General features: G+C 50.5%; 2 long non-coding RNA genes across 3 annotated transcripts; one reads left to right on the forward strand and one right to left on the reverse strand.

Moving 5' to 3' along the window:
• The first annotated feature begins 8,728 nt into the window (after nucleotides 1-8,728).
• Nucleotides 8,729-180,704, forward strand: LOC140411635 (uncharacterized). Of its 2 annotated transcripts, none has more exons than XR_011940911.1 (4): nucleotides 8,729-8,944; nucleotides 120,946-121,010; nucleotides 125,062-125,084; nucleotides 180,239-180,704. It is a non-coding gene; the product is annotated as an uncharacterized lncRNA (long non-coding RNA). The 2 variants fall into 2 exon arrangements; XR_011940912.1 differs by lacking the exon at nucleotides 8,729-8,944 and adding an exon at nucleotides 118,311-118,371.
• LOC140411634 (uncharacterized) lies at nucleotides 13,828-14,441 on the reverse strand. The gene is made up of 2 exons (XR_011940910.1): nucleotides 14,339-14,441; nucleotides 13,828-14,250 (listed from the first exon to the last, which is right to left on the reverse strand). It is a non-coding gene; the product is annotated as an uncharacterized lncRNA (long non-coding RNA).
• Nucleotides 180,705-288,358: the final 107,654 nt, after the last annotated feature.

Here is a 288,358-nt window from a genome sequence, read left to right on the forward strand (position 1 = left end):
TATAATCTCCTGAGTTAAAAAAAAAAGATAAACCAATTCAATGCCCTGCAGGGGGTTAGCAGAGACCCGGAGTGATTGATGCAGCTTTAGCTGCGGATGTGGGCCCCCGCAAGTAAACAGGCCTGGAGTCCCCGCATGCACACGGTGGCGGCCTCCAGCGGCCACGCTGAGCGCCATGGCAGACTCAGACCACGGACGCAGCTCCAAAATGTAGGCCCCCCCTCCCCAATCCGCCGCGCGCCCTTTTCATCGGACAGGCCCGATATGTCCCCTGGCCGTCCATAAGGCCCCCACCCGGTGCCCGATCCCCCCACCAGGGCAACCGCGGACTGAGTCTGCAGCCGCCACGCACTGTTCCCAAACGGCAATAGGTGGTTAGAACCACGCCGTCAGGAACTCAGCCAGCTGGGAGCGGAGGGTCGCTGGGCGGGCCTCTGGCAATGGCACTGTAGCCGCGCGGAATAATTCGCCGAAAGGCTGATTCTCGGGTCCCGGAGAATTGCCGGAGCGGCGCTGGGCCTGATTTCATCGCGAAAGTGGATTCTTCGCCCCCGTGACAAACATGATTTTTGCACGGGGCTGCGGAGAATCCAGCCCCCTCTGGTCGGCCAATGGTGGCCTGCCAGAAAATGCGGCGGTGGGGGGCGGGGGGGGGGTGGTTGGAAAGTCCGCCCATTATCTTACGTTGAACCATGGCCCAGCTCCCTGCTCAGATGAATGTAAAATATCTCAAGGCGTTATGTGAAGAAGAGCAGTGTTATGCCCAACATTCACTCACTTCTTCTCTCCGGTCCAACTCGCTTCAAAATTCAGTCCGTGCACTCCCTCCCTTCCTGATAAATTGTGAAAAGGTTTGCATTCACAAAGCATCTTTCAAAGCTTCATGGTGTCTCACCGCAAGTCACATCCAATGAACTACTTTTGAAGTGTAATCATGATGTAATCAGCTGTGATGTAAAAAAAAACGTAGCAACTGACTTACACACGGCAAGCTCCCAAAAACAGCAATGCAATAATGAAGAGAAAATGACTGGGATTCTCCGTTGCGAATCTGCCTCACTACAACTGCTAGCGAAGATCGAGAATTCGGCGCTCAGCCATACCATTCCGCAGTGGAGTGTCAATGCTCCTTTTTTCTGCTGAAACCTCTGGATTGTGACTGGAATTCCCAACCTTCTGACTGCAAGGTGAAAGTGTTCCTGACTGAGCCACGGCTGATGCCTGTACTGCATAATTAATGTTTCTGAAAGAATTTTCAGCAGTCACGCATGATACACATTACCATTCTGTTCAGGATTTCTCAGAGGCCACTAAATAATATGCAGATATGTGTAACTTATGAGTGTTGGAGATTGCACAGATTTGTTTGTGGGAGGAACTCCTGTTACAAGAATCTAGGATGTAGTACGACACTCCATTGTGCTGAAGGCTGGGAGGTTTCAGCATCCAGAATCACTGCTCGTCATCAGTTTGTTTTAAAAAGGCAATGAAATGCTCAAATCTACTCGAGCTATTTCTTCATTGCCTTGAACATGAACCTTGTTGTCAAATTGCATTATGTTGCACCTTCCTTAGCAATTACACCATCAATGAGATTGCCATCTTAGCCTACAGAGCATTTTGCTCCATGACAGTTTTTACAGCAACACATATAGAACAGAGAACATACAGTGCAGAAGGAGGTCATTCGGCCCATTGAGTCTGCACCGACCCACTTAAGCCCTCACTTCCACCCCATCCCCGTAACTCAATAACCCCTCCGAACCTTTTTGGACACTAAGGGCAATTTATCATGGCCAATCCGCCTATCCTGCACGTCTTTGGACTGTGGGAGGAAGCCGGAGCACCCGGAGGAAACCCACGCAGACACGGGGAGAACGTGCAGACTCCGCACAGACAGTGACCCAGCGGGGAATTGAACCTGGGACCCAGGAGCTGTGAAGCCACAGTGCTAGCCACTTGTGCTACCGTGCTGCCCAATATAATCCAAAATGGATTGCTATGTTTGCCTCGAAGGACATGGGGGATCATCAATAGATCTCCCCGAGGGCTTTGTGCAATAAGAATTGCCCTATTAAGCGGGCATTAGCTCGGCCAGGAGCAAAATCTAAAACTACTGTTCTGACCCGGACCGGCATTTCCGCATGTCCCAGGACTTGGCCGCATGTGTTGTCAGCCGCAGCAGCAGCCTTTTTTATTGCTATGATAAAGGGGTTTGCTATTGAAAGACTGGGCTTGGCAAAGTTATCACATTGGCAACAAGGAGTAAAAATAAAATGCCTCTCTTCAGTAAATTTGAACTTTATGGAATTAATGGAGAAGATTGGGCCCAATAACGGAGCGCATGTCTTACTTATTCTGGCTAATAGAATTGTGGGAGAAAAGAAGTAGAAAGTGATTCTGCTGACAGCATTTGGGGCCCTGACATTTGGCGCGATAAAAAACCTGTCCTACCCAGATATTCCTAACTCAAAAACGTTTGCCGAGCTTGTGGACTTAGTGCAAAATCACTATCAATCAAAACCCTCTATCATCCTCTGGAGGTACTGCTTTAACACGGCAGGGAGAACCCCTGGGGACCCTGTCACTAAAATTTTGACCCAATTGCGGAAACTGGCAGAGCATTGTGAATTGAGCCTATCCCTGACTGAGATGTTGGTGAGACAGATTGGTGTGCGGAATAAACAATATGACAATTCAAAACAATTTACTGGCAGAGCCCAAATTGGATCTGAAAAAAGTCATTGAGATAGCCCTATCCCGAGAGAATACGGAAAAAGGAGTTCAGGAGCTACAAGGGAAGCCTGACAGCAATGTCCTCCAGTTCGAGGAGAGGGCCTCCTATCAAAGTGACTATTCCTCAACTGGAGGTGCCTGTGTAAATTGAAATCCTTCCTGGAATTAATCAAGTCGACCAAAGATCCTTTTTGGGACTCTTTATGGAGGATAAGGCAATCCCTCCGACTGTGCCTCCAGCCGGATACAGCGTTGGGCTCTGTTATTTGCAGCTTATGAATATCTCTTAGAGCACCGCCCTAGAACGTGAGTAGCTAAATCTGACACCTTGACTCGCCTCCCACAGCCCACAAGCCCGGTTCCCTTGTCAGTGTTAGGGGAGGTCACGATGACTCTAACTTCTTTAGAGATATTGCCAGTGTCTGGAACTTGGATGTAAAAGGAGCCAACATAGTCAAAATTGAAGCATCGTGAAAGGTTTATAAGAGATAGTGGGCGGGATTCTCTGCAATCGGCGCGATGTCCGCCGACCGGCGCCAAAAACGGCGCAAATCAGTCCGGCATCGCGCCGCTCCAAAGGTACGGAATTCTCTGCATTTTGAGGGGCCGAGCCCTCACCTTGAGGGGCGAGGCCCGCGGCGGACTGATTTCCGCCCGCCGGCTGGCGGGAAAGGCCTTTGGTGCCCCGCCAGCTGGCGCGGAAATGACTTCGCCAGGCGACGCATGCGCAGGAGCGTCAGCGGCCGCTCACAGCATCCCCGCGCATGCGCAGTGGAGGGGGTCTCTTCCGCCTCCGCCATTGTGAAGACCATGGCGAAGGCGGAAGGAAAATAGTGCTCCCACGGCACAGGCCCGCCCGCGGATCGGTGGGCCCTGATCACGGGCCAGGCAACCGTGGGGGCACCCCCCGGGGCCTGATCGGCCCACGTCCCCCCCCCCCCCCCCCCCCAGGATCCCGGAGCCCACCCGCGCCGCCTTGTCCCGCCGTTCAAAAGGTGATTCAATCCACACCGGCTGGCGTGCGTTGACAGTGGCGGGACTTCGGCCCATCGCGGACTGTAGAATTGCCGGGGGTGGGCCCGCCGACCGGCATGATTCCCGCCGACCGGCGCGCCGCGATTCCCGCCCCCACCGAATCTCTGGCAGAGAATTCGGGACACAGCGGGGGCGGGATTCACGCCAGCCCCCGGCGATTTTCTGACCCGGTGGGGGGTCGGGGAATGACGCCCAGGATGTATAATCATCTGGAAAGGAATAATTTGATTAGAGATAGTCAACACGGTTTTGTGAAGGGTAGGTCGTGCCTGACAAACCTTATTGAGTTCTTTGAGAAGGTGACCAAACAGGTGAATGAGGGTAAAGCAGTTGATGTTGTGTGTATGGATTTCAGTAAAGCGTTTGATAAGGTTCCCATGGTAGGCGACGATAGAAAATACAGAGGCATGGGATTCAGGGTCATTTAGCAGTTTGGATCAGATATTGGCTAGCTGGAAGAAGACAAAGAGTGGTGCTTGATGGGAAATGTTCAGACTGGAGTCCAGTTACTAGTGGTGTACCACAAGGATCTGTTTTGGGGCCACTGCTGTTTGTCATTTTTATAAATGACCTGGAGGAGGGCATAGAAGGATGGGTGAGTAAATTTGCAGATCCACTAAAGTCGGTGGAGTTGTGGACAGTACGGAAGGATGTTACAAGTTACAGAGGGACATAGATAAGCTGCAGCGCTGGGCTGAGAGGTGGCAAATGGAGTTTAATGCAGAAAAGTGTGAGGTGATTCATTTTGGAAGGAATAACAGGAAGACAGAGCACTGGGCTAATGGTTAGATTCTTGGCAGTGTGGGTGAGCAGAGAGATCTCGGTGTCCATGTACATAGATCCCTGAAAGTTGCCACCCAGGTTGAGAGGGTTGTTAAGAAGGCGTACGGTGTGTTAGCTTTTATTGGTAGAGGGATTGAGTTTCGGAGCCATGAGGTCATGTTGCAGCTGTACAAAACTCTGGTGCAGCCGCATTTGGAGTATTGCATGCAATTCTGGTCGCCGCATTATAACTAGGATGTGGAAGCATTGGAAAGGGTGCAGAGGAGATTTACCAGAATGTTGCCTGGTATGGAGGGAAGATCTTCTGAGGAAAGGCTGAGGGACTTGAGGCTGTTTTCGTTAGAGAGAAGAAGGTTAAGAGGTGACTTAATTGAGGCATACAAGATGATCAGAGGATTGGATAGGATGGACAGTGAGAGCCTTTTTCCTCGGATGGTGATGTCTAGCATGAGGGGACATAGCTTTAAATTGAGGGGCGATAGATATAAGACAGATGTCAGAGGTAGGTTCTTTACTCAGAGAGTAGTAAGGGCGTGGAATGCCCTGCCTGCAACAGTAGTGGACTCGCCAACACTAAGGGCATTCAAATGATAATTGGATAGACATATGGACGATAAGGGAATAGTGTAGATGGGCTTTAGCGTGGTTTCATAGGTCGGCGCAACATCGAGGGCCGAAGGGCCTGTACTGCGCTGTAATGTTCTATGTTCTATATGAATGGCAGAATCCGAGCACCTCAGACGACATGAAACCTTACCGGACCAAAAATGATTAACTCAATGTTGAGGACAGTATCATTCTTTGGGGGTCCCAGGTAGTTGTCCCTACCTACGTCGGTGTCCAATTTTACATAACTGCCACCCTGAAGTCACAAAAACAAAAATGCGTGCCAGGAGCTACATCTGCTGGCCTGGTCTCGACGCAGACATCACGGACCATGCAAAGTAATGCAATTCATGCCAGAAAAATCAGAAACTCCCTCCTTCAGCCTCCCTACACACATGGGAGTGACCTGGCAGGCCATGGGTGCGACTGCACGCAGACTTTGCCGGGTCTTTTATGGGCTCCATGCTTTTGATCCTGGTAGATACACATTCCAAATGGTTGGAGTTAATTCGCATGGGCTGCATGATCTCCCATACTACATTCGAGAAACTGCGACAGAGTTTTTGCATGCAATGCACATTGGAAGCCATAATTTCTGACAACGGCTCTGCCTTCACAGGTGTTGAGTTCCAAAGCCTCATGCAATCCAATGGCATCAGACATATTAGAACAGCACTAATATCATCGTTAAATGGGCTGGCAGAACGGGTGGTACAGACCTTTAAAATTGGCTTGAAAAAGCAACTGGCAGCATTTGTAGAGACCAAATTGGCATGGTTTTTATAGGTCACTTTCTCATACTCTGACAGGAATCACACCAGCAGAACTGTTAATTTGATGGTGGCTTTGTACATGATTAAGTCAACTGTTCCCAAACCTGGCGGGATTAATGGAGTCCCAAGAAGAGAACCAGAAAAAAAATTGTGCCTCTGCGAGATCCAAAAGAATATTCAAGACAGGTGATCTGGTCTATGTGAGGAACTTCGGAGATGACTCATGCTGGGTCCCGGGAGTCATTTTGGAGAAAACGGGACCTATACCCTACAAAGTGAAGGTCCAGGATAAGGTCCTGAAACACTTGGACCACATCAGGAGTAGGGAGTCTGTCCCCGTACAAGCCTCTCTACTGGCCACAGAGGTGGCCGTCACTAGTGCAGGGCAACAGTCCAAAAAGAATGCTGTGTCCATCTCCCCTGATAAGGAAGACATGAATTCCAAGATGGAAGCAGTGGAAGTAGATATTCCGACTTTCGCAGACACTGAGGAGGAATCCATGTTGGTAACTCTTCGGCGCTCCCTCCAGAAGCAAAGGTCTCCAATTCAGTTCACACCTCCTTTTCCAGTTCCACCCTCAATGGAGGTCAGACCGATCGCAAAGAGGCGGAAGGACATCCTTGCCCCAGGGGTACTGAGAGGAAATGGACTTGAGGGGGGAGCGATGTTACTGGCCACGAAGCATACAGGGGATCACCTAATAGATCTCCAGATGGGCTTCGTGTGAATATGAATTCCCCTATTAAGTGGGCGGTAGCTTGCCCAAAACAGAATGCTTGGCTGGAGCTTAAAACCAGCAGTGGTATTTTTCATTACTGTAATGTTATGGACCAGGGTTTAGAGAACCCCAAAGTATCATGGAGTTCACCTGACCTACAACTGTTTCTAGATTTTGGTTATAAGGAGCACAAGGGCCTACTTTCCAGGTTGTATTCAACAGAAGGCCTTAAGCAATTTAAATAATAAACAAAGTTTATTCTACGAATTCAGTTAACATTTGATGAACACACACAGTAAGCATTTTTTATCAACTGCAAACATAAATTCCCCACACAGTCTTTAGTACTCTATATTTAGATAACCCTTAATAACTTCCCTTTCTGCTGTTTCAACTTGATAACATCCAATACCGGACAAACCCTTTTAACCACACAGTAGGTTTGAATTCTTTACAGAAAACAGGTATCACTTTTAAATTATCAAGTGATCTGGACACCCATTAACATAGAGAGAGAGAGAGACCAAAATGAACCTTCTTTGTCTGAATGCAGCTTCCAACTGTTTAAACCAAAAGTAAAATGCAGAGCCACAAACAGCTCCCAGCTCAAAACGAAAGTAAAAACTAGAGCTTCACCCAGACAATGATATCACTGCAGCCATTTGAGAAGACAAACATTGCTTAAAGGGACATTCCCATGACAGTAATAAAGGAGCTTCCTATTGTAAGTCAGGTACTGCAAAGTATGAATGTATGAGGTGAGCTGAGCACTACCTCAAACCACAGGTGCTGATGATAATGAGCAAGAGGAATCCAGGGAAAGTTCATGCAAAATTCCATCCAAATGCAATTGATGTATAGCAGCAGAGTATGACCATTATTGGCTCTGAGGTTTCTCAATACTTGTGCTATCATTACAGCATATCTAAGGTATATGCCATTGTTATTATTATAAGGTTCAGAAAGGAGCCCACACTGAGCCGAACAGGTTGAGTCAAAGGAAACAACAGAACAAGAGCACAGAGCAGTTACTCGACTACAGGGGCCAGCTCACAATTCATTGCCCTCGGGTTTTATACAGGATGTAGAAGGGCGTGTCCTATCCACCAGTGGGCAAGTGTGTATTGCCCATAATCCTTTGGAAATATCAATCACATTGTCTCATAAGTGTCCCATGATCTTTTAAGGTTTTCATCAGTGTTCCAGGTTCTGACTGGCCAGTTATGGCTTATAAATTCCATGAAATGTGGGCGCAAGTGACTTATGCCATTATATTCATTGCCTCATTATTTCCTGAGTCTTTTGCTCTCCTCCAGAGACACCTGGTGAAAAATGATGAACAGGTCATTATCATCGCTTACCCCGCCCATTCCCTCCCTCCACAACGAGGTCAATGGCAAGGTGGAGTGTGATGAATTAACATCACTGTGATCATCACAAACATGGACAGTTACTCAATGGTAGTGGGGGGCTCAGGGATGATATTCAATTGCTCGTCAAGTTGCCTGAGGGTAACATTTTTATTGACCTGTTCTGGGAACTTAATTGAAATTTTAAACTTGAATTTTTAAAAAACTTGTTACATCGGCCCAGTTTCCACCAAGACAGAGAACCTCCCCGTCATGATGAAAATGATCAAAATGGCTGAAAAGCGCAGGGAGAACAGTCATTCAATTTTTGGTTTTCAAAACCATTATCACCTTTTGCAGCAAATGTGGGTACAATATTATAACTGTCTGCTGCTTTTTCGAGAAGGACAGAATGTACACAAAATTATTGAGTTTGGTGTTGAAAACAAATCTGCAAATAGAGCACGTCAATATAATTTTGCACCTGGCAGAGGCTTCCTTGTGTTGGATGTAGGTTTCATGGAACAATGCATTTTGCAAATTAGTAGATTGATTTCAACTGTAACTTAGCAATAATAATCCAAGCACTATTGCATCATGTCCAAGCACTATTGCATCATGCGATAGTGTCATAAAAGGTCACAGCAGTTCAGCAGTAATCTAATGAGGAAACTATTGTGTTCAATTCTGGGACTCAGCCTGAAATGAGGGGCTGAATATTCTGGCCCTTCCATCCCCCAGCGGGATCTTCCAGTCCTGCCAATGATGACCCCCGTGGTGGGTTCACCAGCAGTGTGGCCGGGGAACAATGCAAAACATCATAGATATCAGCGGAACTTGAAGATCTCACCACCAGCCAATAGTGAACCACCTCTGCCATCGGAAATCAGGCCACGGGGAGAGGTGGAAAATCCCACCCTAAGTCTAGGCACTGGAGGTCCAGGTTAGTTCAAGGGGATCTAGTCCAGTTAGGGGCGGGGAATGTGTAAAGGGGGCGAACCAGATCTTTGGGGAAGAAGCGGGTGAGGGAGATCTGGAGACCACCCAAGTGGCCATCTTAAGGAATGTCTGACTTCAGAAGGGGGCTTCTGATGGAGGTGCCTCCTCCAGACCCACCTCTCCCCACCCAAGATGCAACTCTCTGAAGTTCATCTTTCCCCTACAAATTGAGGCTGGCCTGGGAACGGCTCTCAAGTGGCCAATGATTGGCCAATTCAGGGCCTCAATTAAAGGGTAGCAAAGGGTAGGCTTCCCGTCTGAGGCCTTGCCCACCCCAGGGTAAAATTGCTGTATGGTCGGGCAGGTGGAAACCTGGAGTGAATCTGTTCCTTTCAATTTCACTCTCCTCACCTCACCATCCCTAGTCAAAACCCTGCCAAAGAGGGGAGTGTAAAATTCTAGCCTCTGGTTCTATAACTCTTGTTGGATCTCAAATTATTGCTAGTTTAAGAGGTTCCATTGCATCTCTGCCTGCAATGCTTCACCTATGACTGTGCAAACATGTATTAATTATTTCTGTTGCGTATGTACTTTTCACTATCTCCATTCATTAAAGCTCGTTAACACTGAATCCAATCTGCAGTAAAATATTCACAGAATGCTGAAAATTCTTTCAAAATAGTAATTAGTGTAGATTTCTCTGACTGTCTTGGAGTTCTTCCAACATGTGTCTTGCTTTATTTTATTTTGTGTCTTCTCAAGTGGTTTGATAAATATGTCAACATAAACTAACCAATTGATAAAATTACAGAATGCGCCGCACTCCCTTGAATGTGGCTTAGCTTTGGACTCAATCCAACTCTGAAAGAATGGGGTTTAGAATGTTACCGTGTGGGTGTTTCAGTTGCAAGTACTTTTCCCATTGAAAAGTTAGAAGGTCAAGGCCTACCAGGGGGAATATGAGTTCATAATCAACATAAATAATTCAATGAAGGAAGAAAATGTACTGTGACCTCACTGAAATACTATACACAAAAGCAACAACAAAATATCTAACGTATTGATCATCGTGAATTAAAAATTGAATTGTGTAGAGAGAAAGAAAATCTCACAATTATGCCATGCTTTTCACGACTACCAATTGTCTCAAATCACAGCCAATGAAATACTTTTTGAAGTATAGTTACTACAGTAATGTAGGAAATACCGTTGCCAATTTGCACACAGAAAACTCTCACATACAGCATTGTGATAACAACTAGATAGTCTATTTTATGATTTTGATTGATTGATAAATATTAGTCAGGACAGCAGAACTCCCATGACTTTTCTTCTAAATAATGACGAAGGAGCTTTTACATCCACCCGCAAAGGCCGATAGGGCCTTAATGTAATGTCTCACCCCAAAAGACAACACCTCTAACAGTGCAATGATCCTCGGAGTCCTCAGTGTCAGTGTTGTCTTTTATGCTCAAGGTCTGGGATGGGCCTTGAACCTAGGACTTTATGATTCAGGGGCATGTGTCCTATCAATTGAGCCACTGCTGACATCAAAAGTGCCCTTTTGCTACAACAGCTTATCATTATATAGCACCTTTAGTGTGATAAAATATCCTAATTAAGGCACTTCATCAGAACAATATTAAATACAATTTGCTGAGGCTTTTAAATAAATATTAGGGCAGATGATCAAAAACTTGCCCAAAGAGGTAGATTTGAAGGAGCTTCAGAAAGAAGAAAAGAGGTGGAAATGGTTCAGGAGGATTTCCCTGTGGGAACTGAGGGAGGAATTAGGGTGGCACAGTGGCACTACTGTCCCACAGCACCAGGGGGGCGAGTTTGATTCCGGCCTTGTGACTGTGTGGAGTTTGGACTTTCTCCCGGTGTCTGCGGAGGTCTCCTCCGGATAATCTGGCTTCCTCCCACAGGAGTACAGCAAAAGTTTACGAGACTGACTCCTGATATTGCAGGACTGATGTATGAGGAGAGATTGAGTTGGTTAGGATTACATTCAGCGGAGTTCAGAAGAATGAGGGAAATCTCATAGAAACCTATAAGATTTGCAGCTTAGGTGGGTTGGCCATGTTAAATTGCCCTTTATTGTCTAAAGATGTGCAGGTTAGGTGGGGTTACGGGGATGGGGCAGGGGAGTGGGCTTGGTAGGGTGCTCTTTTGGAGGGTGGCTGCAGACCCGATGGACCAAATGACCTCCTTCTGCACTGTAAGGATTCTATGAATTCTATGATAATCTAATCCTTTGGGAGCTTTAATGGTAGTCAGCCTTCAAAGAATTTGTGACTTTTTGTGTAACGTCTGGCACATTAGAGTTAATGTGATACTTTATTCTACCACCAGAGCGAGCTGGGGAGCAGATCTATAAAAGGGAATGCCTCCCAGACTTCTGGGAGAGTGAAGTGGGAAAGCAGATAGTGAACAGAGGGTCTAAAGATAGTGGGCGTGATTCTCTGATCCTGAGGCTAAGCGTTGACGCCGTCGTGTTTCTCGATGGCGTCAACATGGCCTCAGGAGCAGCAATAGTGACCTCTGCAGGGGGCCAGCACGGCACTGGAGTGACCCACGCCGCTCCAGCTGACGATCCCCGGCATCAGATGGCCGCTGAGGGTCTGCGCATGCGCAGTGGGACTGGCGCGATTGCCGCGCATGCGCAGTGGCTTCCTTCTCCGTGCCGGCCCTGACGCAACATGGCATTGGGCTACTGAAGTGAAGGAAATGCCGGTGCGAAACAAAAGAGACCCACAGCCCGCGAGGTCGGCCCGCCAATCGATAGGCTCCGATTGCAGGCCAGGCTACAGCCGACCCCCCCCCCCCCACCCCCCCCGGGGTCGGACCCCCCTTCCCCTGCCCACCCCCCCCCCCACCAGGCCGCCCCCAGATGCATCCACGCCGAGGTCCTGCCGGGTAAGAGCAGGTGTGGACGGCGCCGGCGGGACTCGGCTTTTTTAGCATGGCCGCTCAGCCCATCCCCGGCCGAGAATCACCGGAGGGGCCCCGCAGAGCGGACCCCGACCGGCGCCGGCGCCAATGGCACCGATTCTCTGCTCTCCGGAGAATCAGCAGACCGTCGTCGGGGTGGTGTGGCACGATTCGCGACGATTCTCCGGCCCGGCTCCGGGGTGAGAGAATCCCACCCAGCGTGTTGGAGACAGTAGTTAGTTATAGTGTACATAGTAATTGTATTATATAGTGTTGCTAGCTTTAGAAATAGTGTTCGACCTGTATTGAATGTAGTGTAATAAAATTAACGATGTTGATTCAACATAGCTTTGTGGTTCTTTGTACACACTACAATCTTTATCCATCCTGAGTTTTACAAACACAAAGAACACCACAGAATGATGGGCAAGAGTGGGGCAATTAAATTGAGATCTGCAAGAAGCCAAAATTGAAGATATTTCAAAGGGTTATAGAAACATAGAAAATTGGAGCAGGAGACTATTCGACCCTTTGTGCCTACTCCACCATTCACCACAATCATGGTTGATGACCCAACTCAATTGCCTGATCCCGCTTTCCCCCATTACCTTGGCTCCCCTTCACCCCAAGCACTATATCTACTTCTTGAAAATATGCAATGTTTTGGTCTCAGCTACTTTCTCTGGTATCGCATTCCACAGAAATATGGCTAACTGGGCGAAAACATTTCTTCTCATCTCTGTCCTAAATGGTCTATCCTGTTTCCTCATACTGTGACGCATGATGCTCGACAGCCCTCCATCGAGAACATCCTTCTTGCATCTACTCTGTCCAATCCTGCTAGAATTTTATAGGTTTCTATGAGATTCTTCCCATTCTTCTGAACTCCACGGCATACAATCCTAACCACACGTCAGTCCTGCCATCCCAGGAATCAGTCTGGTAAACCTTCGCTGCACTCCCTCCAGAGCAAGAACATCCATCCTCAGATAAGGAGACTGAAAATGCACACAATATTCCAGGTATGGCCTCACCAAGGCCCTGTATAGTTGCATCTAGACATTCCTGATCCTGTAATCAAATCCTCTCGCTATGAAGGCTATTTGCCTTCTTTACCACCTGCTGTACCTGCATGCTTACCTTCAACGACTGGTGTACGAGGAAACCCAGGTCTCATTGCAAATTCCCCTCTCCTAATTTATGGCTATTCAGGTATTAATCTGCCTTCCCATCTTTACTACCAAAGTGCAAATTATACTGCATCGGCCATCCATTTGTCCACCACGCAACTTGCCCAAATCATACTGAAGGATCTTTGCACCCTCCTCACAGCTCACTCCCCCATGGGCTGAAGGAGATTACAGGGTTGGAATGTGGCTGTCAATGTGGAGGGGGTTATGGGGAAGTTGAATGCGGGCCAACAGTGCTGATAGTGCAGGGGTGGAAGAGGGTGTGGTGAGAAGGATTTCAGGTGCAGGATGGTGAGGGGTTAGCAGAGTGAGAGGCATTGATGATTGGGGTGGGAAATGGGTGAACAGGGCCAGGGGTGGGCAGGTGATCAGAGCCATGTATGCCAAGAGTACAGGAGGGCTGTGCTCCTGAGAAAACTTGACACCTCTTCGGAGCAGCCCTAAATAACAGTGTAGTGTTGGTGGGGAAAACAGACAAGGTGTCGGTGCTGACAGGTCCTCGTGGGACCATCAATGAGGTCTCATCCAGGGCCCAAAAAGAGTCACCTGCAAGGTTTGTATTCAAGACTAAGTCAGCTCCTCAAACTTGCAGTGCCATTGAGGCTGTCAACAATGGTGAATGTCTCAGCATTCATTGCTGATCGGACTACAAGATCCAGCCAATGGCCTTGGGCTTTCCAATATTTAGTTGGAGTAAAATTCCCCCCATCCTGAATTGGATGTTAGACAAGCAGTGTGATAAATTAGAGACAGTAACAATTACTTTTCACCAGTGTCCAAGATAAACGGGACGTATATATTTTTAAATTGATTCTGAGGAAGCGACATTACTGGAAAGACCAATATTTATCTCTCATCTCTAGTTACTGAGGAGGTAGTGGCGAGGTATCTCCTGAACTGCTGCAGTCGGTGAGATGAAGGCAATCAATCCTGTTGTACTCTGAGGAAGGGAGTTCCGAGATTTTAACGCAGTGATGAGAAAATGATGTCGGCTCTGGTTAGGATTGTGTGTGACCCGAAGGGAAATTTAGAGATCTTGGAGTTCAAATGAATTTGCTGCCCTTCTCGTTTTCGGTGGCGGAGGGTGTGGGTCTGGAAGGCCCCGCCAAAAGTATTGTTCTGTCAGTGAATAATGAGTTGGTATCTGGTGGTTGATCCTCACAATTTGTAATCGTTAATCAGCGACCTGAGTGACAAAAGGCACTGTTTAATGAAGTACACAACCAATAATACTTAACATCAAGATGAGCTATCACACAGAAAAATGCTGCTACCTTCATTTTAAATTCCAGCTGAGTGTCTTCAAATGGATTAATATGCAATCAATTTTCATTCAAAAGTGATTTGACATAATGTTGCATATATTCTACATGGAAATTTGAAATAAAATCTAAGGGATTAACAATACAAAAAGTGCTGTAATTCCCATAGTAACATAGTAAAATATCAAAGCTTTGTGGCTTCAGACAATAGGCTTTGAAATGGTGGCTTGAAGCAGACGCATGATGAAATAGAACATAGAACAGTACAGCACAGAGCAGGCCCTTCGGCCTTCGATGTTGTGCCGAGCTTTGTCCGAAACCAAGATCAAGCTATCCCACTCCCTGTCATTCTGGTGTGCTCCGTGTGCCTATTCAATAACCACTTGAAAGTTCCTAAAGTGTCCGACTCCACTATCACAGCAGGCAGTCCATTCCACACTCTAACCACACTCTGAGTAAAGAACCTACCTCAAACATCCCTCCTATATCTCCCACCCCGAACCTGATAGTTATGCCCCCTTGTAACAGCTACATCCACCCGAGGAAATAGTCTCGGAATGTCCACTCTATCTATCCCCTTCATCATCTTATAAACCTCTATTAAGTCGCCGCTCATCCTCGTTCGCTCCGTCAACCTTTCCTCATAAGACCTACCCTCCAATCCAGGCAGCATCCTGGTAAATCTCCTTTGCACCCTTTCCAATGCTTCCACATCCTTCCTATAATGAGGTGACCAGAACTGCACACAATACTCCAAATGTGGTCTCACCAGGGTCCTGTACAGTTGCAGCATAACCCCACTGCTCTTAAACTCAAGCCCCCTGTTAATAAACGCTAACATAGGCCTTCTTCACGGCTCTATCCACTTGAGTGGCAACCTTCAGAGATCTGTGTACATGGACCCCAAGATCTCTCTGTTACCCCACATTCCTCAGAACCCTGCCATTGACCCTGTAATCCGCATTCAAATTTGTCCTACCAAAATGAATTACCTCAAACTTATCAGGGTTAAACTCCATCTGCCATTTTTCGGCCCAGCTCTGCATCCTATCAATGTCCCTTTGCAGCCTACAACAGCCCTCCACCTCATCCACTACTCCACCAATCTTGGTGTCTTCAACAAATTTACTGACCTACCCTTCAGCCCCCTCCTCCAAGTCATTGTTAAAAATCACAAATAGCAGAGGACCCAGCACTGATCACTGCGGTACACCGCCAGTAACCGGTCTCCAGTCTGAAAATATCGTCATGATCAGGTGAAAAACTATTTAATGCAATAAGTCATTATTTACCCACCATTTACAATTAATCCAGCAAGTTTAACATCTCTGCTTCACTGGGATGTTGTTTTATTCTGTCAACTCCTTCACAACTGACTGAGCTTGCAATTATTTTATCTTCTAAAGATGATCAGACACAAACAAACTGCCTGGCTTGAGAATAGGTTTCAATCTGAATGGCTGGAATGTGGTGGAGGCAGGTTTAATCAAGGTGTTTAAGAGGGCATTAGATGACTAGAATGGAAACAGTGTGCAGGGGTATGGGGAAGAGACAGGGGAACTGCACTGCACCACAAAAATTAACTATAGTCATTACAAAATTAACTACACTACATTACAAAATTAACTATAGACATTACAAAATTAACTACACTACATTACAAAATTAACTATATACATTACAAAATTAACTACACTACATTACAAAATTAACTATATACATTACAAAATTAACTACACTACATTACAAAATTAACTATATACATTGCAAAATTAACTACACTACATTACAAAATTAACTATACGTTATTACAAAATTAACTACACTACATTACAAAATTAACTATACGACATTACAAAATTAACTCTCCTACATTACAAAATTTGCATTAATCCTTTTCGGTTATCGCATGATGTATTTGAGTAAGTATTTTGGAAATACATAGCAACGAAAGCAAATATCGTAGATGCTGGAAGTGTGCAATTTAAAGAGAAAATGCTTGAAATACTCAGCAGGTCTGGCAGCATCTGGGGAGAGAGAAACAATTAGTGTTTTGGTTCAAGGAACTGAAGAAAGATACATATGTAATAAGCTTTGAGCAAGTGAAGGGGGTGGGAGAAGAGTAATTACTCAAGGGAAGGTCTAGTTTGGAATCACAGAATTGATACGATGCAGAAGGAGACCATTTGGCTCATCGTGTCTGCACCGACTCTCCAAAGGAGCATCATGATTTGTTGCCATTTCCCTGGCTTTTTCCCGTACGCCTGTACATTTTTTCAATTCAAGTAATGGTCTAATGTCCTCTTGAATGACTCTGTTGAACCTGCCTCCACACACTTTCAAGCAGTGCGTCCGAGACCCAAACCACTCAATCCTGTTATGAGCGAGAACTTAACTTTTTTCGCTTCAAGAACAGTCCCAATCTATCCAATCTGTGCTCATAACTGAAGTTTCTCATCTCTGGAAACATTCCTGGAAACCTCTTCTACATTCTCGCGCCCCCCCCCCCCCCCCCACAAATTCCTAAAGTCATCAACTTTGAGGGAAGGGGTTCAGAATAGGACTGGAGCAAGAAATGTTCGACATATCCTACAAAAGGCAGGCAAAAGCTAGGACCTGTGCAGATAGCCAGGGAAACAACCTCTTCATTCGGAGGGAGAGAGATGAGTTAAACGGGAAGTTGCTCAATGAGGAAACGTGCTCGGCCAGGTGGAGGAGGCAGGTGGTGAATGGAAATTGGTCGGGCTTCCATTCAAGAAAGAAGCGGAGGGCCCACAGACCAGCCAGATGGGGGCTGGATGCGTGCAGAGGATGTCCATACCTGAGAGGAGGCAGTTAGGGCCAGGAAACTGAAATTGTTGAAAATGTCGCAGAGCATCAAAAGAGTCATGGATGTTGGTTGGGAGAGACTGAACAAGGGGAGAAAAATAGAGTCAAGATAGGATGAGATGCGTCAATAGAACATAAATAGATTGAAACAATATCCAGGATTTCCCACTCTGCCTGCGGGGTTTTCCCGCGGCGACGGCCGTTGGTGTGATCTTCCAGTCCCGCTGAAGGCTATAGTGTTTTACATGGCTCACCCGCCCACCTTCAGGGAACACGCCATATTTGGCGGGACCGGAAATTCCCGCCAGCTGGAAGGGCCAGGAAATCCCACCTGGGTCGACCAGGACAGATCTGTTATTTAATTATTGGAGATATATAGCCCTTATAATGCAAACAAATCCAAGATTTTCGTCACGATCCAATGGGAAAGGTTTTAAATGCCGTGTCGAGTGAGGATTACGGTGAGTCCATCGATGGCTGGGTAGGCGAGATCTAACCCGTATTTAACGTTAATTAGGGCCGCCTCGAGCTTCTCGTTGAAATCGGCTGTTCCGCCAGCCGATTCGCCTTGACCCTCACTTGGCAGCTCCTCACTAACTAGGGGGAGTAGCACGCAATAGACGTTCCGAATACACACCAGTTACCAACAGCCATGCCACCAGTAGAACAGCTCTATGCTTTGGGATTGTGAACCTGGCCAGGCTGATGGATGCTGTGGGGGCGAGACGGGACATCCTTTTCCCCCGCGGGGTTTGGAGGACCAACAACAGGCTGCCAATGCCCCAGGACAGCATGGCTGCAGCCGCCAGTGTGGGCAGCCTGACCTGGAGGACCGCCCTTCAATGCAGGAAGAAGCTCAATGACCTCTAATGGGCCGCATGTGTAAGTTGACACCGGCCCACTGGTACCAGTCCCGCCTGCCCCCGCCTTGACCATACCCCCAACCCCTTCCTCCAATATGGCTTCGGCTGGCATTGCAACCCCCCCCCCCCCCCCGCACCGCCGCCCTCCAGCATAGCACCGCATCTGGTCCTGGCACCACCCCTCTATGCACAAGAGCACATGCCACCAGCCACAGACACCTGCTGAAGCATCAAGCGTTCGGCTTACAGTGCTCTTTCTTCGTCCCCTCACGCGAAGTTGGCCCCCAACATATGTGAAAGGGCCCAGATGGGCAGCGGGCTGCCTGACATCCAGAGTCCTCACCCCAATGAGGAAAAGGCTCTGGTGGTTGCGGAGGCAGCCAGGGACAGATCGGTCACCGATGTCGAGGTAGGGCCTGCGCCGCAGAGGTGAGGACCCACTGCCCTCCACGCAGATGACCTGTCGCTAGTGAGTAATACATGTCAAGGAACAATGAGCCTTCCCTCGCACTGACCACACGCTCATTCCCCAACAGTATCCCCACCTGATGGGGCCGGGCAATCCGGGGTGCCCCCCCCCCCCCCCCCCCCCCCCCCCACCGCTCCACCACCCAGGAGAACACCTCAGAGGAGAGCTCCGAGGAGCACACCGTCAATGCGTCACAGCTGTCACCCCCACCCTCCACCAGCGCAGAGACCTCACTGGGCGGCAGTCGTGGACTGGCTTCTGGGGCACAATTTGGTGTGCACCACACAGATGCTGATGCATATCAGATAGAGGCAGGAGTGGGAAGTCTGGGTCCCAGGACTTAGCTGAGTCTGAGTCAAATGCCGAGCCTCTGGACCAGGCTCTCCCGGAGCTGACTCAGACTCAAGGGCGCAACAGTGAGATTCAGGAGGTGATGTCAGCAACACTCCTGCAGGTCCAAAGCCTATTGGAGGCATCCCAAAGGCTGCTACCCATTGGCTCCACAGGCGTCTCCACCTCTCCTTAAATCCCCCCCCCCCCCCGACTGCGGAGTGTCACAAGGGCAGTAGGCAGCACGGCGAGGCGAGAGCCACCGGTAATTCGGCCAAAGACATTGAGACACAGGGGGCTGGAGGGCAGCAGACTGCCTCCAGCTCAGATAGGCAGCAACAGAGCATGTGGGGCTAGGAACATTCAGGATCACTGAGTGGGCACTGATGGGTCGGGGTCACAATCGGTAGTTAGGAACAATGGGGCTTTGATTAAAGACCATTCAAACACATTGCAACTGGAACATGTGAGGCCTCTGCCACATTATTCTACACAGCTGGCCAGGTTGCACCACCATCCCCTGTTGCTGTCTACCTCCCACTGCTCCCCCTACCGCCAACCCCCCCTCCCCAAATGCTTACGCTCACCACCTGTTTGCAGGGTGATTCCCCTTACCATGCCCCAGACTTTGTGTGTTTGACTGGTGGCTGCTGCCACTATGGTTTTGCCGCCTCCAGGGTTTGGGCAAAGTGTCCAGGCCTCACAGTTAGATTGGAATGCGGTGCAGTAATCATTATCTTTTTTTTAAAATAATTTTTATTAAAGGTTTTCATAAAATATCAATAACAAAATGAGAAAGAAAAAAGAACCCAACAGGGTTAAGTACAAAACACAATCTAAAAAAGCAAGCCCCCAAACCCCTCCCCCCCTGTACATAAATAATAAATTAACATTAACACCCCGACTTAGCACAACAGGTGTATACACCCCCTCAGACCCTCCAGTGTAAATAACATAAACAAAAATAAAGTAAACCCCCCCCCCCCCCCCCCACCCCCCGAGCTGCTGCGGCCATTGACCAATGTCTATCGTTCTGCCAGAAAGTCTACGAACAGTTGCCACTGTCTAAAGAACCCTTGTACCGACCCTCTCGAGGCGAATTTCACCCTCTCCAATATAATAAACCCTGCCATATCGCTGATCCAGGATTCCACGCTTGGGGGCCTCGCATCTTTCCACTGACGGAGAACCCTTCGCCGGGCTACCAGGGACGCAAAGGCCAGAGTTCCAGTCTCTTTCACCTCCTGCACTCCTGGCACCTCTGCCACCCCAGATATTGCGAGCCCCCAACCCAGTTTGACCCTGGGTCCTACCACCCTCGACACCGTCCTCGTTGCGCCCTTCCAAAATTCCTCCAGCGCTGGGTATGCCCAGAACATATGGGTGTGATTCGCTGGGCTCCCTGAGCACCTAACACACCTGTCCTCACCCCCAAAGAACCGGCTCATCCTTGTCCCAGTCATGTGTGCCCTGTGCAGCACCTTAAACTGTATGAGGCTGAGCCTCACGCACGAAGAGGAATGATTCACCCTCCCTAGGGCATCTGCCCACGCCCCCTCTTCGATCTGCTCTCTCCCAACTCCTCCTCCCACTTACCTTTCAACTCCACCACCGAGGCCTCCTCCTCCTCCTGCATCACCTGGTAAGTTTCCGAAATCTTCCCAACCCCCCCGAGAGCACCCTGTCCTGTACTGTGTGTGACAGTAGCCGCGGGAATTCCACCACCTGCCGTCTGGCAAACGCCCTTACCTGTAAGTACCTGAAGGTGTTCCCCGGGGGGAGCCCGTAGTTCTCCTCCAGCTCACCCAAGCTCGCGAACTTCCCGTCCACAAACAGGTCCCCCAACTTTCGTATCCCTGCCCTGTGCCACCCCGAAAACCCTCCACCTGTTCTTCCTGGGGCGAACCGGTGGCTCCCCCGTAATGGGGTCAACTTCCCCCTTATGCCGCCTCCACTGCCCCCAAATTATGAGGGCCGCCACCACCACCGGGCTCGTGGTATACATCCTTGGAGGGAGCGGCAGTGGCGCCGTTGCCAGCGCCCCCAGACTCATACCCACACAGGACGCCGTCTCCAGCCTCTTCCATGCAGCCCCCTCCCCCTCCATCGGCCACTTGCGCACCATCGTCTCATTGGCGGCCCAGTAGTACCCACAGAGGTTGGGCAGCGCCAGCCCCCCCTATCTCTACTCCGCTCCAGGAACACCCTTCTCACCCTCAGAGTCCCTCGCGCCCACAAACCTCATTATACTCCTGTTAACCCGCCTGAAAAAAGCCTTCGGGATAAACCCGGGGAGGCACTTGGACAGGAACAAAAACCTTGAGAGCACCATCATTTTGATTGACTGCACCCTACCCGCCAAGGACAGCGGCAACGCATCCTACCTCTTGAACTCCTCCTCCATTTGCTCCACCAGCCTTGTAAAGTTAAGCCTATGCAGGGCCCCCCAGCTCCTGGCCACCTGGACCCCCAAATATCTGAAGCTCCTCTCCGCCCTTTTTAGTGGGAGCTCGCCAATCCCCCTCTCCTGGTCCTCTAACTGGTCTACGAACAGCTCGCTCTTCCCCATATTGAGCTTGTACCCCAAAAAGTCCCCGAATTCCCTCAGGATCCTCATTACCTCTGGCATTCCTCCCATCGGGCCCGCCACATACAGCAGCAGGTCGTCTGCATAAAGCGACACCCTATGCTCCTCCCCACCCCGCACCAACCCCCTCCAGTTCCTCGACTCTCTCAGTGCCATAGCCAGGGGTTCAATCGCCAGTGCAAAGAGCAGGGGGGACCCCTGTCTCGTCCCTCGGTGCAACCGAAAGTACTCGGACCTCCTCCTATTTGTGGCCACACTCGCCATCGGGACCTCATACAACAGCCTAACCCACCTGACAAACCCCTCCCCAAACCCAAACCTCTTCAGCACCTCCCACAGGTACCCCCACTCTACCACATCGAAGGCTTTCTCAGCGTCCATCGGCACCACTATCTCCGCCTCTCCCTCCCTCGCCGGCATCATGATAACGTTGAAAAGCCTCCGTACATTCGCGTTCAACTGTCTCCCCTTCACAAACCCCGTCTGGTCTTCATGGATGATCTGCGGCACACAATCCTCAATCCTCATGGCTAAGACCTTCGCCAGCACCTTGGCATCTACATTTAGCAAGGAAATCGGTCTGTAAGACCCACATTGCAGGGGATCCTTGTCCCGCTCCAGGATCAAGGATATCAGTGCCCGGGACATCGTTGGGGGTAAAGCCCCCCCTCCCTTGCCTCATTAAAGGTCCTAACTAACAGCAGGCCCAACAGGTCCATATATTTTTTATAGAACTCGACCGGGAAACCGTCCGGCCCTGGTGCCTTCCCCGCCTGCATGCTTCCTATCCCTTTGATCAGCTCCTCCAGCCCAATCGGGGTCCCCAGTCCCGCCACCAGTCCCTCTACCACCTTTGGAAACCTCAATTGGTCCAGGAAACGGCCCATCCCTCCCTTTTCCCGTGGGGACTCGGATCGGTACAATTCCTCGTAGAAGTCCCTGAAGACCCCATTGATGCCATCCCCACTCCGCACCACATTCCCTCCCCTGTCCTTAACTCCCCTGATCTCCCTAGCTGCGTCCCGCTTCCGAAGCTGATGCGCCAGCATCCGGTTTGCCTTTTCCCCATACTCGTAGACCGCCCCCTGGGCCTTCCTCCACTGCACCTCCGGCTTCCTGGTGGTCACCAGGTCGAATTCGGCCTGGAGGCTGCGCCTCTTCCTCAACAATCCTTCCTCAGGCTCTTCCACATACCTCCTGTCTACCCTCACCATCTCCCCCACCAGCCTCTCCCTCTCCCCCCGCTCCCTCCGCTCCTTGTGGGCCCTAATGGAGATCAGCTCTCCCCTCACCACCAACTTCAGTGCCTCCTATACCATCCCCACTCGGACCTCCCCATTGCCGTTGGTCTCCAAGTACCTCTCTATACTTCCTCGGACCCGCTTGCTCACCTCCTCCCCCATCTCCAAGTCCACCCAATGCGGGGCTTGGTACGAAATGGCTATTGCCGAATAGAACAAACAAAGAACAAAGAAATGTACAGCACAGGAACAGGCCCTTCGGCCCTCCAAGCCCGTGCCGACCATGCTGCCCGACTAAACTACAATCTTCTACACTTCCTGGGTCCGTATCCCTCTATTCCCATCCTATTCATGTATTTGTCAAGATGCCCCTTAAATGTCACTATCGTCCCTGCTTCCACCACCTCCTCCGGTAGCGAGTTACAGGCACCCACTACCCTCTGCGTAAAAAACTTGCCTCATACATCTACTCTAAACCTTGCCCCTCTCATCTTAAACCTATGCCCCCTAGTAATCGACCCCTCTACCCTGGGGAAAAGCCTCTGACTATCCACCCTGTCTATGCCCCTCATAATTTTGTATACCTCCATCAGGTCTCCCCTCAACCTCCTTCGTTCCAGTGAGAACAAACCGAGTTTATTCAACCGCTCCTCATAGCTAATGCCCTCCATACCAGGCAACATTCTGGTAAATCTCTTCTGCACCCTCTCTAAAGCCTCCACATCCTTCTGGTAGTGTGGCGACCAGAATTGAATACTATACTCCAAGTGTGGCCTAACTCAGATTCTATACAGCTGCAACATGACTTGCCAATTCTTATACTCAATGCCCCGGCCAATGAAGGCAAGCATGCCGTATGCCTTCTTGACTGCCTTCTCTACCTGTGTTGCCCCTTTCAATGACCTGTGGACCTGTACTACTAGATCTCTTTGACTTTCAATACTCTTGAGGGTTCTACCATTCACTGTATATTCCCGACCTGCATTAGACCTTCCAAAATGCATTACCTCACATTTGTGTGGATTAAACTCCATCTGCCATCTCTCCACCCAAGTCTCCAAACAATCTAAATCCTGCTGTATCCTCTGACAGTCCTCATCGCTATCCGCAATTCCACCAACCTTTGTGTCGTCTGCAAACTTACTAATCAGCCCAGTTACATTTTCCTCCAAATCATTTATATATACTACAAAGAGCAAAGGTCCCAGCACTGAGCCCTGTGGAACACCACTGGTCACAGCCCTCCAATTAGAAAAGCATCCTTCCATTGCTACTCTCTGCCTTCTATGACCTAGCCAGTTCTGTATCCATCTTGTCAGCTCACCCCTGATCTCGTGTGACTTCACCTTTTGTACTAGTCTACCATGAGGGACCTTGTCAAAGGCCTTACTGAAGTCCATATAGACAACATCCACTGCCCTACCTGCATCAATCATCTTAGTGACCTCCTCGAAAAACTCTATCAAGTTAGTGAGACACGACCTCCCCTTCACAAAACCGTGCTGCCTCTCACTAATACGTCCATTTGCTTCCAAATGGGAGTAGATCCTGTCTCGAAGAATTCTCTCCAGTAATTTCCCTACCACTGAAGTAAGGCTCACCGGCCTGTAGTTCCCGGGATTATCCTTGCTACCCTTCTTAAACAGAGGAACAACATTGGCTATTCTCCAGTCCTCCGGGACATCCCCTGAAGACCGTGAGGATCCAAAGATTTCTGTCAAGGCCTCAGCAATTTCCTCTCCAGCCTCCTTCAGTATTCTGGGGTAGATCCCATCAGGCCCTGGGGACTTATCTATCTTAATATATTTTAAGACACCCAACACCTCGTCTTTTTGGATCTCAATGTGACCCAGGCTATCTGCAAACCCTTCTCCAGACTCAACATCTACCAATTTCTTCTCTTTGGTGAATACTGATGCAAAGTATTCATTTAGTACCTCGCCCATTTCCTCTGGCTCCACACATAGATTCCCTTGCCTATCCTTCAGTGGGCCAACCCTTTCCCTGGCTACCCTCTTGCTTTTTATGTACGTGTAAAAAGCCTTGGGATTTTCCTTAACCATATTTGGCAATGACTTTTCGTGACCCCTTATAGCCCTCCTGACTCCTTGCTTAAGTTCCTTCCTACTTTCCTTATATTCCACGCAGGCTTCGTCTGTTCCCAGCCTTTTAGCCCTGACAAATGCCTCCTTTTTCTTTTTGACGAGGCCTACAATATCTCTCATTAATCAAGGTTCCCGAAAATTGCCGTATTTATCCTTCTTCCTCACAGGAACATGCCGGTCCTGAATTCCTTTAAACTGCCACTTGAAAGCCTCCCACATGTCAGATGTCGATTTGCCGTCAAACATCCGCCCCCAATCTATGTTCTTCAGTTCCCGCCTAATATTGTTATAATTAGCCTTCCCCCAATTTATCACATTCATCCTAGGGCCACTCTTATCCTTGTCCACCAGTACTTTAAAACTTACTGAATTGTGGTCACTGTTACCGAAATGCTCCCCTACTGAACCATCTACCACCTGGCCGGGCTCATTCCCCAATACCAGGTCCAGTACCGCCCCTTCCCTAGTTGGACTGTCTACATATTGTTTTAAGAAGCCCTCCTGGATGCTCCTTACAAACTCCGCTCCGTCTAAGCCCCTGGCACTAAGTGAGTCCCAGTCAATATTGGGGAAGTTGAAGTCTCCCATCACCACAGCCCTGTTGTTTTTACTCTTTTCCAAAATCTGTCTACCTATCTGCTCCTCTATCTCCCGCTGGCTGTTGGGAGGCCTGTAGTAAACCCCCAACATTGTGACTGCACTCTTCTTATTCCTGATCTCTACCCATATAGCCTCACTGCCCTCTGAGGTGTCCTCCCGCAGTACAGCTGTGATATTCTCCCGAACCAGTAGCGCAACTCCGCCTCCCCTTTTACATCCCCCTCTATCCCGCCTGAAACATCTAAATCCTGGAACGTTTAGCTGCCAATCCTGCCCTTCCCTCAACCAGGTCTCTGTAATGGCAACAACATCATAGTTCCAAGTACTAATCCAAGCTCTAAGTTCAGCTGCCTTACCTGTAATACTTCTTGCATTAAAACATATGCACTTCAGGCCACCAGACCCGCTGTGTTCAGCAACTTCTCCCTGTCTGCTCTGCCTCAGAGCCACACTGTCCCTATTCCCTAGTTCTCCCTCAATGCTCTCACCTTCTGACCTATTGCTCCCGTGCCCACCCCCCTGCCATACTAGTTTAAACCCTCCCGTGTGACACTAGCAAACCTCGCGGCCAGGATATTTATGCCTCTCCGGTTTAGATGCAACCCGTCCTTCTTATACAGGTCACACCTGCCCCGGAAGAGCTCCCAGTGGTCCAGATAACGGAAACCCTCCCTCCCACACCAGCTGTTTAGCCACGTGTTTAGCTGCTCTATCTTCCTATTTCTAGCCTCACTGGCACGTGGCACAGGGAGTAATCCCGAGATTACAACCCTCGAGGTCCTGTCTTTTAACTTTCTGCCTAGCTCCCTGAACTCCTGCTGCAGGACCTCATGCCCCTTCCTGCCTATGTCGTTAGTACCAATATGTACAACGACCTCTGCCTGTTTGCCCTCCCCCTTCAGGATGCCCTCTACCAGTTCGGAGACATCCTGGACCCTGGCACCAGGGAGGCAACATACCATCCTGGAGTCTCTTTCACGTCAACAGAAGCGCCTATCTGTGCCCCTGACTATAGAGTCCCCTATTACTATTACTCTTCTGCACTTTGACCCTCCCTTCTGGACATCATAGCCAGCCGTGGTGCCACTGCTCTGGCTGCTGCTGTTTTCCCCTGATAGGCTATCCCCCCCGACAGTATCCAAAGGGGTATACCTGTTCGAGAAGGGGACAACCACAGGGGATTCCTGCACTGACTGCCTGCCCTTCTGGGGGTCACCCATTTCTCTGCCTGCACCTTGGGTGTGACCACATTTACATAACTGCGATCTATGATGCTTTCCGCCACCTGCATGCTCCTAAGTGCATCCAATTGCTGCTCCAACCGAACCATGCGGTCTGTGAGGAGCTCCAGTTAGGTGCACTTTCTGCAGATGAAGCCATCCGAGACGCTGGAAGCCTCCCGGACCTGCCACATCTCACAGTCAGAGCACTGCACCCCTCTAACTGACATTGCGTCAATTAATTAAAATTTAAATTATATTTTTTTATTTTAAAAAAATATATACTTTTTTAAATTTCAAAGTTACTGTTAACTATCTGTTTCCTAGCACTAGATTTCTAATAGAAATGCGAAAGCTAAATATAGTACTCTCCGATCTCTGGCTTAGATATCCCTCTAAATTATAATTAAGTAATTATGTTTAATTAGTTACCAATGCTTAATTTTTTTAATTTAGTGTAGATTCCCAACCAGCCACTCAGGCCACAGCTTTTCTGTGATGTCACTTCAGTTTCCCCCCGACACACACAATTTGAAAAAGGTATAAAAGTAAAAATGAGTAAAAATCACTTACTTACCTTCTTACCCTCTGAGTCTTAGATGTTCTCAGGTTCTCTCCCTGACAGAGACTGCTCCTCCTCCTCCGAACGGCTCCCGAAACTAGGCCGCGATCTTTTAAAATCTCCGCTCCGACTCGCAGCTCCCGCGCTGTTTTCAAAGTCCCGGCTCACTCAGCTCCCGCGCTGTTTTCAAAGTCCCGGCTCACTCAGCTCCCGCGCTGTTTTCAAAGTCCTCGTTATCCTCTACTCTCGCTATCAGCGCCCTACTCAAAATGAAAAAGTCGATTCGAGAATAAGCCTTATGGACATGTAGAAGAATGAAAATTCCCTTGCCCCTGGCCTTGCAAATCTCCAAGGGTCCACCCCTCCCATTTGGGCCATAAATCCCCTCAGCACTCTAGCCACCGCCGTCTTCCTACCCGTCCTAGACCTGGAGCGATCCAGTGTCGGATCCAACACCGTGTTAAAGTCTCCCCCCATTATCAGGCCCCCCACTTCCAAGTCTGGGATCCGACCCAACATACGCCGCATAAAACTCGCATCGTCCCAGTTCGGGGCATACACATTGATCAGTACCACCCTCTCTCCCTGCAACTTACCACTTACCATTATGTGCCTACCGCCATTATCTACCACAATGCTCGACGCCTCGAATGACACCTTCTTTCCCACCAAGATCGCCACCCCTCGATTTTTGGGATCCAGCCCCGAGTGAAACATCTGACCTACCCACCCTTTCCTCAGTCTTACCTGGGCAGTAATCATTATCTGCGGCATGGAAGGTGTACCCATGGGAATGCGCTCGGGTGCTGTGTAATGCAATAATCACCCTGACCCCTGATGAGACAGGTCCCCCACCCGAGCATTGGAGCAGCAGCTCCAGTGCCCCCGGCCTGAATGCTCGGTTCTGAGGATGGCTACCCATCTCCTCAGATGCCTTGTGCTAGGTTCTCGTTTCAAAATAGATGTCCTAATCAAGGGCAGCACGGTGGTGCAATGGTTAGCATTGCTGTCTCACGGCGCCGAGGTCCCAGGTTCGATCCCGGCTCTGGGTCACTGTGGAGTTGCCACATTCTCCTCGTGTTTGCATGGGTTTCACCCCCACAACCCAAAGATGTGCAGGTTAGGTGGGTTGGCCACGCGAAATTGCTTAATTGGAAAAAATGAATTGCGTACTCTAAATTTAAAAAAGGTGTACTAATCGGTGCTGGCGTGATGTCCCGCTGGGGGGCCGGTTAGATCCCAGGAGGCTGTTAGATAGGGCGGGCGTCTCATTAATGAGATGGAGATTGGTCTTAATTGCTTTCTTGCCCTGTCTAGGTGGGATCCTAAATCCGCCAACTGGTTGGATCGCAAACCGTTTGGCACCAGGCGATGCCCTCGATTTTGGCCTCTCATGCAATCTAACCGGCTCACCCCAATCCGCCCCGGGTGTGGCGAGGCCACTAAATCACGCCCATCATTTCAGTTTTAGCGATATAGTGAGCCACATATTCCCACAAGTAAAAATATTTTAACCGTGGATTTTGCAGTGATTTCATTGCACAATTCTCATGACCCATTACCAGAAAGGGAGGGGCCAGGTGATTATTTCAATAATTCAGTGAGTGTGTGTGTTAGACATAGTAATCTAGTGGAATGTGAATATTTAGTAGCCCCAAGGAAATTTTAGCTGCAGATTTTTTTATTATTCATTTACTGGATGTGAGCATCACTGACTCGTGCAGTATTTGTTGCTCATCCCTAGTCGCCCTTCAGAAGGTGGTGGCGAACTGCCTTGTTGGACCACTGTAGTCCTGAGATGCAGGTACACCCATTGTGCTGTTAGGGAGGTCCCAGATTTTAACCCAGCGGCAGTGAAGAAACATATTCCCAAGTCAGGTTGGTGAGTGACTTGGAGGGGAAACTCCAGGGTGTGTTGTTCCCAGGTATCTGCTGCTCTTGTCCTTCTCGATGGTAGTGGTCATGCGTTTTGAAGTTGCTTCTGAAGGAACATTGTGAAATTCCTGCAGTGCATCTTGTCGATGGTACATACGGCTGGCACTGTTCGTGGATGGTGAAGGGATTGAATGTTTGTGGATGGGGTAACAAACAATCACTTGTCATGGATGATATGCTTCTTGAGTATTGTTGGAGCTGCACTTATCTGGGCAAATGGAAAGTATTCCATTACACGCCTGACTTGTGTCTTGTAGGTGGCATATGGGCTTTGGGGCGGTCAGAAGGTGAACTGCTCGCCACAGGATTCCTAGCCTTTGCCCTATCCTGGTAGCAACAGTAATTATATGCCTAGTCCAGTTCAATTTCTGGTCAATGGTAGTTCCCAGGATTTTCCCATGGTGCAACTGCCCTGACCTCACGGTGTGACTGCCATGACCTCAGGGTGCGACTGCCATGACCTCACGGTGCGACTGCCATGACCTCACGGTGTGGCAGCACTGACCTCACGGTAAGTCTGCCTTGACCTTACGGTGTGACAGCACTGACCTCACGGTAAGCCTGCTCTGACCTCACGGTGTGACAGAAATGACCTCACGGTGTGAGTGCCCTGACCTCATGGAGTGACCACACTGACCTCATGGTGCGCCTGCCCTGACCTCACGGTGCGACGGCCCTGACCTCACGGTGCGACAGCCCTGATCACACGGTGCGACTGCCCTGACCTCACGGTATGACATCACTGACCTCATGGTCTGACTGCCCTGACCTCACGGTGTGACTGCCCTGACCTCACGGTATGACATCACTGACCTCATGGTCTGACTGCCCTGACCTCACGGTGTGACTGCCCTGACCTCACAGTAGAACTGCCCTGACCTCACGGTGTGACTGCCCTGACCTCACAGTAGAACTGCCATGACCTCACGGTGCGACTGCCCTGACCTCATGGTGTGACTGCCCTGACCTCACAGTGTGACAGCCCTGACCTCACGGTGTGACTGCCCTGACCTCACAGTAGAACTGCCCTGACCTCACGGTGTGACTGCCCTGACCTCACAGTAGAACTGCCCTGACCTCACGGAGTGACAGCACTGACCTCACTGTGCAACAGCACTGACCTCACGGTGTGACTGCCCTGACCTCACGGTGTGACTGCCCTGACCTCACTGTGCGACTGCCCTGACCTCACGGTGTGACAGCACTGACCACACGGTGTGACTGCCCTGACCTCACGGTCTGACGGCCCTGAACTCACGGTGTGACAGCACTGACCACACGGTATGACTGCCCTGACCTCACGGTGTGACAGCAATGACCTCATGGCGTGACTGCTCTGACCTCAATGTGCTACGCCCTGACCTCACGGTGCGACTGCCATGATCTCACGGTGTGACAGACCTGACCTCACGTGACAACTGCCCTGACCTCACACTATGACAGCACTGACCTCAAGGTGCGACTGCCCTGACCTCACGTTGCGACTGCCCTGACCTCACGGTGTGACAGACCTGACCTCACGGTGCGACAGCACTGACCTCATCGTGTGACAGCACTGATCTGATGGTGTGACAGCACTGACCTCACGGTGTGACTGCCCTGACCTCACGCTGCAATGGCCATGACCTCACGGTAAGCCTGCCCTGACGTCACGGTGTGTCAGCACTGACCTCACTGTGTGACAGCACTGACCTCACGTTGCGACTGCCCTGACCTCACGGTGTGACTGCCCTGACCTCACGGTGTGACAGCACTGACCTCACAGTAAGCCTGCCTTGACCTTATGGTGTGACAGAAATGACCTCACGGTGTGAGTGCCCTGACCTCATGGAGTGACCACACTGACCTCATGGTGCGACTGCCCTGACCACACTGTGCGACTGCCCTTACCTCACTGTGCGACTGCCACGACCTCACGGTGTGACTGCCCTGACCTCACGGTGTGACAGCACTGACCTCACTGTGTGACTGCCCTGACCTCACGGGATGACAGCACTGACCTCACTGTGTGACTGACCTGACCTCACGGTGCGACTGCTTTGACCTCACTGTGCGACTGCCCTGACCTCACGGTGCGTCTGCCCTGACCTCACGGTGTGACTGCCCTGACTTCACGGTGTGACTGCCCTGACCTCACGGTGTGACTGCCCTGACCTCACGGTGTGACTGCCCTGACCTCACTGTGTGACAGCACTGACCTCACGGTGTGACTGCCCTGACCTCACGGTGTGACTGCCCTGACCTCACGGGATGACAGCACTGACCTCACTGTGTGACTGCACTGACCTCACGGTGCGACTGCTTTGACCTCACTGTGCGACTGCCACGAACCCACGGTGTGACTGACCTGACCTCACTGTGCGACTGCCCTGACCTCACGGTGTGACTGCCCTGACCTCACGGTGTGACTGCCCTGACCTCACAGTAGAACTGCCCTGACCTCACGGTGTGACTGCCCTGACCTCACAGTAGAACTGCCCTGACCTCACGGTGTGACTGCCCTGACCTCACAGTAGAACTGCCATGACCTCACGGTGCGACTGCCCTGACCTCACGGTGTGACTGCCCTGACCTCACAGTGTGACAGCCCTGACCTCACGGTGTGACTGCCCTGACCTCACAGTAGAACTGCCCTGACCTCACGGTGTGACTGCCCTGACCTCACAGTAGAACTGCCATGACCTCACGGTGCGACTGCCCTGACCTCACGGTGTGACTGCCCTGACCTCACAGTGCGACAGCCCTGACCTCACGGTGTGACTGCCCTGACCTCACAGTAGAACTGCCCTGACCTCACAGTGTGACAGCCCTGATCTCACGGTGTGACTGCCCTGACCTCACAGTAGAACTGCCCTGACCTCACGGAGTGACAGCACTGACCTCACTGTGCAACAGCACTGACCTCACGGTGTGACTGCCCTGACCTCACGGTGTGACTGCAATGACCTCACTGTGCGACTGCCCTGACCTCACGGTGTGAATGCCCTGACCTCACAGTAGAACTGCCATGACCTCACGGTGTAACTGCACTGACCTCAGAGTGCCACTGCCCTGACCTCACAGGATGACAGCACTGACCTCATGGTGTGACAGTACTTACCTCACGGTGCGACTGCCCTGACCTCACGGAGTGACAGCACTGACCTCACGGTGTGACTGCCCTGAACTCACGGTGCGACTGCCCTGACCTCACGGTGCGACTGTCCTGAACTCACGGTGCGACTGCCCTGAACTCACGGTGTGACAGCACTGACCTCACGGTGTGACAGCCCTGACCTCATGGTGCAACTGCCCTGACCTCACGGTGTGACTGCCCTGCCCTCACGGTGTGACAGCACTGACCTCACTGTGTGACTGACCTGACCTCACGGTGCGACTGCTTTGACCTCACTGTGCGACTGCCCTGACCTCACGGTGCGTCTGCCCTGACCTCACGGTGTGACTGCCCTGACTTCACGGTGTGACTGCCCTGACCTCACGGTGTGACTGCCCTGACCTCACGGTGTGACTGCCCTGACCTCACTGTGTGACAGCACTGACCTCACGGTGTGACTGCCCTGACCTCACGGTGTGACTGCCCTGACCTCACGGGATGACAGCACTGACCTCACTGTGTGACTGCACTGACCTCACGGTGCGACTGCTTTGACCTCACTGTGCGACTGCCACGAACCCACGGTGTGACTGACCTGACCTCACTGTGCGACTGCCCTGACCTCACGGTGTGACTGCCCTGACCTCACGGTGTGACTGCCCTGACCTCACAGTAGAACTGCCCTGACCTCACGGTGTGACTGCCCTGACCTCACAGTAGAACTGCCCTGACCTCACGGTGTGACTGCCCTGACCTCACAGTAGAACTGCCATGACCTCACGGTGCGACTGCCCTGACCTCACGGTGTGACTGCCCTGACCTCACAGTGTGACAGCCCTGACCTCACGGTGTGACTGCCCTGACCTCACAGTAGAACTGCCCTGACCTCACGGTGTGACTGCCCTGACCTCACAGTAGAACTGCCATGACCTCACGGTGCGACTGCCCTGACCTCACGGTGTGACTGCCCTGACCTCACAGTGCGACAGCCCTGACCTCACGGTGTGACTGCCCTGACCTCACAGTAGAACTGCCCTGACCTCACAGTGTGACAGCCCTGATCTCACGGTGTGACTGCCCTGACCTCACAGTAGAACTGCCCTGACCTCACGGAGTGACAGCACTGACCTCACTGTGCAACAGCACTGACCTCACGGTGTGACTGCCCTGACCTCACGGTGTGACTGCAATGACCTCACTGTGCGACTGCCCTGACCTCACGGTGTGAATGCCCTGACCTCACAGTAGAACTGCCATGACCTCACGGTGTAACTGCACTGACCTCAGAGTGCCACTGCCCTGACCTCACAGGATGACAGCACTGACCTCATGGTGTGACAGTACTTACCTCACGGTGCGACTGCCCTGACCTCACGGAGTGACAGCACTGACCTCACGGTGTGACTGCCCTGAACTCACGGTGCGACTGCCCTGACCTCACGGTGCGACTGTCCTGAACTCACGGTGCGACTGCCCTGAACTCACGGTGTGACAGCACTGACCTCACGGTGTGACAGCCCTGACCTCATGGTGCAACTGCCCTGACCTCACGGTGTGACTGCCCTGCCCTCACGGTGTGACAGCACTGACCTCACGGTGCGGCTGCCCTGACCTCACGGTGCGGCTGCCCTGACCTCACTGTGTGACTGCCCTGACCTCACGGTGTGACTGCCCTGACCTCACGGTGCGACTGCCCTGGCCTCATGGTGTGACTGCCCTGACCTCACGGTGTGATTGCTCTGACCTCACGGTGCGACAGCACTGACCTAACGGTGTGACTGCCCTGACCTCACGTTAAGCCTGCCCTGACCTCGCGGTGTGACTGCCCTGACCTCATGGAGTGACCACACTGACCTCGCGGTGTGACTGCCCTGACCTCATGGAGTGACCACACTGACCTCACGGTGCGACTGACCTGACCTCACGGTGCGACAGAACTGACCTCACGGAGTGACAGCACTGACCTCACGGTGTGACTGCCCTGACCTCACGGTGCGACTGCCCTGACCTCACGGTGTGACTGCCCTGACCTCACGGTGTGACAGCACTGACCTCACGGTGTGAGTGCCCTGACCTCATGGTGCAACTCCCCTGACCTCACGGTGTGACAGCACTGACCTCACGGTAAGCCTGCCTTGACCTCACGGTGTGACAGCACTGACCTCACGGTAAGCCTGCTCTGACCTCACGGTGTGACAGAAATGACCTCACGTTGTGAGTGCCCTGACCTCATGGAGTGACCACACTGACCTCATGGTGCGATTGCCCTGACCTCACGGTGTGACAGCACTGACCTCACGGTGCGACTGCCACGACCTCACGGTGTTACTGCCCTGACCTCACAGTGCGACTGCTTTGACGTCACTGTGCGACTGCCCTGAACTCATGGTGTGACTGCCCTGACCTCACGGTGCGACTGCCCTGACCACGCGGTGTGACTGCCCTGACCTCACGGTGCGACTGCCCTGGCCTCACGGTGCGACAGCACTGACCTCATGGTGTGACAGCATTGACCACACGGTGTGACTGCCCTGACCTCACGGTGCGACTGCTTTGACGTCACTGTGCGACTGCCCTGACCACGCGGTGTGACTGCCCTGACCTCACGGTGCGACTGCCCTGACCTCACGGTGCGACTGCCCTGACCTCACGGTGTGACAGCACTGACCTCACGGTGTGAGTGCCCTGACCTCATGGTGCAACTGCCCTGACCTCATGGTGTGACAGCACTGACCTCACGGTAAGCCTGCCTTGACATCACGGTGTGACAGCACTGACCTCACGGTAAGCCTGCTCTGACCTCACGGTGTGACAGAAATGACCTCACGTTGTGAGTGCCCTGCCCTCATGGAGTGACCACACTGACCTCATGGTGCGACTGCCCTGACCTCACGGTGTGACAGCACTGACCTCACGGTGCGACTGCCACGACCTCACGGTGCGACTGCCCTGACCTCACGGTGCGACTGCCCTGGCCTCAGGTTGCGACAGCACTGACCTCATGGTGTGACAGCATTGACCACACGGTGTGACTGTCCTGACCTCACGGTGTGACAGCACTGACCTCACGGTGTGACTGCCCTGACCTCACGGTGTGACAGCATTGACCACACGGTGTGACTGCCCTGACATCACGGTGTGACTGCCCTGGCCTCACGGTGTGACAGCATTGACCACACGGTGTGACTGCCCTGACATCATGGTGTGACTGCCCTGACCTCACGGTGCGACAGCACTGACCTCATGGTGTGACTGCCCTGGCCTCACGGTGCGACAGCACTGACCTCACGGTGTGACTGCCTTGACCTCATGAAGTGACCACACTGACCTCACGGTGTGACTGCCCTGACCTCATGGAGTGACCACACTGACCTCACGGTGCGACTGCCCTGACCTCACGGTGCGACAGCACTGACCTCACGGAGTGACAGCACTGACCTCACGGTGTGACTGCCCTGACCTCACGGTGTGACAGCACTGACCTCACAGTAAGCCTGCCTTGACCTTATGGTGTGACAGAAATGACCTCACGGTGTGAGTGCCCTGACCTCATGGAGTGACCACACTGACCTCATGGTGCGACTGCCCTGACCTCACTGTGCGACTGCCCTGACCTCACTGTGCGACTGCCACGACCTCACGGTGTGACTGCCCTGACCTCACGGTGTGACAGCACTGACCTCACTGTGTGACTGCCCTGACCTCACGGGATGACAGCACTGACCTCACTGTGTGACTGACCTGACCTCACGGTGCGACTGCTTTGACCTCACTGTGCGACTGCCCTGACCTCACGGTGCGACTGCCCTGACCTCACGGTGTGACTGCCCTGACTTCACGGTGCGACTGCCCTGACCTCACGGTGTGACTGCCCTGACCTCACGGTGTGACTGCCCTGACCTCACTGTGTGACAGCACTGACCTCACGGTGTGACTGCCCTGACCTCACGGGATGACAGCACTGACCTCACTGTGTGACTGACCTGACCTCAAGGTGCGACTGCTTTGACCTCACGGTGTGACTGCCCTGACCTCACGGTGCGACTGCTTTGACCTCACTGTGCGACTGACCTGACCTCACGGTGCGACTGCTTTGACCTCATGGTGTGACTGCCCTGACCTCACGGTGCGACTGCTTTGACCTCACTGTGCGACTGCCACGAACTCACGGTGTGACTGACCTGACCTCACTGTGCGACTGCCCTGACCTCACGGTGTGACTGCCCTGACCTCGCAGTGTGACAGCCCTGACCTCACGGTGTGACTGCCCTGACCTCACAGTAGAACTGCCCTGACCTCACGGGATGACAGCACTGACCTCATGGTGTGACAGTACTTACCTCACGGTGCGACTGCCCTGACCTCACGGAGTGACAGCACTGACCTCACTGTGCGATGGCACTGACCTCACGGTGTGATTGCCCTGACCTCACGGTGTGACTGCCCTGACCTCACTGTGCGACTGCCTTGACCTCACGGTGTGACTGCCCTGACCTCACAGTAGAACTGCCCTGACCTCACGGTGTGACTGCCCTGACCTCACAGTAGAACTGCCATGACCTCACGGTGTGACTGCACTGACTTCATAGTGCCACTGCCCTGACCTCACGGGATGACAGCACTGATCTCATGGTGTGACAGTACTTACCTCACGGTGCGACTGCCCTGACCTCACGGTGGGACAGCACTGACCTCACGGTGTGACTGCCCTGACCTCACGGTGTGACTGCCCTGACCTCACGGTGTGACAGCCCTGACCTCACGGTGTGACAGCACTGCCCTCACGGTGTGACTGCCCTGACCTCACGGTGCGACTGCCCTGGCCTCACGGTGTGACAGCATTGACCACACGGTGTGACTGCCCTGACCTCATGGTGCGACTGCCCTGGCCTCACTGTGTGACTGCCCTGACCTCATGGTGCGACTGCCCTGGCCTCACTGTGTGACAGCACTGACCTCACGGTGTGACTGCCCTGACCTCATGGTGTGACTGCCCTGACCACACGGTGTGACTGCCCTGACCTCACGGTGTTACTGCCCTGACCTCACAGTGCGACAGCTTTGACGTCACTGTGCAACTGCACTGAACTGATAGTGTGACTGCCCTGACCTCACGGTGCGACTGCCTTGACCACGCGGTGTGACTGCCCTGACTTCACGGTGCGACTGCCCTGACCTCACGGTGCGACTGCCCTGACCTCACGGTGTGACAGCACTGACCTCATGGTGTGACAGCATTGACCTCATGGTGTGACTGCCCTGGCCTCACGGTATGACAGCACTGACCTCACGGTGCGACTGCCCTGACCTCACGGTATGACAGCACTGACCTCATGGCCTGACTGCCCTGACCTCACGGTGTGACAGCACTGTCCTCACGGTGTGACTGTCCTGACTTCATGGAGTGACAGCCCTGACCTGAAGGTGTGAGGGCCCTGACCTCACAGTACCACTGCCCTGACCTCACGGTATGATTGGCCTGACCTCACGGTGCAACACTCCTGACCTCACAGTGTGACTGCCCTGACCTCATGGAGTGACAGCACTGACCTCACGGTTAACCTGTCCTGACCTCACGGTGCGACTTTCCAGACCTCACGATGCGACTGCCCTGACCACATGGTGTGACTGCCCTGACCTCACGATGCGACAGCATTGACCTCCCGGTGTGACTGCCCTGACCTCAGGGTGCGACAGCACTGACCTCACGGTGTGACTGCCCTGACCTCATGGTGTGACAGCACTGACCTCACGGTGTGACAGCACTGATCTCACGGTGTGACTGCCCTGACCTCACGGTGCAACAGCACTGACCTCACGGTGTGACTGCACTGACCTCACGGTGTGACTGCCCTGACCTCATGGTGTGACAGCACTGTCCTCACGGTGTGACAGCACTGACTTCACGGTGTGACTGCCCTTACCTCGTGGTGTGACAGCACTGACCTCACGGTGTGACAGCACTGACCCCACGGTGTGACAGCCCTGACCTCACGGTGCGAATGCCCTGACCTCACGTTGTGACAGCACTGACCTGACGGTGCGACTGCCCTGAACTCATGGTGTGACTGCCCTGACCTCACGGTAAGCCTGCCCTGACCTCATGGTGCGACTGCCCTGACCTCACGGTGCTACTGCCCAGATCTCACGGTAAGCATGCCACGACCTCACGGTGCGACTGCCCTGACCTCACGGTATGACAGCACTGACCTCATGGCCTGACTGCCCTGACCTCATGGTCTGAGTGCCCTGACCACACGGTGAGAATGCACTGACCTCATGGTGTGACAGCCCTGACCTCACTGTGCGACTGCCCTGACCTCACGGTAATCCTGCCCTGACGTCACGGTGTGACAGCACTGACTTCACGGTGCGACTGCCCTGAACTCATGGTGTGACTGCCCTGAACTCATGGTGTGACTGCCCTGACCTCACGGTGTGACAGCACCGACCTCACGGTGTGACTGCCCTGACCTCACGGTAAGCCTGCCCTGACCTCATGGTGCGACTGCCCTGACCTCACGGTAAGCCTGCCCTGACCTCATGGTGCGACTGCCCTGATGTCACGGTGTGACTGCCCTGACCTCACGATGCGACTGCCCTGACCTCACGGTGCGACAGCACTGACCTCACGGTGTGACAGCACTGAACTCACTGTGTGACCGAACTAACCTCACGGTGTGACAGCACTGAACTCACTGTGTTACCGAACTGACCTCACTGTGTGACTGCCCTGAACTAATGGTGCGACTGCCCTGACCTCACGATGCGACTGCCCTGACCTCACGGTGCGACTGCCCTGACCTCACGGTGCGACTGCACTGACCTCACGGTGCGACTGCCCTGACCTCACGGTATGACAGCACTGACCTCATGGCCTGACTGCCCTGACCTCATGGTCTGAGTGCCCTGACCACACGGTGTGAATGCACTGACCTCACGGTGTGACAGCATTGACCTCACGGTCTGAGTGCCCTGACCACACGGTGTGACAGCCCTGACCTCACGGTGTGACTGTCCTGACCTCATGGAGTGACAGCACTGACCTCACGGTGTGACGGCCCTGTCCTCACGGTATGACTGCCCTGACCTCACGGTGTGACTGTCCTGACCTCATGGAGTGACAGCACTGACCTCACGGTTAACCTGCCCTGACCTCACGGTGTGACTCCCCTGACCTCACGGTGCGACTGTCCAGACCTCACGATGCGACTGCCCTGACCTCATGGTGTGACAGCACTGACCTCACGATAATCCTCCCCTGACCTCACGGTGCGAAGACCATGACCTCACGGTAATCCTGCTCTAACGTCACGGTGTGACAGGACTGACCTCACGGTGTGACACCACTGAACTCACGGTGCGACTGCCCTGCCCTCATGGAGTGACTGCCCTGACCTCACGGTGCGACTGCCCTGACCTCATGGAGTGACTGCCCTGACCTCACGGTGCGACTGCCCTGCCCTCATGGAGTGACTGCCCTGACCTCACGGTGCGACTGCCCTGCCCTCATGGAGTGACTGCCATGGCAAACACAGTGTGACAGTACTGACCTCACGGTGTGACTGCCCTGACCTCACGGTGTGACAAGCTCTGACCTCACGTTGTGACTGCCCTGACCTCACGGTGTGACAGCAGTGACCTCACGGTGTGACAGCACTGACCTCACGGTGTGACAAACTCTGACCTCACGGTGTGACTGCCCTGACCTCACGGTGTGACAGCACTGACCTCACGATGTGACTGCTCTGACCTCACGGTGTGACTGCCCTGACCTCACGGTGTGACAGCACTGACCTCACAGTGTGACAGCACCGACCTCACGGCGTGACTGCCCTGACCTCATGGTGTGACAGCACTGACCTGACGGTGCGACTGCCCTGACCTCACGGTGCGACTGACCTGACCTCACGGTGCGACAGCACTGACCTCACGGTGCGACTGCCCTGACCTCACTGTGCGACTGCCCTGAACTCACGGTGCGTCTGCCCTGACCTCACGGTGTGACAGCACTGACCTCACGGTGTGACAGCCCTGACCTCACGATGCGACTGCCCTGACCTCACGATGCGAATGCCCTGACCTCACGGTGCGACAGCACTGACCTCACGGTGTGACAGCACTGACCTCACTGTGTGACCGAACTGACCTCACGGTGTGACTGCCCTGAACTCATGGTGTGACTGCCCTGACCTCACGGTGTGTCGGCCCTGACCTCACGGTAAGCCTGCCCTGACCTCATGGTGCGACTGCACTGATCTCACGGTGCGACTGCCCTGACATCACTGTAAGCCTGCCCTGACCTCATGGTGCGACTGCCCTGACCTCATGGTGCGACTGCCCTGACCTCACGGTGCGACTGCCACGACCTCACGGTGTGACTGCCCTGACCTCACGGTGTGACAGCACTTACCTCATGGTCTGACTGCACTGACCTCACGGTATGACAGCACTGACCTCACGGTGCGACTGCCCTGACCTCACGGTATGACAGCACTGACCTCATGGCCTGACTGCCCTGACTTCACGGTCTAAGTGCCCTGACCACACGGTGTGAATGCACTGACCTCACGGTGTGAAAGCACTGTCCTCACGGTATGACTGCCCTGACCTCACAGTGTGACTGTCCTGACCTCATGGAGTGACAGCCCTGACCTCACGGTTAATCTGCCCTGACCTCACGGTGTGACTCCCCTGACCTCACGGTGCGACTGTCCAGACTTCACGATGCGACTGCCCTGACCTCATGGTGTGACTGCTCTGACCTCACGATAATCCTTCCCTGACCTCACGGTGCGATGGCCATGACCTCACGGTAATCCTGCCCTGACATCACGGTGTGACAGGAATGACCTCACTGTGTGACACCACTGACCTCACGGTGCGACTGCCCTGACCTCACGGTGCTACTGCCCTGACCTCACGGTGCTACTGCCCAGATCTCACGGTAAGCCTGCCACGACCTCACGGTGCGACTGCCCTGACCTCACGGTATGACAGCACTGACCTCATGGCCTGACTGCCCTGACCTCATGGTCTGAGTGCCCTGACCACACGGTGAGAATGCACTGACCTCATGGTGTGACAGCCCTGACCTCACTGTGCGACTGCCCTGACCTCACGGTAATCCTGCCCTGACGTCACGGTGTGACAGCACTGACTTCACGGTGCGACTGCCCTGAACTCATGGTGTGACTGCCCTGAACTCATGGTGTGACTGCCCTGACCTCACGGTGTGACAGCACCGACCTCACGGTGTGACTGCCCTGACCTCACGGTAAGCCTGCCCTGACCTCATGGTGCGACTGCCCTGACCTCACGGTAAGCCTGCCCTGACCTCATGGTGCGACTGCCCTGATGTCACGGTGTGACTGCCCTGACCTCACGATGCGACTGCCCTGACCTCACGGTGCGACAGCACTGACCTCACGGTGTGACAGCACTGAACTCACTGTGTGACCGAACTAACCTCACGGTGTGACAGCACTGAACTCACTGTGTTACCGAACTGACCTCACTGTGTGACTGCCCTGAACTAATGGTGCGACTGCCCTGACCTCACGATGCTACTGCCCTGACCTCACGGTGCGACTGCCCTGACCTCACGGTGCGACTGCACTGACCTCACGGTGGGACTGCCCTGACCTCACGGTGCGACAGCACTGACCTCACGGTGCGACTGCCCTGACCTCACGGTATGACAGCACTGACCTCATGGCCTGACTGCCCTGACCTCATGGTCTGAGTGCCCTGACCACACGGTGTGAATGCACTGACCTCACGGTGTGACAGCATTGACCTCACGGTCTGAGTGCCCTGACCACACGGTGTGACAGCCCTGACCTCACGGTGTGACTGTCCTGACCTCATGGAGTGACAGCACTGACCTCACGGTGTGACGGCCCTGTCCTCACGGTATGACTGCCCTGACCTCACGGTGTGACTGTCCTGACCTCATGGAGTGACAGCACTGACCTCACGGTTAACCTGCCCTGACCTCACGGTGTGACTCCCCTGACCTCACGGTGCGACTGTCCAGACCTCACGATGCGACTGCCCTGACCTCATGGTGTGACAGCACTGACCTCACGATAATCCTCCCCTGACCTCACGGTGCGAAGACCATGACCTCACGGTAATCCTGCTCTAACGTCACGGTGTGACAGGACTGACCTCACGGTGTGACACCACTGAACTCACGGTGCGACTGCCCTGCCCTCATGGAGTGACTGCCCTGACCTCACGGTGCGACTGCCCTGACCTCATGGAGTGACTGCCCTGACCTCACGGTGCGACTGCCCTGCCCTCATGGAGTGACTGCCCTGACCTCACGGTGCGACTGCCCTGCCCTCATGGAGTGACTGCCCTGACCTCACGGTGTGACTGTCCTGACCTCATGGAGTGACAGCACTGACCTCACGGTTAACCTGCCCTGACCTCACGGTGTGACTCCCCTGACCTCACGGTGCGACTGTCCAGACCTCACGATGCGACTGCCCTGACCTCATGGTGTGACAGCACTGACCTCACGATAATCCTCCCCTGACCTCACGGTGCGAAGACCATGACCTCACGGTAATCCTGCTCTAACGTCACGGTGTGACAGGACTGACCTCACGGTGTGACACCACTGAACTCACGGTGCGACTGCCCTGCCCTCATGGAGTGACTGCCCTGACCTCACGGTGCGACTGCCCTGACCTCATGGAGTGACTGCCCTGACCTCACGGTGCGACTGCCCTGCCCTCATGGAGTGACTGCCCTGACCTCACGGTGCGACTGCCCTGCCCTCATGGAGTGACTGCCATGGCAAACACAGTGTGACAGTACTGACCTCACGGTGTGACTGCCCTGACCTCACGGTGTGACAAGCTCTGACCTCACGTTGTGACTGCCCTGACCTCACGGTGTGACAGCACTGACCTCACGGTGTGACAGCACTGACCTCACGGTGTGACAAACTCTGACCTCACGGTGTGACTGCCCTGACCTCACGGTGTGACAGCACTGACCTCACGATGTGACTGCTCTGACCTCACGGTGTGACTGCCCTGACCTCACGGTGTGACAGCACTGACCTCACGGTGTGACAGCACCGACCTCACGGCGTGACTGCCCTGACCTCATGGTGTGACAGCACTGACCTGACGGTGCGACTGCCCTGACCTCACGGTGCGACTGACCTGACCTCACGGTGCGACAGCACTGACCTCACGGTGCGACTGCCCTGACCTCACTGTGCGACTGCCCTGAACTCACGGTGCGTCTGCCCTGACCTCACGGTGTGACAGCACTGACCTCACGGTGTGACAGCCCTGACCTCACGATGCGACTGCCCTGACCTCACGATGCGAATGCCCTGACCTCACGGTGCGACAGCACTGACCTCACGGTGTGACAGCACTGACCTCACTGTGTGACCGAACTGACCTCACGGTGTGACTGCCCTGAACTCATGGTGTGACTGCCCTGACCTCACGGTGTGTCGGCCCTGACCTCACGGTAAGCCTGCCCTGACCTCATGGTGCGACTGCACTGATCTCACGGTGCGACTGCCCTGACCTCACTGTAAGCCTGCCCTGACCTCATGGTGCGACTGCCCTGACCTCATGGTGCGACTGCCCTGACCTCACGGTGCGACTGCCACGACCTCACGGTGTGACTGCCCTGACCTCACGGTGTGACAGCACTTACCTCATGGTCTGACTGCCCTGACCTCACGGTATGACAGCACTGACCTCACGGTGCGACTGCCCTGACCTCACGGTATGACAGCACTGACCTCATGGCCTGACTGCCCTGACTTCACGGTCTAAGTGCCCTGACCACACGGTGTGAATGCACTGACCTCACGGTGTGAAAGCACTGTCCTCACGGTATGACTGCCCTGACCTCACAGTGTGACTGTCCTGACCTCATGGAGTGACAGCCCTGACCTCACGGTTAATCTGCCCTGACCTCACGGTGTGACTCCCCTGACCTCACGGTGCGACTGTCCAGACTTCACGATGCGACTGCCCTGACCTCATGGTGTGACTGCTCTGACCTCACGATAATCCTTCCCTGACCTCACGGTGCGATGGCCATGACCTCACGGTAATCCTGCCCTGACATCACGGTGTGACAGGAATGACCTCACTGTGTGACACCACTGACCTCACGGTGCGACTGCCCTGCCCTCATGGAGTGACTGCCCTGACCTCACGGTGCGACTGTCCAGACCTCACGATGCGACTGCCCTGACCTCATGGAGTGACTGCCCTGACCTCACGGTGCGACTGCCCTGCCCTCATGGAGTGACTGCCATGACAATCACGGTGTGACAGTACTGACCTCACGATGCGACTGCCCTGACCTCACGATGCGACTGCCCTGACCTCACGGTGCGACAGCACTGACCTCACGGTGTGACAGCACTGACCTCACTGTGTGACCGAACTGACCTCACGGTGTGACTGCCCTGAAGTCATGGTGTGACTGCCCTGACCTCACGGTGTGTCGGCCCTGACCTCACGGTAAGCCTGCCCTGACCTCATGGTGCGACTGCCCTGACCTCACTGTAAGCCTGCCCTGACCTCATGGTGCGACTGCCACGACCTCACGGTGTGACTGCCCTGACCTCACGGTGTGACAGCACTGACCTCATGGTCTGACTGCCCTGACCTCACGGTATGACAGCACTGACCTCACGGTGCGACTGCCCTGACCTCACGGTATGACAGCACTGACCTCATGGCCTGACTGCCCTGACCTCACGGTCTAAGTGCCCTGACCACACGGTGTGAATGCACTGACCTCACGGTGTGAAAGCACTGTCCTCACGGTATGACTGCCCTGACCTCACGGTGTGACTGTCCTGACCTCATGGAGTGACAGCACTGACCTCACGGTGTGACAGGACTGACCTCACGGTGTGACACCACTGACCTCACGGTGCGACTGCCCTGCCCTCATGGAGTGACTGCACTGACCTCACGGTGCGACTGTCCAGACCTCACGATACGACTGACCTGACCTCACGGAGTGACTGCCCTGACCTCACGGTGTGACTGCCCTGCCCTCATGGAGTGACTGCCATGACAATCACGGTGTGACAGTACTGACCTCACGGTGTGACTCTCCTGACCTCACGGTGTCACAGCACTGACCTCACGGTGTGACAGCACTGTCCTCGAGGTGTGACAGCACTGACCTCACGGTGTGACAAACTCTGACCTCACGGTGTGACTGCCCTGACCTCACGGTGTGACAGCACTGACCTCACGGTGTGACAGCACTGACCTCACGGTGTGACAAGCTCTGACCTCACGGTGTGACTGCCCTGACCTCACGGTGTGACAGCACTGACCTCACGGTGTGACTGCCCTGACCTAACGGTGTGACTGCCCTGACCTCACGGTGTGACAGCACTGACCTCACGGTGTGACAGCACCGACCTCATGGTGTGACTGCCCTGACCTCATGGTGTGACAGCACTGACCTGACGGTGCGACTGCCCTGACCTCACGGTGCGACTGACCTGACCTCACGGTGCGACAGCACTGACCTCACGGTTAACCTGCCCTGACCTCACGGTGTGACTCCCCTGACCTCACGGTGCGACTGTCCAGACCTCACGATGCGACTGCCCTGACCTCATGGTGTGACAGCACTGACCTCACGATAATCCTCCCCTGACCTCACGGTGCGAAGACCATGACCTCACGGTAATCCTGCTCTAACGTCACGGTGTGACAGGACTGACCTCACGGTGTGACACCACTGAACTCACGGTGCGACTGCCCTGCCCTCATGGAGTGACTGCCCTGACCTCACGGTGCGACTGCCCTGCCCTCATGGAGTGACTGCCATGACAAACACGGTGTGACAGTACTGACCTCACGGTGTGACTGTCCTGACCTCACGGTGTGACAGCACTGACCTCACGGTGTGACAGCCCTGACCTCACGGTGTGACAAGCTCTGACCTCACGTTGTGACTGCCCTGACGTCACGGTGTGACAGCACTGAACTCACGGTGTGACAGCACTGACCTCACGGTGTGACAAGCTCTGACCTCACGGTGTGACTGCCCTGACCTCACGGTGTGACAGCACTGACCTCACGATGTGACTGCTCTGACCTCACGGTGTGACTGCCCTGACCTCACGGTGTGACAGCACTGACCTCACGGTGTGACAGCACCGACCTCACGGTGTGACTGCCCTGACCTCACGGTGTGACAGCACTGACCTCACGATGTGACTGCTCTGACCTCACGGTGTGACTGCCCTGACCTCACGGTGTGACAGCACTGACCTCACGGTGTGACAGCACCGACCTCACGGTGTGACTGCCCTGACCTCATGGTGTGACAGCACTGACCTGACGGTGCGACTGCCCTGACCTCACGGTGCGACTGACCTGACCTCACGGTGCGACAGCACTGACCTCACGGTGCGACAGCACTGACCTCATGGTGCGACTGCCCTGACCTCACTGTGCGACTGCCCTGAACTCACGGTGCGTCTGCCCTGACCTCACGGTGTGACAGCACTGACCTCACGGTGTGAGTGCCCTGACCTCACGGTGCGACTGCCCTGACCTCACGGTGTGACAGCACTGACCTCACGGTGTGAGTGCCCTGACCTCACGGTGCGACTGCCCTGACCTCACGGTGTGACAGCACTGACCTCACGGTGTGACAGCCCTGACCTCACGATGCGACTGCCCTGACCTCACGATGCGACTGCCCTGACCTCACGGTGCGACAGCACTGACCTCACGGTGTGACAGCACTGACCTCACTGTGTGACCGAACTGACCTCACGGTGTGACTGCCCTGAACTCATGGTGTGACTGCCCTGACCTCACGGTGTGTCGGCCCTGACCTCACGGTTAGCCTGCCCTGACCTCATGGTGCGACTGCACTGATCTCACGGTGCGACTGCCCTGACCTCACGGTGCGATTGCCACGACCTCACGGTTTGACTGCCCTGACCTCACGGTGTGACAGCACTGACCTCATGGTCTGACTGCCCTGACCTCACGGTATGACAGCACTGACCTCACGGTGCGACTGCCCTGACCTCACGATATGACAGCACTGACCTCATGGCCTGACTGCCCTGACCTCACGGTCTAAGTGCCCTGACCACACGGTGTGAATGCACTGACCTCACGGTGTGAAAGCACTGTCCTCACGGTATGACTGCCCTGACCTCACGGTGTGACTGTCCTGACCTCATGGAGTGACAGCACTGACCTCACGGTTAATCTGCCCTGACCTCACGGTGTGACTCCCCTGACCTCACGGTGCGACTGTCCAGACTTCACGATGCGACTGCCCTGACCTCATTGTGTGACAGCTCTGACCTCACGATAATCCTCCTCTGACCTCACGGTGCGATGGCCATGACCTCACGGTAATCCTGCCCTGAAATCACGGTGTGACAGGACTGACCTCACGGTGTGAGACCACTGACCTCACGGTGCGACTGCCCTGCCCTCATGGAGTGACTGCCCTGACCTCACGGTGCGACTGACCAGATCTCACGATGCGACTGCCCTGACCTCATGGTGTGACAGCACTGACCTCACGATAATCCTCCCCTGACCTCACGGTGCGATGGCCATGACCTCACGGTAATCCTGCCCTGACCTCACGGTGCAACAGCACTGACCTCACGGTGCGAAGACCATGACCTCACGGTAATCCTGCTCTGACGTCACGGTGTGACAGGACTGACCTCACGGTGTGACACCACTGACCTGACGGTGCGACTGCCCTGCCCTCATGGAGTGACTGCCCTGACCTCACGGTGCGACTGCCCTGACCTCATGGAGTGACTGCCCTGACTTCACGGTGCGACTGCCCTGCCCTCATGGAGTCACTGCCATGACAAACACGGTGTGACAGTACTGACCTCACGGTGTGACTGTCCTGACCTCACAGTGTGACAGCACTGACCTCACGGTGTGACAGCACTGTCCTCAAGGTGTGACAGCACTGACCTCACGGTGTGACAAGCTCTGACCTCACGGTGTGACTGCCCTGACCTCACGGTGTGACAGCACTGACCTCACGGTGTGACAAGCTCTGACCTCACGGTGTGACTGCCCTGACGTCACGGTGTGACAGCACTGACCTCACGGTGTGACAAGCCCTGACGTCACGGTGTGACAGCACTGACCTCACGGTGTGACAAGCTCTGACCTCACGGTGTGACTGCCCTGACCTCACGGTGTGACAGCACTGACCTCACGGTGTGACTGCCCTGACCTCACGGTGTGACTGCCCTGACCTCACGGTGTGACAGCACTGACCTCACGGTGTGACAGCACCGACCTCACGGTGTGACTGCCCTGACCTCATGGTGTGACAGCACTGACCTCACGGTGTGACAGCACTGACCTCACAGTGTGACTGCCCTGACCTCATGGTGTGACAGTACTGACCTGATGGTGCGACTGCCCTGACCTCACGGTGCGACTGCCCTGACCTCACGGTGGGACTGCCCTGACCTCACGGTGCGACTGTCCAGACCTCACGATGCGACTGCCCTGACCTCATGGAGTAACTGCCCTGACCTTACGGTGTGACAGCACTGAACTAATGGTCTGAGTGCCCTGACCTCACGGTGTGACTGCACTGACCTCACGGTGTGACTGGCCTGACCTCACGGTGTGACTGGCCTGACCTCACGGTGTGACTGCACTGACCTCACGTGAAGCCTGCCCTGACCTCACGGTGTGACTGCCCTGACCTCACGGTGTGACTGCCCTCACCTCACGGTGCGACTGCACTGACCTCACGTTAAGCCTGCCCTGACCCACGGTGTGACTGCCCTGACCTCACGGTGTGACTGCCCTGACCTCACGGTGCGACTGTCCAGACCTCACGATGCGACTGCCCTGACCTCATGGAGTGACTGCCCTGACCTCACGGTGCGACTGCCCTGCCCTCATGGAGTGACTGCCATGACAATCACGGTGTGACAGTACTGACCTCACGATGCGACTGCCCTGACCTCACGATGCGACTGCCCTGACCTCACGGTGCGACAGCACTGACCTCACGGTGTGACAGCACTGACCTCACTGTGTGACCGAACTGACCTCACGGTGTGACTGCCCTGAACTCATGGTGTGACTGCCCTGACCTCACGGTGTGTCGGCCCTGACCTCACGGTAAGCCTGCCCTGACCTCATGGTGCGACTGCCCTGACCTCACTGTAAGCCTGCCCTGACCTCACGGTGCGACTGCCACGACCTCACGGTGTGACTGCCCTGACCTCACGGTGTGACAGCACTGACCTCATGGTCTGACTGCCCTGACCTCACGGTATGACAGCACTGACCTCACGGTGCGACTGCCCTGACCTCACGGTATGACAGCACTGACCTCATGGCCTGACTGCCCTGACCTCACGGTCTAAGTGCCCTGACCACACGGTGTGAATGCACTGACCTCACGGTGTGAAAGCACTGTCCTCACGGTATGACTGCCCTGACCTCACGGTGTGACTGTCCTGACCTCATGGAGTGACAGCACTGACCTCACGGTGTGACAGGATTGACCTCACGGTGTGACACCACTGACCTCACGGTGCGACTGCCCTGCCCTCATGGAGTGACTGCACTGACCTCACGGTGCGACTGTCCAGACCTCACGATACGACTGCCCTGACCTCACGGAGTGACTGCCCTGACCTCACGGTGTGACTGCCCTGCCCTCATGGAGTGACTGCCATGACAATCACGGTGTGACAGTACTGACCTCACGGTGTGACTGTCCTGACCTCACGGTGTCACAGCACTGACCTCACGGTGTGACAGCACTGTCCTCGAGGTGTGACAGCCCTGACCTCACGGTGTGACAAGCTCTGACCTCACGGTGTGACTGCCCTGACCTCACGGTGTGACAGCACTGACCTCACGGTGTGACAGCACTGACCTCACGGTGTGACAAGCTCTGACCTCACGGTGTGACTGCCCTGACCTCACGGTGTGACAGCACTGACCTCATGGTCTGACTGCCCTGACCTCACGGTATGACAGCACTGACCTCACGGTGCGACTGCCCTGACCTCACGGTATGACAGCACTGACCTCATGGCCTGACTGCCCTGACCTCACGGTCTAAGTGCCCTGACCACACGGTGTGAATGCACTGACCTCACGGTGTGAAAGCACTGTCCTCACGGTATGACTGCCCTGACCTCACGGTGTGACTGTCCTGACCTCATGGAGTGACAGCACTGACCTCACGGTGTGACAGGACTGACCTCACGGTGTGACACCACTGACCTCACGGTGCGACTGCCCTGCCCTCATGGAGTGACTGCACTGACCTCACGGTGCGACTGTCCAGACCTCACGATACGACTGCCCTGACCTCACGGAGTGACTGCCCTGACCTCACGGTGTGACTGCCCTGCCCTCATGGAGTGACTGCCATGACAATCACGGTGTGACAGTACTGACCTCACGGTGTGACTGTCCTGACCTCACGGTGTCACAGCACTGACCTCACGGTGTGACAGCACTGTCCTCGAGGTGTGACAGCCCTGACCTCACGGTGTGACAAGTTCTGACCTCACGGTGTGACTGCCCTGACCTCACGGTGTGACAGCACTGACCTCACGGTGTGACAGCACTGACCTCACGGTGTGACAAGCTCTGACCTCACGGTGTGACACCACTGACCTCACGGTGCGACTGCCCTGCCCTCATGGAGTGACTGCACTGACCTCACGGTGCGACTGTCCAGACCTCACGATACGACTGCCCTGACCTCACGGAGTGACTGCCCTGACCTCACGGTGTGACTGCCCTGCCCTCATGGAGTGACTGCCATGACAATCACGGTGTGACAGTACTGACCTCACGGTGTGACTGTCCTGACCTCACGGTGTCACAGCACTGACCTCACGGTGTGACAGCACTGTCCTCGAGGTGTGACAGCCCTGACCTCACGGTGTGACAAGCTCTGACCTCACGGTGTGACTGCCCTGACCTCACGGTGTGACAGCACTGACCTCACGGTGTGACAGCACTGACCTCACGGTGTGACAAGCTCTGACCTCACGGTGTGACTGCCCTGACCTCACGGTGTGACAGCACTGACCTGACGGTGCGACTGCCCTGACCTCACGGTGCGACTGACCTGACCTCACGGTGCGACAGCACTGACCTCACGGTTAACCTGCCCTGACCTCACGGTGTGACTCCCCTGACCTCACGGTGCGACTGTCCAGACCTCACGATGCGACTGCCCTGACCTCATGGTGTGACAGCACTGACCTCACGATAATCCTCCCCTGACCTCACGGTGCGAAGACCATGACCTCACGGTAATCCTGCTCTAACGTCACGGTGTGACAGGACTGACCTCACGGTGTGACACCACTGAACTCACGGTGCGACTGCCCTGCCCTCATGGAGTGACTGCCCTGACCTCACGGTGCGACTGCCCTGCCCTCATGGAGTGACTGCCATGACAAACACGGTGTGACAGTACTGACCTCACGGTGTGACTGTCCTGACCTCACGGTGTGACAGCACTGACCTCACGGTGTGACAGCACTGACCTCACGGTGTGACAGCCCTGACGTCACGGTGTGACAGCACTGACCTCACGGTGTGACTGCACTGACCTCACGGTGTGACTGCTCTGACCTCACGGTGTGACTGCCCTGACCTCACGGTGTGACAGCACTGACCTCACGGTGTGACAGCACCGACCTCACGGTGTGACTGCCCTGACCTCATGGTGTGACAGCACTGACCTGACGGTGCGACTGCCCTGACCTCACGGTGCGACTGACCTGACCTCACGGTGCGACTGACCTGACCTCACGGTGCGACAGCACTGACCTCACGGTTAACCTGCCCTGACCTCACGGTGTGACTCCCCTTACCTCACGGTGCGACTGTCCAGACCTCACGATGCGACTGCCCTGACCTCATGGTGTGACAGCACTGACCTCACGATAATCCTCCCCTGACCTCACGGTGCGAAGACCATGACCTCACGGTAATCCTGCTCTAACGTCACGGTGTGACAGGACTGACCTCACGGTGTGACACCACTGAACTCACGGTGCGACTGCCCTGCCCTCATGGAGTGACTGCCCTGACCTCACGGTGCGACTGCCCTGCCCTCATGGAGTGACTGCCATGACAAACACGGTGTGACAGTACTGACCTCACGGTGTGACTGTCCTGACCTCACGGTGTGACAGCACTGACCTCACGGTGTGACAAGCTCTGACCTCACGGTGTGACTGCCCTGACCTCACGGTGTGACAGCACTGACCTCATGGTCTGACTGCCCTGACCTCACGGTATGACAGCACTGACCTCACGGTGCGACTGCCCTGACCTCACGGTATGACAGCACTGACCTCATGGCCTGACTGCCCTGACCTCACGGTCTAAGTGCCCTGACCACACGGTGTGAATGCACTGACCTCACGGTGTGAAAGCACTGTCCTCACGGTATGACTGCCCTGACCTCACGGTGTGACTGTCCTGACCTCATGGAGTGACAGCACTGACCTCACGGTGTGACAGGACTGACCTCACGGTGTGACACCACTGACCTCACGGTGCGACTGCCCTGCCCTCATGGAGTGACTGCACTGACCTCACGGTGCGACTGTCCAGACCTCACGATACGACTGCCCTGACCTCACGGAGTGACTGCCCTGACCTCACGGTGTGACTGCCCTGCCCTCATGGAGTGACTGCCATGACAATCACGGTGTGACAGTACTGACCTCACGGTGTGACTGTCCTGACCTCACGGTGTCACAGCACTGACCTCACGGTGTGACAGCACTGTCCTCGAGGTGTGACAGCCCTGACCTCACGGTGTGACAAGCTCTGACCTCACGGTGTGACTGCCCTGACCTCACGGTGTGACAGCACTGACCTCACGGTGTGACAGCACTGACCTCACGGTGTGACAAGCTCTGACCTCACGGTGTGACACCACTGACCTCACGGTGCGACTGCCCTGCCCTCATGGAGTGACTGCACTGACCTCACGGTGCGACTGTCCAGACCTCACGATACGACTGCCCTGACCTCACGGAGTGACTGCCCTGACCTCACGGTGTGACTGCCCTGCCCTCATGGAGTGACTGCCCTGAACTCACGGTTAATCTGCCCTGACCTCACGGTCTAAGTGCCCTGACCACACGGTGTGAATGCACTGACCTCACGGTGTGAAAGCACTGTCCTCACGGTATGACTGCCCTGACCTCACGGTGTGACTGTCCTGACCTCATGGAGTGACAGCACTGACCTCACGGTTAATCTGCCCTGACCTCACGGTGTGACTCCCCTGACCTCACGGTGCGACTGTCCAGACTTCACGATGCGACTGCCCTGACCTCATTGTGTGACAGCTCTGACCTCACGATAATCCTCCTCTGACCTCACGGTGCGATGGCCATGACCTCACGGTAATCCTGCCCTGAAATCACGGTGTGACAGGACTGACCTCACGGTGTGAGACCACTGACCTCACGGTGCGACTGCCCTGCCCTCATGGAGTGACTGCCCTGACCTCACGGTGCGACTGACCAGATCTCACGATGCGACTGCCCTGACCTCATGGTGTGACAGCACTGACCTCACGATAATCCTCCCCTGACCTCACGGTGCGATGGCCATGACCTCACGGTAATCCTGCCCTGACCTCACGGTGCAACAGCACTGACCTCACGGTGCGAAGACCATGACCTCACGGTAATCCTGCTCTGACGTCACGGTGTGACAGGACTGACCTCACGGTGTGACACCACTGACCTGACGGTGCGACTGCCCTGCCCTCATGGAGTGACTGCCCTGACCTCACGGTGCGACTGCCCTGACCTCATGGAGTGACTGCCCTGACTTCACGGTGCGACTGCCCTGCCCTCATGGAGTCACTGCCATGACAAACACGGTGTGACAGTACTGACCTCACGGTGTGACTGTCCTGACCTCACAGTGTGACAGCACTGACCTCACGGTGTGACAGCACTGTCCTCAAGGTGTGACAGCACTGACCTCACGGTGTGACAAGCTCTGACCTCACGGTGTGACTGCCCTGACCTCACGGTGTGACAGCACTGACCTCACGGTGTGACAAGCTCTGACCTCACGGTGTGACTGCCCTGACGTCACGGTGTGACAGCACTGACCTCACGGTGTGACAAGCCCTGACGTCACGGTGTGACAGCACTGACCTCACGGTGTGACAAGCTCTGACCTCACGGTGTGACTGCCCTGACCTCACGGTGTGACAGCACTGACCTCACGGTGTGACTGCCCTGACCTCACGGTGTGACTGCCCTGACCTCACGGTGTGACAGCACTGACCTCACGGTGTGACAGCACCGACCTCACGGTGTGACTGCCCTGACCTCATGGTGTGACAGCACTGACCTCACGGTGTGACAGCACTGACCTCATGGTGTGACAGTACTGACCTGATGGTGCGACTGCCCTGACCTCACGGTGCGACTGCCCTGACCTCACGGTGGGACTGCCCTGACCTGACGGTGCGACTGTCCAGACCTCACGATGCGACTGCCCTGACCTCATGGAGTAACTGCCCTGACCTTACGGTGTGACAGCACTGAACTAATGGTCTGAGTGCCCTGACCTCACGGTGTGACTGCACTGACCTCACGGTGTGACTGGCCTGACCTCACGGTGTGACTGGCCTGACCTCACGGTGTGACTGCACTGACCTCACGTGAAGCCTGCCCTGACCTCACGGTGTGACTGCCCTGACCTCACGGTGTGACTGCCCTCACCTCACGGTGTGACTGCCCTCACCTCACGGTGCGACTGCACTGACCTCACGTTAAGCCTGCCCTGACCCACGGTGTGACTGCCCTGACCTCACGGTGTGACTGCCCTGACCTCACGGTGCGACTGTCCAGACCTCACGATGCGACTGCCCTGACCTCATGGAGTGACTGCCCTGACCTCACGGTGCGACTGCCCTGCCCTCATGGAGTGACTGCCATGACAATCACGGTGTGACAGTACTGACCTCACGATGCGACTGCCCTGACCTCACGATGCGACTGCCCTGACCTCACGGTGCGACAGCACTGACCTCACGGTGTGACAGCACTGACCTCACTGTGTGACCGAACTGACCTCACGGTGTGACTGCCCTGAACTCATGGTGTGACTGCCCTGACCTCACGGTGTGTCGGCCCTGACCTCACGGTAAGCCTGCCCTGACCTCATGGTGCGACTGCCCTGACCTCACTGTAAGCCTGCCCTGACCTCACGGTGCGACTGCCACGACCTCACGGTGTGACTGCCCTGACCTCACGGTGTGACAGCACTGACCTCATGGTCTGACTGCCCTGACCTCACGGTATGACAGCACTGACCTCACGGTGCGACTGCCCTGACCTCACGGTATGACAGCACTGACCTCATGGCCTGACTGCCCTGACCTCACGGTCTAAGTGCCCTGACCACACGGTGTGAATGCACTGACCTCACGGTGTGAAAGCACTGTCCTCACGGTATGACTGCCCTGACCTCACGGTGTGACTGTCCTGACCTCATGGAGTGACAGCACTGACCTCACGGTGTGACAGGATTGACCTCACGGTGTGACACCACTGACCTCACGGTGCGACTGCCCTGCCCTCATGGAGTGACTGCACTGACCTCACGGTGCGACTGTCCAGACCTCACGATACGACTGCCCTGACCTCACGGAGTGACTGCCCTGACCTCACGGTGTGACTGCCCTGCCCTCATGGAGTGACTGCCATGACAATCACGGTGTGACAGTACTGACCTCACGGTGTGACTGTCCTGACCTCACGGTGTCACAGCACTGACCTCACGGTGTGACAGCACTGTCCTCGAGGTGTGACAGCCCTGACCTCACGGTGTGACAAGCTCTGACCTCACGGTGTGACTGCCCTGACCTCACGGTGTGACAGCACTGACCTCACGGTGTGACAGCACTGACCTCACGGTGTGACAAGCTCTGACCTCACGGTGTGACTGCCCTGACCTCACGGTGTGACAGCACTGACCTCATGGTCTGACTGCCCTGACCTCACGGTATGACAGCACTGACCTCACGGTGCGACTGCCCTGACCTCACGGTATGACAGCACTGACCTCATGGCCTGACTGCCCTGACCTCACGGTCTAAGTGCCCTGACCACACGGTGTGAATGCACTGACCTCACGGTGTGAAAGCACTGTCCTCACGGTATGACTGCCCTGACCTCACGGTGTGACTGTCCTGACCTCATGGAGTGACAGCACTGACCTCACGGTGTGACAGGACTGACCTCACGGTGTGACACCACTGACCTCACGGTGCGACTGCCCTGCCCTCATGGAGTGACTGCACTGACCTCACGGTGCGACTGTCCAGACCTCACGATACGACTGCCCTGACCTCACGGAGTGACTGCCCTGACCTCACGGTGTGACTGCCCTGCCCTCATGGAGTGACTGCCATGACAATCACGGTGTGACAGTACTGACCTCACGGTGTGACTGTCCTGACCTCACGGTGTCACAGCACTGACCTCACGGTGTGACAGCACTGTCCTCGAGGTGTGACAGCCCTGACCTCACGGTGTGACAAGCTCTGACCTCACGGTGTGACTGCCCTGACCTCACGGTGTGACAGCACTGACCTCACGGTGTGACAGCACTGACCTCACGGTGTGACAAGCTCTGACCTCACGGTGTGACACCACTGACCTCACGGTGCGACTGCCCTGCCCTCATGGAGTGACTGCACTGACCTCACGGTGCGACTGTCCAGACCTCACGATACGACTGCCCTGACCTCACGGAGTGACTGCCCTGACCTCACGGTGTGACTGCCCTGCCCTCATGGAGTGACTGCCATGACAATCACGGTGTGACAGTACTGACCTCACGGTGTGACTGTCCTGACCTCACGGTGTCACAGCACTGACCTCACGGTGTGACAGCACTGTCCTCGAGGTGTGACAGCCCTGACCTCACGGTGTGACAAGCTCTGACCTCACGGTGTGACTGCCCTGACCTCACGGTGTGACAGCACTGACCTCACGGTGTGACAGCACTGACCTCACGGTGTGACAAGCTCTGACCTCACGGTGTGACTGCCCTGACCTCACGGTGTGACAGCACTGACCTGACGGTGCGACTGCCCTGACCTCACGGTGCGACTGACCTGACCTCACGGTGCGACAGCACTGACCTCACGGTTAACCTGCCCTGACCTCACGGTGCGAAGACCATGACCTCACGGTAATCCTGCTCTAACGTCACGGTGTGACAGGACTGACCTCACGGTGTGACACCACTGAACTCACGGTGCGACTGCCCTGCCCTCATGGAGTGACTGCCCTGACCTCACGGTGCGACTGCCCTGCCCTCATGGAGTGACTGCCATGACAAACACGGTGTGACAGTACTGACCTCACGGTGTGACTGTCCTGACCTCACGGTGTGACAGCACTGACCTCACGGTGTGACAGCACTGACCTCACGGTGTGACAGCCCTGACGTCACGGTGTGACAGCACTGACCTCACGGTGTGACAGCACTGACCTCACGGTGTGACTGCACTGACCTCACGGTGTGACTGCTCTGACCTCACGGTGTGACTGCCCTGACCTCACGGTGTGACAGCACTGACCTCACGGTGTGACAGCACCGACCTCACGGTGTGACTGCCCTGACCTCATGGTGTGACAGCACTGACCTGACGGTGCGACTGCCCTGACCTCACGGTGCGACTGACCTGACCTCACGGTGCGACTGACCTGACCTCACGGTGCGACAGCACTGACCTCACGGTTAACCTGCCCTGACCTCACGGTGTGACTCCCCTGACCTCACGGTGCGACTGTCCAGACCTCACGATGCGACTGCCCTGACCTCATGGTGTGACAGCACTGACCTCACGATAATCCTCCCCTGACCTCACGGTGCGAAGACCATGACCTCACGGTAATCCTGCTCTAACGTCACGGTGTGACAGGACTGACCTCACGGTGTGACACCACTGAACTCACGGTGCGACTGCCCTGCCCTCATGGAGTGACTGCCCTGACCTCACGGTGCGACTGCCCTGCCCTCATGGAGTGACTGCCATGACAAACACGGTGTGACAGTACTGACCTCACGGTGTGACTGTCCTGACCTCACGGTGTGACAGCACTGACCTCACGGTGTGACAAGCTCTGACCTCACGGTGTGACTGCCCTGACCTCACGGTGTGACAGCACTGACCTCATGGTCTGACTGCCCTGACCTCACGGTATGACAGCACTGACCTCACGGTGCGACTGCCCTGACCTCACGGTATGACAGCACTGACCTCATGGCCTGACTGCCCTGACCTCACGGTCTAAGTGCCCTGACCACACGGTGTGAATGCACTGACCTCACGGTGTGAAAGCACTGTCCTCACGGTATGACTGCCCTGACCTCACGGTGTGACTGTCCTGACCTCATGGAGTGACAGCACTGACCTCACGGTGTGACAGGACTGACCTCACGGTGTGACACCACTGACCTCACGGTGCGACTGCCCTGCCCTCATGGAGTGACTGCACTGACCTCACGGTGCGACTGTCCAGACCTCACGATACGACTGCCCTGACCTCACGGAGTGACTGCCCTGACCTCACGGTGTGACTGCCCTGCCCTCATGGAGTGACTGCCATGACAATCACGGTGTGACAGTACTGACCTCACGGTGTGACTGTCCTGACCTCACGGTGTCACAGCACTGACCTCACGGTGTGACAGCACTGTCCTCGAGGTGTGACAGCCCTGACCTCACGGTGTGACAAGCTCTGACCTCACGGTGTGACTGCCCTGACCTCACGGTGTGACAGCACTGACCTCACGTTGTGACAGCACTGACCTCACGGTGTGACAAGCTCTGACCTCACGGTGTGACACCACTGACCTCACGGTGCGACTGCCCTGCCCTCATGGAGTGACTGCACTGACCTCACGGTGCGACTGTCCAGACCTCACGATACGACTGCCCTGACCTCACGGAGTGACTGCCCTGACCTCACGGTGTGACTGCCCTGCCCTCATGGAGTGACTGCCATGACAATCACGGTGTGACAGTACTGACCTCACGGTGTGACTGTCCTGACCTCACGGTGTCACAGCACTGACCTCACGGTGTGACAGCACTGTCCTCGAGGTGTGACAGCCCTGACCTCACGGTGTGACAAGCTCTGACCTCACGGTGTGACTGCCCTGACCTCACGGTGTGACAGCACTGACCTCACGGTGTGACAGCACTGACCTCACGGTGTGACAAGCTCTGACCTCACGGTGTGACTGCCCTGACCTCACGGTGTGACAGCACTGACCTGACGGTGCGACTGCCCTGACCTCACGGTGCGACTGACCTGACCTCACGGTGCGACAGCACTGACCTCACGGTTAACCTGCCCTGACCTCACGGTGTGACTCCCCTGACCTCACGGTGCGACTGTCCAGACCTCACGATGCGACTGCCCTGACCTCATGGTGTGACAGCACTGACCTCACGATAATCCTCCCCTGACCTCACGGTGCAAAGACCATGACCTCACGGTAATCCTGCTCTAACGTCACGGTGTGACAGGACTGACCTCACGGTGTGACACCACTGAACTCACGGTGCGACTGCCCTGCCCTCATGGAGTGACTGCCCTGACCTCACGGTGCGACTGCCCTGCCCTCATGGAGTGACTGCCATGACAAACACGGTGTGACAGTACTGACCTCACGGTGTGACTGTCCTGACCTCACGGTGTGACAGCACTGACCTCACGGTGTGACAGCACTGACCTCACGGTGTGACAGCCCTGACGTCACGGTGTGACAGCACTGACCTCACGGTGTGACAGCACTGACCTCACGGTGTGACTGCACTGACCTCACGGTGTGACTGCTCTGACCTCACGGTGTGACTGCCCTGACCTCACGGTGTGACAGCACTGATCTCACGGTGTGACAGCACCGACCTCACGGTGTGACTGCCCTGACCTCATGGTGTGACAGCACTGACCTGACGGTGCGACTGCCCTGACCTCACGGTGCGACTGACCTGACCTCACGGTGCGACTGACCTGACCTCACGGTGCGACAGCACTGACCTCACGGTTAACCTGCCCTGACCTCACGGTGTGACTCCCCTGACCTCACGGTGCGACTGTCCAGACCTCACGATGCGACTGCCCTGACCTCATGGTGTGACAGCACTGACCTCACGATAATCCTCCCCTGACCTCACGGTGCGAAGACCATGACCTCACGGTAATCCTGCTCTAACGTCACGGTGTGACAGGACTGACCTCACGGTGTGACACCACTGAACTCACGGTGCGACTGCCCTGCCCTCATGGAGTGACTGCCCTGACCTCACGGTGCGACTGCCCTGCCCTCATGGAGTGACTGCCATGACAAACACGGTGTGACAGTACTGACCTCACGGTGTGACTGTCCTGACCTCACGGTGTGACAGCACTGACCTCACGGTGTGACAGCACTGACCTCACGGTGTGACAGCCCTGACCTCACGGTGTGACAGCACTGACCTCACGGTGTGACAAGCTCTGACCTCACGTTGTGACTGCCCTGACGTCACGGTGTGACAGCACTGACCTCACGATGTGACTGCTCTGACCTCACGGTGTGACTGCCCTGACCTCACGGTGTGACAGCACTGACCTCACGGTGTGACAGCACCGACCTCACGGTGTGACTGCCCTGACCTCATGGTGTGACAGCACTGACCTCACGGTGCGACTGCCCTGACCTCACGGTGCGACTGACCTGACCTCACGGTGCGACAGCACTGACCTCACGGTGCGACTGCCCTGACCTCACTGTGCGACTGCCCTGAACTCACGGTGCGTCTGCCCTGACCTCACGGTGTGACAGCACTGACCTCACGGTGTGAGTGCCCTGACCTCACGGTGCGACTGCCCTGACCTCACGGTGTGACAGCACTGACCTCACGGTGTGAGTGCCCTGACCTCACGGTGCGACTGCCCTGACCTCACGGTGTGACAGCACTGACCTCACGGTGTGACAGCCCTGACCTCACGATGCGACTGCCCTGACCTCACGATGCGACTGCCCTGACCTCACGGTGCGACAGCACTGACCTCACGGTGTGACAGCACTGACCTCACTGTGTGACCGAACTGACCTCACGGTGTGACTGCCCTGAACTCATGGTGTGACTGCCCTGACCTCACGGTGTGTCGGCCCTGACCTCACGGTTAGCCTGCCCTGACCTCATGGTGCGACTGCACTGATCTCACGGTGCGACTGCCCTGACCTAACTGTAAGCCTGCCCTGACCTCACGGTGCGACTGCCACGACCTCACGGTTTGACTGCCCTGACCTCACGGTGTGACAGCACTGACCTCATGGTCTGACTGCCCTGACCTCACGGTATGACAGCACTGACCTCACGGTGCGACTGCCCTGACCTCACGATATGACAGCACTGACCTCATGGCCTGACTGCCCTGACCTCACGGTCTAAGTGCCCTGACCACACGGTGTGAATGCACTGACCTCACGGTGTGAAAGCACTGTCCTCACGGTATGACTGCCCTGACCTCACGGTGTGACTGTCCTGACCTCATGGAGTGACAGCACTGACCTCACGGTTAATCTGCCCTGACCTCACGGTGTGACTCCCCTGACCTCACGGTGCGACTGTCCAGACTTCACGATGCGACTGCCCTGACCTCATTGTGTGACAGCTCTGACCTCACGATAATCCTCCTCTGACCTCACGGTGCGATGGCCATGACCTCACGGTAATCCTGCCCTGACATCACGGTGTGACAGGACTGACCTCACGGTGTGAGACCACTGACCTCACGGTGCGACTGCCCTGCCCTCATGGAGTGACTGCCCTGACCTCACGGTGCGACTGACCAGACCTCACGATGCGACTGCCCTGACCTCATGGTGTGACAGCACTGAACTCACGATAATCCTCCCCTGACCTCACGGTGCGATGGCCATGACCTCACGGTAATCCTGCCCTGACCTCACGGTGCAACAGCACTGACCTCACGGTGCGAAGACCATGACCTCACGGTAATCCTGCTCTGACGTCACGGTGTGACAGGACTGACCTCACGGTGTGACACCACTGACCTGACGGTGCGACTGCCCTGCCCTCATGGAGTGACTGCCCTGACCTCACGGTGCGACTGCCCTGACCTCATGGAGTGACTGCCCTGACTTCACGGTGCGACTGCCCTGCCCTCATGGAGTCACTGCCATGACAAACACGGTGTGACAGTACTGACCTCACGGTGTGACTGTCCTGACCTCACAGTGTGACAGCACTGACCTCACGGTGTGACAGCACTGTCCTCAAGGTGTGACAGCACTGACCTCACGGTGTGACAAGCTCTGACCTCACGGTGTGACTGCCCTGACCTCACGGTGTGACAGCACTGACCTCACGGTGTGACAAGCTCTGACCTCACGGTGTGACTGCCCTGACCTCACGGTGTGACAAGCTCTGACCTCACGGTGTGACTGCCCTGACGTCACGGTGCGACAGCACTGACCTCACGGTGTGACAAGCTCTGACTTCACGGTGTGACTGCCCTGACCTCACGGTGTGACAGCACTGACCTCACGGTGTGACTGCCCTGACCTCACGGTGTGACTGCCCTGACCTCACGGTGTGACAGCACTGACCTCACGGTGTGACAGCACCGACCTCACGGTGTGACTGCCCTGACCTCATGGTGTGACAGCACTGACCTCACGGTGTGACAGCACTGACCTCACAGTGTGACTGCCCTGACCTCATGGTGTGACAGTACTGACCTGATGGTGCGACTGCCCTGACCTCACGGTGCGACTGCCCTGACCTCACGGTGGGACTGCCCTGACCTCACGGTGCGACTGTCCAGACCTCACGATGCGACTGCCCTGACCTCATGGAGTAACTGCCCTGACCTTACGGTGTGACAGCACTGAACTAATGGTCTGAGTGCCCTGACCTCACGGTGTGACTGCACTGACCTCACGGTGTGACTGGCCTGACCTCACGGTGTGACTGGCCTGACCTCACGGTGTGACTGCACTGACCTCACGTGAAGCCTGCCCTGACCTCACGGTGTGACTGCCCTGACCTCACGGTGTGACTGCCCTCACCTCACGGTGCGACTGCACTGACCTCACGTTAAGCCTGCCCTGACCCACGGTGTGACTGCCCTGACCTCACGGTGTGACTGCCCTGACCTCACGGTGCGACTGCCCTGATCGCACGGTGCGACTGCCCTGCCCTCACGGTGCGACTGCCCTGACCTCACCGTGTGACTGGCCTGACCTCACGGTGTGACTGCCCTGACCTCACGGTGTGACTGCCCTGACCTCACGGTGCGACTGCCCTGATCGCACGGTGCGACTGCCCTGCCCTCACGGTGCGACTGCCCTGACCTCACCGTGTGACTGCCCTGACCTTACGATGTGACAGCACTGACCTCATGGTCTGACTGCCCTGACCTCACGGTGTGACTGCACTGACCTCACGGTGTGACTGTCCTGACCTCACGGTGTGACAGCACTGACCTCACGGTGTGACAGCACTGACCTCATGGTCTGACTGCCCTGACCTCACGGTGTGACAGCACTGACCTCATGGTCTGACTGCCCTGACCTCACGGTGCGACTGCCCTGACATCACGGTGTGACAGCACTGACCTCATGGTCTGACTGCCCTGACCTCACGGTGTGACAGCACTGACCTCATGGTCTGACTGCCCTGACCTCATGGAGTGACAGCACTGACCTCACGGTTAATCTGCCCTGACCTCACGGTGTGACGGCCCTGTCCTCACGGTGTGACGGCCCTGTCCTCACGGTATGACTGCCCTGACCTCACGGTGTGACTGTCCTGACCTCATGGAGTGACAGCACTGACCTCACGGTTAATCTGCCCTGACCTCACGGTGTGACTCCCCTGACCTCACGGTGCGACTGTCCAGACTTCACGATGCGACAGCCCTGACCTCATGGTGTGACAGCTCTGACCTCACGATAATCCTCCCCTGACCTCACGGTGCGATGGCCATGACCTCACGGTAATCCTGCCCTGACATCACGGTGTGACAGGACTGACCCCACGGTGTGACACCACTGACCTCACGGTGCGACTGCCCTGCCCTCATGGAGTGACTGCCCTGACCTCACGGTGCGACCGCCCTGCCCTCATGGAGTGACTGCCCTGACGTCACGGTGCGACTGCCCTGCCCTCATGGAGTGAATGCCATGACCACACGGTGTGACAGTACTGATCTCACGGTGTGACTGTCCTGACCTCACGGTGTGACAGCACTGACCTCACAGTGTGACAGCACGGACCTCACGGTGTGACAGCACTGACCTCACGGTGTGACAGCACTGACATCAAGGTGTGACAAGCTCTGACTTCACGGTGTGACTGCCCTGACCTCACGGTGTGACTGCCCTGACCTCACGGTGTGACAGCACTGACCTTAAGGTGTGACAAGCTCTGACCTCACGGTGTGACTGCCCTGACCTCACGGTGTGACAGCACTGACCTCACAGTAAGCCTGCCCTGACCTCACGGTGTGACTGCCCTGACCTCACGGTGTGACTGCCCTGACCTCACGGTGTGACTGCCCTGCCCTCACGGTGTGACTGCCCTTACCTCACGGTGTGACAGCACTGACCTCACGGTGTGACAGCACTGACCTCATGGTGTGACAGCACTGACCTCATAGTGTGACAGCCCTGACCTCATGGCGTGACAGCCCTGAACTCACGGTGTGACTGCCCTGGCCTCACGATATGACAGCCCCGACCTCACGGTGTGACAGCCCTGACCTCACGGTGTGACAGCCCTGACCTCACGGCGTGACAGCCCTGACCTCTCGGTGTGACAGCACTGACCTCACGGTGTGACAGCACTGACCTCATGGTGTGACAGCACTGACCTCATAGTGTGACAGCCCTGACCTCATGGCGTGACAGCCCTGAACTCACGGTGTGACAGCACTGACCTCATGGCATGACTGCCCTGACCTCACGGTCTGAGTGCCCTGACCTCACGGTGCGACTGCCCTGACCTCACGGTATGACAGCACTGACCCCACGGTTAACCTGCCCTGACCCCACGGTGCGACTGCCCTGACCTCACGGTGCGACTGTCCAGACCTCACGATGCGACTGCCCTGACCTCATGGTGTGACAGCACTGACCTCACGATAATCCTCCCCTGACCTCACGGTGCGATGGCCATGACCTCGCGGTAATCCTGCCCTGACATCACGGTGTGACAGGACTGACCTCACGGTGTGACACCACTGACCTCACGGTGCGACTGCCCTGACCTCACGGTGTGACAGTACTGACCTCACGGTGTGACAGCACTGACCTCATGGTGTGACTGTCCTGACCTCACGGAGTGACAGCACTGACCTCACGGTTAACCTGCCCTGACCCCACGGTGCGACTGCCCTGACCTCACGGTGCAACAGCACTGACCTCACGGTGCAACAGCACTGCCCTCACGGTGTGACTTTCCTGACCTCATGGAGTGACAGCACTGACCTCACGGTTAACTTGCCCTGACCCCACGGTGCGACTGCCCTGACCTCTCGGTGCGACTGTCCAGATCTCACGGTGCGACTGCCCTGACCTCTCGGTGCGACTGTCCAGACCTCACGATGCGACTACCCTGACCTCATGGTGTGACAGCACTGACCTCACGATAATCCTCCCCTGACCTCACGGTGCGATGGCCATGACCTCGCGGTAATCCTGCCCTTACATCACGGTGTGACAGGACCGACCTCACGGTGTGCCACCACTGACCTCACGGTGCGACTGCCCTGCCCTCATGGAGTGACTGCCCTGACCTCACGGTGCGACTGTCCAGACATCACGATGCGACTGCCCTGACCTCATGGTGTGACAGCACTGAACTCACGATAATCCTCCCCTGACCTCACGGTGCGATGGCCATGATCTCACGGTAATCCTGCCCTGACCTCACGGTGCAACAGCACTGACCTCACGGTGCGAAGACCATGACCTCACGGTAATCCTGCTCTGACGTCACAGTGTGACAGGACTGACCTCACGGTGTGACACCACTGACCTGACGGTGCGACTGCCCTGCCCTCATGGAGTGACTGCCCTGACCTCACGGTGCGACTGCCCTGACCTCATGGAGTGACTGCCCTGACTTCACGGTGCGACTGCCCTGCCCTCATGGAGTCACTGCCATGACAAACACGGTGTGACAGTACTGACCTCACGGTGTGACTGTCCTGACCTCACAGTGTGACAGCACTGACCTCACGGTGTGACAGCACTGTCCTCAAGGTGTGACAGCACTGACCTCACGGTGTGACAAGCTCTGACCTCACGGTGTGACTGCCCTGACCTCACGGTGTGACAGCACTGACATCACGGTGTGACTGCCCTGACCTCACGGTGTGACTGCCCTGACCTCACGGTGTGACAGCACTGACCTCACGGTGTGACAGCACCGACCTCACGGTGTGACTGCCCTGACCTCATGGTGTGACAGCACTGACCTCACGGTGTGACAGCACTGACCTCACAGTGTGACTGCCCTGACCTCATGGTGTGACAGTACTGACCTGATGGTGCGACTGCCCTGACCTCACGGTGCGACTGCCCTGACCTCACGGTGGGACTGCCCTGACCTCACGGTGCGACTGTCCAGACCTCACGATGCGACTGCCCTGACCTCATGGAGTAACTGCCCTGACCTTACGGTGTGACAGCACTGAACTAATGGTCTGAGTGCCCTGACCTCACGGTGTGACTGCACTGACCTCACGGTGTGACTGGCCTGACCTCACGGTGTGACTGGCCTGACCTCACGGTGTGACTGCACTGACCTCACGTGAAGCCTGCCCTGACCCACGGTGTGACTGCCCTGACCTCACGGTGTGACTGCCCTGACCTCACGGTGCGACTGCCCTGATCGCACGGTGCGACTGCCCTGCCCTCACGGTGCGACTGCCCTGACCTCACCGTGTGACTGCCCTGATCGCACGGTGCGACTGCCCTGCCCTCACGGTGCGACTGCCCTGACCTCACCGTGTGACTGCCCTGACCTTACGATGTGACAGCACTGACCTCATGGTCTGACTGCCCTGACCTCACGGTGTGACTGCACTGACCTCACGGTGTGACTGTCCTGACCTCACGGTGTGACAGCACTGACCTCACGGTGTGACAGCACTGACCTCATGGTCTGACTGCCCTGACCTCACGGTGTGACAGCACTGACCTCACAGTAAGCCTGCCCTGATCTCAAGGTGCGTGTGCCCTGATCTCACGGTACAACTGCCCTGACCTCACGGTGTGACAGTACTGTCCTCACGGTGCGACACCCCTGACCTCACAGTGTGACAGCACTGACCTCACGGTAAGCCTGCCCTGACCTCACGATGTGATAGACCTGACCTCACAGTACACCTGCCCTGACCTCATGGTGTGACAGCCCTGACCTCACGGTGTGACAGTAATGACCTCACGGTGCGACACCCCTGACCTCACGGTGTGACAGCACTGACCTCACGGTAAGCCTGCCCTGACCTCACGGTGTGATAGACCTGACCTCACAGTACGCCTGCCCTGACCTCATGGTGTGACAGCCCTGACCTCACGGTGTGACAGTAATGACCTCACGGTGCGACACCCCTGAACTCACGGTGTGACAGCACTGACCTCACGGTAAGCCTGCCCTGACCTCACGGTGTGATAGACCTGACCTCACAGTACGCCTGCCCTGACTTCATGGTGTGACAGCCCTGACCTCACGGTGTGACAGTAATGACCTCACGGTGCGACACCCCTGACCTCACGGTGTGACAGCACTGACCTCACGGTAAGCCTGCCCTGACCTCACGGTGTGATAGACCTGACCTCACAGTACGCCTGCCCTGACCTCATGCTGTGACAGCCCTGACCTCACGGTGTGACAGCACTGACCTCACAGTGCGACTGCCCTGACCTCACGGTTGACAGCACTGACCTCACGGTGTGACTGCCCTGACCTCACGGTTGACAGCACTGACCTCACGGTGCGACAGCCCTGATCTCACGGTAAGCCTGCCCTGACCTCACGGTGCGACAGCCCTGACCTCATGGTGTGACTGCCCTGACCTCACGGTGTGACAGCACTGACCTCACGGTGTGACAGCACTGACCTCAAGGTGTGACAGCACTGACCTCACGGTGCGACAGCACTGACCTCACGGTAAGCCTGTCCTGACCTCACGGTGTGATAGCCCTGACCTCACGGTGTGACTGCCCTGAGCTCATGGTGTGACTGCCCTGACCCCACGGTGTGACAGCCCTGACCTCACGGTGCGACTGCCCTGACCTCATGGTGTGATAGCACTGACCTCACGATAATCCTCCCCTGACGTCACGATGCGATGGCCATGACCTCACGGTAATCCTGCCCTGACGTCACGGTGTGACAGGACTGACCACACGGTGTGACACCACTGACCTCACGGTGCGACTGCCCTGCCCTCATGGAGTGACTGCCCTGACCTCACGGTGTGACTGCCCTGCCCTCATGGAGTGACTGCCCTGACCTCACGGTGCGACTGCCCTGCCCTCATGGAGTGACTGCCATGAAAAACACGGTGTGACAGTACTGACCTCACGGTGTGACTGTCCTGACCTCACGGTGTGACTGCACTGACCTCACGGTGTGACTGTCCTGACCTCATGGTGTGACAGTACTGACCTCACGGTGTGACTGTCCTGACCTCACGGTCTGACAGCACTGAACTCAAGGTGTGACAGCACTGACCTCACGGTGTGACAAGCTCTGACCCCACGGTGTGACTGCCCTGACCTCAGGTGCGACTGCCCTGACCTCACAGTACGACTGCCCTGACCTCACGGTGCGACTGCCCTGACCTCACGTTACGACTGCCCTGATCTCACTGTGTGACTGCACTGACCTCATGGTGTGACTGCACTAACCTCACGGTGTGACTGGCCTGACCTCACAGTGCGACAGCACTGACCTCACGGTGTGACAGCACTGACCTCACGGTGCAATAGCCATGACCTCACGGTAATCCAGCCCTGACGTCACGGTGTGACAGCACTGACCTCACTGTGTGACCGAACTAACCTCACAGTGTGTCGGCCCTGACCTCACGGTAAGCCTGCCCTGACCTCATGGTGCGACTGCCCTGACCTCACGGTGCGACTGCCCTGATCTCACGGTAAGCCTGCCCTGACCTCAAGGTGCGACTGCCCTGACCTCAAAGTGCGACTGCCCTGACCTCACGGTGTGACTGCCCTGCCCTCACGGTGGGACTGCCCTGACCTCACGGTGCGACAGCATTGACCTCACGGTGCGACTGCCCTCACCTCACGGTGTGACTGCCCTGACCTCACGGTGTGACTGCCCTGACCTCACGGTGTGACTGCCCTGACCTCACGGTGTGACAGCACCGACCTCACGGTGTGACTGCCCTGACCTCATGGTGTGACAGCACTGACCTGACGGTGCGACTGCCCTGACCTCACGGTGCGACTGACCTGACCTCACGGTGCGACTGCCCTGACCTCACGGTGTGACAGGACTGACCTCACGGTGTGAGTGCCCTGACCTCACGGTGCGACTGCCCTGACCTCACGGTGTGACAGCACTGACCTCACGGTGTGACAGCCCTGACCTCACTGTGCGACTGCCCTGACCTCACAGTGTGACAGCACTGACCTCACGGTGTGACTGCCCTGACCTCACGGTGTGACAGCACTGACCTCACGGTGCGAGTGCCCTGACCTCACGGTGCGACTGCCCTGACCTCACTGTGTGACAGCACTGACCTCACGGTGTGAGTGCCCTGACCTCACGGTGCGACTGCCCTGACGTCACGGTGTGACAGCACTGACCTCATGGTGTGACTGCCCTGACCTCACGGTGTGACAGCACCGACCTCACGGGGTGACTGCCCTGACCTCACGGTAAGCCAGCCCTGACCTCATGGTGCGACTGCCCTGATGTCACGGTGTGACTGCCCTGACCTCACGATGCGACTGCCCTGACCTCACGGTGTGACAGCACCGACCTCACGGGGTGACTGCCCTGACCTCACGGTAAGCCTGCCCTGACCTCATAGTGCGACTGCCCTGGTGTCACGGTGCGACTGCCCTGACCTCACGGTGTGACAGCACTGACCTCACTGTGTGACCGAACTTACCTCACGGTGTGACTGCCCTGAACTCATGGTGTGACTGCCCTGACCTCGCGGTGTGTCGGCCCTGACCTCACGGTAAGCCTGCCCTGACCTCATGGTGCGACTGCACTGATCTCACGGTGCGACTGCCCTGACCTCACGGTAAGCCTGCCCTCACCTCACGGTGCGACTGCCCTGCCCTCATGGAGTGACTGCCATGACAAACACGGTGTGACAGTACTGACCTCACGGTGTGACTGTCCTGACCTCACGGTGTGACAGCACTGACCTCACGGTGTGACAGCACTGACCTCACGGTGTGACAGCCCTGACGTCACGGTGTGACAGCACTGACCTCACGGTGTGACAGCACTGACCTCACGGTGTGACTGCACTGACCTCACGGTGTGACTGCTCTGACCTCACGGTGTGACTGCCCTGACCTCACGGTGTGACAGCACTGACCTCACGGTGTGACAGCACCGACCTCACGGTGTGACTGCCCTGACCTCATGGTGTGACAGCACTGACCTGACGGTGCGACTGCCCTGACCTCACGGTGCGACTGACCTGACCTCACGGTGCGACTGACCTGACCTCACGGTGCGACAGCACTGACCTCACGGTTAACCTGCCCTGACCTCACGGTGTGACTCCCCTGACCTCACGGTGCGACTGTCCAGACCTCACGATGCGACTGCCCTGACCTCATGGTGTGACAGCACTGACCTCACGATAATCCTCCCCTGACCTCACGGTGCGAAGACCATGACCTCACGGTAATCCTGCTCTAACGTCACGGTGTGACAGGACTGACCTCACGGTGTGACACCACTGAACTCACGGTGCGACTGCCCTGCCCTCATGGAGTGACTGCCCTGACCTCACGGTGCGACTGCCCTGCCCTCATGGAGTGACTGCCATGACAAACACGGTGTGACAGTACTGACCTCACGGTGTGACTGTCCTGACCTCACGGTGTGACAGCACTGACCTCACGGTGTGACAGCACTGACCTCACGGTGTGACAGCCCTGACCTCACGGTGTGACAGCACTGACCTCAAGGTGTGACAAGCTCTGACCTCACGTTGTGACTGCCCTGACGTCACGGTGTGACAGCACTGACCTCACGATGTGACTGCTCTGAACTCACGGTGTGACTGCCCTGACCTCACGGTGTGACAGCACTGACCTCACGGTGTGACAGCACTGACCTCAAGGTGTGACAAGCTCTGACCTCACGTTGTGACTGCCCTGACGTCACGGTGTGACAGCACTGACCTCACGATGTGACTGCTCTGACCTCACGGTGTGACTGCCCTGACCTCACGGTGTGACAGCACTGACCTCACGGTGTGACAGCACCGACCTCACGGTGTGACTGCCCTGACCTCATGGTGTGACAGCACTGACCTCACGGTGCGACTGCCCTGACCTCACGGTGCGACTGACCTGACCTCACGGTGCGACAGCACTGACCTCACGGTGCGACTGCCCTGACCTCACTGTGCGACTGCCCTGAACTCACGGTGCGTCTGCCCTGACCTCACGGTGTGACAGCACTGACCTCACGGTGTGAGTGCCCTGACCTCACGGTGCGACTGCCCTGACCTCACGGTGTGACAGCACTGACCTCACGGTGTGAGTGCCCTGACCTCACGGTGCGACTGCCCTGACCTCACGGTGTGACAGCACTGACCTCACGGTGTGACAGCCCTGACCTCACGATGCGACTGCCCTGACCTCACGATGCGACTGCCCTGACCTCACGGTGCGACAGCACTGACCTCACGGTGTGACAGCACTGACCTCACTGTGTGACCGAACTGACCTCACGGTGTGACTGCCCTGAACTCATGGTGTGACTGCCCTGACCTCACGGTGTGTCGGCCCTGACCTCACGGTTAGCCTGCCCTGACCTCATGGTGCGACTGCACTGATCTCACGGTGCGACTGCCCTGACCTAACTGTAAGCCTGCCCTGACCTCACGGTGCGACTGCCACGACCTCACGGTTTGACTGCCCTGACCTCACGGTGTGACAGCACTGACCTCATGGTCTGACTGCCCTGACCTCACGGTATGACAGCACTGACCTCACGGTGCGACTGCCCTGACCTCACGATATGACAGCACTGACCTCATGGCCTGACTGCCCTGACCTCACGGTCTAAGTGCCCTGACCACACGGTGTGAATGCACTGACCTCACGGTGTGAAAGCACTGTCCTCACGGTATGACTGCCCTGACCTCACGGTGTGACTGTCCTGACCTCATGGAGTGACAGCACTGACCTCACGGTTAATCTGCCCTGACCTCACGGTGTGACTCCCCTGACCTCACGGTGCGACTGTCCAGACTTCACGATGCGACTGCCCTGACCTCATTGTGTGACAGCTCTGACCTCACGATAATCCTCCTCTGACCTCACGGTGCGATGGCCATGACCTCACGGTAATCCTGCCCTGACATCACGGTGTGACAGGACTGACCTCACGGTGTGAGACCACTGACCTCACGGTGCGACTGCCCTGCCCTCATGGAGTGACTGCCCTGACCTCACGGTGCGACTGACCAGACCTCACGATGCGACTGCCCTGACCTCATGGTGTGACAGCACTGAACTCACGATAATCCTCCCCTGACCTCACGGTGCGATGGCCATGACCTCACGGTAATCCTGCCCTGACCTCACGGTGCAACAGCACTGACCTCACGGTGCGAAGACCATGACCTCACGGTAATCCTGCTCTGACGTCACGGTGTGACAGGACTGACCTCACGGTGTGACACCACTGACCTGACGGTGCGACTGCCCTGCCCTCATGGAGTGACTGCCCTGACCTCACGGTGCGACTGCCCTGACCTCATGGAGTGACTGCCCTGACTTCACGGTGCGACTGCCCTGCCCTCATGGAGTCACTGCCATGACAAACACGGTGTGACAGTACTGACCTCACGGTGTGACTGTCCTGACCTCACAGTGTGACAGCACTGACCTCACGGTGTGACAGCACTGTCCTCAAGGTGTGACAGCACTGACCTCACGGTGTGACAAGCTCTGACCTCACGGTGTGACTGCCCTGACCTCACGGTGTGACAGCACTGACCTCACGGTGTGACAAGCTCTGACCTCACGGTGTGACTGCCCTGACCTCACGGTGTGACAAGCTCTGACCTCACGGTGTGACTGCCCTGACGTCACGGTGCGACAGCACTGACCTCACGGTGTGACAAGCTCTGACTTCACGGTGTGACTGCCCTGACCTCACGGTGTGACAGCACTGACCTCACGGTGTGACTGCCCTGACCTCACGGTGTGACTGCCCTGACCTCACGGTGTGACAGCACTGACCTCACGGTGTGACAGCACCGACCTCACGGTGTGACTGCCCTGACCTCATGGTGTGACAGCACTGACCTCACGGTGTGACAGCACTGACCTCACAGTGTGACTGCCCTGACCTCACGGTGGGACTGCCCTGACCTCACGGTGGGACTGCCCTGACCTCACGGTGCGACTGTCCAGACCTCACGATGCGACTGCCCTGATCTCATGGAGTAACTGCCCTGACCTTACGGTGTGACAGCACTGAACTAATGGTCTGAGTGCCCTGACCTCACGGTGTGACTGCACTGACCTCACGGTGTGACTGGCCTGACCTCACGGTGTGACTGGCCTGACCTCACGGTGTGACTGCACTGACCTCACGTGAAGCCTGCCCTGACCTCACGGTGTGACTGCCCTGACCTCACGGTGTGACTGCCCTCACCTCACGGTGCGACTGCACTGACCTCACGTTAAGCCTGCCCTGACCCACGGTGTGACTGCCCTGACCTCACGGTGTGACTGCCCTGACCTCACGGTGCGACTGCCCTGATCGCACGGTGCGACTGCCCTGCCCTCACGGTGCGACTGCCCTGACCTCACCGTGTGACTGGCCTGACCTCACGGTGTGACTGCCCTGACCTCACGGTGTGACTGCCCTGACCTCACGGTGCGACTGCCCTGATCGCACGGTGCGACTGCCCTGCCCTCACGGTGCGACTGCCCTGACCTCACCGTGTGACTGCCCTGACCTTACGATGTGACAGCACTGACCTCATGGTCTGACTGCCCTGACCTCACGGTGTGACTGCACTGACCTCACGGTGTGACTGTCCTGACCTCACGGTGTGACAGCACTGACCTCACGGTGTGACAGCACTGACCTCATGGTCTGACTGCCCTGACCTCACGGTGTGACAGCACTGACCTCATGGTCTGACTGCCCTGACCTCACGGTGCGACTGCCCTGACATCACGGTGTGACAGCACTGACCTCATGGTCTGACTGCCCTGACCTCACGGTGTGACAGCACTGACCTCATGGTCTGACTGCCCTGACCTCATGGAGTGACAGCACTGACCTCACGGTTAATCTGCCCTGACCTCACGGTGTGACGGCCCTGTCCTCACGGTGTGACGGCCCTGTCCTCACGGTATGACTGCCCTGACCTCACGGTGTGACTGTCCTGACCTCATGGAGTGACAGCACTGACCTCACGGTTAATCTGCCCTGACCTCACGGTGTGACTCCCCTGACCTCACGGTGCGACTGTCCAGACTTCACGATGCGACAGCCCTGACCTCATGGTGTGACAGCTCTGACCTCACGATAATCCTCCCCTGACCTCACGTTGCGATGGCCATGACCTCACGGTAATCCTGCCCTGACATCACGGTGTGACAGGACTGACCCCACGGTGTGACACCACTGACCTCACGGTGCGACTGCCCTGCCCTCATGGAGTGACTGCCCTGACCTCACGGTGCGACTGCCCTGCCCTCATGGAGTGACTGCCCTGACGTCACGGTGCGACTGCCCTGCCCTCATGGAGTGAATGCCATGACCACACGGTGTGACAGTACTGATCTCACGGTGTGACTGTCCTGACCTCACGGTGTGACAGCACTGACCTCACAGTGTGACAGCACGGACCTCACGGTGTGACAGCACTGACCTCACGGTGTGACAGCACTGACATCAAGGTGTGACAAGCTCTGACTTCACGGTGTGACTGCCCTGACCTCACGGTGTGACTGCCCTGACCTCACGGTGTGACAGCACTGACCTTAAGGTGTGACAAGCTCTGACCTCACGGTGTGACTGCCCTGACCTCACGGTGTGACAGCACTGACCTCACAGTAAGCCTGCCCTGACCTCACGGTGTGACTGCCCTGACCTCACGGTGTGACTGCCCTGACCTCACGGTGTGACTGCCCTGCCCTCACGGTGTGACTGCCCTTACCTCACGGTGCGACAGCACTGACCTCACTGTACGCCTGCCCTGACCTCATGGTGTGATAGCCCTGACCTCACGGTGTGACTGCCCTGGCCTCACGATATGACAGCCCCGACCTCACGGTGTGACAGCCCTGACCTCACGGTGTGACAGCCCTGACCTCACGGTGTGACAGCCCTGACCTCATGGCGTGACAGCCCTGACCTCTCGGTGTGACAGCACTGACCTCACGGTGTGACAGCACTGACCTCATGGTGTGACAGCACTGACCTCATAGTGTGACAGCCCTGACCTCATGGCGTGACAGCCCTGAACTCACGGTGTGACAGCACTGACCTCATGGCATGACTGCCCTGACCTCACGGTCTGAGTGCCCTGACCTCACGGTGCGACTGCCCTGACCTCACGGTATGACAGCACTGACCCCACGGTTAACCTGCCCTGACCCCACGGTGCGACTGCCCTGACCTCACGGTGCGACTGTCCAGACCTCACGATGCGACTGCCCTGACCTCATGGTGTGACAGCACTGACCTCACGATAATCCTCCCCTGACCTCACGGTGCGATGGCCATGACCTCGCGGTAATCCTGCCCTGACATCACGGTGTGACAGGACTGACCTCACGGTGTGACACCACTGACCTCACGGTGCGACTGCCCTGACCTCACGGTGTGACAGTACTGACCTCACGGTGTGACAGCACTGACCTCATGGTGTGACTGTCCTGACCTCACGGAGTGACAGCACTGACCTCACGGTTAACCTGCCCTGACCCCACGGTGCGACTGCCCTGACCTCACGGTGCAACAGCACTGACCTCACGGTGCAACAGCACTGCCCTCACGGTGTGACTTTCCTGACCTCATGGAGTGACAGCACTGACCTCACGGTTAACCTGCCCTGACCCCACGGTGCGACTGCCCTGACCTCTCGGTGCGACTGTCCAGATCTCACGGTGCGACTGCCCTGACCTCTCGGTGCGACTGTCCAGACCTCACGATGCGACTACCCTGACCTCATGGTGTGACAGCACTGACCTCACGATAATCCTCCCCTGACCTCACGGTGCGATGGCCATGACCTCGCGGTAATCCTGCCCTTACATCACGGTGTGACAGGACCGACCTCACGGTGTGCCACCACTGACCTCACGGTGCGACTGCCCTGCCCTCATGGAGTGACTGCCCTGACCTCACGGTGCGACTGTCCAGACATCACGATGCGACTGCCCTGACCTCATGGTGTGACAGCACTGAACTCACGATAATCCTCCCCTGACCTCACGGTGCGATGGCCATGATCTCACGGTAATCCTGCCCTGACCTCACGGTGCAACAGCACTGACCTCACGGTGCGAAGACCATGACCTCACGGTAATCCTGCTCTGACGTCACGGTGTGACAGGACTGACCTCACGGTGTGACACCACTGACCTGACGGTGCGACTGCCCTGCCCTCATGGAGTGACTGCCCTGACCTCACGGTGCGACTGCCCTGACCTCATGGAGTGACTGCCCTGACTTCACGGTGCGACTGCCCTGCCCTCATGGAGTCACTGCCATGACAAACACGGTGTGACAGTACTGACCTCACGGTGTGACTGTCCTGACCTCACAGTGTGACAGCACTGACCTCACGGTGTGACAGCACTGTCCTCAAGGTGTGACAGCACTGACCTCACGGTGTGACAAGCTCTGACCTCACGGTGTGACTGCCCTGACCTCACGGTGTGACAGCACTGACATCACGGTGTGACTGCCCTGACCTCACGGTGTGACTGCCCTGACCTCACGGTGTGACAGCACTGACCTCACGGTGTGACAGCACCGACCTCACGGTGTGACTGCCCTGACCTCATGGTGTGACAGCACTGACCTCACGGTGTGACAGCACTGACCTCACAGTGTGACTGCCCTGACCTCATGGTGTGACAGTACTGACCTGATGGTGCGACTGCCCTGACCTCACGGTGCGACTGCCCTGACCTCACGGTGGGACTGCCCTGACCTCACGGTGCGACTGTCCAGACCTCACGATGCGACTGCCCTGACCTCATGGAGTAACTGCCCTGACCTTACGGTGTGACAGCACTGAACTAATGGTCTGAGTGCCCTGACCTCACGGTGTGACTGCACTGACCTCACGGTGTGACTGGCCTGACCTCACGGTGTGACTGGCCTGACCTCACGGTGTGACTGCACTGACCTCACGTGAAGCCTGCCCTGACCTCACGGTGTGACTGCCCTGACCTCACGGTGTGACTGCCCTCACCTCACGGTGCGACTGCACTGACCTCACGTTAAGCCTGCCCTGACCCACGGTGTGACTGCCCTGACCTCACGGTGTGACTGCCCTGACCTCACGGTGCGACTGCCCTGATCGCACGGTGCGACTGCCCTGCCCTCACGGTGCGACTGCCCTGACCTCACCGTGTGACTGGCCTGACCTCACGGTGTGACTGCCCTGACCTCACGGTGTGACTGCCCTGACCTCACGGTGCGACTGCCCTGATCGCACGGTGCGACTGCCCTGCCCTCACGGTGCGACTGCCCTGACCTCACCGTGTGACTGCCCTGACCTTACGATGTGACAGCACCGACCTCATGGTCTGACTGCCCTGACCTCACGGTGTGACTGCACTGACCTCACGGTGTGACTGTCCTGACCTCACGGTGTGACAGCACTGACCTCACGGTGTGACAGCACTGACCTCATGGTCTGACTGCCCTGACCTCACGGTGTGACAGCACTGACCTCACAGTAAGCCTGCCCTGATCTCAAGGTGCGTGTGCCCTGATCTCACGGTACAACTGCCCTGACCTCACGGTGTGACAGTACTGTCCTCACGGTGCGACACCCCTGACCTCACAGTGTGACAGCACTGACCTCACGGTAAGCCTGCCCTGACCTCACGATGTGATAGACCTGACCTCACAGTACACCTGCCCTGACCTCATGGTGTGACAGCCCTGACCTCACGGTGTGACAGTAATGACCTCACGGTGCGACACCCCTGACCTCACGGTGTGACAGCACTGACCTCACGGTAAGCCTGCCCTGACCTCACGGTGTGATAGACCTGACCTCACAGCACGCCTGCCCTGACCTCATGGTGTGACAGCCCTGACCTCACGGTGTGACAGTAATGACCTCACGGTGCGACACCCCTGACCTCACGGTGTGACAGCACTGACCTCACGGTAAGCCTGCCCTGACCTCACGGTGTGATAGACCTGACCTCACAGTACGCCTGCCCTGACTTCATGGTGTGACAGCCCTGACCTCACGGTGTGACAGTAATGACCTCACGGTGCGACACCCCTGACCTCACGGTGTGACAGCACTGACCTCACGGTAAGCCTGCCCTGACCTCACGGTGTGATAGACCTGACCTCACAGTACGCCTGCCCTGACCTCATGCTGTGACAGCCCTGACCTCACGGTGTGACAGCACTGACCTCACAGTGCGACTGCCCTGACCTCACGGTTGACAGCACTGACCTCACGGTGTGACTGCCCTGACCTCACGGTTGACAGCACTGACCTCACGGTGCGACAGCCCTGATCTCACGGTAAGCCTGCCCTGACCTCACGGTGTGACTGCACTGACCTCACGGTGTGACTGTCCTGACCTCACGGTGTGACAGCACTGACCTCACGGTGTGACAGCACTGACCTCATGGTCTGACTGCCCTGACCTCACGGTGTGACAGCACTGACCTCACAGTAAGCCTGCCCTGATCTCAAGGTGCGTGTGCCCTGATCTCACGGTACAACTGCCCTGACCTCACGGTGTGACAGTACTGTCCTCACGGTGCGACACCCCTGACCTCACAGTGTGACAGCACTGACCTCACGGTAAGCCTGCCCTGACCTCACGATGTGATAGACCTGACCTCACAGTACACCTGCCCTGACCTCATGGTGTGACAGCCCTGACCTCACGGTGTGACAGTAATGACCTCACGGTGCGACACCCCTGACCTCACGGTGTGACAGCACTGACCTCACGGTAAGCCTGCCCTGACCTCACGGTGTGATAGACCTGACCTCACAGCACGCCTGCCCTGACCTCATGGTGTGACAGCCCTGACCTCACGGTGTGACAGTAATGACCTCACGGTGCGACACCCCTGACCTCACGGTGTGACAGCACTGACCTCACGGTAAGCCTGCCCTGACCTCACGGTGTGATAGACCTGACCTCACAGTACGCCTGCCCTGACTTCATGGTGTGACAGCCCTGACCTCACGGTGTGACAGTAATGACCTCACGGTGCGACACCCCTGACCTCACGGTGTGACAGCACTGACCTCACGGTAAGCCTGCCCTGACCTCACGGTGTGATAGACCTGACCTCACAGTACGCCTGCCCTGACCTCATGCTGTGACAGCCCTGACCTCACGGTGTGACAGCACTGACCTCACAGTGCGACTGCCCTGACCTCACGGTTGACAGCACTGACCTCACGGTGTGACTGCCCTGACCTCACGGTTGACAGCACTGACCTCACGGTGCGACAGCCCTGATCTCACGGTAAGCCTGCCCTGACCTCACGGTGCGACAGCCCTGACCTCATGGTGTGACTGCCCTGACCTCACGGTGTGACAGCACTGACCTCACGGTGTGACAGCACTGACCTCAAGGTGTGACAGCACTGACCTCACGGTGCGACAGCACTGACCTCACGGTAAGCCTGTCCTGACCTCACGGTGTGATAGCCCTGACCTCACGGTGTGACTGCCCTGAGCTCATGGTGTGACTGCCCTGACCCCACGGTGTGACAGCCCTGACCTCACGGTGCGACTGCCCTGACCTCATGGTGTGATAGCACTGACCTCACGATAATCCTCCCCTGACGTCACGATGCGATGGCCATGACCTCACGGTAATCCTGCCCTGACGTCACGGTGTGACAGGACTGACCACACGGTGTGACACCACTGACCTCACGGTGCGACTGCCCTGCCCTCATGGAGTGACTGCCCTGACCTCACGGTGTGACTGCCCTGCCCTCATGGAGTGACTGCCCTGACCTCACGGTGCGACTGCCCTGCCCTCATGGAGTGACTGCCATGAAAAACACGGTGTGACAGTACTGACCTCACGGTGTGACTGTCCTGACCTCACGGTGTGACTGCACTGACCTCACGGTGTGACTGTCCTGACCTCATGGTGTGACAGTACTGACCTCACGGTGTGACTGTCCTGACCTCACGGTCTGACAGCACTGAACTCAAGGTGTGACAGCACTGACCTCACGGTGTGACAAGCTCTGACCCCACGGTGTGACTGCCCTGACCTCAGGTGCAACTGCCCTGACCTCACAGTACGACTGCCCTGACCTCACGGTGCGACTGCCCTGACCTCACGTTACGACTGCCCTGATCTCACTGTGTGACTGCACTGACCTCATGGTGTGACTGCACTAACCTCACGGTGTGACTGGCCTGACCTCACAGTGCGACAGCACTGACCTCACGGTGTGACAGCACTGACCTCACGGTGCAATGGCCATGACCTCACGGTAATCCAGCCCTGACGTCACGGTGTGACAGCACTGACCTCACTGTGTGACCGAACTAACCTCACAGTGTGTCGGCCCTGACCTCACGGTAAGCCTGCCCTGACCTCATGGTGCGACTGCCCTGACCTCACGGTGCGACTGCCCTGATCTCACGGTAAGCCTGCCCTGACCTCAAGGTGCGACTGCCCTGACCTCAAAGTGCGACTGCCCTGACCTCACGGTGTGACTGCCCTGCCCTCACGGTGGGACTGCCCTGACCTCACGGTGCGACAGCATTGACCTCACGGTGCGACTGCCCTGACCTCACCGTGCGACAGCACTGACCTCACGGTGTGACTGCCCTGACCTCACGGTGTGACTGCCCTGACCTCACGGTGTGACAGCACCGACCTCACGGTGTGACTGCCCTGACCTCATGGTGTGACAGCACTGACCTGACGGTGCGACTGCCCTGACCTCACGGTGCGACTGACCTGACCTCACGGTGCGACTGCCCTGACCTCACGGTGTGACAGGACTGACCTCACGGTGTGAGTGCCCTGACCTCACGGTGCGACTGCCCTGACCTCACGGTGTGACAGCACTGACCTCACGGTGTGACAGCCCTGACCTCACTGTGCGACTGCCCTGACCTCACAGTGTGACAGCACTGACCTCACGGTGTGACTGCCCTGACCTCACGGTGTGACAGCACTGACCTCACGGTGCGAGTGCCCTGACCTCACGGTGCGACTGCCCTGACCTCACTGTGTGACAGCACTGACCTCACGGTGTGAGTGCCCTGACCTCACGGTGCGACTGCCCTGACGTCACGGTGTGACAGCACTGACCTCATGGTGTGACTGCCCTGACCTCACGGTGTGACAGCACCGACCTCACGGGGTGACTGCCCTGACCTCACGGTAAGCCAGCCCTGACCTCATGGTGCGACTGCCCTGATGTCACGGTGTGACTGCCCTGACCTCACGATGCGACTGCCCTGACCTCACGGTGTGACAGCACCGACCTCACGGGGTGACTGCCCTGACCTCACGGTAAGCCTGCCCTGACCTCATAGTGCGACTGCCCTGGTGTCACGGTGCGACTGCCCTGACCTCACGGTGTGACAGCACTGACCTCACTGTGTGACCGAACTTACCTCACGGTGTGACTGCCCTGAACTCATGGTGTGACTGCCCTGACCTCGCGGTGTGTCGGCCCTGACCTCACGGTAAGCCTGCCCTGACCTCATGGTGCGACTGCACTGATCTCACGGTGCGACTGCCCTGACCTCACGGTAAGCCTGCCCTCACCTCACGGTGCGACTGCCACGACCTCACGGTGTGACTGCCCTGACCTCACGGTGTGACAGCACTGACCTCACGGTCTGACTGCCCTGACCTCACGGTATGACAGCACTGACCTCACGGTGCGACTGCCCTGACCTCACGGTATGACAGCACTGACCTCATGGCCTGACTGCCCTGACCTCACGGTCTAAGTGCCCTGACCACACGGTGTGAATGCACTGACCTCACGGTGTGAAAGCACTGTCCTCACGGTATGACTGCCCTGATCTCACGGTATGACTGCCCTGATCTCACGGTGTGACAGGACTGAACTCACGGTTAATCTGCCCTGACCTCACGGTGCGACTCCCCTGACCTCACGGTGCGTCTGCCCTGACTTCACGGTGTGACAGCACTGACCTCACGGTGTGACAGCACTGACCTCACGGTGTGACTGCCCTGACCTCACGGTGTGACAGCATTGACTTCACGGTGTGACAGCACTGACCTCACGGTGTGACAGCACTGACCTCACGGTGCGACTGCCCTGACCTCACGGTCTAAGTGCCCTGACCACACGGTGTGAATGCACTGACCTCACGGTATGACTGCCCTGACCTCATTGTCTGACTGCCCTGACCTCACGGTATGACAGCACTGACCTCATGGCCTGACTGCCCTGACCTCACGGTCAAAGTGCCCTGACCTCACGGTGTGAAAGCACTGACCTCACGGTGTGACGGCCCTGTCCTCACGGTGTGACTGTCCTGACCTCATGGAGTGACAGCACTGACCTCACGGTTAATCTGCCCTGACATCACGGTGTGACTCCCCTGACCTCACGGTGCGACTGTCCAGACTTCACGATGCGACTGCCCTGACCTCATGGTGTGACAGCTCTGACCTCACGATAATCCTCCCCTGACCTCACGGTGCGAAGACCATGACCTCACGGTAATCCTGCCCTGACATCACGGTGTGACAGGACTGACCTCACGGTGTGACACCACTGACCTCACGGTGCGACTGCCCTGCCCTCATGGAGTGACTGCCCTGACCTCATGGTGCGACTGTCCAGACCTCACGATGCGACTGCCCTGACCTCATGGTGCGACAGCACTGACCTCACGATAATCCTCCCCTGACCTCACGGTGCGATGGCCATGACCTCACGGTAATCCTGCCCTGACATCACGGTGTGACAGGACTGACCTCACGGTGTGACACCACTGACCTCACGGTGCGACTGCCCTGCCCTCATGGAGTGACTGCCCTGACCTCACGGTGCGACTGCCCTGCCCTCATGGAGCGACTGCCCTGACCTCACGGTGCGACTGCCGTGCCCTCATGGAGTGACTGCCCTGACAAACACGGTGTGACAGTCCTGACCTCACGGTGTGACTGTCCTGACCTCACGGTGTGACAGCACTGACCTCACGGTGTGACAGCACTGACCTCACGGTGTGACAGCACTGACCTCACGGTGTGACAAGCTCTGACCTCACGGTGTGACTGCCCTGACCTCACGGTGCGACAGCACTGACCTCACGGTGTGACTGCCCTGACCTCACGGTGTGACTGCCGTGACCTCATGTTGTGACAGCACTGACCTCTCGGTGTGACAGCACTGACCTCACGGTGTGACTGCCCGGACCTCACGGTGTGACTGCCGTGACCTCACGTTGTGACAGCACTGAACTCACGGTGTGACAGCACTGACCTCACGGTGTGACTGCCCTGACCTCACGGTGTGACTGCCCTGACCTCACGGTGTGACAGCACTGACCTCACGGTGCGACAGCACTGACCTCACGGTGTGACTGCCCTGACCTCATGGTGTGACAGCACTGACCTCACGGTGTGACTGCCCTGACCTCACGGTGTGACTGCCCTGACCCCACGGTGTGACAGCACTGACCTCACGGTGCGACTGCCCTGACGTCACGGTGTGACAGCACTGACCGCACGGTGTGACAGCCCTGACCGCACGGTGCGACTGCCCTGACGTCACGGTGTGACAGCACTGACCGCATGGTGTGACAGCACTGACCTCACGGTGCGACTGCCCTGACCTCACGGTGTGACAGCCCTGACCTCACGGTGTGACAGCACTGACCTCACGGTGCGACTGCCCTGACCTCACGGTGTGACAGCACTGACGTCACGGTGTGACAGCCCTGACCTCACGGTGCGACAGCACTGACCTCATAGTGCGACTGCCCTGACCTCACTGTGTGACAGCCCTGACCTCACGGTGTGACAGCACTGACCTCACGGTGCGACTGCCCTGACCTCACGGTGTGACAGCACTGACCTCACGGTGTGACAGCCCTGACCTCACGGTGCGACAGCCCTGACCTCACGGTGTGACTGCCCTGACCTCACGTTGTGACTGCCTTGACCTCACGGTGTGACAGCCCTGACCTCACGGTGTGACAGCACTGAACTCACGGTGTGACAGCCCTGACCTCACGGTGCGACTGCCCTGACCTCATGGTGTGACAGCACTGACCTGACGGTGCGACTGCCCTGACCTCACGGTGCGACTGCCCTGGCCTCATGGTGCGACTGCCCTGACCTCACGGTGCGACTGCCCTGGCCTCATGGTGCGACTGCCCTGACCTCACGGTGTGACAGCACTGACCTCACGGTGCGACAGCCCTGACCTCACGGTGTGACAGCACTGACCTCACGGTGTGACTGCCCTGACCTCATGTTGTGACAGCACTGACCTCACGGTGTGACATCACAGACCTCACGGTGTGACTGCCCTGACCTCACGGTGTGACTGCCCTTACCTCACTGTGCGACTGCCCTGACCTCACGGTGCGACTGCACTGACCCCACGGTGCGACTCCCCTGACCTCACGATGCGACTGCCCTGACCTCACAGTGTGACTGCCCTGACCTCACGGTGTGAAAGCCCTGACCTCACGGTCTAAGTGCCCTGACCTCACGGTGCGACTGCCCTGACCTCACGGTGCGACTGCCCTGACCTCACGGTGCGACTGCCCTGTCCTCATGGTGCGACTGCCCTTTCCTCACGGTGTGACAGCACTGACGTCATGGTCTGACTGCCCTGACCTCACGGTGTGACAGCACTGACCTCACGGTGTGACTGCCCTGACCTCATGGTGTGACTGCACTGACCTCACGGTGTGACTGGCCTGACCTCACGGTGTGACTGGCCTGACCTCACGGTGTGACTGGCCTGACCTCACGGTGTGACAGCACTGACCTCATGGTGTGACTGGCCTGACCTCACGGTGTGACTGGCCTGACCTCACGGTGTGACTGGCCTGACCTCACGGTGCGACTGCCCTGATCTCACGGTGCGACTGCCCTGACCTCACGGTGCGACTGCCCAGACCTCACCGTGTGACTGCCCTGACCTTACGGTGTGACAGCACTGACCTCACGGTGTGACTGCACTGACCTCACGGTGTGACTGGCCTGACCTCACGGTGTGACTGGCCTGACCTCACGGTGTGACTGCCCTGACCTCACGGTGCGACTGCACTGACGTCACGTTAAGCCTGCCCTGACCTCACGGTGTGACTGCCCTGACCTCACGGTGCGACTGCCCTGATCTCACGGTGCGACTGCCCTGCCCTCACGGTGCGACTGCCCTGACCTCACCGTGTGACTGCCCTGACCTTACGGTGTGACAGCACTGACCTCATGGTCTGACTGCCCTGACCTCACGGTGTGACTGCACTGACCTCACGGTGTGACTGTCCTGACCTCACGGTGTGACAGCACTGACCTCACGGTGTGACAGCACTGACCTCATGGTCTGACTGCCCTGACCACACGGTGTGACAGCACTGACCTCATGGTCTGACTGCCCTGAACTCACGGTGCGACTGCCCTGACCTCACGGTGTGACAGCACTGACCTCATGGTCTGACTGCCCTGACCTCACGGTGTGACAGCACTGACCTCATGGTCTGACTGCCCTGACCTCACGGTGCGACTGCCCTGACCTCACGGTATGACAGCACTGACCTCATGGCCTGACTGCCCTGACCTCACGGTCTAAGTGCCCTGACCACACGGTGTGAATGCACTGACCTCACGGTGTGAAAGCACTGCCCTCACGGTGTGACGGCCCTGTCCTCACGGTATGACTGCCCTGACCTCACGGTGTGACTGTCCTGACCTCATGGAGTGACAGCACTGACCTCACGGTTAATCTGCCCTGACCTCACGGTGTGACTCCCCTGACCTCACGGTGCGACTGTCCAGACTTCACGATGCGACTGCCCTGACCTCATGGTGTGACAGCTCTGACCTCACGATAATCCTCCCCTGACCTCACGGTGCGATGGCCATGACCTCACGGTAATCCTGCCCTGACATCACGGTGTGACAGGAATAACCTCACGGTGTGACACCACTGACCTCACGGTGCGACTGCCCTGACCTCATGGAGTGACTGCCCTGACGTCACGGTGCGACTGCCCTGCCCTCATGGAGTGATTGCACTGACCTCACGGTGCGACTGCCCTGCCCTCATGGAGTGAATGCCATGACCACACGGTGTGACAGTACTGAATTCACGGTGTGACTGTCCTGACCTCACGGTGTGACAGCACTGACCTCACGGTGTGACAGCACTGACCTCACGGTGTGACAGCACTGACATCAAGGTGTGACAAGCTCTGACCTCACGGTGTGACTGCCCTGACCTCACGGTGTGACTGCCTTGACCTCACGGTGTGACAGCCCTGACCTCACGGTGTGACTGCCCTGACCTCAAGGTGTGTGTTCCCTCAGCTCACGGTACCACTGCCCGGACCTCACGGTGTGACAGCACTGACCTCACGGTGTGACAGCACTGACCTTAAGGTGTGACAAGCTCTGACCTCACGGTGTGACAGCCCTGACCTCATGGCATGACAGCCCTGACCTCTCGGTGTGACAGCACTGACCTCATAGTGTGACTGCCCTGCCCTCACGGTGTGACTGCCCTGACCTCATGGTGCGACAGCACTGACCTCACTGTACGCCTGCCCTGACCTCATGGTGTGATAGCCCTGACCTCACGGTGTGACTGCCTGACCTCACGGTGCGACAGCACTGACCTCACTGTACGCCTGCCCTGACCTCATGGTGTGATAGCCCTGACCTCACGGTGTGACTGCCCTGGCCTCACGATATGACAGCCCTGACCTCACGGTGTGACAGCCCTGACCTCACGGTGTGACAGCCCTGACCTCACGGTGTGACAGCCCTGACCTCATGGCATGACAGCCCTGACCTCTCGGTGTGACAGCACTGACCTCATAGTGTGACAGCCCTGACCTCATGGCGTGACAGCCCTGACCTCACGGTATGACAGCACTGACCTCATGGCCTGACTGCCCTGACCTCACGGTCTGAGTGCCCTGACCTCACGGTGCGACTGCCCTGACCTCACGGTATGACAGCACTGACCCCACGGTGTGACTGTCCTGACCTCATGGAGTGACAGCACTGACCTCACGGTTAACCTGCCCTGACCCCACGGTGCGACTGCCCTGACCTCTCGGTGTGACTGTCCAGACCTCACGATGCGACTGCCCTGACCTCATGGTGTGACAGCTCTGACCTCACGATAATCCTCCCCTGACCTCACGGTGCGATGGCCATGACCTCGCGGTAATCCTGCCCTGACATCACGGTGTGACAGGACTGACCTCACGGTGTGACAGGACTGACCTCACGGTGTGACACCACTGACCTCACGGTGCGACTGCCCTGCCCTCATGGAGTGACTGCCCTGACCTCATGGTGCGACTGTCCAGACCTCACGATGCGACTACCCTGACCTCATGGTGTGACAGCACTGACCTCACGATAATCCTCCCCTGACCTCACAGTGCGATGGCCATGACCTCACGGCAATCCTGCCCTGACGTCACGGTGTGACAGGACTGACCTCACGGTGTGACACCACTGACCTCACGGTGCGACTGCCCTGCCCTCATGGAGTGACTGCCCTGACCTCACGGTGTGACAGTACTGACCTCACGGTGTGACAGCACTGACCTCATGGTGTGACTGTCCTGACCTCACGGTCCGACTGCCATGAGCTCAAGGTGCGACTGCCCTGACCTCACGATGCAACAGCACTGCCCTCACGGTGTGACTGTCCTGACCTCATGGAGTGACAGCACTGACCTCACGGTTAACCTGCCCTGACCCTACGGTGCGACTGCCCTTACCTCTCGGTGCGACTGTCCAGACCTCACGATGCGACTGCCCTGACCTCATGCTGTGACAGCACTGACCTCACGATAATCCTCCCCTGACCTCACGGTGCGATGGCCATGACCTCGCGGTAATCCTGCCCTGACATCACGGTGTGACAGGACTGACCTCACGGTGTGACACCACTGACCTCACGGTGCGACTGCCCTGCCCTCATGGAGTGACTGCCCTGACCTCACGGTGCGACTGCGCAGACCTCACGATGCGACTACCCTGACCTCATGGTGTGACAGCACTGACCTCACGATAATCCTCCCCGACCTCACGGTGCGATGGCCATGACCTCACGGTAATCCTGCCCTGACCTCACGGTTTGACAGACCTGACCTCACGGTGTGACAGCCCTGACCTCACGGTGCGACTGCCCTGACCTCAAGGTGTGTGTGCCCTGACCTCACGGTACAACTGCCCTGACCTCACGGTGTGACACTACTGTCCTCACGGTGCGACACCCCTGACCTCACGGTGTGACAGCCCTGATCTCACGGTAAGCCTGCCCTGACCTCACGGTGTGATAGACCTGACCTCACAGTACGCCTGCCCTGACCTCAAGGTGTGACAGCCCTGACCTCACGGTGTGACAGTAATGACCTCACGGTGCGACACCCCTGACCTCACGGTGTGACAGCACTGACCTCACGGTGTGACAGCACTGACCTCACGGTAAGCCTGCCCTGACCTCATGGTGTGACAGCCCTGACCACACGGTGTGACAGTACTGACCTCACGGTGTGACTGTCCTGACCTCACAGTGTGACAGCACTGACCTCACAGTGTGACAGCACTGACATCAAGTTGTGACAAGCTCTGACCTCACGGTGTGACTGCCCTGACCTCACGGTGTGACTGCTCTGACCTCACGGTGTGACTGCCCTGACCTCACGGTGTGACAGCCCTGACCTCACGGTGTGACTGCCCTGACCTCAAGGTGTGTGTTCCCTGAGCTCACGGTACCACTGCCCGGACCTCACGGTGTGACTGCCCTGACGTCACGGTGTGACAGCACTGACCTTAATGTGTGACAAGCTCTGACCTCACGGTGTGACTGCCCTGACCTCACGGTGTGACAGCACTGACCTCACGGTGTGCCTGCCCTGACCTCACGGTGTGACAGCACTGACCTCACAGTAAGCCTCCCCTGACCTCACAGTGCGATGGCCATGACATCACGGCAATCCTGCCCTGACGTCACGGTGTGACAGGACTGACCTCACGGTGTGACACCACTGACCTCACGGTGCGACTGCCCTGCCCTCATGGAGTGACTGCCCTGACCTCACGGTGCGGCTGCCCTGCCCTCATGGAGTGACTGCCATGACCTCACGGTGTGACAGTACTGACCTCACGGTGTGACAGCACTGACCTCATGGTGTGACTGTCCTGACCTCACGGTCCGACTGCCATGAGCTCAAGGTGCGACTGCCCTGACCTCACGATGCAACAGCACTGCCCTCACGGTGTGACTGTCCTGACCTCATGGAGTGACAGCACTGACCTCACGGTTAACCTGCCCTGACCCTACGGTGCGACTGCCCTGACCTCTCGGTGCGACTGTCCAGACCTCACGATGCGACTGCCCTGACCTCATGCTGTGACAGCACTGACCTCACGATAATCCTCCCCTGACCTCACGGTGCGATGGCCATGACCTCGCGGTAATCCTGCCCTGACATCACGGTGTGACAGGACTGACCTCACGGTGTGACACCACTGACCTCACGGTGCGACTGCCCTGCCCTCATGGAGTGACTGCCCTGACCTCACGGTGCGACTGTCCAGACCTCACGATGCGACTACCCTGACCTCATGGTGTGACAGCACTGACCTCACGATAATCCTCCCCGACCTCACGGTGCGATGGCCATGACCTCACGGTAATCCTGCCCTGACCTCACGGTTTGACAGACCTGACCTCACGGTGTGACAGCCCTGACCTCACGGTGCGACTGCCCTGACCTCAAGGTGTGTGTGCCCTGACCTCACGGTACAACTGCCCTGACCTCACGGTGTGACAGTACTGTCCTCACGGTGCGACACCCCTGACCTCACGGTGTGACAGCACTGACCTCACGGTGCGACAGCCCTGATCTCACGGTAAGCCTGCCCTGACCTCACGGTGTGATAGACCTGACCTCACAGTACGCCTGCCCTGACCTCATGGTGTGACAGCCCTGACCTCACGGTGTGACAGTAATGACCTCACGGTGCGACACCCCTGACCTCACGGTGTGACAGCACTGACCTCACGGTGTGACAGCACTGACCTCACGGTAAGCCTGCCCTGACCTCATGGTGTGACAGCCCTGACCACACGGTGTGACAGTACTGACCTCACGGTGTGACTATCCTGACCTCACAGTGTGACAGCACTGACCTCACAGTGTGACAGCACTGACATCAAGTTGTGACAAGCTCTGACCTCACGGTGTGACTGCCCTGACCTCAAGGTGTGTGTTCCCTGAGCTCACGGTACCACTGCCCGGACCTCACGGTGTGACTGCCCTGACGTCACGGTGTGACAGCACTGACCTTAATGTGTGACAAGCTCTGACCTCACGGTGTGACTGCCCTGACCTCACGGTGTGACAGCACTGACCTCACGGTGTGCCTGCCCTGACCTCACGGTGTGACAGCACTGACCTCACAGTAAGCCTGCCCTGACCTCACGGTGTGACAGCCCTGACCTCACGGTACGCCTGCCCTGAACTCACGGTGTGACTGCCCTGACCTCACGGTGTGACTGCCCTGACCTCACGGTGTGACTGCCCTGCCCTCTCGGTGTGACTGCCCTGACCTCACGGTGCGACAGCACTGACCTCACTGTACGCCTGCCCTGACCTCACGGTGTGACTGCCCTGGCCTCACGATATGACAGCCCTGACCTCACGGTGTGACAGCCCTGACCTCACGGTGTGACAGCCCTGACCTCACGGTGTGACAGCCGTGACCTCATGGCATGACAGCCCTGACCTCTCGGTGTGACAGCACTGACCTCATAGTGTGACAGCCCTGACCTCATGGCGTGACAGCCCTGACCTCACGGTATGACAGCACTGACCTCATGGCCTGACTGCCCTGACCTCACGGTCTGAGTGCCCTGACCTCACGGTGCGACTGCCCTGACCTCACGGTATGACAGCACTGACCCCACGGTGTGACTGTCCTGACCTCATGGAGTGACAGCACTGACCTCACGGTTAACCTGCCCTGACCCCACGGTGCGACTGCCCTGACCTCACGGTGCGACTGTCCAGACCTCACGATGCGACTCCCCTGACCTCATGGTGTGACAGCACTGACCTCACGATAATCCTCCCCTGACCTCACGGTGAGAAGACCATGACCTCACGGTAATCCTGCCCTGACGACACGGTGTGACAGGACTGACCTCACGGTGTGACACCACTGACCTCACGGTGCGACTGCCCTGCCCTCATGGAGTGACTGCCCTGACCTCACGGTGCGACTGCCCTGCCCTCATGGAGTGACTGCCATGACCTCACGGTGTGACAGTACTGACCTCACGGTGTGACAGCACTGACCTCATGGTGTGACTGTCCTGACCTCACGGTCCGACTGCCATGAGCTCAAGGTGCGACTGCCCTGACCTCACGGTGCAACAGCACTGACCTCACGGTGCAACAGCACTGCCCTCACGGTGTGACTGTCCTGACCTCATGGAGTGACAGCACTGACCTCACGGTTAACCTGCCCTGACCCCACGGTGCGACTGCCCTGACCTCTCGGTGCGACTGTCCAGACCTCACGATGCGACTGCCCTGACCTCATGCTGTGACAGCACTGACCTCACGATAATCCTCCCCTGACCTCACGGTGCGATGGCCATGACATCGCGGTAATCCTGCCCTGACATCACGGTGTGACAGGACTGACCTCACGGTGTGACACCACTGACCTCACGGTGCGACTGCCCTGCCCTCATGGAGTGACTGCCCTGACCTCACGGTGCGACTGTCCAGACCTCACGATGCGACTCCCCTGACCTCATGGTGTGACAGCACTGACCTCACGATAATCCTCCCCTGACCTCACGGTGCGATGGCCATGACCTCACGGTAATCCTGCCCTGACCTCACGGTTTGACAGACCTGACCTCACGGTGTGACAGCCCTGACCTCACGGTGCGACTGCCCTGACCTCAAGGTGTGTGTGCCCTGATCTCACGATACCACTGCCCTGACCTCACGGTGTGACAGCCCTGACCTCACAGTAAGCCTGCCCTGACCTCAAGGTGCGTGTGCCCTGACCTCACGGTACCACTACCCTGACCTCACGGTGTGACAGCACTGACCTCACGGTGCGACACCGCTGACCTCACGGTGTGACAGCACTGACCTCACGGTAAGCCTGCCCTGACCTCACGGTGTGATAGACCTGACCTCACAGTACGCCTGCCCTGACCTCACGGTACAACTGCCCTGACCTCACGGTGTGACAGTACTGTCCTCACGGTGCGACACCCCTGACCTCACGGTGTGACAGCACTGACCTCACGGTAAGCCTGCCCTGACCTCACGGTGTGATAGACCTGACCTCACAGTACGCCTGCCCTGACCTCATGGTGTGACAGCCCTGACCTCACGGTGTGACAGTAATGACCTCACGGTGCGACACCCCTGACCTCACGGTGTGACTGCCCTGACCTCACGGTGTGACAGCCCTGACCTCACGGTGTGACAGCACTGACCTCACGGTGCGACTGCCCTGACCTCACGGTTGACAGCACTGACCTCACGGTGCGACTGCCCTGATCTCACGGTAAGCCTGCCCTGACCTCACGGTGTGATAGACCTGACCTCACAGTACGCCTGCCCTGACCTCATGGTGTGACAGCCCTGACCTCACGGTGTGACAGCACTGACCTCACGGTGCGACTGCCCTGACCTCACGGTGCGACAGCCCTGATCTCACGGTAAGCCTGCCCTGACCTCACGGTGCGACAGCCCTGATCTCACGGTAAGCCTGCCCTGATCTCACGGTGCGACTGCCCTGACCTCACGGTGTGACAGCACTGACCTCACGGTGTGACAGCACTGACCTCACTGTGCGACAGCACTGACCTCACGGTAAGCCTGCCCTGACCTCACGGTGTGATAGCCCTGACCTCACGGTGTGACTGCCCTGACCTCACGGTGTGACTGCCCTGACCCCACGGTGTGACAGCACTGACCTCACGGTTCGACTGCCCTGACCTCACGGTGTGACAGCCCTGACCTCATGGTGTGATAGCCCCGACCTCACGGTGTGACTGCCCTGACCTCATGGTGTGACAGCACTGACCTCACGGTGTGATAGCCCCGACCTCACGGTGTGACTGCCCTGACCTCACGGTGTGACAGCACTGACCTCACAGTGCGACTGCCCTGACCTCACGGTGTGACTGCCCTGACCTCACGGTGTGACAGCACTGACCTCACGGTGTGACTGCCCTGACCTCATGGTTTGACAGCCCTGACCTCACGGTGCGACTGCCCTGACCTCACGGTGTGACAGCATTGACCTCACGGTATGACTGCCCTGACCTCACGGTGTGACAGCACTGACCACACGGTGTGACAGCCCTGACCTCACGGTGCGACTGCCCTGACCTTACGGTGTGACAGCATTGACCTCACGGTGTGACTGCCCTGACCTCACGGTGTGACAGCCCTGACCTCACGGTGTGACTGCCCTGACCTCAAGGTGTGTGTGCCCTGAGCTCACGGTACCACTGCCCGGACCTCACGGTGTGACAGCACTGACCTCACGGTGTGACAGCACTGACCTTAAGGTGTGACAAGCTCTGACCTCACGGTGTGACTGCCCTGACCTCACGGTGTGACAGCACTGACCTCACGGTGTGACTGCCCTGACCTCACGGTGTGACAGCACTGACCTCACAGTGCGACTGCCCTGACCTCACGGTGTGACTGCCCTGACCTCACGGTGTGACAGCACTGACCTCACGGTGTGACTGCCCTGACCTCACGGTGTGACAGCCCTGACCTCACGGTGCGACTGCCCTGACCTCACGGTGTGACAGCATTGACCTCACGGTATGACTGCCCTGACCTCACGGTGTGACAGCACTGACCACACGGTGTGACAGCCCTGACCTCACGGTGCGACTGCCCTGACCTTACGGTGTGACAGCATTGACCTCACGGTGTGACTGCCCTGACCTCACGGTGTGACAGCCCTGACCTCACGGTGTGACTGCCCTGACCTCAAGGTGTGTGTGCCCTGAGCTCACGGTACCACTGCCCGGACCTCACGGTGTGACAGCACTGACCTCACGGTGTGACAGCACTGACCTTAAGGTGTGACAAGCTCTGACCTCACGGTGTGACTGCCCTGACCTCACGGTGTGACAGCACTGACCTCACGGTGTGACTGCCCTGACCTCACGGTGTGACAGCACTGACCTCACAGTAAGCCTGCCCTGACCTCACGGTGTGACAGCCCTGACCTCACGGTAAGCCTGCCCTGGCCTCACGGTGTGACTGCCCTGACCTCACGGTGTGACTGCCCTGACCTCACGGTGTGACTGCCCTGCCCTCACGGTGTGACTGCCCTGACCTCACGGTGCAACAGCACTGACCTCACTATACGCCTGCCCTGACCTCATGGTGTGATAGCCCTGACCTCACGGTGTGACAGCCCTGACCTCACGGTGTGACAGCCCTGACCTCACGGTGTGACAGCCCTGACCTCTCGGTGTGACAGCACTGACCTCATGGTGAGACAGCCCTGACCTCATGGCGTGACAGCCCTGACCTCACGGCATGACAGCACTGACCTCATGGCCTGACTGCCCTGCCCTCACGGTCTGAGTGCCCTGACCTCACGGTGCGACTGCCCTGACCTCACGGTATGACAGCACTGACCTCACGGTGTGACTGTCCTGACCTCATGGCGTAACAGCACTGACCTCACGGTTAACCTGCCCTGACCCCACGGTGCGACTGCCCTGACCTCTCGGTGCGACTGTCCAGACCTCACGATGCGACTGCCCTGACCTCATGGTGTGACAGCACTGACCTCACGATAATCCTCCCCTGACCTCACGGTGCGATGGCCATGACCTCGCGGTAATCCTACCCTGACATCACGGTGTGACAGCACTGACCTCACGGTGTGACAGGACTGACCTCACGGTGTGACACCCCTGACCTCATGGAGTGACTGCCCTGACCTCACGGTGCGACTGCCCTGCCCTCATGGAGTGACTGCCCTGACCTCACGGTGCGACTGTCCAGACCTCACGATGCGACTGCCCTGACCTCATGGTGTGACAGCACTGACCTCACGATAATCCTCCCCTGACCTCACGGTGCGATGGCCAATACCTCACGGTAATCCTGCCCTGACGTCACGGTGTGACAGGACTGACCTCACGGTGTGACACCACTGACCTCACGGTGCGACTGCCCTGCCCTCATGGAGTGACTGCCCTGACCTCACGGTGCGACTGCCCTGACCTCACGGTATGACAGCACTGACCTCATGGCCTGACTGCCCTGACCTCACGGTCTAAGTGCCCTGACCACACGGTGGTAATGCACTGACCTCACGGTGTGAAAGCACTGACCTCACGGTGTGACGGCCCTGTCCTCACGGTATGACTGCCCTGACCTCACGGTGTGACTGTCCTGACCTCATGGAGTGACAGCACTGACCTCACGGTTAATCTGCCCTGACCTCACGGTGTGACTCCCCTGACCTCACGGTGCGACTGTCCAGACTTCACGATGCGACTGCCCTGACCTCATGGTGTGACAGCTCTGACCTCACGATAATCCTCCCCTGACCTCACGGTGCGATGGCCATGACCTCACGGTAATCCTGCCCTGACATCACGGTGTGACAGGAATAACCTCACGGTGTGACACCACTGACCTCACGGTGCGACTGCCCTGACCTCATGGAGTGACTGCCCTGACGTCACGGTGCGACTGCCCTGCCCTCATGGAGTGATTGCACTGACCTCACGGTGCGACTGCCCTGCCCTCATGGAGTGAACGCCATGACCACACGGTGTGACAGTACTGAATTCACGGTGTGACTGTCCTGACCTCACGGTGTGACAGCACTGACCTCACAGTGTGACAGCACTGACCTCACGGTGTGACAGCACTGACCTCACGGTGTGACAGCACTGACATCAAGGTGTGACAAGCTCTGACCTCACGGTGTGACTGCCCTGACCTCACGGTGTGACTGCCTTGACCTCACGGTGTGACAGCCCTGACCTCACGGTGTGACTGCCCTGACCTCAAGGTGTGTGTTCCCTCAGCTCACGGTACCACTGCCCGGACCTCACGGTGTGACAGCACTGACCTCACGGTGTGACAGCACTGACCTTAAGGTGTGACAAGCTCTGACCTCACGGTGTGACAGCCCTGACCTCATGGCATGACAGCCCTGACCTCTCGGTGTGACAGCACTGACCTCATAGTGTGACTGCCCTGCCCTCACGGTGTGACTGCCCTGACCTCACGGTGCGACAGCACTGACCTCACTGTACGCCTGCCCTGACCTCATGGTGTGATAGCCCTGACCTCACGGTGTGACTGCCCTGACCTCACGGTGCGACAGCACTGACCTCACTGTACGCCTGCCCTGACCTCATGGTGTGATAGCCCTGACCTCACGGTGTGACTGCCCTGGCCTCACGATATGACAGCCCTGACCTCACGGTGTGACAGCCCTGACCTCACGGTGTGACAGCCCTGACCTCACGGTGTGACAGCCCTGACCTCATGGCATGACAGCCCTGACCTCTCGGTGTGACAGCACTGACCTCATAGTGTGACAGCCCTGACCTCATGGCGTGACAGCCCTGACCTCACGGTATGACAGCACTGACCTCATGGCCTGACTGCCCTGACCTCACGGTCTGAGTGCCCTGACCTCACGGTGCGACTGCCCTGACCTCACGGTATGACAGCACTGACCCCACGGTGTGACTGTCCTGACCTCATGGAGTGACAGCACTGACCTCACGGTTAACCTGCCCTGACCCCACGGTGCGACTGCCCTGACCTCTCGGTGTGACTGTCCAGACCTCACGATGCGACTGCCCTGACCTCATGGTGTGACAGCTCTGACCTCACGATAATCCTCCCCTGACCTCACGGTGCGATGGCCATGACCTCGCGGTAATCCTGCCCTGACATCACGGTGTGACAGGACTGACCTCACGGTGTGACAGGACTGACCTCACGGTGTGACACCACTGACCTCACGGTGCGACTGCCCTGCCCTCATGGAGTGACTGCCCTGACCTCATGGTGCGACTGTCCAGACCTCACGATGCGACTACCCTGACCTCATGGTGTGACAGCACTGACCTCACGATAATCCTCCCCTGACCTCACAGTGCGATGGCCATGACCTCACGGCAATCCTGCCCTGACGTCACGGTGTGACAGGACTGACCTCACGGTGTGACACCACTGACCTCACGGTGCGACTGCCCTGCCCTCATGGAGTGACTGCCCTGACCTCACGGTGCGGCTGCCCTGCCCTCATGGAGTGACTGCCATGACCTCACGGTGTGACAGTACTGACCTCACGGTGTGACAGCACTGACCTCATGGTGTGACTGTCCTGACCTCACGGTCCGACTGCCATGAGCTCAAGGTGCGACTGCCCTGACCTCACGATGCAACAGCACTGCCCTCACGGTGTGACTGTCCTGACCTCATGGAGTGACAGCACTGACCTCACGGTTAACCTGCCCTGACCCTACGGTGCGACTGCCCTTACCTCTCGGTGCGACTGTCCAGACCTCACGATGCGACTGCCCTGACCTCATGCTGTGGCAGCACTGACCTCACGATAATCCTCCCCTGACCTCACGGTGCGATGGCCATGACCTCGCGGTAATCCTGCCCTGACATCACGGTGTGACAGGACTGACCTCACGGTGTGACACCACTGACCTCACGGTGCGACTGCCCTGCCCTCATGGAGTGACTGCCCTGACCTCACGGTGCGACTGTCCAGACCTCACGATGCGACTACCCTGACCTCATGGTGTGACAGCACTGACCTCACGATAATCCTCCCCGACCTCACGGTGCGATGGCCATGATCTCACGGTAATCCTGCCCTGACCTCACGGTTTGACAGACCTGACCTCACGGTGTGACAGCCCTGACCTCACGGTGCGACTGCCCTGACCTCAAGGTGTGTGTGCCCTGACCTCACGGTACAACTGCCCTGACCTCACGGTGTGACACTACTGTCCTCACGGTGCGACACCCCTGACCTCACGGTGTGACAGCACTGACCTCACGGTAAGCCTGCCCTGACCTCACGGTGTGACAGCACTGACCTCACGGTGCGACTGCCCTGACCTCACGGTTGACAGCACTGACCTCACGGTGCGACAGCCCTGATCTCATGGTAAGCCTGCCCTGACCTCACGGTGTGATAGACCTGACCTCACAGTACGCCTGCCCTGACCTCATGGTGTGACAGCCCTGACCTCACGGTGTGACAGTAATGACCTCACGGTGCGACACCCCTGACCTCACGGTGTGACAGCACTGACCTCACGGTGCGACTGCCCTGACCTCACGGTTGACAGCACTGACCTCACGGTGCGACAGCCCTGATCTCACGGTAAGCCTGCCCTGACCTCACGGTGTGATAGACCTGACCTCACAGTACGCCTGCCCTGACCTCATGGTGTGACAGCCCTGACCTCACGGTGTGACAGTAATGACCTCACGGTGCGACACCCCTGACCTCACGGTGTGACAGCACTGACCTCACAGTAAGCCTCCCCTGACCTCACAGTGCGATGGCCATGACCTCACGGCAATCCTGCCCTGACGTCACGGTGTGACAGGACTGACCTCACGGTGTGACACCACTGACCTCACAGTGCGACTGCCCTGCCCTCATGGAGTGACTGCCCTGACCTCATGGTGCGACTGTCCAGACCTCACGATGCGACTACCCTGACCTCATGGTGTGACAGCACTGACCTCACGATAATCCTCCCCTGACCTCACAGTGCGATGGCCATGACCTCACGGCAAACCTGCCCTGACGTCACGGTGTGACAGGACTGACCTCACGGTGTGACACCACTGACCTCACGGTGCGACTGCCCTGCCCTCATGGAGTGACTGCCCTGACCTCACGGTGCGGCTGCCCTGCCCTCATGGAGTGACTGCCATGACCTCACGGTGTGACAGTACTGACCTCACGGTGTGACAGCACTGACCTCATGGTGTGACTGTCCTGACCTCACGGTCCGACTGCCATGAGCTCAAGGTGCGACTGCCCTGACCTCACGATGCAACAGCACTGCCCTCACGGTGTGACTGTCCTGACCTCATGGAGTGACAGCACTGACCTCACGGTTAACCTGCCCTGACCCTACGGTGCGACTGCCCTGACCTCTCGGTGCGACTGTCCAGACCTCACGATGCGACTGCCCTGACCTCATGCTGTGACAGCACTGACCTCACGATAATCCTCCCCTGACCTCACGGTGCGATGGCCATGACCTCGCGGTAATCCTGCCCTGACATCACGGTGTGACAGGACTGACCTCACGGTGTGACACCACTGACCTCACGGTGCGACTGCCCTGCCCTCATGGAGTGACTGCCCTGACCTCACGGTGCGACTGTCCAGACCTCACGATGCGACTACCCTGACCTCATGGTGTGACAGCACTGACCTCACGATAATCCTCCCCGACCTCACGGTGCGATGGCCATGACCTCACGGTAATCCTGCCCTGACCTCACGGTTTGACAGACCTGACCTCACGGTGTGACAGCCCTGACCTCACGGTGCGACTGCCCTGACCTCAAGGTGTGTGTGCCCTGACCTCACGGTACAACTGCCCTGACCTCACGGTGTGACAGTACTGTCCTCACGGTGCGACACCCCTGACCTCACGGTGTGACAGCACTGACCTCACGGTAAGCCTGCCCTGACCTCACGGTGTGACAGCACTGACCTCACGGTGCGACTGCCCTGACCTCACGGTTGACAGCACTGACCTCACGGTGCGACAGCCCTGATCTCACGGTAAGCCTGCCCTGACCTCACGGTGTGATAGACCTGACCTCACAGTACGCCTGCCCTGACCTCATGGTGTGACAGCCCTGACCTCACGGTGTGACAGTAATGACCTCACGGTGCGACACCCCTGACCTCACGGTGTGACAGCACTGACCTCACGGTGTGACAGCACTGACCTCACGGTAAGCCTGCCCTGACCTCATGGTGTGACAGCCCTGACCACACGGTGTGACAGTACTGACCTCACGGTGTGACTATCCTGACCTCACAGTGTGACAGCACTGACCTCACAGTGTGACAGCACTGACATCAAGTTGTGACAAGCTCTGACCTCACGGTGTGACTGCCCTGACCTCAAGGTGTGTGTTCCCTGAGCTCACGGTACCACTGCCCGGACCTCACGGTGTGACTGCCCTGACGTCACGGTGTGACAGCACTGACCTTAATGTGTGACAAGCTCTGACCTCACGGTGTGACTGCCCTGACCTCACGGTGTGACAGCACTGACCTCACGGTGTGCCTGCCCTGACCTCACGGTGTGACAGCACTGACCTCACAGTAAGCCTGCCCTGACCTCACGGTGTGACAGCCCTGACCTCACGGTACGCCTGCCCTGAACTCACGGTGTGACTGCCCTGACCTCACGGTGTGACTGCCCTGACCTCACGGTGTGACTGCCCTGCCCTCTCGGTGTGACTGCCCTGACCTCACGGTGCGACAGCACTGACCTCACTGTACGCCTGCCCTGACCTCACGGTGTGACTGCCCTGGCCTCACGATATGACAGCCCTGACCTCACGGTGTGACAGCCCTGACCTCACGGTGTGACAGCCCTGACCTCACGGTGTGACAGCCGTGACCTCATGGCATGACAGCCCTGACCTCTCGGTGTGACAGCACTGACCTCATAGTGTGACAGCCCTGACCTCATGGCGTGACAGCCCTGACCTCACGGTATGACAGCACTGACCTCATGGCCTGACTGCCCTGACCTCACGGTCTGAGTGCCCTGACCTCACGGTGCGACTGCCCTGACCTCACGGTATGACAGCACTGACCCCACGGTGTGACTGTCCTGACCTCATGGAGTGACAGCACTGACCTCACGGTTAACCTGCCCTGACCCCACGGTGCGACTGCCCTGACCTCACGGTGCGACTGTCCAGACCTCACGATGCGACTCCCCTGACCTCATGGTGTGACAGCACTGACCTCACGATAATCCTCCCCTGACCTCACGGTGAGAAGACCATGACCTCACGGTAATCCTGCCCTGACGACACGGTGTGACAGGACTGACCTCACGGTGTGACACCACTGACCTCACGGTGCGACTGCCCTGCCCTCATGGAGTGACTGCCCTGACCTCACGGTGCGACTGCCCTGCCCTCATGGAGTGACTGCCATGACCTCACGGTGTGACAGTACTGACCTCACGGTGTGACAGCACTGACCTCATGGTGTGACTGTCCTGACCTCACGGTCCGACTGCCATGAGCTCAAGGTGCGACTGCCCTGACCTCACGGTGCAACAGCACTGACCTCACGGTGCAACAGCACTGCCCTCACGGTGTGACTGTCCTGACCTCATGGAGTGACAGCACTGACCTCACGGTTAACCTGCCCTGACCCCACGGTGCGACTGCCCTGACCTCTCGGTGCGACTGTCCAGACCTCACGATGCGACTGCCCTGACCTCATGCTGTGACAGCACTGACCTCACGATAATCCTCCCCTGACCTCACGGTGCGATGGCCATGACCTCGCGGTAATCCTGCCCTGACATCACGGTGTGACAGGACTGACCTCACGGTGTGACACCACTGACCTCACGGTGCGACTGCCCTGCCCTCATGGAGTGACTGCCCTGACCTCACGGTGCGACTGTCCAGACCTCACGATGCGACTCCCCTGACCTCATGGTGTGACAGCACTGACCTCACGATAATCCTCCCCTGACCTCACGGTGCGATGGCCATGACCTCACGGTAATCCTGCCCTGACCTCACGGTTTGACAGACCTGACCTCACGGTGTGACAGCCCTGACCTCACGGTGCGACTGCCCTGACCTCAAGGTGTGTGTGCCCTGATCCCACGATACCACTGCCCTGACCTCACGGTGTGACAGCCCTGACCTCACAGTAAGCCTGCCCTGACCTCAAGGTGCGTGTGCCCTGACCTCACGGTACCACTACCCTGACCTCACGGTGTGACAGCACTGACCTCACGGTGCGACACCGCTGACCTCACGGTGTGACAGCACTGACCTCACGGTAAGCCTGCCCTGACCTCACGGTGTGATAGACCTGACCTCACAGTACGCCTGCCCTGACCTCACGGTACAACTGCCCTGACCTCACGGTGTGACAGTACTGTCCTCACGGTGCGACACCCCTGACCTCACGGTGTGACAGCACTGACCTCACGGTAAGCCTGCCCTGACCTCACGGTGTGATAGACCTGACCTCACAGTACGCCTGCCCTGACCTCATGGTGTGACAGCCCTGACCTCACGGTGTGACAGTAATGACCTCACGGTGCGACACCCCTGACCTCACGGTGTGACTGCCCTGACCTCACGGTGTGACAGCCCTGACCTCACGGTGTGACAGCACTGACCTCACGGTGCGACTGCCCTGACCTCACGGTTGACAGCACTGACCTCACGGTGCGACTGCCCTGATCTCACGGTAAGCCTGCCCTGACCTCACGGTGTGATAGACCTGACCTCACAGTACGCCTGCCCTGACCTCATGGTGTGACAGCCCTGACCTCACGGTGTGACAGCACTGACCTCACGGTGCGACTGCCCTGACCTCACGGTGCGACAGCCCTGATCTCACGGTAAGCCTGCCCTGACCTCACGGTGCGACAGCCCTGATCTCACGGTAAGCCTGCCCTGATCTCACGGTGCGACTGCCCTGACCTCACGGTGTGACAGCACTGACCTCACGGTGTGACAGCACTGACCTCACTGTGCGACAGCACTGACCTCACGGTAAGCCTGCCCTGACCTCACGGTGTGATAGCCCTGACCTCACGGTGTGACTGCCCTGACCTCACGGTGTGACTGCCCTGACCCCACGGTGTGACAGCCCTGACCTCACGGTTCGACTGCCCTGACCTCACGGTGTGACAGCCCTGACCTCATGGTGTGATAGCCCCGACCTCACGGTGTGACTGCCCTGACCTCATGGTGTGACAGCACTGACCTCACGGTGTGATAGCCCCGACCTCACGGTGTGACTGCCCTGACCTCACGGTGTGACAGCACTGACCTCACAGTGCGACTGCCCTGACCTCACGGTGTGACTGCCCTGACCTCACGGTGTGACAGCACTGACCTCACGGTGTGACTGCCCTGACCTCATGGTTTGACAGCCCTGACCTCACGGTGCGACTGCCCTGACCTCACGGTGTGACAGCATTGACCTCACGGTATGATTGCCCTGACCTCACGGTGTGACAGCACTGACCACACGGTGTGACAGCCCTGACCTCACGGTGCGACTGCCCTGACCTTACGGTGTGACAGCATTGACCTCACGGTGTGACTGCCCTGACCTCACGGTGTGACAGCCCTGACCTCACGGTGTGACTGCCCTGACCTCAAGGTGTGTGTGCCCTGAGCTCACGGTACCACTGCCCGGACCTCACGGTGTGACAGCACTGACCTCACGGTGTGACAGCACTGACCTTAAGGTGTGACAAGCTCTGACCTCACGGTGTGACTGCCCTGACCTCACGGTGTGACAGCACTGACCTCACGGTGTGACTGCCCTGACCTCACGGTGTGACAGCACTGACCTCACAGTGCGACTGCCCTGACCTCACGGTGTGACTGCCCTGACCTCACGGTGTGACAGCACTGACCTCACGGTGTGACTGCCCTGACCTCATGGTGTGACAGCCCTGACCTCACGGTGCGACTGCCCTGACCTCACGGTGTGACAGCATTGACCTCACGGTATGACTGCCCTGACCTCACGGTGTGACAGCACTGACCACACGGTGTGACAGCCCTGACCTCACGGTGCGACTGCCCTGACCTTACGGTGTGACAGCATTGACCTCACGGTGTGACTGCCCTGACCTCACGGTGTGACAGCCCTGACCTCACGGTGTGACTGCCCTGACCTCAAGGTGTGTGTGCCCTGAGCTCACGGTACCACTGCCCGGACCTCACGGTGTGACAGCACTGACCTCACGGTGTGACAGCACTGACCTTAAGGTGTGACAAGCTCTGACCTCACGGTGTGACTGCCCTGACCTCACGGTGTGACAGCACTGACCTCACGGTGTGACTGCCCTGACCTCACGGTGTGACAGCACTGACCTCACAGTAAGCCTGCCCTGACCTCACGGTGTGACAGCCCTGACCTCACGGTAAGCCTGCCCTGGCCTCACGGTGTGACTGCCCTGACCTCACGGTGTGACTGCCCTGACCTCACGGTGTGACTGCCCTGCCCTCACGGTGTGACTGCCCTGACCTCACGGTGCAACAGCACTGACCTCACTGTACGCCTGCCCTGACCTCATGGTGTGATAGCCCTGACCTCACGGTGTGACAGCCCTGACCTCACGGTGTGACAGCCCTGACCTCACGGTGTGACAGCCCTGACCTCTCGGTGTGACAGCACTGACCTCATGGTGAGACAGCCCTGACCTCATGGCGTGACAGCCCTGACCTCACGGCATGACAGCACTGACCTCATGGCCTGACTGCCCTGCCCTCACGGTCTGAGTGCCCTGACCTCACGGTGCGACTGCCCTGACCTCACGGTATGACAGCACTGACCTCACGGTGTGACTGTCCTGACCTCATGGAGTGACAGCACTGACCTCACGGTTAACCTGCCCTGACCCCACGGTGCGACTGCCCTGACCTCTCGGTGCGACTGTCCAGACCTCACGATGCGACTGCCCTGACCTCATGGTGTGACAGCACTGACCTCACGATAATCCTCCCCTGACCTCACGGTGCGATGGCCATGACCTCGCGGTAATCCTACCCTGACATCACGGTGTGACAGCACTGACCTCACGGTGTGACAGCCCTGACCTCACGGTGCGACTGCCCTGACCTCAAGGTGTGTGTGCCCTGATCCCACGATACCACTGCCCTGACCTCACGGTGTGACAGCCCTGACCTCACAGTAAGCCTGCCCTGACCTCAAGGTGCGTGTGCCCTGACCTCACGGTACCACTACCCTGACCTCACGGTGTGACAGCACTGACCTCACGGTGCGACACCGCTGACCTCACGGTGTGACAGCACTGACCTCACGGTAAGCCTGCCCTGACCTCACGGTGTGATAGACCTGACCTCACAGTACGCCTGCCCTGACCTCACGGTACAACTGCCCTGACCTCACGGTGTGACAGTACTGTCCTCACGGTGCGACACCCCTGACCTCACGGTGTGACAGCACTGACCTCACGGTAAGCCTGCCCTGACCTCACGGTGTGATAGACCTGACCTCACAGTACGCCTGCCCTGACCTCATGGTGTGACAGCCCTGACCTCACGGTGTGACAGTAATGACCTCACGGTGCGACACCCCTGACCTCACGGTGTGACTGCCCTGACCTCACGGTGTGACAGCCCTGACCTCACGGTGTGACAGCACTGACCTCACGGTGCGACTGCCCTGACCTCACGGTTGACAGCACTGACCTCACGGTGCGACTGCCCTGATCTCACGGTAAGCCTGCCCTGACCTCACGGTGTGATAGACCTGACCTCACAGTACGCCTGCCCTGACCTCATGGTGTGACAGCCCTGACCTCACGGTGTGACAGCACTGACCTCACGGTGCGACTGCCCTGACCTCACGGTGCGACAGCCCTGATCTCACGGTAAGCCTGCCCTGACCTCACGGTGCGACAGCCCTGATCTCACGGTAAGCCTGCCCTGATCTCACGGTGCGACTGCCCTGACCTCACGGTGTGACAGCACTGACCTCACGGTGTGACAGCACTGACCTCACTGTGCGACAGCACTGACCTCACGGTAAGCCTGCCCTGACCTCACGGTGTGATAGCCCTGACCTCACGGTGTGACTGCCCTGACCTCACGGTGTGACTGCCCTGACCCCACGGTGTGACAGCCCTGACCTCACGGTTCGACTGCCCTGACCTCACGGTGTGACAGCCCTGACCTCATGGTGTGATAGCCCCGACCTCACGGTGTGACTGCCCTGACCTCATGGTGTGACAGCACTGACCTCACGGTGTGATAGCCCCGACCTCACGGTGTGACTGCCCTGACCTCACGGTGTGACAGCACTGACCTCACAGTGCGACTGCCCTGACCTCACGGTGTGACTGCCCTGACCTCACGGTGTGACAGCACTGACCTCACGGTGTGACTGCCCTGACCTCATGGTTTGACAGCCCTGACCTCACGGTGCGACTGCCCTGACCTCACGGTGTGACAGCATTGACCTCACGGTATGACTGCCCTGACCTCACGGTGTGACAGCACTGACCACACGGTGTGACAGCCCTGACCTCACGGTGCGACTGCCCTGACCTTACGGTGTGACAGCATTGACCTCACGGTGTGACTGCCCTGACCTCACGGTGTGACAGCCCTGACCTCACGGTGTGACTGCCCTGACCTCAAGGTGTGTGTGCCCTGAGCTCACGGTACCACTGCCCGGACCTCACGGTGTGACAGCACTGACCTCACGGTGTGACAGCACTGACCTTAAGGTGTGACAAGCTCTGACCTCACGGTGTGACTGCCCTGACCTCACGGTGTGACAGCACTGACCTCACGGTGTGACTGCCCTGACCTCACGGTGTGACAGCACTGACCTCACAGTGCGACTGCCCTGACCTCACGGTGTGACTGCCCTGACCTCACGGTGTGACAGCACTGACCTCACGGTGTGACTGCCCTGACCTCATGGTGTGACAGCCCTGACCTCACGGTGCGACTGCCCTGACCTCACGGTGTGACAGCATTGACCTCACGGTATGACTGCCCTGACCTCACGGTGTGACAGCCCTGACCTCTCGGTGTGACAGCACTGACCTCATGGTGAGACAGCCCTGACCTCATGGCGTGACAGCCCTGACCTCACGGCATGACAGCACTGACCTCATGGCCTGACTGCCCTGCCCTCACGGTCTGAGTGCCCTGACCTCACGGTGCGACTGCCCTGACCTCACGGTATGACAGCACTGACCTCACGGTGTGACTGTCCTGACCTCATGGAGTGACAGCACTGACCTCACGGTTAACCTGCCCTGACCCCACGGTGCGACTGCCCTGACCTCTCGGTGCGACTGTCCAGACCTCACGATGCGACTGCCCTGACCTCATGGTGTGACAGCACTGACCTCACGATAATCCTCCCCTGACCTCACGGTGCGATGGCCATGACCTCGCGGTAATCCTACCCTGACATCACGGTGTGACAGCACTGACCTCACGGTGTGACAGGACTGACCTCACGGTGTGACACCCCTGACCTCATGGAGTGACTGCCCTGACCTCACGGTGCGACTGCCCTGCCCTCATGGAGTGACTGCCCTGACCTCACGGTGCGACTGTCCAGACCTCACGATGCGACTGCCCTGACCTCATGGTGTGACAGCACTGACCTCACGATAATCCTCCCCTGACCTCACGGTGCGATGGCCAATACCTCACGGTAATCCTGCCCTGACGTCACGGTGTGACAGGACTGACCTCACGGTGTGACACCACTGACCTCACGGTGCGACTGCCCTGCCCTCATGGAGTGACTGCCTTGACCTCACGGTGTGACAGTACTGACCTCATGGAGTGACTGCCCTGACCTCACGGTGCGACTGCCCTGCCCTCATGGAGTGACTGCCTTGACCTCACGGTGTGACAGTACTGACCTCATGGAGTGACTGCCCTGACCTCACGGTGCAACAGCACTGACCTCACGGTGCAACAGCACTGACCTCCCGGTGCGACTGCCCTGCCCTCATGGAGTGACTGCCCTGACCTCCCGGTGCGACTGTCCAGACCTCACGATGCGACTACCCTGACCTCATGGTGTGACAGCACTGACCTCACGATAATCCTCCCCTGACTTCATGGTGCGATGGCCCTGACCTCACGGTAATCCTGCCCTGACCTCACGGTGCGATGGCCATGACCTCACGGTAATCCTGCCCTGACATCACGGTGTGACAGCACTGACCTCACGGTGTGACACCACTGACCTCACGGTGCGACTGCCCTGCCCTCATGGAGTGACTGCCCTGACCTCACGGTGCGGCTGCCCTGCCCTCATGGAGTGACTGCCATGACCTCACGGTGTGCCAGTACTGACCTCACGGTGTGACAGCCCTGACCTCAAGGTGCGACTGCCCTGACCTCACGGTGTGACAGCACTGACCTCATGGTGTGACTGTCCTGACCTCACGGTCCGACTGCCATGAGCTCAAGGTGCGACTGCCCTGACCTCACGGTGCAACAGCACTGACCTCACGGTGCAACAGCACTGACCTCACGGTGTGACTGTCCTGACCTCATGGAGTGACAGCACTGACCTCACGGTTAACCTGCCCTGACCCCACGGTGCGACTGCCCTGACCTCTCGGTGCGACTGTCCAGACCTCACGATGCGACTGCCCTGACCTCATGGTGTGACAGCACTGACCTCACGATAATCCTCCCCTGACCTCACGGTGCGATGGCCATGACCTCACGGTAATCCTGCCCTGACATCACGGTGTGACAGGACTGACCTCACGGTGTGACACCACTGAACTCACGGTGCGACTGCCCTGCCCTCATGGAGTGACTGCCCTGACCTCACGGTGCGACTGCCCTGCCCTCATGGAGTGACTGCCATGACCTCACGGTGTGCCAGTACTGACCTCACGGTGTGACAGCCCTGACCTCAAGGTGCGACTGCCCTGACCTCACGGTGTGACAGCACTGACCTCATGGTGTGACTGTCCTGACCTCACGGTCCGACTGCCATGAGCTCAAGGTGCGACTGCCCTGACCTCACGGTGCAACAGCACTGACCTCACGGTGCAACAGCACTGACCTCACGGTGTGACTGTCCTGACCTCATGGAGTGACAGCACTGACCTCACGGTTAACCTGCCCTGACCCCACGGTGCGACTGCCCTGACCTCTCGGTGCGACTGTCCAGACCTCACGATGCGACTGCCCTGACCTCATGGTGTGACAGCACTGACCTCACGATAATCCTCCCCTGACCTCACGGTGCGATGGCCATGACCTCACGGTAATCCTGCCCTGACATCACGGTGTGACAGGACTGACCTTACGGTGTGACACCACTGACCTCACAGTGCGACTGCCCTGCCCTCATGGAGTGACTGCCCTGACCTCACGGTGCGACTGTCCAGACCTCACGATGCGACTACCCTGACCTCATGGTGTGACAGCACTGACCTCACGATAATCCTCCCCTGACCTCACGGTGCGATGGCCATGACCTCACGGTAATCCTGCTCTGACCTCACGGTGCAACAGCACTGACCTCACGGTGCTACAGCACAGACCTCATGGTGCAACAGCACTGACCTCACGGTGTGACTGCCCTCACCTCACGGTGTGACAGCCCTGACCTCACGGTTCGACTGCCCTGACCTCAAGGTGTGTGTGCCCTGACCTCACAATACCACTGCCCTGACCTCACGGTGTGACAGCACTGACCTCTCGGTGCGACACCCCTGACCTCACGGTGTGACAGCACTGACCTCACGGTAAGCCTGGCCTGACCTCACGGTGTGATAGACCTGACCTCACAGTACGCCTGCCCTGACCTCATGGTGTGACAGCCCTGACCTCACGGTGTGACAGTAATGACCTCACGGTGCGACACCCCTGACCTCACGGTGTGACAGCACTGACCTCACGGTAAGCCTGCCCTGACCTCACGGTGTGATGGACCTGACCTCACAGTACGCCTGCCCAGACCTCATGGTGTGACAGCCCTGACCTCACGGTGCGACTGCCCTGACCTCACGGTTGACAGCACTGACCTCACGGTGTGACAGCACTGTCCTCACGGTGCGACAGCCCTGATCTCACGGTAAGCCTGCCCTGACCTCACGGTGCGACTGCCCTGACCTCATGGTGTGACAGCCCTGACCTCACGGTGTGACAGCACTGATCTCACGGTGCGACTGCCCTGACCTCACAGTGTGACTGCCCTGACCTCACGGTGCGAGAGCACTGACCTCACGGTAAGCCTGCCCTGACCTCACGGTGTGATAGCCCTGACCTCACGGTGTGACTGCCCTGACCTCACGGTGTGACTGCCCTGACCTCACGGTGTGACAGCCCTGACCTCACGGTGCGACTGCCCTGACCTCACGGTGTGACAGCACTGACCTCACGGTAAGCCTGCCCTGACCTCACGGTGTGATAGCCCTGACCTCACGGTGTGACAGCCCTGACCTCACGGTGTGACAGCCCTGACCTCACGGTGTGACAGCCCTGACCTCACGGTGCGACTGCCCTAACCCCACGGTGTGACTGCCCTGACCTCACGCTGTGTCAGCACTGACCTCACGGTTTGACAGCCCTGACCTCACGGTGTGACAGCCCTGACCTCACGGTGTGACTGCCCTGGCCACACGGTGCGACAGCACTGACCTCATGGTGTGACAGCACTGACCTCACGGTGTGACTGCCCTGACCTCACGGTGCGACTGCCCTGACCTCACGGTGTGACAGCATTGACCTCACGGTGTGACTGCCCTGACCTCATGGTGTGACAGCACTGACCACACGGTGTGACAGCCCTGACCTCACGGTGCGACTGCCCTGACCTCACGGTGTGACAGCATTGACCTCACGGTGTGACTGCCCTGACCTCATGGTGTGACAGCACTGACCTCACGGTGTGACAGCACTGACCACACGGTGGGACTGCCCTGACCTCACGGTGCGACTGCCCTGACCTCACGGTGTGACACCCCTGACCTCACGGTGGGACTGCCCTGACCTCACGGTGTGACAGCCCTGACCGCACGGTGTGACAGCACTGACCTCACAGTGTGACTGCTCTGAACTCACGATGCAACAGCCCTGACCTCAAGGTGTGAGGGCCCTGACCTCACAGTACCACTGCCCTGACCTCACGGTATGATTGGCCTGACCTCACGGTGCGACACCCCTGACCTCACGGTGCGACACCCCTGACCGCACGGTGCGACACCCCTGACCTCATGGTGCGACACTCCTGACCTCACGGTGTGACAGCACTGACCTCACGGTGTGACAGCACTGACCTCACGGTGTGACAAGCTCTGACCTCACGGTGTGACAGCCCTGACCTCACGGTAAGCCTGCCCTTACCTCACGGTGTGACAGCACTGATCTCACGGTGTGACAGCACTGACCTCATGGTGTGACAAGCTCTGACATCACGGTGTGACAGCCCTGACCTCACGGTGTGACTGCCCTGACCTCAAGGTGTGTGTGCCCTGAGCTCACGGTACCACTGCCCTGACCTCACGGTGTGACAGCACTGACCTCACAGTGTGACTGCCCTGACCTCACGGTGCGACAGCACTGACCTCACGGTGCGACTGCCCTGACCTCACGGTGTGACAGGATTGACCTCACGGTGCGACTTCCATGACCTCACAGTGCAACAGCCCTGACCTCACGGTGCGACTGCTCTGAACTCATGATGCAACAGCCCTGACCTCACAGTGTGACTGCTCTGAACTCACGATGCAACAGCCCTGACCTCAAGGTGTGAGGGCCCTGACCTCACAGTACCACTGCCCTGACCTCACGGTATGATTGGCCTGACCTCACGGTGCGACACCCCTGACCTCACGGTGCGACACTCCTTACCTCACGGTGTGACTGCCCTGACTCTCATAATATACACCAGTATATCGTGGTGCAGACACACACACACACTGATGGACATACAGTGGGACCAATCAGCATACGCAACACCGCAGCCAATCACCAGTGAGAGCACACGCACTATAAAGACAGGGGACAGGAGAGTTCCCGCTCATTCTAGAAGCAGCCAGCTCGGAGCACAGAGCTCACAGCCTGCAACACAGACATTCACCATGTGCTGAGTGCATCACCATAGCTAGTGACAGGAAAGGGTCCACAGTTAAGCTGGTATTGCTTATACCCACGTTTACAGTATGTTAGCATAGTTGAACAGTTAATAAAATAGCGTTACACTAATTCCAGCATTGTTGGCTTGTTTGTGAACCAGAACACCCAACACGACACTGACCTCACGGTGCGACTGCCTTGACCTCATGGTGCGACTGCCCTGACCTCACGGTGTGACTGCCCTGACCTCACGGTGTGACTGGCCTGACCTCACGGTGTGACAGCCCTGACCTCACGGTGCGACAGCCCTGACCTCATGGTGTGACAGCCCTGACCTCACGGTGTGACAGCACTGACCTCACGGTGTGACTGCCCTGACCTCACGGTGCGACTGCCCTGACCTCACGGTGTGACTGCCCTGACCTCACGGTGCGACTGCCCTGACCTCACGGTGTGACTGGCCTGACCTCATGGTGCGACTGCCCTGACCTCACGGTGCGACTGCACTGACCTCACGGTGTGACAGCACTGACCTCACGGTGCGACTGCCCTGACCTCACGGTGCGACAGCACTGGCCTCACGGTGCGACTGCCCTGACCTCACAGTAAGCCTGCCCTGACCAATCAGCATACGCAACACCGCAGCCAATCACCAGTGAGAGCACACGCACTGTAAAGACAGGGGACAGGAGAGTTCCCGCTCATTCTAGAAGCAGCCAGCTCGGAGCACAGAGCTCACAGCCTGCAACACAGACATTCACCATGTGCTGAGTGCATCACCATAGCTAGTGACAGGAAAGGGTCCACAGTTAAGCTGGTATTGCTTATACCCACGTTTACAGTATGTTAGCATAGTTGAACAGTTAATAAAATAGCGTTACACTAATTCCAGCATTGTTGGCTTGTTTGTGAACCAGAACACCCAACACGACACTGACCTCACGGTGCGACTGCCCTGACCTCACGGTGCGACTGCCCTGACCTCACGGTGTGACTGCCCTGACCTCACGGTGTGACTGGCCTGACCTCACGGTGTGACAGCCCTGACCTCACGGTGCGACAGCCCTGACCTCACGGTGCGACAGCCCTGACCTCACGGTGTGACAGCCCTGACCTCACGGTGTGACAGCACTGACCTCACGGTGTGACTGGCCTGACCTCATGGTGCGACTGCCCTGACCTCACGGTGCGACTGCACTGACCTCACGGTGTGACAGCACTGACCTCACGGTGCGACTGCCCTGACCTCACGGTGCGACAGCACTGGCCTCACGGTGCGACTGCCCTGACCTCACAGTAAGCCTGCCCTGACCTCACGGTGTGACAGCACTGACCTCACGGTGTGACAGCACTGACCTCACGGTGTGACTGCCCTGACCTCACGGTGCGAGTGCCCTGACCTCACGGTGCGACTGCCCTGACCTCACGGTGCGACTGCCCTGACCTCACGGTGCGACTGCCCTGACCTCACGGTGTGACTGCCCTGACCTCACGGTGTGACAGTACTGACCTCATGGTCTGACTGCCCTGACCTCAAGGTGTGACAGCCCTGACCTCAAGGTGCGACTGCCCTGACCTCACGGTGCGACTGCCCTGACCTCACGGTGCGACTGCCCTGGCCTCACGGTGTGACAGTCCTGACCTCACGGTGCGACTGCCCTGACCTCACGGTGTGACTACCCTGACCTCACGGTGCGACTGCCCTGACCTCACGATGTGACAGCCCTGACCTCACGGTGTGACTGCCCTGACCTCACGGTGTGACTGCCCTGACCTCACGGTGCGACTGCCCTGACCTCACGGTGTGACTGCCCTGACCTCACGGTGTGACAGCCCTGACCTCACGGTGTGACTGCCCTGACCTCACGGTGCGACTGCCCTGGCCTCACGGTGTGACAGCACTGACCTCATGGTGTGACTGTCCTAGCCTCACGGTGCGACTGCCCTGGCCTCACGGTGCGACTGCCCTGACCTTACAGTGGAGCTGCCCTGACCTCACGGTGCGACTGCCCTGACCTCACGGTGTGACTGCCCTGACCTCACGGTGCGACTGCCCTGGCCTCACGGTGTGACAGCACTGACCTCATGGTGTGACTGTCCTAGCCTCACGGTGCGACTGCCCTGGCCTCACGGTGCGACTGCCCTGACCTTACAGTGGAGCTGCCCTGACCTCACGGTGCGACTGCCCTGACCTCACGGTGCGACAGCACTGACCTCATGGTCTGACTGCCCTGACCTCATGGTGTGACAGCCCTGACCTCACGGTGCGACTGCCCTGACCTCACGGTGCGACTGCCCTGGCCTCACGGTGTGACAGCCCTGACCTCACGGTGCGACTGCCCTGACCTCACGGTGTGACTGCGCTGACCTCACGGTGCGACTGCCCTGACCTCACGGTGTGACAGCCCTGACCTCACGGTGTGACTGCCCTGGCCTCACGGTGTGACAGCACTGACCTCACGGTGTGACAGCCCTGACCTCACGGTGCGACTGCCCTGACCTCACGGTGTGACTGCCCTGGCCTCACGGTGCGACTGCCCTGACCTCACGGTGTGACTGCCCTGACCTCACGGTGTGACTGCCCTGCCCTCACGGTGTGACAGCCCTGACCTCATGGTGTGACAGCCCTGACCTCACGGTGTGACAGCACTGCCCTCACGGTGTGACTGCCCTGACCTCAAGGTGCGACTGCCCTGACCTCACGGTGCGACTGCCCTGACCTCACGGTGCGACTTCCCTGACCTCATGGTGTGACTGCCCTGACCTCACGGTGCGACTTCCCTGACCTCACGGTGTGACAGTCCTGACCTCACGGTGCGACTTCCCTGACCTCATGGTGTGACTGCCCTGACCTCACGGTGCGACTGCCCTGACCTCACGGTGTGACTGCCCTGACCTCACAGTGGAGCTGCCCTGACCTCACAGTGGAGCTGCCCTGACCTCACAGTGGAGCTGCCCAGACCTCACAGTGGAGCTGCCCTGACCTCACAGTACGCCTGCCCTGACCTCACAGTGAAGCTGCCCAGACCTCACAGTGGAGCTGCCCTGACCTCACAGTGGAGCTGCCCTGACCTCACAGTGCGCCTGCCCTGACCTCACAGTGAAGCTGCCCTGACCTCACAGTGGAGCTGCCCTGACCTCACAGTGCGCCTGCCCTGACCTCACAGTGAAGCTGCCCTGACCTCACAGTGGAGCTGCCCTGACCTCACAGTGGAGCTCCCCTGACCTCACAGTGCGCCTGCCCTGACCTCACAGTGAAGCTGCCCTGACCTCACAGTGGAGCTGCCCTGACCTCACAGTGCGCCTGCCCTGTCCTCACAGTGGAGCTGCCCTGACCTCACAGTGGAGCTGCCCTGACCTCACAGTGCGCCTGCCCTGTCCTCACAGTGGAGCTGCCCTGTCCTCACAGTGGAGCTGCCCTGACCTCACAGTGCGCCTGCCCTGTCCTCACAGTGGAGCTGCCCTGTCCTCACAGTGGAGCTGCCTAACCTCACAGTGGAGCTGCCCTGACCTCACATTGGAGCTGCCCTGACCTCACAGTGAGCCTGCCCTGACCTCACAGTGGAGCTGCCCTGACCTCACAGTGGAGCTGCCCTGACCTCACAGTGGAGCTGCCCTGACCTCACAGTGCGCCTGCCCTGACCTCACAGTGGAGCTGCCCTGACCTCACAGTGGAGCTGCCCAGACCTCACAGTGGAGCTGCCCTGACCTCACAGTGGAGCTGCCGTGACCTCACAGTGGAGCTGCCCTGACCTCACAGTGGAGCTGCCCTGACCTCACAGTGCGCCTGCCCTGACCTCACAGTGGAGCTGCCCTGACCTCACAGTGGAGCTGCCCAGACCTCACAGTGGAGCTGCCCAGACCTCACAGTGGAGCTGCCCTGACCTCACAGTGGAGCTGCCCTGACCTCACAGTGCGCCTGCCTGGGCCTCACAGTGGAGCTGCCCTGACCTCACAGTGGAGCTGCCCTGACCTCACAGTGGAGCTGCCCTGACCTCACATTGGAGCTGCCCTGACCTCACAGTGAAGCTGCCCTGACCTCACAGTGAGCCTGCCCTGACCTCACAGTGGAGCTGCCCTGACCTCACAGTACGTCTGCCCAGACCTCACAGTACGCCTGCCCTGACCTCACAGTGGAGCTGCCCAGACCTCACAGTACGTCTGCCCAGACCTCACAGTACGCCTGCCCTGACCTCACAGTGGAGCTGCCCTGACCGCACAGTGGAGCTGCCCAGACCTCACAGTGAAGCTGCCCAGACCTCACAGTACGTCTGCCCAGACCTCACAGTACGCCTGCCCTGACCTCACAGTGGAGCTGCCCTGACCGCACAGTGGAGCTGCCCTGACCTCACAGTGGAGCTGCCCTGACCTCACAGTGAGCCTGCCCTGACCTCACAGTGCGTCTGCCCAGACCTCACAGTACGCCTGCCCTGACCTCACAGTGGAGCTGCCCTGACCTCACAGTGGAGCTGCCCTGACCGCACTGTGGAGCTGCCCTGACCTCACAGTGAGCCTGCCCTGACCTCACAGTGAAGCTGCCCAGACCTCACAGTGAAGCTGCCCAGACCTCACAGTGGAGCTGCCCTGACCTCACAGTGAAGCTGCCCAGACCTCACAGTACGTCTGCCCAGACCTCACAGTACGCCTGCCCTGACCTCACAGTGGAGCTGCCCTGACCGCACAGTGGAGCTGCCCTGACCGCACTGTGGAGCTGCCCTGACCTCACAGTGGAGCTGCCCAGACCTCACAGTGGAGCTGCCCTGACCTCACAGTGGAGCTGCCCTGACCTCACAGTGAGCCTGCCCTGACCTCACAGTGGAGCTGCCCTGACCGCACAGTGGAGCTGCCCTGACCTCACAGTGAAGCTGCCCAGACCTCACAGTGGAGCTGCCCTGACCTCACAGTGGAGCTGCCCTGACCTCACAGTGAAGCTGCCCAGACCTCACAGTGGAGCTGCCCTGACCTCACAGTGAGCCTGCCCTGACCTCACAGTGGAGCTGCCCTGACCGCACAGTGGAGCTGCCCTGACCTCACAGTGGAGCTGCCCAGACCTCACAGTGAGCCTGCCCTGACCTCACAGTGAGCCTGCCCTGACCTCACAGTGGATCTGCCCTGACCGCACAGTGGATCTGCCCTGACCGCACAGTGGAGCTGCCCTGACCTCACAGTGAAGCTGCCCAGACCTCACAGTGGAGCTGCCCTGACCTCACAGTGAGCCTGCCCTGACCTCACAGTGGAGCTGCCCTGACCTCACAGTGAGCCTGCCCTGACCTCACAGTGGAGCTGCCCTGACCTCACAGTGAGCCTGCCATGACCTCACAGTGGAGCTGCCCTGACCTTACAGTGAGCCTGCCCTGACCTCACAGTGGAGCTGCCCTGACCTTACAGTGAGCCTGCCCTGACCTCACAGTGGAGCTGTCCAGGTCTTACACGCAGGCTGTCCTGGCCTGTACACTGTGTCTGTTCTGCACTGTACAGCATTAATATTCTGAAAATCAACCTATGCCTTAGGTATTTCCCTCTGTTTCTCAGTTTTTAATTCGAATTGTATTGCATTGTTTTACAGTCATTGACAAAATAATATTATTCAGTAAATGAATGGAGCAACAGAAAACTATTATGAAGACCAATGACATGTTCTCAAAAATAAAAATATAATACAAGTTATGTTCTTTAGGTGGAATGGTAGTGCTGTAGTTAGCACTGCTGTGTTGATGACCAGTTTGTTTTAATGATGTTAGTTGCGGTGTGAGTATTGTCCAGGGAGTACAGCCCTGCTCTCCTTTAACATAATAGCAAAAGATCTTTAATATCACTGTAGGTGTTCCTCAGGATAGTATCCTCAGCTCAACCATCTTCAGCTTCTCCAACGATGACCTCCCTTCCACCATAAGGTCAGAAGTGGGGATGTTTGCGGATGACTGCACAATGTTCAGCACCATTCAGATAATGAAGCAGTCCATGTCCAAATGCAGCAAGACCTGGACAATATCCAGGCTTGGACTGACAAGTAGCAAGCTACATTCATGCCACACACAAGTGTCAGGTGATGACCATCTTCCGACAAGAGAGGATCTAACCATCGCCCTTTGACATTCAATGGCATTACCATTGCTGAATCCTGCAAAATCACCATCCTGGGGGTTACCATTGATCAGAAACTGAACTGGACTAGCCACATTACTGCTGAGGCTACCAGGGCTGGTCAAAGGCTAGAAACCCTGCAGCGAGTAACTCACCTCCTGACTCCACAAAGCCTGTCCGCCATCTACAAGACACAAGTCAGGAGTGTAATGGAATAGAGTGTAATGGAATGCTCTCCACTTGCCTGGATGAGTGCAGCTCCAACAACACTCAAGAAGCTCAACACCATCGAGGATAAAGCAGCCGCTTGATTGCTCCCATTCCACAAACATTCAAACCCTCCATCACCGACGAACAGGCTTGTGTACCATCGACAAGATGCACTGCAGTAACTTGCCAGCATTCCTTAGACACTGCCTTCAAAACCCACGACCGCTACCATCTAGAAGGACAAGAGCAGCAGACACCTGGGAACCCCACCAGCTGGAGGTTACCCTGACTTGGGAATATATCGACTTCCGCTGGGTCAAAACCCTGGAACTCGCTCCCTCACAGCACTGTGGGTGTCCCTACACCTCAGGGACTGCAACGGTTCAAGGAAGCAACTCACCAACACCTGCTGAAGGGCAAATGTAGATGGGCAATAAATGCTGGCCTAACCAGCGTTGCCCACATCCCGCAAAAAACAAATTTTTTAAAAATCCATCCATGAGAGGGAAGATGGGGCTTGGGCTTAATGTCTCATCCAAAACAGAGCATCTCTGACAGTGCAACACTCCCTCAGTTCTGGTCAGCCTAGATGATATACTCCAGCCTGTGGAACCTGGCTTGAACCAACAACCTTCTTACTCAGTAATGAAAGTAGTTCCACAATACGGCAACTTAGTTCTTTAATATCTATTTGTTGCAATTTCTGTGCTTCCTATCTGGGACTTATCACATAATCTGCTGTTAACTAATGACAGCATGGTAGCATAGTGATTAGCACAGTTGCTTCATAGCACCAGGGTCCCAGGTTCGATTCCCGGCTGGGTCACTGTCTGTGCAGAGTCTGCACGTTCTCCCCGTGCCTGCGTGGGTTTCCTCCGGTTGCTCCGGTTTCCTCCACAGTCCAAAGATGTGCGGGTTAGGTGGATTGGCCATGCTAAATTGCCCTGTGTCCAAAAAGGGTAAGTGGGGGTTACTGGGTTACAGAGATAGGGTAGATACGTGGGCTTGAGTAGGGTGTTCTTTGTAAGGGCCAATGCAGACTCGATGGGCTGAATGGCCTCCTCCTGCACTGTAAATTCTATGATTCTATGACAGATTAATTTCTGTGAGTTTAAGTCCAAGAGAAATTGTGGCTCTGCATTTTTATAATTATCTTTACAAATTTAAGGTCTAACATGATTCGTTTTGGATTAACCAATGAATCGGTCATACAACAACATAGCAGTATTTCTAGAAAAAAGCAATCACTAGTATGCCCAAATGGTATAAGCCTACCACTTTAAATGGCATTTTTAACATTTAACCGCACAACGATTATAATTCAGAATATGTAGTTGCTAGACAATTCAATTAGCACAAAGCAAGCAAGGAATGTTCTTTCTGTTTGTACAATGCCAATAACCACACAGTGTATTCAAACTGCTGATGGGCTCTGCCTCCCCATGGTGACTAAAAGGGATTAGAGAGCCCAATTGCTAATCCTGCTCTCATTTCCAAAGGAAATGCAAAGTAAGATCTGTAAATTATTCTCAGATCTATCATGCCTCAATGCAAAATAATAGAAAATATCAATTCCAGAGTATACTTATCCAAACACAAACCTCTTACGATCCATTCAGATCATTTGGGCTATTTTCTGAGTGTTCTTCCTGCAGCATTAATGTCTAATGTGTATTTCTGTAACCAACGTAGAATTGTGAAAGAGGCGAAACTGGAAATTTGCAATGGGAGTAAATGATTATTCCCCATCTATTGAAAATTATTTCAACGTTTCCTCTTTGTTATTTCCAGATTAACAATCTCCTCAATGTGCAGAAGTGTGAACTGATGCATTTTAGTCGGAAGAACGTACAGAGGTAATATAAAATAAGGGGAGAAATTCTTAAAGGTGTCCAGGAGCAGAGATACCTGGGTGTTTTTGTGCACACATCATTGAAAGTGGCAGGACAAGTGGAGACCCCAATTAATAAAGCTTGTAACATTCTGGGCTTTATTAATAGGGGCATAGAGTACAAGGGCAAGGAGGTAATGCTGAATTTATAGACACTAGTTAGACCTCAGTTGGACTCTTGTGTACAATTCTGGGAGCCACACTATAAGAAGGATGTGACCATATTGGCAAAAATATAGAAGAGGTTTACACAATTGGCTCCAGAGACAAGAAACTTCAGTTATGAGAATAGATTGGAGAGATTAGAACTGCTCTCCTTGGAGCGCAGAAGACTAAGAGGAGACTTGATAGAGATTTTCAAAATCATGAAGGGGCTGGACAGAGAAGATCGGGAGAAAGTATTCCTGTTCAATACAGGATCAAAAACGAGGGGGCACAGATCTAAAATGATTTGCAAAATGAGCAAATGTGATGTGAGAAAAAACGTTCTCACACAATGAGTATTTTTGTTCTGGAATGCACTGCCTGGGAGTGTGGTTGAGGCAGGTTTGATTGAAGCATTCAGAAGGGCAATAGATTATTATTTGGATAGAACCAATGTGCAGAGGTACAGGGAAAAGACAGGGAATGGCACTAGTTTCTGATGTTTGTTTGGAGATCTGTTGCAGATACAATGAGCCAAGAGGCCTCTTTCCACGCCATAACAATTCTGTGATTAACATCTCCTGCCACTTGCCACCCCCTGCTCTGCCTCACTCTATTGAATAGATAATTTAGATAATCAGTGCTGGAAAAATGATATGAAAACAAAATGTTTACACCATCTCCAACAATTCAGACAAAGAGAAAAGCTGTTTTTTCACAGGTTTAAGTTCACATTTTGAGAGGTTGTGTCTTTGCACAGGTCCCACGAAATGATGTGTCTTAATCCCAATGCTAGATCACAGACACAGTAAATCTGGGGCTATATCTGCTACTACGGAAAGGAATTATTTGATTATGTTCAATGATGTTAAATGATGTCACTGCCATCACAGTCTCCACCACCAATATTCCGTGGGTTTGGGGTGGGGAGCAGGTCAGATGTGGCAAGTGACTAACCTCCTGCCTTGCAAATGCTCTCGGCCATTTGTGGTCCTGGCCCAAAGCCTGCTGGGAAATATGACCAAGTAAAAGGGACACTAGCCTTCTGGGAAACGTGGCCAAGTAGCAGAGACACTGAAAAAACAAAGAGAGACGTTAAGAGCTGAGAGAACAGATTCTGCAACAGGAAATATGGCAGCAGATGGTGGCACCCGATTGTGAAATTGATCGTTATCGAAAAAAGATGTCAGAGGCGAGAGATGGAAACAAGATCTGGGAACGATCACCCAGGAATAGGAAGGATGAGAGGTAAGTGGGTGCGAAATATAGCGAGCCATGAAAATTAACATTTGCTGTTGTCTGTCCGATGAAAGGGGAGGTTGTCATCGGTTACATAGTAGGAATGCATGTGAGCAGTCAGACCACAGTCCCAAGAAAAATATAAATATCGATGCAGTAGTGACTAAGGTCGGCGAAGAACAAGGAAGAACAATCATAGAAGAAGACCGCAAGCCTCCAGCTGCTCCACCCTTGGGCCTGGCCAGTGCGATTGATTGGTGAAGTTTCCACAGGTCCACTAAATGTTATTAGATAAGTATTAACCGTCTAACCTATGTTTACAAACATATAGTGGTAGTACAGGAAGGTATAATCATTTGCTTTCAATAGAACCTCTTGTAGTAGTGAGAAGCATTGGGATTTTTATATTGTGTTTAAGAAAGAAGTGATTTGATACACATTTTTTTTAAAATTTAGAGTACACAATTCTTTCTTTTTCCAATTAAGGGACAATTTAGCATGGCCAATTCACCTACCTTGCACATCTTTTGGGTTGTGGGGGTGAGTGCCACCCAAACATGGGGAGAATGTGTAAACTCCACTCGGACAGTGACCCGGGGCCGGGATCGATCCTGGCTCCTCAGTGCTGTGAGGCAGCTGTGCTAACCACTGTGCCAGCTTGCCACCTAAATTTGATTCAAAGTTAAAGCTGTTGTGTCTATCAATCGACTAGAGCAAGTGGCCCAGTCAACATATTCGCAAAGTACAAGTCAGGTGAGTGATGAAATAAACTCCATTTGCTGGAATGAAAGTAACTCCAAAGATTAAGAAATGTCACGCGATCCAGAACAAAGTCGTTCACTTGATTGATTGACACCTCAACCACTGGCTTGATCATCCCCTTTCTCCATTTGCATACCATGGCTGTTGTGTGCACTTTCTGCAGGATACAATTTATAAACTCACAAAGACTTAAGCAGATGTATCTTCCAAAATTCCCATCTGTGCATTGCAATTCCTTCAACATTGGGTCAAAATCTTGGAAGTCTCTAGCAGCACCGTGGATACTCCCAAAACATGGACTGCAGCGTACCCAACCAGCACCTTCACAAGACTAGCTGGGGATGGGTAATGGATGCTGGCTTTGCCGATGAAAAGCATGGTCCAAAAGTGAAGGAAAATATAAAGGGGTTGATGCAAGGTCACTGGCCATCTCCCATATCAAATTGAAAGAAACAGAGTCATCAGTATAAACTCACTCCAAGTAGGTTTCAAGCTGCACAACTCATCTAAAGCCTTAAAGTATCTTTTCTATTTGCTGGCTGCTGATAGTAATGTTGCTCTGTTTCTCTGGTTATGAATATGGCGGTCAATATGGTCACCTTCCTTAATATTAATTATATTGATACCGCCACAAGGTTCAAACCCGAATACTGATCAAAGAGCCAGTTAGTTAGTTCAAAGTCAATACTATTTATTTTCACACACAGTAAGACCTACACATGCACAAAGTACTACAAACTAAACTACCGTTACCGCTAACGCCTATACTTATCTTTGGGTGCCCATTTAGTCAGAGGAACAATGGCTGTTGTTCGGATCTGAGGTTGCTGGGTTCGAAGTGGTACAGGAGAACAGCTATGGCTGTTCCGTCTGGTAGCGAGCGTTGACCTTGGACTTACTTACTTCTGGTGCAACTGGTGGATGGGTCTCTCCGCTTTGAGAGCCAAGTCCAAGAGAGCGATTCTCTCTCGGGGGTTTCTTCTTATACCCGGAGCAGCTTTGCACGCTTTTAGGCGGGCCTTAAACCTGGCCCCAATTAATTGGGCCGCTTCTTGATCACTGGTATTGATCTTGACCAATAAAGGGGTGGGTGCCCTGATGGTTGGCGTGTCTTAGGTGGCCGTTGGCCTTGCTTTGTTTGTGATTTCGGTTTGGGGAACTTTGGATGTCTGAAGCAGTATCAGTTGCTTGAGTGTCTTTCCTTTGTTCCCAGAGATGGGCCATCAATATGCTAATTGACCTATAGTTTCAATTCCACCTGGGAGCTGTCTCTCCAATATGAATACAGGCTCAGTGCCTGCTTGTTTTCCTAACATTGTCCACAGTTCCCTACAGTCTTTGCGAGCGTCCATTTTGTATTCTGGAAGTGGCCATCCCAGATGGCTACAGTAACCGATCTGCTGTGCGTTTTGATCAGTTTCTTTTTTTGTTTCATTATTTATTCCATATTCTGTCATGAGGTTGCTCGCTTTAAGGTTTAAAACAAAACAGAAGTGGGATCCATCTCGCTCACTTCACATTCTTATTATAAGGAATTGCTGATACCAGCAAAAAATGTAATTATGTAATCCCACTTCAAGCATCAAGTATTCCCAGTTATTCATATAGCGTTCCGTGCCTGAATGTTGTCAAGTCAGCGTATGCTCTTTCGTTCACGAAGATGTTCTGCTGAGAATTCCTGCCTTGTATTTGATTCAGCTGCAAATTAAATAGGCATGGATATAAATGTAATTAATTTAGATTTTCTTTATTAGCAGTTAAAATATGTATCCAAGCTTCACCTTTCTTCACCATATTTATTTGTATCCAGCCTTCATTCAGTTATTTGCTTCTGTTTCAGTTACCTGTATGAATTCTCTCTTCTGTTCCAGTTACAGGTCACAAAGAGTTGCAGGTGAGGCACTGAAAAGAAGGTAAAAGTTATATTGAATATCATCAAATAATTTAGACGAAAAGTAGGTGAAATGCATCTTTACCACCTGGTAAACAATTGGAAAAATAACAATATCTATTTGTATTTAATGGATCACAATATTTCCATTATTTAGGTCCAATTTATTGGCAGCATGGTGGTGCAGTGAGTAGCACTACTATCTCATGGTGCCGAGGTCCCAGGTTCGATTCCGGCTCTGGGTCCCTGTCCATGTGGACATTCTCCCCGTGTTGGCGTGGGTTTCGCCCTCACAACCCAAAGATGTGCAGGGTAGGTGGATTGAACACACTAAATTGACCCTCAATTGGAAAAAATGAATTGGGTACTCTAAATTTATTTTTTAAAGATTTTGGTCCAATTTTATAATCAGGAAACTGTTTCATCGATGCTTTTCTATTCTATTCTTCCTGACAATAAATGTGTTAACTGCAGTTATAAGTTGTATAGGATTTTGAGAAACAGCGAGTTGACCTCTCCATCTTTTTCCCTCAGCATTTTTTGCCTTTTATTTTTCTCAAAACTTGTCTAATTTTTGCTTTGATTCATTAATACTTTGTATTTCAATGATCTTCCTGTATATTTATTCCAAAATCTATTATTAATTGGATGGAATAGTTCCGCCTGCCTTCCTTCTCAGTGTCAAATTACTCTGATCTTTAACTTGTGTCTCCTGGCAATTGCATCCTTCACTGTGGCAAATAATTTGTAGAAGAAGGGAAGGATTTGTCATGTGTCAAAAAACATTTTTCTTCATGTCTTGTTTTTATGATACATTATTGTGAATCATATAAGATCCTGAACGGTCTTGACATGGTGGTGTTGCTAACTTTTGGTTGGTTCTTAATTTGGATCACTTTACCATGGCGTCTTCATCCTCTGATCCCCGGGGCACCCATGCTTTGTCTCAACACTGTCCTATCCTATGCAACACAATTTTACCTAAACCATTTTAAATACATTCATTATCAAAAATTCCACGGGGCGCTATGACATTAATACATGCATTACAGAAAAATAAAAAAACTGGAACCTCTAACTATTCTCAATAAGCTATCCTCATTCAAACAATCCAAAAATAATCTATACATCTCAAACTGTATAAAATAGCAGCACACAAATTTCTCTGGCCTGGCAGTCAGACACAGAAGTTTACATCTCTTTATTCCATAGAATATATTAAACAAAATGGATGCTCTTTAATCCGAAAATGGGGGACCTAAATCTGCGAGAGCAATATGCTCTGTTAAAAACATCAAAGCAAATGGGAGAACTGAATCCCAGGTGCTATTATTTTGCTGAACCATTTTCCTGAGGGGGGCTTTCAATATCCTATTCATTCGTTCTACAATATCCTAGTCATTCATTCTACAACTTGACTGGGGGTGGTATGCGATATGGAACTTTTGTGTAATGCCGAAGATCGTGAGAACATTTTTCATTACACGTCCGGTGAAATGGGAGCCTTGGTCGGACTCTATGCTGCGTGGGAGGCCCCATCTTGTAAAGATGTGGTGTTTTAATATTTTAGCCGTTTTCTTGGCCGTATTAGTTCTTGTCGGAAATGCTGCCACCCATTTTGTGAAGGTGTCTATGATCACCGACAAATACTTGTAACCATTTCTGCATGGGGGTAGGAGTCCGATATAATCTATCTGGAGATTTGTCCAGGGTCCATTAACGGGGCGGGTATGGCTAAGTTGAGCCTGTTTAGCATATCTGTCCGGATTGTTCTGGGCACAGATTAAACAATTCTCTGCGTAGTTTTTAAATCAGGCCACCAGCAAAGTGGTCTGAGGTGGGCTAGGGTGGGTTCAATTCCTTGGTGTCCATGATTGTCATGGAACTGACAAATGATTTGGTTCCTGTCCTGGCTGGGAACTATATAAATGCCATCCTTTAAAATCACACCGTCATGTGTGGTTATTGCAGTCTTTAAAACTTCCCTGAGTTTCTCGTCCTCTTTCTGGGCCTTTGCTAAATCCTGAATGTTGGTCTGTGAGACCTGAACTGCGTGTACTGGGGTGCTTTCGGGGGGGGGGGGGGGTTCCAAAAATAACCATGCCTGGAGCCTGCTGTCGCTAGGGCGTCTGCTTTAACCTTTCCAGGGGGGAAGAACGGTGATGACTGCGAACCTTAATTATGCCGTATTTCCTATCCTTTGCTGTCTCTAAGATGTGGTGGAGTAATGGGGCTAAGGGTAGGGGTTTACTGTCCTCTTGTTTCCCAGAGTGGTAGGAACTCTGTCAAACTATTGCAGACATACAAGCTGTCTGAATAGATGTCTGCTGGGGTCGGGAATGAGTCTGGGTGGTCTACAATATATGCAATTGCTGCCAGCTCTGCTGCCTGCGAGCCTAAGTGTCCTGGCAACTTTAAGGAAATTTCATCTAGGGCGCGTCCCTGCGCGTCCTCTACATATATACCGCAACCGGTAATTCCCTCTCCATTTAACACTGTGGAGGAGCCATCCACATATATCTTTAGGGGTGCGCACGTGTCTGTGGGCTGGAGTCTCTGGGTGTACTACCTGTTTTTTTGGGGGGTGTTTTGGGAATAAATGGGTCTGTGTTCTGTTTAGTGGTGATGATCTCACACTCCTGAGGGTGCCTGCATACTGCAGATTATCAGCCAGGAAGGTGTGGGTCTTGGTTCTCTTTACCGTGATGTCCCGTCCCTGTAAAAGAAGGGTCCAATGGGCTGCGCGGATTTGGCTGACTGTGCCATCTTTAAGTCGGCCGTCTAACAATAGCTGTGTCGGTGGGTGTTCTGTGAGGATGGTGATGGGGTTGAGTCCTGTAATGTAGGCGAAGTATTGTACTGCCCAAAAAACTGCGAGCAGGTGCCTTTCACAGGCAGAAAATCCTTGCTCTACGGGGTCTAACATGCGTGAGGCGTTTGCTACGGGGCGTAACTGGTCGTGGCGTTCCTGGAGGAGCACGGCCGAAAGGGTTCGGTCGGTGCTTGCTACCTCGATAGCATACGGGGAATGTGGATCTGGGACCTGTAGTGCGGGGGCTGTGCTGAGTTCTCTTTTTAAAGCGTCCACGGCATCTGCATGCTGTGGAAGCCATTCCCAAGGTGCCTGCTTTTTGAGAAGTTCGGAAAGGGGCGCTGCTTTAGTTGCGAAACCGTCAATGTGGTTTCGGCAGTAGCCAATCAGTCCTAGAAATGACCGGAGGGCTGAGACATTGTGGGGAAGGGGCAATTTGACGATCGAGTCAATTCACTTGTGCTCGATCTCGTGTTTACCATGAGTGATCACTGTTCCCAAGTAAATCACATTGTCTTTCAGAATCTAGGCCTTCTTGGGGTTGACTTTACAACCAATTTCCTTTAGGTGTGCTAGGAGTTCGGCGAGAAGCAAAATGTGCTCTCCCTTTGTGTCTGTCTGTAGTAACAAGTCGTCTACATACTGGACCAGACAATCGGGGCAGGAAAATTTTGCTGAACCATTTGCCAGCTATCGGTGGAAAATGGAGGGGGAGTTGTGGAAGCCTTGTGGAAGGCACGTCCACGTGTACTGTTGCCTTTGGAATGTAAAGGCAAATTTGTACTGGCATACTTTAGCCAATGGAATGGACCAGAAGCCATTACCAATGTCCAAAACTAAAATTTCTTTTGACTGGAGTCCCTGTTTGAGCATGGCCTCGGGACTCGTGGCTACGGTGGGGACTGCTGCTGGGGTTACTTTGTTCAGTTCCCGGTAATAAATGGTCAGTCGCCATGATCCACCCGGTTTCCTGACGGGCTAAATCGGTACGTTGTTTGTGGAGGCTACTGATCTGAGTATGCCTTGATCCAACAAACTCTCTATTACTTTGGAGCTTCCTCCCTCTGCTTCCTGGGGAAATCCATACTGCTTCTGGGGTTTAGGGTCAGGACCTGTAATGTTCACAAAGCCAGCCAAACTGCCACAGTCGTGCTTGTGCTGTGCAAATGCTGCTTTTTGTTCCTGCAGGACTGCCCTAACCTGTTTGTCTGCAATAATGGCTCGAGGGTCGAACCAGAAGTCTCCTACCGAGCTAATCCTATTTACGTATTCTCCTACTGTGAGCGTGGCGGGGGCTCGTGCTGCCTTTGCCATTTTCCATACACACTTGTTCACTGGATCAAAAGAAAGGTTATGGGAGCTCATGAAATCGATCCCAAGGATATGTTCTGCTGTCTGGGGCAGATCAACTAAAACTACGGGGTGCTTGGTTGCGATGTTCCCTATCTGTATTGCTATAGGGGCTGTGATGTGTCCCTGTTGTAAATGGCCTGTAAAACCGCTGAGTGAAATAGTGTCTGTTGTGGGCCACGTGTCTCGCTGGAACATCGTTGGGGAATTGAGTGTGGTGCGGGACCCTCCTGTGTCCCAAAGAAATTCCACGGGTTGTCCCCGAGCTTTGCCTGCTACTATCGGTCTACCGGACTTGTCCCAAAGGGTGTCGCAGACCCAATCTGGGGAGCCCGAACACCATCAGTAGGTGCCGTTAATGTCTGTACTCTCTGAACGGGCGCTACCGCTATGGATCGGCTTAGCCCTATTCTTGTTTAGGGTGCCTGTCGGTTGGTTTCTCTGCTGCTTCTGGGGCACATTGCACTCTCGTGCAAAGTGTCCTAGCTGTCCACAATTGTAACATTCCTGAGGTTTTGGCTGGGGTTGGCTGTTCCTGCCCTCATTTACCCATGCGGGGTTTTGGTGTGCCTTAACTGGGTTCATCTCTGTCTGCTCTTCATCGGGTGTTATAAATGCGGTTTTGCCTGCAATTGATTGCTCCCAAGCGCGGGACAATCTCTTCAAAACCCATTTTTCATTGTGGGCCTCATCTGAGGGGTCATAATTTGCGCAAGCTTTTTGTTCTGCTTCTGTGCCGTGGGAGACTAGAATTCGGGTCCATTTGGCCATATTATCTGGGGACAAATGGGCACGGGCTAACTCTCCAAAAACTGCGGTAAAGCAAATCCACAAACGTCCAGCAAATACTGTGGGGTGCTCTGTCTTCTTTTGCCTACACTTATTTAGGCCTTCTACGTGGTCTCCTCTGTTAAAGCCAATCGCATCAAGTATCGCTGTGTGCATCTCTTGGAGTGTGCCTCCTCCTACATTCTGTGGGTCGGGAAGGGCTGCCACGACTGAAAGGTCGAGGCTTAAAACTATGAGCTTCATTTGCTCCTTTTCGTCCAGGCCGTACATGGTTACCTGTTGTCTGACTTTCGCGAAAAATTGGTGGGGGTCTGAAGTGGGAAGGAATGGTGTAATTTTTCCACACGTGCCCCGTAATTGGGTCACGGTTAACGGGGTTGTGTAAAGGAAATCTGCTTCTCCTTCTCCTGCGGCCCTGCGGTGTGTGGTCACAGGATACATGGGGATGTGTTCTGCCTGTTCGGTTGGGGGTTGGGGCGCTTTCCTTTTCTGGGGTTTTTCCTGCGTACATGTCCCATGTACGTATCTATGGGCAGTCTCGTTCAATTCCTGCCAATTGGGGCCGTTTTTGTGATCTAATTGGGGTCCGAATGTACTCTCAAATCCATTTTGCACGGACAGCAGAGATTGCAATTCTGCAATTTTCTTCCGCCACTTTGCGTGGTCTACGGAGCTCTGCCTTTGTTCCATCGTGGAAGTATGGAGTGCTCGTAAGGCTGCTTTTAAATCATTGCACTGTTTCTGCAATTGCTGTTCTGTTTCTTGTCTTACCAAGACCGCACATTACGTGTCCTGGTAGGCCTTATCGTATTGGGTCTGAAAACTGTTCAAATGCTCGATTCAAGACTGATGTGTCCACTTGGCATCATCCACCTCTCTGTCCCTTGCTGCTAACTGCTCTTTCAGATCTCGATTCTCTTTCTCTACCTCACTCATGTCTACCTCACTGGTTCTGTCTCTCTCCTCTATCTCTCTATGGAGCGTCGTAACGACCTCCTCTGTGCCTCGCAATTGTGCCAAACAGGACACGATTGCCATCGGCTTGCGAGCTTTTCCCAAGCTCTTCTTGTGGATCTCTGACAGGTTCTCCCACCAAGTATGTCCTATACTCTCGGGACCTGTTTCCTCATTATCACAGAATTCGCTCCAAAGGGGCCATCCTTTCCCTTTGAGATATTTTCTGATCTCTTCTTCCCAAACGGGTCACTGTCCTACTCTACTGCTGGTCGCTGCGACCTCGAATTCCTGGGGGTTCATAAGGCGTTCCATTGCCTTCATTGCCATTCTCTCTACTAGGATCTCTACTGAATTTGGAACAGGGGGTGATAAAGCAGTGATGTAAACACGGGTACGGCTACGCTAATTTCCGGCCTACAAAACTCCCAACAGTTTTTCGCAACAAAATCTCTCAGGTTTACCCTATATCCCTGTTAGTACATATGCATTAACAGACTTCCGAATCTCAGAGGCTTGATCAGTACTGTTTTGACGCTTGTGGTTTTTCTGTTCCCAATTGGATTCTCAATTCAAATTTTGGTTTCTCTCGGAGTGGTTAGGCCACTTCCAAATCAAGTCCCACCAGTAAATGTTGCTAACTTTTGGTTGGCTCTTAATTTGGCTCTATTTAATCACGTTTGCTCAAGAGTCGCCAGGTATCTTTCGACACCGCCACAAGGTTCAGAACCGAATACTGATCAATGACTCGATACACCAGTTAGTAAGTTCAAAAGCAATGCTCATTTATTTACACACAGTCAAATCTACTCATGCATAGACTCTACGAACTAAACTTACACTATTACTAAAGCCTATACTTAGCTTCGGGTGCCCACTCAGTCAGAGGAACAATGGCCGTTGCCCGGTTCTGAGGCTGCTGGGTTGAGCTGTTTACAGGGTAGCACCTAGGAGTGTCTATCTCATAGCGTGCATTGACTTGGGACTTACTTGGTCTGATGCAGCTGCTAGGCAGGTCTCTCTCTTCGGTCAGAGCCAAAGCCAAAGGAGAGCGTTCTCCATTGGGGGATACCTTTTATACTAAAAAAGGGCTTTGCGCTCTTTTGGGCGGGCCTTGAACTTGGCCTCAACTAATTGGGTCTTTCCCAATCATCTGTATCGATTTTCCTCCAATAGAGGGATGGTTCCCTGATCGCTGGGCATGTCCTGGTGACTGTCAGTCTGCTTTGTCTTAGCTTCTTCTGGCGCCGGGGAGTCTGTCCTAACATTGTGCATCTAAATGTTTCCCTTTTGTCCCCGGAGATGGCTCATTAGTATGTAAATCGTTTGGTAGTTTCTGTCCTGTCTGGGCGTTTAAGGTTCTAATCAACAGACAGAGCTTGCACCTGCTTGTTTCTTAGCATTGTCTAATTTTCCCTGCAGTCTTTGCGGGTGTCCATTTTGTAATCGGGACGTAGCCATCCCAGATGGCTACAGTGGTTAGCACCACTGCCTCACAGCTCCAGGGGACCCGGGTTCAATTCCGGCCTTGAGTGACTGTGTGGAGTTTGCACTTTCTCCCCGTGTCTGCGTGGGTTTATCTCCCCGTGTCTGCGTGGGTTTCCTCCGGCTGCTCTGGTTTCCTCCGACAGTCTAAAGGTGTGCAGGTTAGGAGGATTGTTCATGGTAAATTGTCCGTTCATGTCCAGGGATGTGCGGGATAGGTTACGGAGTTACGGGGACAGGGCGAGATGGGTGGGGGAGTGAAATTGGGTAGAGTCCTCTTTCGCAGGCTCGGTGCAGACTCGATGAGCCAAATTACCTCCTTCTGCACTGTAAGGATTCTATAGTTCTGAGTCGGTGTGGAGAGGACGTTTCCTCTTCTGGATGAATCTAGAACCAGGCGTCACTGTTTAAAAATAAAAGGTCGCCCATTTCAGACAGAGATGAGAAATTATTTCTCTCGTATCGTGAGTCTTTGGAACTCTCTTCCCTTCTTGGTTATTTTTAAGGCAGAGCTAGTTTGATTCTTGCTTAATAAGGGGGTGATGGGCTATCACAGATGGGAATGAGGGGTTGAGGTTACAGTCTGATTCATGATCTAATTGAATGGCAGAGCAGACTTGAGGGGCCGAGTGGGATACTCCTGCTCCTAAGTTATATGTTCTTCTGTTCAAAATAAGATTAGTTTTGGATTATCTGCATCAGTAAAAAAGATTCTTCAGGCCAGAATTTCCTGGATTGACGATGTCACACAGCCCTTAATGGTGCTTCTTGGGCCAAAAGGAACAAGTGACAAAATTTCCTTTGTCAGAATGTAAAAGCTTGTGGGCAGATGCCTGCGAGATGACGGGCAGGTCATACATGGAGCCCTGTAATTACCCCATTGTGTCAAAATTTAGGCCACAGGAAGTGGGTGTCCTATGCGGCCATGTGGCGCCAAGCCTGCTAGAACGTGGCACAGGTATCGCACAGTCTCCCTGGTGAGGCAGAGTCTTCTAAGGCACATATTGTCCGACAGCTCCATAAATTGCACCTTCGTGCCCACTGACACAGAACTTTAAGAACTTTGAAACAGCACAGGCAGCAGACTAACACTACCCCATGAGAACTTTCAAACAACAGACTTAAGGACCAGCCACACAATTACAGCCCCCAGCAGAGATGGCCGCCGAGCTCTGATCCCTGGTGCCAGGTGGAGACAGTGGTGCTCATCTCCTTCCTCCCTCTCGGAGGTCATGGTGCCAGTTCCTGTTTTTAAAAAGCATCAGCAATCTATGCCATCCTGACGTCACGCCTGGTGGGTGGGAAGATTCAATGAGGCCCGAAGATGGGACGTTAACCACGCTAAGTATATTATAATGGATTCAAATTCATGCAAATCAGGTTTGCGCCCTTCCTGGGTGTGAACCTGATCGCACCACCAGCAAGGGCCTGGGAGGATCGCATTCCAAAATCTCGCTGGTGCGATCCCTATTTTTGGCCTATCGCGCGATTTAGCGGCTTTGACAAGATTTGGGCCTGTGGCTGATGGAACCGCGAAATCCCACCCTGTGACTCTATGTAGTGATCTCTCCGACCAATACTAACATGAACAAATGTATCTTTGACAGGTGGATTGGTGAGGTTAAGATCAAGTACATTTTCCTTCGTATTTGTTTTCCCATTACCAGCCATAAGTCTCGACTGTCAGCTATGTGATTCAGGACTCAGCCAGCTTTTTAGTTCCAGATTTATATAATATATTTCCCAACCTTCATGGTAGGATTTGAACATGACAGCTGGTCCTTGGTCCAGCATAGCTCCACCTATTTACATCACGAGTTGGTTGGCATAAACAGCAGTGGGAGCACTCCCCTTGGATTGACAAAAAAAAATTCCACTCTGCTGCTGACCTGTTGTAAGTCCCCCAAAACCATCGCCACCACCTCAGAGATCGCCTCCTCCCCTCCGATCACCAGGACAGTTTTTCCAGCCAGCTCTCTCAGTGATCTGACCATATTCCTGTCACCCCCCACAAAAAGGCGAGCTGAACTAAGGTACCTTCTTGACACCTGCAACTTGCTGACGGTAAGAAAGTGAGGCCTGAGCCATGGCTTGCTTTGGGCGGATGATGAAGCTTTTACACCATTTCATGCCATTTGAAGCGCAAGTCAAAGATGGACCTTATCTGCATTTCCATTCCCATACTGTGGTGAATGAGGAAAGTGCAAGTTTCAGTGTGAACCAACCCCAGCACGTTCAGGCATGAGCGCATCAGGTAGCACTGTATTGACTAAGCTAAGCCTTTCAATTCACTTCAAAATATTATGTGCAATATCTTTAAAGCAAATTGACCCTGGCTTTCTCAGGAGCATTAATCTGTCAATGTTAAAGGATTTCTTAAATCTTTTCAAGGCTAGCAAACCACTGAAGTAAAATTCCAATATTCTCTCGAGGTTTTGCAGATTTATTTCAGAAATGTCAATCTTTGAGAACTATGGTTCTTCTATACCTTTCCTAATATTGTTTTAAATTGTCCGCAAGGTCGTGGATTTTTTTATGAAACTTTAGTTTGTGAATAAAGCAAAACTTAATGCACATATATTTTGAAATATTTGTGGTTGAAAGCTCTTTGACAGTATCCTCTTTGTCATCCTCTTCCACTGTGGAATTTAGAGCAAATGATTTTCTGGGCTCTATAACCCAATGCAAGGTCTATGAATCTGTGATATGCCTAAATTAACGTACTGAAGTGAAAGTACTGGAATTTTAGTCTGGAGGTAATAACCCAACTTCAATACATGGTGGACTTTTAGCTGGGAACTTTTCTTTCATTTTTATCTTGGAGTGTAATTAACAGGCTGTAAAGCAAGATTAAAAATGGCACAAAGTCAAAATGTTTTGGGCTTCGGCATAGCACAGTGTGCTCAGTTTGTGCTCAGATGTCAAAATGTGTTAGCCGCCAAGTTGCTGGAAGTGTGTGCTGATAACATGAATCTGGGACATTGGTGAATGACAGTGGTGAATGATAGTAACAAATCCATGTCTCCTTCATTCGTGACATTTAAGAATCAAAAAAAGGGGAATGGATTGATATCGACAGGGGAGAGATGCTTCCCCCTTTTCCCACTTCCTGACATGCCCGCAACAAGATATATTTTAGAGAAGAAATGTTTTAACCCTTGAAGTCCCATGATTCTCAAGAACAGGCACAAGAACAGGTTTTCTCCAGGTTTTCTCCTAAGTTTTAAATTAAAAGGAAGAAAAAAAATTATCAACACCCACTCACTCATTCACAAATGACACACACTAAAGGAAAGGCGATAACCGAAGGTATAGCATGCACTTAGATTTTCCTAAGTGTCCAAAATGTTGCTTTTACCCATAGTTTTCGCAATGGTAGCTGGAAGTGTTGAGGGCCTGGTGATTCACTTCTGGTTCACTTACATCAATGAACATTGAAAGTTCCTGATGATAAATTCACACTGGCTTATTCCTGGCCACAGGAAGCTTCTGGCTTGCCCTTTGCACATCAGTGGGTAAAAAGGATAGCCTCAAGTTCTCTATCAATAAGGTTCTCGGCAGCATCCTTTCTTATTTTGGGTCTGATCTCTTCCCTCTGTGGTCTCTGTCTCGATATCTGGTATTTCTTGTAGAAAGTTTGAAGCAATATTTCTTGTCGAAGTTTGAAGCAATATCAGGAAAGATAGGGAAGGTGTTATGTTTCATTATCTATTTTGTGTCATGTGATCACAGAATTGTTGTGCTCATTGTTCACATAAATGATTCTGGCAATGTCAGCATGGACACGTGTGGGTTTGTACTTAACCATTTTCATCTCTTTGTGATTGAATGGGTTTTCTTCCCACATATATTTTGTGTGATTTCAATTTATCTCGGTTTCTATGGATAGTTAGACAATAATAATAATAATCTTTATTAGAGTCACAAGTAGGCTTACATTAACACTGCAATGAAGTTACTGTGAAAATCCCCTAGTCGCTACACTCCTGCGCCTGTTTGGGTACACGGAGGGAGAATTCAGAATGTCCCATTCACCTAACAGTGTGGCTTCGGGAATTGTCGTAGGAAACCAAAGCACCCGGAGGAAATCCTCGCAGACCTGGGGAGAACGTGCAGACTCCGCACAGACAGTAAATGTTAACCCCACAAGAGAGATCTGTTGCATTCTGAAGTCTCTTCAATGGAAAATCTATAAGGTTGTTTACATTTTAATGTCCTGATCACATAAGCACTCTACTTTCAGCAACAGGCTGTTTCATGTTTTGCAGTCAAGGACAAAAGTTGCCTGATGCCTGGATTCCAGCTTGTGTCAAGGTAAATTCATAGAATTTACAGTGCAGAAGGAGGCTATTCGGCCCATCGAGTCTGCACCGGCTCTTGGAAAGAGCACCTTACCCAAGGTCAACACCTCCACCCTATCCCCATAACCCAGTAACCCCACCCAACACTAAGGGCAATTTTGGACACTAAGGGCAATTTATCACGGCCAATCCACCTAACCTGCACATCTTTGGACTGTGGGAGGAAACCGGAGCACCCGGAGGAAACCCACGCTGACACGGGGAGGATGTGCAGACTCCGCACAGACAGTGACCCAAGCCGGAATCGAACCTGGGACCCTGGAGCTGTGAAGCAATTGTGCTATCCACAAGGCTACTGTGCTGCCCGTGAACAAATTGTCCTTTTACATTCTGTTTTTCAAAGTAAAATGTTAACCTTCTTTATAACATTGTGGGAACATTGTAGAAGATTTCAATGACAAAACAATTAGGTAAAAAGAGTAAAGCTGAAAAAAGAGACATTTTGTTGAAACTCATCATCTTGTGCTCAGTGGGACAATTTGCAAGAATACCAATGTAAGGGAAAACAACACATCTATACTGTGTGAAAATAGTGTGCTGATTGGTTTGCAGGTAGTCTCTGATTGGTAGAGGCATTGCACCAGCTGATGGCTACTGAGTGTTAACTGCCAATCATTATTTGAAATTTAAACCAGGCAGCCCGACTCTGATTAGTCATTGTCCTGAGGAATGAGAGTCAGTGAATGGCCTTTTGAGAGAAGTAATTTCTTCTGTGTTAAATCTGCTACCCTTTATCCTAAAACTATGACCTCTCGCTGTAGATTGCCCAACAAGTGGAAGCATCCGCTCTACGCCATCTTATATTTGTTTGCTTCATGCTACCACCTGGTTCCCATGGACTCTATGGTTTCATCACACTGGCTGGTGGTTTCTGGGAATGTGTGCAGGTCATCATCTCAACCGACGGCCAGTGGAGGCCAAGGCTCCTCTGGAAGTTGTTCCGGCTATGGCGTTACCTCGACTGGGGGTGCTCTGGGTTGGTCTGGCCAATGGCTCAGTTCAGAGCCCTGAAAAAGAGAAGAATAGATGTGCTCCATAATCAGTAAAAGAGGTTACAAAGTAAAAATGGTGCTGCTGCTTTGTAATGGGGCTTTTCAGAGGACGGGTTTGTGGCTGCATTATGTTGGTATGAGGTATGATCTCTTCCCTCTGTGGTCTCTGTCTCGATATCTGGTATTTCTTGTAGAAAGTTTGAAGCAATATCAGGAAAGATAGAGAAGGTGTTATGTTTCACTTCTGTGATCTTAGCGGCGCTCGAATCATTGGAGTTGGAGTCTCTCTGCACTATAGAGTGGGGAGTCCATGGTTCAGCCCCAGTGAACTTCGGGCCATTACATAGAACATAGAACGATACAGCGCAGTACAGGCCCTTCGGCCCACGATGTTGCACCGAAACAAAAGCCATCTAACCTACACTATGCCATTATCATCCATATGTTTATCCAATAAACTTTTAAATGCCCTCAATGTTGGCGAGTTCACTACTGTAGCAGGTAGGGCATTCCACGGCCTCACTACTCTTTGCGTAAAGAACCTACCTCTGACCTCTGTCCTATATCTATTACCCCTCAGTTTAAAGCTATGTCCCCTCGTGCCAGCCATTTCCATTCGCGGGAGAAGGCTCTCACTGTCCACCCTATCTAACCCCCTGATCATTTTGTATGCCTCTATTAAGTCTCCTCTTAACCTTCTTCTCTCCAACGAAAACAACCTCAAGTCCATCAGCCTTTCCTCATAAGATTTTCCCTCCATACCAGGCAACATCCTGGTAAATCTCCTCTGCACCCGCTCCAAAGCCTCCACGTCCTTCCTATAATGCGGTGACCAGAACTGTATGCAATACTCCAAGTGCGGCTGTACCAGAGTTCTGTACAGCTGCAACATGACCTCTTGACTCCGGAACTCAATCCCTCTACCAATAAAGGCCAACACTCCATAGGCCTTCTTCACAACCCTATCAACCTGGGTGGCAACTTTCAGGGATCTATGTACATGGACACCTAGATCCCTCTGCTCATCCACACTTCCAAGAACTTTACCATTAGCCAAATATTCCACATTCCTGTTATTCCTTCCAAAGTGAATCACCTCACACTTCTCTACATTAAACTCCATTTGCCACCTCTCAGCCCAGCTCTGCAGCTTATCTATATCCCTCTATAACCTGCTACATCCTTCCACACTATCGACAACACCACTGACTTTAGTATCATCTGCAAATTTACTCACCCACCCTTCTGCGCCTTCCTCTAGGTCATTGATAAAAATGACAAACAGCAACGGCCCCAGAACAGATCCTTGTGGTACTCCACTTGTAACTGAACTCCATTCTGAACATTTCCCATCAACCACCACCCTCTGTCTTCTTTCAGCTAGCCAATTTCTGATCCACATCTCTAAATCACCCTCAATCCCCAGCCTCCGTGTTTTCTGCAATAGCCTACCGTGGGGAACCTTATCAAACGTGTTGCTGAAATCCATATACACCACATCAACTGCTCTACCCTCGTCCACCTGTTCAGTCACCTTCTCAAAGACCTCGATAAGGTTTGTGAGGCATGACCTACCCTTCACAAAGCCATGCTGACTATCCCTGATCATATTATTCCTATCTAGATGATTATAAATCTTGTCTCTTATAACCCCTCCAAGACTTTACCCACTACAGACATGAGGCTCACCGGTCTATAGTTGCCGGGGTTGTCTCTGCTCCCCTTTTTGAACAAAGGGACCACATTTGCTATCCTCCAGTCCTCTGGCACTATTCCTGTAGCCAATGATTACATAAAAATCAAAGCCAAAGGTCCAGCAATCTCTTCCCTGGCCTCCCAGAGAATCCTAGGATAAATCCCATCAGGACCCAGGAACTTATCTATTTTCAGCCTGTCCAGAATGGCCAATACCTCTTCCCTACGTACCTCAATGCCATCTATTCTATTAGCCTGGGTCTCAGCATTCTCCTCCACAACATTATCTTTTTCCTGAGTGAATACTGACGAAAAATATTCATTTAGTATCTCGCCTATCTCTTCAGACTCCACACACAACTTCCCATCCCTGTCCTTGACTGGTCCTACTCTTTCCCTAGTCATTCGCTTATTCCTGACATACCTATAGAAAGCTTTTGGGTTTTCCTTGATCCTACCTGCCAAATACTTCTCATGTCCCCTCCTTGCTCGTCTTAGCTCTCTCTTTAGATCCTTCCTCGCTACCTTGTAACTGTCCATCGCCCCAACTGAAACTTCACACCTCATCTTCACATAGGCCTCCTTCTTCCTCTTAACAAGAGATTCCACTTCTTTGATAAACCACGGTTCCCTCGCTCGACGCCTTCCTCCCTGCCTGACCGGTACATACTTATCAAGAACACGCAGTAGCTGATCCTTGAACAAGCTCCACTTATCCAGTGTGCCCAACACTTGCAGCCTACTTCTCCACCTTATCCCCCCCCAAGTCAGGTCTAATGACATCATGATTGCCCTTCCCCCATCTATAACTCTTGCCCTGCGGTGTATACTTATCCCTTTCCATCATTAACGTAAACGTCACCGAATTGTGGTCACTGTCCCCAAAATGCTCTCCTACCTCCAAATCCAACACCTGGCCTGGTTCATTACCCAAAACCAAATCTAACGTGGCCTCGCCTCTTGTTGGCCTGTCAACATATTGTGTCAGGAAACCCTCCTGCACACACTGTACAAAAAACGACCCATCTAATGTACTCGAACTATATCTTTTCCAGTCAATATTTGGAAAGTTAAAGTCTCCCATAATAACTACCCTGTTACTTTCGCTCTTATCCAGGATCATCCTCGCCATCCTTTCCTCTACATCCCTAGAACTATTTGGAGACCTATAGAAGACTCCCAACAGTGTGACCTCTCCTTTCATGTTTCTAACCTCAGCCCATACTACCTCGGAAGATGAGTCCCCATCTAGCATCCTCTCCGCCACCGTAATACTGCTCTTGACTAGCAGCGCCACACCTCCCCCTCTTTTGCCTCCTTCTCTGAGCTTACTAAAACACCTAAACCCCGGAACCTGCAACATCCATTCCTGTCCCTGCTCTATCCATGTCTCCGAAATGGCCACAACATCGAAGTCCCAGGTACCAACCCATGCTGCCAGTTCCCCTACCTTATTTCATATACTCCTGGCATTGAAGTAGACACACTTCAAACCACCTACCTGAACACTGGCCCCCTCCTGCGACGTCAAATCTGTGCTCCTGACCTCTATACTCTCATTCTCCCGTACCCTAAAACTACAATCCAGGTTCCCATGCCCCTGCTGCATTAGTTTAAACCCCCCCCAAAGAGCACTAACAAATCTCCCCCCCAGGATATTTGTGCCCCTCAGGTTCAGATGTAGACCATCCTGTCTGTAGAGGTCCCACCTTCCCCAGAAAGAGCCCCAGTTATCCAGAAATCTGAATCCCTCCCGCCTGCACCATCCCTGTAGCCACGTGTTTAAATGCTCTCTCTCCCTATTCCTCATCTCACTATCACATGGCACGGGCAACAACCCAGAGATAACAACTCTGTTTGTTCTAGTTCTGAGCTTCCATCCTAGCTCCCTGAAAGCCTGCCTGACATCCTTGTCCCCTTTCCTACCTATGTCGTTAGTGCCAATGTGGACCACGACTTGGGGCTGCTTCCCCTCCCTACTAAGGACCCGGAAAACACGATCCGAGACATCACGTACCCTTGCACCTGGGAGGCAACATACCAAACGTGAGTCTCTCACGCTCCCACAAAATCTCCTATCTGTGCCCCTGACTATCGAGTCCCCAATTACTAATGCTCTGCTCCTCTCCCCCCTTCCCTTCTGAGCAACAGGGATAGACTCCATGCCAGAGGCCCGTACCCCATGGCTTACCCCTGGTAAGTCATCCCTCCCAAAAGTATCCAAAGCGGTATACTTGTTTCTCAGGGGATAGACCGCAGGGGATCCCTGCACTGACTGCTTCTTCCCAGTCCCTCTTACAGTTACCCATCTATCTCCAATCTTTGGTGTAACTAATTCCCTGAAGCTGCTATCTATGACCCCCTCTGCCTCCCGAATGATCCGAAGTTCTTCCAACTCCAGCTCCAGTTCCCTAACTCGGTCTTGGAGGAGCTGGAGATGGCAGCACTTCCTGCAGGTAAAATCAGCAGGGACACTAACGGAATCCCTCACCTCAAACATCCTGCAGGAGGAACATTGCACTCCCTTCCCTGCCATCCCTCTAACTTTCTACCAAGATCTGGCTAATAATAAAATATGGTACTTACCTCACACCAATGGGTTTTATTATTAGGTTAGAGGAGGAGGGCGGGTGGGAGACACTACACGTGTAGTGTCTCGGGTTTCCTCTCCACCAGAATTTATTGGTGAGGGTCTTCCCAGAAGTCCGCGAGTCGAACTTCCTGTTCCCGCCTTAAACACTAAAATTTAAAAAAAAGAACAGCAAAGAGGGACCGAAAACGGGACCAGGTAAGTGTTTACCGCTGAAATTGACTAGCCTGCTCCTGTGAAGGTCTCCCAGAAATCACTAACGCACCGCTCCCGCTGAAATCGACTGGCCTGCTCCTGCAAAGACAAGTGTTTTTAAAGGAGAGACTTACCTCCCAGAAATCACTTGCGCACTGCTCCCGCTGAAATTGACTAGCCTGCTCTGCTCCCGCTGAAATCGACTTTGTTGTTTTTTGTCTGATAGGACAGTCATTCCAGCTCCAGAATTTATCTTGAAATTGGGAAGATGGACACTGTGGTGTTACCTGCGTGGTCGATAACATGTGTTACTCAATCCTTGGTTGATGGTGAGGTCCTATGAATCTTGTTGAAGAAGACTCGAACTTGTCCAGTAACAACAAAGATTTATTGAGTAACTATAACTATAAATGCGTGAGTTCTTTACCTTAACATGGAAACTAGGGATAGGGTTAACGAGATTTAACAATAATAACTAAACGTAACTCCACTAACTATCTGTGTTATTCTGATGCTACCTTGTTCACAATACACCCACGAGAGAGAGACCCCGTGTGGCTGCTTTTTATACCCCTGTTGGTCCAGCCCCCTAGTGATCATGTGGTGCTGCTATTTACCCATTAACCCCTTGTGTGCATGCACCTACAGAGATCACTACAGACACCTTCTGAGATGTCCATATTGCTGAAGGAAGAGCCACATCGTCTGATATCACACACGATGAAGGGCTCTGCGTCTTCTGGGTTGGTAGCCCCCAGTTTCGTGGATGGCTCTCAGAATGTCTGCACAATGTCAGGGACGTGACTGGCATAGCTTTCTGCAATTTCGTTGTTTGTGATGGTGGAAGCATTTAGCAACACCAGCTGGCCATTGGTCTTTCCTGTGGTTGTGTTTCACCCTGCAGAACTGGTACAGTCATTCGGCAGGGTGACTGGGATTGGCTTACTCTGGCTCAGACAGTTTCTGCACTCTGTGGTCCAAGAGCAACATGATAGCACAGAGGGCCGCATGGTAGCACAGTGGTTAGCATGTTGCTTCACAGCGCCAGGGAACTGGGTTCAATTCCTGGCTTGGGTAATTGTTTGTGCAGAGTCTGCACGTTCTTTCTGTGTCTGCGTGGGTTTCCTCCAGGCACTCCAGTTTCCTCCAAGTCCCGAAGGACATGTTTGTTTGGTGAATTGGACATTCTGAATTCTCCCTTAAGTATTCCTGAACAGGCGCCGGAGTGTGGCGACGAAGGGATTTTCACAGTAACTTCATTGCAGTGTTAATCTAAGCCTACTTGTGACAATAATTATTATTATTATTTGGGTGGACCAAGGTATGGATTCTGTTTCCTCCCAACTCTAAGAATAGTCTGATGTCTCGCTGCTCGGAGAGCCTAACTAGCTGACAGTCTTGTCGAGAGTAAGGTCTTCCTTGTCTTGAAGAAGGTCGGAGTACAAATAGTCTATGACACGCATCATAATTCTGTTTCAGATCATTGCTGCTGCCCAATCTCCATATTTGCATCCTTAACCATGAGGTTGAGGTTATTGACGAATAAATGGGCAGGATCCCCAGACTGCTGGGCTCTTCTTTTAAATGTGTAACACTTAAAGATCTTGTTCAACCATAGGTTGATGAACAGGTCAAAAGATTTTAAAGCAATTTCAAACACAGCATATGATTAATCTGTGACTTCATCCGCCCACCTGAATGCAGACAATACCATTGCACGGTGGTGAGCAGTGGCGACCCAACCCTTGTTCGATTCCAGTCTTGGGCTACTGCGTGGAGTTTGTACTGTCTCCCCATATCTTCGTGGGTTTCCTCCGGGTGCTCTGATTTTCTCCCACAGTCCAAAGATGTGCAGGTTAGGTGGATTGGCCATGATCATTGCACGGGGCTATGGGGAAATGGTGAGGGAATTCTATGGAACAAAATAATGTAACTTATTTTGCCTGAATACTTTTATTTAATTCTGCAACTGTGCTCTCCCTGAGGAACCTTCCTCACCAATAGCTCCTCGTGTTAGATTAGTCTGGGCCATAGATAGGACATATCATGGGTGATAATGATCAATTGTGATGGCGATGGCTCTCAGGGGGTCGGCAGAGTGGCAGGGGATAATGAGGGGACAGAGGGCGCATCAGGTGTTGCTCTATGCCGATGACTTGCTGTATGTTTCGGATCCGTTGGAGAGTATGGGAAGAATTATGGGCCTGTTGGGGAGGTTTGGAGGGTTCTCGGGATACAAACTGAATGTAGGGAAAAGCGAGGTTTTATCGGTGAATGAGCTGGCACAGCGGGCTAATTTAGGGGGGATGCCATTTATGGTAGCGAGGGATAGGTTTAGGTACTTGGGGATACAGGTAGCGAGGGAATGGACGGGGTTCCATAAATGGAACTTAACAAACCTGGTGGAGGAGGCCAGGGAGGATCTTAAGAGGTGGGATACACTGCACTTAACATTGGCGGGGTGGGTCCAAGTGGTGAAAATGAATATTCTGCCGAGGTTCTTGTTTATCTTTCAGGCTCGCCCGATCTTTATACCAAAGGCCTTTTTTCGGAAAGTGGACAGAATCATCTCTGACTTTGTATGGGCGGGGAAAGTGCCTAGGGTGGGGAGGACCCTGCTGCAGAGGCAGAGGCAGCAGGGGGGGGTTGGCGTTGCTATACTTGCTTCATTATTATTGGGCGGCGAATGTGGACAAGGTGCGGCGGTGGTGGGAAGGAGAAGGGGTAGAGTGAGTTAGGATGGCGGAGGAATCTTGTAAGTGGTCTAGTTTGAGGGCTATGGTAACAGCAGCATTGCCAATGGCTCCGAGTAGGTATTCAGGGAGCCCAGTGGTGCAGTCCACGGCGAAGATATGGAATCAGCTGAAGAGGCATTTTAGGGTGGAAGGGATGTCGGTTCTAACGCCGCTGTGTGAGAATCATGGGTTTGAGCCGGGGGGGGATGGATAGTGTATACAGGAGGTGAAGGGAAGTGGGGCTGGTCAAGGTGAGAGATTTGTATTTGGAGGAAGGTGTGGTGAGTCACGTATGGCTACATAAGGCTGTTGTATATATGTTCTACTGTTCTATTAGTATTGTTATCTTCACTGTTGTATATACTTACTGTGATTGCTGTTCTGTTATTGGTTGTTGCTGTTGTACTGTTGGAATGTTATTATTGGTGCTGCTGTTGGTTCCGCCTGTGGCTCCGCCCAGCTGTGGATGTATAAAGCCTGTTGACCTGGGTCAGCCCTGCAGTGCGGGAGGAGCTACAGGTCGGCACATATTTAGCTTATTAAAGCATCGGTTTACTGCTTCTCAGTGTCTCATCTGAATTGATGTCTATCAGAAGGGTTCGCCAGTCTGGAGGAGCTAAGGGAGAGGGTCGAGCTGCCGAGGGGTAGTGGGTTCAGGTATCTACAGGTTAGGGACTTTGCACAAAAGGTCTGGAATGGGTTCCCTAGATTTCCGGGATACACCCTGCTGGAGCGACTGCTGCTTCCGGATGTGGAAGGGGAGGGAAGAATTGGGGATATATATAAGTGGCTGGGGGAGCAGGGAGGCGAGCGAGTGTTTTGAAGATCAAGGAGAAATGGGAAGCAGAGTTGGGAATGGAGATCAATTGGGGAGTATGGAGTGAGGCGCTGCAAAGGGTAAACGGGACCTCCCTTGTGCAAGGATGAGCCTGATACAGTTCAAGGTGGTGCACAGGGTGCATATGACCCGGGCGAGAATGAGTGGGTTCTTTCAAGGGGTAGCAGATGAGTGTGAGAGGTGTGGGCGGGGGCCAGTGAATCATGCGCACAGGTTTTGGGGTTGTGAAAAATTTGGAAGATTCTGGGCGGGAGTTTTCGTGGTCTTAGCCGGGATAGTGGAGGAGGGAGTGGACCCAGACCCTTTGTGGCGATATTTGGGGTCTCAGAGAAGCCGGAGCTCATGGATAGGAGGAAGGCCGATGTCTTGGCCTTCACCTCTCTGATTGCACGGCACCGAATTTTGCTGGAGTGGCGGTCGGCATCGCCACCGGGGGTAGCAGCATGGTTGGGTGACCTGTACGACTTCCTGCGGTTAGAGAAGATAAAGTATGAGTTAAGGGGCTCAGCAGGGGAGTTCGAGAAAAGGTGGGGGATGTTTGTGATCGTGTTTGAGGGGCTGTTCATCGCGGGGGGTGGGGGTGGGGGGGGGGGTGAAAAAGGAGGAAAATCTGTACAAACTGTATAGTTGATTGTTGGGAAGAATGTTTCCCGGGGTGTTTATTTGCTGTAACCTACTTTGATACAAGTTTGAATAAAATGCATTTTTTTTTAAAAGATCAATTGCGATCCATCCATTTCCCTTCAAACGATCAGTGGGTTTCAAAATGCCACTGGTATTGCCAAAAAGAAGAGTTCTGTGTTCTTCGGACTTTTGGCATGCCTTTTAAAGTGATGGCAATGAGCCAGGAGTGGAAGAAGATTCAAAATGGCTGGTCAGATTGTGACAGTAGGCCAGTGGATGGCATCGGTCTGCTGTGAGTAGGGTCCAGGTGAAGAGGGTAGAAGTCTTGCAGGGCAGGGCGTCAAAAATGTTGTGAGGCATTGGGCTTTCATTTAAATGCGGGTTTTGACCTAGCTCTACACAACTGAACTGAGCTCGAAGTCTGATGCCTTGTTATATTATCAGTGGGTGGTACTGTACTCAGTTCCAATTTAACCCTTAATGTACCGGATCCTTCTTCTACAGATCTAAGCTCTGCAGTCCTGCCATGTCCAGTCTTGAATAGTGGTGGACATCTAAATAACTAACAGGAGGAGGAGGCTCCACAAGTATCCACATCCTCAATGATGAATTGCTAAAGGAAAAACAATTATGCAGCTATTTGACTGTAGTGCACTTCATCCTCACTCTCATGAGAGACCAGACGAAGATTCTTGTGGTTAAAAATGAGTCTACAATTACAAGCCATAGCAAGGGATATCGGCATTCTAATTAGCACACCAAAAAGTCCAGATTCAAGAATGGTACAGACAGATATACTTTGAGATTCGATTACAAGAAATTAGAAAATATCAATCATTTGTTCCCAGTTATCTATGTCTAATCATGACTATCGATTAAGGTCACATCATGTATAGTATATGAGAATTCTTCACATTAAAGGTCCGCATGCTTAATGAAACAATCCAGTCATTGCAAAGGCACGTATGTTGTCTTACAATTAGTGATATCAGTGGTCCAATATCTCGGTGTAGCCATTAAATCATCTCTTATTTGCTATCAGCAGACATACTGGGGCCATCACAATGGTACCTTGTTACACATTGAAGAATATACATGAAATTGGAACAAATGCAGTTTCTCTGCCAGAAAACTGGCTTCTCGGAGACACACACGACTGGATTCTCCGTTCCTCAGACTAAGTGTTGACGCCGGTGCAGGATGCATAGATTTCTACGACAGCAAAGCTGGCGCCGCACCTGGACCAATTCAACTATTGTTAAGGGGCTACCACTGGTGCCACGTGGAACACTATCGATTCCAATGAGAAACAGTGCCAGATTCGCCGCGTTCGCAATTGGCACTCAGGAGGTTGACAAGCTGCAACACTTCACTCCCCACACACACACCATCCCAGCCAACAGAATGGCAGCGAGGATAGTGGCACCCCGTTTCATGGACGCCGAGCTGGAGACCCTCCTGGACGCGGTGGAGGAGAGGTGGTTGACCCTGTATCCCGGCCCGGAAAGCAACCTGCCAGCCTCTGCCGTTTGCCGTGCCTGGGCGCAGGTGGCAGAGGAGGTCAGCGGTGTGAGTAACACCATCCGGACTTGCCAGCAGTGCCGGAAGAAATTGCACAACCTCCTCAGAGTGACCAGGGTGACCACAGTGAGTAGGCAGCACAGTACTCCTGGCACTAACTCGCGACCCAAACACCCGGAACCCGACCCTCCGACCCAGAGGGCGGCCGGATCCCCATCCTACACCACCACATGCTAACACCCATACCGGTCGCCATGGCCAGGTGTCCTGGTCACTAAGGCCACCAGCTACCTAACCCCTGGGCTGCATGCGTCGGACTGTCTAATACTGTCATTTTCTGTTTCATTTTAAGATATCTGCTTTATTACTGCTTTCTGCAGCGCACTCAGTCCATTCGGTCAGTTCCTTGCAGCAGGTTTTCTTTGTTTTTTTCCCAATCAGCAAAAGTCTGGTTTGATGACCTGGGTCATTCAGGTAGGTTTGGTAGGCACTCACATGGAGTGGAGGATGACCATACATGGTTAATTTGGCTATTTCCATCTGGCGTATTTTTTGGGCATCCAATTGCCATGGACCAAATCCAATTTCGTGACTTACTTCGTCACAGACCATTTTCAGCATAAGGTTAGAAAATGTGGCTTCCGTGTGCTCGTAGGCCAAGGGGTATGGGGTCTGGTTTTGTCCCCATCCATGACAGAGGGGGAATTTCTTGAATCCTTTCTTAAATTGATCAATTCATATTTTCTCATCTCGGGCGTCCTTGGCACAGAGGATATTTTCCCATTCTGAGAGGACTGAAAATATCTCTTGGGAGTTTTGGGTATCAGCTTGTATTATTATTTTATGGATGTCTTCTTGTCCTCTGAGGGACTCTATCCTTTCTAGGCAGACCATCCATCGACCATCATCTGGGTAGGTCAAATGGAAGGTTTCTGTCTGTAGGAGCTCTGCTAGTGTCATGGTATTTGGGTATATATGCCTGGTTTGGAGGCAGTTAGCATATCCTCCTGCCCAGAGTGTACATATTGGATTGAATGGGGTTTGCTGTTTCTTTTTCCATGGTCAGTATTTTGAAGGCTTGTTCAGGGGTACATCCTATTTAAGGTGCTATTTTATAAGAAGTTACTTTCAGGATTATCTTTTCTGCCAGCCTAGAATCGGCTTCATAGTTGTCAGGTGCTTGGGGATCTGAGATTATTGGGTCAGAGGACCTTGGGTCATAGTTAAAACGGATTTCTATTTCCATATTAAGTTCCCATACTTGGATCAAACAGTGCAGACAAATGGGAGAGTACTTCCAGTAAATATTCTGATTGGAACAGGTTACACACTGGAATTGTGTAAGGTGCCTTTGCTTCAGGGGGTGATTGTGGGCAAAGATAGGCATTCCTGTGGTTAGATTACAATGGCTAATTTGGGCTTTCAGGAAGTCCTTGCTCATAAGTCCTTGCAAAAGGGTTTCTTCTGGTCGCTCTGGGATGTAAGGGCAAGTATAGGGATGTGAAGTTTCTCCTTTAGTTACTCCAACATGGAACTGCACTTCGTTGCAAGTGAAGGTGCCATTGTTAGATCTACAAAAGGTTATCATGTCTCTATGTCCAGGGTCGTTATTCAAGTTTTCCAGGTGGTGTGTATAGAAGTTGAACTTCAGATGATCATCAGTTGGCGTGGTCATCAAGGTGGGGCAAGAGGTCCAGTCCTCGGTCCAGCGTGGGTATAGGAATTGGTATATCAATTCTCTGCATAAGGGGGCGTGATGCTCAAGCAATAATTGTTGCAGCTTTTGCAGAGTATAGAGGGTCTCTTGTCTTTGTTGATTGGTTTGGATTGAGTATTGAGTATTGAGTATTGATTTGCTGAGCCCCATTGTTGGGGGACGGTGCAGTAGGGGGAGCAGAAGGTTGGATTGTCAGACATGTTGGTTTGTTTTCGGTTGGTCTTCTGGCTTTGGTTCAAGTTTTGGCTTTGGCAGTTGGAGCTCCAAGGTGATATGGGCCAATCTAGTATTATTAAGGCGCAATATAATTAGGGTAAGAGGTATAAAGGCAAATGCCACAATATATCCTCCTTTAATAATATCAAAGTTCTTTGTTCATAAGGCAATGGAGAATACAAGATTGGGAAACTGTTAAGTTAGGTCAATACTATATATGGGAAAGTGATACAGGAAGGTGAGGCAGACTAGGGGGACATAATTCGCAGGTCAAATCCGCAATTTGCTGGCAATGTCCTCCTCTTGGCCACCTAGGCTCCTGAGCAGACCGGTGGAAATATTAGTGTCCAGGGAACCAAAAAGAAAAAGAAAAAGGAGAAGTGGAAGGGTCATAAAAACTGTTCCTTCATCTTATATCTTTCTTTTTTTTTGTCAGAGAGAGAACAACGACATCAATGTCTTCTAGTCCTGGAAGTACATCCAGTCCAAGCCCAATTCCAGGCTCTTCCCTCAGCGAAGAGGCACGATTATCTGTCAATAAAGTAGAAGCAGAAACCACGTCGCGCGGTCTCCTGTGCCGGTGTTGGTATTTAGTGAAAGCTTGACAAGAGCTTCTTCATATAATTCCGGTAATGACGGGGAAAAGAAGAAAGATTGGAAAGTAAATTATTGAATCATGTCCTCTTCTCTTTTTTGGTATTGATCCATAACTGTCAATTATCTAGTGGGGCGAAGGAAACGTATTAGTACTATGCCTCCAACCCCAATTGAACCATATTTCAGGTATTTTCCCAGTCCTAACATATCGCCAAACCAGCGAAGCATTCTGGAGGCCTTGTTGATGGCAAAGTCAATAATAGAGGAGAATGCATGAGGTAGTCTCGGGAAGGCGTTTTTCATGGTCTCGTCTAATACAGTAAAGAATTCTCTCCTGGCTCCCGTACAGGAAGTGTCTATTGACTCCAAGTGGGCCTGGAGGTGTTTTATCTGTTTCTCGATGTCCCAATTAGTATATGTAAGGACTAATGGCTCCTGTAGGATGACCATTGCGGCATCCAGTATTTGTGAGATAAGCAGCCTTAGGAATGGATCTACCGTTGGGGGGCAGTAGGTAGACTGCTTATGTTGTGTGACTGGCGGTAATAAATAGCCACGACACCTGGTATGGTTAACCGTTGGGGTAATCAGCCAGGTAGCAACTGGAAGTGAGCAATCCTCGCAAACGTTTGCTGTGGCTATAATAGTTGAGCCATTGGCCATGGAGAAGTAGGAGCGGAATGCCTGTGTGATGGGCGTGGCTATTACAGGGCAACCATGTGCACTGGTATCGCAGAGGTGAACTGGTGTCCAGTCATCAGCGATGTAGAAGGATCCCTGAGGGTGTAATTTAGCCGTGAGCCAGGTAATGTTAGTTGAGGCATGTAATAAGGCTGTCTGGTTTTTAAGGGGCAGCTCACTTATACCAACATTATAGTCGGGTTTTATCTGTGTCAGGGTGCAGTGCTTAGCCCTGCAGTGGGGAATGCCAATGTTGGCCAAAAAGTAGGTAAATAATGACACTCTGTTTTCATGAAACATAGGTACTGAAAATACAAGATGAATCTTATACCGATGCCTTTGGTAATATCTAGTTACCGTACCACCTAATATATCCCCAGCAGGATCTTCAGGATTAGAAGTAATGACGTTATAAAGTTTTACAGTTGTTCCTCCTCTTTGTAAACCAGCCAGATGTTTGTCTGAAGACATATATTTATCGATTGACTGTTCTAACTCTTCCCGAGGAACATGGCCCATCTGGATAGTATTAATAATTCGAAGTAGTTGCGTCTAAGTTTTAGTGATCGATAATTTGGCCCCTAAATGTATCATAGCTGCTGCTGAGAGTTCAAGTCCCTGGGCCGAGTGTTTTCCGAGGGAAATAACATGGTGAGCAATCTTCTGCTGGTTGTTCGTCAGTTCCTTATTCCAGGATAGAAACCTGGAGAAAAGGTTGACAGAGATTTGTTGTCCCCTAACTATTTGAGCGGAAATAGATCTGCGTTCGCGGCTGGCCTTGGGCTGAGGCATGGTGAGATTGTATGCGATATGTGCGAGACCTGAGGGAAGTTCAGGAAGATGAACCTCGCGTTTGAAGTTAGAGATGAAAGAGGGGCGTCTATTCCTGAAGTGGCAATTAAGCTGTTGGAGCCAGGCACAGTCAATTGCTGCAGTCGAATTTCCTGAGCTGTTTGCCAGGGTAGTGCTCCAAAAGGGAATAGGAGTTACCGCGTGGTGAAGCGAGTGTCAGAGGGTCTCATTTTCTAATAGGACAAGACCGAGAGATCGAAGGGTGATATTCTGGTCACTGTTATCAGTCCAGATAGATGCTGTGAGGTTATTAGTACAACGCCAATAGGGTTTAGTAATGGTGCTGTTTTCTAGTGGACAAGCTCCCATACCTTTTCCGTTCAATCTCATGCCAATTGTCTGGTTTAATAAGGATTGATTGAGGAGGGTGTTATGGGCCAGGGTTTAGAGAATCCCAAAGTGTATCATGGAGTTCACCTGACCCACACCTTTTAATAGATTGTGGTACAGGGAGCACACGGCTCACTCTACAGGTATGGTACAACAGAAATGGAAAAGTATTTTTAAAAACAAAACAATGTTTATTCTGTGAACTCAAGTTAACCTTTTTAAAACAAACAGTGAATATCTTAGCAACCATTAATTCAAAGATAACCCCCAAAGAATACAACACTAAGTAATCCTTTAAGCTGTCCTTTTAACATCCAAAAGTCTTAACAAACCTTTAAACAGAAGCACATCAGGGTTTACATTCAATACTGAAAACATTTACATTTCTAAATTCACCAAATGATCAAGAGATAGTCCTTCATGGCAGAGAGCTCAACAATACAGTTGCTTTGGCTGACTTCAGCTGCAACACACTGAAAATCGAAACCAAAAAGACAGACACACCCACGCTTTTCTCAAAATGAAATTAAAAAGCAGAACCAGAGTTCAGCTTCACCCACACTCTGACATCACTGCAGCAACATGAGCAGCTAACCATTTCGTAAAGCAACATTATCATGACACCTCCCCCCAAGAAAAATAAATAAACCATCAACTTCAAGATGGTTTCATTTTTCATCTTTTCACCATCCTTTAAGAAATGCACTCAGTAAATATACTTTATCATTTCAAAAAAATACCACACGCAAACAGGTATAATAAACAGGGCAACACGGGAGCACAAGTGGCTTCACAGGGGCTTCACAGCGTCAGGGTCCCAGGTTCGATTTCCCGCTGGGTCATTGTCTGTGCAGAGTCTGCACGTTCTCCCTGTGTCTGCGTGGGTTTCCTCCGGGTGCTCCAGTTTCCTCCCACAGTCCAAAGACATGCAGGTAGGTGAATTGGCCATGATAAATTGCCCATAGTGACCTAAAAGGTTAGGAGGGGTATTGGGTTACGGGGATAGGGTGGAGTTGGGGGCTTGGATGGGTCGGTGCCGACTCAATGGGCCGAATGGCCTCCACCTGCACTGTATGTTCTTATATAGTCCATTTTTTTTCGTTCTTCTTCCTCCTACTGAAATTCTTCATGATTGATAGTCTCTTTGAACAAGAAGGTCTCTGCATGATCCGTCCATTCCTCTACGCCTCGGCATTTCTCTTTAAAGTCAGATACTTTAGTTCAATCTGATCACAGAGTCCCTTGCAATTCTCCAACACAGGAGCATTGGTTATCACAGCTTTCAGGCAGTCAAATGCCTGTCGAAAGTCCGCTGTCCATTGAAATTTTTGACGTTTCGTCAGCAAGTCCATCAGTGGAGCAATCACGCTATAAAACCTTTTACAAATGTTCGATCAAATCCACTCATGCCAAGAAATCGCATTATTTCCCATTGTCTTGAGGGTATCGGAAACTCCTCAAGGAAAGTGATTCGGTGTTTTCCAAATTCACTTTTGGCTAGGTTTATCACCAAACCCGCCTCCTGAAGTCAATCGAATAACTCCATCAGATGCTTTGAATGGTCTTTCCATGTCTGCCTGAAAATTATCAGATCGTCGAAGTCTACCGCACAATTGGGTAATCCTGAAACAACTTTGTTAGTTAACCGTTGAAATGTGGCTGGGGCGCAGTTCATGCCAAATGGCATAACTTTGAATTGGTATATACCATCTGGAGTCACAAAAGCTGAAATCTCCTTTGCCCTTTTGGATAAAGGTACCTGCCAGTAACCTTTAAGTAAATCCAATTTTGAAATAAAAGCGGACTGTCCCACTTTCTCAATGCAATCCTTCAAACGTGGGATAGGATAAGAGTCCGTTCTTGTAACTGCATTAACCTTTCTATAGTCCACACACAACCGTTGGGTACCGTCTGGTTTAGGTACCATCACTATGGGTGAGCTCCATTGGCTGCAGCCCACTTCAATTATGCCATTTTTAAGCATACTCTCAATCTCTTTGTTAACCTGTGCCAATTTTAAAGGATTAAGTCTATACGGATGTTGTTTGATTGGAACAGCATTTCCAACATCTACATCATGTATAGCCATTTTAGTACTTCCCAATTTATCTCCACAAACTTGCCCACGTGATATCAATATCTCTTTCAGGTCAGTTTGTTTTTCCACTGGAAGGTAACTCAACAATTTATCCCAATTTGTAAGAACATCGTCATTTTCCAATTTAATTTGAGATATGTCAAATTCACAGTCATCTGGATTTGGTTCATCACTTTGAGTTAGAATCGTTAAAACCTCCTCCTTTTTCTCTACTTCTCTTTCAAAGTATCTTTTAATCATATTCACATGACACATTCGGTGAGTCTTCCTTCTATCTGGTGTTTTTACCACATAATTCACCTCACTTAATTTTATTTCAACCTGATAAGTTCCACAAAACCTAGCTTTTAGTGGTTCACCTACCATTGGTAACAACACTAAAACGTTATCTCCACTGGCAAAACTACGAACTTTGGATTCCTTGACTGCATCCCATTTCATCACATTTTGTGCAACTTTTAAATGTTGTCTAGCCAATTCACCTGCTCTATTTAATCGTTCCCTAAAATTTGACACGTAATCCAATAATGTAATTTCTGATTTCTCACCCACCAATTTTTTCTTAATCAATTTAAGTGGTCCTCTTACCTCATGACCAAAACTTTGTTCCAAAGGACTAGATTTGGTTGACTCATTAGGTGCATCCCTAATTGCAAACAGTACGAATGGAATTCCTTTACTCTAATTCTCTAGATAATCTTGACAATAAGACCTCAACATTGTCTTTAATGTCTGATGCCACCTTTCTAATGCTCCCTGCGATTCTGGATGGTACGCAGTTGATTAATTTTTTTTATTCCTCAGCTATCCATAACTTCTTTGAATAACCTTGAAGTAAAATTTGAACCTTGATCCGATTGTATTTCTGTGGGTAGTCCATATCCAGTAAAGAATTTAAGTAACTACGCCACAATCTTTTTAGCTGTAATATTACGTACTGGAATGGCCTCTGGAAACCTAGGAGACACATGCATTCTAGTCAAAAGATATTGATTCCCACTTTGTGTTGTAGGAAGTGGTCCTACGCAATCAATTAAGACCCTTGTAAAAGGTTCCTCAAATGCATGACTGGGTGTTAAGGGCACTGGATTTATCACTGCTTGAGGTTTCCCTATCATTTGACATGTGTGACATGATTGACAAAATTTAACTACATCTTTATGTAGTCCAGGCCAATAAAAATGTTTCTGGATTTTAGCTTGAGTTTGCCTGATTCCCAAATGACCCCCCACTGGTACCTCATGTGCAACTCGCAACACCTCCTTTCTATACCCTACCGGCAATACTACTTGATGAACTTCTGCCCACTTTTCATCCGCCTGCATGTAAAGATCTCCATTTTCTCATCAAAACATCACTTTTACGGTAATAACACTCTGGTATACATGCAGATTCCTCTTCCGTGTATGCTTTCTGATACATCCGTTTTATTTCTATATGTTTTTGTTGTAACTCTCCCAATTTTCCTGAACTAAAAATATCCTCCTCATCCTCCACCTGTTCTTGTTCTTTTCCAACCATCTGATCAAAAGTCGTTTCTGATAATTGCACTTCAACGTCATCTTCACTCTTTGATTTCTCCTCTTGTCTTAACCTGTGACTTTGCGACATTGTTACTACACAATCCGGAAAAATCAAAGGATATTCGTCCTTCAACACTTCAGTTGTCTGATTTTCCACTGGCTTATCAACCACAGTAGACATCACTCCCACTTGCGATCCAGCTATATCATTACCCAAGATAAACTGTATTCTTCGACAAGATAGTTTCTCTATTACTCCTACTACCACTTCACCACTCTTCACTGGACTTTCCAACCTTACCTTATATAATGGAACGCTACTCCTCTCATCCTGAATTCCACATATTAACACCTTTTCTGGCAACATTCTTCCCAAACTACATAACTCCTTATCTCTTACCATTAAAGATTGACTAGCTCCCGTATCTCTTAAAATTGTGACTTCTTGACCTACTCCTCCTGATACACATGAGTAAACTTTACCCACACAAGTAAATTCTTTAAAGAGATCTGGCACCTTCTTATCAATCACCTCTCAATCTGTCTGTACAATCTTTTGCACCTTCTTCGCTTCACTTGGGCTTTCCTTTACCACTTTAACAAACCCCACTGTCTTATCCTGTTTTACCACATCAGCCTTCCCAGTGCTTTTCTTCAACCACCAACACTGTGACTTTACATGGCCTAGTTTATTACAGTGAAAACATTTGAAACTTTTCGTTTCATTTCCACCCTCCTGGATTTCTTTTTTAATCTGAGGTACTCTCCTTATTATCTCCCATCAGGTCACCTTTACTTTTACCACTTGAGTATTTCTCATGTCCCCAGTTTCTATCCCTCACAGGCTGAAACTGATGTCGGAAACCAAGCTTTGATTTATGAACTAATTCCTAATTATTTGCCATTTCTGCGGCTAATCTCGCAGTTTTAACCCTCTGCTCTTCCACATGAGTTTTCACTACATCAGGAATTGAATTTTTAAACTCCTCCAAAAATATAATTTCTCTGAGAGCTTCATACGTTTGTTCTATTTTCAAAGCCCTTATCCACCTATCAAAATTACTCTGTTTGATCCTTTCAAAACTCCATGTATGTTTGACCAAATTCTTTCCTCAAATTTCTAAATCTTTGTCTGTAGGCTTCAGGCACTAGTTCACATGCACCCAAGGTGGATTTTTCACCTCCTCATACGTCTCAGATGCCTCCTCCGGTAGTGATGCAAACACTTCACTAGCCCTACCTACCAGCTTTGTTTGAATCAGTAATGCCCACATGTCCTGTGGCCATTTCATTTGTTTAGCTACCTTCTCAAATGAAATGAAAAAGGCTTCCGCTTCCTTCTCATCAAACCTTGGCGATGCTTGGACATATTTAAATAGATTGCCACCAAGCCTTCGACTATGACGCTCTTTCTCACTATCCTCATCACTATCATCCAACTGTACTTTTCCCTTTACGTCTGCCAATTTTAACTGACTGTCATGTTTCATAGCCATTTTCTGAAGTACAAACTCTCTCTCTTTATCTTTTTCCCTTATCTGGATCTCCCTTTCTTTGTCTTTTTGTTCTGCTAGGGGTATTCTTTCTTTGTTTCTTTCTTCTCTCTCCTTTTCTTTTTCTCACATTGCACATTCAAGCTGCTTTAATTCTTTTTCTTGTTCAAGTTGCTTAATCTGCAATTGGATCTTTGTCATTTCTAATGAGTCAGACTGTTTATCAGGCTACTTTAAATGCTCAGCCATAACCATAATTACCTCATCTTTTCGCATTTTGTCACGTAATGTTAACTGCAATGTTTTTGCCAAATCTAACAGTCTGCTTTTAGTCTCTGTTCGTAAGGTACTGCATGTGACCGTCTCCACCCCCAAAAACGTCTGAGGCTCTGAAAGAGCCATTGTCCACAACACACACCCTACTTAAACTAAAATATCACACCTGAAAAGCAATCACAATATGCTCACCCCTCACTGTCTTTAAGTTCACTCTGCCAATCCAATAGATAGACTTTTATCCCAGACGAGCCCCCAATTATAATAGGTCAGGGTTTAGAGAATCCCAAAGTGTATCATGGAGTTCACCTGACCAACAACTTTTAATAGATTGTGGTATGGGGAGCACACGACTCACTCTAAAGGTATGGTACAACAGAAATGGAAAAGTATTTTTTAAAACAAAACAATGTTTATTCTATGAACTCAAGTTAACCTTTAGGGCAGCACGGTAGCATTGTGGATAGCACAATTGTTTCACAGCTCCAGGGTCCCAGGTTTGATTCCGGCTTGGGTCACTGTCTGTGCGGAGTCTGCACATCCTCCCCGTGTGTGCGTGGGTTTCCTCCGGGTGCTCCGGTTTCCTCCCACAGTCCAAAGATGTGCAGCTTAGGTGGATTGGCTATGATAAATTGCCCTTAGTGTCCAAAAGTGCCCTTAGTGTTGGGTGGGGTTACTGGGTTATGGGGATAGGGTGGAGGTGTTGACCTTGGGTAGGGTGCTCTTTCCAAGAGCCGGTGCAGACTCGATGGGCCGAATGGCCTCCTTCTGCACTGTAAATTCTGTGAAAACAAACAGTGCATATCTTAGCAACCATTAATTCAAAGATAACCCCCAAAGAATACAACACTAAGTAATCCTTTAAGCTGTCCTTTTAACATCCAAAAGACTTAACAACCTTTAAACAGAAGCACAGCAGGGTTTACATTCAATGCTGAAAACATTTAAATTTCTGAATTCACCAAATGATCAAGAGATAGTCCTTCATGGCAGAGAGCTCAACAATACAGTTGCTTTGGCTGACTTCAGCTGCAACACACTGAAAATCGAAACCAAAAAGACAGACACACCCACGCTTTTCTCAAAATGAAATTAAAAAGCAGAACCAGAGTTCAGCTTCACCCACACTCTGACATCACTGCAGCAACATGAGCAGCTAACCATTTCGTAAAGCGACATTCTCAAAGCAAGGGCAACCCATAAGGGGTGCCTGCAAATGTCACGAACAGTGATAGGTTGAAAGAAATCTTGGCATGAACCTGAGTGTTTGATGCCTTGGAGAATATGTAGGCATGTATCGGGAAGGTTGTTGTTGGACAAATTTTGTGATAATGACTTGAGGAAATTAATAGAATCTTTAACGGGATCTCTGGATTCTTTGTACCAGGGCCCATAGAAAGAAGTAGAACAAATAATATGTTCGCCAGCCATGAGTTGAGGCATATGGTAGTCAGGGGTCGAGTGATTGATGACATTTTGAATGTGGGCGCTGTTAGAGCCTGGAGAGGAACAGTAGGAGTCGATTCCGAAATTGCGTAAATATGCCATTTGGGACCCCACCCTCTCTGTGAGGAGAGAGAAGAAATTTATGTCTGCTCGTCGTCCATTGTCCAAAAATGCGTATTCATCTAAGGATAGCAGCGGAGTACATTGATCCGGTTTTAGAGTGATCGGTGGCCGTGCTTTGGGCAGCGTGATGATATAACAGTGTGCATGCTGAAGAATGTCTTCTTCGGGCTCAGTGAATTGAGCAAGCTTCAGCAGGGGAGAGGTTAATTTCAGCTGTTTGATAGCGGATGCCACTGTATTTTTGAGGTCAAGTTTGTGTCTATATTATTTTTGCAGGAGTTGGGCTGAGATGACATCTGTGTCTAGGACTAAGGTGTGTGGAACCATGATAGTTCCTGCCGCCCTTACTGTGGGATGGAGGTCAGTTTGGGCAATAATACCATCTTTGATCCATGATCGTTGAACCGGTGTCTCTGAAGGTACGGAGACCGTGGAGTTTGGTTCTTCCAATGATAATAGGTGTCGGTTTTGCCTGTTATTATTGTCATTATTATTCAGTTCTGTACAGTTAAGGTCCTGTCCATATTAGAGTTTCAGTCAAAAGTTTGCATTGCAGTGAGGGAGACCGTAATAGTGCCAAGAATGAGGCTAAAAAGGATAAGTGAAAAGGTGATGCTGAGTGCGGTAAGGCAGCAGCACTGGCATTTCTGCTTTTTGGACCATCTCTTTTGGGAACGTATGATCTTTTGTACTTTGGCCCGAAACTTTAGAAGTTGAGGGTGACCTTTGAGACAGGTCCTCCCTGGTGTAGTAATAACTTGAGTCAGAGGTATTTCCTCTGGAGGTTCATCTAATTCTTGCGTGTTATTGGGTCAAACCTCATATCGCGCATACCAACATTTTGTTGTTACGTGTGGTTCAAAGGCTTTGGGAACTGGTCGACAGTTATCAATGGATATTAGTTTGGTACCTTTCGTCCCGTGGTCAACTAGAAACGTCCGACCTTGGACCTGTTTGACACAAATGGGGGGGGGGGTATCCATTTAGGTCTAAGTAAAGTATTCTTAGGATTTTTCTTTTCTTGTACCCAGTCACCTTCTTGTGGTGACCACTCATTGGGTTCGGGCGGTTTAGGAGGCTGCATTTGAGACAAGAAGCCAATCATTTCTTGGGCTAATTCTGGGTTGTTCTGAGGAATTACTCCTTCAGATGTCTGGTGGGCAGTATTCATTTGTACCTTAAACATCAAAATGTAAGGTGTAATATGTTTTTCAGGTCCTACGCGACTCAGGGGTAGTTTGTTGACTGCCAGCTGTACCTCCGGCATCAATTTGGCCCAACTGCATCCTTGTGTCATTAGCAGATTGGTCATGCAAAGCTTCACATCTTGGTTACGCCGCTCCACCGACCCACTTGATTGTGGGTGCAAAGGAGTGCTGTGTTCCAATCTAATACCTTTGTCGGTACACGTTTTCTGGAACGCCTTTCCAACAAAGGCAGATCCACGGTCTGTGTGGAGACAGATGTGGGAACCAGCGCTGGGAAAAATGATGTTTTCGAATGCATGTCCAGTTGCGCTTTCCGTACAGCAGGTTGTGGGCACCAACCACGTGTAGGAGGTACAGGTGTCAACAACTACTAAGATGTACTGGTTTTGGCCTGTATAAGGAGGGTGCCCAGTGTAGTGATCTGTACATCTGTACATACATCTGCACATACACCAGGGACTACAGACAGATGTAACAGCCACAGCATCACTAGAGGGCAGCATCAGAGACGGGTATAAAGGTCCAGCCCAAGGGAGGATCCGCCTCTTTCAGAAGCACAGGGCTAGTGAGCAGCAGCAGACAGAGACAGCTCAGCATAGGCAGCTTACCTTAGCTTCACTGGTCATACCTCTTGACTGTATTATATCTAGTTAAACTCTGGAAATAGAACAAACCCACTGAATAAAGTATTTGTGTTAACTGGAAGTCTACAATCTTTGTTCAGACTTAGAGAATAACATACCCATTAGAGGGCGCAAAGGGTCCCACATAATCAGCCTGCCACACACAGTGGGGGAGGGGATGGGGGGGGGGGTCTGGTTTTGTTCTTGAGATGAAAGAACAAAACCAGACACCCCCCCCCCCCCCACCGTGTGTGGCAGGCTGATTATGTGGGAACCTTTGCGCCCTCTAATGGGTATGTTATTTAGATCTGGTGATTCCTCCTCCTTTCGAGATCTGGAGGCAATGAGGACGATTTGCCACGAATTTATTGCAATCAGTTAATATATAAGGCCACCAATAGGTGAGCAGTAGTTTAGCCATTGTTGCCTTGGCTCCAGGATGACCGGAACCATGGCTAACATGGGCCTCCTGTTTTAACTTAGGCGTTTCTTTGCTGTTGGGATAACCTTAGCCTCCTTTCCTGGACTAGTAACCAAGACGCTTCCCATTTCGTCGCAATGATAGTTATAGTTGGATGGGTACCCCGGATAAGTAGGCGTAACTCATCATTCTGATTGTCACTGTACATTTGTCTTGGACTTACCAGGACCTTTACATGTTCTGTCCCTACTTCTTCTAGAGTCACTGCTTGTTTTGCAGCGTTGTCTGCCATGTTAAGTAATGGGTTAAGAGACATTTCAATTAGTTGTCTCATTTATGTTAAGTATCCATTAATTGACACTGATATGTAAAGGGCTTCAGGTGGCCTCTGTCAGGTGATGTGTAGTTAGAGTTTTATGCAAAGGCTGTTGGAATGAAATAAATGTGTGTTTGTGAAAAAGGAACAGAACTTTAGACTCTTCATATCACAGCAACTAAAACGTCTAACATGCCATCTGGTTACCGATGCTGTAGGGACCTTCTTTCGTATGGCCTGGGACGTGCATAATGGTAACATGATGCTTGTTGTCTAGTTGCTGAGAAATTATTTACCATAAGGATATATAAGCTATTGGATTTCCTTTATCTGTCTTAAAGTTATTTTTTCTCCATATTGCTGAGAAAGTATTTGCAGCCTTCTGGCAATGGGCGCTATCAGTGCAGATTAATGTTTTAATATCATTAGAAGGTATTTCTTGTAAGGCTAATAATAATGCCTGTGCTTCTGCATATTGGGCATTATGGGGACACAGGTTGAAATTGATTTGGTGGGGTTGAAGGTTCCATCTCAATGAAAACCTAGTATTACCCCACTACCAGCTATCGTGCGCATGTTGCCTTGTCTGTCAGGGATGGGCATTGCCGATCCGTCACAGTAATTTACAAGGTCGAAGTCCTCTAGGGGAGTTACGGTAAGTTTGGAACTCGGAATATCCGGGTCCTCTTCTTTGTCTTGTTTTTCAAAACCGGGGAAATGGAGTATATCCTGCGAATATTTTTCATTGTATTCAAAGCTCAGGGAGGTATCATATAAAAGATGGTGCCACTTAGTGGATCTGGCCCGGGTTGCCTTGCGTTCGTTCCCTGGCATTCCTTCCTGTGATCTTAGTTGGGGAAAACCCATTTTGATGATAATGCGTGCATTGGCCTGAATCTTCCGTAAGGATGAGGACCATGCAGCGTTCTAAGGCGGTCAATCTCTGTCCACAGGAGGAGTAATTAAGGGAGAGGTATTGGAAAGACGTAGCGGCTCCCTCATCGAAGCAGGCTGCACAGGCTGCTTGGGAAGCGATCAAAGGGATGAGACAGATGTCCTTGGATGGGTCTCTAGAGCTAAAGTCAGTGGCATTTTTTACTGCAAGAATTAGCTGTGTAAGAGCTTCCTTTGCATGCTCCGGGAAGCAGAAATGTTTATTTATCGGGGTACTGTACTCATACAAGGGAGCTGAAAGTGGAGAGAATGCCGGTACAAATGTCCATGCAAAATTAAGTAGTCCAAGTATAGATTGTAGCTATTTAAGGGAAGTAGATTTTTAAAAGCCGAGGGTTTCTCGGAAAAAGAGTCGGTAAGGCCTCGGCCAGTGTCTGTGACATTGATACCGAGGTATTCAACTGATTTCTTAAATATTTGGCATTTCTTAAGGCCGACTATGTATCCATGGATCTTTAAAAGGGTAAAGATTTTGTCCAGGGCTTCTAGGTATTGTTCGCGGGTGTCGGTTGTCACGTACACGTCGTCTACATAGACGTCGATATCGTACTTATGACGTATGGGCGCTAATGCAGAAATAACGCCGGCCGCGAAGAGCTGAGGCGAATTGCGGAAGCCCTGTGGGAGTCGGGTCTAGACGTACTGGTGGCCGCTAGGACCAGTGAACGCTGTGTGATCATACTCCTCGGGGAGGATCGGGTGTGACCAGAAGCCGTTGGATAAGTCTAAAGTGGATTTATACTTTTTTCGGCTAATCTGCTGTGTAACTTGTTGTATGCTAGTGGATTGGGCTGCGTTTGGAATCGTAACGCGGTTTAGTTCTCGGTAGTCGACTAAAAGTCTGACTCCGCCTTTAGCTTTGGGAATCCCAAATATAGGGGAGTTATACGGAGATGCACTGTAAATTCTATGATAATCGATGATAATCTATGATTTTTTAATCAGAACGCCTTGTTGGCATAAGGAGTCGATTGTTTTTGGGAGCGCGGCTCTGCACTCCGGGTCTCGGATGAACCATTATTTCTGAACCAGGAAGTCGTTGACTCCAGTTGTGACTGGTTGAATTTTTAGCAGTCCGCAGTGATTCTGATGTTTTTGGAATAAGTCCCAGTGTCTGAGGATTAAGTTCTAAATTTGTGCTTTTGTTTGTTTGTCCGGGCTATCCCTAAGAGTTTCCTCCAACTGTTCTCGTCTGTTATCCTGAGGGGCTAATAGAAGTAAGTCATATTTTTGAATTATGTCTTGGGATAGGATAATGTCACAGTCATGGTCTTTGTCTAAATCAGGCCATAGTCCAGCTTGACATCTAGTTACTTGATCATTAGCTAAAAGGATGATCTTTACCAATTGTATTTGTCTTACTTCTGATCTTATGCCTTTTACGTTCATTGTCCTTGTTATGGGTCTGTTTAAGGAATGGCAGCAGGCAAATCCTTCATCTATGAGGGGAATTTCCGCCCCAGTATCTAGGAGTAAAATTATCCCTATCGTAGCGGTTAGTAATTTCGGGTTAAGGTACAGGGTGGCATTTATGTATGGGAATTGAGCGGGAGCGATTTGGGTGAATTGTGAGCGGACCGGCCTGTTAGTCAATAGTGATTCTTAGAGGCGGTGTACATTCAGTGATGGCTGGAACGCAGCCGCCTCTAGAATTTCTACTTGGCCTCTGTTTTGTCCAGTACTGCCATTAGTTCTAGGCCGATCCTGGTATTGTTGTTGTTGCCTCTGTGGATTTCTATCATCCTGATATCTTCCAGGGGGACGGATATTAGTTCGATCTCGGAACTCATACCATCCTTGTTGAGGAGGGTACTGGGGGTATTGTGGCGCTCTGTCCTCAAATAGGCGACGGGGTGCTGCCTGTTGTGGGTCCCGAGCGGGTTCCGGTGGTGTCTGCCTGGGGGTTTGCCTGAAAGGCTGCTGTCTGGGACCTGAGGCTGGGGCTCATGCAGGGGTTCCTGGGGACCTTCTGGTGGGGGTTTGTCTCATGCCTGGAGTACGAGGGCCAGCTGATGCTCCTGCTCCCCCTCTTGGTTGTGTCCTAGGTCCTCCTAGCTCGGCAGCCGGCAGTTGGCAGAATTCCTCAAGGTCTCCGCATGCCTGAATAACTGTGTGGTGTTTAGCAGCCTGGTTTTGTTGACCGTGCGCTGCGTCCTGTAGGCGCAGGCAATGGGCTGAGTCAGTGATTGATTTTAATAACAATCGGCTGACTTGAGCAAAATCAAATTGTAATTGTAGGGCTAGCTGGAAAGTTTCTCTGATGCTTCCTACTTTAAGGGCATTTAAAAGAATATTTCGGAATCCTCCTTGCATGCCATGTCCGTAAATTTTCTTATGTGCTGCAGCTAGGATTTGAAACAGTGCTCCACATTCCACTTCTAGGAGGTGGAAGCCTGGTGGCGCTGTTACGCGCAGTAGCTGTTGTTTATCTCTTGGTGCTAGAGGTCCAAAAAATATTTCTAGCAGGGACATTTTTCAAAACACCATTTAAGGGCTTATTTATTGTCTGGGGGAATTGGTCCGAAGGTATCTTTAAACACGGACACGGTGTGTTCCCCAATTACTGATCTCATCCTGACAGTAATGATGGTCATTACTGGTCCGCCTGTTAGGTGCTGTTAGGAGGGTATGATTCATCCCTGCAATGGCTCTTCTCGCTATATCTGTCTGAGCCGGTGTCAGAAGTGTGGGGATATTAAGGTCACTAAGAATAACTATAGCGTCTCCTTTAGGGATTCCCTGGTTCGAAGGCAGGGGTTTGCAGGACTGGAACGGGATAAGCATGTACTCATAGATTATCATAGACTTTACAGTGCAGAAGGAGGCCATTTGGCCCATTGACTCCACACCGGCTCCTGGAAAGAGCACCCTACCCAAGGTCAACACCTCCACCCTATCCCCATAACCCAGTAACCCCACCCAACACAAAGGCAATTTTGGACACGAAGGACAATTTATCATGGCCAATCCACCTAACCTGCACATCTTTGGACTGTGTGAGGAAACCGGAGCACCCGGGGGAAACCCACGCACACACGGGGAGAATGTTCAGACTCCGCACAGTGACCCAAGACGGAATCGAACCTGGGACCCTGGAGATGTGAAGCAATTGTGCTATCCACAATGCTACCGTGCTGCCCAAGACTGTTAACCCAAAGACCCTGCTAGCATTGAGTGGGTCTATATCTTCTGAGTGACATACCACAAACGGTACTAAGTCATTAGGTTGTACACGACAACCTGGTCTGATTAGGTGGGTTGCTAATTCTAGCTGGCAATCCTGTCTGTGGTTTTTCCCTGAGAAAAATTCTGTTATTTCTAGCGTAAACCTCTGTCCGTCAATGAAAGGAGGTTGCAGTGCGAGTAAATGATCGACCAGTAATGTTCCTTTTGGGACATTAAATGTTTGTCCCGCGAGGGCATCAGCAATTACTCGATGGTCGCGCCATAGGTGGGCATGAGCTGCCACAGCCAAAGTATTTTAAGAATATATACTTGGTCTTTTCTACTAGTAAACACAGTTTAACTATAGTAGTCAAATTCAATTTAGTTTTGCTGGTATTAGCGCTTCGTTTTATATTGTTCTGACCTTACTTAAGGGTCTATTTTTGCATTTTTTTAGGTTGGTTTATAAATTAACTACATTCTAGCGACAGAGTTGTTGTGTCTATTTTTTGAGGCCCAAGATTGGGTGGCAGATGTGACAGTCGAGGAGTATTCTACCTAAGATCCTCCCGATTAGTTGAGGTTGTAAGCTACCAGACAAGGTCTTGTCAATATCTAAAGTAAGACTCGCTGTTTGGGGTGTCTAATTATAGTATCAACAATGTTCCTTGCTTTCACTACCTTCAGTATACGAGAGAGACTATCACTTAGGGGGCTATCTTATCCTTAACTGCAGTTAAATCTTTCTTATTCTGAGAGCCGGGTATGCGTAAGTCATCCTCCAGTAGCCTCAGAGGTGAGAATATGATGAGCCTTAGTTAAATGTCACACTTATTTATGAAAATAGACACGGATCTGTATGGTAAAATATATACACAATTTATTTAAAGAATAAGGGTAATACAAGTTTTTAGTAAATGATACAGTTCGGCAAATACAGGATATAGATGAGTTAGCGTTTGAATTCCCTAACTACATAGTTACCTAAGCTATGAACAATTCATACTTACAACAACTAGTAGACTCGGAATTCAATACTCAACCAAGAGCAGAACTCTACGAGTCGAGATAACGGCAGCGGCTTGGTCAGGTAAACACTCAGCAATCTTCTAAACAGCTCTTGAAGCGATTGCCTCCACAGATTTTTGCTTAACATTTTGTCGGGTTTTTACTTGGGGAGTTCTAGGGAGACATTAGCAGACCTCTGCTTCTGAAGATACTAGATTAACACCCCAACAGCCATTTCTAGACAAACAGAAGCCTCCCGTAGTTGGCAAGGCCACTAGACAAGGCCACTAGACTAATAAGCTCACTGCAGCTGGGCATCTACAAAGGTAATGTCTGTAGTACTTGTTGAAAGACATTATTGTGATAAGTAGCATCAATTTTATGGTTTACAAGAAATACATGGCTTCATCAGTTTTTAATATAGAGTTAATACACTTCATCAGCTTTTAATATAGAGTTAACACATGATTGAATATAAAGTCAGTTCTGGTGAGTAGTGTGGATACCGCGACACCAACAACCAGCCCCTCAGCCGGTGGGGGTGGGGGGGGGGGGGGGGTGGGGGGGGGGGGGGCGTCCCTCGAACATGGTGGGGATGACGATTGTGCCAATATGAAGGAGTCATGCATACTGGCCGGGTACCGGGCGCAGACGTGCATGATCCTCATCCGGTGGTCACAGACCACCTGCACGTTCATGGAGTGGGTCCCCTTCCTGTTCGTGAACAGGGCCCTGTTATCCGATGGTGGCCATATGGCGATGTGCATCCCATCGATCGCCCCCTGGACCATGGGTATTGTGGCCATGGCAGCGAAGCCCACTGCCCGGGCATCCTGGTGGGCGTGGTCCACAGGGAACTGAATATAACAGTTCACAATGTCGTACAGGGCGTCAGTCACTGCGCAGATGCACCTATGCACCGATGTCTGGGAGATGCCGGACAGGTCCCCACTTGGCGACTGGAACGACCCCTTTGCGTAGAAGTTCAGGGCCACCGTAACCTTGACGACCACGGGGAGAGTGTGTCCTCCCCCAGTGCCACACGTTGCCAGATGTGCCATGAGATGGCAGATATGGGCGACGGTTTCCCGGCTCATCCTGAGTCTCCTCCTTCATGCCTGGTCTGTGAGGTCCTGGTATGACGAGCGGCGCCGGTACACACGGGTGCCTCTGCCGCCGTGGCACCACCACTACCTCCCCCTCCTCATCCTGTCGGGTGGGCGGATCTCCAGCCTGGCGGCTGCCTCCTGCTGCTCTGCAGGACGCTCCTCTGCGGCAGCCTCCACCACCTCCCTGGATTCCTGCTCCAGCTCCCATAGGACAACATGTAGAAGGGCAGCTCCCGCCACAGCGGCCAACATCGCTGGGTGATGCCCAAACATAACGGTCTTCAGGGGGTGGGGGGCGGGGGTCACACATGTCACCATTGCCCATATCCCCCTCCTCAGTCAGGTGCCATGGGCTCCAATGTCGCCACTGTTGCCAGCTGGCACCTGCCCAGGCTACCCCCCCCCCTCCCACCGGACACCCCCGATCCCCGGCACTCCCGATCCACGGCCCCCATTTCCGGCACCCCCATTCCCGGCACTCGCGAGCCACAGCACCCCATCGCCGGCACTCCCGAGCCACGGCACCCCATCCCCGGCACTCCCGAGCTGTGGCACCCCGATCCCCAGCACTCCCGATCCACGGCACCCCCATCCCCGGCATCCCCCATCCCCGGCATCCCCCATCCCCTGCCCAACCCAAACCCGCTCCCCCCAAACTGATCTCCGACCCTGATCATCGGCACGCACCCTCGCCCCTGGGGTGCATTCATGACCCCCCCCCCAGCTACTGCTGTGCCGTCTCCTCTCCGGCGGCGGCCCTACGCCGACCCCTCCATCCTCGCTCGCCGGCGTCAGCCAACACGACTGGTTGACGCCGTTAAAAAGTTTAATTTACGGCGGCATGACCTGTTGTCACGTCAGCGGGACTTCGGCCCTTCAGGGCCGGAGGTTTGGTGTATCCCCGGGGCCCATCGCGTCACCATGATTCTGCGAGGTGTGCGGCACGATTCCCGTCGGCGCGATTTCTCGCCGGCCGGACAATACGGCGGCCGGCGTCTGAGCAGCGGGGCGGGATTGACACCACCCCCAGGGATTCTCCGATCCGGCGGGGGGTGTCGGAGAATCCCGCCCAGTAAATATACTTTTTCGTTTCAAAAAACAACACACGCAAACAGGTCTAATAATCGCTTCCATGTTTTTTTTGTTCCTCTTCCTCCAACGAACCTGCTTCTTTTCATCACATTCGTGACAAAGCATCGGCTATCACGTTTTCTCGTCCTGCCACATGTACTATTTTTAAATGAAATGGCTGCAACAATAAACTCCAGCGAAACAACCTGGCATTGTTATTCCGGAACGCTCCAAAAACGTCAATGGATTATGATCAGTATATATAACGGTGTCAGACGGATTGCTGGTCACATAAATGTGAAAATGTTGCAAAACCAGCACCAAACTCAAAGTCTCCTTCTCAAGCGTGGAATACTTTTTCTGCTGAGAATTCAATTTCTTTGAAAAATAACCAATAGGCCGCTCTAGCCCTTCATCGTCGTCTTCTAGACGGACCACACCTACACCCACATCACTCGCATCAACCGCCACTTTGAATGGTTTTGTATAATTTGGGATGACTAACACAGGAGCAGTGGTTAACACAGCCTTCAGGCCGTCAAATGCCTGTTGACACTCCACTGTCCACTGGAATTTGTTACGCTTCCTGAGCAAGACCGTCAGTGGAGCGACCACACTGCTAAAATTCGGTACAAATTTCCAGTAAACTCCACTCATACCAAAAAATTGCATTATTTCCGTCGTGTCAAGGATATCGGAAACTCCCCAATAACCTTTGTTTTCACATCCCGTGGGACTATTCGACCCTGTCCGATTGTATGGCCAAGGAAAGTGATTTGGGTTTTTCCAAATTTACTTTTGGCTATGTTTACCACCAAACCCGCTTCCTGAAGTCGATCGAATAACTCCATCAGATGTTTTAAATGTTCTTTCCATGTTTGGCTGAAAATTACAAGATTGTCAATGTATACCGCACAATTGGGTAATCCTGAAACGACTTTGGTAGTTAACCATTGAAATGTGGCTGGGGCGTTTTTTATGCCAAATGAGATAACTTTGAATTGGTATATACCATCTGGAGTCACAAAAGCTGAAATCTCCTTTGCCCTTTCAGATAAAGGTAACCTTTAAATGAATCCAATTTGGAAATAAAAGCTGACTGTCCCACTTTCTCAATGCAATCCTCCAAACGTGGGATAGGATAGGAGTCCGTTCTTGTAACTGCATCAACCTTTCTATAGTCCACACACAACCGTTGGGTACTGTGTGGTTTTGGTATCATCACTATGGGTGAGCTCCATTGGCTGCAATCCACTTCAGTTATGCCATTTATAAGAATACTTTCAATCTCTTTGTTAACCTGTGCCAATTTTAAAGAGTTAAGTCTATATGGATGTTGTTTGATTGGAACAGCATTTCCCACATCTACATCATGTAGAGTCATTTTAGTACTTCCCAATTTAACTCTACAAATTTGCCCATGTGATATCGGTAACTCTTTTAGGTCTGTCTGTTTTTGCTCTGGAAGGTAACTCATCAATTTATCCCAATTTTTAAGAAAATCTTCATTTTCCAATTTAATTTGAGGTATGTCAAATTCAAAGTCATTTGGATTTGGTTTGTCACTTTGAGTTAGAATCATTAAAACCTCCTCCTTTTGCTCTCCTTCCCTTTCACAGTACCTTTTAAGCATATTCACATGACACACTCGGTGAGTCTTCCTTCTATCTGGTGTTTTTACCGCATAATTCACCTCACTTAATTTCCTTTCAATCTGATAAAGTCCACAAAACCTAGCTTTTAAAGGTTCACCTACCAATGGTAACAAGACTAAAACTTTATCTCCACTGGCAAAACTACGAACTTTGGATTTCTTGTCCACTACCCGTTTCATCACATTTTGTGCAACTTTTAAATGCTGTCCAGCCAATTCACCTGCTCTATTTAATCGTTCCGGAAAATTTGACACGTAATCCAATAATGCAATTTCCGAACTCACCAATTTTTCCTTCATCAATTTAAGGGGTCCTCTTACCTCATGACCAAAAATTAGTTCAAAAGGACTACATTTGGTTGACTCATTAGGTGCATCCCGAATTGCAAACATTACGAATGGAATTCCTTTATCCCAATCCTCTGGATAATCGTGACAATAAGCCCTCAACATTGTCTTTAATGTCTGATACCACCCTTCTAATGCTCCCTGCGATTCTAGATGGTACGCAGTTGATTAATTTTTTTTATTCCTCAGCTATCCATAAATTCTTTGAATAACCTTGAAGTAAAATTTGAACCTTGATCCGATTGTATTTCTGTGAGTAGTCCATATCCAGTAAAGAATTCAAGTAACTACTCCACAATCTTTTTAGCTGTAATATTACGTACTGGAATGGCCTCTGGAAATGTAGGAGACACATGCATTATAATCAAAAGATATTGATTCCCACTTTTTGTTGTAGGAAGTGGTCCTACGCAATCAATTAAGACCCTTGTAAAAGGTTCCTCAAATGCAGGACTGGGTGTTAAGGGCACTGGATTTATCACTGCTTGAAGTTTCCCTATCATTTGACATGTGTGACATGATTGACAAAATTTAACTACATCTTTATGTAGTACAGGCCAATAAAAATGTTTCTGGATTTTAGCTTGAGTTTTCCTTATTCCCAAATGACCCCCCACTGGTACCTCATGTGCAACTCGCAACACCTCCTTTCTATACCCTACCGGCAATACTACTTGATGAACTTCTGCCCACTTTTCATCTGCCTGCATATGTAAAGATCTCCATTTTCTCATCAAAACATCACTTATACGGTCATAACACTGGGATACACTCAGATTCCTCGTCCGTGTCTACTTTCTGATCGTTTTATTTCTATATGTTTTTGTTGTAACTCTCCCAATTTTCCTGAACTAAAAATATCCGCGTCATCCTCTACCTGTTCTTGTTGTTTTTCAACCATCTGATCAAAAGTTGCTTCTGATAATTGCACTTCAACTTCATCTTCACTCTTTGATTTCTCCTTTTGTTTTAACCTATGACTTTGCGAACTTGTTACTACACAATCTGGAAAAATCCCAGGATATTCGTCCTTCAACACTTCAGTTGTCTGATTTTTCACTGGCTTATCAACCACAGTAGACATCATTCCCACCTGCGATCCAGCTATATCATTACCCAAGATAAACTGTATTCCTGGACAAGATAGTTTCTCTATTACTCCTACTACCACTTCACCACTCTTCACTGAACTTTCCAACCTTACCTTATATAATGGAACACTACTCCTCTCACCCTGAATTCCACATATTCCCACCTTTTCTGGCAATATTCTTCCCAAACTACATAACTCCTCATCTCTTACCATTAAAGATTGACTGGCTCCTGTTTCTCTTAAAATTGTGACTACTTTACCTGCTCCTCCTGATACACATGAGTAAACTTTAACCACGTAAGTAAATTCTTTGGCACCTTCTTATCAATCACCTCTTGATCAGGCTGCACAATCTTTTGCACCTCCTTCGCTTCACTTGCGCTTTCTTTTACCACTTTAACAAACCCCACTGTCTTATCCTGTTTTACAACATAAGCCTTCCCAGTACTTTACTTCAACCAACAACACTGTGACTTTACATGGCCTAGTTTATTACAGTGAAAACATTTGAAACTTTTCATGTCTCTTCCACCCTCATGGATTTTCTGTTTAATCTGAAGTACACTCTCCTTATTAACTCCTATCAGATCACCTTTACCTTGACCACCTGAGTATTTGTCATGTCCCCAGTTTCATAGAATAGAATTTACAGTGCAGAAGAAGGCCATTCGGCGCATCGAGTCTGCACCGACTCTTAGAAAGAGCACCCTACCCAAGGTCCACACCTCCACCCTATCCCCATAACCCAGTAACCCGACCCAACACTAAGGGCAATTTTGGACACTAAGGGCAATTTATCATGGCCAATCCACCTAACCTGCACATCTTTGGGCTGTGGGAGGAAACTGGAGCACCCGGAGGAAACCCACGCACACACATAGAACATAGAACATAGAAAATACAGCACAGAATAGGCCCTTCGGCCCACGATGTTGTGCCGAACCTTTGTCCTAGATTAATCATAGATTATCATTAAATTTACAGTGCAAAAGGAGGCCATTCGGCCCTTTGAGTCTGCACTGGCTCTTGGAAAGAGCACCCTACCCAAACTCAACACCTCCACCCAACACCAAGGGCAATTTTGGACACTAAGGGCAATTTATCATGGCCAATCAACCTAACCTGCACATCTTTGGACTGTGGGAGGAAACCGGAGCACCCGGAGGAAACCCACGCAGACACGGGGACATGTGCAGACTCCGCATAGACAGTGACCCAAGCCGGAATCGAACCTGGGACCTTGGAGCTGTGAAGCAATTGTGCTATCCACAATGCTACCGTGCTGCCCTTAAGAACAAATAAATCTACACTCTCTCATTTTACCGTAATCCATCTACTTGTCCAATAGCTACTTGAAGGTCCCTAATGTTTCCGACACAACTACTTCCACAGGCAGTGCATTCCATGCCCCCACTACTCTCTGGGTAAAGAACCTACCTCTGATATCCCTCCTATATCTTCCACCTTTCACCTTAAATTTATGTCCCCTTGTAATGGTTTGTTCCACCCGGGGAAAAAGTCTCTGACTGTCTACTCTATCTATTCCCCTGATCATCTTATAAACCTCTATCAAGTCGCCCCTCATCCTTCTCCGTTCTAACGAGAAAAGGCCTAGCACCCTCAACCTTTCCTCGTAAGACCTACTCTCCATTCCAGGCAACATCCTGGTAAATCTTCTTTGCACCTTTTCCAAAGCTTCCACATCCTTCCTAAAATGAGGCGACCAGAACTGTACACAGTACTCCAAATGTGGCCTTACCAAAGTTTTGTACAGCTGCATCATCACCTCACGGCTCTTAAATTCAATCCCTCTGTAAATGAAAGCGAGCACACCATAGGCCTTCTTCAAAGCTCTATCCACTTGAGTGGCAACTTTCAAAGATGTATGAACATAGACCCCAAGATCTCTCTGCTCCTCCACATTGCCAAGAACTCTACCGTTAACCCTGTATTCCGCATTCATATTTGTCCTTCCAAAATGGACAACCTCACACTTTTCAGGGTTAAACTCCATCTGACACTTCTCAGCCCAGCTCTGCATCCTATCTATGTCTCTTTGCAGCCGACAACAGCCCTCCTTACTATCCACAACTCCACCAATCTTTGTATCGTCTGCAAATTTACTGACCCACCCTTCACCTCCCTCATCCAAGTCATTAATGAAAATCACAAACAGCAGAGGACCCAGAACTGATCCCTGCGGTACACCACTGGTAACTGGGATCCAGGCTGAATATTTGCCATCCACCACCACTCTCTGACTTCTATCGGTTAGCCAGTTCGTTATCCAACTGGCCAAATTTCCCACTATCCCATGCCTCCTTACTTTTTGCAGAAGCCTACCATGGGGAACCTTATCAAATGCCTTACTAAAATCCATGTACACTACATCCACTGCTTTACCTTCATCCACATGCTTGGTCACCTCCTCAAAGAATTCAATAAGACTTGTAAGGCAAGACCTACCCCTCACAAATCCGTGCTGACTATCCCTAATCAAGCAGTGTCTTTCCAGATGCTCAGAAATCCTATCCTTCAGTACCCTTTCCATTACTTTGCCTACCACCGAAGTAAGACTAACTGGCCTGTAATTCCCAGGGTTATCCCTAGTCCCTTTTTTGAACAGGGGCACGACATTCGCTACTCTCCAATCCCCTGGTACCACCCCTGTTGACAGTGAGGACGAAAAGATCATTGCCAACGGCTCTGCAATTTCATCTCTTGCTTCCCATAGAATCCTTGGATATATCCCGTCAGGCCCGGGGGACTTGTCTATCCTCAAGTTTTTCAAAATGCCCAACACATCTTCCTTCCTAACAAGTATTTCCTCGAGCTTACCAATCTGTTTCACACTGTCCTCTCCAATAATATCGCCCCTCTCATTTGTAAATACAGAAGAAAAGTACTCGTTCAAGACCTCTCCTATCTCTTCAGACTCAATACACAATCTCCCGCTACTGTCCTTGATCGGACCTACCCTCGCTCTAGTCATTCTCTTATTTCTCACATATGTGTAAAAGGCCTTGGGGTTTTCCTTGATCCTACCCGCCAAAGATTGTTCATGCCCTCTCTTAGCTCTCCTAATCCCTTTCTTCAGTCCCCTCCTGGCTATCTTGTATCCCTCCAATGCCCTGTCTGAACCTTGTTTCCTCAGCCTTACATAAGTCTCCTTTTTCCTCTTAACAAGACATTCAACCTCTCTTGTCAACCATGGTTCCCTCACTCGACCATCTCTTCCCTGCCTGATAGGGACATACATATCAAGGACACGTAGTACCTGTTCCTTGAACAAGTTCCACATTTCACTTGTGTCCTTCCCTAACAGCCTATGTTCCCAACTTATGCACTTCAATTCTTGTCTGACAACATCGTGTTTACCCTTCCCCCAATTGTAAATCTTGCCCTGTTGCACGCACCTATCCCTCTCCATTACTAAAGTGAAAGTCACAGAATTGTGGTCACTATCTCCAAAATGCTCCCCCACTAACAAATCTATCACTTGCCCTGGTTCATTACCAAGTACTAAATCCAATATTGCCCCTCCTCTGGTCGGACAATCTACATACTGTGTTAGAAAAGCTTCCTGGACACACTGCACAAACACCACCCCATCCAAACTATTTGATCTAAAGAGTTTCCACTCAATATTTGGGAAGTTAAAGTCACCCATGACTACTACCCTGTGACTTCTGCACCTTTCCAAAATCTGTTTCCCAATCTGTTCCTCCACATCTCTGCTACTATTGGGGGGCCTATAGAAAACTCCTGACAAGGTGACTGCTCTTTTCCTATTTCTGACTTCAACCCATACTACCTGATTAGGGTGATACTCCTCGAACTGCCTTTCTGCAGCTGTTATACTATCTCTAATTAACAATGCCACCCCCCCCCCCCCCACCTCTTTTACCACCCTCCCTAATCTTATTGAAACATCTATAACCAGGGACCTCCAACAACCATTTCTGCCCCTCTTCTATCCAAGTTTCCGTGATGGCCACCACATCGTAGTCCCAAGTACCGATCCATGCCTTAAGTTCACCCACCTTATTCCTGATGCTTCTTGCGTTGAAGTATACACACTTCAACCCATCTCCGTGCCTGCAAGTACTCTCCCTTGTCAGTGTTCCCTTCCCCACTGCCTCATTACACGCTTTGGCGTCCTGAATATCGGCTACCTTAGTTGCTGGACTACAAATCCGGTTCCCATTCCCCTGCCAAATTAGTTTAAACCCTCCCGAAGAGTACTAGAAAACCTCCCTCCCAGGATATTGGTGCCCCTCTGGTTCAGATGCAACCCGTCCTGCTTGTACAGGTCCCACCTTCCCCAGAATGCACTCCAATTATCCAAATACCTGAAGCCCTCCCTCCTACACCATTCCTGCAGCCACGTGTTCAACTGCACCCTCTCCCTATTCCTCGCCTCGCTATCACGTGGCACCGGCAACAAACCAGAGATGACAACTCTGTCTGTCCTGGCTTTTAAATTCCAGCCTAACTCCCTAAACTTGTTTATTACCTCCACACCCCTTTTCCTACCTATGTCGTTGGTACCAATGTGCACCACGACTTCTGGCTGCTCCCCCTCCCCCTTAAGGATCCTGAAGACACGATCCGAGACATCCCTGGCCCTGGCACCCGGGAGGCAACATACCTTCCGGGAGTCTCGCTCACGACCACAGAATCTCCTATCTATTCCCCTAACCATTGAATCTCCTACAACTACACGGGGAGGATGTGCAGACTCTGCACAGACAGTGACCCAAGCCGGAATCAAACCTGGGACCCTGGAGCTGTGAAGCAATTGTGCTATCCACAATGCTACCATGCTGCCCCTATCCCTCACAGGCTGAAACTGATGTCAGAAACCAAGCTTTGATTTATGAACTACTTCATAATCATCTGCCATTTCTGCTGCTAATCTCGCAGTTTTAACCCTCTGCTCTTCCAGATGAGTTCTCACTCCATCAGGAATTGAATTTTTAAACTCCTCCTAAATTATAATTTCTCTGAGAGCTTCATACGTTTAGTCTATTTTCAAAGCCCTTATCCACCTATCAAAATTACTCTGTTTGATCCTTTCAAACTCCATGTATGTTTGACCAAATTATTTCCTTAAATTTCTAAATCTCTGTCTGTAGGCTTCAGGCACTAGTTCATATGCACCTAAGATGAATTTTTTCACCTCCTCATACGCCCAAGTTACCTCCTCTGATAGTGATGCAAACACTTCACTAGCCCTACCTACCAGCTTTGTTTGAATCAGTAATACCCACTTGTCCTGTGACCATTCATTTGTTTAGCTATCTATTCCCCTGATCATCTTATAAACCTCTATCAAGTCGCCCCTCATCCTTCTCCGTTCCAATGAGAAAAGGCCTAGCACCCTCAACCTTTCCTCGTAAGACCTACTCTCCATTCCATTCAAATGGAAAGAAAAAGGCTTCTACCTCCTTCTCGTCAAACCTTGGCAATGCTTGGACATATTTAAATAGATCCCCATCAAGCCTTCGACTTTGCCGCTCTTTCTCTTTATCCTCATCACTATCCTCAAACTGTACATTTCCCTTTAAATCCGCCAAATTTAACTGACTGTCATGTTTCATGGCCATTTTACGAAGTTCAAACTCTCTCTTTCTTTCGTTTTCCTCTCTCTCTCTTTCTTTTACCTCTCTCTCTCTTTCTTTTACCTCTCTCTCTCTTTCTTTTCAAGCTGCTTTAATCTTTTTTCATGTTCACGTTGCATGATCTGTAACTCAATTTTTGCCATTTCCAATGAGTCAGACTGTATCTAAGGCAATTTTAGATGCTTAGCCACCGCCATAATTATCTCACCTTGTCGCATTTTGCCAGGTAATATTAACTGCGATGATTTTGCCAAATCTAACAGTCTGCTTTTAGCCTCTGTCCGTAAGGTACTGTGTGTGACCGTCTCCACCCCCAAAAACTTCAGAGCCTCTGAAAGAGCCATTGTCCACAACACACTCCATACTTAAACTGAAATACCACACCTGAAAAGCAACCACGATATGCTCAGCCCTCACTGACATTAAGTTCACTAAGCCAATCCAATAGGTAGACTTTTATCCCGGACGAGCCCCCAATTTGTTATGGGCCAGGGTTTAGAGAACCCCAAAGTGTATCATGGAGTTCACCTGATCCATGACTTTTCATAGATTGTGGTATCGGGAGCACACAGCCCATACTACAGGTGTGGCGCAGCAGCCATCGCAAAGTATTTTTTCAAGCAGAACAATGATTATTCTATGAACTCAGTTAACCTTTTTAAAACATACAGTAAACATCTTAGCAACCATCAATTTAAATATAACCCCCAAAGAATACAACACTAAGTAATCCTTAAACTTTCCTTTTAACATCCATATGACAAAAAAAACCTTTTAACAGAAGCACATAAGTTTTAAATTCACTACTGAGAACAGTTATTACTCTGAATTCACCAAATGATCAATAGATAGTCTTTACATAGCAGAGAGAACAACATTACACCTTCTTTGGCTGGCTGCAGCTCCAACACTAAAACAAAACCAAAAAACACAGGCACACCCAAGCTTTTCTCTAAGTGAAACTAAAAAGCAGAACCAGAGCTCAGCTCCACCCACACTCTGACACCACTGCAGTAACTTGAGCAGACAAACATTTCTTAAAGTGACATTCTCATGACAATTCCATTTACACGTATATGCAACAATTGCATGAGGAGCGGTTGAGGACTCAGTCCGTACTCGTTGGAGTTTAGAAGAATGGGGGGGGGATCTTATTGAAGCTTACAGTATACTGCGAGGCCTCGATAGAGTGGATGTGGAGAGGATGCTTCCACTTATAAGAAAAACTAGAACCAGAGGCCACAGCCTCAGACTGAAGGGACAATCCTGTAAAACTAACATATGGTGGAATTTCTTCAGGCAAAAGTTGGTGAATCTGTGAAACTCTTTGCCGCAGAAGGCTGTGAAGGCCAAGTTACTGAGTGTCTTTAAGACAGAAATAGATAGGTTCTTGATTAACTTGGGGACCAGGAGTTATGGGGAGAATCGGAATGCGAAACATATCAGCCATGATTGAATAGCAGAGCAGGCTCAATGGGCCATATGACCTAATTGATGAGAGTTTAAGCACAAGCATTAACTTTCTGGACAAATTTTCTCAGATACACTGGGTACTAAAGAGCCTCTGAGGTGGCCAAGATGGGAGCTTGAGCTGTAACTTTACTTTAGTACATTTTAGTATATCTCGTTCTCAAGGCCTGGTTAGCAATTAAATCGCCTGTTTGTACTCATTGAAGAGCACTTTGATGGGTGGAGCTTCAAATAATAACCTTTCGCACTGCTGCCTCACGGTGCTGAGGATCCGGGTTCGATCCCGACCCCTGGTGACTGTCCATATGGAGTTTGCACATTCTCCCAGTGTCTGCGTGGGTCTCACCCCCCCCATAACCCAAAGATGCACAGGGTAGATAAATTGGCCACACTAAATTGCCCCTTTATTGGAAAAAAAATAATTGGTACTCTAAATTTATTTTAAAAAGAGTGTGTGCTGCACCAGTCTCCTTTATTGGACACCTTATCGGAGTTACCAGGAGAAAGTGAGTGCTTGGTCATGGGAATCTTGCTAGGCGTCTACCCTGTCTGCAGGAGGAATAGGAAAAGAAGATAAGGTCAGGCAGAGCAGCTACTGCCAGACGGAGGGACATGAAGGGTGAAGTGGGTTTCTGTGGGTACAGGACTTCTCTTCCCCTCTGGAACTCCTTCATTAGAACCTGTGGGCCCTTGTCCTGAAATGTTCAGGATGCCAGTCACGCCTACTCTTCCACCTATACTGCTTCAAAACAACTTATGGTTGCATGCTAAACATCAGGTGTCTGTTTTATCTCCTCCAGGAACATGTAAGTTATGGTAATCATCACTCAGCCCAGGATGTCAGGCAACGCCACCCAGAGAGGACGGAGCCGGCGATATGGCTTAACCCGGGCAGGTTTGGAAAGTGCAAAACGTGATCGTGCAACCAGATACCTTCAAAACCAACCCAGGATTCAAGTACGGTTATATGAACAGGTCAGCATGTGGAAAGAAGGCTGTCTAATTGACTTTGATGAGGGTTTGGATGATGCAGAGGACATTCATATGAAATCAAATTCAAGAAAACCATTGGGCTGTGTTATGCTGAAAGGTGCCAACATCATCTGACTGCACAATGTCCACAGCAAAGAATGGATTCACTGGAACTTAATTTTCCACACACTATAATAGCATTTTGGATACTGGTTGTCAGTAAATAGATTAAGTTGTGATGTGTTTTTGTACCTAGTTACAGTAATGATTTTCCGAAATAAAAATCTTAAAACAAGCAGGAAAAAACAGTCAACAGGCCTGTCTTATTAGCACAGCAGCCATTTACACCTGTTTTCACCCTTTCACCACAGGAACCCGCCTGGTTTTATCTTTACAGGTGTTGACAGCTTTGCTTTATCTTTGCAACATTTTGCTGCTTTTGTTTAAAGATTTTCAGCATTTGCAACATTTCTTTTCAGTGCCTTTATTATAGCCACATGTAATTTGCGTGAACATTTACATATTTTAACAAAAATGACAATTTAATTTGATGCTACGTTCAATTGAATTCATAGCATTGGAATTATTCTAATTATTCCAGACTCCAATTCAACCAGCCAATTAAAGATACGTACCTGAGATTGAGATTACAACTGGCAATCTGTTTCTAAATTACATTTTGTGACTGCATCTGTATCTCACTTGGCACCTTCCAGAAATATTAAGTTGCCATGCATCATGCATATCTAGACAGTGTGCATCAGCATGAACTGGATAGATTAACGGCTTGCAATTTGTGTCAAATGATTACATTCCCATCTCTTGACAGTTGCAGCCCTGCATTGGGTGAACATTATTCACCACATGCCAGTGATAAAATTAGGCTTCTGAGCCTTCTGGCAAAGCATAAATTCTGCTTGTTAGATCTTTCTTGTTCAGATTCATTTTTTGAGATGAGTGAGCGTGAAGCATTTTCAATTGTGCATCGCGTCATGCTGCCATGTTGTTCTACAGCTCTTCATAGGTCAGCAGAATATATATTTTACATTGCCCTATTGCAATGTCTTCATTGCTCTCCCTCCACCATACCGCCCCCTATTTAGGTTGATGATTATTTTGTATCCCATTCTGTGTCAAAGAGTTCAGCAAAAGATCTTCAGTTATGAAATCATGGGCCAACATTTTATATGCTCCTCCTGCAGGCAGGTTCTGAGACGGTGGGGGAGCGTGACATTTTATGGATGGGATTCCCTCTGGTTTCCAGTCTGTTCTGACCTGAATGCGGTCTCACACTGGGGCAGGCAGGGTCTCTGATGGGAAGCCTGCTCTTACCCCAATTAAGGCCCTTAAAGGGCCACTGAATGGCTTCTTAAGGGCCATATGTAATGATGCATGTTCACAGACTTTATCAGAAATAAGAATGGTATTTATTAATCAGAAAAACTGTACAGAGGCAGGCAGCCCACATGGTTGCCATAAAGCAGCCCTTCCTGCTGACCCAGTCGCTAGATGTCTTCTTCCTGGGAGAGGACTTCACCCCCGGGGTGATTACCCACTCTCGTCCTAATTGGTCCCCAAATCCAGGTGACACTCTTCTGCTGTGTTGCCCTTAAAGGGACAATCACCACAAATCACCACATCCCTTCCCCTTCAACTCCTTTATATAATATTAAATCATTACATTATCCAGTTCTAAATTCTAACCAAACAAGTTGGACAATTATAAATCAAGGCAGGAATTCGCCAGTCATCGGGATTTTCTTTTCCCGTTGGCAGCACATCCCTGCCCATGGGTTTCATGGCGGCTTAGGGTGGTTTCAATGGGAAATCCCACTGATATTCAGTGAGAAGATAGAATCCCGCTGCCAGCAAAATACGCACCATTGAGAAACAAGCAGCTGGGGGACTGGCGAATCCAGCCCTACGTTTTTGAGGTGTTTTCTGTTCCATGCAGTACAGCATAATTCTGCAGTCTGAGATGCTTCTACAGGATCAACCGCAACTACAATAACTGCTACCCCTTCTGGCACAGGCAGTTCATTACTACTTTCTTCCACTGAGACATCAGTTATGTTTTTAAGAGGTCGATCAGGTATTTTGGTGCTAACGGGTTCAGAAACATTTCTTGATGGCAACACTGCCTACTCCTCAAATGATCCACGTGTTTATGAATAATCTGTCTCTCCATGTCTACTGGGTACGACAGGAGTTCGGTCTCAGAGACAATAATTCCAGGGATCTACTACCAAAATTTCATATTATGACACTGTCTCAAATTATGTTCTTAATTCGGGTTTTTATTATTGTAGTGATGGCTTACTGAGATCTTGATGCCTGTGTTTAAGTATGGACACTTTTATTGGTAGGCTTTAACTGTGCACCATATAGCTCCTCCATGCAGACTTGCTGCTTACCAAATTCTGTCCATGTGACTACGTACTTCACTCTGGGTGGGGCCACTCTCCAGTCCCATTGCTCTGCCAAGCACCTTACATAAGAATGCATGCAGGCACATATCTTAACGATACAACGCAGTCTTATGTTTTGACACTTGCCTCACAATCTGGGTCTGTCTCATGTGAAGGAATGGTCTGTTTCTGGTACTTAGGTCTTGTGATAAACTTTCTTCTCCTTCCAGCATTTCAATTCAGCATGTTTTTTATTGCTCATTTTATCATATTGGAGCTTGTGCTTTTCTATTAGTGTGACCATTTCAGCAATCTTGTTCTGGCACAAAATCTGTTTCCTCCCCTGCCTGAATTGCTGATTCTGCTGTCAATTTCAATGTTTTTACCTCCAGTTAATTTCTCATTGTCAAGCTTCCTTCTTCAAGCGCTTATTCTTCTGATTCAATTTTTCACTGGACCAGCTCTTATTTTGTGGTTGTTTTTTTTTCCATGGAGTTTGGCTTATTTACCTTGTCTCATTTATTTCTCCTTCTTAACTTCATTTTGTAAATTTTGCAACAATTTTTTAAAATTTGCTGTCAGTCATTTTACTTTGTTGTTTTATTGTCATCCCCAGAGATTTAATTCTTTTTGCTGATCCCTCTTTATGTTCAATCATTCCTAGTTTCCTTCGTAGTCTTCAATTTCTGCATTTCTTCCAAGGGGAATCCATCATGTTCTTTTTGGACATATACATTTCACAAATAGAACCTTCATTTCTACTTGTCTTAACTTTTTGATTTCACCGTTGGTCAGGTCTGTCTCCGACAAAAAGTGTTGACTTGTTTCCATTCTGTAATTCTCTTGTTGCCCTTCTTGTGGGGTCTTTTATTGCCCTCCTTCTGGGGTCTTTCATAGCCCTCCTTCTGGGGTCTTTTATTGCCCTCCTTCTGGGGTCTTTCATAGTCCTCCTTCTGGGGATTTAATTGACTTTCTGGGGACTTACAGGATCTTTAAGTGCCCCCCTTCTAGAATCTTTGTGTTTTCTTTCTGGGATCTTTCAGTGCCCTTCTTCTGTGGGCTACTTTTACCCACTTTATGGGGTCTTCTACTGCCTCCTCTTTGAGATCTTTGTTGCCTCCATTGTGCCTCTTCCATGATTTTTTCATTGGCTCCTCTGATGTCTTCTGTTGCCTTTTCGTGGAGGTCTTCATTGCCTACGGACATTTTTTGAATGTTCCCCGCTATCTGGGAACTTCTCAAATTTTCCTGTTCATAGCCATTTGTTTCTTCTTGTGGTTGCTGCTTTATGGGTGTTGCTGCTTCAAATGCATTACCCATTCAAATGCATGACCGTTTTAAGACTATCACTTTTTTTCACTGAGCTGTCAGCAGCTGCTGGGTTCTTTTGAAGTCCTGGCGCTGACATGGCTGCTCTTTCTTGAACTTTTTAAAAAGACTTTTAAAACTTCACATGTACTGATGGAAAGCTCTTTCAGAGGCCTCTGCCCTTTTGTCTTCTTCTGGCTGTTTGGAGAGTCAGTTTTCTTTCTGCTTTCTGATGAGTCCATTTATTTTGGTCAATTTCACTGGAAGATCCACCATTCTTGAGGTCCAAGGGGCTGTTTTTAAAGCTTTTGAACTTTCTTTTTCACCAGGTTGAGGGCTTATCTCCTTTTTAAAACATCAAAACATCGCTTCCTGCAGCCCATCCGTGCAGGGACCGCTAGCACGGACCCCCACTGATTGGTTCAGCTTCAGCTTCTTAATTTTCCCCCACTTTTGGGACACCTTGCTGCAGCTCCTTGTGGCGTTTCCCCCTTTTCACTTTAAACGCTGCTCTCTGTGCGCTTCGGTCTCTTCACAAAACTCTGCAGTAACTCTGTTTTTCTTCAACTCAAGTTCTATTTTCCTCAACATCACAGCTCTTGCTTCCGGAGGTTATGTTCTCTTATTTCTATCTTTATATTTCTAAACCTCTTGACTGGACCAGCCTATTCAGGTTTGGTTTTCCTCTGCCTCTCAGTCTCTCCAATGCACTGAGCTTCCTGCGCACCCTCGCCTCCTCGTCTACGATGTGAGTTGAGGAACGTTTCTGCATTTCGCTCTCCCTTCTTGTGGATTCTGACCCAGGGCTTTTATCGTGTTGTCCCCATTGCCGACTCAACTTGGAACTGTCTGTAATAAGTCCACGGAGGCAGATGTCCCGTCACCAGAATTCCTTTAATTTACAACCCAACAGCTGAACAACCATGACCATTCAGTCTGCTGTCTACACCGGGAGGGCAGAGGATCTGACACTCCTTGTTGTACACACAGAAAGGGGTTCCCTGATTGGGCCACTAATCAGGGAACTCGTATTCTAATTGGCCAATCTCAAAGGCCTGGCCTAAGTCATTACACTGTCCATCTTTTCTTATTCTGCATGACTTAGGGCCTAGCAATATGTCAACATCTCAAATGGGTCAATTTGCCCAAAGACATGTATTCAGGTGAGCATTTTTCCTTCAGACTTTCATTAAAATAGGGTATTCACAGGTGTTGGACCAAAGGCTGTGTCATCCTATTTTTATCCTCGTTGTCAGATGTAGTGTTGCACATTCACAGATTTCATTAGAAACGCAAAAGATATCTATTAATAAGAAGTACAAGTGAAGGTTTAAAAGTCTTTTTTTTAAAGTTCAAAAAAGAGCAGCCGGTTGACCCAGTCCCTACATGTCTTCTGCCTTGAGAAGACTCTACCCACTGGGGTGATTACCCACTCTCAGTCCCCCAAACCAGATGACCATCTTCAATTGTGTTTTCTGAAAAGGGACAATCACCACAAATCACCACACTTTTCCACCCCAGTATCAATTTTGTAAGCTGATGAGTGGATGTAGAATCATAGAATGTACAGTGCAGAAGGAGGCCATTCGGCCCATAGAGTCTGCACTGACCCTTGGAAAGAGCACCAATCCCAAGCCCACACCTGCACCCTATCCCCGTAACCCAGTAACCCCACCTAACCTTTTTTTGGACACCAAGGGCAATTTAGCATGGCCAATCCACCTAACCTGCACATCTTTGGACTGTGGGAGGAAACTGGAGCATCCAGAGGAAACCCAAGCAGACACGGGGAGAACATGCACACACCGCAGAGACAATGACCCAAGCGGGAATCGAACCTGGGACCCTGGGACTGTGCTAACCACTGTGCTACCGTGCCGCCCACTAGATGGCAGTTTGGGGTGGGGGGAAGGCCGAAATAAAACAAAGTTGGATTTCAGGCAGGAAGGTTAATGGATGAGCCTCCATCTGAAGTCCCCTTCTTACAGGTGACACTCTCTCCTTAAGGCCCAGTGACCTCAGGACATCCCTCTGTCTCCCCCCCCCCCCAGCCTATCCCCCAAGACCCCACTCATCCCCTCACACCTGACATTCCTTACCCTCCATGCCTGGGACTCCTGTCACTTACCTGTCCTCTGGTTCCCAGGACTTCGTATTAGGCAACTCCCTATACTCCCTCTTCCAGCACTGAGATTGGCCAGCAGCTCTCTAAAGTGGGACTTTCTCCCAATAGAGAGTAGAAGTCCTGCCTTCAGCCAATTAACACTTGTTAGAGTACAACCTGGTATTGAGCTGCCAGAGTCGGCAGAGATGTGTTCCGAGCCGCTGCCATCCTGTAAATTTAAGCCATAGAGATTTCAACAAAGAAGGGACACAATTCAACTTGATATACTTTTACTCCTGCATTTATCTCTGGTACATGGGTAATGCTGCAAAGGTTTTATTGCTGAGGATATGTTGAAGCCTTGAATTGAGGGGCTTGCTGGGACACTTAAGGTCAACCTTGTGGGAGGTGATTTTCAACTACGCCACTGTCAGCAAGAATCACTTGCATCTTGTAGAACCCAACTGATTTTTGGCCCATTGATCTCAGGTGGAAATGTTGAAAATTGCCCCAAAATGTGGACTGGATTCACATTTTGGACAGTCCACACAGGGTGACAGATCCCATTCCTTGAAAAACATCACAGCAAAGTAATTGGATAGCTTTTAATAAACAATCAAGGAGCTTTCATTTAGCCTACAAAATTTGTTGAACTAAAACTTGCCATTATGATACTTGAAGTGTTGACCAGGTGCTCGTCTGGGACTTTAACTATAACATTATACAGAGCTATCTCTTTCATCCTATTTGGTTGTCCTTTATTGTTAGGTGATTACTTTTATTTGCAATAGTCTCAGTGTCTTCTTTTCTACCATGTAGGTTCTTTATTTCTTCTTTACAAAGGCATTTGTAGGCTTGCTTTTCTGATTGTGACTAGGAGCTGGTTTTTGTCTATGACTCTATGATTATTATGCACAGTGCTGTTTTGAAAATAGCATCGGTAGCACAAGTGGATAGCATTGTGGCTTCACAGCGCCAGGGTTCAACGTTCGATTCCCCGCTGGGTCACTGCCTACGGAATCTGCACGTTCTCCCCGTGTCTGCGTGGGGTTCCTCCGGGTTCTCTGGTTTCCTCCCACAGTCCAAAGACGAGCAGGTTAGGTGGATTGGCCATGATAAATTGCCCTTAGTGGCCAAAAAAGGGTAGGAGGGGTTATTGGGTTACGGGGATAGGGTGGAAGTGAAGGCTTAAGTGGGTCGGTGCAGACTCGATGGGCCGAATGGCCTCTTTCTGCACTGTATGTTCTATGTTCTAACTACCATTGCCACTGGTCTTTTAGTTGTAGTCTGCCTGGTAAACAAATACGATCATTAGCTAACTCTTCTTCCAGAATAATTATCTGTGATATGAATATTTCTAGCTCCAGTTAGAATGTTAAGGAAGGTGTTTTATCATGTCCTTGGGAAGTTTCAAATCACTTCACAACCAATGAGGTAACAGTCACTAGTGTTAGATAGGCAAATGGCACAGCAAGACTTCATAAAGAGAAAAGGAAAAGAAAGATCAATTAATTAGTTTTGTTTCAGTCATTTTGCTTGAGGGAGAAATGCTGACCAGAATAAAAAGATAAATCTTAGCTCTCCTTCAAATAGTGGCATTGGATCTTTGATGTTCACCCGAACAGACAGGCCAGATCTCAGTTTCATCCTGCCATCAAACAATAAGATCTCTAAGAAGGCTTGTCTCAGTGGAGACAATCTAGGCTTGGCCTAGATTATTTGCTCAGATACAGAGTGGAGCTTGAACACGCAACCTCCTGATTTGGCAACAAGAGTGGTGTCAACCTTGCCTAACTGACATTTACAGCTCTTCACGCCTTTGGCATTTTTTTGTTCATGTGGTAACTGATCCTTTGAATTCCCTTCAAAGAACAACCATTTAAGAGTCTGGACAATATAGTTTACTTGCTTTGCCAATCATGACAGAAATTAAGATCAGGTGACTTCTTTGCACATAGGAGTGAATTGTACTTATCTAGAATGCATGGGATTGGGTGTTTTGTAAGGACAACGAAGAGTTCACACCGAATAGGTTAAAACATTTTGCAATTACTATTATGTACAGCTCCAGTAGTTCCCTTCTGGGTCTTCGCTAGTCGCTGCCTTACTGGCCGACTCTATTTATACAAAGCCAAGTATTGTTAAGGTTCTCCCATCCCCTTATCGGAGGAGCTTGTATTCTGCTAGGTCCATGGGGTAGTTAATCGTCCCTATCCCATAAGACCCATGCGGATTATAACAGGGTGTGAATGGGAATTCAAACCGACCGTGCATTGAGAAGCTGCTTCCAACATCACTGACTGATGAGGCTCTGGGCAACAGCCTTCTTGGGACAGGCGGGTTGACATTTTCAATATGTCAGCCACTTAATTAGACTGATATTTCAACATACTTTCGACTTTAATGTTATACCCATGGTTTCCTGGGCTTCCTGAATTTCGCTTGATGGAAGCAAAATTTGTATACAGTGCGACATGAATCAAACTCATGCAAATATGCCAGGAAGTATTCAGCACACACAGATACTTTCTGGTCTGCGAGTGGGAGATGGTTTGTTCACAGTACTGAGAGGTTAATTTCTACACTTTGGAGGTCTGTTCTGACAGATCAGGATGTCGAATCGAAAGAGAAACCGCAGGAAAATCCCATGCCCACATGTCTGTCCTTGGCCTGCTGCAGTGTTCCAGTGAAGCTCAACGCAAGCTGGAGGAACAACACCTCATCTTCCGGTTAGGCACGCTACAGCCTTCCGGTCTCAACATCGAATTCAACAACTTCAGATGATTAGCTCTACCCCACCTCAACCCATTTGTTTTCATCCTATTTCATTTTAACTGTCTTTTACATTTTATTTATTTCTAGTCTTTCTTTATATATGTATTCCCCCCCCTCATCTTATCCACCTTTCCTTACCTTTTGTCCTCTTTGCTTCCCCTTCCCTTCCCCCCACATTTATCTCTGTCACACTTTACCCACTTCTTACTGTGCTCATCCGAGTCCAATGCTGGCATCTCCACATCATTTTAGCTTTGACAAAGGGTCATGTGGACTCGAAACGTTAGCTCTTTTCTCCCCCTACAGATACTGCCAGACCTGCTGAGATTTTCCAGCATTTTCTCTTTTGGTTTCAGATTCCAGCATCCGCAGTAATTTGCTTTTAATCAGGATGTCACCTATGTTGCCTTAGATTGGACATCAGGGGTGAGATTCTCCAACCCCCCGCCGGGTCGGAGAATCGCCGGGGGCTGGCATGAATCCCGCCCCCGCCGGTTGCCGAATTCTCCGGCACCGGGGATTCGGCAGGGGCGGTAACCGCGCCGCGCCGGTTGGCGGGACCCCCCCACGATTCTCCGGCCCGGGTGGGCCGAAGTCCCGCTGCTAGAATGCCTGTCCCGCCGGCGTGGATTGAACCACCTACCTTACCGGCAGGACAAGGCGGTGCAGGCGGGCTCTGGGGTCCTGGGGCGGGCGCGGGGCGATCTGGCCCCAGGGGGTGCCCCCATGGCCCGCGATCGGGGCCCACCGATCCGCGGGCGGGCCTGTGCCGTGGGGGCACTCTTTTCCTTCCGCCTTCGCCACGGTCTCCACCATGGCGGAGGCGGAAGAGACTCCCTCCACAGCGCATGCGCGGGGATGCCATGAGCGGCCGCTAATGCTCCCGCGCATGCGCCGCCCGGAGATGTCATTTCTGCGCCAGCTGGCGGGGCACCAAAGGCCTTTCCCGAGGGAATATGGTGGAGGTGTGGGCTTAAGTAGGATGATCTTTCCAAGGTCCGGTGCAGACTCGATTGGCTAAATGGCCTCCTTCTGCACTGTAAATTCTATGATATGGTTCTATGATCTCACCACTGCCATCAAACCATTTGGCTCGGAATCCTGGTAAAAATTAATAATATTTATGTGAGCTAAATAAACAACTGAAACATAACAACACAATAGTTTCCTTGGTACCCATGTGCCCTTGCGTACCCTTGTGAAAATACAAATCATTATTTGTCAGCTACTTCTACATAGTGCAGTGGGTTGAGCTGAGGTAGAGATCCCTGCTCTAAATGCTGAGATGCTCTTGGCCCATTGTTACGGCACCTTGGGCTAGTGCCCGGCCAATTCCAGCCCCACTTGACCCAGGACCGCAACAAGTGAATCAATTAATAAAATACCCCAAATCATTGGCCCTTGGCTGCCCAATAAGTACAGTCACTAGGTTTGTAAATGTAAACACAATTATTTTTTGTTAATAACAAGAACTATAATGAAATATGCAGCAAATACAACTGGTCTAATTCCTAATTCCCCACTTTAACTTGCCCCCACCCTCTACACTCATACTCAAGACAGACAAACACAGAGTGGGGATGAGGGGTGAAAATCTTAAGAGGGATAAAGAATCTTTGTTTCAGATGGTTGTTTCCAGCGCCTTACTCTTCTTCAAACTTTACTTTCAGTTTAAAACGTTATTGTAGATTCATTCAGACCTCAGTGGTTTCAGAAATACAGCACTCGTAGCATTCACTCAATATGTGGGAATGCAATAGTTATAGGAGAGTCAACTATAAGGGAAACAGATAGGCGTTTCTATGGCCGCAAACAGACTCCGCAATGGTATATTGTCTCCTTGGTGCTAGGTTCAAGGATGGCCCAGAGCAGTTAAAGGAAATTTTGGAGGGGGAGGGTGAACAGCCAGTGGTTGTGGTCCACATCTGTCCCAATGACATAGGCAACAAAAAGAGGTCCTAAAAACAGAATATATGGAATTAGGAAGAAAGTTCAGAAGTTGGATCTTTAAGGTAGTGATCTCAGGATTACTACCATGTTGCCACATGCTAGTCAGAGCAGAAATAGCAGGACCTATTGGATGAATACGTGGCTGAAGAGATGGTGTGAGGGCGAGGGTTTCAGATTCCTGGGGTATTGGGACCGTTTCTGAGGGAGGTTGGACCACTACAAACTGGATGGGTTACATCTGCGCAGGACCAAGATTGGTGTCCTGGGGGGAGTCACCATATGTGACTCCCTAATTTTATTTTTAAACTAACATTTTGCGGAGACAAGACATCTGAAAAAATTCTGTGTTACAGTGCGAGTACTCTCGCAACCTATGGTCGATGGGCTGAGTGGGCGGACAATTTCTCCATTCTTTGCAAACTTGCTTTTCCAACCAAGTGTTTCTGACATGTAAATAGTATGTGGGGGATAGCAACCGAAGGGTTGCCTGAGAGGGCAAAAGTTGTGGCAAAAAGCATTCTTTAAACCACAGGGAAGAAAAGGAACAGCAAAAGAGTTCAAAAATAATTATCCAAATGGGGTGGTGCATATGATCCACGGCAGGGCAAGAATGGGTAGGATCCCCGGGTAGGGCGGTGATCAGTGCCGTTGCTCCACTACCCAAGCTTGGCTGACCAAATGTATAGGGGGTCCTCGGGCAGGGTGGGGATAAGTGCCGTTACCTCACTGCCTGAGTAACCTTCCAAGAGCGGTAAGAATTTGTAACTATATGGGCTCCAGACAAACTTGTTTCACTAACTGCCATGTGGTGTCGGAAGAGTTGTTATGATTGCATCAAGAAAGCGTCCATGAGAACGACACACAAAATCATACAAGAGAGAGCGAACAACATTTAAACACAAACTAAACATAAAAGCGGGCAGGTTCCATCAGAGTACAGGACACCGTAAATCTCAATTGGTTCCTGACTCTCATCATCTGGACACTCAAGGTTCCATTCCAAAAAGATTTTCGAAGGGGTTACCATGGTGGGAGTCAGACTTGGAGTTGTCGCCATCTCCCGGGTTCCAAACTCGTTCACGAAGTTTGCGAGCTAACGCGGCGTGTGCCGATGTGGGGTCCATTTCATCATTCCTAGTCAGATGACAGGAATTGTCACGGTGCCAGTGCTTCATGTTCCATAGGGAGGCTGCAAGAGGGCTGTCGCTATTGTCGGGTGGCAGGTCAATTTCCGGTGTGGGCAAATAAAGCCTTTCAAAGGGGCTGGGCATATCGTGGTCGGGGTCTCTGGGCCTGTCGTGACTGGGGCCTGGTTCGTGGGAGCTTTGTTCGGGTCACTAGAGGCCGAATCAAGCGTCAGGGTGAAATTTGATTCTGGGGGCATGGTCAAGGTCATGTCTGTGGACGTGCTGCTGCTGCTGTGGGAGGGGGAAATTGGGTTGTCAATGGGCGGGTTCTTATTGTCTGCCATCGCCAATGAGAGGCGATGAGAGTGGCTGCACTGCGTCCCATAAACCTTCAGCTGATTTACATGGTACCATCCTGCTTTTCCTTTTGGATATGTGATTTTATAAAATGAGGGGCTTACTTTGTCTGAGATTGAAGAGGGTCCTGCAAATTTAGGGGAGAGGAATGAGCTGGGGTTGTATAAGATGATCATTACTTGCTGTCCGACTGTATACTCTGTCAGGTGTACCGGCTATTAAAGCAGGTCTTACTCTGCTTTCGTTTAGCGCCTAGTCGAACAGCTGCATCGAGCTGTGCTGCCTTAATATTCTCTACCATGTGCTAGACTGTTTTCTCATGGGTCAGGGCGGTGACTGTGGGGCTGACCAAACCAAGTCCGAATAAGTATTCGGTACCATTCATGGCTCGTCCGGTCATGAGTGTATGGTGAGTATGTCCTGTTGAGCTCGACACTGTGTTCCTAATAAATCGGTGCGAATGGGAGCACTGTGTCCCATGTTGTGTTGTGCTGCTGCACCATTTTCCGAAGTGTGATCTTTAGTGTCTGATTCATGCGCTCCACAATGCCGCTGGACTGCGGGTGATAGGCAATGTGGAACTTTTGTTTAATCCCAAATATCGTCATCACATTTTTCATGACCCTTCCGGTAAAGTGCGAACCTTGGTCCGACTCAATACTACGGGGGAGTCCCCATCTTGTAAAAATTTGCTCTGTTAAGATCTTTGCCGTGGTCTTGGCTGTGTTTTTTCTCGAGGGGAACGCTTCGCCCCATTTCGTGAATGTGTCTATCACCACTAACACATACTTGTATCCATTTCTGCTGGGGGGGGAGGGGACCAATATAATCTAACTGAAGGTTTGTCCACGGGCCATTTAACATAGAACGTACAGTACAGAAGGAGGCCATTCGGCCAATCGAGTCTGCACCGATCCACTTAAGCCCTCACTTCCACCCTATCCCCGTAACCCAATAACACCTCCCAACCTTTTTGGATACTAAGGGCAATTTAGCATGGCCAATCCACCTAACCTGCACGTCTTTGCATTGTGGGAGGAAACCAGAGCACCCGGAAGAAACCCACGCAGACACGGGGAGAACGTGCAGACTCCGCACAGACAGTGACCCAGCGGTGAATCGAACCTGGGACCCTGGCACAGTGAAGCCACAGTGCTAACCACTTGTGCTACCGTGCTGCCCATTTACAGTGTGGGTGTCTCGTAGCTGGGCTTTTTTCACATACCTATCGGGGTTGTTTTGAGCACAAATTAAACAGTTTTCTATGTAATGGGATACGTCGGTTTTCAAATCAGGCCACCAGCAGAGGGGTCTGAGGTGGGCAAGGGTGGATTCAATCCCTTGGTGTCCATGTCCGTCATGGAACTTGCAAATTATCTCATTCCTGTCCTGGGTGGGGACTACATAAATTCCATCCTTTAAAATGAGTCCCTCATGGACCGTCAAAGAATTCCTAAACTTTTCGTAGGGAGCTGGGAAGTTTCCTTTTAAAATTTATTTTAATGCCTCTTTTTCTTCTTGTGCCTGGGATAGGTCTTGGATGTTGGTCTGTGAGACCTGAACTGCATGTACTGGGGCACTGTCGGGGGGATGCCAAAAGTGGCTATGGCGTGAGCCTGCCTTCGCTAGGGCGTCAGCTTTCACATTCCCGGGTGGGGAGGAACGATGGTGGCTTCTTACTTTGACGATGCCATATTTCCTGCCTTTAGCTGTCTGGAGGATGTGTTGGAGCAGTGGGGCTGAGGGTCGAGGTTTTCTGTCGGCAGAAATAAATCCTCTCGATTCCCACAGGGGTAGGAATTCTGTTAGGCTGTTGCAAACATACAAACTGTCCGAATATATGTCTGCAGGGGTCGGGAACGAATCGGGGTGCTGGACAATGTAAGCAATGGCTGCTAACTCAGCTGCCTGCCAACCTAAGTGTCCAGGCAACTTTAAAGCTATCTCTTCTAAAGCGCGTCCTTGCGCGTCCTCTATGTAAATGCCACAGCCTGTTATCCTTTTTCCCTCAAGGACTGTGGAGGAGCCATCTACATAAATTCCCAGTGCTTTGTTTGTGGCTGGGGTCCGATACCTGTCTTTCTTGGTACCGACTTGGGAACAAAGGGTCCTGTGGTGTGCTTTGGGGCTATGATCTCGCACTCATGTGGGGTTTCTGCATAATGCAAATTGTCGGCCAGAAACGTGTGAGTTTTTGTCCGTTTTACAGTGATGTCGCTTCCCTGTAGGAGTAGGGTCCATCGCGCTGCTCGAATTTGGCTTACTGTGCCGTCTTTTAGTCTGCATCCAATAAAAGCTGTGTCGTGGGGTGCTCGGTCAAAATGGTTACTGGGTTGAGTCCGGTTATGTACGAGAAGTACTGTACCACCCAGAAAACTGCTAACCGGTGCCTCTCGCAGGCTGAATATCCTTGTTCCACCGGATCTAAGACTCGTGAGGCGTAGGCTACGGGTCCTAGACGATCGTGCCTTTCCTGCAGGAGTACGGCCGAAAGGGTTCGGCCTGTGGTCGATATGTCTATCGCGTATGGGGAGTGGGGATCTGGAGCTTGCAAAGTGGGGGCTGTGCTCAGGGCGCGTTTCAATGTACTCACGGCATCCGTGTACTGTGGAAGCCATTTCCATGGGGCCTGTTTCTTTAGGAGCTCTGAAAGTGGGGCTGCTTTTGTGGCGAATCCGTCTATGTGGTGCCTACAATATCCAACCAGTCCTAAAAATGACCAGAGTGCTGTAACGTTTTGGGGCAAGGGCAAATTTACAATGGAATCAATGCGTTTGAGTTCTATCTCACGCTTCCCATGCGTGATGACCATAGCTAAATATGTGACTTTTTCCTGAAGGGTCTGGGCTTTCTTGGGGTTAATTTTTTATAAATGTTTTTTATTGGATTTTTGAACAAAGTATATTTACCATTATGTACACAGGATAAGAAACATATATACACATATATATATGCACATATATAGAAGAGAAGGGCACACCCAAACATACCAAAGAAAAGAAAATAGTAAATAGTAAAAAGAGAATACAATAAAAAATAAAATCGGATAACTGGTAGGATATTGTGCACCAGCTTAACAGCAGCAACTCTGTACACCTGGCAAAACTATTTACAACACATAACTAGGCGACTGTTTGCGGGAGGTCTACAGACTGGCTGTCCGACCTCTCAGAATCTCTCCAAATTGAGAAAATCAAATTCGCCATTTGAGGGTCAGACGGCGGCTTCCACAGAACGTGGGAGCCATTCACCCAATTGTTCCGGGGCCTGTTTGTGGCCAACGAACAAGAGGAAGAATAGCCAGGTAGCCAAGAATCAGGGGAAAGTCGCCAAAGCGTGAAAGGGAGAGATAGACTGGGAGGGAGAGAGGGGTGTGTGGACGGGGGGGACAGCCAAACCTAAGAGGAAATAAAGGCAAACCACAGGAGGGGAGAAGGGGGGGGGGGGGGAGGGGGAAGAAACAGGGAACAAGAGAGGAGAACCAGGGAGGTGGGGGGAGGCAGAGAAATGAGAGCCGGAAGGAAGGCATGGGATACAATAATGAACTTGGCATCTCCAGGAGCATGGAACGAGGAGAATAAAGACGAAAGACGGGAGTTACGGCAGAAGTGGAGGTGAGCGCGAGACGGCAGTGAGATCCGTCCGGGAGAAGCAAGCGACCACAACACCAAACCCATTCGAGTATTGCCCACTGTAATTTGTAATTGTTTCTCTGGCATCCGAATGTGAGCAGTTCTAATAATTCAGAAAGAAGCGAGATGTGCTCTTCCTTGGTGTCCGTCTGTAGGAGCAAGTCGTCCACATACTGAACAACGCATTCACGGTGGGAAAATTTAGATAATCTGTTTGCCAATTGTCTGTGAAGAATGGAGGGGGAATTGTGGAAGCCATGTGGAAGGCACGTCCACGTGTACTGCTGTCCCTGGAAGGTGAATGCAAATTTATACTGGCATGCTTTGTCCAGTAGAATGGACCAAAAGCCATTACTGATATCTAACACTGTAAAAAAGTTTGACTGGACGCCCTGTTTCAACATGATCTCGGGACTCGTGGCAACGGTGGGGGCTGCTAGGGGAGTCACTTTGTTCAGTTCTCTGTAGTCGATGGTCAGTCGCCATGATCCATCGGGTTTTCTTACTTGCCCCAAATTGGGGCATTATTTGTCAATGCAACGGGTTGAATCACGTCTTGATTCAATAAAATTTGAATTATCGTGGCTAGCTCTCCCTCGGTTTGCTGGGGGAAGCCATACTGTTTCTGGGGCTTGGGATCGGGACCTGTAATGTTTGCTACACCTGGGATTTTGTCGTAGTTGTGCTTGTGCTGGGAAAATGCTGCCTTATGTCCTTTCAAGACCTCTCTAACCGCTTTGGCTGTTGTAATGGTTTGTGGATCAAACCAGTACGCTCCTACTGAGCTGATTCTATGGGCATAATCTCCTACTGTGAGCATGGCGGGGGCTCGCACTGCTCTACCCATTTTCCATATGCATCGGTTGACTGGGTCGAATGAAAGGTTGTGTACGCTCGTGAAATCGATGCCTAGGATGTGTTCTGCTGCCTGGTGCAAGGCTACTAAAACAACCAAATGTTTTGTCCTAATATTACCGAGCTGTATGTCCACAGGGTTGTGATGTGTCCCTGCTGGAGGTGACCTGTAAAGCCACTAAGGGTAATGGTATCCATAGTGGGCCATATCTCTTTCTGGAACATGATGGAGGAGTTTACCGTGGTTCGGGACCCTCCTGTGTCCCAAAGGAACTCTATGGGGCGTCCACGGACTGTGCCTGCAACTACCGATCTTCCGGACTTATCCCAAAGGGTATCGCAGACCCATGTTGGGGAGCCCGAACACCGTCAGTCAGTGCCATTCATGGCCAAATTATCTGGTCGGGTGCTAACGCTGTGAATGGGTCGGGTATTGTTCCTGGGGGGCGGGGGGGGGGGGGGGGGCGTTTGGGTGCTGATTCCTTTGCTGCTTCGGGGGGGCATTGCATTCTCGGGCGTAATGGCCTTTTGTCCACAATTATAGCATTCCTGTGTCTTGGGGTGTTGCGCTGTACCTCTGCCTTCATTTACCCATGCGGGGTCTTGGTGTGCCCTTACTGGATTCATTGTGGCGTCTACTCTCTCCTGCTCTGTTTTTCTCTGTACAGACTGTTCCCAAGCTCTGGACAATCATTTCAGAACCCACACTTCATTGTGTGCTGGGTCTGAGGGGTTCTAACTGGCGCATGCCTTCTGTCCTGCCTCTGTGGCATGGGATACTAACGTACGGGTCCATTTGGCCATATTGTCTGCTGATAAATGGGCGCGGGCTAACGCACTAAATACCACAGTAAAATGAATCCAAAGGCGTCCAGCAAACGCTGTTGGATGCTCTCCCTTTTCCTGCCTGCACGGTTGAGTCCGTCTACTGGGTCTCCTCTATTATATCCTGTGGCGTCTAAAATGGCCGTTTTCATTTCTTGGAGGCTACCTCCTCCTACATTTTGTGGGTCGGGAAGGGCTGAACTAACTGAAGGGTCTAAGCACATAACTATGAGCTTTACCTCTTCCTGCTCGTCTAAACCGTACATGAGGGTTTGTTGTTTTACTAACTCGGAAAAGTGATGTGGGTCCGATGTGGGGTGGAAAGTACCTATCTTCTCGCGGGCATCTCGTAACTGGATGATCGTTAATGGCGTGGTGTACACAAAATCGGGTTGGCCTCCCGTGGTAACCCTGTGCTGTGTGGTAATGGGGATCATTGGGTTGGGTGCTGCCTGTGCAGTCGATGGTGGGGGTGCTTTTATTTTCGGGGCCTTGGGGCTCTATTTTGATTCTCAGTCTCGCTTACGTTACTTTGGGCCGTTTCACTGAGTTCCTGCCAATCGGGGCCGTCTTCCTGGTCTGGCTGTGGGCCAAAGGTGTCTCTAAACCCATTTTGAACTAATAGCAGGGATTGCAACTTTGCAATTTGCTGCCTGCATTTGGCATGATCCACCGAACTCTGCCTCTGTTCCGTGGTGGAACTGTGGAGTGCTCGGAGGGCTGCCTTTTGATCATCACACTGTTTCTTTAACTGCTGTACCTGATTCTCTGTCTCTTCTCTTACCATTACAGCACGTTGTGTGTCCTGGTAGACCTTATCGTACTGGATTTGGAAGCTGCTAAGGTGGGCGAGACAGGATTGATGTGTCCTCTTGACATCATCCATTGCAATGTCCTTCGCCGCTAACTGCTCCCAGAGCTGTACATTTAATCTCTTGCTTTCACTGATACCTCCCTCTCTACTTCTCTCCTTCTCCTCAAGCTGTCTGTGGAGCGTCCTCACGACCTCCTCTGTCCCTCGCAATTGTGCCAGACAGGACATGATTGCCATCGGCTTACGAACCTTAGTCAAACTCTTCTTATGGATCATGGTCAGGCTGTCCCACCAAGTCCGTCCTATGCTGCCAGGACCTGTCTCTTCATTCGCGCAAAACTCAGACCATAGGGGCCATCCTTTCCCCTTTAGGTATCTCCTAATCTCTTCTTCCCATACGGGACACTGTTCTGATCTATTGGTCGCTGCGACCTCGGCTCTTGTGGATACATAAGGCGTTTCATTGCCTTCATGGCCAACCCTACAATTACTTCTGTCTCCCGGAAATTTGGAACAAGGGGAATAAAGCAGTGGTGCAAACACGGGTACGGCTTAAGCTATTTTCCGGTTTACGCAACTCCCGAACGTTTCACGCAACAAAATCTATCGAGTTTACCTTATGTCCCTTTGTTAGTACGCATGCAAATTACACACTTCCGAATTCTGGAGGTTTGATCGATACTGGTTTCGCTTATGGTTTCTTCTTTTTGCCAATTTGGATTCTAATTCAAATGCTTTTGTGGGTTCTCTCGGAGTGACATGGTCACTTCTGGGTCGAATCCCACCAGAGTCGCCAATAACTGTTGCGCGTTTCTTTTACTTGTCTTTTCTGTGGCTCTGTTCCAATTATAGCAATCAGTGAATTTTCCCTTCTTTCTATGTTATCTATGTCCTAATGCTTAGAGTCACCAGGTAGCAAATGATACCACCACAAGTTTCAACCGGCTATCGATCAAAGAGCCAAACACCAGTTAGTTAGTTCAAGGTCAAGGATACTTTATTTACACACATTTAGTCATGCAACATAAACGCTACTAGTTAACTACACCTATCGACTAAGACAACCTGTACTTAACTTCAGGCACCCGGCTTAGGTCAGAAAACAGTGGCCGCTGTTCAATTCTGGATCTATCGGGTTCGAAGGAGTAACTGCTGCCCAGCTAGGCTCATCCGTCTGGTAGCGAGCATTGAACTTGGACTTGCTTCTGGTGTTGCTGCAATTGGCAATGGCCGTGACCGGGGTACCAAGACCAAGAGAGAGCGAACATATGGCGAACTCTTCTTCTTATACTCGGGGGAGTTTCGCGCTCTTTTGGTCGGTCCTTCGATTTGGGCCTTACTAATTGGGTGATCCCTGATCGCTCTGTTCGATTCCTTAGCCAATAAGTGGGCGGGGATCTGGATGGCTGGGCGGGTCCCAAGCGGTCACTGACCCCGTTGTTTGCAATTCCCTTGAACAGGGAGTGGCGCCAAAATGTCTGGGACTGTCCCGGTTGCTTGAGTACCAGTCATTTGTTTTGGTGAAGAGGGCCATCAAATGCTAACCGGCCCCATTACAATGCTAATTGGACAGAGTTTCGATACCGTCTGGACTTCTGGCTTACGAATATACATTTCAGGCTGTGAGCCTGCCTGAGTCTTGGAAGTGGCCATCCCAGATGGCTACAGTAGGAATTCAGGGAGCTCGGTGGTACAGTCCACAATGAAGATAAGGAATCAATTGAGGAGGGTGGAAGGAATGTCAGTGCTAACGCCGCTGTGCGAGAATCATGGGTTTGAGCCGGGGGGTGGATAATGTGTAAAGGAGGTGGAGGGAAGTGGGGCTGGTCAAGGTGAGGGATTTGTATTTGGAGGAAGGGTTCGTCAGTCTGGAGGAGCAAAGCGAGAGGGTAGAGCTGCCGAGGGGGAGTGAGTTCAGGTATCTGCAGGTTAGGGACTTTGTGCGAAAGGTCTGGAGGGTTTCCCTAGGTTGCCAGGATACACCCTGCTGGAGCGACTGCTGCTTCCGGGTGTGGAAGGGGAGGGAAGAATTGGAGATATATAAAAATGGCTGGGAGATCAGGGAGGCGAGTGGGTGGTGAAGATCAAGGAGAAATGATAAGCGTAGTTGGGAGGGGAGATCAATTGGGGAGTATGGACTGAGGTACTACATAGGGTAAACGGGACCTCCTCTTGTGCAAGGATGAGCCTGATACAGTTTAAGGTGGAGCACAGGGTGCATATGACTCGGGCGAGAATGAGTGGGTTCTTTCAGGGGGTAGCAGATGAGTGTGAGAGGTGTGGGCGGGGGCCAGCGAATCATGCGCACATGTTTTGGGGTTGTGAAAAACTGGGAAGATTCTGGGTGGGAGTGTTCGCGGTCTTAGCCAGGACAGTGGAGGAGGAGGTGGACCCGGACCCTTTGGTGGCGATATTTGGGGTTTCAGAGAAGCTGGAGATCATGGAGAGGAGGAAGGCCAATACCGTGGCCTTCGCCTTTCTGATTGCACGGCGGCGAATTTTACTGGAGTGGCGGTTGGCATCGCCACCGGGGGTAGCAGCATGGTTGGGTGACCTGTCCGACTTGCTGCAGTTGGAGAAGATAAAGCATGAGTTAAGGGGCTCAGCAGGAGAGGTTTGAGAAAAAGTGGGAGATGTTTGTGACCATGTTTAGAACATAGAACATAGAACAATACAGTGCAGTACAGGCCCTTCGGCCCACGATGTTGCACCGAAACAAAAGCCATCTAACCTACACTATGCCATTATCATCCATATGTTTATCCAATAAACTTTTAAATGCCCTCAATGTTGGCGAGTTCACTACTGTAGCAGGTAGGGCATTCCACGGCCTCACTACTCTTTGCGTAAAGAACCTACCCCTGACCTCTGTCCTATATCTATTACCCCTCAGTTTAAGGCTATGTCCCCTCGTGCTAGCCATTTCCATCCGCGGGAGAAGGCTCTCACTGTCCACCCTATCTAACCCCCTGATCATTTTGTATGCCTCTATTAAGTCTCCTCTTAACCTTCTTCTCTCTAACGAAAACAACCTCAAGTCCATCAGCCTTTCCTCATAAGATTTTCCCTCCATACCAGGCAACATCCTGGTAAATCTCCTCTGCACCCGTTCCAAAGCCTCCACGTCCTTCCTATAATGCGGTGACCAGAACTGTACGCAATACTCCAAATGCGGCCGTACCAGAGTTCTGTACAGCTGCAACATGACCTCCTGACTCCGGAACTCAATCCCTCTACCAATAAAGGCCAACACTCCATAGGCCTTCTTCACCACCCTATCAACCTGGGTGGCAACTTTCAGGGATCTATGTACATGGACACCTAGATCCCTCTGCTCATCCACACTTTTCCATTAGCCAAATATTCCACATTCCTGTTATTTCTTCCAAAGTGAATCACCTCACACTTCTCTACATTAAACTCCATTTGCCACCTCTCAGCCCAGCACTGCAGCTTATCTATATCCCTCTGTAACCTGCTACTTCCTTCCACACTATCGACAACACCAACGACTTTAGTATCGTCTGCAAATTTACTCACCCACCCTTCTGCGCCTTCCTCTAGGTCATTGATAAAAATGACAAACAGCAACGGCCCCAGAACAGATCCTTGTGGTACTCCACTTGTGACAGAACTCCATTCTGAACATTTCCTATCAACCACCACCCTCTGTCTTCTTTCAGCTAGCCAATTTCTGATCCACATCTCTAAATCACCCTCAATCCCCAGCCTCCGTATTTTCTGCAATAGCCTACCGTGGGGAACCTTATCAAACGCTGTTTGTCATGGGGGAGGAGGGGGTGGGAGGGGGGAGGGGGGAGGAGGGGAGGGTGAAAAAGGGGAAAAATCTGTACAGACTGTATAGTTGATTGTAGGGAAGTATGTTTCCCAGGGTGTGTATTTGCTGTAACCTGTTTGATACATGTTTGTAATAAAATACATTTTTTAAAAATCACAGCGCCAAATCGCAATTCTCCATCAATTCTTTAGTAGTGTCAATGCGCTGCGGAACGCAGGTACAGTAAACATCATTTGCATATCATTAGCGGGCCCGACCCAGTACTCTCCGGCTCTGATGGGCCGAGTTCAGGACGATGTGGTTCACTTGTGCTTTTAAAAATCGTGAAACCGGCGCGGTGGCTGTTGAGGGAGACAGAGGAGGTAGGACACGGAGAGAAGCAACTGTGGGCTGCCTGGCTGGACACTGGCAGGGCTGGCTGGGGTGGGGGGGCCAATGCGGAGAGCGGAAGGACTTGGTGGGTGGCACAGTAGCACAGCGGTTAGCACTATTACTTCACAGCTCCAGAATCCAGTGTTGGATTCCCAGCTTGGGTCACTGTCTGTGCGGAGTCTGCACGTTCTCCTCGTGTCTGCGTGGGTTTCCTCCGGGTGCTCCGGTTTCCTCCCGCAAGTCCCGAAAGACGTGCTGTTGGGCAATTTGGACATTCTGAATTCTCCTCCTGTGTACCCAAATAGGCACCGGAATGTGGCGACGAGGGGCTTTTCACAGTAACTAAATTTCAGTGTTAATGTAAGCCTACTTGTGATAATAAAGATTATTAGTATAGGGAATGGGCCGTATGGCCAGGATGAACTGGCACGGGACTGGGGCAGTGTCTAGGCACAGACCGCCATTGTCGCGGTCTGAATGGCAGCTGTCTTACTGCATACCCACTGACCACGCACCTCGGCTCCTGTTTCTGCAGAGTGACACCTGTCGCCACCCCCACATCCCACCCTCTGCCATCCCCGCCCCCCCCATCTGGCCACCACCCGCTGGCGGGGCATCATATGGCCCACTCAATGGTAACGCCCACTGTTGCCTACTCACCCTGGCCACCCTGAGGAGGTTGTGCAGTTTTTTACAGCACTGCTGGCCAGTCTGGATAGTGTTACTCTCGGATCTGACCACTTCTGCCACCTACGCCCAGGTACGGTGGATGGCGACGGCTGGCAGCGTCCTCCCCCAGCTGGAACAAAGAGCTCACCGTTGCTCCTCCACCGCGTCCGGGAGGGTCTTGAGCTCGACGTCGGTGAATCTTGGGGCCGCTCTCCTTGCTGCCATCTTGTTCGCTGGAATAGAACATAGAACATTGTGGTGGTATGTATTAGGGGTATTAAGGTACCCTGTGATGCCGAGAGGCTATTGCTGGATAGAAGCTGAGTTCCGATTGGATAAGCCGCCTGCTGACTCCAGCCAGTAAGGCGGAGTATAAGGGCCCGGGTTCTCCCAGCAGCCGCATTCTGTAACTTTGCTGCTGGGGAACAAGTCTGCGTAATAAAGCCATCGTTCGACTCCTTCTCACCTCGTCTCCTAAGTGATTGATTGTGCGACAATTTATTACGCAAACTTTAAAGGACATGGAGCTCCGAATCATTCCGGAGTGTCTGCGAATCAGCCCCCACGCGGCAAACTCAGCGGCCACTTTCAAACATTGGTTAGGATGTTTTCAGGGAAAGCTCCGAACGGCCCCCGGCGTACCTACAGAAGACCAGAAAATGCAGGTCCTGCATTCCAGGGTGAGCCCGGAAAGCTACACTCTCATAGAGGATGCGGATGATTTCCAGGCAGCGCTCGCCATGCTGAGAGGAATCTACGTTCGGCCCGTAAACCATGTCTACGCACGCCACCAGCTCGCAACGAGACGGCAAATCTCCGGGGAATCGCTGGACGAATTCTACAGTTCATCCCAAATTCACCAGCGATTGCTGGAAAGAGACCCACTAGGCCTCAAAGAGGCACGGGCCCTCGCGGCCTTGTTCGATGTGGCATCGCAGAGCGCCCGTGCCTACGCCCCCAACTGTGCGGCAGTCCCTTGGGCACCGTGGACCCCCGTCGCGACCGAACCCCCGGGACCCCCCAGCCCCCCCGCAGGCCTGCGCTGCCAGAGCAGCAGATCACATGGGGGGGCCCCGCTGCTACTTTTGTGGGCAAGAGAAACACCCCCGAATGTGCTGCCCGGCCCGTTCGGCCCGATGTAAAGGGTGCGGCAAAAAGGGGCACTTTTTAGCAGTGTGCCAGGCCCGGGGGGTAGCCGCAATCTCCGGGGGAGAACCCCAAACTCAACCCCCCCCAGCGATCCATGTGCAGCCAACGGGCGCCGCCATCTTGGGTCCCGGACTCCATGCGGGAGGGATGGGCGCCGCCATTTTGTGCTCCTCCGGCAACGTGCGACCCATGGGCGGCGCCATCTTGTTCACCCCCGACCGTGTGCAACCCGTGGACGCCGCCATCTTGGCTGACGGCTCAGGGCCCTGGGCTGGACGGCCCCACGGGGCCTGAAGAAAACGCCCCGATGCAGCAACTGCAACTGGCTTTGGTGACCCTGGACCAGTCGCGGCCCCGAATGCTCCAAACAGCAACAACAACAGTATTTATAAACGAGTACGAGACGCCCTGCCTGATCGACTCTGGGAGCACGGAGAGTTTTATACATCCCGATACAGTAAGATGCTGTTCCCTTCCGATCCACCCAATCAAAAAAATTTCTGCCGGCAGGGTCCCATTCGGTAGGGATCAAAGGGTTCTGCATCGCGAACCTCACGGTCCAGGGGAGGGAGTTCAAGAACTACCGGCTTTACGTCCTCCCCCACCTCTGCGCTGCCGCACTCCTGGGGTTGGATTTTCAGTGTAACCTCCAGAGTTTAACGTTTAAATTCGGCGGCCCTATACCCCCACTCACTATCTGCAGCCTCGCGACCCTCAAGGTCGACCCGCCTTCCCTGTTTGCGAACCTCACCCCGGATTGCAAACCCGTCGCCACTAGGAGCAGACGGTACAGCGCCCAGGACCGATCTTTTATCTGGTCAGAAGTCCAGCAGCTGCTGAGGGAAGGCATAATCCAGGCCAGCAATAGTCCCTGGAGAGCTCAGGTGGTAGTTGTAAAGACCGGGGAGAAGCAGAGGATGGTCGAAGACTATAGTCAAACCATCAATAGGTACATGCAGCTGGATGCGTACCCTCTCCCCCGCATATCCAACATGGTCAATTGGATTGCACAGTACAAGGTCTTTTCCACGGTGGACCTTAAGCCCGCCTATCACTAGCTCCCCATCCGCCCGAGCGACCGCAAATACACGGCTTTTGAAGCAGATGGGCGGCTCTATCACTTTTTAAGGGTTCCATTCGGCGTCACTAATGGGGCCTCGGTCTTCCAATGGGAGATGGACCGAATGGTTGACCGGTATGGTTTGCGGGCCACGTTCCCGTACCTCAACAATGTCACCATCTGCGGCCACGACCAGTAGGACCACGACGCCAACCTCCGCAAATTCTTCCAGACTGCGAACGCCCTGAATCTCACATACAACAGGGAGAAATGCGTGCTTAGCACCGACCGTCTAGTCATCCTCGGTTACGTAGTGCGAAATGGAGTTATAGGCCCAGACCCCGAACGCATGTGCCCCCTCATGGAGTTCCTCCTCCCCCACGGCTCCAAGGCCCTGAAACGCTGCCTGGGCTTTTTCTTTTATTACGCCCAGTGGGTCCCCAACTACGCGGACGAGGCCCGTCCGCTAATTCAGTCCACGGTTTTTCCCCTGTCGACAGAGGCCCGCCAGGCCTTCAGCCGCATCAAAGCGGATATCGCAAAGGCCACGATGCACGCGATCGACGAGTTCCTCCCCTTCCAAGTCGAGAGCGACGCGTCCGACGTAGCTCTGGCGGCCACCCTCAATCAAGCGGGCAGACCCGTGGCCTTTTTTTCACGCACCCTTCACGCTTCAGAAATCCGCCACTCCTCAGTGGAAAAGGAAGCCCAGGCCATAGTGGAAGCTGTGCGGCATTGGAGGCATTACCTGGCTGGCAGGAGATTCACTCTCCTCACTGACCAACGGTCGGTTGCCTTCATGTTCGATAATGCACAGCGAGGCAAGATTAAGAACGACAAGATCTTACGGTGGAGGATTGAACTCTCCACCTATTACTATGAGATCTTGTATCGCCCCGGAAAGCTGAACGAGCCTTCCGATGCCCTATCCCGCGGCACATGTGCCAACGCACAAGAGAACCATCGCCGAACCCTCCACGAGGACCTCTGCCACCCGGGGGTCACTCGGTTCTATCACTTCGTAAAGATCCGCAACCTGCCCTACTCCATCGAGGAGGTCAGGACCGCCACCAGGAACTGCCAGATCTGCGTAGAGTGCAAGCCGCATTTCAACCGGCCAGATAAAGCGCATCTGATAAAGGCTTCCCGTCCCTTTGAGCGCCTCAGTCTGGACTTCAAAGGCCCCCTCCCTCCACCGATCACAACACGTACTTCCTGAACGTGATTGACGAATACTCCCGGTTCCCTTTCGCCATCCCCTGCCCCGACATGACCGCGGCCACGGTCATTAAAGCCCTCTGTACCATCTGAGGACGGGACTGAGGGCATTCTGGCTAAGTTTGCCGATGATACAAAGATAGGTGGAGGGGCAGGAAGTATGGAGGAGGTGGAGAGGCTGCAGAAAGATTTAGACAGTTTAGGTGAGCGGTCCAAGAAATGGCTGATGAAATTCAACAGATTGGTAAGCTCGAGGAAATACTTGTTAGGAAGGAAGATGTGTTGGGCATTTTGAAAAACTTGAGGATAGACAAGTCCCCCGGGCCTGACGGGATATATCCAAGGATTCTATGGGAAGCAAGAGATGAAATTGCAGAGCCGTTGGCAATTATCTTTTCGTCCTCACTGTCAACAGGGGTGGTACCAGGGGATTGGAGAGTGGCGAATGTCGTGCCCCGTTCAAAAAAGGAACTAGGGATAACCCTGGGAATTACAGGCCAGTTAGTCTTACTTCGGTGGTAGGCAAAGTAATGGAAAGGGTACTGAAGGATAGGATTTCTGAGCATCTGGAAAGACACTGCTTGATTAGGGATAGTCAGCACGGATTTGTGAGGGGTAGGTCTTGCCTTACAAATCTTGTTGAATTCTTTGAGGAGGTGACCAAGCATGTGGATGAAGGTAAAGCAGTGGATGTAGTGTACATGGATTTTAGTAAGGCATTTGATAAAGTTCCCCATGGTAGGCTTCTGCAAAAAGTAAGGAGGCATGGGATAGTGGGAAATTTGGCCAGTTGGATAACGAACTGGCTAACCGATAGAAGTCAGAGAGTGGTGGTGGATGGCAAATATTCAGCCTGGATCCCAGTTACCAGTGGTGTACCGCAGGGATCAGTTCTGGGTCCTCTGCTGTTTGTGATTTTCATTAATGACTTGGATGAGGGAGTTGAAGGGTGGGTCAGTAAATTTGCAGACGATACGAAGATTGGTGGAGTTGTGGATAGTAAGGAGGGCTGTTGTCGGCTGCAAAGAGACATAGATAGGATGCAGAGCTGGGCTGAGAAGTGGCAGATGGAGTTTAACCCTGAAAAGTGTGAGGTTGTCCATTTTGGAAGGACAAATATGAATGCGGAATACAGGATTAACGGTAGAGTTCTTGGCATTGTGGAGGAGCAGAGAGACCTTGGGGTCTATGTTCATACATCTTTGAAAGTTGCCACTCAAGTGGATAGAGCTGTGAAGAAGGCCTATGGTGTGCTCGCGTTCATTAACAGAGGGATTGAATTTAAGAGCCGTGAGATGATGATGCAGCTGTACAAAACTTTGGTAAGGCCACATTTGGAGTACTGTGTACAGTTCTGGTCGCCTCATTTTAGGAAGGATGTGGAAGCTCTGGAAAAGGTGCAAAGAAGATTTACCAGGATGTTGCCTGGAATGGAGAGTAGGTCTTACGAGGAAAGGTTGAGGGTGCTAGGCCTTTTCTCATTAGAGCGGAGAAGGATGAGGGGCGACTTGATAGAGGTTTATAAGATGATCAGGGGAATAGATAGAGTAGACAGTCAGAGACTTTTTCCCCAGGTGGAACACACCATTACAAGGGGACATAAATTTAAGGTGAAAGGTGGAAGATATAGGAGGGATATCAGAGGTAGGTTCTTTACCCAGAGAGTAGTGGGGGCATGGAATGCACTGCCTGTGGAAGTAGTTGAATCGGAAACATTAGGGACCTTCAAGCGGCTGTTGGATAGGTACATGGATTACGGGAAAATGATATAGTGTAGATTTATTTGTTCTTAAGGGCAGCACGGTAGCATTGTGGATAGCACAATTGCTTCACAGATCCATGGTCCCAGGTTCGATTCCGGCTTGGGTCATTGTCTGTGCGGAGTCTGCACGTCCTCCCCGTGTCTGCGTGGGTTTCCTCCGGGTGCTCCGGTTTCCTCCCACAGTCCAAAGATGTGCGGGTTAGGTGAATTGGCCAATGATAAATTGCCCTTAATGTCCAAATTGCCCTTGGTGTTGGGTGGAGGTGTTGAGTTTGGGTAGGGTGCTCTTTCCAAGAGCTGGTGCAGACTCAAAGGGCCGAACGGCCTCCTTCTGCACTGTAAATTCAATGATAATCTATGATTAATCTAGGACAAAGGTTCGGCACAACATCGTGGGCCGAAGGGCCTGTTCTGTGCTGTATTTTCTATGTTCTATGTTCTATGTTCTATGTGGGCAAGTGCGAGGTATTGCACTTTGGAAAAAAGAATAGAGGTGTGGACTATTTTCTAAACGGTGACAAAATTCATAATGCTGAAGTGCAAAGGGACTTGGGAGTCCTAGTCCAGGATTCTCTAAAGGTAAACTTGCAGGTTGAGTCCGTAATTAAGAAAGCAAATGCAATGTTGTCATTCATCTCAAGAAGCTTGGAGTATAAAAGCAGGGATGTACTTCTGAAGCTTTATAAAGCATTAGTTAGGCCCCATTTAGAATACTGTGAGCAATTTTGGGCCCCACACCTCAGGAAGGACATACTGGCACTGGAGCAGGTCCAGCGGAGATTCACACGGTTGATCCCAGGAATGGTAGGCCTAACATACGATGAATGTCTGAGGATCCTGGGATTATATTCATTGGCGTTTAGGAGGTTGAGGGGAGATCTAATAGAAACTTACAAGATAATGAATGGCTTAGATAGGGTGGATGTAGGGAAATTGTTTCCATTAGCAGGGGAGACTAGGACCTGGGGGCACAGCCTTAGAATAAAAGGGGGTCACTTTAGAACAGAGATGAGGAGAAATTTCTTCAGCCAGAGAGTGGTGGGTCTGTTGAATTCACTGCCACAGAGGGCGGTGGAGGCCGGGACGTTGAGTGTCTTTAAGACCGAAGTTGATAAATTCTTGATTTCTCGAGGAATTAAGGGCTGTGGAGAGAGAGCGGGTAAATGGAGTTGAAATCAGCCATGATTGAATGGTGGAGTGGACTTGATGGACCGAATGGCCTTACTTCCGCTTCTATGTCTTATGGTCTTATGGTCTTTACACTGTTCGGTTTCCTCGCCTACATACAGAGCGATAGGGGGTCCTCTTTCATGAGCGACGAACTGCGTCAATTCCTGCTCAGCAAGGGCATTGCCTCGAGCAGGACGACCAGTTACAACCCCCGGGGGAACGGTCAGGTAGAGAGGGAGAACGGTACGGTCTGGAAGACCGTCCTGCTGGCCCTACGGTCCAGAAGTCTCCCAGTTTCCTGCTGGCAGGAAGTCCTCCCGGACGCCCTCCACTCCATCCGGTCGCTGCTGTGTACAACAAAAAATCAAACACCTCACGAACGCCTCCTTATCTTCCCTAGGAAGTCCTCCTCCAGAACGTCACTTCCGACCTGGCTGGCAGCCCCGGGACCTATCCTGCACCGAAAGCCTGTGCGGACGCACAAATCGGACCCGTTGGTCGAGAGGGTTCATCTCCTCCACGCGGATCCTCAATACGCCTACGTGGCGTACCACGACAGCCGACAGGACACGGTCTCCCTGCGGGACCTGGCACCCGCCGGAGCTCCACATCCCCCCCAACACCAGTCACCCCCTCTGGAGCTCCACACACCCCCCCCAACACCAATCACCCCCTCCCTCCCACCGGCGCACCCCACAGCCGCCCCCTTACCGGGTGGATCGGTCCTTCCCCCGGCCCCGAATAAGGGTATTGGAGCAGGAAGTGGCATCGCGACACTCCCAGCGACGATGGGCCCGAACCAGCGCCTGCATCACCACCGGGGCTAAGACGATCGGCGAGGACGACCAAGGCACCCATTCGACTCATCGAATCAGCATAGTACAGCAAGAAATGCCTCTGTAAATAATTTTGTTTTGTTTGCCCAGTGAAAGCGGCGTTGTAAGTAGTACTAGTAGTTGATATTGGAGCATAGCCACCGTGTTAGTGGCATCCTAGGGACTGACTCTGTAAACGCTTACCACCATACGGCCCACTACCCCGCCGGGTTCTTTTTTAACAAGGGGTGAATGTGGTGGTATGTATTAGGGGTATTAAGGTACCCTGTGATGCCGAGAGGCTATTGGTGGATAGAAGCTGGGTCCTGATTGGATCAGCCGCCTGCTGGCTCCACCCAGTAAGGCGGAGTATAAGTGCCCGGGTTCTCCTAGTAGCCGCATTCTGTAACTGTGCTGCTGGGGAACAAGTCTGCGTAATAAAGCCATCGTTTGACTCCTTCTCATCTCGTCTCGTGAGTGATTGATTGTGCTACAAACATACAGTTCAGAAGGAGGCCATTCGGCCCATCGAGTCTGCACTGACCCACTTAAGCCCTCATTTCAACCCTATCCCTGTAACCCAATAACCCCTCCTAACCTTTTTGGTTACTAAGGGCAATTTATCATGGCCAATCCACCTAACCTGCACGTCTTTGGACGTGGGAAGAAACCAGAGGGTCCGGAGGAAACCCACGCAGACACAGGGAGAACGTGCAGACTCCGCACAGGCAGTGACCCAGCGGGGAATCGAACATGTGAAGCCACAGTGCTATCCACTTGTGCTACCGTGCTGTCCAAATGGAATGGTGTGTATGGTGAGTGAAGTGTGTATCTGCGGCTGCAGCTTGTCAGCCTCATGAGTGTGAATCCCGGCTCCGACGAATCCGGCACCGTTTCTCATTGGGATCGATTGTGTTGCACGTGGCCCTGAAGAGTAGCTGAATCGGTCCAGGTGCGGTGCCTGATTTGCTAGCGTGGATCTCCACAAATCTGCACCGGTGTCTCAGGAACGCTCGCTCTCTCTCCCACTGTTGCAGTTCAAAAATCTAGCACCAAGATATTTCTACCATAAGGAACCTCAGGTGCAAAAGTCATCAACTTGGGGAAAAGATGGATTAAGTTTAAAAATAAATTGTCTCCAGTAATTGCAGTTGTCGATGAGCTTCAACCCATGGTATTTCAAGATAACTGGAAAAATGTCTGCTGCAACACAAATACCAGCAAAGGACTCATAACAATGAGCTCCCACTATTTCTTTATACCTTTTTGCATCAAATTGTAATTTGGCTGAAAGTAAACAACCACTGTATAGTGTATATAATTGTGTGTGTGGTGTGTGCGTGCATGTATGTTGAAAAGGTCAGGCACAGGTGAAACCTTTTAAAATATCTTTATAGCTTTACCTGGGTGGGTTTTTAACTCAAATAAAACTAATCTATTTTGTGTTTTGAATTCAAGAATACCTGTGAGCGTACTGTCTTAGCAATCAGCACATGAATGGTTAAGCACATCCTGCTAAATTCATCCTTGCTAAATTCACCACGTAACCCTGTTACGGTCAGACCTGGAGTGGTAACAGGGGAATAATTTATATCCCTTCTCATGAGGCCGGATCACTGGTCAAACCAAAGCTTGAGTCTCTGAGTTGGGGCATAGCTTCCATCAGACCCATGACAATGGACCCTCAGAAAGATGTGGCTTCTCTGAGGAACCGTGGTCCATGACCTCTGGCAGCTCCAGCTGTACTTGTGAAAGCTTTATTGGAGATTCTGGGGGAGGTGGGACCAGTACAAACCGGACGGTCTGCACCTTGGCAGGACTGGAACTGATGTCCTAGGGGGGGTGTTTGCTAGAGCTGTTGGGGAGAGTTTAAACTAATGTGGCAGGGGGATGGGAACCGATGCAGGAAGTTGGAAGGTAGTAAAACAGGGACAGAAACAAAAGGCAGTAAGGGGGAAAGTGTAAGGCAGAGAAGCCATAGTCAAAAATCAAAAAGGGCGACAGTACAAGGTACAGTGACTGAGGGGAGCTCAGTGAATAGGACCAGGAATACTAAAAGAAATAAAACGGGAAGTGAAAACATTAATGGTAAGCGACGCGGCAGGTTGTTACAGGAAGATATGGGTTCGACGGCAAGGAAAATTAGGAGAAAGGTTAAGAGGAAATATAACTTAGGAGAGGTTACTGATCGAGGTGTTAAGATTAAGAACAGAGGTAAAAAAGCCAACATAAGTGTACTTTACCTGAATGCTCGTAGTATTCGGAATAAGGTAAATGAGTTGATGGCGCAAATCATCGTGAATGACTATGATTTAGTGGCCATTACTGAAACATGGTTAAAGGATGGCCACGACTGGGAGTTAAATATCCGAGGGTATCAAACTTTTCGGAAGGACAGAGTGGATGGGAAGGGAGGTGGTGTAGCTCTGTTATTTAAGGATGACATCCGGGTAACAGTAAGGGATGACATCGGTGCTATGGAGGATAAGGTTGAATCCATTTGGGTGGAAATCAGGAATAGTAAGGCGAAAAAGTCACTGATAGGAGTAATCTATAGGCCACCAAATAGTAACATTATGGTGGGGCAGGCAATAAACAAAGAAATAACAGATGCATGTAGAAATGGTACAGCAGTTATCATGGGGGATTTTAATCTACATGTTGATTGGTTTAACCAGGTCGGTCAAGGCAGCCTTGAGGAGGAGTTTATAGAATGTATCCGCGATAGTTTCCTCGAACAGTATGTAATGGAACCTACGAGGGAACAAGCGGTCCTAGATCTGGTCCTGTGTAATGAGACAGGATTGATTCAGGATCTCATAGTTAAGGATCCTCTCGGAAGGAGCGATCACAATATGGTGGAATTTAAAATACAGATGGAGGGTGAGAAGGTAAAATCAAGCACTAGTGTTTTGTGCTTAAACAAAGGAGATTACAATGGGATGAGAGAAGAACTAGCTAAGGTAGACTGGGAGCAAAGACTTTATGGTGAAACAGTTGGGGAACAGTGGAGAACCTTCCAAGTGATTTTTCACAGTGCCCAGCAATGGTTTATACCAACAAAAAGGAAGGACGGTAAAAAGAGAGAAAATCGACCGTGGATATCGAAGGAAATAAGGGAGAGTATCAAATTGAAGGAAAAAACATACAAAGTAGCAAAGATCCGTGGGAGACTAGAGGACTGGGAAATCTTTAGGGGGCAACAGAAAGCTACTAAAAAAGCTATAAAGAAGAGTAAGATAGATTATGAGAGTAAACTTGCTCAGAATATAAAAACAGATAGTAAAAGTTTCTACAAATATATAAGACAAAAAAGAGTGGCTAAGGTAAATATTGGTCCTTTAGAGGATGAGAAGGGAGATTTAATAATGGGAGATGAGGAAATGGCTGAGGAACTGAACAGGTTTTTTGGGTCGGTCTTCACAGTGGAAGACACAAATAACATGCCAGTGACTGATGAAAATGAGGCTATGACAGTTGAAGACCTTGAGAGGATTGATATCTCCAAGGAGGTAGTGATGGGCAAGCTAATGGGGCTAAAGGTAGACAAGTCTCCTGGCCCTGATGGAATGCATCCCAGAGTGCTAAAAGAGATGGCTAGGGAAATTGCAAATGCACTAGTGATAATTTACCAAAATTCACTAGACTCTGGGGTGGTCCCGGCGGATTGGAAATTAGCAAACGTGACACCACTGTTTAAAAAAGGAGATAGGTAGAAAGTGGCTAATTATAGGCCAGTGAGCTTAACTTCGGTAGTAGGGAAGATGCTGGAATCTATCATCAAGGAAGAAATAGCGAGGCACCTGGATGGAAATTGTTCCATTGGACAGACGCAGCATGGGTGCATAAAGGGCCGGTCGTGCCTAACTAATTTAGTGGAATTATTTGAGGACATTAACAGTGCGGTAGATAACGGGGAGCCAATGGATGTGGTATATCTGGATTTCCAGAAAGCCTTTGACAAGGTGCCACACAAAAGGTTGTTGCATAAGATAAAGATGCATGGCATTAAGGGGAAAGTAGTAGCATGGATAGAGGATTGGTTAATTAATAGAAAGCAAAGAGTGGGGATTAATGGGTGTTTCTCTGGTTGGCAATCAGTAGCTAGTGGTGTCCCTCAGGGATCAGTGTTGGGCCCACAACTGTTCACAATTTACATAGATGATTTGGAGTTGGGGACCAAGGGCAATGTGTCCAAGTTTGCAGACGACACTAAGATAAGTGGTAAAGCAAAAAGTGCAGAGGATACTGGAAGTCTGCAGAGGGATTTGGATCGGCTAAGTGAATGGGCTAGGGTCTGGCAGATGGAATACAATGTTGACAAATGTGAGATTATCCATTTTGGTAGGAATAATAGCAAAAGGGATTATTATTTAAATGATAAAATATTAAAACATGCTGCTGTGCAGAGAGACCTGGGTGTGCTAGTGCATGAGTCGCAGAAAGTTGGTTTTCAGGTGCAACGGGTGATTAAGAAGGCAAATGGAATTTTGTCCTTCATTACTAGAGGGATGGAGTTTAAGACTAGGGAGGTTATGCTGCAATTATATAAGGTGTTACTGAGGCCACACCTGGAGTATTGTGTTCAGTTTTGGTCTCCTTACTTGAGAAAGGACGTACTGGCACTGGAGGGTGTGCAGAGGAGATTCACTAGGTTAATTCCAGAGCTGAAGGGGTTGGATTACGAGGAGAGGTTGAGTAGACTGGGACTGTACTCATTGGAATTTAGAAGGATGAGGGGGGATCTTATAGAAACATATAAGATTATGAAGGAAATAGATAGGATAGATGCGGGCAGGTTGTTTCCACTGGCGGGTGAAAGCAGAACTAGGGGGCATAGCCTCAAAATAAGGGGAAGTAGATTTAGGACTGAGTTTAGGAGGAACTTCTTTACCCAAAGGGTTGAGAATCTATGGAATTCCTTGCCCAATGAAGCAGTAGAGGCTCCTTCATTAAATGTTTTTAAGATAAAGATAGATCGTTTTTTGAAGAATAAAGGGATTAAGGGTTATGGTGTTCGGGCCGGAAAGTGGAGCTGAGTCCACAAAAGATCAGCCATGATCTCATTGAATGGTGGAGCAGGCTCGAGGGGCCAGATGGCCTACTCCTGCTCCTAGTTCTTATGTTCTTATAAAAGATGAGCACTGGCAAGGAAAGAATGTTGGAAGTTATCATTGTGAACATATCTCACTCACTGTTGAAATCAAGTCTTCATGACTTTGTGCCATATGACATTTGGGCCATTGATATTAATTGTTCTAGTCAGCAGCTGGGAGGTGTGAATGTCCCCATCTCCCTGAACAATTGACACCATGGGCGAAATTCTCCCTAATCGGCGCGATGTCCGCCGACCAGCGCCCAAAACGGCGCAAATCAGTCCGGCATCGCACCGCCCCAAAGGTGCGGAATCCTCCGCATCTTGGGGGGCCGAGCCCTAACCTTAAGGGGCTAGGCCCGCGCCGGACTGATTTCCGCCCTGCCAGCTGGCGGGAAAGGCCTATGGCCATCTGGGACGATGGCTACTTGCTATGTGCTCAGGAAGCAAATGGTTACTTCTTGCTTTTCTCCGTTTCCTTTCAAGCCCCCTTATTCAGGGTATCATATTTCCACCACCCTCCTCCCCTGTGGGGAAGGGAATGGAATGATGAAGAATGAGTGCGATATTTGCTGACTTGGTGGGGGTTTTGAAAGAGGCAACCCGACAGAAACGGGATCGGCACCTGGCGCTGTCCCATTTCCGATGCTCCGCTCCCCCATTTGCCGTGTCACCCAGATTTGTGCCATGCCAGCGGCTGGATACCAGATTCTCCACACCTTCATGATGCAATCTTGCTTGGATTGGCACAAGTATTTGCCAGCATGGCCCTGACACGGTGGAATTCGTATTTAAGATAGGTGCCCGAAAGTTCATCAGAGGGCCCCCCCACAATGCAAATCTTGCCCACTCTACCCCTCAGTCCACCTACCAGACACTCCCCCATGAAAGAACCCCACCAGAGACCTCCATAACAGAGAACCCCATAATAAAGATTCTCCCATAACAGAGACCCCCCCCCCCCATAACAGGGGGTCTCTGATAGGGGTCTCTAATGGGGGTTGCTAATGGTAGGGTCTGATTGGTGTCTCTGGTGGGGGGTCTCTGCAGAGGTCGGTGGGAGTGGGTCAGGTCACTTTAATGCATGGATTCCATGTGGGCGGGAGGGGTGACCCAGAAATTCCCATGGTGGGAGGGTGGAGGATGTCCGTATTTGTCAGGTTGCAGGATTTGCATTGCAGGAGGAGGGGATCAGCTGCCCGATTGGATCGCCTGCTCATAATGGCACTTTAGCTTCCAGGCAGGGGTGATTGATGAGGTTGGGGAGGGGGCCCTCTTCTATGTTGTGGTGGGGGTGGTGCTCTGCATCATGGGGGCTCTCTGCTATGGGTGGTGTTCTCTGCTCTGGGGGTGTTCTCTGTTTTGGGGGATCTCTTGTGGTGGGGTCTTTTATGAGGGCCCCTGATGGACTCTTTAGTGGGTTGTTTCTGATGGATGTCTTTGCTGGGGTTCGCTGGTAGGGGATCAGTGGGGGAGCATTGGGTCATGCGCTCTTTGTTGGGGTGGGGGGGGGTGGTGGGGGGATGATCCAGCAATTTCTGTGGTTGGTGGGGGAAGTGATGAGGATTCCCCTGCTTGTTAGGAGGGGACAGGATTTATGTGGGGGGGAGGGGGGTGATGGGAGTTAGCTGCCAACCTCGCTTGCGCCACTACGAAACAGAAGTGATTCCATAGTCTTCTGAACGGACAATCCAGCCCCTTGTGTACTGGCACCTCGGCAACTTCATGTTTCAGCCTGATTGCCCTCTTACACCAAACAACCCTCAGCAGTCCTCCCCTGGTGACAGAGCTTTCAGTATTTCACTTCTACTTTTCTACACTGCCTCCTCAAACAACTTTATATTTTGATTATGCATTCATCACCCATCTACGACTTGGTCTATTTTCTGTTAAGTGCCTTGGGACATATTGTTGCTTGAAAGGTTCAAAAGAAACACATATTGTTGTCATCATTGGTGTTGTTAGCTGCCACTGATAAAAATGAGTAGTCATTTCTGACGCAAAAAATAGAAATGCTGGAAATAAGTGGATCTGGCAGCATCTGTTAAGAGAAAAACCGAGTTAACGTTTTGAGTCTAATGTACCTCTTCAGAAGCGAAGCACGCAGAAATAGCATGTGTTTTATGCCATAGAGAGGGGGGCAGTAGGAGGAAGAACACAAAGGAAGGTCTGGGATGGGATAGAAGGTGGGAGAGATTAAATGGCAAAGATGGAAAAGGCAGGAAAATGGCACTAGTCATAATGGAGAGTAAACAAGATGAGCGAATGGCCTCCTTCTGCACTGTAACAATTCTGTGAATCTGGAATTCTATGTCATGGAACAAAAGGCAAAGGGGGTGATAATGTTCAGGAATGAAACAAAGGGCGGGATTCTCCATTTCTGAGACAAAGAGCGGGATTCTCAGCTTGATGCCGCCGAAATTATATTCGGTGATTGGGTGGAGAATCCCTTTTGACGTCGAAATCGAGGGTGGCGCCTGTTTTCGGATACTCCGCCCTTCCAAAGCGGGGTCATTGGTGAGTACGGCGCATGTCGTTGGGACGGCCTCAAGCCACCACCTGAAGGCACTCTCCCGATGCTCCGCCCCCGATGGACCGACTTCCTGACGGCGTGGGGTCACATGTGCTCTGAGTTTTCGCCGCAATCGGGGAAGGAGCCGTCCTGCTGGCCAGAATGGGGGGGGGGGGGGGGTGGGGCGGCTTCGGCGGGAGCTGGGGGGGGGGACTGGTGGGGGTGGTCAGGGGGGTGGCGAGGGTGGTCACAGGGGGTCACTATCTGGCAGGCCCGGTCCACACGCGGCCGGCACCATGTTGTACGGCGCAACCTCTGCAGGTCGTCGCCGTGCACATGCACGGCCACGGATCCGGCAATTCTCCAGCCATTTCTGCGGAGCATTGGTGCGGGGACAGCAGCGACTTTTTCATTGTAAAACTAGACACTTCCTCCGGACAGAGCCTCAAAACCGGAGAATCCAGCCCACAATGTTGTCACCAACGCGAAATCCGACAGAAAAACCGGCGCCACATCTGGATCGATTCTGTTGATGTTAAGGGGCTAGCACCGGCGCCATGTAGAACACAATCAATTCCAATGGGAAAAGGTGCCGGATTCGCCAGATTTGTGATTGACACTCAGGAGTCTGGCAAGCTGCGGCCGCATATGAATAATTCTAGCCCCACACGCACCATCCCAACCAACAAGATGGCAGCGAGGAGAGCGGCACCATGATTCACAGACGCCGAGCTGGAGACCATGTTGGACACGGTAGAGGAGCAGCAGATGACCCTGTACCCCGGCCAGGGAAGGAGGCTGCCAGCTGCCGCCATTCGTCGTGCCTGGTTACAAGTGGCAGAGGCCGTGAGTGCCGTGGGCAACACCATCCAGACGGGCCACATACCTACAAAAGATGACCAAACCCCTACCCTGCGCCACATGAGGGTTCCCATACTGGCCGCCGTGGCAGGGTGACCTGGCCACTGAGACTATCACCTACCCACCCCCTGGGCTGCAAGTGTCGGATTGTCTGACACTGTCGTTTTACAGGTTCCCCCCCCCCCCCCCCCCCCCCACCCGCCCCAGGAGAATGCCGTGCCGGGGGTGGGTGAAGACAGGAGGGGGACTGTCGGACCTGCGGCCCCTCACCGTGGCAAAGCAAAGGGCCCTGCATGTGATTGGCAGCCCGGAGGAAAGGGGGGTCACCGAGGTGGAGTTCAGCCGCTTAGCTGCGGTTCCCTGTGACACGTGTGTCAACCTCCCCCCAACACCGCTCCACAACAGCCTCACCCCCACCCACACCCTCTCATTACACCACCCCCACACCACCACCCCCAACCCCCAGGCCCACCACTACGCCCCCCGCCCCGCAGCCTAATCATGCCTCTTGCCTTGTGTCTTGCAGGACCTACCAAATTAAAAAGAAAACAAACTGCTCGCTCAACAAACAACCCAAAAGTCTGGGGAAATAAAGCATCTGAACTTCTGCACCCCCCCCCCCCCCCGCCCCCCCGCCCCCAGCCAATGCCACAGCTGGAGACCCCCCATGAGCCGAGCAGTAATGGGAGCAGCTCGGACATCAAACATCTGCCCGCGACTCAGGACACCCCAGAGTTCGAGTCGGATGATGACACTGACTTTCCATCACAGTTGTCTGCAACACTCTCCACCATCCCAGAGACACTCACCTCAGTTGGCCATGTTAGTGAAGAGGCTCCTTGGAGACTCTCTGGTGCGCACAATACAGTTGATCCGGTATAGCAGGTGGAGGTAGGAAGTCCCAAGGGGGCGGACGGTCTGAGGGCAGGTCGTCCCCAGGAACTAGCTGCCATCATGATGGGTCTCAGGCTTCTGGAACATCGATTGTGGAGATGCAGTTGCAGAGCCAGGGACTACATGAGGGGTTGTCGGGGGGGGCATCCAGTACCTGCAGGCTCCATTGGAGGAGTCAAGCCGCGTGCAGCAGCAGAAGGTGGTGCCGACAATGCGTGCCACCCAGGCCAAAACCGCACGGTTGGCGTCCGCGGTGGAGGCATTGAGGGGAAGATTTTGGCTATGGATCAGCATGTCCAAGGCCTAGGGCGTTCTGTGTAGGTGCTGGCCGAATCCCAGGACAGGGTTGCCACCTCAAAGGCAACCATGTACCAAAGCCACCTGTAAATCACAGCGGTGCTCCTGAGCGTGGCCCAGTCACAGCAGGCCATGGCTGGAGCATTGGCGGCATTGCCCAGGCACTGGTCGATGTGGCACAGACACAGAGGAAGCTGGCCCAGTCCCAGAGGGAGATGGCGCATTCACTGGATGATGTGACACAAACCCAGAAGATGGTGGAACAGTCACAGCTTGATGTGGCGCAGTCCCATACGGAGATGGTTCACTCCCTGTGCTCCATGGCCGCAAGCATGCAGAACCTGGTCAGGACCAGAGCGAGCCTCCAGGACTGGCAGCGCCAGGTACTGGGGGAGCCTCAGGGGATAGCTCAACTCGCACTCCCGTCCCAAGGAGTAGCCCGGGGCCCATTGGACACCCTGAGGGAGGAGGAGGTGTTGGGGTCTGTGCCGGTGACTCCCGCAGGGGAGGTGCTGGAACACCACAGCGGCTAGCCATCGACAGGTGCTTGTAGGCGGTGGGGGCACCCATACGGCCGGTGTCACACTGCAGAACCAGGAGCCAAGGTGGTGGTCAGTGGCCTGCAGCAAGATGGCTGTCATAATGGTGGTCCGTGCGTGGACACCGCCCCAATGCCATGGAGGGATCATCCCGGCCACATGGCCTGTTCACCCCATCTCCCTCCCTCTCTCCCGGCAGGGCCTCTGCTACCCCAGCCAGCACGGCCAGTGTCCGGATTGGCAACCCAAAGTTGCTCCTCTCTCTTTCCTTCAGCAGCCACAATGCCAGTTTCACGATTTTTACAAGCAGAAGTGAACTGCGCCATTGAGAACTAGGCTATCGGAGGCGGAGAATCGCAGAGTCCCCCGGAGAATACCGGGATGTGCCCCCTAATGACATGCAAACGGTGTCTACTGCACATGCATTCCGGAACGTATTTACACTGCTATCGAGCTGACGGAGAATCACAAGTTGGCGACAAATCGGAGTCTGCCACGATTTTGCCGTTGGAACCGATTCTCCGCTCAATCGCCTTTCCCGATTTCGGCATCGGTCAACGAAGAATCCCGCCCAAAGCATTTTTTCAGAGCATGTGTAAATGGCAGAATAATTAACAGCTCCATCCTAAAGCAAAAACTTGAAACGCAAAATCCACAGAGACACTTGGCAAAATAAATAGCAGAATCAAAATGGGGGACAGATTCCTGGTCTGAAATTGTTGAACTCAACCTTGAGACCAGAAGGTTGTAAAGATGCCTCATTGGAAGATGAGGTTCTGTTCCTTGAGCTTGAATTGAGTCATTTCTAATGACTTGTTAAACAATAATTTAATGAAGAACCGTCTCAATGTCCTTTTCTTTTACATTTTAGGGTCTAATCACTGAGTATTGCAATTTGGGGGGGATTTCCACATCTACTTCCAGTTGTCTCCAGTAAGTCTGTTTTGCTTCTGGCATTAGAATCCACTATTATCATTCCTTACAGTCCTTCTTAATTGTCCACCTATTCACCTTAAGCTTGCAGATACTGGGAGTTGCCAATTATTATTTCACTGTTCTTGTTTTTTTTTTACTGAATCCCACTCATATTGCTCCTACCACCTCTCCTCCTGCCTTAATACACATTTTGACAGAATCACCAATATTGTCACAGCTAATAACGCGGCAACTCTTCCAAAATTAATTGATTTCTCTTTGCAAATTGTTTTGTACCATGTTTGCTTCACCTATTGGCTTTTTCACAGCTGTATTTCCATAATGCCGACAGTGACAATATCTTTACTGGGTGCACACACAGGTACTTCAAATGCCAATCATGGTGTATTGCTTTTTGTAAAAGTATTTAAGTTTATCTTAATTGATTTTGTGAATTATATTTGTCAATTGTAAGTTCTTGCATCTCGTCAGCTGAACAAAAATGAACTGGACAAAATTGGAAAGGATATATTCCATTTTAAAAGGACATGCTGTACAGTAAACAGAATCCATGTCTGCAGGCAGACAGCAGAATGGACATCCTGAAGATTCAGACTCATCTCACATAGGAACAAAGCAAGGCCATGAGTCATGACAGGGCCAACGGAAATATTATGCGGGAAGATCTAAACGGCCCAAATTCACTCCAAGCGAAACAATGGGATGGAAATCAGTTTTGCCCTGGCCAGACAAAATCGCACGATGCTAATGGAAAACGCTTAAAGTTGTCCCCACCATCCACTTGAGCCATTTGCAAGAGATCAGCAGTCTCCGGAGACATTATGGAACTTTTTGTGGAGACACTGTTCAAATCAATTTTCACCCTGTCAACAATTAGCAGGCCATTGTCCTGGAACTCACCTGTGGGAGGGGCCAGTCAGCTCCATTCAAGTTTTTGCCCTTAAAAACACAGGACTCAGTGGCTTTCGCACTCTTGCTTTTGCTCTCTCTTCACTTGCTACGAGGCTGCCACCAGATTGCAAGACTGAAGGAACACCAGGATCAAGGCCCAGCAGCCAAATGGACCAGTCAGTTTTGGATGAAGAACCAGAGACATCCATGCCGGTTTAACTATTCTCCCTGGGAACGGTGAGTATACTCCCTCAACCCACAGAAACTCCCAATTAGGTTAGATTGTTGAGGTTGGGGTGGGTGAGTGGATATATATATATGTTTGTGTGTGTTGAAGTAAATTTGTGTAAAAGTAAGAATTTTTGATACGCCGTTTAGTTTCTTGCTTCCCATCGTATTTTTAAAACCGGTGTTTGTGTCGTATAGTCTGAGTTGTGGAGGGCCTAATTTTCTTGAATAAATTATTTAGTTTTAAATCTACCATTGTTGTAGTCTCACCTTTCTTTCACTGTCCGCTCTGCTTGAATTGCAATAATTGCCAGAACATAATTCTGTAGTCGAGGACCCAAAAGGAACCTGAGCGCTTCGAACACGCTCATTCAAGAGGGACGACTGGTTAGGGATAAACAGTGGTCCCTCTTTCTCTCTGTCTTGTGAAGTTGCACTAGTTGGGCACTTCCGGGTGATATTTCACCATCAACAGGAGAGAGACTCAAACAGGCGAAGGTGGCAGTCAAGGTAACTGGCGTGGCATAAGGACAAACCCACTTGTTAGGCATAAACAATGAGACTTGTTCCCTCTCTCTTGCGAAGCTATCCCAGTGCGACACTTCTGGGTTATGGTTTCAACACCTGCAGGAGAGAGACACGCGCAATTATCTGTGACACCCAATACCAGTCTGAGTGGAGTAAAGGAAACCCTTTTACACAATCTGCGGCATCCTTTATTTTTTTCAGTAATCTATCTTTTATCCAAGCTACAGGTTCCATCCAGGCTGCTGGTTAACTCCCAGGAAAACTACATTACTGACAGAGAGAAGGGATCTCACCATTAACAGATCAGGCCAAAGCTCTGCAGCCTTTCCGCACAATCATGAATGGTGGTGGACAATTAAGCCCATCACCTCTGTTCAGGCTGGGCAGCAAATGCTGACTTTGCACCCACATCGCAAGTATGAACTGCAAAAAAGATACATTGGATGAAAAGTGAAAAAAAGCAGGAAATACTCAGCAGGTCAAACAGCAATTGTGGAGAAGTGTAGGTCAGTCAGTTGATGCAAAAAGTTCAAAGGTCCTTCCTCAGTACTATCTGGGGTGTTGATTAAGTCCGTCAGCCAAGGCACCTGTTAAGGTAAATAACACTGTATGTAAGATGTTCAATGGATTGTTTGAAAAAAGGTGCTAGTGTATTGAAACCATATTGGGAAATATGTCTGTAACTTATAAACTCCTCTTTTAATAGTCTTATTCTGAGAAAAGCTCATAGGTGCTTGTGGAGGAGTGACAACACATTAAGTCAGAAGGATTGTCAGGGTTTACACCTAAAATGTTATGATGTGGAGATGCCGGCGTTGGACTGGGGTGAGCACAGTACGAAGTCTTACAACACCAGGTTAATGTCCAACAGGTTTGTTTCGAAGTCACTAGCTTTCGGAGCGCTGCTCCTTCCTCAGGTGAATGAAGAGGTCTTAACAACTTAATTTCGGCAGGCTTCAAACCTTTAAATAATTAACCTCATTTCATTGCCCATGTATCCCCAAAATGATTTATACCACACAAAATAAAACCATAATGCAACCAGGCGGACCATCCCTCCGAACTAATTAAATAAATGTCTTCATTCACCTGAGGAAGGAGCAGCGCTCCGAAAGCTAGTGACATCGAAACAAACCTGTTGGACTTTAACCTGGTGTTGTAAGACTTCGTACTGTGCGGACCTAAAATGTTGGCTTACTTCTACTCATTACGCACAGCAGTAGGTCAAGTTAAACTGACAATATCATGATACTCAACCGAGGGATTTCTGGTCCAGCTGAGCCCCCATATTTGTCAGTGTCGTGAACCAATCATTGGCAATGAGAGCTGAGGAAGAAGTTGAAGGTTAAGGCACTGTTTTCCTCTCTCCTGGTGCATAAAAAATAAACCAAAGACTGTTGGCAGAGTTAAAACTGTGAAATAGGCAGAAGAGACTAATTTTCTGTCCAAGCAAAGGAGGCTGTAATAAAGAATGCTGTATATTCTACAAACCCAAGCTGCCCATGCAAGATGGCTGCCGGTAGCCGCCTGCTCTTGAGCACTTGTCAGCGCATGCATAGAATCCAATGAGCGCCAAGGACCCGGGTTCGATCCTGGCACTGGGTCACTGTCCGTGTGGAGTTTGCACTTTCTCCCCCTGTCTGCGTGGGTCTCACCCCAACAACTCAAAGATGTGCAGGGTAGGTGGATCGGCCACGCTAAATTGCTCCTTAATTGGAATTTTTTGTAAAAGGAATCCAATGACGTCATTTGCAGGAGACAAAATTCCACTCATAAACGGTAACAACTTAATTTCGGCAGGCTTCAAACCTTTAAATAATTAACCTCATTTCATTGCCCATGTATCCCCAAAATGATTTATACCACACAAAATAAAACCATAACGCAACCAGGCGGACCATCCCTCCGAACTAATTAAATAAATGTCTTGTCTGAAATTTCAAGCAATTCCACACTTCCTGAGCCCCGTGGCGGGCAGATACTTAAGGCAAGGCTATTTCACTGTCTCTGCCTCTCCTGCTTTCTCGCTCATTCTCTCCGCAGCGCCCCCCCCCCCCCCCCCCCCAGCCATTTCTAAATAGACATCAATGTGATGTGTCATTTCAACAGGTTAGCGATGAGGATAGTTGGACACAGCCATTTGCCACTCGTTTTTTCTTAGCCATGTTCGTAATTAATTTGGGGTGAGCTACAGATGGAGGAGATTGTTAAAACGTTAACTTGATGCTGCTGGTGATGTGCAAATCCAGGACCAGTGATGACCACGCAGTGCCCTGCTGAACATTGCTCCCTATAAAGATAACGGCTGTGCATACAACTGCGCATGTGCAGCATTGGGAGCAAACACATTTGTGGTGGCTCGAGGCATACCATAAGACCAGAGGACATAGGAGCAGAATTAGGCCACTCAGCCCATCAAGTCTGGTCCGCCATTCAATCATGGCTGATATTTTTCTCATCCCCATTCTCCAGCCTTCTCCCCACATCCCCTGATCCCCTTATTGATCAAGGACCTATCGATCTCTGTCTCAAAGACACAGTGATTTGGTCTCCACAGCCTTCTGCGGCAATGTGTTCTGGCTGAAGAAATTCCTCCTAAACTCTGTTTTAAAGGATTGTCCCTTCAGTCTGAGACTGTACCCTCGGGTTCTAGTTTCTCCTACTAGTGGAAACATCCTCTCCACATTCACTCTATCCAGACCTCGGAGTATGCAGTAAGCACACTGGAGACTTTCAGTCGTAAACAAAAAGGGTTTATTTATGAAGGGCAGAGGCAGATAGATAACCGACTTCCGAAGCCCAACCAGAGGCTTGGGTGATTGGATGATCCTGTTCACGCCATCTCAGGTAAGATTACGTCCACAAAGGGGCAGCGCAGTGGCGCAGTGGTTAGCACTGGGATTACGGCTCTGAGGACCCGGTTAGAATTCCAGCCCTGGGTCACTGTCCGTGTGGGGTTTGCACATTCTCCCAATGTCTGCATGGGTTTCACCCCACAACCTAAAGATGCGCTGGTTAGGTGGATTGGCCACGCTAAATTACCCCTTAATTGGAAAAAAAATAATTGGGTACACTAAATTTATTTTAAAAGGAGAAGAAGAAAAAAAGCTCACTTCCACAATGAGCGAACTAACCCCCGCCAGCCTCGACAAATATAGTTGGTTGAACACGAGTCGAAGCTTCTAGCTTCCCTTGACTGGAATAAGCTGCAGGAGCATCCATGATGCTCAAAGAACTCATCAGCTCCATGCTGGGGGTTAACACCTCTCAAACTCCTCAGCTGGGCAGTGTGCTTCTTAATGGACTTCCTGTTAACGTTCACCACAAACGACATTGGCCTTGACTGGGCAGCCAAAGGCGACAAAGATTGAAGCATTTTGAAGGGTGGCACTGTTGTACGAGCTCTTCAATGACCGTGTCTTTTCCTGGCCTCAAGACATTTTGGAGCATGCTGTCAGATATTTGGAAGATTTCCAGCCAGTTGAGCTTAATCCTCTGTAACTGGTCTTTCCCCAACAGACCGGCTCTTGCACGATGATCAAAGGCTGATTGACCTCCTGCCCTCTGTAGGCCCACTGGAGTATTGGTTCTTCCAAGGATCTTCAAAATCTCTCCGGCGTATGATGAATGTTTGGCTGCAGTATTCTTCTCGCTTCATGATGATTGTTCCTGCACGCAGATACTGGAAAATCTACTCACCCACTAAGTCACCAAAGCCCCAGTGCCAACTTCCATTTTAACGTCTCTACCATTCACTCTTAAGGTGATTTTAATCAGAGCTGTTTTACTCAATTTGATTGTACTCACCCAATGCATCAAATTCTCTTCTTCAGAGCTCTTTGCCACTATGTTCAGTGGCACTGTGAATTGCTGCTGTTATTTTTGTTTGCAATGGTGTGCTTTGCCTCGCGCTTCAACATGCTTGAATGTGCCCCCTTGGGATAGATCAGAAGCACAGGAAGTCCCAAACATGGCAGATCTCCTGGAGATGGTTCCCACCGCAACAGTGGCAGTCCACTTCGGATTCGGATTGGCGCCCTGATTTCTTCCCGCTTCTTGTGTTCTGGTTCTGTACCGAGGGCCATGTCTGACTCTGAGCTGTGTCTGTTGATCCCACCATCGACCTCGTGGTTATACCTCCCCATATTAGGTTAAACTTCGCTTCAGCCACACTTTAAAGCTCAGTGGCATCGTTTTCAGTGCACTCCATTGCCTGAGCTATACCAACACCTTTCCCAATGTACCTACGGTCTCTGCCAAAGGCTTCGTCTGGACATTGAGGTTATGGATCCCATAAACCAGCTGGTCATGCAACCTGTCACTGAGCACCGTCCCAAACTCACACTGCTCAGCCAGCTGGCAAAGCCTGACTATGAAAACTGAGACAGACTCTTCATAACATAATATAATAATCTTTATTGTCATAAGGAGGCTTACATTAACATTGCAATGAAGTTACTGTGAAAAGCCCTTAGTCGCCACACAGTACACCTTCGGGTACACAGAGGGAGAATTCCGAATGTCCAAATGACCTAACAGCACATCTATCGGGACTTGTGGGAGGAAACCGGAGCACCCGGAGGAAACCACGCAGACACGGGGAGAACGTGCAGACTCCACACAGACAGTGATCCAAGCCGGGAATCGAACCTGGGACCCTGGCGCTGTGAAGCCATAGTGCTAACCACTGTGCTACAGTGCTGCCTCATGGCTCCTCACTGCAGAGTTGAACTTACGTTGAGGGATAATCGAGGGCCTTGGGTTTAATATTCTTTCACCAATTTCACTATCTGGTCAAAGATCTTCAAGTTGGGTGCCTTAGGGGCCGTGGGGTTCCTCATCAAATTATAGATATGGGGCCTGCAAACTGTCAGAAGTATCACCGTCTGCTTGTACTCACCTTTCATAGAATCATAGAAGTTACAGTGCAGAAGGATGCTATTTGGCCCATCAAGTCTGCACCGGCTCTTGGAAAGAGCACCCTAGGTCAACACCTCCACCCTATCCCCACAACCCAGCAACCCCACCCAACATTCAGGCCAATTTTGGACACTAAGAGCAATTTATCATGGCCAATCCACCTAACCTGCACATCTTTGGACTGTGGGAGGAAACCGGAGCACCCGGAGAAAACCCACGCACACACGGGGAGGATATGCAGACTCCGCACAATCAGTGACCCAAGCCGGAATCGAACCTGGGACCCTGGAGCTGTGAAGCAATTGTGCTATCCACAATGCTACCGTGCTGCCCTTTTATCTCATTCACTGTAAAGAAACGGTGTCATTCAATATACTTACTCCATGATTCAACCTGTTGGTCAAAGGGGTCTAGTTTCCCAATGATAGGCATTTCCACTCACGATTTAAGTGATTTCTGACTCTTGCTGGTTTTTCTGTTTTCTTAACTATTCCTTCCTTCCACCCCCTTGATTCACAACGACAGTCACCTGCAATCAAAAACTTTTACCTCGCCACCAACGTGATGGCTCAAGACATATACAGGAGGCTTCCATTAGTAAACAAAGGGAATTATTGATGAAAAACAAAGGCAGTTACATAACAGGCACAAAACACGATACGACAGGTCTTTACTCTACAGCTCCCTGGTCCACACAGCCCAGGGTCTTGCTCCCAGGGTCCACGCAAACTCCCCATTGGCCATGCTTCACCTGCTCCCTCGTGATTGGCCCAAGTCAGTCACATAGTCAATGGACCTCACCCCCTTAAAGAGGCTATGCTACCACAACAGCCAATAAAGAAAGAAACACTTGAATTTATATTATACCTTTCATTTATTTTTATAAATGTTTTTTATTGGGTTTTTGAACAAAGTATATTTGCTGTCATGTACACAGAATAAGATACATATATATATATATATAAAAGAGAAGGGCACACACAATGAAATGAAAATGGAATGAAATGAAAATCGCTTATTGTCACAAGTAGGCTTCAAATTAATTTACTGTAAAAAGTCCCTAGTCGCTGCATTCCGGTGCCTGTTTGGGGAGGCTGGTACGGGAATTGAACCATGCTGCTGGCCTGCCTTGGTCTGCTTCAAAAGCCAGCTATTTAGCCCTGTGCTAAACTAGCCCCAAACATATAAAAAAAAAAGTAATAATAAAAAGAAATAAAAAATAAAATAAAGTAACTGGTAAGGTATTATGTACCAGCTCAACAGCAGCAACTCTGTACAATTGGCAATATTATTACAATTGGCGCAGTTGCTGCTGTTGAACTGGTAAGGTATTATGCACCAGCTCAATATTATACCTTTCATGTCTACCAGATGTCACAAAGCATTTTACAGCCAACTAAGTACATTTGAAGTGTAATCATCGTTGTGATGTAGAATACACAGCAATCAAATTGCACACAACAAGCTCCCCAAAATAGGAATATGTTAATGACTAGTAATCTGTTTTGTGATTGAAGGAAAAATATTGCCCAGGGCACCAAGGATAACGGGCTGGATTCTCCATTATGTCCCACGCCGGCGTCAGCATTTACTCCTGAAATTCTTGCAAAAAAGTTAAACGAATTCACAGCCCTGCAGGGGGCTAGCAGGGACCCGGAGTGAATCTCGCAGCTTTTGCTGCAGATTCGGGCCCCCGAATCTCCGGGTCAGAGGCCCCGCATGCGCACGGCGGCGGCCTCCAGCGACCACGCTGTGCTCCATGGCAGATTAGGACCGCGGAGCCAGACCGAAGAAAGAGACCCCCCCCCCCCCCCCGATTTGCCACGCATCCCGAGCCTCAACCCCCGCACATTAATGCCCCAGCCGCCAAAAGGCCTCCCCTGGTCTCCGATTCGCCCGCCCCCGACCAGGGTGGCCGCGGACTGAATCCGCAGCCGCCACGCGAGCATCCCGACCGGCAATAGCAGATTAGTTCTACACCGTCGGGAACGCGGCCGGTCGGGAGTGGAGGATTGCTGAGTGGGCCTCTGGCAATGCCCCCCCCCCCAGCAGCACGGCAATCCTCCCGGGGTGACGCCGATTATCGGTGCCCGGAGAATCGCCGAACAGGCTCCGGGCCCAATTACGGAGTCAAACTGGATTCTCCGTCCCGGTGCTGGCCGCGCTTTCAGTGTCAGGCTGCGGAGAATCCAGCCCTTAAACTTTTCTCCAGTGCCATGGTATATTTTAAGTCTACTTGAGAGGGTAGATGGGGCCTTGGTTTAACAGTTCATTCGAAAGACAACACCACCAAAAGCACAGCACTCTGTCAGTACTGCACATGAATGTCAACCTAGATTTCACTGCCGAGGTGAGAATGCTATCAACTGAGCCATGACTGAACCCTTACTGTAGGTTGAGAGACAAAGCACGTGGTCTGCAATCGGCAGTATTACTGCTAACCAGTTCACAAATTACTGAACGTAAAGTAAGGTTAGCCTGGTAACAAGCATGGAATTATATTTTTAATTGCCATATGCCATGGGATTGGCAAAACTAAGTGAAAGTGCTGTTCTGTTCATTCATGTATATTAGGATACCAGACCAGATCCCAACACTTGTTAGGGTACAGGACAAGAATCACAAATAATTTTTTTTTAATTTGTCAAAATGTGAGGAAAGGATACTTCACCCCAGGAGTGATGACTGTGTCCAATAAAGTTTTTTTAAAACAAACTTTAAATTAAACACAGAATGACCATAGTGACTGTCGTTGTGAATCAATGGAAATAGCTTTACAATAATCAGTTCATCAGCTCTTAAAGACAAGGGAAAACTTAAACTTAGTCTCTACGTGCTACTAACTCCAATTAATCAACCCAATACAATTCAAATGCCACTTATAAATAAAGTTAACAAACAGATTAATTGCTTATTTGTGTAGACCTTTGGAGAGAGAGATCCTTTCAGGATAGTAACTACTACACTTCTGAGCAAACTGGTGGAATTTGGCAAAACTGCTGGTCAACTTCAAATCCTTCTGTCTTGACAGACTCAAAACCTCTGGCAAACTGCAAAACTACAGATATACCTGGCTCCTCCCCTTAATTACATCATCTGCATCCCACTAAGTTCCATAACCTGCTTAGCTAGGACTAAATACAGCCCGTCATAAATTATCTACTCTCCAGAGAATCTCCAGCAATCATAAAAGTGTTTTAGTAGCCCTCAATATATAAACAATGAAATGATTATAATCAATCATGACCTAACCTTTTATAACTTCTTAATGATAGTTTTAGTAGACACATAGGGCGTGACTCTCCAAAATGGAGACTAAGTGTTTGCGCCATCGTGAACGCCGTTGCGTTTCATGACGGCGCGAAACGGGCACGAGGACTACCGATTCTCACAGGGGGCCAGCATGGCACTGGAGCGGTTCACGCCGCTCCAGCCTCCCTTCCCGGCACCAAATGGGCGCCGCGCCAACCTGCGCATGCGCGGGGGACTTCTTCAACGCTCCGGCCTCGACTCAACATGGCGTGGAGCTTCTGGGGCTGCAAGCGGAACAAAATAGGCCCGGGGGTGGGGCGGGGCGGGGGGGGGGGGGAAGAGGCCGGCCCGCCAATTGGTGAGCCCCGATCGCAGGCCAGGCCCCAACGGAGTCCCCCCCCGGTGAAGGAGCGCTTTTCCCCACCCCACAGGCTGCCCCCGACCCATTGCGCAGAGTTCCCGCCAGCAGCGACCAGGGGTGAACGACGCGGGCGGGACTCTGCCGTTTCCACGCGGCCGCTCGGCCCATCTGGGCCGGAGAATCAGCGGCCTGGCCACGGATCGCGGCCCGCGACCAGTGCCATGCCAAACGCGCCGGGGCAAATGGCGCCGATTCTCCACACCTCTGAGAATTGCGCGCCGGCGTCGGGGCAACGTGGCATGGTTGCAGCGATCTCTGGACCGGTGCGGGGCTCAGAGAATCGCGCCCATAGTGTAAGTTCTTTAATAATATTACTGCAACAAATATATACCTTAACCCAGGCTTTGAAAAACCTTACTGCAGCAGATACAACATACAATATTTATACCAATTTCCTACAGTCATCACATGTATTTGATGTAAAAGAAAGCAATTTGTTGGTTTACAGATAACACTTAATTCCTCTGCCACTGCATTCAAATAAATTGTTATTAATTTTTCCAAGACACCAAGAGATAAATCAGTTTGTTTCCGAAAGATCGGGGGCGAAATTCTCCCCCAACGGCGCGATATCCGCCGACTGGCGCCAAAAACGGTGCCAATCAGACGGGCATCACGCCGGCCCAAAGGTGCGGAATGCTCCGCATCTTTGGGGGCCGAGCCCCAACATTGAGGGGCTAGGCCTGCACCGGAGGGATTTCCGCCCCGCCAGCTGGCGGAAATGGTGTTTGGTGCCCCGCCAGCTGGCGCGGAAATGCGGCGCATGCGCGGGAGCGTCAGCGGCGGCCGACAGTTTCCCGCGCATGCGCAGTGGGGAGGGTCTCTTCCGCCTCCGCCATGGTGGAGGCCGTGGCGGAGGGGGAAGGGAAAGAGTGCCCCCACGGCACAGGCCCGCCCGCGGATCGGTGGGCCCCGATCACGGGCCAGGCCACCGTGGGGGCACCCCCCAGGGCCAGATCGCCCCGCGCCCCCCCCCAGGACCCCGGAGCCCGCTCATGCCGCCGCCGGTAAATACCAGCTTTGATTTACGCCGCCGAGACAGGCAATTTCTGGGCGGGACTTCGGCCCATCCGGGCCGGAGAATTGAGCGGGGGGTCCTGCCAACCGGCGCGGCCCGATTCCCGCCCCCGCCCAATCTCCGGTACGGGAGACTTCGGCGGGGGCGGGATTCACGGCGGCCAACGGCCATTCTCCGACCCGACGGGGGGTCGTAGAATGACGCCCCTGAGCAGTCATGGTAGCCATTTTGATTTTCACTGAATACGGCTAAAATAAGTGTGAAATCTTGTTGGTTTACATTCTGGAACATTCCAGTGTACTTATTATCCCCTCTCAGCATTGAGATCCAAGAGGAGTTCCCAGTTTGTTATGTTTGTGCAAAGACCGATTAACTTTAAAAGGAAGGAATCCCCATGAAGCCAAATGAAAGAAAACCGAGAGAAAGATTTAACTTTCTAAAATATTTACTGTACAAAACCAACTAAAATTGACATTATCCAAACAGTATTTAACAGATGATAAATGTTCCAAATGAAAAGATCAATTTCATTCTAAATTGTTGATAATAATAATAATTGGGTGAGTGGAGCAAAGGCTGGAGGCGCAGAGTTTGGAGATCCAGAAGGTGGAGGAGGTGCTGTTGGCTCATGAGGACTGGTTGGCCTCGTTGGAGGCAGAGATGGTGCTCATACAGAGGACCAGAGGTGGCTGAGGGAAATGATGAAGCACAGGTCGTTGGGGAGGAGGCCGTGGGCGATGGTGGGGCGTTTTCATTGTTTTCTGGACCAAGAGAAGATTCTGTGTTGCACAAAGCAGTTGAGAGAATGTACTTGGGAAGGAAACATGGGGCGTGGTTACCAGGACCTGGGTGCAGAGTTGGCCAAGTGGCGGGCTGGGTTCAACAGGGTCAAGGCGGCCCTTTTCAAGAAAGGTGTGTGAGGTTTGGGGGGTTGTATCCTGCTCGTCTGTGGGCCATGCATAGAAATTGGAATTTCATTTTGATATGCTGGAGGAGGCAAGTTGATTTACGAGAGATCAATGGACAGGAAAACATGTGGGGACACTGAAATTGGAGATGTCAGTACGGGGAATGCGGGTGTGTATGCTGGGGGTATTGTTGTATTTACTATGTTTGGCTGTGGCTTGTGCATTCAACTATTCTTGGAGGATTGCGGTGAGGAGTGGTAGGGAGTAAGGGAGTAGGCAATTGCCTCGAGTGGGGAATACCATGCTAGCAGGTAGGCTAGTTAATGAGAGTAAAGTGGGGGGTCATCTGTGGACGGAGTTGGGGAGGGGGATTGCGGATTGGTTTTCTTTTTCTTTATTTTTGAGGGGTGGGAAGGGAAGGATGCTGAAGTGGGTGGAGTTAGTGTGGACAGTTGGTTAAGGGTGCGGCGGACACCTTGGGGAGGCCCAGAAGGTGAGCGAGGCCTGGGGGGAGATGGTTAAATAGGGGCGATGGCTGACCGGGGGAGATGGGGGAGAGCGGGGAGCTTCCCTGATCCAGTTGATTACGTGGAATGTTTGGGGGTTGAATGGGCTTATTAAGAGGTCTTGCGTTTTCACACATTTAAAGAGTTGAAGGCGGACGAGGTGTTTCTTCAGGAGACACATTTGAAGGTGGGGGAACCAGACGAGGTTCTGGAAGGGCTGGGTGTTGAAGGTATTCCATTTCGGATTGGAAAGTAGACGAGGGGGGTGGCAGTCTTGATCAATAAGAGGTGGGGAATGTAGTGACAGACCTTGGGGGTAGATTTATGCTGGTGAGTGGGAGGTTGGAGGGGGCAACCCATGGTGCTTGTGAATGTGTTTGCCCCAAATTGGGACGATGTGGAGTTTTTGAGGTGGGTTTTGGAAAAGATTCCAGACCTGGACACACACTGGCTCATTATGGGGGGGGGGGGAGGTATTTTTGTACTTCTTGCACATCCACCAGTTGCACTCCCGGATTGACTTCTTTGTCCTGGACAAGGCACTGTTGGCGGAAGTGATTGGATCGGAGAATTTAGCGGGCATGTTGTCTGACCACACGCCGCATTGGGTGGGTTTGCGGGTGGCAAAGGGGAGACCGCAATGGCCTCAGTGGAGGTTGGATGTGGGTTTATTAGCAGAGAAGGAGGTTTGCGAAAAGGTAGCGGCTATTTGGAAGTATGTGAAGCAGACTAAGATGGGGGAGGTTTTCACAACCACGTTGTGGGAGGCAGTGAAGGCGGTGTAAGGGTGGAGTGGGCTGAGAGGTTGAGTTTTGTGGAGGTGAACCATGTCCTTTGTTCTGGGCATGTCTGAGTTTGAGGCGGTTTTGGACGGGATTTGCGCATATAATGTCAAAAATTTTGGGATAATGGTAGCCCTGAGTCCGGAGGTGGCAATATTTGGAGTGTTGGAGGATCCAGGAGTGCCGATGGGGAGAGAGGCCGACATGTTGGCCTTTGCCTCCCTGATAGTTCAGAGATGGATTTTGTTGTTCCTGCAGGACTCGGAGCCACCGAGTGCAGGGGTGTGGCTGAGCGATTTGGCAGAGTTCCTGCACTTATAGAAAATCATGTTCACCATTCGGGGTGGAGACAGGGGAGGTTTGTACCTCCACGTTGTGGGAGACGTGAAGGCGGTGGTAAGGGGGAGTTCCTCTTGATCCGGGTGCACAAGGCGAAGATAGAGTGAGCTGAGAGGTGGAGTTTGGTGGAGGCGAACCATGTTCATATGTTTTGTTCAGGGGTTCACCTCAATGTGGAAGCTGTTTCTCGACTTCTTTAGGGAGTATTGAGCTGCGGGGGGAAGGGGCTTTCGGTTTAGGTTTAGTTAAAAGTAAAAAAATGGGGGGCAGGCGCCGGTGTATCAGCGGGTAAAGCGGGGGGGAAGATTGTTGAGGTTGTGTAAGGATGTTTTGGCTGTTTTCTGTTGCCGCGGTTGTTTTTTGTGTTTTTCTTCTTTGTTATGTATATATTTAAAAATGCTTCCTGTAACATTTTTTTTTTAAATTGTTGATACGAGGAGACGCCTCAAGTAGGTACAAGTACTCACATTAGCTCCTGTTCCTGGGTAGCACAGTAGCACAAGTGGATAGCACTATGGTTTCACAGCGCCAGGGTCCCAGGTTCGATTCCCCGCTGGGTCACTGTCTGTGAGGAGTCTGCATGTTCTCCCCATGTCTGCGTGGGTTTCCTCCCACTGTCCAAAGACGTGCAAGTTAGGGGGATTGGCCATGCTAAATTGCCCTTAATGACCAAAAAGGTTAGGAGGGGTTATTGGGTTCCGGGAATAGGGTGGAAGCGAGGGCTTAGGTGGGTCGGTGCAGCCTCAATGGGCCGAATGGCCTCCTTGTGCACTGTATGTTCCATGTTCTATAAATGTGGGAACATGTACAACATCATTTGACTACCTTATTTAATGATCACTCACTTCTCATCCAAGCAAGGTCGCCATTGTGTTGCATTTGTCAGCAGCCATATTTCTGCTGATCTCCCCGGATACAGTTATCATCAACAAGGCTCATATCTACAAATCCCTTCTCACTCGGGTCACACCAATCCCGACAGAACCTCCAGACACTTCCTTTCCTGATCCTTTACATGGTCTGCTGGGTTCTCGCAACACTAAAACAATAGTACTGGGTATTGTCCAATCTACAATCTCGTGCCCTTCCTGTCTTTAAGTGTTCTGTCCTTCCCAACTGTATATTCCACACATTAACACAGTCTCTGCTCTATTCTCAAGATTTCTGCTCCTGCACCATTCTGTTCTAAAACTGCCAAACAGAAAACTGTTCCATTCAGAGAGAACCCTGCTTATTCTCTCTCACCCGAATTATCAGTGTATTCTGAAGTTGCAAACAGAAAATGTTGGCTGACCCAACCCCACAGCAATTGACTTTTCATTCACGTTTTTCTTCTTCGCTGTTCATCCCCATGGTAACACCAGGCCACATGGGCGTTTCTTGGAATCTAATTATGTCATCATTTTAAAAAAACCAATTAAGTCTTTTTTGGAACACTCCCCAGACCACTTTAGTCTTAAAGGGATATCAAACAAAATGAAAATATGTGTTACCCTAAGCACATGGGTCATCAGAAGTCTGAAATTTGTTCCCTGGGCATTAATGATTGGAAAAGGTGTGGTGATCTCTGGCACTGGAATCCTTTTTCTTTTTTGTTGTCCCTATTCTGCAATGGAAATAAAACTGAAAGTGCCGTGCCCGCCCCCCCCCCCCCCCCCACCCCCCCCCCCCACCCCCGCCCCAGCTTCACTTTCTCTAAAATTTCACTCAAAGAATGCTCACTTCCTGCAGTACCTAAGTGTGCAGGGAGGTATGAAATCTCCCAACAATAACGGAAAGAGCTTAATGAATTTTCGATATTCCCTGTGGCTCACTGTGTAAATGCAGCATTTAGTGTGTAAATGAGTCATATATTTCTAGGGGCTCATACTAATCTAAGGGCTTAGTGCCAATCAATGCCTTGCTGATCCATTGGCTGCACAAGTGAAATGAAATATATGGAGGACATTTGCATGTCAATTGTCAGATTCTTTATTTTATCAGCTCGATCTGTCAATGTTAATTGTGATATTTGCCATCATCAAAGGAGGCAGGCATGGTTCACGTTGCAATAAACAATCTTCAGATACTGAGTCCATTCATTCCTATTAGTGAGCTTATACGTCCAACCATATTAATATCTGCAAGAAATTTGTAAAAAGAGCCAGTTTGTTACATCTGACTGATTTCTCCAAACTGCACACACAGCTGTGGTGTGGGCCGAGTGCTCTTGCACGGTTTTTCAGACTACAGGCTAGTTACGGTGAGGAATTGCAGTGAAATTTGTAACACATTAGTGTGTGCTACAACTATCAATTTCTAGCCTTATACATTAACCATTGTCCAAGAAAATAAAAGTATATTTATTAATATGATCACCGGTGGCATGGAAATACAATAATATTGTAGTTATGTTACTGAACTAGTAATCCAGAGGTCTGGAATATTGCCCTTCAGGCATGAATTCAAATCCGAATTCGGAAATTCAAGTTTTAACAATGAATAAAATCTGGAATCAAACATTAACATCGGTACTAATGGCCATGAAATTTCCAGATTGTCATAAATCCAACTGATTCACGAATGCTCTTTAGGTAAGTCAATTTGCTGTCCTTGCCCAGTCTCACCTCTTTCCAAAACCAAATGTGGTTGAATCTTAGCTGCCCTCTGAAAAGACCTAGCAAGCCACTCCATTGTAAGACCATAAGACATAGGAGCAGGATTAGGCCAATCGGCCCATTGAGTCTGCTCCATCATTCAATCATGATTGATATGTCTCTCATCCTCATTCTCCTGCCTTCTCCCCATAACCCCTGATCCTCTTATTAATCAGGAACCTATCTCCCTCTGTCTTAAAGACACTCAGTGAAGCAGTGGCGTAGTGGTATTGTCGCTGGACTAGTAAACCAGACACTCAGAATCATGATTCTGGGCAGCACGGTAGCATTGTGGATAGCACAATTGCTTCACAGCTCCAGGGTCCCAGGTTCGATTCCGGCTTGGGTCACTGTCTGTGTGGAGTCCGCACATCCTCCCCGTGTGTGCGTGGGTTTCTTCCGGGTGCTCCGGTTTCCTCCCACAGTCCAAAGATGTGCAGGTTAGGTGGATTGGCTATGCTAAATTGCCCTTTGTGTCCAAAATTGCCCTTAGTGTTGGGTGGGGTTACTGGGTTATGGGGATTGGGTGGGATGCTCTTCCCAAGAGCCAGTACAGACTCGATGGGCCGAATGGCCTCCTTCTGCACTGTAAATTCTATGATCTATGATCTGGGGTTCTGGGTTCGAATCCTGTCATGATAGATGGTGAAATTTTAATTCAATAAAAATCTGGAATTAGAAGTCTAAAGGTGACCATGAAATCATTGTCGATTGTTGTAAAACCCATCTGGTTCACTAATGTCCTTTAGGGAATGAAATCTATTGAAATCTATGAAATTTAGGGAATGAAATCATTGTTGATTGTTGTAAAACCCATCTGGTTCACTAATGTCCTTTAGGGAATTAAATCTGCCGTCCTTACCTGGTCTGGCCTGGCCTACATGTGACTCCAGACCCACATGTGGTTGACTCTTAAATGTTCTCAGGGATTGGGAACAAATGCTGACCTAACCAGCGATGCCGATATAAAAAAGAACTTGGCCTCCACAGCCTTCTGCGGCAATGAGTTCCACAGATTCATCACCTTCTGGCTGAAGAAATACCTCTTCATCTCAGTTTTAAAGGATCGTCCCTTCAGTCTGAGATTGTGCCCTCTGGTTCTAATTTCCCCTACTGGTGGAAACATCGCCTTCCCTCTATCTGGGCCTCATTGTATTATGTAAGTTTCAATGCGATCCCCCTCACCCTTCTAACCTCTATTGAGTGCAGACCTAGGATCCTCAACCGCTCCTTATAGTTATGCTGATCACTACTTGCACAAGGGGGGGGGGAGACAACAACAAATACTGACCTTATCAACAAATCTCACATCCATTGAACAAATCTAAAAAAGTAGCCACATGTCACATTAGTGAATCTTCTTTTGGAATTATTTTATGACCTACTTTCTGCAGCCAATAGTCACTGAACTGATTCTCCTTATTTTGGGCATATTTTACGAACAGCAAAATCAATACACAAGAATCTTTAGTGCTAACAAGACATAAAAATAACTTGCAACATTTAAATCCCAGAGGTTTTATGTTTTGCTGCAACGTTGCTGACATTTTGCTACTCAGACGAAATCTGAATATAATCATTTAAATGAACTAATTAAAGTTTAATTATGGTTACTGTGGCAATATTGCCATGAATGTTTTGCAGTTTCTGTGGATGCTTTCAATTTATTTTCCTGACAGCGGAACTATTGGGTGTATCATTTGAGTGTTTGAATGGCGAAAGACGAGATGCCAGTGTATTGAAACTATATTTGGAAATATGTTTGCAACTTAAAAATACATCCTCTTATATTCTTATTCTGAAAGAGCTCATGGATACTTGTTGGGGAGTAACAATTTAATAAGTGTCATAATTTTCCTTTGGGCGGCATGTGGCACAGTGGTTAGCACTGCGACTGCGGCGCTGAGGACCCAGGTTCGAATCCCGGCCCTGGGTTACTGTCCGTTTGGAGTTTGCACATTCTCCCCGTGTCTGCGTGGGTTTCACCCCCACAACCCAAAGATGTGCAGGTTAGGTGGATTGGCCACGCTAAATTGTCCCTTCATTGGAAAAAAATAATTGGGTACTCTAAATTTATTTTAAAAAAAATAATTGCACCTTTTTTGACCTGTTTTTCTGGAATAAGATTTAAGGAATGTGTGCGATTGTTGCAAACCTCTAACAAGTACAGTAGGATATGAAAAACATTAATGTTTTAAACTGTTGACTATAAAACTCTTTGGCGCATTTATTATTTTTTTTTGCTGCAGCACCTTTTTGATTGATGAGCTATTCTGTAATCTTATGTGTTACCACTTCGTCATTTAGTATCACCTTCCATTTGATAAAAATGAAGAAAACAGATTCCATTTTGTGTTATTTTTCTGTCTGTGTTCAGAAATTTATGCAACTCCAAAATGCTGTTTGATCAATCACAATCACCAATGAAAGGATGTTTATTGATTGCACCTAATCTCACTGAAAAAAGCAGTGGTTAAATAAAAAATCATTTACTGATTTAATGGTGGAATCCAAAAATATCATGAGCATTGAAAAAAAGCTACTTCACTTAAACTCATACAAATATAAAATTGAATATCTGACATTTTTCTCATGCATTTGGCGAAAGGAGGAAATAAATAAGCAATCTTACCTGTACAATGCATCAAATGGATGCTCATCCTGAACAAGGAAATGGGTTATTTATTTCAGAGAAGGTCAATTTAAAACAACAGTCACCGTGTAGTATAGGAATCACTGGGTAATTTTTCCTCTGTACTCGATAGCACCGAGTATTTATAGAAATGAGTATAAGTTGGCGAATTGGGGCTTGGTATAAAGCACGTTCTCCCCGTGTCTGCGTGGGTTTCCTCCGGGCGCTCCGGCTTCCTCTCACAAGTCCCGAAAGGCGTGCTTGTTAGGTGAATTGGACATTCTGAATTCTCCCTCTGTGTACCCGAGTAGGTACCAGGGCCAAAAGTAGGCACCAGAGTGTGACAACTAGGGGATTTTCATGGTAACTTCATTGCAATGTTAATGTAAGCCTACTTTTGATACTAATAAATATTATTATTATTAAACGTCATGTAGCAAGTCTCTAAATCCACGCAAGTTGCAAAATCATAAATTGTTCTCAATAAATGGCCATGCTAGTTTGTTGCATATAGTATTGTATGGAAATTGGAAACATCAGCCCCTTGACACAGGAAGTTTATTTGCATGTTGATATATAACTGATTCCAAGTTGTTTTTGAAAAATAAATTTAGATTACCCAATTCATTTTTTCCAATAAGGGTCAATTTAGCATGGCCAATCCACCCACCCTGCATGTCTTTGGGTTTTGGGGGCAAAACCTACACAAACACTGGGAGAATGTGCAAACTCCACACGGCCTGTGACCCAGAACCGGAATCGAACCTGGGACCTCAGCACCGTGAGGCAGCAATGCTAACCCACGGCGCCACCGTGCTGCACTTAACTGATTACAAGTTAATAAACCTTCATAAACCCCTCTCTCTCCCTTGTCCCTTCCACTCTCATCTCCAACATGTGTGAAGGGCTAAAATACATTTTGTTGGTAAGATTGACACTGGCTGTTTAGCTCCCCGAATTCCTTCCCTTTCTCTTATCCACCAGGTCAAACAGGATTCTCTGCTATCTACCTCCAACCATGTCTCAGCTGATACTGCCTCAATGTTATTCCCAACAAACTGCTGACCAGCCAACTTCCCTTCCTCTTCCCCATGTTATCTGATATTATTAACTGTATCCTTTCCTCAGGTACTGTCCCTCTCCTCTTTGAATCTGCCATCATCGTGCTCCCTTAAAATTCCTGCCCTCTGTCCTTGGAAACTTCCACTCTCCCTTTCTGCTTCAAAGCCCTTAATGATGTTGTTGTCTCCCAAGTTTGGGCCCACCTATCTTGTAATTCATGTTTTCCTGGTGCAACATGGAAGTCCTCCTCATCCTTTCTGACCTGTCTGAAATGTTTGACACAATTGATGTTTGGGCACACTATCACCCCAACACCTCCCTTCTGATGTCTAGCTGGATGGATGGGATTGCACCCTGGATTCAGCCCTATCTATTCAGTGATAGGCAGAATTCCACATGCACTGACAGCATTCAGCTCTACCTTTCCATGGATTCTCTTGACATCTGGATTCCCTTGGATTTGATACATTGTTTGTCTGATATCCCAATTGGATGGACAGAAAGTTCCTCCGATTAAAAATTAGGAAGGCTGAAGCCATTGTTTATGATTTTTCCTAGTCACTGACTCCACTCCTCTCCCTGGCAACCGTCTAAGATTGAAGCACAATTCGCAGCCTTGGTGTTGTGGTTTACCTTGAGCTGAATTCCTGACCCATCTCCTCTTCTTCAAAATGACTGCCAAATTCCCCATTTGGAATATTGCCTGTATTCACCTACCTCAGCTTCTCCCCTGCTGAAACCCTCATCTATGCCTTTGTTATCCAGACTTGACAATTCCAATGCTCTCCCAGCCAACTCCTCATCTCCTGCCCTTTAAATGTGAGCATATACAAAACGGTCCTGCTTGTATCCTAACACCAAGTCCCTAATCACCTATCACTTTTGTGACCTACATATCTCCCTGTCCAGCAAGCTCTCAATTTAAAATGTCCTGTTCTTCTTTTCATTTTCCTCTTTGTCTCACTCCCTCCCTATCTCTGTAACTTTCTCAAGCTCTGCAACTCTCTGAGATCTCTGTGCTCCACCAACTCGAGCTACCAATTGTAGCCTTTTGCACATCCATTTCTAATGCTTTATCGTTTCCAACTATATCTTCATTAACTGAGACGCTAAGCTCTGGAATACACTGCCAAAATCCCTCAACCTGTCCAGAACCCATTTTTCTTCAACCCATTGCTTTTATTTCCTTCTCCTCCTCATATCTCCTTTTGTGAACTTAGGTGGAATTTTACAGCCCCTCCCACCAGTGGGATGTTCAAGTCCCGCTGAAATCAATGGAGCTTTGAACGGCACTATAATGGAGCTGCTAAATTCCCCCCCAAGTGTCAGATTTAACTTGACAACATTTCTATGAAGTGACTCAGGATGATGTACTATGATAAAGGCACTATCTATATGCAATCTGTTGTTATTATTTTAACACTTGACATTGTGAATATTTGCCTGCAGGAACTTTGAAATAATATTGGATATAGGATACGTTTAAACTATTTCCACATAATCCACTTGAATCATATTGATTGGGTTTTGAAAATCCTATTCTTTTGATCGATGCATTGTAGCTTCATTCTTAGAAGCATTGACATTATGTCTGCTCAACATTCGTATCGGCAAACATACTTAACTAGACGGTCAATCACCATAGAACCATTATTGGTTTTTGGGGAGGAGTGCATTTTTTTGCAGGAAAGCTGCCAAGAAGGGTCCTTTCTGCTTCCTGTTTAAAACCAAGCACATTTGTCACACAATTTCAAAATAACTAATTGCACATCATCCTGACTTGGAACTGTTTTGACAATCCTGCTTCACTGCTTGGTCGGAATTCTGGAACTCTGTCCCTAACAGCACTGTGGGTGTACCTACGCCATACAAACTGCAGCAGTTCAAGGATGGAGGTGCACTAATACCTTCTCAAGGGCAATTAGGGATGGGAAATAAATGTTAGCCTTGCCAGTGCTGCGCACATCACATGAATTAATACATTTTAAGAAAGGTAGGTGCAGTGAATTTTGATAGATGCCATACACTGAAATGTTGTTTCCTCACAGATGGCTTCTATGTCTGAATCCAATTGGGAAAATAAGAATGTCCAACACTAAAAAATAACATTTTTGATCTATCTGACCAGTCCCAGTGTGGAGGATGTAGGGGCCCATAGCTTCATGGAGGATTTGTGATTAAGTCTCTGCACATGCGCAGCGTGACAACCCAGAAATGTGGGCATTCAGACATGAATGCTAAAAGCGTGCAGCATTTAAACTCCCAAACATTTTTTTGGTCTGATTGAAGACCTGCGCAAGTCTTCAATCAGACCAAAAAAATGTTTGGGAGTTTAAATGCTGCACGCTTTTAGCATTCATGTCTGAATCCAGCTGCAACACTAACTTGGACCACTTACCCGGATATTTGGTGAGTGTTTACACCTTTTTACTTACAAGGAAACTTTTCAGTCTAGCAGAGGCAGGAGACATCGGGACCCATTTTCTTAGTAGGTTAATGTTTTATATTGATCGTATTTAACAATTATAAATATGGTTAAAATGCAAATCAAATGAAAGGAACATATATATATGTTTTTAAACTTTGTTTTTTCATGAGGCTGTTAATTCCATTAAAAGGGTACTTTAATGTATAAAGTGAGTTTGAAGTTATTTAATGGCCAGTTTGGGGACGCCCATTGAGGGCAGGCATTTAAACATAGATTTAGATAGAGAACAAAGGGTAACTATTTTAACAAGTGTTTTAAATGTATGTAGATTTTTTTTCAAACAGCTTCTTTGCTCTTTCTTTTAAACAGGCATTATTATTGTTGTTGAATCTTTTTAAATTTTTTTTTATGATTAATGGTCATGGTTTATAATGAATATAGATTTGGTTATTGTTTTAAATCTGTTAAACTATTTAAATCTGCACTATATTATTATATAACTTTACGTGCGGCATGCTTAAGAAGGTTTGTATGTTTTAATTTAGATTATGGTCATAAGATTTTAAAAGCGTCCCAGGGCCTTTTGCTGACACTGTCCTTGTTTCATCTGGTTTTTATTTGATTAGCATTTATAGAATCACTGTAGTGCATAAGAAAGTCATTCAGTCCATTACGTCTGGACTGACACTACGAAAGAGCACCCAACCAAACCCATGCTCCCGCCCTATCCCCATAAGATGACATAATCTTTGGATTCTATTGGCAATTTAGCAAGGCTAATCCACCTAAGCTGTAAATCTTTGGACTGTGGGAAGAAATCAAAGCACTGAGAGGAAACGGCAAGGGCACGGTTTCACAGTGGTTAGCACTGCTGCCTCACAGTGACCTGGGTTCAATTCACACCTTGGGTGACTGTTTGTGTGCACTTTGTAAGTTCTCGCCGTGTGTGCGTGGGTTACCTCAGGGTGCTCTGGTTTCCTCTCACAGTCCAAAGATATTCAGGTTAGGTGGATTGGCCATGATAAATTGTCCCTTAGTGTCCAGGGATGTACAGGTTAGGTTTCAGGGATAGGGTGAGGGAGTGGACCCAGGTAGGTACTCTTTTTCAGAGGGTTGGTGCAGACTTGATGGGCTGAATGACCTCATTCTGCACTGTAGGAATTCTATGGTTCTATTCCAAGGGACTGGGAACCATTGCAGAAACAGGGAGAATGTACAAACACGACAGTCACCCAAGGTCTGAATTGAACAATGGTGTTGTGAAGCAGCAGTGCTAACTAGTGTGCCGTCATGTTACCCATGTTAATAAGTGTGTGCCTTTTTTACTCCAATTATCTTATTCATTTATCATTACCTCGATTAAATGTTGCGTTCTGATGTTTCAGTAAGACATTTGCAGAAGCTTATAAAGTTTAATGCTAAATATTTATTAACAAAAATAATTTTATAAATACAAAACTTTGAAACCAGTTAACATTCACCTTAACATTTAACTTTATCAGCTGAACAATGTCATAAAACTGCCTCAACGTTATATTTTTTCACTATGTATTTTCTCACTTAAACACAATGGTCCTATCTATTTGGAAAGGGGAGGGACGGAAGAGGCGGGGGAAGTGGAGGGTTATGACAATTGTTAATTGACAAGCTCAACGTTTGAAAGCAGCAACTGCTGAAGCGCAGTGTCCTGGCACACATCTCCTCTGACATTATTTTGGGATGTCCTTTGGCAGTACACTCTTAAGGGTGGGTAATTTACTTGCTGCAATTCCTGTCAGACAGATAGTTTACATTAGCTCACAGGAGGCTTGCATATATCAACTAAGGCATTAAACTTTGTTAAAGTACTTGAAGTAACCACTAAGGCTTCTAAGGATGTACATTACATTAAGGAAACTTGTAAACAACTCTGCTTAAAATACATTGCAAAATCCAAATGTACTTTAGCTCTGAATCAGCTGGGAGGACAGGCGTGCTAAGATTAGTGCCCTTGAAGGAATCAATAGCACCAGTACCAAGGCCATGATCATCCAAAACCAACTCTGCTGGGCTGACCATATGCTTAGGATGTCAGAATTCTGACTGCCAAAGCAAATCTCCTTCACCCAGCTCAAGGAAGGATTCCGAACAAGAGGAGGACAAATGAAGCTCTTCAAAGACACCTTGTCGGCTTACCTCAAGAAATGGAACTTAGACATCAATGCCTGGAAGACCTTTGCTCAGAAGAGAACCTCCTGATTGAAGGGTCACATTTCTTCAAGAACACCTGACGGCAAGAGGAGGCCCAGTAAAGGAATCTGAGAAAGGAATACCGGCAACTTAGTGTCCAAGGACCGATCCCACCTTTTGGAAACTCTGCCAATTGAGTGATTGAAGATGCAACTCCAGGATTGGGCACATCAGCCACACAAGGACCCACAGAACCCATGGAAAGTAACAATGAGTATCTTAGATGAACAATCCTACTCATTAGCGAGGTTTAAAAAAAAGTTATTTCACTGTCAGTGACTTCAAGCTCACTTTATACAGTAAAGTACCCTTTTAATGGAATGAACAGCCTCATGACAAACCAAAGTTTAAAACAAAATATCTTCCATTCATTTCATTTACATTCTAAACATATTTATACACGCTAAACACTAATAATATAAAACATTATCCTACCAAGAAAATGTCTCCTGATGTCTCCTGTCCCTGCTAGACTGAAAGATTTCTGTGTATATAAAAAGGTGTAAAAACTCACCAAAAATCCAGGTAAGTAGCTGAAGTTAGTGCTGCAGCTGGATTTTTCATTCAGCAGCGCAGAGCTTCAAGCAGACAACAAAAAAATTGGCCGGGAGTTTAAACGGCATGCGCTTTTAGCGCACATTTCTGAACGGCCACACTTCCAGGTTGTCACGCCGCGCATGCGCGGCGTACCAGTGATTTAAGTCGCGAACGTTGCAGAAGTTACGGGCCTTTGTTGTTTGTTAGTTTCACCAGAATCAGTGCCTAGATTACTATTGCAACTGTCTTTGAGATCTTTAACCAGGAAATAGTTTCTACCTACTACACCTTCAGCAGCAGCTCCTCAGAGTAAACTATCTATGTCTTCCTGCTCTCAGTGTCCAAGGCCCAATTCCATCTATTGGAAACACACTGACACTATCCTATCTGCATGATAACTCAGAACAGAAAGCTGTTCAAGTAATAATAAAAACAGAAAATGCGGGGAAAACTCAGCAAATCTGGCTGCATCCCTGAAGGGAGAAGCAGAGTTAACGCTTCCTGTCCAATATGACTCTTTTTCGGAAGCTATTTAAGAAGCATTGTTATTAAAATATCTTTTTAAAACAAAGCTGTTAACTCACAACCTCATTAGGGTATGAATTCTACCAAAATACATTGTCACAATGGCATACCAACTTTTGGCTTTCTCCTTCATTAAATGTGCTTTCAAAACACACTTTCACAAAGAACCAATAATCCATACAATATATTAGTTATTTAGAAACCAAGCAGACTTGACCGACATGGCGAGAGCGGCTTGTGATTTTTAAGCACGTTTAGTTCTGTTTAAGCCTTTTGAATTTAGATATCAAGCAGAACAAATTTTCAAAGTACAAATCTGGCGATATGATGAAATTCACATTGGATAGATTTTGAGCAAAATGTATAAAACATGGATTTTCCTTTGTAACTGATGAGTAGTCACACAATGAGCACAATTTATGTTCTTATTTTCAGAAAACACCTGTTAAAAAAGTATTTCTACCCTTGTTCTGCAAGATACAACATTTCTTTGTAGTTTGACACAAAACTGATGGTGCTGCAGATTGTGTCAGCTTTCCATTTCCTTCATTTAAAGTTAGTAATATTGTACCTCATGTAGCACTACTTTTAACTTCAAAATGTCCACAAAAAAAACTGGATCAGTGCATCAATCTACTTTTATAAATTCAAAGACCCCAGTTGAAGATGTTACTGAAAATCATTGATTTGATTATAACCTTGAAATTCTTTTTCAGGTATGCAGGCAATATGTCCACACTGCAAATATTATCAGTTTCCAACTAGTAATGGAAAAATAATGAAAACAGTAACCTTGAAGTATCTTGGAGGAGGTCCACACACATCAAACACATGAGCCATGCTGCCATATATCAGCTCTCAGCCAAGGCAAGATAGTTTGCCACAATTAACACACTGACATTGGAGAATACGTTTACATAGGACTTTCTCCATAATCATTTATCAATTGGGTAAAAAACAGCAGAGGCTTAGCAATCATCACAGAGTGATAGGGGTGTACAGCACAGGAAAGGCCTTCCACCCCATTACATCTACGCCGGTCAAAAATATCAACCTTAGTATTCTAATCCCATCGGTAGGGATTGATATGCACCATATAGAAAGAGGATCCATAGTAACGATGAAAACAAATCAGAAATGAAATATCATGGAAGAATATTTGTACAATCAAAGCTAAATGGAGCTTTTAAAATAGAACATAAAATAGAACACAAAGCTTGAAGAGGCAAAGATGTGTAACAAGAGCAATACACAAATTTGTATACCAGGTCAGGATAGGAAGGAAGACACAGTGAGGTGCCTAATGCAGATTCCTCCCCTTCTGTCTATGATCCCACCTCTTTCCTATCATTGTGGCATTTCAAGTCTTCTCTATTTTATCGCTACTGCTCATTTGAACGTTTTTTTAATGCCCCCGTTATTTTCTTTTTCCATGTGTTGGAATGAGACAGAATCATAGAATGGTTATATCCCGTCAATGCAGGTTCTCTGCAACAGCCACTCCGATATCCCTGATCTTTCCACCACCAACTCTGCAATTGCTTTTGCTTCAGGTCCTTGTATTATTCTCTTTTGAAAGCCACAATTGAAACTGCCTCCATCATGCTGTCAGGCAATGCTAACCACTTACTGATGGGATTTTCCAGTCCTGCCTGCCCAGGGACTGGAAATTCCCAGAAAAGGAACCCAAACAGGCCTTTCACTTGTCCATCAAAATATCTGTCCTGCCTGCGACAATTCCGAAGACAGGCAGGACCAAAAGGTTTAGGCCACTGTGTAAAATGTTTTTTTCTTCACTTCGCGTCTGGTTATTTTGCTGTTTACCTTAAATTAGTGTCCTCTGGCCCGTGACCTGTCCACCATTGGGACTGTTTCTCCTTATCTATTCTGTCGAGATGCCTCATGATTTTGAACACTTCCATCAAATCGCCTCTCCACCCTCTTCTCTAACAACAAAAGTCCCAGCTACTCCCTATCCACATAACTGAAAACTATCTTCCCTTAAATATCCTTGAATCCTGCACCCAGTCTCAAGACCTTGCTAGATTTGGCTAGATTTGAAATACTCCAGTTGAGGCTGAACTAGTGTTCAATAAAGACTCATCCTGGTTCCCTTGCTTTACTACTGCAAGAGCAGCATTTTGTCTTTTTGGCCCAGGTACCAATGTTGGGTTTAAATGCAGGGGATACCCCTGCACTGAGTAGGAAGCAGTCACCTGGCACCCTCTCTCTCCGACTTTTTAAACCTTTAAATGCAAAAGTGGCACTAGCAGCTGGGCCACCATTATGGAGGTAAGATTTCCTCCACAGTGCAGCCTGTGACTGAATTGCGGCCAGGTAGATGAGGAAGGCTTCAACGACCTGCCTGAGGAACTGTCCACTCCAACGTCCATCACTAGTCTGCCAGCAGGAGGCGGTCTTCAAGCAGCTGCTCTTGTTCCTGCTGCATTGGGAGGTTAGAGGTTTGGGAGAGAGGGAATCCTGAAACATATGCCTTTAACTAGCTCACTTGGCTACCCATCTGTAATTGGGGGACCTGGATCCCAACTCCAGGAAAATGCCTTGAAACTTTAGCGCCTGCCTGCCTTTGGGCTCTTTCCCACATGGCCTGCTCCATGCTCTATGCCTGTATTTATTAAGACCAATGTGCCTTTTTAACAGCTTTCTCTCCCTGCCCAGCTACATTCAATGATTTGTGCACATATAACCGTTAACACCCTCCTGCAACTCCTTTTGAATTGTATATTTTATTTATATTGCCTCTCTTTGCTCTTCTTGCTAAAATTCACTATTCCACTGCATTATATTTTGTCTGCCACAAGCCCGCCCATCCAGCAGCCTGTCTATCACTATCCTCCTCACAGTTCATAACACTTCCAAGTTTTATGTCATCTGCAAATTTTCACGTGATGCTATCTCTAATGCTAAAATCTTAATTCAAATCAGTAATCATATTTTTTGAAGAAATCCATAATTCCAGTTAATTACTGAAAGAATTAAGCCACAATATTTCACAGTATAAAACAAAAGATTTATTTTATTGTACAAGAGTCAAACAAAGTAAACATTAAATACGGCCTTGGGTACTCACCTATATTCTAAAACCCGGAATCAATGTCAGTTAAATATGAATTAACAAGCAAAATGTTGCCCATTGCAAACTATAAATTACACATTAAATGGCAAAAGCAACTATGAAAAATCTTATGAATCGACTTGTCCGTCCACTCAGCATACATATGCCATCAATCTCAGTCACAAAATCCTTCAAAACTTGGTAACAAAGATTTTAGCTCCTCTTCTTTACAATGTAGTCTGATCCCCGCTGTCAGTATGACCAACTTGAGTTCCACAGGCAAATTGTCATCAAGACTGGCACTTATCTGTAAAATCTGCTTAACACTTCTTACACAACCTAGATCGAGTAGATTCACCAGTGGTATCTTCAAATAATTGGATATTTAACTACTCCCAGCTTCTGGATCTAGCCACTGTCATCTTCAGCCTGCCTGTACTGTGTTAGACGTTTTAGTTGCTGTGATATGAAGAGTCAAAGTTCTGTTCCTTTTTCACCAACAAACATTTATTTCATTCTAACAGACTTTGCACAAAACTCTAACTACACATCACCTGACAGAGGCCACCTGAAGCCCCTTTACATATCAGTGTCAGTTAAGGGATACTTAACATAAATGAGACAACTAATTGCAATGTCTTTTAACCCATTACTTAACAGTCTCCCTATCCTTGGAGAAAAAAAAATAGTTAGGTGAAAACAAAATTTCAAGAAACTCAAAAACACACATGATTTCTCCCCTTTTTTTCAGTTTTTTTTTGTTTGGACGAGAAAGAAAAAAAAAACCAGTCAAGAAACAAGCGCCCTTCATTAACAATATCCAAAAGTTTCTGTGAACTCGCCCCTCTTTCCGTAAAACAGTCTGACAGTTGATAGCTACTGTCGACCCATTTAATTTTTGTTATTTCCCCTCTGTCCAACATCTGCTTCAAACTTGCGATGCCTATCCGTAATCTCTTTTCATTGACACTTTTTGTAGAGTGCACATTTTCCCACAGGGATTTATTGTCAATGTGACAGTCAATAGGTATATTACCCAAATCCCCTAATCCCAAAATTTCTGTCAATATCTGACTTATATAAAAGGCCATATCCACCGCCTCTACAAGACTTAACATCTCAGCAGCCAAAGTGCTTTTTACCACTCTCCTTTTTTTCTTTGTTTCCCACACAAGCGGGCAACTTTTACCATTGTTTACCTGCGCTTGAAACCCCATTACATAAATTTGCATAGGACGCATCACTATAAACTGTGAGTTTCAAGTGCCTACGGTCACCTATAACCGGGAACTTCAAAACACACTGCTGCATTTTTAGTTTGGCCAACACTTTATTTGCTCTTGTTATGTCTTCCACTTTGGGATCATTCATTTTTGTACTCAACTCTAAGACATCAAAACTCACATCCGGTCTAGTCTGTCTACCTAACCAATTCAGTTGCCCAATTAAACCTCGCAGTTGCTCTTTTTCTATCTTTGAAACCATTGGGTCTTTTTGTGAAACCCGGCCACGACTAATTGCTATTGGGCTGATGCTTTCCAAATAAGATTGCTGACGTAAAGTTGCCCCTAACTTAGTCTGTCCGATTTCCAGTCCAATATATTTAAATGCACCGGAAGCCTGATTTCCAACCCTGAATTCTTTCCTCAAACCAGAGATTACAATAGCTTCAAAATCACTAGTCCCACCCCACAAAAAATCATCGACATGCATCATAAAAATGCCAGAAAGATTTCCTTTATAGTGCCAGTAAAACATTGCAGGATCTGCTTTCAACTGGCAACAGCCTAACTTTAACAAAATTGACCTTACCGAAAAATACCAGACTCTAGATGCATCATTTAGTCCATATACACATTTGTTCAACTTCCAGAGTACCCCTTCTATGTTAGCTGCTTCTTTAGGAGGACGGAGAAAAATGTCTCTCTGGAGCTGATGCCCCTGCAAAAAGGCAGCTTTTATATCTATAGATTTGCATTCCCATGCCTTTGTGGCTAATAGAGCCAAGAAGATCTGTAAAATAACCTTTCCTGCTGTAGGTGAATCTACCCTTAAATCCTGATCTTCTAAGTTTTCTTCAAATCCCCTTGCCACAAGCCTGGCCTTTTCCTTATAAGTTCCATCCGGAAGAACCTTTTCCATGCAAATCCATCTGTGGGATAGAGCTCTTTGTCCCCTATCTGGTACTTCTGTGTATACCCCAAATTCGCTCCAACTGTGCAATTCTTGCTGTTTAGCATCTTTGATAACTTTTTCATCAAATTTATTTGAAGCCACCAAAATCTCACGTGCATGTGGGCTTCTACTCCTATTAGTATTCGTATTCTTAATCATGTTCCGCGATCTTGATAAACTATATTCCCTCTCCCACCTGGTATCTCATTCTGTACTGCTACTGCTTGATCTTTCCCTTCTGCTGTGGGAAGTCCTTTCAATAGTTCTCGGCCTTTTCCTGCGGACCTGTTCACTATCCGATGTACTATCTGAACTGGCACTGCGTTTCTGTGCCCTCCATTTTTGAACTTTGTTTTCCCAATCCATTGTCTTGACTCCTTCCCCTGAATGCTGTACATTCAACCAATGTTTATACATTCCAGTGGCCTTCCCTGCTCTACTAATAACAGTTGCATCCTTCCATTGACTAGATCCTTCAGGCAAGTATGTCACTTTTGTACCAACTTTTGGCATTTGCTCTTTCGGAAAAATGGCCTGTTCTAATTCATCAGAAGTGTTGTGTTCCTCTACAGAAACCCTGTCTATATCAGTTAACTGGTCCTCATAGTTCTGTAACACATGCGTACCAGATGACTCTGGTTCCTCGGCATGTCTGTCTGCTCTGTCTAAATTTGAAAATTTGTAATCTGTACCCATTATCCTTGATGAATGTACCCTAACAGTTTGATTACCATGTTGCAAAATAATTGTTTTGCCGTCGATGTCTATGATCTTCCCTGGGCCTTTCCATTCATTAGAATTGTCTCTCTTATAGTATACCATGTCTCCTTGCTGAAAAACGGCATCTGATGGCCGTACGATATGTCTTAAAGCTCTGTGACTTCTTTCAGAGACTTCTGCTTCCAAAAAAGCTTTTCTGCTGCTATGTAATGCATTTAAATGTTCAGCAAAACCAGAGCTAATTGTAGTCCCCTCCCAAGCTGGACGCTAGTCATCCAAAATGGATGGAATTTTAGGATTTCTACCAAACACTAATTGATAAGGACTATCGCCCCCAACCATCTGCAATGAATTCTTTGCATGTACTGCCCATGCTGAAACTGAATTTAGCCTGCAATTTGGTCGATCTGCCAAAATTTTCCGAAGCATGTCATCGATGATTTCTTTCACAGACACCATTACTAAATGGGCTTTCTGCAGCCGCATTCATAACTCTGATATTCACGTTTTCACACATATCCCTAAACTCATCATTAGCAAATTCTCCCCCATTGTCCGTAAGAAATTTTGCCGATGGACCCATTCCTGTCCCGATCCATTTTTCCACGATTTGATCCAGAATTACTCTCTTTTCTTTACTTCGTACTTTCGTTGATTGACTAAATCTGGTTGCTAAATCTAAAAAATGCAAAATAAATATATTTTTGCAGTATCCCAGATCTTAAGGTGCATGGCCACAATGTCTTTGAAATCCCTGGCCAAAGGTAGGGATACTATCGGTCATGCTGGTGTCCTTCTGTACTTCCTACAAACTTCACAGCGGTCACTCACCTGTTCTGTCAGTTTAGTATAGTCGTCATCCCTTACCCCTGCATCCTTTAATAAATTTGTCAGCCTCCGAGGAGACGGATGTGCAAATTGCCTTTGCAGTTTTAATACCACAAGCTTTTTATCAGCTAAAGTCCCATTTTCAACTGCCATTAACACATCCTTAACCACTCTACTTGAAATATTATTTGTCAGTAATGGAATACAATAGTGTCCCGACTGTGTAAATTGTAAGTCCACCGTCTTTCCAAAAACTGTTGCCTTATCCTGTTCCATACCCAGTTTCATGTGTGCTTTCTTCATCGACGGTCTGCTCAGAAGCAAAGGTATCTCACTTGATACAACATCCGTGCTAATGAAATGATTCACTCCGGCAATATTGCAAGGGATCACCACTCTTTTCAGCGACTTCAGAGTATTATCATCCCCAAACTTGAAACTTGTGGAACTTTCAAATTCCTAAACCTTGTTGCGATTTTCAGCATTCAAAGAGTCCAGATAACATTGTAACCAGTCAATTCCACACACAGTAGATGTGCAGCCACCGTCCAATACAGCACAGTTGAAGGATTCTGCAACCAACACCCTCATTACTGGTGTAAAATTGCTTGTCAATAGGACAATGCCTTCTTTCTGGTCACTATCTTTTTCCTCTTCTGACTCTTCCGTGTCATGTGTCACTTCAAACACTCTATCATAACGCGTTGGACAGTTGAAAGCATAATGGTATTGAGAGTCACATCAAAAACATCGATTTCTCATGCCCCATGCATTTCTGGGGTTCATCTTCCTATTGTAGGTTCTAACTGAGTTTCTGTCTTCATAATATCCTTGTCTCACTCTCCTTCTATAGTCTTGAGCCCTGTTCGTAGCCATACGATTTTGCCATCCTGTTAGTAGTGTATCTTCCATATTCTGCCTTTTTGCAGGCTAACCTATTTGGGTCATCAGAGCCATCGGAATTGAATGTTTCCCCAGAAACTTTTGTAAAGCTTTTGTCATCTGTTCGAATAAGGTAACCTTATCAGTAAACTGAACTCCTGTCAAAACCTGGAGCCTATCCATGTTGCTCACTCTAGCACAGTCAAGTAATTTAAAGGCCAACACAGACTGTGGAAATTCCAGGTTGTGTTTCTGCAGGCTTTTATATAGTCTGCCAAATTCCATTCTATAGTCTTCCATGGAGATATCCTCCATTTTCCGGAACTTATCAAAATCCGACCATGCTTCATACGCACTTAACAAGTCATCTTTCTTATAAATCTTATCCCTATAATGTAATAAAGTCTCCAGACCTTCGTCTGAGTTTAACTCTTCCAATTGGGCAGCACGGTAGCATTGTGGATAGCATAATTGCTTCACAGCTCCAGGGTCCCAGATTCGATTCCAGCTTGGGTCACTGTCTGTGCGGAGTCTGCACATCCACCCCGTGTGTGCGTGGGTTTCCTCCGGGTGCTCCGGTTTCCTCCCACAGTCCAAAGATGTGCAGGTTAGGTGGATTGACCATGATAAATTGCACTTAGTGTCCAAAATTGCCCTTAGTGTTGGGTGGGGTTACTGGGTTATGGAGATAGGGTGGAGGTATTGACCTTGGGTAGGGTGCTCTTTCCAAGAGCCGGTGCAGACTCGATGGGCCGAATGGCCTCTTTCTGCACTGTAAATTCTATGAATTCCAGCTTAGAAAGCACTTTGTTTTGGATTTTACTGCCATATGGTAGAGAAAGAGTCAATGCCATACCTTGTTTTCTCTTTCCCAAAACAGTTACCTTAGTCCACATAACTACTGCACTTCTCCATTGGTCGTACAAATCACTTTCAGAAAATAAGGGAGGATATTCATATCCAGCCATCTTTATCCTAGGTTCAGCCATATAATCCCTTTTTCTTCTCACTCACTCCTTGGTTTGATCTGGAAAAGTTGTATCTTTCAACCTTTCACATTTATGATCCTGGGTCTTTGGACGCACACCTTTTGATGCACTGATAATTAATGTGGCAATGGCTGCGCCCAGTCTTTCAGACTTTGACACGCATTCCAAGCTATCCTCTGCATTCACAGATTGGCAGAAGTCCCTGCGACACTTCAAAGGAACAATGGCAGGCTTGCAATTACAGATTACAAGTGAATCAAAAAAGCCCTACTTCTCCATTATGGAAATGAAAAATTGGAAAATAATTTTGAGACACTGCGCGAGATGATTATGACTCAGCACAAAATAGCCCAACAACGTATTTGATGCTGGAGGAGAATGCAATATAGGAAACAAATGTCTTCCAATGCACCAAGGAACAAACAAGACAATTGATCAATATTGCACATGATTGAGGTGATTAGCAACTAAATGCAATTTTTTTGAGCATGTCAAATGGGAAATAAAAATGCAAATAATCAGACGTTGTCTCTCTAGTCAACTGTGCAGAAAAAAACTTGAAAGGCAGAAAGCTGTCTTAGCTATTGGAGTTAGCAAGAACACTATCACTTTCAGAATCCACAGCTACTGTAGGCGAGGCTGCAGTAACTATCACAATCCAAGTTCAAATCATGTGAACACTGTTCATTGCTCACATGCCAGGACACCATCTGTAAAACAACAATAACTCTCATAAATAGTATTGCGACTTGTCCAAATAATGAGTCGTATTTTCTGGCCATTCCATGGTGCGTTTTCTAGCAGTGGGCATGGCTCTCCATTGGCTGTTGGTGGGATCTTCCGGTTTCACCGTTGTCGATGGCGTTTTGTATGGCTCATCCGCCGGGTAACCCTTCACCAGGGATCGGGCGATGCCACTGGCAGTAAGGGTCAGAAAGTCTCACCCAGTGTTGCTACTGCAGTGGTGCTGATCCACATCTGATATAGAAAACATTGTGAACCTTGTGGCATATGCAATATGTTGCTTGTATTTGCTGTTTATCGGCAAAAGCAACAGATAAGACCAATACTACCAGACAGACATCATGGACGGAATTCTCTGAAAATGGGGCTATGGCCTCACGCCAGCGATAAAACGGGCGCAAATCATTCTGGACTTTCCTGGAGAAAGTACAGAGTGGTTCTCCATTTTGAAGGGGGCTTGCAGGGCCCTGGAGTAGTCCATGCAGCTCCGGCTGTTAATATGGGGTCCTGCACTTCCGGCCGTGTGTCCGCGCAACATGGCGGATCAACACAGCAAGCCGGCCCCAATGATATAGGTCCCCCCAGATCGCGTTCACCCGTCGATCGGTGGCCCCCGATCGGAACCCTGACTGTCCTGGAGGCCCCCCCAATCTCCCCCTGGTGACAGATCCCCCCGCCTCCCACCAGGGCCGCCATGGACTGTGTCCGCAGCCGCCACTCTGAGTGCCCATCAGGTGGAACCATGAGGGAACCACGCTGATGGGACCTCGGCCAGCTACTGGCTGAGAATCGGCGCACGGGCCTCTTTCAATGGCCCTGACCAGCGCTGCGTTGACCACGCACACACACGACTGGCGGCGATTCTCCGGTCCGTGGAAAGTCACGGGAAGGCGTTGGACCCAATTGCGGTCTGACTCCCCATTCTTCGCCCCCGTGCCTAACGCGATTTCGGCGTGGAGGCTCGGAGAATCCCGCCCCATGTATGTGCACCATGGCAAAAGGGTGAGAGAATGTAATCAATGTATAAATGGATAACCCTGAATATTTTTGTGCTCTCTTTCAGGCATAGCGACCAATATGTGTGGCACTGACCACGGGCTGCTCAGAAATAAATGTTCTCATAGATACAAAAGCATCTATCAACGACATGGAACATTCAACACACACCATCCTCTGCAAACCAGAGAATACACAAATATAACAGTGACAAACCACTGAAAGTTCTTGGGGATTTTAAAAAGTCTTTCACATTCAAAGGCATGAGAAGGAATGCTCTGGAGAAGGTGACACACTTAACTGTTTCCAGTCTGTACATCTTTGCTGTTACATACACATTTCCTAGGTGTACCAACAACATTCCTGAACAATATAATTGAATCATAGAATCCTTACAGTGCAGCAGGAGGCTATTTGGCCCATTGAGTCTGCACCAACCCTCCAAAAGAGCACTTTTTCCAGGTCCACTCCAGCGAGCACCCCGCCCTATCCTTGTAAACCTGTAACCTAACATGCACCTCCCTAGACACTAAGGCGCAATTTGTAACCTAACCAGCACTTCTTGGATTGCGAGTGGAAACCGGAGCACCCGGAGAAAACCCATGCAGGCACGGGGAGAATGTGCAAACTCCACACAGTCGCATAAGGCCGGAATTGAATCAAGGTCCCTTGCGCTGTGAAGCAGCAGTGCTAACCACGCTGTGCTTCACTGGTATTGGCAAAGTGCAGGGTGAAGATAAAGTTGCCATAGTCCCAGGTGACCATAGGCTGCTTTGACCTTTGAAGGAGAGAACTGACTGGTGGTGGTTTAACCTCAAGATCACCATACCTCAGGCGAGGGGCAAGGTTGAGAAGGCAGGCCCTTCGTGAATAACATCAGCCCACAGGTGAATTGAACCCGCGCTGCTGGCCTCGCTCTGCATCACGAACCAGCTGTCTAGCCAAGTGAGCTAAACCGGCCTACAAAGTTTAAGGTGTTAGTTACATGCAAGCTACACATAAACCCTATTGAGCTGCTAAGCATACACCTATATCAGAAAGCAGACAGCGAAGAAACTTCTTAGCTGACCTTGACATCACTGGGAAAGTTGGGGATGAGCACACCCCTTGGGTCTCACACATACAAGCTGTCAAGAAATCCAAGTGCGAAAATCAGATTGGAATCTTTTGTTGATATGCACTCACCAAACCAGACATACGACAAGAAAGATATTTAATCCCGACTATCAATGATATCATAGAAAAAGTGAACGGAGCAAAACATTTTACTTATCTTGCCCTCAATGCAGGCTATCAAGCTTGCCGAAGAATCGGTGTAACTTGCAATATTGCCCACTCATATTAGACCTTTTCCATACAAGATCCACAACTTTGGAGTCCATTTATTAGCTGAAGTATTTCAGCACATAATTCAGCCTTAAAGGACTTGAAGGCACACTGAACATCAGTGAGATATTCTCATCTACTGTCACATTGAAAGTGTACTTGAGACATGTCCTTGACTTGAGACAATCATGCCTGCAATGTCTTACAGAATACAGCCTCGCCCTGAACAAAGATCACTCTCTGTTTAATAAAACCAGGATTGAATCTTTCAATTTTGTGTTCAATGGTGAAGGACCTTGACTTGTCCACAGGAATTTGAAACCATTACAAACCTTGCGGATCTTGCAGACTTTGCACAGTGGCACAGTGGTTTGCACTGCTGCCTCACGGTGCAAGGAACCCGAGTTCAATTCCGGCCTTGGGTCACTGTCTGTGTGGAGTTTGCACATTCACCGCATGTCTGTGTGGGTTTCTTCCAGGTGCTCCGGTTTTCTCACACAGTCCAAAGATGCTAGCTGGATGGGCAAATTGCCCCTTAGTGTCTATGGATGTGTAGGTTAGGTTATGGGGTTACTGGGATAGGGCCGGGTGGATGGGTAGAGTGCTCCTTCGAATGGTTGCTGCACACGTGATGGGTCGAATCGCCTCTTTCTGCACCGCAGAGATTCTATGATTCTATGAAGAAGTCTGGAATCTGTTTGAGCTCATCACATACTGTAGTCACTTCATTGCTGACCTTGTCATGATGTTAGCCCTCTTAGGTGATCTGCTAAAGAATCCACCAAGTGGGAGTGGACTGGACCACACCAGCAAGCTGTACACCAGATTAAAATGATTTTCAGCAAGTTGCACACATGCTGACTTCAACCCTGAGTAAACCGTCCAGCTAACCATGGGTGTAAGCCCAGTTGGCGTGGGAGCAGTTCTTATTCAGAGAGACAGGCACATTGTCCACCAATCATCACGATGGCAAGTAGATCGCTCAGGCCTATAGAGCAATGTTATTCACAAACAGAGAGAGAAGCACTCTCAATCAGATGGCTTTTCTTAACACTTTCACCTCTATGCATAGAAGCAAATTTGAAATGGTAGCCAATCATTGTCCACAATAAGCCTGTTCAACAATCTATATAAAACAGACTCAAATAGAGCACTAGATACTCAAACTAGAAGAATATGAGTTTCACTCTGAGTATCAATCACATAAGCTCAAAAATTCAGGTTATCTTTTATGGGATCCTTTGCCAATAATCAATGCTACTAATTGTGAAGAAAAGGTTGTGAAACATGTTAACGAAGAGTAAACAACATGCCAGAGTCGCTAAATTTAGTTGACATACAAATTGCAACAAAACTAGATGAGCATTGCATCCATGTATTACAACTATAGAATCACAAAAGTGGATAACCGAGGACGAGAGAACACGTACAAAAAAGATTGGTCTATAAGGTCTTCACAATGTTTGAAATAAGCTGACAGTTGCATCCAAGGATTTTGTGTTCTACAGCAACTGTATCGTCATTTCACAGTTACCAAGGAATTGTCAAAACCAATCAACTCCTTCAGCAAAAGGAATGGTTCCCAGGAATTGACCACATGGTGGAGCACAAAAGTAATCACTGTGGTTGCTTGACATGGCAAAAATGTCAAATCTCTGATGTCCGCTCGATGTCTGAATTACCTCCAGGATCATGGATTGACGTTAGTGTTGATTTTGCAGATTCGCCCATTGGTGGATGCCTGGCTGTTGTCTCAGCCAGCTACAGCACAATAGAAATAATTCCATCTACCTCAAAAAAAAGTCATCCTGAAAGCTTGACCAGATTTTGGCTTTGTTTGGAGTCCCTCAAATTGAAGAGAAGTGACAATGAATCCCCATTCAACAGAAATGAGCCAGCAAATCTGCAAACTACCTGTGCTTCACTCACTGAAAAATTACTTTCTGTAGGCCAAGAGCTAATGGAGAAGTTGCAAGACTTATGTGTAAATTGAAAAAAAAGGGATCCATACAGTTACAGCCAAGAGCAAGTCTTAGAAGCAAGTGTTGCATCATTTTTAATTGCAATTGAGATAGAAGGGCAGCCATGATCATATTGAATGGCAGAGCAGGGTTAAAGGGCTGAATGGCTCAATCCTGCTCCTATTTTCTATGTTTCTATATTACAGAGTGTCTCCTCATTTGACCACTGGAAATAACCACCTTTGCACATCCTATGTGCGATTGGCAATGGAGCTACCCCTTGAAGTGAATTATCAACACGTATGTGAACATGATTGAGGACTGAAGGAATTAAAGTGATTATGCTACAAAATAAATGACTTACAGTTAGTGAAAAAATCTTCTATCTCATTGTAGGACTGAGTGTAAGGTCCGCGCTACTTTGTTAAACTTACACAAAAGTTTACATAGAATCATAGAATTTACAGTGCAGACCTAATAGTGAAATTTTGCTATAATTTGGCTTGAAGGAAAATGGGAAAAGAACAAGTAGAAAAGATTACTTCTAATACTCTTTATTATCGCAAGTAGGCTGACATCAACACTACAATGAAGTTACTGTGAAAAGCCCCAAGTCGCCACATTCCAGCGCATGTTCAGGTACACGGAGGGAGAATTCAGAATATCCAAATTACCTAACAGCACGTCTTTCAGGACTTGCGGGAAGAAACCGGAGCACCGGGAGGAAACCCACGCAGGGGGAATGTGAAGACTCTGCACAGACAATGACCCAAGCCAGGGCCCTGGCACTGTGAAGCAACAATGCTGACCGTGCTACCGTGCCACCCCGTGCAATAAGATCAAGTGTTACCGGTGAAGTTGAACGCTCAAATTCTGTTTAAATTTATTATTTACGTTGTTCACACTTTTGAAAACGAACCATTGATATACATGCTGTGACACAACAGCTCATTCTGGAAGTTTGAATATTCTGTTGCCTCACGGAACTGGCCTCTCATTTACCTCTCACTTACCAAAAACGGAAATGATGTTGTTCATGTGAGGCTGCCATACTTGTTCAATCCAGCATTTGCCAGCAGAGGGCATTGGAAAGTAAAACAGCCATGTTTTAGCAACGCATCGCAATCCTGAATTTTGAGTTTTCTTACCAAGAACTTTACCTCACAATGTGCATGCTTTTAAAATTCAATCTGTGTCACCTCGCCATTACTTCTCAATCTTACATTGTTCCAGGTTTGTTTTGCAATATGGGCCTTGACTCTTACACCTAGATTTTGAATAAACTGCTTAATGCTTCCTCACAGAGAAAATAAGGGCCGTTTGTTTTCTTTTAAAGCAACTGGAAGAGGGACAGATCTCATTTTGCTGATTTTGGCATTATTCCAATAATGCTGAATTGCCTTTGTTTTTTTTCCCTAATTAAATGGTGTTTCAAAAGAAAAAGTAATGCATCATCTGGAGTAGTCACCTGTGAGATGTTGTAAAGATCAATGAATTACCATTCTTTTTCTGTCACTTTTGGAATAAAGTCAGACACACTAGATGGACAGATGGAAAAAGACTAAAACTATGTGCACTTTTCCATATGAAAAGCAGGATAAGAAAAAATGCTAAGACTTTTTTAATTAGTAGAATTAATTGCTGTCTCCAAGATATACACAGCTTGAAAATAAATCCATGCCATCTGATGTTTTTAGATCACCACATATTTATGTATTCACTTGTAATTTTCAGTTACGAATATTACAAGTGAACATACTGCAAATGTTCAAGTAGTTACGGAGCTTTGTACACCCATTTCTGACTTGTGTATTAATAACCATTCCAGGCTTAAATTTTGCAAAACTGTGTAAAGTCTTTTTTTATCAACAAAATTAGCTTTTGTTTTGTAAGGATTGCAAAATCATATAATTTGCAATTAGCATGCCTTTCATTTACATTTATGTCCAAATAATAGATTGGTAGTGGTCATTTTCTTTGAGGCAACACTGCTGCAAATACTATCTGTATCATTTACTGCATAACAAATAAATTGCATCCACACTCTGAAGATTATGCATTACAGAAAGGGTAACTTTAGCTTGAATATCTCTAAAGGCATCCAATGCAAAATAAAATCATTAAAAACACCTTGGTGGGGGCGGGGGGGTAGGGGTGGATTTTCCACACCTCCAGCAGCGTGTTTCCCAGTGGCCCGGCGTTGGCCGGCGGTGGAGTCTTCTGGACCCACTGCTGTCAATGGGATTTCCCATTGAATCCTTCCTCTGCTGACAGGAAACTATCGGCAAAGGTTCGCCGTCAACGGGAACAGAAGATCCCACTGGCGAGAATGTCCGGGAAATCCACTCCCCCTTATGTGCTATTGAATATATGTAATTCATTGAGATGGCTAGGACTGTACATATAGACTACATAGCCAGGAGGATGTGATATATTGTCCTGCTCAATTCTTGTCAACTTTTTACTGTCTCCAACAAAAGCGAGCTTCATAATCTGACTGCCAATTGCTACTAGAAGTCACTTGCTAACAATCTGGGGCATTCGTACTACTTTTGGGTGCTATGATTGCTCTTAGAGGTAAATATTATGGTACCGCATCTACAGGCTGAATCGCAATGGATTCAATGTTGGTGCAGCTGTTACAACGCTTGTGCCGTGAACATCTGTAGAATTACACTGAGCTGTCTGGTTATGATGTCAATCGGTGTGCAGTGCTGATTTGATGCTGTAAAGCAGGCTTTTTCAAAGTGTGACCTGTGGGTGGGTCGCAGACGAGTGTCAGGAGGGTTACAGAACGAACGATCGCGCCATTCCCACGATGGTCCCAATTGCTGCAGAAACGTCCAATGGTTGCTGTCGGCTTTTACATTGAGAATGGCGGCCGCTACCATATTCTAAATGAAAAGAAATGTGGTTATGTGCAGTCTTTCGGCCAGAAGTGGCAGCAGTGAGCAGGTCAACGTCCTGCATTTACACTTGATGTCAAACGTCCTTTATGTGCTTTTGACACCAAATCAATGAAGAGAGCTGCTTCCATTTTCGAGTTGCTAGCAAGCAAGGCAAGAAGACTGTGAAGATGATGGCCAGCGACACAAATATGTAGGCTACGTACTGGACAGGATCTCACATCTGAATCTGCTGGAGCGAGCGGCTCAGGAGAATCCAGAGCAGGACAGAGCAGTGCTGATGTTTGCTCTGTACAGAGTTTCAGGACCTCTGGTTAACAGTCTATAAAGAAGAAACTTAACTCGGGAATAAAGCAGCATTTCTTCAGGTATGGTTTTGTCAATTGTGCCAATACAAATAAGGATGCAAAGCCCAATGTGTGTTATATGCAGGGAAGTACTGGCAAATGAGAGGAGAAGTTTCAAGATTTTGAAATAGAAGTGGTGAAAAATTCCTTTTCAGGGTGAAACATATAGCTGATTCCAAATTAAAATATGACTGCTATATCTGACCTGTGATACCACATGAAAAATATGGCAAAAATCCATGAGTCTGTCAGCATTCTGGAGTAGCATCTCCGAAGAGTGTCCAGTGCTGAGTAAAACAAACATTTTGTTGCTATTATCCTTCATGATGACCTACAACTGAGATGTTGGATTTTCCCTTCTCACAAAGAATGAAGATGGCATAAAGGAACTGGCTGAAGTCTGCACCTGATATCCATTGCCCTCTCCCTCTTTGAACCCGATTGGAGTGAGATCATGAGGACCAGGCAGGCTCCCCTTTTGCATTAAAGGGAAGCAAAAATGACATGTTGTGAAGGTCGACCGGCGTGGGCTGCGAAGATCGGCCAACATGGGTCCCGAAGGTCAGCCGGTTGGAAAAAGTGTCTCCCGGGTAAAATAACTTCTAAAAACATTGCTTTAAAGTGTCACTTTGGGGCTCAGCCCCCCAGCAATAGCCCTCCCCTAACCATACACAGCTGAACATGAATGCAGCAACATGAAAAACACACTCACCGGTCCTTGGAGGGGAATGACTGCATTACCAGTGATGGTGAATGAGGTGTTGGGTGCTCTGAGGTACAGGCGAACCAACACGGTTGCGATTGGTACAACGCAGTTTTATTCCAACTAACTATTTACACATCTGACTTGGTACTCAGCACGTTGTGACTGTGTGAGTGTCTTGCTAATGAGGTCCTGGCCCTGTGCTGTCTCCAGATGGACTGCCCAGGAGGTGTCGTGTTTCTTGTCTTATACTGTGTCTGCTCTTGTCTGTGATTGGCTGTCGTGTTATGTGTGCTAATTGGTCTGTTGGTCTGTCTATCATTATGTATGTGTTATGATGTATGTTTGAATATCATGACAGTGAAGTTAACCATAGTGATGAAGTTTTGTTGTGTCTGGCGCCTTCCAGGCTGAAGCTGGAAACATTTGCAATCACATTTTGTCACTGCACTCATATAAGCCTCAAAAATTCCTGACTTTGGAAAATTAAAAATATACTCTGGTGTAGCAAGAACTATTCTTTTGAAATTGAAGTTGTCTTGAAAAATGTATTTTAGGGTCAAGATCAAGGAAATATTACTCTCTCTTTGCTCCTGCCATAACTGACTCAAAAATTCTACAAATCGATACTATTGGGTGATCTTTAGATCTTAATTGTGCCATTCATGAGATGCAGGCAAGTTCTTTTTTTTAAAAAAATCTTCCGTTCATCAATTAAATAGATGGAAGGATAGAAAGAAAATGCAGGTCTCTGAGGGAAACAAATTTTGCAAATCTGTGGAGAAAACGTGAAGGTTTACTGAACAGTTCAAAAAGCAATTGCCAAGGTCAGTGAGATCGAATGAAATTCAACTATCTTAGAAAGTGCTGAGAAAAGGCATGGTGAAAGGGAAAGGAATTACGGTCTCAGAAAAAAATGCTGAAGAAAATAGACTGTAAACAGAAGTGGGAAAGTCCAAGGATGTGATGGACTCCCGATAGAAATGAAAAAAGACCGAGAGAGACGGCAACAAAAGGATTAATTAACTTGTGTAAGGCAATGGACACTAATGGAGAATGGCTGAAGACTTTTGGGGGAGCAGGATGGTCCCATTGGAGAAGCCAAGTACCATAAAGTTCAGAGAGTATGGCACCATAACCATTTGTTTGTATATGCAATTGAGGTAATGTTAAAAATCCCAGCAAATAGATTGAAAGGCAGAGAAAGCCATTATACTGACAGTAATCAATTTGTATTTAGAAGGGTTCTGGACATAGGCTATAGCTGTGGTGTGAGTATTAAGCAAAATAAATTTGGATATCAGCAAGAAGCATTCACCTGCTTTGTGGATTAAGAAAAAGCTTTTGACTGGTTGAACTGACAAAAGCTATTGAAAGTGGTGAAGGTGATCAGAGTTGACTGGAGAGATGCTTTGTCCATGGTGTAGTGTTCAATTGCTCCATGTTTGATTTTGTGAATCTGAGTAGAGATCTTCAGAAAAGAATTATCAAGATTGTGATTTGGAATATCTTGTTATGTGGGCTGAAATATCGAACTTGAGGCAAGCAGACATCCAAAGACTAGAGAGTTGTGAAAATTTGGTTACGCAGATGGATGGTATGGGTCTGTTTGTAAACATGACCAATCATAGAATCGTAGAATTTACAGTGCAGAAGGAGGCCATTTGGCCCATCGAGTCTGCACCAGCCCTTAGGAAAGAGCACCCAACGTAAGCCCACGCCTCCACCCTATCCCCGTAACCCCATTTGGACACTAAGGGCAATTTATCATTGCCAATCCACCTAACCTGCACATCTTTGGACTGTGGGAGGAAACCGGAGCACCTGGAGGAAACCCGTGCAAGACATGGGGAGAACATGCAGACTCCACACAGACAGTGGTCCAAACCGGGAATCAAACCTGGGACCCTGGAGCTGTGAAGCAACTGTGCAAACCACTGTGCTACCGCGCTGCCAATGAAGCAATTCTAAGGATGGAGAAGGAGGAAATATTACGAGTGAATATTGTTCAGAAAGGGCAACCAGTTCGATTAGCCATAATCTAAGGCATGGGCACAGGAGATGATTGAAGTTGTTTATATGGACTTCCAGAAGGCATTTGATAAAGTCCCAAATAAGAGACTGTTAACAGACAGTGACCAAAGTCGGGAATCGAACCCGGGAGCTATTTGTACATACTAATGGACTCAAAATATTTTCTGTGTGGGTAAAGGATGCTTCTTGTTTAACCCTCATCAAAGTAGCATCTGGCCAGCACCACAACTGTCTGTGACATGAAATGGTATCCTTCAGAATAGGCATTTTAGAGCCAAATTTCTAGTTTCTTATGTTTTGAAAGCAAGTTATTGTTTGAAGAATGGGGACACAATGTAATAAGATACTAAAAAAAATCTAAGTCTTATATTACAAACAGGCAACAAATTCTATTTCTCAGGTACTCAGCTTCTCTGCAAGGGCAGAATATATAAAAGGCACATTTTTCAAATGTTGGGTTTAAGCTCTGCTGACAGGTGCTGCTCTTACCCTGCTTATTGAGCAGATGGTTTTATATAAATCTAACCTGAATTGGAACAAATGATCAAAGACTTCACGAACCTTGAGTGTTCCTGTTCTGGGAGCACTGATTTTTCACTGGTAGCAAGGAGGTGATCAGATTGAAATACTGGAGAATGTCGAGTTTAAGAGTCGAGGAAATATTTTGAAAAGCTTTCCATGAAATGATTAAATAAGCAGGATGGAGTCCACAACAGGGAAAATTAAGCTGATTGTGGAAAATGATTGGTCCACACTTTCTCATGTTGCTTGCTTCAAAGAATGATCGGCCAGTCAACACCTCATGGACAAATTATTACCACATCCTTCATTGACTGTTTGTCCTCACTGAAGTAAGTTGCATTAGAGTAATGCGATTCACACTTTCTTTAAAAAAAAAAAATTTAGAGTACCCAATTCATTTTTTTCCAATTAAGGGACAATTCAGTGTGGCCAATCCACCTAGCTTGCACATCTTTTGGGTTGTGGGGGCGAACCACACGCAAACGCGGGGAGAATGTGCAAACTCCACACGGACAGTGACCCAGAGCTGGGATCGAACCTGGGACCTTGGCGCCGTGAGGCCGCAGTGCTAACCCACTGTGCCACCGTGCTGGCACAATTCACACTTTCAACAAATGGTTTAAGTTTACAATGAATTCTCTCGGTATTAAGTACATTTACTACCATCACAGCTGTGTTATTTATGTTCAGCTTTCACCTCAGGTTTTTTGCTAATAGGTTTTCTGAACTCTATTCTGCTCATTCTTTTTAACCAATTGAGCTTTAAGCTAAGTGTCAGGGGCTGAACACAATGCTGTACTGAATTGTGTGTATGTACTTAAAAAAAAATATTGTAACTATGTCGAGGACACAGGTGAGCTTCTTTTGTAATGAAATCATACATATGACAGTCTGTGTGGAGTTTGCACGTTCTTCCCATGTCTGCATGGGTTTCCTCCAGGTACTCCGGTTTCCTCCTACCGTGCAAAGATGTGATGGTTAGGTGAATTGGCCGTGCTAAAATTGCCCCCTAGAGTCCAAAAGGTTAGGTTACTAAGTTACAGGGATTGGGTGGGGCCGTGGGCCTAGGTAGGGTGCTTTTTCAGCGTGGCCTATCCGCCTACCCTGCACATCTTTTGGGTTGTGGGGATGAGACCCACGCAGACACGGGAGAACGTGTAATCTCCACACGGACAGTGACCCAGAGCCGGGATCGACCCCGGGTCCTGGGTTCCGTGAGGCAGCAGTACTAACCACTGCACCACTGTGCCACCCTAGGCCAGAGCATCTTAACCAGTGGCTTAGGACTGCAGCCTCTAAATAGGTAAAAAGAGACTCCTGAACCCATCAAAATCACCCTGTCTGTCACTGGCCACTCTTTAAATTTGACCCTTAAGTTAGGGGTATCCTTCTTGATAGCTGAGCACTTGTTCAATTTTGACAGGTCTCCACTTCCAGTCAAATGAGTGCCAACTATGTAAATGGCCCAGACGTCTTGTGTGAAGCCATCAAAATGACAATGCAATCTGGGCAGTACGGTGGCGCAGTGGCCTCACGGCACCGAGGTCCCAGGTTCGATCCCAGCTCTGGATCACTGTCCGTGTGGAGCTTCCACATTCTCCCCATGTTTGCGTGGGTTTCGCCCCCACAACCCAAAAATGTGCAGGCTAGGTGGATTGGCCACGCTTAATTGCCCCTTAATTGGAAAAAATGAATTGGGTACTCTAAATTTATTTTTAAAAAGGCAATGCAATCACTCTGCCCATCAGCTACCTGACGTGCAACTGTGTCAAACTCAAGTCCATCTCCCCAGGCTCCAAATGTCAAAGTAGAACTTTCTCCCAAGTGTTAAAATAATTGTGTTAAGAATGATGATGATTGAGCATGGTCGTCTTTTCTCATTCTGATGCCATTTTTTGTTTGCCTACCATTCCACTCATGCTAAAGTCAGACTGCTTGTCAGGCAAAAGTTTCAACTGACTCCCATCCATTGGCCACCAGAGTCCTGCCTGATTTGATTTCCAATCGGGCTCCAAAATGGGTAGAAAATGTTTCTGTCCAAAATAGATGAAAACCTTATTTCAATAACCCGGATTTTCTGGTGATAAGGATGCTGAAACTGACAGTGTTCACTGTGATTTCCAAAGGAAATATCAAACTGACAGCAATTCTGGAGTCTACATGTGTGCAGTTAAACGTGGAAATCCAGTGAATTGATGTCAGTGAGTGCACACTTCGCCACAGGGTGCACTGATGACATCGACTGAGAATATAAACAGTTAGAAATCATAGAAAAGGTGATAACTTCCAGTTTTTAAATATTAGTCTCACCATTAAGAACTTTGATGAAGAAATACTCTATTGTATGCGCTGTAACCAGGTTTTTAACATAGTACAAACTTCATAATTACGGCTAAGTAGCCGCATTGGTTTGAATGAGTGATTTTGTTTATTGAATGTTGAATTTTTGCATAATGATTAAAAAAAAAACTTCTTTTCAGCTTTTAAAAAAAGTGTTTTTGATATTTCAGCTTCTATCTTCATCTGATATGCCTGTTCCAATCATTTATTTTCAATTTTTACATTTAAAGTGGAGGAATTCAGAGTTTTCATTTACTTCCTCGTTTGCTGTCTGTAAAAATACTTCAATACGATTGGCTGTTTAACTTGCTTGATGCTGCTGCTGGATGCCTGGAGGTCCTCTTGACTTGACACCAAATTCAAACTGCCATTGGGAAAGGGATAATTCATGCCACAGAGCACATTATATCTTTGAAGGCAAATTTTTGCAAAGTCAGCAGCTAGCACCATTGCTTCTCCACTGATTGGGAAATCTGACCTAATATTTAAATCGAGGCCTGAAAATATTGTAGGAGCTCAACAATATTTTTGCCAATCAGTGCATGACGTGTGGGCTTGGTGTTGAGTGACAAACGAACAGCAATTTAAAAAAAAAAATTATTTAAAAACATTTTTTGTAGAGTGTTCAATTCATTTTTTTTTCCAATTAAGGGGCAATTTAGCCTGTTCAATCCACCTACCCTACACATCTTTGGGTTGTGGGGGCGAAACCCATGAAAACACGGGGAGAATGTGCAAACTCCACACGGACAGTGACCCAGAGCCGGGATCGAACCTGGGACCTCGGCGCCGTGAGACTGCAGTGCTATCCACCGTGCTGCCCCTCAACCAACAGCAATTTAAAGGGACCACAGGAGGCTGCTGAGGAATCAGGAGTTTAAAAAAAAAGTTTTAATCACAAAAAAACATCCAGGCTACTACTGCACCATTCACTCTTGCCATCGCCCCCACCTCCCCAATACACCTCGCCCCCCCCCCCCTCCCCCGCCCCCCCCCCCCCCAACCCCAGTCGATGATTGTCTTCCCTCTTGGGGAATATGAGGGAATAGAGGGATATGGACCCCGGAAGTGTAGAAGATTTTAGGTTAGACGGGCAGCATGGTCGGCGCAGGCTTGGAGGGCCGAAGGGCCGTTCCTGTGCTGTACTTTGTTCTTTGTTTTCTTCAAACTCATTAGTTCTGGCTCAAGCCAACAGGGGAGTCACCAGCTTCACCATCCCCTTATTGGCAAGCAACTCGCCAGTATTGTAGACATGAAGGGTGAGCATTGGACCATTCCACTCTGATGCAATCAGTCACCCAAAAATTGCCCCTCCTGTGTTTTATTCCACGTATTCTGATTGCGCTTTGCAAACCTTATGAAACTTCCAATTGGTACTCCTCTTCATTAAATGCAATTAGTTGGCATCCGTTTGATCAATTACTTGTCTCGGTTGTTACTTATCTTCCAATCTGCCTAAAATGACCCATTTTGTGATTATACTATTAGCACATGTGACTTCGTCCAAGATAAAGTGAACATTCAATGAGTTGGTTCTGAATGTATTCCTCCTGTCAGAATCAGGGAGAAAAATGGAATTATTTCCAAGGACTCAGCTCAGGTAATCAATCCTCTAACAAGAGCACAACAAGGAAATAGTTTGTCTCTCTAGAGGTTCTTTGCTCTCATTATGAGTAGGAAGACGAATGTTAATCACTTCAGGGAGTAGCTACTGATTTCCCTATAATCAGAAGCTGCAAGAGGAATGTTGTTTGCAGAAGTCTTAAGGCAGGTTCATTGAGACGCTATTGTGTTTCTTTATCTTAATGAAGTCCTGGCTTAGGATGATCGAGCTTGCCTTAGGCTCCTCCAGCATGGTTTAGGTGTTTTTATATATGTACAGTAACACTGTATGGCAGTCTTTTTCTTTTGCCTAGGAGGGGGGGAGTGAGAGCCGGGGAGCAGCTTGGGAACAGGTAAGTGATATGAACTTACCCCCAGGTTCCAGCGGCCTTCATTTCCGGGAATGGGAGAGAGAGCCGGAGAGCAGATTGGGAACAGGTAAGTGATATAAACTTACCCCCAGGTTCCAGCGGCCTTCATTTTTGGGTGCGAGACAGAGAGAGCCGGGGAGCAGCTTGGGAACAGGTAATGAAATGAAATGAAAATCACTTATTGTCACAAGTAGGCTTCAAATGAAGTTACTGTGAAAAGTCCCTAGTCGCCACATTCCGCCGCCTAAGTGATAGATATTCTGCTGCTCTGAGTGATCTGACTGGGTGGAGGGGAGGGGGGGCGCGGGGAACTGAAAAGAGACATCACAGGAAAGCTATGACCTGATTGGCTGGTTGGGAATCTGCGCTAAATTTAAAAATTAAACATTGTCAAACTCATTAAACATAATTAATTAATTACTTAATCATAATTTAGAGAGGTATCTAAGCCAGAGCCCGCAGAGTACTGTATTTAGCATTTACATTTATAGTAGAAATCTAGTGCTAGGAAACATATGCTTAACAGTAACTTTTTGAAAATGTATTTTTTAATTTAATTAATTAATTAGTTAATGTAATGTCAATTAGGGGGGTGCAGTGCTCTGACTGTGAGATGTGGCAGGTCCAGGAGGCTTCCAGTGTCCCGGATGGCTACATCTGCAGAAACTAGGGCTCCTCACAGACCGCATGATTCGGTTGGAGCAGCAGCTGGATGCACTTAGGAGCATACAGGTGGCGGAAAGTGTCATAGATCGTAGTTAGATAGATGTGGTCACACCCAAGGTGCAGGCAGAGAGATGGGTGACCACCAAAAGGGGCAGGCAGTCAGTGCAGGAATCCCCTATGGTTGTCCCCCTCTCGAACAGCTATACCGCTTTGGATACTGTTGGGGGGGAATAGCCTATCAGGGGAAAACAGCAGCAGCCAGAGCAGTGGCACCACGGCTGGCTCTGATGTTCAGCACGGAGGGTCAAAGCGCAGAAGAGCAATAGTCATAGGGGACTATATAGTCAGGGGCACAAATAGGCGCTTGTGTGCACGTGAAAGAGACTCCAGGATGGTATGTTGCCTCCCTGGTGCCAGGGTCCAGAATGTCTCTGAACAGGTAGCGGGCATCCTGAAGGGGGAGGGCAAACAGGCAGAGGAGGTGGTACATGTTGGTACTAAAGGACATAGACAGGAAGGGGGATGAGGTCCTGCAGCAGGAGTTCAGGGAGCTAGGCAGAAAGTTAAAAGGCAGGACCTCTAGGGTTGTAATCTCGGGATTACTCCCTGTGCCACGTGCCAGTGAGGCTAGAAATAGGAAGATAGAGGAGCTAAACACGTGGCTAAACAGCTGGTGTAGGAGGGAGGGTTTCAGTTATCTGGACCACTGGGTGCTCTTCCGGGGAAGGTCTGACCTGTATAAGAAGGACGGGTTGTATTTAAACTGGAGAGGCATAAATATCCTAGCCGCGAGGTTTGCTAGTGTCGAACGGGAGGGTTTAAACTAGTATGACAGGGGGGTGGGCATCGGAGCAATAGGTCAGAAGATGAAAGAATTGAGGGCAAACTAGGGAATAGGGCCAATATGGCTCTGAGGAAGAGCAGACTGGGCGATGTTGCTGAAAACAGCGGGACTGGTGGCCTGAAGTGCATATGTTTTAATGCAAGAATTATAACAGGTAAGGCAGATGAACTTAGAGCTTGGATTAGTACTTGGAACTATGATGTTGCTGCCATTACAGAGACCTGGTTGAGGGAAGGACAGGATTGGCAACTAAACATTCCAGGATTCAGATGTTTCAGGTGGGATAGAGGGGGAGGTAAAAAATGTGGAGGAGTTGCACTTACTGGTTAGGGAGAGCATCACAGCTGTACTGCGGGAGGACACCTCAGAGGGCAGCGAGGCTATATGGGAAGATCAGGAATAAGAAGAGTGCAGTCACAATGTTGGGGGTTTACTGCAGGCCTCCCAAAAGCCAGCGGGAGATAGAGGAGCAGATAGGTAGACAGATTTCGGAAAGGAGTAAAAGCAACAGGGTTGTTGTGGAGGGAGACTTTAACTTCCCCAATATTGACTGGGACTCACTTAGTGCTTTGGGCTTAGACGGGCAGAGTTTGTAAGGAGCATCCAGGAGGGCTTCTTAAAACAATATGTAGATAGTCCAACTCGGGAAGGGTCTATAATGGACCCGATATTGGGGGAATGGGCCTGGCCAGGTGGTAGAAGTTTCAGTAGGGGAGCATTTTGGGAACAGTGACCACAATTCAGTAAGTTTTAAAGTGCTGGTGGACAAGGGTAAGAGTGGACCTCGGATGAATGTGATAAATTGGGGGAAGGCTAATTATCACAATGTTAGGCGGGAACTGAAGATCCTAGATTGGGGGTGAATGTTTGAGGGTAAATCAACATCTGACATGTGGGAGGCTTTCAAATGTCAGTTGAAAGGAATTCAGGACCGGCATGTTCCTGTGTGGAAAAAGGATACATTTGGCAAATTTCGGGAACCTTGGATAACGAAAGATATTGTAGGTCTCGTCAAAAAGAAAAAGGAGGCATTTGTCAAGCCCAGAAGGCTGGGAACAGACAAAGTCTTGTGGAATATAAGGAAAGTAGGAAGGTACTTATGCAAGGAGTCAGGAGGGCTAAAAGGGGTCACGAAAAGTCATTGGCAAATAGGGTTAAGGAAAATCCCATGGCTTTTTACAGGTACATAAAAAGCAAGAGGGTAGCCAGGGAAAGGGTTGACCCACTGAAAGACAGGGGAGGGAATCTATGTGTGGAGCCAGAGGAGATGGGCGAGGTACTAAATGAATACTTTGCATCAGTATTCACCAAAGAGAAGGAATTGGTGGATGTTGAGTCTGGAGAAGGATGTGTAGATAGCCTGGGTCACATTGAGGTCCAAAAAGACGAGGTGTTGGACGTCTTGAAAAATATTAAGGTGGATAAGTCCCCAGGACCTGATGGGATCTATCCCAGAATACTGACGGAGGCAAGGGAGGAAATTGCTGAGGCCTAAACAGAAATCTTTGGATCTTCACTGTCTTCAGGTGATGTCCCGGAGGACTGGAGAATAGCCAATGTTGTTCCTTTGTTTAAGAAGGGTAGCAAGGATAATCTAGGGAACTACAGGCCAGTGAGCCTTACATCAGTGGTAGGGAAATTACTGGAGAGAATTCTTCGAAACAGGATCGACTCCCATTTGGAAGCAAATGGATGTACTAGCAAGAGGCAGCACGGTTTTGTGAAGGGGTGGTCATGTCTCACTAACTTGCTAGAGTTTTCCGAGGAGGTCACAAAGATGGTTTATGCAGGTAGGGCAGTGGATGTTGTCTATATGGACTTCAGTAAAGCCTTTGACAAAGTCCCTCAAGGCAGATTGGTACAAAAGATGAAGTCACACGGGATCAGATAGATACAGAACTGGCTAGGTCATAGAAGGCAGAGAGTAGCAATGGAAGGGTGCTTTTCTGATTTGAGGGCTCTAACTAGTGGTGTTCCTCAGGGATCAGTGCTGGGACCTTTGCTGTTCGTAGTATATATAAATGATTTGGAGGAAAATGTAACTAGTCTGATTAGTAAGTTTGCTGACAACAGAAAGGTTGGTGGAATTGCAGGTGGTGATGAGGACTGTCAGCGGATACAGCAGGATTTAGATCGTTTGGAGACTTGGGCGGAGAGATGGCAGTTGGAGTTTAATCCAGACAAATGTGAGGTAATGCATTTTGGAAGGTCTAATACAGGTAGGGAATATACAGTGAATGGTAGAACCCTCAAGAGTATTGAAATTCAGAGAGATATAGGTGTACAGATCCACAGGTCACTGAAAGGGGCAACACAGGTGGAGAAAATAGTCAAGAGCATACTTGCCTTCATTGGCCGAGGCATTGAATATAAAAATTGACAAGTCATGTTGCAGTAGAACCTTAGTTAGGCCACACTTGGAGTATATTGTTCAATTCTGGTCGCCCACACTACCAGAAGGATGTGGAGGCTTTAGAGAGGATGCAGAAGAGATTTACCAGGATGTTGCCTGGTATGGAGAGCATAAGCTATGAGGAGAGGTTGAATAAACTCGGTTTGTTCTCACTGGAACAAAGGAGGTTGAGGGGTGACCTGATAGAGGTCTACAAAATTATGAGGGGCATAGACAGAGTGGATGGTTAGGGACTTTTTCCCAGGGTGGAGAGGTCAATTACTCGGGGGCATAGGTTTAAGGTGCGAGGGGCAAGGTTTAGAGGAGATGTACGAGGCAAGTTTTTTACACAGATAGTGGGTGCCTGGAACTCGCTACCGGAGGAGGTGGTGGAAGCAGGAACGATAGTAACGTTTAAGGGGCATTTTGACAAATACATGAATAGGATGGGAATAGGGGGATACGGACCCTGGTAGCGTAGAAGATTTTAGTTTAGACAGGCAGCATGATCGGCGCAGGCTTGGAGGGCCGAAGGTTGTATTCCTGTGCTGTACTTTTCTTTGTTCTTTGTTCTTTGTTCTTAAGTATGAAGGACGCAACTGCACTGTAATATTTAAATGATCAATCCACCTCCTGATAGCAAGTTTATTGTCTACTTCCATCCCACTCCCACCCTATTTGACGTCCACCTCAACCCAAGAGAGTGGATTAGAGGTTGTAGGGGGTCAGGTTTGAGATTTTTAAAGGTGTTTACACCTCACTTTATCCAAACACACACAGTTTTGGGCTTAAATAACCACCTAACAGTGAGATTGCAGTGAACACTTGTATTTGACAGGTGAGGTGCCTTGTATATTTAAACAAACACTTCATCATATTCCTTATGAATAAGCAAAAATATAATGATAGTGCTCTGAAGTTTGCATAGAGTGCAGGCTTCACCCAAACGCAAAGCCTAATTCACTGCACTCATGTCCGTAGGCTTCTCCACACAACCCAATTCCCTTCGTGAATTGCAAGTTTCCATTTCATTAATGTTCAGCCAACAGTGCATCGTGCAGTTCTCTGCGCGTTTTCTTGACAGTTGCCATGACGATTCTGCCAATATTCCATCCTTGCCCATTCACAGCAAAGTGCGAGGCTGGCTGTTTGACAATAAGGGCTGTTCTCAGCATAGTTTGCTGACAGCTCCTCTCAGCATCCCAGACTCAGTGGGTGAACTGGGCGAAAAGGAGATCCATGAATGAACCTCACCTTTCACCGAATAGGCATCAAAGCCTCAAGCATTGGTTTCACTGGCTGAATAGATGTGCTGGCTTCCTGTGATATAGTCACCAAGGGATGCCAGATGAAAGTGGTTTGTAGTATTTTTCATAATGTTTTGCTGGAATGAGTACATTACGTTGATCTACCACTGGCCAAGGTACTTCTATATGATGAGGGACAACATTGATGATATCGTGCAGGATTTTCCAAACTTTTCCAGGCATGGAACACCTTTGACCTTCCAAGAGTACTGCCGGAACCCCTGAGAAATATTTAATTATGTTGACGAATTAAACTATTATTTTTATTGCACATACATACAAAACAAATTTATAAATATATATTTTTTCTGTATACATTGAGGAACATCAGACATGTGCTCACATACACATTCATTCTCACCTCTCTCACAAACACACACACACAAACCTACAAAATACACATACACACACACTTGTAACAATATGTATATTGTAAGGAATACAAAGGGTTAACAGTTTGATGTTACTCGTTCTCACCACCAGATAGAGATAAGGAACAGTCATATAAATATCATGTGACTCTTGGGATTCTGGAGAAAGTGTTTGGGAGTGAGAGAAATTAGTTGCATACTGTAGAGTTCTGTGGATAGAGATATTGTACAGTTTAGTTTAATAACTTATACCTTGTTGACTTGTTCAAATCTTATTTAAGTAGTGTAAATAAATCAACAGAGGGGCTGTTTAGCACAGGGCTAAATCGCTGGCTTTGAAAGCAGACCAAGGCAGGCCAGCAGCACGGTTCAATTCCTGTAACAGCCTCCCCGAACAGGTGCTGGAATGTGGCGACTAGGGGCTTTTCACAGTAACTTCATTTGAAGCCGACTTGTGACAATAAGCGATTTTCATTTCATTTTCATTTTCATTAACTTTGCTTGATGTTCTTTGTTCAACATTACGTTCTCAAGACATCCTGATTTACAAAACAGAGAACATCACAAAACTCTCACCTCTCACACACACACATCTCCAAAATGCACACACTCTCACCTCTCTCTCTCTCTCTTCCACAGTCAACACTCACACACACACTCTCAGATAAACACGCGCAATCAGCTCCGTCTCTCACACACACCTTTGAACCAAAGAACTATAGAATCTCTACAGTGCTGGAGAAGGCCATTCAGCCCATCCAGCCTGCACCGACCCTCTGAAAGAGCACCACCATACCTCCATAACTCCATCGAACCTGCGCATCCCTGGAAATTAAGGGACAATTTTAACATGGCCAGTCTATCTAACCTGGACTGTAGGAGGAAACCAGAGCACCCAGAGGAAACCCACATAAATGCGGGGAGAACATGCAAATTTCATACAGACAGACACCCGAGGCCAGAATTAAACCCGGGTCACTGGCGCTGTAAGGCAACAGTGCACACACACACACACATACACATAGACACTCACAATCTCACCTCCCTCTCTCTCTTTCACACTCACACATTCGCTGCTCTCTCACTCACACTGACCTCTCTCTCCCCCTCATTCCAATGCTGCTACCTCTCATGCCCTATGGATTTTTATGCTCCCTTTCCATGGCCCCTTACTCTTTTACCCCATGATCATTCCTTCTCTCACACCACACCATTACCAATATTGCTCTGCTGTGAGCTCTCTTCATTATTCTCGCCTTAGCCTGAACCTTGGAGAGCTTCCGTTTAGCTATTTCCAGCTCGTCCAGTCACAGGCTGGCTTCCCAGTGCATTGGCTGCTCATAGCCGCATTAGAACATAGAACATAGACCATAGAACAGTACAGCACAGAACAGGCCCTTCGGCCCTCGATGTTGTGCCGAGCATTGTCCGAAACCAAGATCAAGCTATCCCACTCCCTGTCATTCTGGTGTGCTCCGTGTGCCTATTCAATAACAGCTTGGAAGTTCCTGAAGTGTCTGACTCCACTATCACAGCAGGCAGTCCATTCCACACTCTAACCACTCTGAGTAAAGAACCTACCTTGGACATCCCTCCTATATCTCCCACCCTGAACCTGGTAGTTATGCCCCCTTGTAACAGCTACATCCACCCGGGGAAATAGTCTCTGAACATCCACTCTATCTATCCCCCTCATCATCTTATAAACCTCTATTAAGTCGCCTCTCATCCTCCTCCGCTCCAAAGAGAAAAGCCCTATCTCCCTCAACCTTTCCTCATAAGACCTATCCTGCAAACCAGGCAGCATCCTGGTAAATCTCCTATGCACCCTTTCCAATGCTTTCACATCCTTCCTATAGTGAGGTGACCAGAACTGCACACAATACTCCAAATGTGGTCTCACCAGGGTCATGTACAGTTGCAGCATAACCCCGCGGCTCTTAAACTCAAGCCCCCTGTTAATAAACACTCACATACTATAGGCCTTCTTCACGGCTCTGTCCACTTGAGTGCAACCTTCAGAGATCTGTGGACATGAACCCCAAGATCTCTCTGTTCCTCCACATTCCTCAGAACCCTGCCGTTGACCCTGTAATCTGCATTCAAATTTTTTCGACCAAAATGAATCACCTCGCACTTATCAGGGTTAAACTCCATCTGCCATTTTTCAGCCCAGCTCTGCATTCTATCAATGTCTCTTTGCAGCCTACAACAGCCCTCCACCTCATCCACTACTCCACCAATCTTGGTGTCATCAGCAAATTTACTGACCCACCCTTCAGCCCCCTCCTCCAAGTCATTGATAAAAATCACAAATAGCAGAGGACCCAGCACTGATCCCTGTGGTACACCGCTGGTAACTGGTCTCCAGCCTGAAAATTTTCCATCCACCACCACCCTCTGTCTTCTATGTGATAGCCAGTTACTTATCCAATTGGCCAAATTTCCCTCTAACCCACACCTCCTTACTTTCTTCATAAGCCGACTATGGGGAACCTTATCAAACGCCTTACTAAAATCCATGTATACGACATCAACTGCTCTACCTTCATCTATGCACTTAGTTACCTCCTCAAAGAATTCAATAAAATTTGTGAGGCAAGACTTACCCTTCACAAATCCGTGTTTACTATCCTGGATTAAGCTGCATCTTTCCAAATGATCATAAATCCTATCCTTCAGGACCTTTTCCATTAACTCACCGACCACCGAAGTAAGACTAATCGGCCTATAATTACCAGGGTCATTCCTATTCCCTTTCTTGAACAGAGGAACAACATTTCCCACTTTCCAGTCCTCTGGCACTATCCCCGTGGACAGTGAGGACCCAAAGACCAAAGCCAAAGGCTCTGCAATCTCATCCCTTGCCTCCCAAAGAATCCTTTGATATATTCCATCTGGCCCAGGGGACTTGTCAATGGTAAGGTTTTTCAAAATTGCTGATACATCCTTCCTCAGAACATCTACCTCCTCCAGCCTACCAGCCTGTATCACACTCTCATCCTCAAAAACATGGCCCCTCTCCTTGGTGAACACTGAAGAAAAGTATTCATTTAACACCTCTCCTATTTCTTCTGACTCCATGCACAAGTTCCCACGACTGTCCTTGACCGGCCCTAACCTCACCCTGGTCATTCTTTTATTTCTCACATAAGAGTAAAAAGCCTTGGGGTTTTCCTTGGTCCGTCCCGCCAAGGACTTCTCATGCCCCCTCCCAGCTCTCCTAAGCCCTTTTTTTAACTCATTCCCTGCTACCTTGTAATCCTCAAGTGACACAACTGAACCTTGTTTTGTCATCCTTACATACGCTTCCTTTTTCCTCTTGACAAGACATTCAACCTCTTTTGTGAACCATGGTTCCCTCACACGGCCATTCCCTCCCTGCCTGACAGGGACATACCTATCAAGGACACGCAGTATTTGTTCCTTGAACAAGCTCCACTTTTCATTTGTGCCTTTCCCTGACAGTTTCTGTTCCCATTTTATGCTCCCTAATTCTTGTCTAATCGCATCATAATTACCCCTCCCCAAATTATAAACCTTGCCCTGCCGTATGGCCCTATCCCTCTCCATTGCAATAGTGAAAGACACCGAATTGTGGTCACTATCTCCAAAGTGCTCTCCCACAAACAAATCTAATACTTGGCCCAGTTCATTACCCAGTACCAAATCCAACGTGGCCCCCCCTCTTGTCGGCCTAGCCACATATTGTGTCAGGAAACCCTCCTGCACACACTGTACAAAAACTGCCCCATCCGAACTGTTCGACCTATAGAGGTTCCAATCAATATTTGGAAAGTTAAAGTCACCCATGACAACTACTCTGAGATCTCCACACCTATCCATAATCTGTTTTGCAATTTCTTCCTCCACATCTCTATTACTATTTGGGGGCCTATAGAAAACTCCTAACAATGTGACCGCTCCTTTCCTATTTCTAACTTCGGCCCATATTACCTCAGTAGGCAGATCCCCTTCGAACTGCCTTTCTGCAGCCGTTAAACTATCCTTGATTAACAATGCTACTCCTCCACCTTTTACCACCTTCCCTACTCTTACTGAAACATCTATACCCCGGAACTTCCAACAACCATTCCTGTCCCTGTTCTAACTATGTCTCCGTAATGGCCACAACATCGTAGTCCCAAGTAAGAATCCACGCTCCAAGTTCACCTACCTTATTCCGGATGCACCTTGCATTGAAGTAGACACACTTCAACCCACCTTTCTGTCTACCGGTACACTCCTGCGATCTTGATACCCTCCTCAGTACCAATACTCTCAGCACTAGCTTCTAGACTACAGCTCGTTTTCCCATCCCCCTGACAAATTAGTTTAAACCCCCCTGAAGAGCCGTAGCAAATTTCCCTCCCAGGATATTAGTGCCCCTCTGGTTCAGGTGCAGACTGTCCTGTCTGTACAGGTCCCACCTTCCCCAGAATGTGCTCCAATTATCCACGTAACTGAAACCCTCCCTCCTACACCATCCCTGCAGCCACGTGTTTATCTGCACTCTCTCCCTGTTCCTCACCTCGCTAGCACGTGGCACCGGCAACAAACCAGAGATGACAACAAGGTTTGTCCTGGCTCTCAGCTTCCACCCTAGCTCCCTAAATTCCTGTTTTAAATCCCCATCCCTTCTCTTACCTATGTCGTTGGTACCGATGTGTACCACAACTTGTGACTGTTCCCCCTCCCCCTTAAGGATTCTGAAAACACGGTCTGAGACGTCACGGACCCTGGCACCCGGGAGGCAACATACCATCCGTGAATCTCTTTCGTTGCCACAGAACCGTCTATCTGTCCCTCTAACTATTGAGTCCCCTCCCTCTAACTATCGAGTGATCCTATCTGCAGCCAATGCAGGAATAAACCAGCCTCTGATTGGACAAACGGTTTCATAGCATTTTTCAATTTTAATACATAAGCCTGGGCCTACCATGGAACTCCTGGATGTATCCAATGATTCCCCAGGATTTTGCAGATCCCAAATTGAGAAATATTGATATAGTGGATGATGAGAAAGCTGTTACTGACATCTGAGCATTTCAACAGCAGCTCGTTGAAGAGCACTTCAGCTGAACAATACCTGCCTTCCTGCAGTAAAAGTCACCACCAGTATATCTCTTCATCTCCCAGAGACAATTATTGATGCTCTTGCCAACGAACATTGTCAAGTCATTATTTACTAGATTAATGCCCTCTGCACATTATGGCTAAGGTAGTCTAGTAGTTAGATTACTGGACTAGTAATTGAGAGGCCTGGACTAATACTCTAGAGCCAAGAGTTCACATCCCACCATGGAAACTGGGGTTTTTGATGCAATTAATTAAATAAATCTGGAATAAAAGTTAGCACCAAAAATAGTGACCATCTAACCACGCCCGATTGCATTAAAAGTCTTTGATATTAGTGAATTGTTCTTCCCAGATATGGCCTAGCTGAGACTCCAGCCCCATGAAAATATGGTTGACTAACTACCCTCTAAATCTCCTAACAAGTAACGCAAAAGCACAATAACATGTTATAATAAGAGTAAAACTGCCACCCGGCATTGACCCAGTAACAAGACACAACAAAGTTACATTCAGGCAATCCTGCAAAGTCCTCATTAACATCTGGGAGAAGTGTCCTACAGAATACTCCAGCAACAGTCTGGCGTACTTCCGTTTTGCACTTTACAACCAATTTCCCAGACTGCTCCATCACCAACCCTAATGACATCTTGTCCAAATGACAGCAACTAGGCACCGGTGGCAGCACAGTGGTGTACAATCTTCAATACGACTCGACAATTTTATGACATCATGGCTGGCACGTGACTCACACTATCAGCACTATCAAGCCAGGAGACCAACCCTGGCTCAATGAGGAGTGTAGAAGAGTTTGCCAGAAGCACCTAATGATGCAGACCATGCCGTGTGCTGTGAGACCTAGACAACATTCAGGTTTAGGGCTGGTTTCATTGACACATTGACACACTACCTGCGGCACGAGGCAGAGAATTCCGCCCGACAGCTATCGGGAAAGATTGGTCAGCTGGGGGCCTTTTCTTTAGAATTGAAGTGATGACCTGATAGAAAGCTTTGAATGCTGAATAGGTTGGACAGCGTAGACATGGATCCAGGTTCAACCGTGTTTTAAATGGAAGGGAAATCGAGTGGATTCTTAAGGGTATGCACGTTGCACAATTACATTTACGAAATTTGTTCACCCTAGAGGATCTCCCCATATGACATACCACTAGAAGTTGAAGAATTTTAAGAAATTGTGAGATCTGAGTAAAAGGGTCCCTGATTAGTTCAGAGAAATGAACTGCAGTTGTCACGAATATCACTGTGTTCATCCACTGTTTCACACTGTGACCAAAACAATGTGTAGTATCATAAGGAGCAGTAGTGTACAGTCAGCAACAGGCATTATTCATTGAATAGTTGGCTTTGTATTACATTGATTCGATTCTATGACGACAGGTGACTACAAAAAATGGAGGCACACCTCTTAAAACAAGTTTACATCCCCTGTGTCTGTTTCTCATTCAACATATATTCAAGATATTTCAGAAAAAATATTGAGCTACATGATTGTCTCCTACTTATCTTTCCTGAAAGTCTTGGTAGAGGTGATGGGGGCGGTAGGAGGGTATGGTTCTTCCACAAAACCTCCACATCCAAATTAACCAGCTGTCCACAGGCTCCCCAGAAGAAACTCCTCTGTCAGAAAACCCACCAGAAAAGAGACCTCTGTTAGGAAGCCTCCCAGAGGAGAGAGCCCGGTCAGGCAGCCCCTCAGACAACAGACCCCTGTCAGGAAGTCCCTCAGACAACAGACCCCTGTCAGGAAGCACCCCCCAGAAGGGAGACCCCTGTCTTGGAGCTAGAGAGCAGTCTAGTCAGAGACTGGACACTCACCTGTGCAATACACCTGCTGCTCAGGAAGCAGCACCTGTCAATTCCTGGAAAGGGAAAACCAATCAGCTGTATTGAACCCCCCCTCAGCCGTTTGACCTGCAAGCCTTTAATTCATTTCTCTTTGATATTGATTTTACTAGGCTGGGATTGACAGCTTCCACGCAGCCCATCTGTCAGCATTGTTTCATTCATCTTCCTTCATAGTTGAGTAACTCTGGATTGTTCTAACGGCAATGTTTATAAATATCAAGCTTTGGTTGACAGCACCTGGACCACTTCAAAGAGAGATAAGTGCTGTCAATTTCTAGCTGACCATGCCAAATCACTAAAACAAAAATGGGCGACATGGCGACACAGTGGTTAGCACTGCTGCATCAAAGCTCTAGGGACCTGGGTTCAATTCCGGCCTCGTGTGACTGTTTGTGTGGAGTTTGCACTTTCTCCCCATGTCTGCGTGGGCTTCCTCCGGGTGCTCCGGTTTCCTCCCACAGTCCAAAGATGTACAGGTTAGATGGATTGGCCATGATCAATTACCCATTAGTGTCCAAAAGGTTAGGTTAGGTGGGGTTGTTGGGTTAAGGGATTAGGGTTGGGGCCTGACCCTAGGTAGTATACCCTTCCAAAGGGCCAGTACAGCCTCAATAGGCTGAATGGCCTCCTTCTGCACTATAGTGATTTTATGATTCTATAAACCGTGAAGGGAGGTGATTGGAAAGCACTTCATTCTGTTTGAAGTGGACTCTGGGGGGGGGGGGGGGGGGCGGGGGGTCGGGGTTGGCATGGTCTCCTTATTTAGGAGTTCTCTGGGGTCTCTTTATTTAGCAGGTCTCGGGGAGTCTCTTTGTTAAAGGGTTCTCGGGGCCGGGGGGCTGAATTGCAATGCGGGACCTCGCAATTCGGCCGCCATTTTGAGCCACAATCCTTGCCATACATAAATTTGTACATCTAAGGATTTGCGCAAATCAGGCGCAATTCTGCTCCGGCGGAGATAATACGAATTGCACCTATAATCTCTCATTCTATTTCTCAGTCTATAAGGGCAGCATGGTAGCACAGTGGATAGCACAGTTGCTTCACAGCTCCAAGGTCCCAGGTTCGATTCCCGGCTTGGGTCACTGTCTGTGTGGAGTCTGCTCGTTCTTCCCGTGTCTGCATGGATTTCCACCAGGGGGTTCCGGTTTCCTCCCACAGTCCAAAGATGTGCAGGTTAGATGGATTGACCATGATCAATTACCCCTTAGTGTCCAAAAGGTTAGGTTAGGTGGGGTTGTTGGGTTAAGGGATTAGGGTTGGGGCCTGACCCTAGCTAGTATACCCTTCCAAAGGGCCAGTGCAGCCTCAATAGGCTGAATGGCCTCCTTCTGCACTATAGTGATTTTATGATTCTATAAACCGTGAAGGGAGGTGATTGGAAAGCACTTCATTCTGTTTGAAGTGGACTCTGGGGGGGAGGGGGTGGCATGATCAACTTATTTAGGAGTTCTCTGGGGTCTCTTTATTTAGCAGGTCTCGGGGAGTCTCTTTGTTAAAGGGTTCTCGGGGGCGGGGGGCTGAATTGCAATGCGGGACCTCGCAATTCGGCCGCCATTTTGAGCCACAATCCTTGCCATACATAAATTTGTACATCTAAGGATTTGCTCAAATCAGGCGCAATTCTGCTCCGGCGGAGATAATACGAATTGCACCTATAATCTCTCATTCTATTTCTCAGTCTATAAGGGCAGCATGGTAGCACAGTGGATAGCACAGTTGCTTCACAGCTCCAAGGTCCCACGTTCGATTCCCGGCTTGGGTCACTGTCTGTGTGGAGTCTGCTCGTTCTTCCCGTGTCTGCATGGGTTTCCACCAGGGGGTTCCGGTTTCTTCACACAGTCCAAAGATGTGCAGGTTAGGTGGATCGGCCATGATAAATTGTCCTTAGTGTGCAAAAAGGTGAGATGGGGTTACTGGGTTACGGGGATGGGGTGGAGGCGTGGGCCTAAGTGGGGTGCTCTTTCCAAGGGCCAGATGGGCCAAATGACCTCCTTCTGCACTGTAAATTCTATGATTCTATGATAAGTTCTGGCGAATCCTCGTAAATATTTTTTATAATCTCTCCAGTGCTTCTACATCTTTTTACCTTCCTTATTTTTTATGATGAATGTTAATGTTGTTCTACATAGCGAGCGCAAAGCAAGGATATATTTGAGAATTCAAGAAATAGGTCACTAAACATTAGTCACTGCAATTTGCATTGGAATGGAAGGCTTCAAGGCCCGAGGATGGAGTTGCCAGGGGCAAAGGTCACCTTGGGATCTCCAACACTACTAATGGAGGGGATCTCACTCATTAACCAGGAGCTGCCTGCTTGACCCAGCAGAAAAGTGAAGTGACTTCTCTCGTTCTTTACCATCTTGACCTTTCGTGGAGCTGCTGCGGGTTCTGAGATTCCGGCTCTCTTATTGGCCACGCAGCCTGGAGCACCCGCCTACCCGCCATCTTGCCCCAACTCGGTCCTGGTGTTTGGGAAGATCTCTCCAAGGTTTCACCAGTGATTTTTGCGAGAATAGAATTGATTTTCTGGCTTGTGGTCAAATGCGCTTGAGATATATCCCATTATTTAATTAACTATGTTGATAACAACCACAAATGAATAGGAAGCTTTTCAGTGAGTGAGCAGCCATCACACTCTGATTTTCCATGTTCTCCCAGCATTGCATAAACAATCCAGGATGAAGATAACTCGGAAAATCTATTTTCAGCTGAAGGAAAGCTATCTTAATTCAGCAGTCGCAGTTGCATAACCTTTCAGCAAGTTGTGCGATATGGCTTCAGTGACTTGATTTTCAGTAACATTGGATTATATAATGGGAGAAAAGTCATGCTCAACCCAAATTGTGTGAATAGAAATCATTTGCAGATCTTTCATTTTCACTTTGTGAGTAATAGTTTCATTTTTATGGCTGTTAAAACTTGGCGATGTGCAAATTTTCAAAGCACTGATTCTCTGTACTCTCCTATCATCCTGTCAGAAAAATAAATCAAACAGATGTCGCAGTAATAGACCAATTGCAATATATTCCGTTGGTAAACTTAATCTTAACCATCTGTAATTCTGTGCAGCGACGGATTAAATGACAGCCGGTGGCTGGGGTTTTGCTCTGTTTAATCTGATTTATGTTGATTTTCCCACACATTAATGGAGTCTCTAGATGCTGGTTTGCATAAAATCCTTACAGTCTGCTCTCTTGTTCTTGGGTTTGGGAGCTGTCCAGAGAGACTACAAGATTACAACTTCCATCCCCAGCATCCTGATCAATATTTATTTCTCAATCAACATCACAAGAAACAGATTATCTGGTCCTTACCACATTGCTGTGTGCAAATTGGCTGTTAATTCTCCTACATTACAACAGTGACTGCATTCCAAAAGTGCTTTATTGTCTGTAAAACAGCTTTGTGACATTATGTAATCATGAAAGATGCCTTGTAAATGCAAGGCATCTTTTCTAATAAAATTGTGGTCAAGTTTCCATTGTTGCTTTCAAAATGCACTTAAAATATAACTATTTATGTACTCTTCAAATTTCCATGAAAATTAATTAGCATAATTACAAAGAAAAAATCTTATTTGATCCAACACTTGGGCAGTGTAGTGTCATTATCTCTTTTGCGTCCCTTTCTAATTAAAACCTGGTGCAGTTTCTGTTCAAAATAAGTTTAACACAAAAAAAACTTTTTAACTAAAGTTTTGCTACCTGTGAGCAAACGTATTTAAAATTGCTGAAAACTAAACTATACTGAATCATT

Source organism: Scyliorhinus torazame, chromosome 4 (genome assembly GCF_047496885.1).
Source record: "Scyliorhinus torazame isolate Kashiwa2021f chromosome 4, sScyTor2.1, whole genome shotgun sequence".
In the NCBI taxonomy this organism is placed as follows: domain Eukaryota; kingdom Metazoa; phylum Chordata; class Chondrichthyes; order Carcharhiniformes; family Scyliorhinidae; genus Scyliorhinus; species Scyliorhinus torazame.